Source organism: Schistocerca piceifrons, chromosome 2 (assembly GCF_021461385.2).
Source record: "Schistocerca piceifrons isolate TAMUIC-IGC-003096 chromosome 2, iqSchPice1.1, whole genome shotgun sequence".
In the NCBI taxonomy this organism is placed as follows: domain Eukaryota; kingdom Metazoa; phylum Arthropoda; class Insecta; order Orthoptera; family Acrididae; genus Schistocerca; species Schistocerca piceifrons.
The window spans coordinates 475,411,412-475,635,227 of NC_060139.1; the positions used below are offsets into that span (position 1 = coordinate 475,411,412).

The following is a 223,816-nucleotide window of genomic DNA, read 5'->3' on the forward strand; positions in this document are numbered from 1 at the left end:
AGGAAATCGCAAATCCAGTCACATAACTGAGACGATGTTCCACGAGCACGCAATTTCAGTAAGAGCTGCTTGTGTGGTACAGTGTCAAAAGCCTTCCGAAAATCCAGGAATACGGAATCGATCTGAAATCCCTTGTCGATAGCACTCAGCACTTCATGTGAATAAGGAGCTAGTTGTGTTTCACAGGAACGATGTTTTCTAAACCCATGTTGACTGTGTGTCAATAGACCGTTTCCTTCGAGGTAATTCATAATGTTCGAACACAATATATGTTCTAAAATCCTGCTGCATATCGACGTTAACGATATGGGCCTGTAATTTAGTGGATTACTCCTACTACCTTTCTTGAATATTGGTGTGACCTGTGCAACTTTCCAGTTTTTGGGTACGGATCTTTCGTCGAGCGAATGGTTGTATATGATTGTTAAGTATGGAGCTAATGCATCAGGATACTCGGAAAGGAACCTAATTGTTATACAGTCTGGACCAGAAGACTTGCTTTTATTAAGTAATTTGAGTTGCTTCACTACTCCGAGGATATTTACTTCTACGTTAATCATGTTGGCAGCTGTTCTCCATTCGAATTCTGGAATATTTACTTCGTCTTCTTTTGTGGAGGCATTTGGCTACAGTATTAGTGGTAATACTCATGATTTTGCATGACAGCTTGTTTCACAATGCAGGATCAATAATCACGAAAATTGAAAAAGAGAGTATATTTCTTGTCGAAATAGATCGGTCAGGTAAATGCACGAGAAACTTAGTGTTAATCACAGCGTAAATGCATCTTACAACAGAAACTAATTTACGAAAATATTGTGTAGTATAGTCTAAATTGCGTGAACATATCGCCTCGAAAACGTAGAAAGAATTGCTTTTAAAGGTAACCAGTTAATATTGTGTAATTTAGCATAATCAGTCTCGCTACAGGATGCTTCATTGTTGAGTTGTTTCGCGCAGATATCCACAAAGAGCAGTGTTGTCGGCTAAACAACAAAACCTTCTTGCAGTGACAGCACATATGCAGGTGTTTATAACTAAACTTTCGCTACTTCAGAGGGCCCCCACGAAAAGCGAGTGATTGTGAGACAGCGAAACTTTGTGGACACGTTTGCAAGGAAACGTGGAAGAGAAATAAAGAGCAAACCATTGAAAGAAACACATTTTAATTTCCAGAAGAGAGAATAACATTTGTTAACTGTGTACCATGTTTATGTTCCAGGTTTCAAAAAAAATGGTTCAAATGGCTCTGAGCACTATGGGACTTAACATCTGAGGTCGTCAGTCCCCTAGAACTTAGAACTACATCTACATCTACATCCATACTCCGCAAGCCACCTGACAGTGTGTGGCGGAGGGTACCTTGAGTACCTGTATCGGGTCTCCCTTCTATTCCAGTCTCGTATTGTTCGTGGAAAGAAGGGTTGTCGGTATGCCTCTTTGTGGGCTCTAATCTCTCTGATTTTATCCTTATGGTCTCTTCGCGAGATATACGTTGGAGGGAGCAATATACTGCTTGACTCCTCGATGAAGGTATGTTCTCGAAACTTCAACAAAAGCCCGTACCGAGCTACTGAGCGTCTCTCCTGCAGAATCTTCCACTGGAGTTTATCTACCATCGCCGTAACGCTTTCGCGATTACTAAATGATCCGGTAACGAAGCGCGCTGCTCTCCGTTGGATCTTCTCTACCTCTTCTATCAATCCTATCTGGTACGGATCCCACATTGCTGAGCAGTATTCAAGCAGTGGGCGAACAAGCATACTGTAACCTACTTCCTTTGTTTTCGGATTGCATTTCCTTAGGATTCTTCCAATGAATCTCAGTCTAACATCTGCTTTACCGACGAACAACTTTATATGATCCATTTTAAATCACTACTAATGCGTACTCCCAGATAATTTATGGAATTAACTGCTTCCAGTTGCTGACCTACTATATTGTAGCTAAATGATACGGGATCTTTCTTTCTGTGTATTCGCAGCACATTACACTTGTTACATTGAGATTCAATTGCCATTCCCTGCAGCATGCGTCAATTCGCTGCAGATCCTCCTGCATTTCAGTACAATTTTCCATTGTTACAACTTCTCGATATACCACAGCATCATCCGCAAAAAGCCTCAGTGAACTTCCGATGTCATCCAAAAGGTCATTTATGTATATTGTGAATAGTAACGGTCCTACGACACTCCCCTGCGGCACACCCGAAATCACTCTTACTTCGGAAGACTTCTCTCCATTGAGAATGACATGCTGCGCTCTGTTATCTAGGAACTCTTCAATCCAATCACACAATTGGTCTGATAGTAGATATGCTCTTACTTTGTTCATTAAACGACTGTGGGGAAATGTATCGAAAACGCCTTGCGGAAGTCAAGAAACACGGCATCTACCTGGGAACCCGTGTCTATGGCCCTCTGAGTCTCGTGGACGAATACCGCGAGTTGGGTTTCACACGATCGTCTTTTTCGAAACCCATGCTGATTCCTACAGAGTAGATTTCTAGTCTCCAGAAAAGTCATTATACTCGAACATAATACGTGTTCCAAAATTCTACAACTGATCGACGTTAGAGATATAGGTCTATAGTGCTGCACATCTGTTCGACGTCCCTTCTTGAAAACGGGGATGACCTGTGCCCTTTTCCAATCCTTTGGAACGCTACACTCTTCTAGAGACCTACGGTACACCGCTGCAAGAAGGGGGGCAAGTTCCTTCGCGTACTCTGTGTAAAATCGAACTTTGTATCCCATCAGGTCCAGCAGCCTTTCCTCTTTTGAGCGATTTTAATTGTTTCTCTATCCCTCTGTCGTCTATTTCGATATCTACCATTTTGTCATCTGTGCTCGAATCCTGCCTCGGGCATGAATGTGTTTGATGTCCTTAGGTTAGTTAGGTTTAATTAGTCCCAGAACTGCTCTCATTAATAAACGTTCACAATGCACACGTAGAACTAGGGACAGAAAGTTGGCTGAAACGAGATGTAAACAGTAAGGAATTTCTAAACTCAGATTGGAATGTATACAGCATAGACAGGCCGGACAGTGAAGGGGGAGGCGTGTTTATAGCGATAAGAAGTGCAATAGGATCGAAGGAAATTGACGGAGATCCGAAATGTGAAATAATTTGGGTGAAGGTCACGGTTACAGCAGGCTCAGACATGGTAATTCGATGTCTCTATAGGCAGACTGAAGCGCCTAGAACCGCTCGGCCACAGCGGCCGGCTCCAGGTTTCAAACGTTGCTCAGTGTGATGACCATCTGCGTCCACGACATACTGGAACCGCACTAATTTTTGCTCTACCGTTGCCTGTAACATATCAGGTGGGGTGTTCGCTACGTCTCGTGCCATGCTCATCTTCAACCCGCAACTTTTATTAGTGCCCCTTTTGTAAACCTAGTAACTTCTTCAACAGTCTGTGGTGCATTTACCCATCGGCATCTCCCAGGAGCATTGCCCAAATAGCCAGTTAATTCGAACTCTCGAATTATGTTCTTCAACCCCAGTTGGGAAAGAGGACCTCTCCATATTCCTTTAATGCGCCGATACTAACGAAGATCCGCAGTACTGTTGCTGTCGTTTTGGTTAAACAGCTTTACGAGTAAAATCCTGCTTACGATGATTGTTTACAACCGTTAGCACGGTGATGCTTGTGTTTGAAGCCAACGTCGCCGTGCCAGTACGGGCGCCTAACGGCAAGTCATGACACTAACTTGTAGCGCACATCCTGAACATCATTCCTATGAAGTAGGGTACCCATGCGGTAAACAGGTTTTCCTCTACACTGTCTCAGTTTAAATAAGATTGTAACCACCTATTACAACTCAGAGCCATGGTCAAAACATCAGTGACGTGAAAGCTCTACTTTAGGATGTAACGGTGCTGCAACAGCCTGTCCACGAGCTTCACTCTTTTCGTCTCTCTTTCTGTTTGCCTCCTCCAACGCTTATGTCCACCTCTTCTCTCTCTCTCTCTCTCTCTCTCTCTCTCTCTCTTTCTCTCACTCGCTCTCTGTCTCTACCCACTCTGCAACCAGGCCTATTGCCTTAAACAGGTGAGGGAACGTCCACAAATACGTGACCTCAAAATGGGGAGGGAAGTATCCTGCAAAATCTCAGCAGATCTCATCTTCAGGAGAGGAGGGGGGGAGGGGGGGGGGACAGGAAAAACTCATGTCAACTTTTAAACTCACGGAATGTAGATTAATATAAGTTACAACATTTTGTTTTATAAAATTAATCCCGAGCATGGACTATGTTAAACTCCACAACAGTCTAAATGGCTTCTCTGAACTGAAATTCATGCCTTACACGTGTGCATGACGAGATTCCCAGATTTGAAAGAAGTGCCACACACTAATCAGATTATATTCAGAGGGTTCCGTGCCCCGCTGGTCGAAATCATTGCGTCTCAGGCAGTGTGTCAGTCGTGATATTCTGCAACGATTATAAAGCCGATGTTATTATGTTCAACATGAATTTTTATCAAAACTTTTACAATGTGAGTGTTAAGCGAGATGCCGAAATGTCGAAACACATGTGCGAGCAAGAAGTTAATAGTATGTGGAAGCAAACTAAGTTCAGCAACAAGAATCCTCTTAGTGATCATATACACTAAAAGATTGAAAAGCCACATAATCATATGGATCGAAAGAAGTTACAGACAATATTGTTAAAATGGTTCAAATGGCTCTGAGTACTATGGGACTTAACTTCTGAGGTCATTAGTCCCTAGAACTTAGAACTACTTAAATCTAACTAACCTAAGGACATCACTCACATCCATGCCCGAGGTAGGATTCGAACGTGAGGCCGTAGCGGTCGCGCGGTTCCAGACTGTATCGCGTAGAACCGCTCGGCCACAACGGCCGGCTGACAATATTGACTTTCATGTGCAAAGTAGGTAAAGCTTCAATGACATTTAGGTATGCAATACATCAAACAAGTTTAATTTTTTGGGATCAAAATAGTTAATACGGATCGAAGGAAGGTACAGACAATATTGTCTTAATATGTGCAAAGTAGGTAAAGGTTCCATGACATTTAGGTATGCAATACATCAAACAAGTTTTAATTTTTTAGGATCAAAACAGTTAATATTACTTTCGTGGAGCCTTTTTGTCCTTCTGTCTCAGTCTCTCTCTCTCTCTCTCTCTCTCTCTCTCTCTCTCTCTCTCTCTCTCTGACTGAACACTACACATGGTTCGCATGTTTAAAATAAAATGTTCTTAATCACACGTTGAAAATACTGTTTAATACACTTTCTAAATGAAACATGTTTTTATTAAAGTGTTTTAATCATCGTTTACAAGAAATTTCAAAAAATTGCTTTTTACTTACTTTTAGAATACCTCACATGATAGATAGGGGGATCCCATCACATCTCACCAAATTTCACCAAGGGAGAGGGAGGGTTGTTGGAAATCTAAGTACAACAACGGAACACCCAACGTAGATTTTATCAGATTTTATCACACTGTAGTTTTGTGTTTATTTACTCAGCAGTTATGTGTGCGTTTACATAGCACCACGGTGCAGAAGCGGCTTTCAGACAGTGTTGCCGGCTGGCCGGTAGACGAGCGTGTGCATGGAGTGTGCGGGCAGCGACAGCGACGCCTCTCCCAGCTGGGGGTCCGACACCACCACGGAGCGCCGCGTCCCCTGCCTGACAACACACAAACAATGGGGTCAGCACAGTGGCGGATTTACATGTAGGCCTACTAGGCACGGACCTAGGGGCGGCACCTTAAGGGGGCTCTGTACTCATTTTAACCTTTTACGTTTTAAAATAACTGCGCTTACAAACGGCAAAAAATTTTAATATTGTTAAAAAAATTTCTAGTTTAAATTCGACAGTACAAGTTTGGAAATATACATAGTTTACTTGGTGACTGAATGGAAATTTAACATTGGGTTTCTGTTTTGTATCATTTTAATGATTGTTCAAAATGTTTGGAAGTAAGCTGTCAGGACGGCAATCTATAATACAGTATTTGAAACGTTATTATTCCGAGAATGTTGTCGGCTTCTACTTAACCCTACCATATTTTCCAAACTGGGATAAACTAATCAGCAGTTTCGTAAATACTGTAACATGTGTGTGTCTCAATATGTCAAACCCGACCCTACTTAAATTTCTTGAAAAATTACGAGGAAGCATCAAGTCAGCCCTCCATTTCTGTCATTAATGTGAAAGCTCTGTGGTCTTCAATATCTGAGCTTTGATTTAATGACACCCGTTTAACAAAACATGTTCATACTGGGAATATTTTACATTTTTAAACACATGTTTGTACGAAAAGAACATAACCAGAATATCTAATAATGTGTGAAATATACTTCACAACTGTTTAAAAATTTTATTTATTTATTTACTTAGCTACATTTTTTGGCAAAAGAAGAAGAAACCAACTTTCGTTTGTCTCGTTCATTGTGCTGCAGCCTGCATGATATCAAAGTTTCCACTCTGTGCAATCGAATGGTACGAGACATTGCAAATTTTATATAAAACTTCTTAACTAAGCATTTTTTCTTCGAGGAAATGTTATTTTTATTTTATGTTCGAACAAAAGGTGCATTTACATATAGACACAAATGACAACACACCACATCAGCTGCCAACAAGACTACTTAAACTTTCTGGTCTGCTTCTCTGCCCACAGCAATAACTAAAATGTTATAGGAATATGTGGGATAAGAGTCGATCCAGCACACCTCACTGCAAGAAACTGCAAAAATTATTTGCTTTTTAAATTAGAAAGAGAGTGCCAAGAATATTCAGAACATATTTGTTTCCCAGCTAAAATTCTGGCGATGCGGGAAACAGAGCCCAAAACACGAACTGTCCTGTTTTCTTTACGAGACGAAATCCAGCCAGCAGGTGTCTTCTACTGTTCACTGACAACAGGGAAAAAGGCGGCAATAAAAAATTATTCTGCATTGTCGTTCGTCCATAGCACACCTACGTCGAGTAATCCGACTTGGTCAGTTCATCGCTCCGTGTTTAAAGGAAATATCTTTGTGCTCGTGTGCCGCGTTTAAAGAAAAAAGCTTTGTGTTCATGTGCGGTTTAGTACGATTGGAACTGGAACAGTCTTTCTTTCTTTTCTTTTACAATTTTTTTTCTTTTGTTTTGACTGTGGGTTGACAACTTTGTATGTGACTTAACATGAATAACAGTGAAAAAAGCAAAAATACAAAATTAAGTGGGGCAGCATTTCGGAAATTATAGGAGGAAGGGTGAGAATGAGAAGCCAATGTTTAAAAAACACTTGGCAGATTAGATAAATTTTTCGCAAAAAATGTTGCTGGTTCGACTTCGAGTTCAAGTAGTACAGATGATATTTCTTGAACTGCAGCTGTTGGAAAGGAGGTAAACAAAAGTTAAAAATGAAGAAAAGCAAATTATTCCTGATTTCGAGTTTCACGAAAAACTAAGTGTCTAGTCAGACTTTACAAAAAGAAATAACCTAGTTAGTCATGATCCTGTAGAATGGTGTCTCAATTAATCAACAATCGACATTCTCTTACAACGTAGCATTAATCAAAATTGTAATGGTGGTTTTTCTAATTCAAGAAGAGAAATAGGCGACAAAACCACATATTTCAACAAAAATGTATTTTACTGCAAACTTTTAAATGCTAAATCAACTCTGCGTGATTTTCTAATATACTCCTGTAGCACCTGTGCTGTTTGTTGGGCACCATGTAAATTGTTTGGAAGTAAGGCTGCAATTGCTACTAATGGTATTGCAGATTGGAAAAATATTTCTAATATTTTATATCATCGTGAGATTTCACTTGAACACAAAAATTCTGAGTTAGTACTCTTAACAAGAAAACAGTCACTTGGAACGATAGATAACCATTTCGAGTTGTATGTTGAGACAGAGAAAATGTACTGGCGCAGTTTGTTGAAAAGGGTGTGTGCAGTAGTGAAGAAGCTAACAAGTCGGGGACTTCCCCTACGTGGACACGTTGAAAGATTCCATTCATTACACAATGGTCAATTTATGATGTCTCTTCAACTTAAAGCCGAGTTTGATCCTTTTCTCGCAGAAAGCATTAAACGATTGGAAATCCATCGCAGGGACATACAAATTATCTTTCTTCAACAATTTGTGATGAAATAATAGAGCTTCTTTCTGAATGAATAAAAAGAAATATCATAAGTGAAAAAAAGGCCAAAAATTCTCTATTATAGTAGATTCTACTGCGGATGTTTCACATATTGATCAATTATCTTTCATATCAAGATATGTGAACGAGAATGGTGAACCTCTTGCACGTTTCCTTCTGTTTTTACCAACCCTGGTACACAAGTCCGAAAATTTAGCTGAGGCCACACTAAAAGTCTTGTCTACAAATTCCATTGATATTACTGACTGTACAGGCCAATCATATGACAACGCAAGCAATATGTCAGGCACCTACACTGTTTTGCAAGCACGTATTTAAGAACGAAATCCGAAAGTGCATTATGTGCCATGTGCAGTACATTCTTTGAATTTATTCGGCAGTAGTGCTACAAGCTGTTGTCGGGAAGCATGTTCAGTTTTCAGTACAGTGCAAAACCTTATTAATTTTTTCTCTGCTTCTACGCAGCGCTGGGTAAACTTCTTTCTTTCATTAAACCAGGAAGCATAATGGTACACTTTTTTCAAAAACGCGTTGGTCAGTAAGACAGGAAGCGTGTGTAAGTCTATATGAAAACTGGGAGGGCGTTATCAAAGCCCTCACCCATATTGCCAATAATACGTCTGAAAAACCACTTGTGCGAAATGTGGCTTCAGTTTTATTGAATCAACTCAGCAGCCTAGAAACGGTATTCATGATGACAGTTCGGAAGGACATACTCCAGAGATTCAATAGTGTAAATCTGAAATTGCAAAGTGTAAATATTGATAGTAAAATAGTGTATGAATTATATGAATCACTTTTAGGATTTATTGCATCTATTCGTGGCATGTCCGACTTTTATGAAAATAAATCCACGGAGATTGTGACTGATACAGACTATGAATGCACCTATAAACGATCATGGAAACGCAAACTTCATGATGACGAAGAAGCGGACTCTGAAAAAGTTTTTCTGACTGGAAGACAAAAATCTAGAGTCGAAACATTTCTCCCAGTACTCGACAACTTGTACGCCGAATTAATGAGGAGGAAGGAAAGCTATAGAATACTGTTGGACTCCTTCAGTTTTCAATAACCTGGAGAACAGTTCAGCTGACGATATTACTGGAAGTGCAGCAAAACTCCAAGCGTCGTATGACACAGATTTAGAGCCTTTCTTCACTAGTGAATGTGTACACTCCGCGTAACATTTGAAATCTTTTGAGATTAGTGATATACCAGTCAAAACGAGTAAATTTTTACGAAAAGAGAGATTACAGTCCGTGTTTCCGAATGTTGACTTTGCTCTTAGAATTTTTCTATGTATGGCACTTACAAATTGTTCAGCAGAACGCTCGTTTTCGGCTCTTAAGAGACTGAAATCGTACCTATGTTCTACGTTGTCTGAGGAGAGATTGAACGCCCTGTCCATTCTTCACATCGAAGCCGTCCTCCTAGCTGGTAACCGTCTGGACTATGAACATATTATCAACGAGTTTTCTGCCATCAAAGCCAGAGGCAAAATTTTCTAACTGGTGAGTTTGTTTATGTATTCATATTAGTTTTAAAAATTTAACATTATAATGTGATTTTTATTATAACTTCGAGCACATTCTTTGGATTTACAGACTACGTATTACCTGTTTGTTTTACAATTACCGGCGGCAGAACGCGGAACTAAACCTCGTTTACGTGCAGACGTGACCGAAGGCGCTCGACAATAATAAACAATACCCTAATGACCCAGGCCGCTCGGCGCTGTACAGTCAAGTCATACCGATATTGTAATATGTTACAACTGATGCGTATTCTTGGCATCTGCTGAAATGTATAGTTATCGGAGAAATATACATTATCGCAGAATACGCTCAGATGAAAAACTGTTAATAAATAACGCAGTTCAGTTCTGTCGATAAATACGTAAAAGCTTTGCTAACTGTTCAGACCTTACATGGATTAAAGGTATTGTGTATACTTATTATGCAACATCTAGCTACACAGACCCTAATCATTTACACGTTAACTATTAGATTATAAAACAAATTTGATTTTTCCGCACTAGTCTGTAAAATCATGTATCAGAAAATCCAGTTCTGTGGTTGTTCGTCTGTATTTAGTTATTAGTTGTTGCACCGAAATCTCTATTTCATTTTCATTTCTTACGCTTTCCTATAAATTCACGTATTAACAGCGAACGTGTTTTTCTTATCTGCTACACATTCAAGTTATTAAATCGAAAAACGACAGTTTAATTTTAATTTTAGCACGTCTCTGTAAAAGGACGTATTAATTTATAATGTATGACACGATCACTTCAATTTTTAGATAGTAACACAACTTTTCTATTTTCATTTTCAGTGGTTTCGTGTAAAATAGCATATTAAATGTGAATGTATAACAAACATCCGTTAACTCCTACATACTCTGCTGAATTTTTAGGCCATAAGAGAAAAGTTATTTTCCTTGCGTGCGTATCTGTTGTCTTTCGACAGAAGAATGTGTTAACACAATGCAATTTTAAGTTTGTTTTATCCGCTGCCGTACACCAAGTACAGTTCAGGAACCATATAACATTTCGATAGGGCGCAGGTAGACAGTTGACGCGTCCCTCAGAACAACGAGTAGCAGAGTACGGAAACGGCTCACAGCGCTCCCACCCAAACTGGCAATTGTGAAGTGATCGGGTAAAAGTTATTATTTAAAACATGTTTTTTTTGGGGGGGGGGGGGGGGAGCAGGGTGCGCATATAATGTGGTGTGCCTAGGGGCGCAAAATTTTTAAATTCGCCACTAGGTCAGCACATAGCCTGCCACGCAAACAGAGAGGCAAAATAACGGGGCGCAGCTACAACATATGCTGTGGCTCACTCCTGTCGTTTATCTTCATCCCCAGGAGTCACATGAGACCTGCTAAAAGACAACAATATAATCTGGTGCGAGATGGGTCCACAGCCGCTCAGGTAATTGCTAAACATAGTCGATCCGCTGACGCTTGACAAACATTGTTCCATTTTTTATGTATTGAGATTGCAAAAAATGGTTCAAATGGCTCTGAGCACTATTGGACTTACCTTCTGAGGTCATCAGTCCCCTAGAACTTAGAACTACGTAAACCTAACTAACCTAAGGACATCACACATATCCATGCACGAGGCAGGATTCGAACCTGCGACCGTAGCGGTCGCGTGGTTCCAGACTGTAGCGCCTAGAACCGCTCGGCCACTCCGGCCGGCTTGAGATTGCAATTTCGAGTATTTCTCGCCTTCATGCAGCTAAAAACATTTCTCATGTCGTTATATACAAAATACTAGAAACTCCAATTCCCAAATGCAAACACGCTCATATCCACAAAGTCTCCCGCTAGTCTTTTTATCAAGCGAGTACGAATAGTACCCAAGTCGCAGAGAGCACAAATAAACGCAAAAGGAGCTAAAAACCGAGGTGGAACATATTTTCCTCGTTCGTGCGTCCTCACTTTTCCACTATCAGAGCACGTTTAGGGCATTTTGGTTTTGCAATTCAAGCTGCTTCCCGCGTAGTTTTCCGCCTAGCTTGCCCATAACATTTTAGTCACATTCGCCTGTTACTTTGCGGCAGGGCAACTCGACATTTCTGGTGCATGGACAACGACTCCGTCCTTACTGGCTTGACTGGCTGATGTTTCATTTACGACACCAAATAGTGGACGAACGTATGATCCACAGTGACAAATGGTGCTCAAAACTAGTTGGATTTTTTTAAAAAACGACCCAAACTTTGCTTCGAAATTCTTTTTCGCATGCACTCTTGGTTAGCATTAAGTAAACGCAGCACCAAAATTCAAGAAAGCTTTTTTCATTATTCATTACGTACAAAACACCAAACAAGTGTCGGCCGCTGTGGCCGAGCGGTTCTAGGCGCTTCAGTCTGGAACCGCGCGACCGCTACGGTCGCAGGTTCGAATCCTGCTTCGGGCATGGATGTGTGTGATGTCCTTAGGTTAGTTAGGTTTAAGTAGTTCTAAGGGGACTGATGACCGTAGATGTTAAGTCCCATATGCTCAGACCCATTTGAACCATTTGAATCTAACATGTTCTTCTTGTAAGCCTGTAGCCCGTAAACGGCTGGAAATGCCCTCCAAGTAGGCGAACATGACCAATTGTAGTCGATGATTGGTTCAATTGCACCAGCGGACTCAGTACCATCCATGTAAACGAAGCCGACATCATTACTGAACCATCAGCAGCTTGCACAGTGCCTTAACAATTTCGTTCCATGACTTCGTGCAGTTGGCGCTACACTGGAACCATATCGTCAGCTCTAACCAAGTGAAATCGGGACTCATATGACCAGGCCACGGTTTTCCAGTTGTCTTGGGTCCAACCTGTATGGTCATGAGCCCAGAAGAGGCGCTGCGGGCCATGTCATGCTGTTAGTAAAGGCACTCGCGTCGGTCGCCTGCTGCCATAGTCCATTAACGCCAAATTTCGCCGCACTGTTCCAACGGATACGTTCGTCGTACTTTCCACTTTCATTTCTGCGGTTGTTTCACACACTGATGCTTGTCTGTTAGCACTGACAACTCTACGCATATGCCGCTGCTATCGTCTCATGGTTAGAAGTAATGCCTGAAATTTAGTATTCTCGGCAGGCTGTTGAAATTCTGGATTTCGGAATATTGAATTCCCTAACGATTTCTGAAATAGAATGTCCCTTGCGTGTAGCTGTAGCTGTCATTCCGTGGTTAAAGTCTGTTAATTCCCGTCGTGCGGCGATCATTATGTCAGAAACCTTTCCACATGAAACACCAAAGTTCAAATAACAGCTCTGCTAACGCACTGCCCTTTTATACCTTGTGAACGCGATACTACCGCCATCTGCATACGTGCAGTCGCTATCCCATGACGTCTCCTCGGTGTACTTTTCACTTTTCCAGCGTTTCCATGCATGGTTGCAGTATTGGGAGGCGTTCACGAGAGTCTATAAAGAGCCCTCCAGATCGAGACACAAGCTCACGTACAGCAAGAACCATCGAGAATGAATCTTTCACTGTACATCCGAATATGTGGTGATTTTAAATTTCGAGGCAGATTAAATCTTGGTGCCGGACCGAGGCTTGGAGACAGAACCTTTGGAAGGTAGGGGAGAGGTAATGGCGGTAGTAAAGATGAGAGGGTGGGACGCAATCGTGCCCAGGTAGCTCAGTGGGCAGGGCACAGCCCGTTAAAGGCCAAGGCTCCGAGTTCGAGTCTCGGTCTGTCACAGGGTTTTAATCCGCCAGAAAGTTTCAGTGGAAATCATATTTAAGAGATCATTAAGCAATAAGAAATCTCTTCCTCAAAATGAGAATTGTTTACAGCAATGCGTTGTCAGCAAGGCAAATTCAAAAATTAAAAGCCCCGAATGTCAGTTCTAAATGTCACATCGTTAGGAACTGAACAGGATCTTTTATAGTCAGCGGCTTTCAAGAACTATTTTGTAATGAATAATGAAAACTATGTAACACGTACACAGCAAAAGTAAAGTTCCAATCCACTGTTCTGTCTCCACAATTAGCGATTACTATGTAACTTACAAGATAACCCTGTGTGAGACAACACTCAGTATCTTATATTTGCTGTGCGCAGAGTTACTTAGCTATTACGTGCGAAGGACTCAACGGAGCTAACTATGAGTGAGGCCAACCACGGGCGATAAGACTCACACGCGACTCTGATATTCCTAGAGGCCATCAGCACAGGCCGAGTGGTATTACCACGCAGCTACGTACTCGTACGTAAACGCGTTATCGCAACGCTACATATGGACTACTCGGACTACTCGTGTGCCAGCTGGTTATTTAGTGCACTCTAGGCCCTTTCCCGTTGTAGGATTCTTCCTTTCCTTATTCTCCTTCCAGTATATTTTTCTATCTCAAAAATGTGTTCAGATCGCTCTGATCACTATGGGACTTAACATCTGAGATCATCAGTACATTAGACTTAGAACAAACCTAACTAACCTAAGGACATCACACACATCCATGCCCGAGGCAGGATTCGAACCTGCGACCTTTGCAGCAGCGCGGTTCCTGACTGAAGCGCCTAGAACCACTCGGGCACAGCGGCCGGTTATCTCAAAGAAGAAAGGTGAACAATTGGCGTTGTCCTAGTGGTCTTGTCTCTGAACTTTTGTTGCAGTGTATTATGGAACGAAACTAAAACTAAAGTGTCGAAGACAGCAAGAGTAATGAGATTACGCGTGCTGGAGAATACTATAATGAGGTCTTTCCATTTACTGGGACGTTAAACGTAGGTAGTCTCAAAACATTATATCTACAGCCCACAAACAATTTTCCACAAAATTACGTAAGTGCCTTCCCATTTAGAAACAATATTATTTACAGGCGCACCACTGTCTAAGTCCCATAGTGCTCAGAGCCATTTACACCACTGTCTGTTTACATTAAATTTCGTACCAATAAAATGTTTCTGCTATTTACTAAGCCAATGATAGTTCTTAGAACTCTTACTAAAGACAGTTCTTCGTATTAATATCCTCCACAGCCGCACATAAGAACTGTGGGGCCATGTGAAAATATGTAGTAAGAATCGTCAACGCGTCGGTACCAGCTAATCTGTACGGGACATATCGTATATTTTTAGTTACAGTGATAGAAACACTCCTATTGTAATGGTCAAAGCAGAGTATAGGTTTAACTATTCTCTAGTCACAAAATCTTGCACCATATAATCTAAATCATGTAGCTTTATTAATACAGTAACGTACAACCCAGTTGGTGTCCTGCATATGACTTTCAGACTGGAAATGTATGTCCACCATTTTGTGGAACTCCGGTTTACGTCAGCATCTGTATAAACCATGTGTACGTAAAAGCTAAACGTATATTGCATTTCTTATTAGTTTTGTCAAATGGAAACAAGGGAGAGAATAGACTGACTTCTGTCGGAAACTGATTGTACAAGATATTCCACAAGAGGGCGGTTATAAAGGATGTTAGCGTAATACGTGCAAATACTTTTACTGATGTCAGTGTACTGAACATAATTACATCGGTGGTTGCTTCATTTGTAGACTAATAACTATAGCTATTACGAGTAGTATCTTTTTAGATTGGTTAGTATCTCGAAGCACAAGTGGCAAGGGCAAGCCATTAATGCTTATTTTCCCATGGGTAGCAGGTCAGGTGTTGAAGTGTGGACGCGTGGACGCTAAACGGTTAGTCCATACTGACAGACATAGCCCACTTCGTGGTGATGTTACAACCGTGCAGAAAATATCGAGTAGTTAATTAAGTGACGTACTTCTGGGAAGACTGTTAGACACACAGAGAAAACAACTAATACATTGGAATGGGTACATATTAAGGTACCAGCGATCACATCTGCGATTATACCTCTAACACCCTGTATGCACCCAGATCTAACGTTAGCGTCATTACTGTGGTGTAGAGCCTCGGGAAAACAGTAGGTGAAATTACTTGTAGTCATTTGAAAGTAAATAATAAAGATACAAATTGGTGTACAAAACATTGGTCGGACATCATATTCATGCAGTGCAGAAAACTTCTGTTGCAGCTCTAATTCAGCGGGTCGGGATAGGACAATAGGGACCAAGACATGGTTTTCATGGCCTCGTTGCTGAGCAGAGTTCGAGCATGGATACAGTATCATCGTGTGTCCACAACTCGTTGTCTAGTGGCTAGCGTTGCTGCCTCTGGATCACGGGGTCCCGGGTTCGATTCCCGGCCGGGTTGCGGATTTTCTCTGCCTGGGGACTGGGTGTTTGTGTTGTCCTCATCGTCATCATCTTCATTCGTGACAGTGGTAGGCTGGACTACGTAGAAAATTGGAGTGTGAAAAAAATTGAGACTTCGTATGGGCGCTGATGACCGCGCAGTTGAGTGACCCACAAGCCAAACATCATCAACACAGTATCATCGCTACGAGTGGTGTAATCAACGTCGTCATTGCTCGGTGGAGAATTAGGGGTCGATTTTATTGGGTAGTGTGGCTGCGTCGATCTGTCGGAAGCTTCTATAAACAGTATTTACCTGATTCTGTTGAGGCTAAATTCGGTGGGTATGGTGTGATGATATGTCTCTATATTCGTTCGGCTAACGATTTAGATTTAGTTTCAGTAGATAAAAATTAACGAACGCGTTTATTATATACATTTTAGGTTATAGTGTCCTTCCGAAAATGCGACAATGTACGGAAATTGTTACTATACTACAATGCCACTGCCCACGGAACGGGAAGAATTATATCGTGGGACGCAGATTATCGAGTGAATTTACTGCAGTGTCCTATTCAGAATAATGAACCTGAACCAAACACATATGTCGGCCTGACTGCCGGTAGAGGTACGTTACCATTATTATTAATATAATCGAATAGCTGAGTAGTCGCAAACGAACACATACTAGTTGTTTTTTTGGTGCATTTATTTCAAATGACATGTTTCGGGCTCTGCCCATCTTCAGATTTTCTGGTGTACACAATATAACAAATAATTAGTTATACAACTTTTTAAAACACCAAATGTTGACAATAAAGCGCAAAATGGAACTAAGTGTCAGGACACGACCACAATACATACAATTTCATAACAAAAATAACTTCGACAGTTTGTTCTCTATTTATACATTCAAGAACCAAAAGATGTGACGTAATTTAAACTTGGAAAATGAGAACGTTGGTCGTGAGGTCTACTGTGGACTCTTTTAATGAAAATGATATTGTAGAAGTTAAAAAGTTTCCTCTTATTAAATATGCCAATGAAATTAGATCAAAGGTGGTCAATAGTGACGTCATCTTGCACGCAAGTTGGAAGAAAAAACGACTTATAATGATGAATCCTAAAATGCCTATTCATAAATCCCAAATTTAGCTATATGAAATGCAGATGCCTATACGCCCAGTGGTGATTGCCTGGCAAAGCCCCAATTTTTTTGTTAACAGGAAATATGATTAAGTAATTATACACATTTCAAAAAGTATATTCATTGAAGAATAGTTATGATGTGGTACAGCATTCGAAAAACTTTACTCTGCCAAAAAATGCCATCCTTCTGTTTCTCAATATAAAAATATTGTACACAAGTATACCAATAGAAGAAACACTCGCTATTGTTTATGCATATACAAAATAGCTGATCGAACTTACAAGGCTTGCGCTTTCTTTTAATTAATTAGCGTTCAACGGAAAAACTTTCTTTCAGAAAAATGGGCTGGTTATGGGTTCAAGGCTGTCAGGGATTTTATTGGAAATATCTATTAATAATCTGGAAAATATTTTTTTTATGCCCATAGGAAATTGTGCTGAGAAAAAATCATTCTGTCTTATAGATATGTTGATGTCATTATCGTTACGGGTAATGATAAATAAACAGAACATGTATCCCAGAAATTAAAATCCATGGAAGAAAATATTAAGTTTTCGACTGAATCTGAAAAGGAAAGGGCCATTAGTTTTTTAGATATACAAATAACCAGAGAAAATTCACAGATCAAACTAGGTATTTTTCGGAAACCAGTATCATCAGATCTTATCATCCCGATAGATCCTTGCCACCCTGAAGACCAAACAATGTGGTTTTTTGTATATATGTTCCAGAGTTTAGCAAAGCGTGATATGGGCAAGGATTCGTTAAATAAGGAAATCGGGACAATTGTACAGATCGGTCTCTCAAATGGGTATGATGAAGCTAATATTAGGAGGCTAGTTGAAAAAGTTTATCCTAAGGTTTCAGCAGGCAAAATGGAACATAGAGAAGAAGAAAAGCACATCGCCTTAACGTTTTTTGGACCCTTTTCACAAAAGACTACAAACTTGTAAAAAAAGTTTAACGTTCAGTTAGGATTCCAAACAGTTAACAATTTGGGGAACTTGTTGAGGCACAGTCTAGAACCCGTGCAAAATAAATTTTGTAAAACAGGAGTATGTAAACTGAAGTGCGGATCATGTGAATGTTTTTACTTGGGACAAACAGGGTGAGAGTTCAAAATGAGGTTTTAAGGGGACATTGTATGCCCTATGCCGCCAATGTTAAATTATCGAATTTTGTGACCCATTCTCTTGGAAACTTTTTAAGACACCAACTTACAATTTTCCATAACTATTGAATGCACCTTTCTAGATACACTGAACTAGAATTATTACTAAAATTGTATTGTGGGGCACGTTATATATATTTTTTTGAATACTCAGTTTTTTGACAGAATTTTGTAAATAAATGAACACAAAAACAAAACAACTCAGGATATTTTAATTATTCTACTTCCATATGTGTTGAATCTCACCCTTGGTATGCTTTGAAAATTTCATGTCTCTACCATCACCAGTTTTTTAGAAAACGGGGTTTTATTGCAAGAAATGTAGTTCAGAAATATTGAGGTTTAAAACATTTTTATTACAAATTCTTATAAAGGCTAACATTTCTGCATCTTTTATGCACTAGAATTGCCCTGGCCCATATTGCTGAGCAGCTAATTCTGCTTCACTTACACGTAGCTCATCCAGTTGCCGCAGTCCATTATCAATGTTCTGTCCAAACCTTATCCCTAACTTCTCCAGATCCCACGTCTTTCATAGTTCCCACTATTAAAAGTTACTACAGCCCCAGACACTGCTAACGTCAGAGTCATAAGGCCAACAAATACATTTTTAGGCACACGGAACCACACAACATTATTGAAAGCTAATTCACATTCTGGGTTTTCCCATGTAAACACTTGTTTAGTAGCTCAGGATTTGCCAAATCTCTGTAAATAGGTTTGATTGCCTCCATTACTGCCAAAGGAAGAGAATGTTTGTGTGTAAATCCATGCAGGGTGAAAGAAAATTCAGCTTGCCTATATTTACACCAAGTATTTGGTGGTGGTGGACACCAAGAATGATATGGTTTTTCATCTGTTGATATCCGATGAAAGAAAGTGTTCCACACAGCTCTTTTCATCTTCTCTAAATTGTCACAGTTATCTCTAACAATAGCCTACCCTTAGTCACTTTATTTACGTATAAAAAGCAACAGAAGTTAGCTTATTACAAAAATAGCCGATAATCACACTACTTTCAGCGAAAACTAGTATCAGAAAGAAACAACTGATTTGTTTATTCGTAAAGCCAGCTTCTGAGACGTAGCAATAGGCACAAAACAAAGCAATTCGCAGCCTTCTAGACAGTATAGTTCCAAAGATATGAATGCTCAAATGTGGCAATACATGCGTAGCTGCGAAATTTGACAGTCACACATCAACATTCGAAATATTATTTGAAGGTCTCATAATTGTCTGACTTTAATGTATTATATACCAAAATATTCAGAAAAATCCACAGTACATTATGGAGTAGAAAACAGAAAATGTCAAATTTCAACGAATTTCACATACAATGTCCCCTTAAAGAACATGGATACACAAGCACTGGTAGTGCATTAGGTTTCTATTTAAAAGATGAATGCCATACATCAGCAGAATTAGAAAGTAGCATGACAATTCTGCACTGAGACAGGAAGGGACACATTGGAGAGCAAATCATTAGTGGTTGGTAATTTTTTTTTTAGTATTTTTGACGATTTGTTGTGAGAGTCACGTGAAAACTTTGATAACTTTCGTAACATTTCTGAAATTGAGTATACAGACAAGCACTTCTCCCTTTACTATTTTTTTATGGCCTACAGTGGTTAGTGAATACAGTGTTAGTTAGGTTTATCAGTGATTCAGGAGGGAAACATCTTCGGAAGCGCAACGGCATATCAGAAAAAGTCCTTCTGTAATTATGATACGTTGCTTTTTTCTAATGCAAAAGGAATTTTGAACTTTGAAATGTACAGGCTCTTATGTACTACTCTGATCAGTGAATCAAGACAAATTTTTCTGTAATTTTGATACGTTAACCTTTTAAGACAAATAAATATTTAAATATGTTGAAAGGCACAATCTCATGCACATATATTACAGTGATGCTTCTTTGATTGTGCTTAAGTGCAGGCAGACAATCACCTTTTCCTTTTTTATTTTTTACTTGCAGCCATAATAGAAGTATTTTTGTTGTCGTTTTTTACTGTTCTAATGGGCAGTAAACATTTTGACTTGTGGGTAGCCGCAGTAATAAACCACAGGATGGGTCAAATGTCTTAATATTTTATATTTGACAAACAGTCCACAAGTGTAATTGCAAATCTGAACAAATCCGTTTGTAATCTTCGACGATTCATCTCTTTCCAAGTCAAAATATTTTTTCAACGATTTTCTAATATACTTTTTTGCACTTTGTACTACTGTGATGTGTATTTTAATGTGCCTTTGTGCAGGCATAAATGTACTTTTCGTTATTATTGGTTATTGTTTTAATTTTTTGGTAAACATTTCGGCATTTGCACAGCCGCAATGCCGTAAGATGGCGCCCTTATGCACTGCTTGGTTCACCTAGCAGGTGTGAGCGCACTGAAGTAGCAGTTTTTCGTAGTCCTTCTCACTACCAGCATTCCACATTCCAAATTTAAATTATATGTCAGACATTTTGATTCGTGAATGTATGAGTCAGGAACAAACTGTCAAAGTTATTTTTGCTATGAAATGGTATGTATTGGTTCTGACACTTAGTTCGATTTTGCGCTTTCTTGTTAACATCTGGTGTTTTAATAAAATGTATAACTAATTATTTGTTATATTAATTACACCAGGAAATCTGATGATGAGCAGAGCTCGAAAAATATCATTTGGAATAATAGCACCAGAAAACAACTAGTACTTGTTTGTTTCGACTACTAAGCGTTCCTAAAATCCAGCCAATTACTGAACATAACAAATAGAATGTGCCACTTGAATCTCCTAAAAATCCAGCAACAATCATTCCACATGCTCACGTAAACAAGGATTCAAAGTATTGAATTTTCTCACATTGAGAAGACCGAAGAAGCTACCTGTTTTAGCTGCTAAAAGCGTTCAACAGCCTAGATCGTATAAATATTTCGTTGTCTAAGACAGCCGGCTTCGAGAGACTTTGCTCTCATCTTCAGGTCTTAAAAAATCTTTTTGTTATGAAACGTGCTCATTTTACGTTGAACCTCACGCCCAGTTGTCAGGTGGATAAAAATCAGCACATTGCAGATGGTTTATCATAAAGAAAACCCTTTTTTAATATGCTAATTTTTATCCACATGACAACTTTGTGTGAGGTCCAACTGAAAAAGAACACATTTCATAAGAAAAATATTTTTTAAGACCTGAAGATGACAGCAAATCTTGGCGAAAATCGTTGTCTTAAATAAGGCAATATTTACATCGACAAGCCAAAACGTTATGACCACTGCCCATTGCGTTGTTGTATGACGCCTGCGGGCACGTGACGCGATAATAAAAGTATGTTACCTGTGCAGACACGGACGGGGACGGGGGATCACCCTGGCGAAGCTATGGGCTGCAACTGGAGAAATCCACTGAGATAAACGACTTTGACAATGGGCAGATCATCATTAAGCAGAACCTATGAAATAGTATCTCGAAAACGGCGAAGCTGTCGAATGGTCACTTGCTGCTTTCCTGAGCATGTACGGAAAAGCCCGCATCTCGTGGTCGTGCGGTAGCGTTCTCGCTTCCCACGCCCGGGTTCCCGGGTTCGATTCCCGACGGGGTCAGGGATTTTCTCTGCCTCGTGATGGCTGTGTGTTGTGTGATGTCCTTAGGTTAGTTAGGTTTAAGTAGTTCTAAGTTCTAGGGGACTGATGACCATAGATGTTAAGTCCCATAGTGCTCAGAGCCATTTTCTTGTACGGAAAGAGGTAGAACAGTGAGACTACCTCTAGGCACTAAGTAGTTGGACGTCCACAATTCTTCACAGAACGTTGGTCCGGAGGCTTGTCTGTTCCGTAAAGTAGGGCAGATTGTTATCTGTGGCATTTCTGCTGAAAGAGCACAATGCTGGTGCACGCACAAGTGTTTCGGAACACTCTGTACATCGTACATTGTTGAACATGGAACTCCGCAGCAGACCAGCCCTACGACATAGTCAGATTGAAGCGGGCATAGGACCGTCGGAATTTGGTCGTTGATTAACGGAAACGTGTCGGATCGTTAGTTAAATCACATTTATGCTACAATCCCCTCGATCCCCAAACGCCGTGATCGAGGTGAGAGGCGGCTCGAAACGTGCAGCGAGCCACGGAAGCAGGCTGGTGGTATCGGTATTGTGCTATAGGAGACTTTTTCCTGCGCTTGCATGGGACGTGTGGTGGTAATCGAAGAAACGCTGACAGCTGCGAACCACCTGCATCCCAACATGCTTGATGTCTTCGCTGAAGGCGATGTCATCTTTCAGCTGTATAATTTTCCGTGCTACAATGGTTTGAGCCTCATTATAGCGAAATGACACTAATGTTTCGGTGACCAAATTCTCCAGATGTATATCGTGTGGAACCCAGCTGGATCGAGATCAGAGGCGATCATAGCGTATGCAAATCAGCTAGTCTTTATTTACGCAAATTACGTGACCTGTGAGTAGACATCTAATGCTATATAGGCCTACGTTCACAAACCTACCAACAAACTGTCGGATCCCTAATGCACAGAGTCAGTGAAGTATTTCGTTCCAAAGACGGGCAAACAAGCTATTAAGCATGTGGTCATAACGTTTTGGCTCATCAGTGTAAGGGATCTAGACTGTTGAATTATTTCAGAAAGTTTCGAAATAGTTAGAATGACAGTCCAGTTCCGTCCATCTGTTCGGCGTCAATAAGTGTGGGAGAGTAAAGGAGCACAGCCAGCACATTGTGAAACCATTCGGATTTGCGGACTGGGCCCCAGGCTACAGAGAGAGAGTTGCAACGTACTTGTTCTGCAGGACGACGACGACGTCATCCTGAGGCGTGAGGAAGGCGACGCTCTCGACGTCGGTGGAGTTGGCGTCGGCGTCCATCTGGAGTTTGACGCGCCTGGATCCGCGCGGCACGAAGCGCGAGAAGTGCGCGATGGCGTAGTACATGGGCTGCTTGTAGAACTCGTCCGCCGTCGCGTTAGCCACGATGGACGCGTCCGCGGGGTTGCTGCTCCAGTTGGGGCCGCCCTCAGTGTTCACCACCATGTTCCAGTCCTCCCAGCCTGACGTCCAGTGGTTCGTCACCTGCGCAACACACAGAACGCACCTCACAACGGAGACCGTGACTGGCTGCAGCCCGTACCCGCATTACGGCAATAGGGGCTCCCAGCCGGATGAGGGCACAACTGGGTGAAGAGGTGCCCTGCTGATCATTGTCTAGCAATAACGCTTGTATTTGTATCATGCCTGCAGTTTTATCGGAATTGGTTGGGTTCGTCTTGAAAATCAACCTGAGTTGCGCACATCGTAACACATCGAACACGAACTAAAATAGTTAGTCCTAGGCGAAGGGACGCCGGCGCAGGTAAAACTACAGCTGCCGTCGGTTTTCAGAGGGCTCCAACCTAACTTTGATACATTCAGTTCACAAAAAATATTTATAAACAAAGAGAACCTTAAGTGTTTCGTTTAATGAGAGAGACAGTCAGGTCAGTAAACGTACAGTTCATAAAACCGTAATAACAAATGTTAAAAGGAATATTGTCTCTTACATAAAATAATGTGTGGACAAAAAACAGAAACTGTCGATGTTTTACAGTTTCAGTTCATTTCGTGAGACGTTTTTAGGCTTACACGGCCATCACCTTGTATGTAAATGCACAACAGAATTAAAGGATCACGTTTTGGAAACCCGGTAATTTACACCCATTGCGACGCTTAAGTTTGAAATTTATCTCACAAGTGTGTACAATCTTCGTGCGTAATGGTGCAAAAGCGTGGCGCCCTGCGACGTCACTCTCTGCCTCCACAACGCCTGAAGCAGCAAGATGTCGCAACACGTGAAAATATGACACAAGTTCAGATGACGTGTAAGGTGGTTTAATTACGTCACATTGGCACCAAACGTTACCAAAGTCTGCCCAACGCCACGGTGGACAGATCACAAGATGAGAAGGTTTTCACACCCCATTTATCCACATTTCACCCTTTGTTTTGACGGCTCTGTGATGGAGGTGAGAACCACAAAGTCCAGCGTTGAAATCACGCAGTTTTCTTACGAGAGGCCGAGCAAAATATTTTAGAAACACCGCCGCTCAGAATCTAAACCCTTACAGAAGAGTTGAAATGTCCGAGGGCGTCAGCAGAGTCAAAGGTTGTCAGGAAAGTCTTCTTGTTGATGATCGCACTCCCAACCACCGTTTACGACGGCGAAATGTGAGGAAATCTACACCCCAGGGAAAGGGGTTGTTTCGTTGAGGTCCTTTATGCCACCCCTCGAGACCTTTTCGCTTAGGCCGGCATGTGTGACCGAGCGGTTCTAGGCGCTTCAGTCTGGAACCGCGCGACCGCTACGGTCGCAGGTTCGAATCCTGCCTCGGGCATGGATGTGTGTGATGTCCATAGGTTAGTTACGTTTAAGTAGTTCTAAGTTCTAGGGGACTGATGACCTTAGATGTTAAGTCCCATAGTGCTCAGAGCCATTTGAACCTTTTCGCTTAGACGCCGAGCGGCGGTGTGTCTGGAATGTTTTCTTCGGCCACTCATAAAAAAACCTCGTGATTTCAACGCTGGCTGAATCACAGAGGCGTTACGAGGAGGGCTAAATGTGGGCAACAGGTGGTGAAATGACCTTTCGATCATCTGATGCGTCCACGGTGGCACTGGGAAGAATTTTTGTGGAATTCGGTGCCACTATCACGTCATTAACCCACTTCACAAGTTAAGTAAACTACTGAGCTGTGGCCTTTTCTTCGCATGTGTCAAAACAAACTTGACGTTTGAAGCATCATAGGACGCAGCGCTTTTGCACCGTTACGCAGAAAGATTGTACGCAATTTTGATCCGAATTTCAAACTTATGCGTCGCAACGGTTCGGAATCACCTGGTTTTGAAAAAGTGATCCATTAATTCTGTTGAGCAATGTATTATACATGGAAGAAAAAGAGAGAGAGAGAGAGGGTGAGTGAGTGAGTGTACGTGTGTGTGTGTGTGTGTGTGTGTGTGTATGAGCTAGTATGTTTTTTACTCCTTCATGCTGAAACTATTGGACTTTTTGGGATGAAATATGGAACGCTGAATTAACATGCAGGCTAGCCTGCGTCTACCTACTTATCACGGAAAAAAATGGTTCACATGGCTCTGAGCACTATGAGACTTAACATCTGTGGTCATCAGTCCCCTAGAACTTAGAACTACTTGAACCTAACTAACCTAAGGACGTCACACACATCCACGCCCGAGGCAGGATTCGAACCTGCGACCGTAGCAGTCGCGCGGTTCCGGACTGAGCGCCTAGAACCGTACTTCAAGAGATTGTGGGGAGTGAGAGGAAGTGGTGGAAAATAAGTGTAGTTCACGACGCGCTAATACCCATACATTATTCGTATAGTATTTGAGAATAAGAGCATTTAGTGTATTGCAACAACCTTTTCATCTAATATTAAACCTTCATGGAACTTTTTCGAACTGACAACCCCCACAAAATGATGAAACGAAAAAATTCTATAGCATAGTAGATTTTAGCTGCTCATGCAGTAAAACTGCCGCATGAATCATGACGTTATAGTTTATTACTTCTTTACTACCTACAGTATTCGTGAGACATCTTACAGGCAGTTTTATCGTATACCACTGAATGTAGCAGCAAAATTAATCACTGTACGACACATAGTTCAATACGTACGAAGTCATAAACATTCAGCTGAGTGAAAACGTACCTACCCTGTGAAGTGGACTAAAGATGCAGATATCTGTACAAATACGTGTGAAATCTCTTAAATAAATGCGTTATATATTTGACAATTGAGTATGTGGACTAATCCGCTGTTAAAAAAGTAATCTCGGAACGATTTCTACCTAATTTGGTACACATATTTGTTATGCTCTGGAGGGGAAGACTTTGATGGTAAGGACAACCAACCTCCTATTGGGTTGTACGTGCTAACGTGGAGAGAGAAGATACGAGGAGGAAGTGGACAGAGAAACGAAAGAGGAGGAGATGGAGAGAGAGAGAGAAAGATAGAGGGGAAGGAGGAGGAGATGCACAGAGAGTGGGGAAGGCGGAGACGGACAGGGGGGAGGGGGGATCAACGCGAGAGGAGGTAGAGGAGCTGGGCATAGAGAGGTTGGATTGGGTTGTCTGGGGGAAGAGACCAAACAGAGAGGTCATCGGTCTCATCGGATTAGGGAAGGAAGTCGGCCGTGCCCTTTCAAAGGAACCATCCCAGCATTTGCTGGGAGCGATTTAGGGAAATCACGGAAAACCTAAATCGGGATGGCCAGACGCGGGATTGAACCGTCGTCCTCCCGAATGCGAGTCCAGTGTCTAACCACTGCGCCACCTCGCTCGGTTGGGCATAGAGAGGGTAGGAGGAGATGAGCAAGGAGGGGGGAAGAAGGAGATAACCCGAGGGGAGCTTCAGCAGGTGGTCAGAGAGGGGGAGGAGGAAATGGCGTAATAGATCATTGGAATAAATACGTATCTGAGCATTTCCTTTTATAAATAACTGCTTAGCAGCATTTACCACCACGGTTCGGAGGTAGTCACACAATAACTATCGTCCTTAAGAAGGATAAGTAGTGATGAACAACCTTGAAAAGAATGCCATACGTGAAGAGTATGATGCTGGAGTAAATGCCATTTGTGGCAGTGGAATTGTGACAGTTGAAAATATATAAGTAAATAGAAAATGAAGTAAAGAAGGTGACATAACCTGAAAACTTTAAATACTGAAAAAATTATGTGTATGCGGTGATAGTGGAGGGAGGGGAGAGGGATATATGTTGTTGAGTTCAGTTTATTTCAGATTGCTCCATATTCTGTTGTTTATACGTACTTCGCCCCTGCTTCACTAGAAACGAATGTAATTCTTGATACATAGTTGCAGCTTGTATTACATTGCCTTTAATTTGTGTAGTATTTACAATAGTTCAGCTTTAGCTATTTAGGTGTAGTTGAGTTTATTCTTGCTCATAGTTCATTCTGCATTTTACAGTGCTAGAACCCAGATAATTCACAAAAGAACATACCTGAGAGTCTCCATGACAGTACTGAATTGTAACTAAACGTCATATTAAACTGACAAGCACGGTGTCACCAAAATTCAGTTTATGAAATGTGTATGCAAACTGCATCTTTTAAGCCAACTTTTCACACGTCGACGCTCAAAATATTGATCATTCAGCTAATCAAAGCTACATACTGGCGAAAGGAAAATCCGGAGACTCGAGTCTTCATGGTAGGAAGCAGATGGCAAAAATTACTCTACAGCCGAGCGTCTCCGCAGCCAGGAGCCGTCGCGGGACGAGCGTCTCCCGAGCAGCCGCCTCTTTCAGCAGAGTCGCTGAGTAGGCGACTCAGGCATTTTCCCAGCTGAACTGATATTAGCCTCAGGTGCCAGCTGTTTGTACGGAACCAATGACTGATTTTGCAGCCACTTCTGCCTCCACCTTCAGGTTAATATTGTAGAGATCCAACAGCAACTGCGAGACGGACTGTAGGTAAAATCAGGTCATTTTTTTTATTGATGTTCTGTAATTCCAAGCTTCATTCTGAAGAATTGCCTGTTGCTCTCCCTTCAATATGCTATAGACTTAGCCCATAGATACAAACGTAGATCCTTCTGTTGTGCTTTGTCCATCTGCTCTTCAGCAATCACGGTACAACTTCCACGAGTATAGCTGCTTTAGCCCTATATAAGTTCAATTGAATCAACTTCCTGATCCCTTCTCCAGACTTGCCAAGGTATTCGCGTATATTGTCAACGTTTGTCGAACCATTTATCAAGTATTTTGATGTAATCAGTTGTTAATCGTGATTCTTGCTTAATTTTACAAATAAAGAATTTCTTTATCATTATTTTGGAGAGCCAGGCAGTGCTCAAGTATTGTTCATTGCAGTTATTCTATTCACAGTAGTAAATGCATACTAAACGAGACCACAATCATTAGGAAAAAAGTAGGGCTACTCTTGGAGCCTTAGGGTAGACATTCAGAATCTCCTGCACAAACCATTTTTCAAAGTAGAACATGCAGGCACCTGTTGGAAAAGGGATAGAAATTAAAAACATCATCGCTGAGAGGTAGTGCTGGCTCCCACACCTGATATGTCAACGTAATTAACAAAAAAGACAGATGTGTTCATGGATGGAGAAGAGAAGAAAATAACATTACACAGAAATTTACGACGGCAAAGATTTTCTTTGCAACTGTGATGAATATAGTTCAGGATCACTTGGACAGCAAGCTCACCAGGAACGTTCAAATCCCCACATCCAGTAGTATAGATACACAAGGCAGCATCCCTCAGGGAAATCATGTCCGTAATCGCCTAATATGGCGCACCAGAACCACCTGTAATACATTAATATTTCTTCCCTCCTTCCCTCTAAATCTGTACGAGTGGATTTGGATTCGAACTACGCTCGACTTGGATGTGAACTCTGTACCTTACCCTCGTCTGCAGCTAGCTCGGTTCACAGCGTGGACCGCTAACAAGCGCTCGAAGAATAATACCAACACTGGATAATAAGACATGTGGACGTATAAACTTGTAAGACATGTCCTTCTAATTATAAACTGGTATGAGGCAGGACTTTGAGGACAGATAGTTAAAGAGATTCTTTCAATGTTTCTTCACTTTGGCCACAACATATCATTTAAATCCAGGTCTCACTAAGCAACTTTATATATCACGTATTATGAGAACCATTGTGGTAGAAACAACACGCGACTGTGTATCAACTAGTTCATTTTCTTTTTTCGTCGTATGATCGTCTTTATGTCTGTAGATATGTTTGTGAAGTATTCTTGATGATGGCCTCTACGAAAACACTGTTTTAACTCAATTCTCACGTATATGTGCACTTAGTCTTGATATGAAATGGTGGGACATTGCAAAAAGATATTTCGCTAGCTCATAGAGCGAGAAACGACGTAAATTTACGTAATGGTGATAGCAGAGAACGTCAGTCGCTGATATGGTGGAGTATTCACATGATGCGATCCTGAGTATCCACATGACGTGAACCTCATAGCGCATTTCTGGGACACGAATCTTTCTGCACATAGAAGGATCGGTCAGAAAATAATGGCTTCTAATGTACTTCTCGCTTACATAACCACTGTTCCTATAATTGGAGTGTAGCGACGACGACAATGTCTTTTCTTTAGCTATTCGATTGTGCTAGATTGGAGCTCTGTAGCAGTGAATGAAGTAAAACGTGATGTCCAGATTTGCAGGTTGGCCACAATTGGACATATTGCAGTGTTATGCAAAACGGGAAATTGTTTGTCCATAGTAAGACACACAATGATGCGGTTGTAACAACGTTAGTTACAGAACAACAAACAGCAACTCAACCAAGCATAAAGGTACATAGGGATGATTCGGCTGCCCTTACCGATGTCATTTTATGTATCCCTACGTGACAGAACATTGGTGTTGGTTAGTTCGCTCTGCAAATTGTCAAAATATCGCAAAATAATTCATAAACTATACGAAGACATCTTAGACCTATTGTGCAAATTTTATTTATGAGACTGCTTTAGCATATTAACGTGGCGAGAAATACATTATTTTTTTCATTTCACTATATACTCGAATTTTGTTAATTCAACACTTCTAATTCATATAACTCCTGTCAGTTCTGTTGTAAAACCCATTCTATAAGGCAAAATTTCCGAACGGTTTGCGAAAGATTAGGTGCTGTAAAAGGAATAAACTAAGAGACAGCCAAAATCTGTATGAGCACATAATTACACACTTTGATAAGTATGGTAGAAATAAGGTATAACTTGGATCCAAAATACCCTGTAGCTCATGGTCAATCTTCAGTTGTATTTTTTACAATATGATTCCGTTTGTTAAAAGTTGTCCAAAGCCATGAGAGGCAAGTTATTTCGGTTACGTTGCTGTTGCCCATCTCGATAATCTACCTGATAAAAGCGTAATTTGGATTGCATAAAACATCACCAGGGGCAGCTAAATCACCCTGTATGTACAGTAAAGTAGATAAAAAGCAGCAGTGTTGTATCTCAATGAGGAACCTGAAGCTTCTAGCACACAACAAGACCACGCAGATGAACAATTGTTCAAGTTGACACTGCACTTGGTAGTTATGTACATAGTTGAACTGCTCATAATTGGATGGACCGTCAATGGTATACAGTCATTGTAAAGAAACTTCTAAAGAAAGAGATACCTGCATCACAGGTGTAAAACAAAGCATAGAGCTGTAGACAGAGAGATGCTAAATGAAACCCTTTTGGCTACCAAGAGAGCAATGCGTAAAGCCTTCAGTGGCTAACGTTGGAGGATATTGTCAGGTGATCTTTCAGAAAACCCAAGGAAATTCTGATCGCGTGTAAAGGCTGTTAGTGGCACCAAAGTTAGTGCTCCATTCCTTGCGGATGAGACCGGAACTTAAATTGAGAGTATCAAAGCAAATGCTGAAATGCTTAACTCCGTTTTCAAGTGTTCCTTTAGAAGGGAAAACTCAAGAGAATTGCCCAAATTTAATCCTCGTAACACTGGAAAGATTAATGACATAAGTATTAGTGTCAGTGGTGTTGAGAAACATCTGAAATCGTTAAAATTGAACAAAGCTCCAGGGCCTGATGAATCCCTGTGGTTCTATATTGAATTTGCGGCTGAGTTACTCTCTCTTATCCCCTGAAAATGAAACCATGTCCAGTATTTAAAAGAAAGCACAGCTCACAACTCTTTACAAGAAAAGTAGTGGAAGTGATCCATACTGCTACCGTCGATTATCTTTGAGACATAATTGTTGAATAACATATTCTGAGAGCAAACTTAACTAGACATTTCAAACAGAACGATCTCCTGCATGTCAGTCAGCATGGGTTCCGTAAACAACGATCACGTGAAACCCAACTCGCACTTTTCTCGCATGACACACTGAAAGCTTTGGATTAAGGCCGTCAGGTAGATGCAATGCTTCCTGATATCCGAAAAGCCGTTGACTCAGTACCACATCTACGCTTATTATCAAAAGTACGATTGTATAAAGTATCAGGCGAAATTTGTGAGTAGATTGAGTATTTTTTGGTAGGACAACATAGCAAGTTATCTTGGTCGGAGAGCCATCGATAGATGTACAAGTAACTTCAGATGTGCCCCAGGGTAGTGTGTTGGTTCTTTTGCTAGTCATGTTGCATATTAAAGAGCTTGTGAACAATATTAATAGTAAGCATAGAATGCAGTCATCTGCAATGAAGCACTGCCAGAAAGAAGCCGCATAAATATTCAGTCTGATATTGATAAGATTTCAAAGTGATGCAAAGATTGGCAACTTGCCTTAAATGTTCAGAGATGTAAAATTGTTTACTTCACAAAACGAAAAAGACGTAGTTTTCTCTGTCAGTAATATCAATGAGTCACTATTGGAATCGGTCGCCGGCCGCTGTGGCCGAACGGTTCTAGGCACTTCAGTCCGGAACTGCGCTGCTGCTACAGTCGCAGGTTCGAATCCTGCCTCAGGCATCGATGTGTGTGATGTCCTAAGGTTAGTTAGGTTTAAGTAGTTCTAAGTCTAGGGGATTGACGACCTCAGATGTTAAGTCCCATAGTGCTTAGAGCCATTTGAACCATTTTTGGGGTCGGTTAACCCATAAAGATACCTGGGTGTAGCACTTTGTAACGATTTGAAATGGTATGATCACTTAGTTTCAATCATGGGAAAAGCAGGCGGTAGCTTCGTTTATTGGTAGAATATTGGGGAAATGCAATCACCCACAAAGGACATTACTTAAAAATCACTCACATGAACCATTCTAGAATATTGCTCATGCATGTGGGACCCGTACCAGAGAGGACTAACAGGGGATACTGAACGTATACGGAGAAGCTCTCCGTCTTCAGGCCACAAGTGACCCATCTGGACCAACCGACCGCCGTGTCATCCTCGGTAGAGGATGCAGATAGGAGGGGTGTGTGGTCAGCACACCACTCTCCCGGTCATTATGATGGTTTTCTTTGACTGGAGCCGCTACTATTCGGTCAAGTAGCTCCTCAGTTGGCATCATGAGGCTGAGTGAACCCCGAAAAATGGCATCAGCGCATGATGGCCCGGACGGTCACCCATCCAAGTGCCGGGCACGCCCGACAGCACTTAACTTCGATGATCTGACGGGAATCGGTGTATCCACTGCGGCAAGGTCGTTGCCTTCTACGGAGAGGGGCAGCATGAATGGCTACATGTTTGTTTTGATACGTGGGAGAGTGTCACAGAGATACTGAAGCAATTGAGCTGACAGACTCTTGAAGATAGACATAAACTCTCCCAAGGAACCGGCTGTAAATTATGACTCTAGTAATAAGCTAAAACCACCTACGTATCGCTCGCATAGCGATTGTGAGGACAAGTTTTTATTGATTACAGCACGGATGGAGGCATATAAATGATCTTTCTTCCCGCGTTCCACATGTGAATGAACGGGAAGAAACGCTACTAACTGGTATAATGGGACGTACCTTCTACCATACACTTGTAGATATAGATAGATGTAGAACATGTTTTCGTGCAGGGTGATAATGATCTTTTGTCCATTTTCGAAAAGATTCTCGTGCTGACCCAAGAATAACTCTTCTTCTTTAGTATCGCTGCAGATGGCATATTTTTTTTTTTTTTTTTTTGTGTTGAGATTCTGTGAAGCCTTTTTGACATTGATTTTTGATTCAGGTTCAAATAAATGAACTCACGTGCTATCTTCTGTCACGATGCCACTTAACTGCTGCTCTGCTTCTAGTATGAAGTGGTGTAACAAGATGATGATTTTTGTTTCCCTTGCCTGTTTATTCTTGTTGGTCAACATTCATGTTACCCAGAGTGGACTAACATATAGTTAATCCATTTCCTCACTAACTGCACCTGATTGAGAGGTGGAACGCATCCGACAGCCCTGATCCGCCGATACTCAGTGGTAGGCACGGACGACATCGCTCCTTGTTGCGCCACTCCTTTTTCGGTGAGCCAGCGCCTTTCCTCCGGCAGCATCCGTAAAACGATGTTAGAGGATAACTACAATGTTACCCACTGTAGCATCTCCAGGAATCCGTTGTTCGCCGTTTCACTAATACTAATCTCGGCTTCACCGCCAAAGTACAGGAATTCCATCACAGCCTAGTGACTATTTCTCATACCTATGAGGGCAATTATGTGTAGTGCCGGCCGTTCTGGTCAAGCGGTTCTAGGCGCTTCAGTCCGGAACCGCGCGACTGATACGGTCGCAGGTTCGAATCCTGCCTCGGGCATGGATGTGTGTGATGTCCTTAGGTTAGTTTGGTTTAATTAGTTCTAAGTTCTAGTGGACTGATGACCTCAGATGTTAAGTCCCATAATGCTCAGAGCCATTTGAACCAATTATGTGTAGCGCTACAATGCAAAACACGGAATATTTTCAAAGGGTGTTGAATAAGACTGTAACACGGTAACAACTTTCTCACAACTAAACCACAATAAATTACCACTGTTTTATCCAAAATCATTTCACATGAGATTTATGATGCTTGCTTTATGATTGAGCCACAGGGGAATGTTTTGCAATGTTCACCTAATCAGTATTTCTCGGTGGCTCATCTACATCTACATCTACATGATTACTCTGCAATTCACATTTAAGTGCTTGGCAGACGGTTCATCGAACCACAATCATACTATCTCCCTACCATTCCACTCCCGAACAGCGCGCGGGAAAAACGAACACCTAAACCTTTCTGTTCGAGCTCCGATTTATCTTATTTTATTTTGATGATCATTCCTACCTATCTAGGTTGGGCTCAACAAAATATTTTCACATTCGGAAGAGAAAGTTGGTGACTGAAATTTCGTAAATGGATCTCGCCGCGACGAAAAGCGTCTTTGCTTTAATGACTTCCATCCCAACTCGCGTATCATATCTGCTACACTCTCTCCCCTATTACGTGATAATACAAAACGAGCTGCCCTTTTTTGCACCCTTTCGATGTCCTCCGTCAATCCTACCTGGTAAGGATCCCACACCGCGCAGCAATATTCTAACAGAGGACGAACAAGTGTAGTGTAAGCTGTCTCTTTAGTGGACTTGTTGCATCTTCTAAGTGTCCTGCCAAAGAAACGCAACCTTTGGCTCGCCTTCCCCACAATATTATCTATGTGGTCTTTCGAACTGAAGTTGTTCGTAATTTTAACACCCAGGCACTTAGTTGAATTGACAGCCTTGACAATTGTACTATTTATCGAGTAATCGAATTCCAACGGATTTCTTTTGGAACTCATGTGGATCACCTCACACTTTCGTTATTTAGCGTCAACTGCCACCTGCCACATCATACTGAAATCTGTTCTAAATCGCTTTGAAACTGATACTGGACTTCGGATGATCTTACTAGGCGGTAAATTACAGCATCATCTGCGAACAACGAAAAAGTACTGCTCAGATTGTCACCCAGGTCATTTATATAGATCAGGAACAGCAGAGGTCCCAGGACGCTTCCCTGAGGAACACCTGATATCACTTCAGTTTTACTCGATGGTTTGCCGTCTATTACTACGAACTGCGACCTTCCTGACAGGAAATCACGAATCCAGTCGCACAACTGAGACGATACCCCATAGGCCCGCAGCTTGATTAGAAGTCGCTTGTGAGGAACGGTGTCAAAAGCTTTCCGGAAATCTAGAAATACGGAATCAACTTGAGATCCCTTGTCGATAGCGGCCATTACTTCGTGCGAATAAAGAGCTAGCTGCGCTGTAGAAGAACCATGTTTTCTGAAACCATGCTGATTATGTATCAATAGATCGTTCGCTTCGAGGTGATTCATAATGTTTGAATACAGTATATGCTCCAAAACCCTACTGCAAACCGACGTCAATGATATAGGTCTGTAGTTCGATGGATTACTCCTACTACCCTTCTTAAACACTGGTGTGACCTGCGCAATTTTCCAATCTGTAGGTACAGATCTATCGGTGAGCGAGCGGTTGTATATGATTGCTAAGTAGGGAGCTATTGTATCAGCGTAATCTGAAAGGAACCTAATCGGTATACAATGTGGACCTGAAGACTTGCCCGTATCAAGCGATTTGAGTTGCTTCGCAACCCCTAAAGAAAATACCAAAACAGTTTTGCTGTTCATTTATATCTAGCCTGTACATTTCTTCGTATTTACCCAGTTGAAGCGAAATGCACTTAACCATATTCTTTAACGCACCGTCAGGGTTATTATTTAAGGTGTCAGTGATGTGTACAAATTACCTTCCAGTACTATAAACATGTCTAGTATCTTGCTTGATAGATGTGTGGTACGTCCATACACCGCATATGTAGAAGTACAGCGCGCTCAGACAGCGTGTTTTACCTGTATGATGTCGCTGGTGTAGTTCTCTGCCCGTTCCCACGATCCCAGCCTCACCGTCGGGTAGCCGCTGCCGAAGAACGGACCTGCAACACGGATACGCGTGGTCGACGCCTGTCAGGCATGACGTAAATTATCTATTATTTATGTCAGAACTATCAATGTGTTACTTATGTACAAGTTGTTTCAAAAAGAGCACATCTGATATTGCAAGATCGTATCTTGTGCACTATTGAAAATAGAAACATTGGGCAAATTTTAAGTTCCACATTGGTGTACAAAGTCTTTAACCCTCGAGCGGTCGCACCGTTTCTTATAACACGAGCGGGCGCGCGGCGCACTTTGTACACGTGAAAAAATAGGTTTCCTTATTATACCAAGTTAAGGCATGTATGATCAAAATCACAGTTTAATCTTAGTTCATTTAAGCAAGGAAAAAATAAACATACATAATATGAGCGAAACTACTGTTTTGTTAACCAATAATCAAATAAATAAACTCTCTGTTGCCAAGGACATGTGTTAAAGAGACAGCAGTGACGCATTCGAAGCATTAAGCAATGCACTTGCATCAGATCTCGGTCAGCTGCTTAATCGATCACTAATTACACTACTGGCCATTAAAATTGCTACACCACGAAGATGATGTGCTACAGACGCGACAGGAAGAGGATGCTGTGATATGCAAATGATTAGCTTTTCAGAGCATTCACACAATCTTGGCGCCGGTGGCGACACCTACAACATGCTGACACGAGGAAAGTTTCCAGCCGATTTCTCATACACAAACAGCAGTTGCCACGCGTTGCCTGCTGAAACGTTGTTGCGATGCCTCGTGTAAGAACGAGAAATGCGTACCATCACGTTTCCGACTTTGATAAAGTTCGGATTGTAGACTATCGCGATTGCGGTTTATCGTATCGCGACATTGATGCTCGCGTTGGTCGAGATCCAATGACTGTTAACAGAATACGGAATCGGTGGTTTCAGAATGGTAATAATACGGAACGCCGTGCTGGATCCCAACGGCCTCGTATCGCTAGCAGTCTAGATGACAGGCATCTTATCCACATGGCTGTAACGGATCGTGCAGCCACGTCCCGATCCCTGAATCAACAGATGGGGACGTTTGCAAGACAACAACCATCTGCACGAACAGTTCGACGACGTTTGCAGCAGCATGGACTATCAGCTCGGAGACCATGGCTCCGGTTACTCTTGACGCTGCATCACAGACAGGAGCGCCTGCGATGGTGTAGTCAAAGACGAACCTGGGTGCAAGAGTGGCAAAACGTCATTTCTTCGGATGAATCCAGGTTCTGTCTAGAGCATAATGATAGTCGCATCTGTGTTTGATGACATCGCGGTGAACGCACACTGGAAGCGTGTATTCGTCATCGTCATACTGACGTATCACCCGGCGCGATGATATGGGGTGCCATTGGTTACACGTCTCGGTCACTTCTTCTTCGCATTGACGGCGCTTTGAACAGTGGACGTTACATTTCAGATGTGTTACGACCCGTGGCTCTACCATTCATTCGATCCCTGCGAAACCCTACATCTCAGCAGGATAATGCACGACCGCATGTTGCAGGTCCTGTACGAGCCTTTCTGGATACAGAAAATATTCGACTGCTGCCCTGGCCAGCACATTCTCCAGATCTATTACCAATTGAAAACGCCTGGTCAATGGTGGCCGAGCAACTGGCTCGTCACAATACGCCAGTCACTACTCTTGATGAGCTGTGGTATCGTGTTGAAGCTGCATGGGCAGCTGTTCCTGTACACGCTATCCAAGCTGTGTTTGACTCAGGCGTATCAAGGCCGCTATTACAGCCAGAGGTGGTTGTTCTGGGTACTGATTTCTCACTATCTATGCACCCAAATTGTGTGGAAATGTAATCACATGTCAGTTCTAGTATAATATACTTGTCCAATGAATACCCGTTTATCATCTGCATTTCTTCTTGGTGTAGCAATTTTAATGGCCAGTAGTGTATCTCATAGACAACTGTCTCAACGTGGGATTATGTTGCTAGTTCGTAACTGGGGGTCACTTTTTTGGATTGATCGTAAATTTTTTTCGTCTAGCTCGCTTTGTATTTTATATTACTGCTGCTCACTTGGACGTACGACAACAGACTTGTGTTAATTGAAGCAATACTGAAGGAATAGGTATAGGTTTGCAGTTGTGAAAAAAATATGGAACCGCATAAAATCAGTTGTGAAAAAAAATGGAACCGCACCCGCTCGAGGGTTAGTTTAAAAAGAACTAATTTACGAGGGTATATGTCACACATGCATGCACATAAAATCTTGGGGTACCTTCTACAAGTACGTTTAGAGTCAATGTTTTCATTGATCTTTCATTAACCTCTATCGTGCACTCCACCAGACACATGAGAAAAACGCAGAAAATAGTGAAACTCCTCCCTTACTTCAGGAAGGAATGTCTGGAGATACTGCAATCGCTGCAGTTGTTAAGCGATGTCACATTTTCTCCAAAGCTGTTGGAAGGGGAGCCACACAGAAACTGCCTTTGACAATTGCCTAGGAAAAAAACAACGTTACTTTGAGATCATGTGACATTGGAGACCAGTGGGTGAATTCGAGAGATGCCTACGCTCCTTTCGGTCGTTCGATGGTTGAGACCGGCCATTGTTAAGAGATGCTCTTACGTGTACCTGCCAAGGAGTTTGTGCTCAGTCGTGTGAAAAATGAAACTTCCGGAATGTTTTTGCAATAGTGGAAACTGCCACATCCCCAACATACGTGATTCCTGTAACAATCTTCACGATAAAAGTGAACTGGCCGTAATTCTTCCGTCGGGAAACACATACAAACACATGAAGCTCTGGAAACTCTCTAATGCTCTGCTTCGTTCTCTATACTCGTATGCTGTGTCAGTTCACGTTTCCACTTAAATGGAAAGCAGCCTCGTCACTAGGCCCCTAAACATTAAACCTGTAAGGAAATTTTCTTCCACTTCCTCGTCCACAGCTAATTCATAAAACTCTACGCATTGTGTTTTGCCACTTCCATTACGGGCTTGTGGTCGTAGAATACTGTACGCTTTGAAACTAGAACTTCTCCACAATACACCAATACACGCCAGAAAGACATGGGGCCCCTTCGTGTTCCAGCACAGTTCCAAGCTACCAGTGTAGAGTTGGTGTGGCCTGCGTGCCGCAGGCAGAACATTGACGACAACATTGTTCTGTTGTGATAGTGGGTTTCCACTAACTAACCTTTATAAAGAAGTCGAGAGGGAGCATAGCCTCCTTGGTTATTTAGGATTGGTTCTAGGGAACAGAGAAGGACCACTGACAGCGATGGTGATTTTTCAAAGTAGCAATATGATATGAATTCTTTAAACACGATTATTTACCATTACACATATTTACACTCCTGGAAATGGAAAAAAGAACACATTGACACCGGTGTGTCAGACCCACCATACTTGCTCCGGACACTGCAAGAGGGCTGTACAAGCAATGATCACACGCACGGCACAGCGGACACACCAGGAACCGCGGTGTTGGCCGTCGAATGGCGCTAGCTGCGCAGCATTTGTGCACCGCCGCCGTCAGTGTCAGCCAGTTTGCCGTGGCATACGGAGCTCCATCGCAGTCTTTAACACTGGTAGCATGCCGCGACAGCGTGGACGTGAACCGTATGTGCAGTTGACGGACTTTGAGCGAGGGCATATAGTGGGCATGCGGGAGGCCGGGTGGACGTACCGCCGAATTGCTCAACACGTGGGGCGTGAGGTCTCCACAGTACATCGATGTTGTCGCCAGTGGTCGGCGGAAGGTGCACGTGCCCGTCGACCTGGGACCGGACCGCAGCGACGCACGGATGCACGCCAAGACCGTAGGATCCTACGCAGTGCCGTAGGGGACCGCACCGCCACTTCCCAGCAAATTAGGGACACTGTTGCTCCTGGGGTATCGGCGAGGACCATTCGCAACCGTCTCCATGAAGCTGGGCTACGGTCCCGCACACCGTTAGGCCGTCTTCCGCTCACGCCCCAACATCGAGCAGCCCGCCTCCAGTGGTGTCGCGATAGGCGTGAATGGAGGGACGAATGGAGACGTGTCGTCTTCAGCAATGAGAGTCGCTTCTGCCTTGGTGCCAATGATGGTCGTATGCGTGTTTGGCGCCGTGCAGGTGAGCGCCACAATCAGGACTGCATACGACCGAGGCACACAGGGCCAACACCCGGCATCATGGTGTGGGGAGCGATCTCCTACACTGGCCGTACACCACTGGTGATCGTCGAGGGGACACTGAATAGTGCACGGTACATCCAAACCGTCATCGAACCCATCGTTCTACCATTCCTAGACCGGCAAGGGAACTTGCTGTTCCAACAGGACAATGCACGTCCGCATGTATCCCGTGCCACCCAACGTGCTCTAGAAGGTGTAAGTCAACTACCCTGGCCAGCAAGATCTCCGGATCTGTCCCCCATTGAGCATGTTTGGGACTGGATGAAGCGTCGTCTCACGCGGTCTGCACGTCCAGCACGAACGCTGGTCCAACTGAGGCGCCAGGTGGAAATGGCATGGCAAGCCGTTCCACAGGACTACATCCAGCATCTCTACGATCGTCTCCATGGGAGAATAGCAGCCTGCATTGCTGCGAAAGGTGGATATACACTGTACTAGTGCCGACATTGTGCATGCTCTGTTGCCTGTGTCTATGTGCCTGTGGTTCTGTCAGTGTGATCATGTGATGTATCTGACCCCAGGAATGTGTCAATAAAGTTTCCCCTTCCTGGGACAATGAATTCACGGTGTTCTTATTTCAATTTCCAGGAGTGTATATGCGAGACATATGACCAAAAAGTTCTCTAATACATTCAGTTCAGCTGGAAGCCCACTCACTATTAATTCACTGTTATTCTGTCCTACTGCAGAAGGGCTTCACACCAGGAAGGGAGAAGAGCCACCTTCATTCTTGTTGTAATCCCTATAAGATGCAGTACCTGAGGTGCCCAGCTCAGAAACGAGTGTTATCGTTGCCACATGTTCTGCTGTCTACTGAATTAATTGCCACTTTTCCTAACTACTAAATCAATGGCCACTTGCCCTAAATATTATAGCACTGGCCACTTGGCCTAATTTACAAGAGACAAGTGCTACTAAAAAATGAAATCCGCTACACTGCTGTTCGAGACAGACTGTCTCTGCTCATCACTGTTCAATGAAACATGAAGGTGTTACAAACTTTTGTAGCTTGCTACTTATGTACGCAGTCAAACGGCCTGGAGTAATACTATCTTCTCGTGGATGACTACCTACTGCTCTATCAGTAGCTCATGCTGTCAACAAGTCTCGCTGGCTCCTGCCTCGGCTTCACTGGCTAGCTACTGCTTGGACACTTCTTTTATCCTGTTTTGATACTGACTATGGCTTCACTTTTATACGCTTCTTAAGGGTCTTTTCCACTCGGGTACAAACCCGACTCCTTCATTGTCTTTCTGGCCTTCTCGAACATTCTGTTGCCATGTGTCCTTATTTATTTCCATCTAAAGCATAGGTTAGTCAAATCTTCTCTACGATGTGTGCGGTCCCAAGCCTTCGCCTATTGACCTCCAGACAAGCGATTACCACTTGTGTGCACCTTGGTAGACAATCAAGTGATTACTCTGTGGGGAAGTTGTTTCCAAACACATCATCTTCTCAAAATATCCTCATTGGCGTTTGGTAGTGCAGACAGACTTGCTTGTACACATATTTTGGCTGAATCTTTTCTTGTTATAATACGATATATGGCTAAAATACACTCCTGGAAATGGAAAAAAGAACACATTGACACCGGTGTGTCAGACCCACCATACTTGCTCCGGACACTACGAGAGGGCTGTACAAGCAATGATCACACGCACGGCACAGCGGACACACCAGGAACCGCGGTGTTGGCCGTCGAATGGCGCTAGCTGCGCAGCATTTGTGCACCGCCGCCGTCAGTGTCAGCCAGTTTGCCGTGGCATACGGAGCTCCATCGCGGTCTTTAACACTGGTAGCATGCCGCGACAGCGTGGACGTGAACCGTATGTGCAGTTGACGGACTTTGAGCGAGGGCGTATAGTGGGCATGCGGGAGGCCGGGTGGACGTACCGCCGAATTGCTCAACACGTGGGGCGTGAGGTCTCCACAGTACATCGATGTTGTCGCCAGTGGTCGGCGGAAGGTGCACGTGCCCGTCGACCTGGGACCGGACCGCAGCGACGCACGGATGCACGCCAAGACCGTAGGATCCTACGCAGTGCCGTAGGGGACCGCACCGCCACTTCCCAGCAAATTAGGGACACTGTTGCTCCTGGGGTATCGGCGAGGACCATCCGCAACCGTCTCCATGAAGCTGGGCTACGGTCCCGCACACCGTTAGGCCGTCTTCCGCTCACGCCCCAACATCGTGCAGCCCGCCTCCAGTGGTGTCGCGACAGGCGTGAATGGAGGGACGAATGGAGACGTGTCGTCTTCAGCGATGAGAGTCGCTTCTGCCTTGGTGCCAATGATGGTCGTATGCGTGTTTGGCGCCGTGCAGGTGAGCGCCACAATCAGGACTGCATACGACCGAGGCACACAGGGCCAACACCCGGCATCATGGTGTGGGGAGCGATCTCCTACACTGGCCGTACACCACTGGTGATCGTCGAGGGGACACTGAATAGTGCACGGTACATCCAAACCGTCATCGAACCCATCGTTCTACCATTCCTAGACCGGCAAGGGAACTTGCTGTTCCAACAGGACAATGCATGTCCGCATGTATCCCGTGCCACCCAACGTGCTCTAGAAGGTGTAAGTCAACTACCCTGGCCAGCAAGATCTCCGGATCTGTCCCCCATTGAGCATGTTTGGGACTGGATGAAGCGTCGTCTCACGCGGTCTGCACGTCCAGCACGAACGCTGGTCCAACTGAGGCGCCAGGTGGAAATGGCATGGCAAGCCGTTCCACAGGACTACATCCAGCATCTCTACGATCGTCTCCATGGGAGAATAGCAGCCTGTATTGCTGCGAAAGGTGGATATACACTGTACTAGTGCCGACATTGTGCATGCTCTGTTGCCTGTGTCTATGTGCCTGTGGTTCTGTCAGTGTGATCATGTGATGTATCTGACCCCAGGAATGTGTCAATAAAGTTTCCCCTTCCTGGGACAATGAATTCACGGTGTTCTTATTTCAATTTCCAGGAGTGTATTCCATGATCACGAGAGAGGAATGGCTGTCTCTCAGTTGGTGTGACAAGGCAACTACTGTGGACTATGTGTACAACTCTGTTGAATGTGCTCTATGAACTATACGAGCACATGGAGGCGGCCTGTGGACTTCTGCTTACGTAAACAACCAGGATCTAGAAACTGTTGTTGCTATTGTTGAATGCTTCGAGTTACAGGAGTTCTAGTGCCATTCTCTCGACAAAAATCACGCCTTGCATTCTGACTGAATGGTATCTGTTGAAATGATGAATGCAGATTGCCTTTTCAAGCTTTGTTGTCACCATTTCGCTTCTACACACAGAGAACAGTGAACGAGCGCGCTATCTCCATCAGTGAGTTCCACTACCGACGACTATATGAGCTGCAAAGCAAACAGCTTGTGTCAAGAAAAGCCACTAGTTTCGATACGTAAGTCAAAACTAACTCTACGTTACTATCTTCGTTTTAGGGAAGTTATAGTTTTTTAAATCGGATGTAAAACCCTCTGGTCTGTATCGAGAAAATTTTCTAGTCTATAACTTCTCTGAGTCATGACATGCAGAAACGAGAAAGAAATAGTTGTTAAGAAACTGACTTTAGCGTTATGGTCCTTTTCAAGCAGATGAAGTTGTTGGCATATGTTTTGCACTAAAAACTTAATTCAGTATATGCAATCATGTACTATCTCTAAGAAATTATAAATTTATATTACTTGATATCCATGTAAAACATTAAATAATATTTACAGTAGTGTTATATGGGGCAAAATAAATGCCTTTACAAACTTTGAAGGATTTAAAAACTTGAAAATAAATTACTTTAGATAAGAAATTAGAACACCCCCCCCCCCCCCCCCCCCATGAACCATGGACCTTGCCGTTGGTGGGGAGGCTTGCGTGCCTCAGCGATACAGATAGCCATACCGTAGGTGCAACCACAACGGAGGGGTATCTGTTGAGAGGCCAGACAAACGTGTGGTTCCTGAAGAGGGGCAGCAGCCTTTTCAGTAGTTGCAGGGGCAACAGTCTGGATGATTGACTGATCTGGCCTTGTAACAATAACCAAAAGGGCCTTGCTGCGCTGGTACTGCGAACGGCTGAAAGCAAGGGGAAACTACGGCCGTAATTTTTCCCGAGGACATGCAGCTTTACTGTATGGTTAAATGATGATGGCGTCCTCTTGGGTATAATATTCTGTAGGTAAAATAGTCCCCCATTCGGATTTACGGGCGGGGACTACTCAAGAGGACGTTCTTATCAGGAGTAAGAAAACTGGCGTACTACGGATCGGAGCGTGGAATGTCCGACCCCTTAATCGGGCAGGTAGGTTAGAAAATTAAAAAAGGTAAATGGATAGGTTAAAGTGAGACATAGGAACAAGACTTTTGGTCAGGTGAATACAGGGTTATAAATACAAAATCAAATAGGGGTAATGCAGGAGTAGGTTTAATAATGAATAAAAAAAATAGGAATGTGGCTAAGGTACTACAAACAACATAGTGAAGGCATTATTGTCGCCAAGATGGATACGAAGCCCACGCCTAACACAGTAGTACAAGTTTATACGCCAACTAGCTCCAGAGATGACGAAGAGATTGATGAAATGTATGATGAGATAAAAGAAATTATTCAGATAGTGAAGAGAGAGGGAAATTTAATAGTCATGGGTGACTGGAATTCGATAGTAGGAAAAGGAAGAGAAGGAAACGTAGTAGGTGAATATGGAACGGGGGTAAGGAATGAAAGAGGAAGCCGCCTGGTAGATTTTTGCACAGAGCATAACTTAATCATAGCTGACACTTGGTTCAAAAATCATGAAAGAATTTTGTACTCATGGAAGAAGCATGGAGATACTGGAAGGTGTCAGATATATTACATAATGGTAAGACACAGATTTAGGAACCAGGTTTTAAGTTGTAAGACATTTCCAGGGGCAGATGTGGACTCTGGCCACAATCTATCGGTTGTGAACTGTAGATTAAAACTGAAGAAACTGCAAAAAGATGGTAATTTAAGGAGATGGGACTTGGATAAACTGACAGAACCAGACGTTGTACCGAGTTTCAGGGAGAGCATTAGGGAACGATTGACAAAAATGGGGGAAAGAAATGCAGAAGAAGAAGAATGGTTAGCTTTGAGAGATGAAATAGTGAAGGCAGTAGAGGATCAAGTAGGTAAAAGGACGAGGGCTAGTGGAAATGCTTGGGTAACAGAAGCGATATCGAAGTTAATTGACGAAAAGAGAAAATACAAAAATGCAGTAAATGAAGCAGGCAAAAAGGAATACAAACGTCTCCAAAATGAGGTCGACAGGAAGTGCAAAATGGCTATGCAGGGATGGCTAGAGAACAAAATTAAGAGGTGTATATCACTGGGGATAAAATAGATACTGATTACAGGAAAGTTAAAGAGACTTTTGGAGAAAAGAGAACCACTTGCATGAATATTAAGAGCTCAGATGGAAACCCAGTTCCAAGAAAAGAAGGGAAAGCAGAGAGGTGGAAGAAGTATATACAGGGGCTATACAAGGGCAATGTTCTTGAGGACGATATTATGGAAATGAAAGAGGATGTAGATGAAGATGAAATGGGAGATATGATACTGCGTGAAGAGTTTGACAGAGCACTGAAAGATCTAAGTCGAAACAAGACCCCGGGACTAGACAACATTCCATTAGAAGTACTGATAGCCTTAGAAAAGCCAGCCCTGACAAAACTCTACCATCTGGTGAGCAAGATGTATAAGACAGGCGAAATACCCTCAGACTTCAAGAAGAATATAATAATTCCAATCCCAAAGAAAACAAGTGTTGAGAGTTGTGAAAATTACCGAATTATCAGTTTAATAAGTCACAGTTGCAAAATACTAACAAGAATTCTTTACAGACGAATGGAAAAACTGGTAGAAGCCGACCTCGGGGAAGATCAGTTAAGCTTCTGTAGACATGTTGGAACACGTGAGACAATACTGACCCTACGACTTATCTTAGAAAATACATTAAGGAAGGGCAAACCTACGTTTCTAGCATTTGTAGACTTAGAGAAAGCTTTTGACAATATTTACTGGAATACTCTCTTTCAAATTCTGAAGGTGACAAGGGTCAAATACAAGGAGCGAAAGGCTATTTACAATTTTTAGAGAAACCAGATGGCAGTTATAAGAGTCGAGGGGCATGAAAGGGAAGCAGTGTTTGGGAAGGGAGCGAGTCAGGGGTATAACTTATCCCCGATGTTATTCAATCTGTATATTGAGCAAGCAGTAAAAGAAACAAAAGAAAAATTTGGAGTAGGTATTAAAATCCATGGAGAAGAAATAAAAACTTTGAGGTTTGCCGACGACATTGTAATTCTACCAGACACAGCAAAGGACTTAGAATAGCAGTTGAACGGAATGGAGAGTGTCTTGAAAGGAGTATCTAAGATGAGCATCAACAAAACAAAACGAGGATAGTGGAATGTAGTAGAATTAAATCAGGTGATGTTGAGGGAATTAGGTTAGGAAATGAGAAACGTAAAGTAGTAAATGAGTTTTGCTATCTGGGAAGAAGAATAACTGATGATGATCGAAGTAGAGAGGATACAAAATGTAGGCTGGCAATGGCAAGGAAAGAGTTTCTGAAGAAGAGAGATCTGTTAACATCGAATATAAATTTAACTGTCAGGAAGTCGTTTCTGAAAGCATTTGTGTGGAGTGTAGCCAACTATTGAAGTGGAACGTGGATGATAAATAGTTTAGACAAGAAGAGACTAGAAGCTTTCGAAATGTGGTGCTACAGAAGAATGCTGAAGATTAGATGGGTAGATCACATAACAAATGAGGAGGTATTGAATAGAATTGGGGAGTATGCCGGCGACTTGGGAAGAGGTCCCATTCTTCCAGTGTTTTGCAGAGATGCAGTGGTGTTTCTCCTGGCACCATGGTGTGGACAGACATGGTTATGACTTCACGTCATGGGTGGGAGTGACTGAGGAAACACTGACGGCACACTGGTACCTCACGGACATCCTAAATCTTCTTGTGTTACCTCCCAGGCAACAGTATAGTGGTGCCATTTTTCAACAGGCTCAAGTTCGTCTGCACATGGCAGGTATGGCACTGAACTGTGTGCGTGATTTCGAGGCAATCCTATGGCCAGTAAGATCCCTAGATCTGTCCCAGACAGAAGATGCTTGGGACCAGTTCGGACGCCAAATCCATCCCATTGGCAATATCCAGGAAATCAACGGCAATATTTGTAGGCGACCTTGCTTCAGGAAAGGATACCGTGGCTTTATTACACCTTCACCAACCGAATCGGTGCATTAATCTAGGCCGTAGGAGCTGTGGCATCATACTGACAGTTGGTCTCATACTTACAAGTTCTTTGTAAATTTGACTCTATATTCTCATCACCGAAATAACCCGTGAAATTTCGTATCGTTTGGTCCCTCGCTTCTGGGTGCTTTACTCTTTTTGTCAAGCAGTGTACATCTTTCCTGGGGAAAGTAGTTTCTGACGATGAACTTTACCAATCTTCAAAGTTTTAAATATTTTGTCACATTTTTTTCCCATCTTTTTATGGGGTACCCTTTAACTAAATAAACTGCTCAAAAAAAAAAAAAAAAAATTGCATCATCTGTGTATTTTAGAATGTGTGTGGACTTAGATTCAAGAGGCGAATGAAAGAATAAGCGTAATGAAACTAACAAATAAACTTTGCTGTTGAATAAAAACAATCATTATTCATAATAAAGGCAGCCTATTCGATAGTGAACATCTTTGAAATCAAAATCTCCTTTTGAGTAATATTCAAAAAAGTGTTGCTTCAGTCTGTGATTTGTAACATGCTTAGATCGTCAGCGACATGCTGTCCTCAGGTGTGTAAGACATTGCTATTCTAGGCTGTCCCACTCCTCAGCTGGAAAAGGAAGGAAGATTATAATCTGTAGTCCCATCGATATCGAGGCCATTACAGACGGAGCACAAGGTAGAATTGTTTCAAAGGCGTGAATGGAAAGCGGCTGCGCCCTTCCTAAGGAAGCGCCGTGGCAGCTGCCTGGAGTGATTTAGGGAAATCACGGAAAACTTGTATCTGGATAACCGTAAGGAATCTGAACCGTCGTCCTGCCGAATGCGACCCCAGTTTTCTAACCACTGCGCTACCTCGCTCGGTCCCTTGGCTGCAGCCCTCCGGAAGATATGTGGTGTGAGCAGCGTCATTGCGACAAGACAGAGCAAATTTGAAATGATGCCAAACATTCCCAGTTGGGTTTAAGTATGATAATACCGTAGGATATTCTGTTAAGTTTATTCCCAACTTCTAAGGGAAGGAGTTCACAGTATGGTCTCGAAATTCCCGAGCGTAACCAGCTGAAATGCTGACTGTAGAACTCGACAGGAGGCTGAAAGATCTTGTCTTGGCACTTCACACACCTACAATTATACTCGATAGGGACGAAACACTTCCAACGCGCGTACATGATTTATTCGTAATGCCACGAGTTTTCTGACTGGTCTAGTATGGACCTCAACGATTTTCTCTCTTTTGCCAATTTCGTTGTACGATCTGCGCCAAAGATCCTGAATTATTCGTCGGTTGTATAACAGTATGTCTTCCCCTTACATTTTTTGCTCTGTTTGGTTTTCTCTGGTACCATGGAAGTTATTTCCTGATCACAAATGCCCTGTCGTTCTGTCCTTTGTTCTTGGTTGTAATAAGTGATACAGGCCCGTTCCTCTAGCACTATGGAACATATTCCCTGTTGTCTTAGCAAATGTCCTATCGTCCTATTGCTTCTTGTTAGTGGTAACAAATGATTCAGACCTATGATAGCAGAAGCTTTATGGCTTCAATGAGTAACTTCCATGGTATTGCTGTTGAAGGCAAAACTGTAGAGGAGACAGTGGTTGAAACATATACAACAAATAATTGAGAAGGTTCGGGGTAAATTCTACTTTGAGAGGAAAGGGTTGGCACAAGAGAGAAGTCGTATTAGCACCACGAAACTAGTCTGAGTACAGATGACCAAAAATAAATAAATAGAAATCGGCGTTAAACGTGACTGATGCAGAATCCTGATTAATCTTAATCCGTGGGCCTGTGCATTGCTACCTACCATCTCCAAAGCCTTCAACGATACTCATCAGGCGTCTCTAAAGTTGTACAATCGTTTGTGAAGCGAACCCACTGCCAGTGATTCAGCTATCTGTAGTACCATAGAACTTATTTCCTGATGTTCAGAAACATTGTCTGTGATGGGCTGACACAATCTCGATGAAAGGACAGGATATTACTACATACATCGAGACACGAGAAATGACTTCCATGGTACTACAACTTCCATGGTACTAGAGGGAGGCACACATTGCAAAAAAAATGAAGGCGGACACACACCAGAATACATCAAACAAGTACTTCAGGACGTTTAGTGCGTGTATTGGCTACCCAACTTATTTAGACACTACTGTGCTGTTCTACGGGTAGTCAGAGGCACAGGCCCCAGTGGGGGGCCACTTACCGTAGCAGGCCTCTGTGTAGAGGATGAAGAGGTCGCTGTGGCTTCGGTGCAGGTCGTCCAGCACGGCGGGGCCGGTGGTGGAGTCCTGGTACCAGTGCACTGCCACACCGCTAGTCAGCCGCCGCGCTGGCGCGCCGTTCAGGATCTGTGGACCACGTGCAACTTACTACTACTTTTCTTACCACTAACAGGAAATTGCTCTGATTTCAGTGTGCTCAATATTCCATTATTCCTTATGACTCGTTTCCGAAATATGCATCATCAGTTCATGAAAATGGAATCAACTGTAGATGAACGCACCAGATGAAAAATTAGGCACTCCACACAGACATCACAGCAATACCATGAAGCACCAGGTCTACCCTTAGTAATGGCTACAGTTCGATGAGAAAGACAGTTACAAGATTATCCTGATCTGCCATTTGCTGCTGAACCGACTCATGGATGACTTTATCCCGTAGAGCTGCCATACTGGGGGCTGATGATTCCTATCTTTCACCTGCTGTTCCAAGTACTGTAATGCCAGACATTTTCTATGGTATTAAGATCGGATCATTTATTGGGCCAGTTGAGGTGCGATATTGTGCCTGACTGTTCGTCAAACCAGGAGTGAGGAACGTATGCATGCAGCTACGTGAAGGGAGCTGTTGGCATTATGAAAGATGGGATTCTCGTCCACCTAACGCTCACAACGAAGATGTATAAGAAATTTGGCCAACGAGAATGAAATAGTTAGTCCATTTGATGTTCACGGCCATCCTAGTGAGTGAGTCTAAACCACAGTACTGAAAACACCCACAAAACATCACAGAACCAACTCCATACTGAAATGGACCCTCAACGCACTGTGCGTCAAACGCCTCACTGCGCCATCGGTGTACTCGAAGTATTTCGACATTTGAAAAAAGAAGGCAAATCGCTTTTCGGATCGCACTAAACGCCTACAGACAGCTACTGCGGACTTGTGTTGTTCGATCTATTGAAGACGCGGAACTTCATGTAGCGCCGTGAGTAATGGACTTTTATGGGGGACATGTCAGCTGCATGTAGTTGCCTTTGCAGTGTTCGCTTGGAAAGTGGTTGCGATATCACTGACAGCAGCAATTCCTGTCGGCTTAGAAACGATTGTCATTGACAAAGTAGTACAACTCATCTCCGCTACTTTTCGTTTAGTACGATGGGCGTTCAGTGTGTAGCTAAACATATTTTTTTCCTCGGTCATCTTCAGTAGAAAACCGCTGAACTTGTTGTGGGATATTGTGGAATATTCCTGCTTTCTCCCCTATAGTTTCTCGAAATTCCGATAGATAGTGGCACTATACGTAGGATCCACAAAATGTTCCAAGGTTACATGTCGTCAACTTCAGCCTTTGCAAGAAACGTAAGAGCGAAGTCTACCCGAAAGTCAGCGTCACGTAGCAAAAGTTGGTGAGTAATGTGAAACTTGAAGGTATTCCATTTCACAGTTGTTCGCAGCACTTTTCTAACGGCAGAATGTCCAGCTGTCGTGACTAGGCTTGAAGACTGCATATTGCGTCCAGCATCCCCAGCCATGCGACAGTAATTTATTCAACAATTTGTAGCGCAATTTTCCATCAGCCTCTCCATGGAACAATTCCCAAATCGCCAGTTAATTCTAACTTCGGGATCATGTTCTTCAACCCTAGGGCGACGGAAAGAGGACCTCTCCGCATTCTTTCATCGCGTCGATACTCACGAAGAGCAGGAGCACTATTGTTGTTGTTTTGATAAAACAGCCTTACGAACGTCCTCCTCACCTTGTCCAGAGCAGTTTGCAAGTGGAATGCACACTGACGCTTGTGTTTGAAACCTACGTCGCCGTACCAGTACTGGCATCTAACGGCTAGTCATCACACTAGCAGTGCTAACAGCACAAGCCCTGCAGCAGGCAGGGTGAACATCCTTCCTTTAAAATTGGGTGCATATGCAATAAATATACTGTCAAGTAACATTAATGTGACCATCACCAAAGTTCAACGTTAAGGTGCATAACCAGGTGGTAGCACGAGCAGTGGAGAATATATAAAGAATGTCGAGGTGGACGCAGACACCATTGCAAGTGGATGCAGACTCCATTGCAGTCTTCGTTGTAATATGGAAATAGGGCGATTTGTTTGACGTCCAAAAGGGAACGATCATTGGTTTTCGGGCCAAGGATGGAAGTATTTTCGAAACCGCTAAGTTTATAAACCGTTCGCATGACCCCATGGTTAAAGTATACCGTACATGATAAAATGGCGCTAAGCAAAACCTGGAGCTGAGGCGACTGTAATGAACCTCGGACCTTAAAACAACAGCTGCGGAGATGTGCAAGGACGAATAGACGAGCAACTGTTGAGTAACTGACCACCCAGGTGAACCAAGGGGCTACGAACAGGGTCTCGTCAATGACCGTTCAGCGAACATTGCTTCATATGGGCTTCTGCAAATGGCACCTGGTTCACGCAATCATGCTGACTGCAGTTCATCGGTGATGAAAGCAGCTGGACGTCCAGTGAGCGGCGACGGTATTTTTAGATGAATCACATTTTACTCTCCATCAGACAGATGGCAGTTGCCGTGTACGATGCTAAACGTCTGAAAGTAGACACCCTGCAGCAATCGTCGTTAGCGCCCAGGCCGAAGAGGGAGCGTTATAGCCTGGGGAATGTTTTAGTGGCATTCCCTGGGTGATCTCGTCATTCTGGAAGGCACATTGGACCAACACAAGCATGCATCTATCCTTGGGGAAGATGTCCACCCTTACATACAGTTGGTTTTTCTCGCCACGATGCCATCTAACAGTAGGACAGTGCGATGTGTCACACAGCAGGCAGCGTATGTGTGTGGTTCGAGGATCACCAGGATGACTTTACCGTGCTCCCCTGGTCACCAAACACCCCCCCCCCCCCCCCGATTTAAAACCTGCCAGTGCGGTCAAGGCGCTGCAGTCATGGACTGTGCGGCTGATCCCGGTGGAGGTTCGAGTCCTCCCTTGGGCATGGGTGTGTGTGTTTGTCCTTAGGATAATTTAGGTTAAGTAGTGTGTAAGCTTAGGGACTGATGACCTTAGCTGTTAAGTCCCATAAGATTTCACAAACATTTTTTTTTTAAACCCAGCCAGTTATCTCTAGGACCACCTCGATCGGGCTGTTTGCACCATGGATTCTCCACTGAGAAACCTACCCAGTTGGCCACGACGCTGGATTCGGCATTGCTCCACAGCCCTGTCGACACCTTCCAGAACCTCACTGACTCACTTCTTGCACATCTCTTAGTGGTCTGAATTAAGAGAGATGGCTACTCAGGCTGTTGATAGGTGGTCAAATTAGTGTGACCGGACAGTATATTTGTCCGTCTGCACTGGCTCAGGTAGCGGAAGTTTAATTATACCCATCCTGCACTTCAAGCTTGGAACACGTATACACCTTCTTCGCAGTTTCACTCTCACCCTCTGATGCACATCTGTATTAAGCCAAAACTTTATCGACATAAAACTCAGGACATGTACTGTCTTCTGACAATGCACCATCTTATTGTGCAATGGTCTTAGCGGGGGACAGCTGCCCATCATAATTTTTTGAAGTCCATTTACATATGTAACTAGTTGCTGACGGCGATATGTCATGACCAGAATGGTTGACACATTTCCAGCCTAATCCTGATTGGTGTAATCAGTCAAAGAGAATAAACTTCAAGCAGTGCTGTCAGCTCCTGGAGGAAGACAGGGAGGCGCGCCAACCTCACCTGGCGGGTCCAATCCAAGTACGCGCGAGTGTCCTCCCCTATGATGATGTCCGTGCTGGCCACGGAGGCGTCGCGGCGCAGCGTGGGGCCCAGGAAACCCTCGAGGAAGCGGCGCAGCCCCTGGGCGCTCCAGCCCATGCTGTTGACTCCGTAGTTGACGACGGCGCCGGACGTGGGCTCATTCTGCAGCGACACGGCCCACACGTCCACGCCGCGCCGCCTGTACTCCTTCAGGAACCTGCAGGCGACAAGTGGCCGTCACAGTGTTTGTCATATTCCCAGCCACATCACTTAGCCTTTTACTTTTTTATTCATTTACAATGAAGTGACAAAATTCATGATATAGCGACATGCACATGTAAAAATGACGGTAGTATAGCATACACGACGTAGAAAAGAACAATGCATTGGCGGAGCTGTGATTATAATTCGACATGTCGTCGAATCGGGTGTACTGCCGGTGGTCTGCGTTTTTCTGACACAATATTTCGACATCGTACCTCGGCGTCTTCATCAGGTGCTTCCTGTGACTGAACGACAGTCTGTCCGTATCCCGTATTTATGTCTGGATGGTGTCTGTCGTTCCCTACGCTGTCCGCTCCCGTTGCGACCGTGTCGGTTGGTCGCCAGATGTTCCGTCTTCCGTCCGCGCCAGCTTCCGCTGTTTTCCCTAGTGGCGGCCGTTTCATGGCGTGCCTTACTAGGTCCGCGCCCACCAGGCGTGTTCCTAGCACTGATGACAGGCTCTTAATTTCGATCTATTAAGTTCAGAATGGAACTAAAAAGTAATGGTCAACTTCCTTTCTTGGATGTCCAGCTGAAAAGGAATACAGACGGCACATTAGGCCATAGTGTGTATAGAAAACCTACACACACCGACATATACCTGTAGGCTGACAGCTGCCATCATACAGCACAGATGAATGAGGTGCTGAGAGCACTTGTTCACCGAGCCATAATACTGTCCGACTCAGACAGCTTGGCACCAGAGTTAGGACACCTACAGCAAGTTCGTAGACAAAGGATACTCGACAAGGGACATCCGCAAGGCGCTACATCCCTCCAGACGACCTGATACTGAGGGAGAAGAACAAGAAGAGACCAGGAGGGTAGCCTTTCTACTGTATGCAGGACCTGATCTGCTAAGACCAGCAGAATACTGGCACAATATCAAGAGTGTGTTCTGCCCACCAACCAAGATCAGGGCGCTTCTTGGAACGGTGAAGGATGATCTGGGATTGAGAAACCTGGTATCTACCATATACCATGTGAATGCGGTATGTCTTACATTTGCCTGACCACCAGGGCCTTGGACATAAGATGTAAAGATCACCAAAGGCATACCAGGCTACGACAAGCCACTAAATCGGCAGTAGCAGAACGTTGTTTGGAACTTGAGCACACCATGAATTATGATAAAACCAGGATCTTATCTCAGACCCCCAAATTTTGGGATAGCGTCATCACTGAATAGATCGAAATTAAGATGATAGTGAACTTGATAAACCAGGAAGCTGGATCCCAAATAAGCACGGCGTGGAACCCTGCTTTGGCCCTATTACAAAAACAACGGAAGAAAACAGAAGACGAAGAGAATGACAGGGGCGTTGGAGAAAGTCGGAACGGTCACCAACAGCTAACACAGCCTGTCATCAGTGCTAGGAACACGCCTGGTGGGCGCGGACCTAGTAAGGTACGCCATGAAACGGCTGCCACCGGGGAAAACTGCGGAAGCTGGCGCGGACGGAAGATGGAACATCTGGCGACCAACCAACACGGTCGCAGCGGGAGCGGACGGCGGAGGGAACGACAGACACCATCCACACATAAATACGGGATACGGCCAGACTGTCGTTCAACACGTCGGGGAGGAAGGCCTGCTCCATGACGAACAGTTCGGCTTCAGGACGGGCCACTCCACGTAACAGCAACTACTTCGACTGGTAGAGCAGGCGATGGGGGTGCTGGAACGTGGCGAGTATCTTGGGGTGGTACTCCTGGACGTTTCCAGAGCCTCCGACACCGTGTGGCACGACGGCCTTGTGTATAAACTACTTACACAAGGCCTACGAGACGTCGACGGCGCGCCCCATAGCAGTTGGAGTACCGCAAGGATCCGTCATCGGCCCCTTGCTCTACTCACTGTACACCGCCGGCGTTCCGAGGAGGCAGGGAGCGCACGTTGCGCTCTACGGCAGAAGCATCAACGCCAGGCTGATGCCTCACCGCCAGCAATCGGCTTGCGACGTCCTCGGAGCTTGGGCCACTGAATGGCGACTCAAGCTTAACGCAGCCAAAAGTCAGGCGGTGATCTTCACTAGAAAGAAGATTCCATCCGACCTGTAGCCACTCAGCATCATGGGAGGCCCCATCCCATGAACGAACACCGGACGCTACCTAGGCGTCACTCTGGACCGGGGCCTGACATGGAAGGCGCACATCAGGGAAGTAAGGGGTAAAGCGCTTGGCAGATTGCGCTTGTTATACCCCTTACTGAACCCAGCGACGACCCTGCGCCCACACTGCCGCATTACACCGTACCTAACACTAATTAGACCAGTGTTGGAGTACGCTGCTGTGGTGTGGGGCAACGCTGCCGACTCGTCAATCGCAAAGCTGCAGACGGTCCAGAACAAGGCGCTTAGGCTAGCGCTTCACCTGCCACGAGATTTCAGCACCGGAGAACACAGAATAGCGGGAGTCCCGCTGCTTACTCACCGATTCCGGCAAGCGGCACATCGTTTCTACACGGCCGTGCGGACGTCGGAGAACGAACTCGTCTGCAATCTGGGCAACCAGGTGCACTGGCGCCCGATCACAAGGTGGCCAGACCTGTTGCTGGTGTAAAGAAACGCCGCGACATTAGCAAGAAGACCCTATAGGAGCAACGCAACCGCGAGGACGATTCCACCAAAAAGACAACACCCCAAGAAAGAAGTAGGAAAGGCGTGATCCGCTCACCCTACAACTCACCGGAGCATGAAGCTCCGTGAATTAGCGTAGGGTAGCGCTGGCGGCTATTCTCTGTGGCTGCGCTGCGCTCTGCTCTGCTTGCCGTCCCTGTCGTTCAGTCACAGGAAGCACCTGATGAAGACGCCGAGGTAAGACGTCGAAACATTGAGTTAGAAAAACGCAGTTCACCGGCAATACACCCGTTCAAGGATATGTCACAAAATCGCTGAAAAGTCTAATAAATTACATAACTCGAGTTATTCACGGAAAAAGGATTCAGACCTGATTATGACCACACGATGGGAATTGACAGACTGTGAACAGGGAGTGGTAGTTGGAGCTAGACTCGTGGGTTATTTCATTTCGGGAATCGTTGGTGTTCTTGTGGCATGGAGTCCTAAGACTGGTTTGATGCAACTCTCCACCTCTACCAATCCATCGATTTGGATACGTGCCATTCAGGTGATTCCACAGATTAGCATCAAAGTGTGCTGGAGCTCCGTTGTATGGCAGCTGTATGTCCATCAATGGTTTAGTGGCACTACATTAAATAGGGTATATGAAACATTTCCAATAAATGTAAGGTAGATCGATCATGTTAGTCCGTTTCGCAGTATATATAGAGCCAATGATTTTTGTTGCTGTTGTTGTTATTGTTGTCTTCAGTCTAGAGACTGGTTTGATGTAGTTCTCTAAGCTACCCTGCGCTGTGCAAGCCTCTTCATCTCCGAGTACCTACTGGAACGTACTTCCTTCTGAACCTGCTTACTGTATTAATTTATTGGTCTCCCTCTACGATTTTTACCCTCTACGCTTCCCTCCAGTACTAAATTGGTGGTCACTTGATACCTCAGAACGTGTCGTACCAACCGATCCCTTCTTCTAGTCAAGTTGTCCCACAAATCTCTCTTCTCCCCAATTCTATTCAGTACCTTCTCATTAGTCACATTATGATTCAAAAGCTTCTATACTCTTCTTGTTTAAACGGTTTATTGCCCATGTTTCATTTCTGCACATGGCTAAGCTCTACATAAATACTTTCATCAAAGACTGCCTGATACTTAAATCTCGATGTTAACAAATTTCTCTCCTTCAGAAACGCTTTCCTTGTCACCGTTAGTCTACATTTTATATTCTCTCTACTTCGACTGTCATCAGCTATTTTCTGTCCAAATAGCCGAACTCGTCTACTACTGTGTCTCATTTCCTAATCTAATTCCCTCAGTGTGACCTGATTTAATTCGACTACGTTCGATTACCCTCGTTTTGCTTTTGTTGACGTTCATCTTACAGCCACCTTTAAAGACACTGTCCATTCCGTTCAACCGATCTTCCAAGTCTTTTGCTGTCTCTGTCAGATTTACAGTGTTATCGGGAAACCTTAAAGTTTTTATTTCTTCTCCCTGGACTTCAATTCCTATTCCATATATTTCTTATATCCCCCTTACTGCCTGCTCAGTATACAGATTGAATAACATCGGGGATTGGCTACAGTCTTGTCTCAATCCTGCGAGCTAACATCCCAAAGATGTTTGGGCTCACATGCGGATCCTCTTCATCGAAATGTCTTGGTTCAAACTCGTCTAAGGGTTGAACCGCACGTGTCACGTTACACGCCCTAAATTAGACACTTGTAACCCTTTGGTTAAATTGTCTAGCTGATGGAAAGTTTTGCGAAATACAAAGTTAATATAACATATAATAACAGTATTAATAATATCGGGAACTAAATTAACGACTCATAAATGGTGTTGGGCACACAGTTGCGATTCGGTTAAGATAACGTTTATTCAGAAAGGAAAATAATAGAGAAAGTGGTCGTTTTTTAGAATTACTATTACACTAGAGCGCATATCCATTTGACACAGTTCCATCATTCACAATCTCATCGCGAAACACATTACTCCATCTCAATTTTCTAAGTCGTTTCACTTCCTAGCTGCCTATAGACCGACCGTCCGCTTTCGTGTTTCCACCCGCACTGTCTCTGCCCATCCCACCGCGTTTCCGGCGTACCGAGCATCGTCGCTCAACTGACCAGTGCAGTTCCCTTTCCTGAAGCCGTCCATCTGATTGGCTACAGCTTATTGTACATTATTTTACATCTTAACATATTAAAATAATCAAATTTTGTCCACTTTCACGTTCTAAATAAAGTAACAATAATACCCATTACATAATTGTGGTGTGCATACTGTAAGACCTTCGGTACACACACCATCAGATTATTTGACTTGTCGCTCTAACGAAGTAGGCGAGTGTCAGCAATATGTCTCGTGGACTTACTGTGGCATGTTTATCTTCTGCCGTTAGGTCAGACGAGTGAAATGCCACTTGAACGCTTAGAGTAGCAGATTGACGGTCATCAACTTTAAACAGAACTTGATTAATTTTCACACACATTTATTAAAATAATAACAATCATAAAAATTACTTAACTTGGTTCTGGATGCTATTTACAATTGAAAATCTGAAGTTCCTTTGGTATTGGTATGTTAATCTTATTCTCACATATATCTCTGATACCTGACAAAATTGTCTATACATTTATCTTCATGGCTATGTAAAGGAATATGGTAATCTTATTGGGCACAGACTGAAACTTGACTATAGACTGGTGCAGACAAATGCAGACTGACTAATCGGAGGTCTGTACACTCGTAATACCTCGCGCGTTCATGTATCACTGTGCGAGTGTGATCCGCGAGGAGAAAAGGTTCTACGTTAGCAGCAATCTCATTGGCTGCATTACATATTAATACGCTGATCGGCGGAAGCAGAATTTGGTCTGTCTCTATGGTAGCGCCATCTCGTAGTGCGGAGACAGACGAGCGCTGCGCCTGCGCTGTTGTGCTTACCGGGGCGCGCTCTAGTGGGAAAGTTGTGTAAGCGCTGAATATGCGGAACTATGTACACATCAATAATAAACAAATTCTTTAAATAAAACCAATACCATTTCCTTCACTGCTTTGAATGCCACGGTGAAACGTCCCCTTTGAACAGTTGTACATGACTGTGTTTAAACTGACACACAAGATTTTTAGTGCAACGCAATCTGACTTTCAAAAATCCCTACAAAAGAATGGCCCTGACTAACATTAACCTATACCTTTCACAAATCACTTACCTCACAAAAATCTTCGTTACTCGAACTACTGCAATACAGCGAGCGCCACTACTGCCAGCTAAATAAAAGATTCAAACTACGGAAGGCACTAACTACTGATAGGCTTAGTTAGCAAATGAAAGATTTTAATAGAGAACAAACAATGTATTTACCTTAATAGTGTTGAAAAATCATAATATACATAGCAGTTCATGACATCCAGTCTTACAAATTCCAAAACTCCGCCATTTCACTACCCACATCCACCACAGCTGGCGGCTCGCCTCCAACTGCGCAACGCTACGCGCTGTTCACATCCAGCTGCCCAACACTACAATAGCCAACAACAATGCAAACCAGCCACAGACTGCACACAGCACATACAGAGCGCTACGTGGCGTTACCAATATAAAAACTTAAACAGCCTACTTACAACGGCTAGTATCCTTGCACCAATGCGCTTTCTGATAAATAAACAAGGAACATAAGTAACTGTTATGCTCTAAACTTTACATCAAATATTCTATTACCTAATGATTCAATAAGGTGTCATGCTGTCATCGCTCAATGTATTTTGTGTGGAGGAAATGATGATCTAATGCTTCACTGAAAATACTGATAATTTAAGTTTACTATATCTTTTAAACAAATAAAGTTACAGAGTTCATGTTAACAACGTTTGTCATTTTAATGATGCTCCTCTATATGAAAGCCTTCAGATTTTAGCATTCAGCTCTTTTTTTACAAAACTTGTTAATTTAATTTTAACAGTAAATCCTAAACTATTATAGATGTGATCGATATTCAAGTTTTATTGGGATCGCCATGAAAAGTTATGGAGGATGGCAGATTAAAATTACTGTGGCTTGATTCCCTGCACTACTACAGAATTAAATAGTTTTCATAAATGTTTCCCTTTATGGCCCATCTTAGGTCCGCCATATTTAACACTGAAATGTCTCCTTGCCCACAAAAGCCTTCTACTGGTTTTATCTATGACGTAGGTTCTCGTCTGTCTCACTCGCACACTACAGCAATTAGGCCTCAATAGACAATAGACAACAGACAATAGACGCCTTCGAGTTTGTGGCCCCGGTCCTGGATGACAGGGTTCATTTCACAATTCCTGTAGGCTTACTCTCGGCCATAGATTTAAATGAGAGAGCAATGCTCTTTAACTCAAACTCCCTTCTCAACCACTGCTTCTCTTTTCTGCTTCTCGACTCTCATAACTGCCGTCTGGTGTCCTTACAAATTGCAAATAGCCTTTTACCCATGCCACCTTTCGAATTTGAAAGAGACTATTCCACTCAACATTGTCAAAAGCTTTCTCTAAGTACACAAATGCTATAAACGTTAGTTTGCCTTTCCTTAACCTACTTTCTACGAGAAGTTTTACATTGGGTGTTCCTACATTTCTCCAGAATACAAACGGATCTTCCCCGAGGTCAGTTTCTATCAGTTTTTCCATTCGTCTGTAAACAATTCGTGTTAGTATTTTGCAACCGTGACTTATTAAACTGATAGTTCGGTATTTTCAAACCTGTCGGCACGTGCTTTCTTTGGAATTAGTATTATATTCTTCTTGAGGTCTGAGGGAATTTCAATTGTATCATACATCTTGCTTACCAGATGGAACAGTTTTGTCATGACTGGCTCTCCCAAGGCTATCAGTAGTTCTAAGGGAATAAGGGAATACTGTCTATTCCTAGGCCCATGTTTTTACTTAAGTCTTTCAGTGGTATGTCCAGTTCTTCACGCAGTACCATATATCGCATTTCGCCTTCATCTACGTCCTCTTCCATTTCCATAACATTGCCCTAAAGTACATTTCCATTGTACAGACCCTCTACATACTCCTTCCACCTTTCTGCTTTCCCTTCTTTGCTTAGGACTGGTTTTCCATCTGAGCTCTTGATATTCATACAAGTAGTTCTCTTTTCCCAAAGGTCTCTTTAATTTTCCTGTAGGCAGTATCTTTCTTACCCCTAGTGATATATGCCTCTACACCCTACATTTGTCCTCTAGCCATCCCTGCTTAGCCATTTGGCACTTCCTGTCGCTCTCATTTTTGAGACGTTTGTATTCCTTTTTTGCCTGCTTCATTTACTGCATGTTTATATTTTCTCCTTTCATCAATTAAATTCAATATTTCTTATGTTACCCAAGGATTTCTACTAGTCCTCATCTTTTTATCTACTTGATTCTCTGCTGTCTTCACTATTTTATTTCTGAAAGTTGCCCATTCTTTGCTACTGAATTCCTTTCTCCTGTTCTTGTCAATCGTTCCCTATTGCTTCCTCTGAAACTCTCTGCAACCTCTGGTCCCATCTCCTTAAATTCTTACCTTTTAGCAGTTTCTTCAGTTCTAACCTACAGTTCATAACCAATAAATTGTGGTCAGAGTCCACATCCTTCTGAATCTGCTTGGTGTATTGATCTCTTGGTCTCCCTCTACGATTTTTACCCTCCATGCTGCCCTCCAATACTAAATTGGTGAAACTTTGATGCCTCAGAACATGTCCTACCAACCGATCCCTTCTTCTAGCCAAGTTGTGCCACAAACTTCTCTTCTCTCCAATCCTATTCAACACCTCCTCATTAGTTATGTGATCTACCCATCTAATCTTCAGCATTCTTCTGTAGCACCACATTTCGAAAGCTTCTATTCCCTTCTTGTCTAAACTATTTATCGTCCATGTTTCACTTCCATACATGGCTACACTCCATACAAATACTTTCAGATATGACTTCCGGACACTTAAATGAATACTCGATGTTAACAAATTTCTCTTCTTCAGAAACGCTTTCCTTCCCATTGCTAGTCTACATTTTATATCCTGTCTACTTCGACCATCATCAGTTATTTTGCTCCCCAAATAGTAAAACTCCTTTACTACTTTAAGTGTCTCATTTCCTAATCCAAGACCCTCAACATCACCCGACTTAATTCGACTGCATTCCATTATCCTCATTTTGCTTTTGTTGATGTTCATCTTATATCCTCCCTTCAAGGCACTATCTATTCCGTTCAACTACTCTTCCAAGTCCTTTGCTGTCTCTGACAGAATTACAATGTCATCGGCGAACCTCAAAGTTTTTATTTCTTCTCCATGGATTTTAATACCTACACCAAATTTTTCTTTTGTTTCCATTACTGCTTGCTCAACATACAGATTGAATAACTCCGGGGAGAGGCTACAACCCTGTCTCACTCCCTTCCCAACCACTGCTTCCCTTTCATGCCCCTCAACTCTTGTAACTGTCATTTGGTTTCTATACAAATTGTAAATAGCCTTCCGGTCCCTGAATTTTACCCCTGCCACCTTCAGAATTTGAAAGAGAGTATTCCAGTCAACATTGTCAAAAGCTTTCTCTAAGTCTACAAATGCTAGAAACTTAGGTTTGGCTTTCTTTGATCTAGCTTCTACGATAAGCCGTAGGATCAGTATTGCCTCGCGTGTTCCAATATTTCTACGGAATCCAAACTGATCTTCCCCAAGCTCGGCTCCTACTAGTTTGTCCATTCGTCTGTAAAGAATTCGCGTTAGTGTTTTGCAGCCGTGACTTATTAAACTGATAGTTCGGTAATTTTCACATCTGTCAACACCTGCTTTCTTTGGGATTGAAATTATGATATTCTTCTTGAAGTCTGAGGGTGTTTCGCCTGTCTCATACATCTTGCTCACCAGATGGTAGAGTTTTGTCAGGACTGGCTCTCCCAAGGCCATCAGTAGTTCTAATGGTATGTTGTCTACTCCCGGGGCCTTGTTTCGACTCAGGTCTTTCAGTGCTCTGTCAAACTCTTCACGCAGTATCATATCTCCCATTTCATCTTCATCTACATCCTCTTCCATTTCCATAATATTGTCCTCAAGTACATCGCCCTTGTATAGACCCTCTATATACTCCTTCCACGTTTCTGCTTTCCCTTCTTTGCTTAGAACTGTGTTTGCATCTGAGCTCTTGATATTCATACAAGTGGTTATCTTTTCTCCAAAGGTCTCTTTAATTTTCCTGTACGCAGTATCTATCTTACCGCTAGTGAGATAAGCCTCTACATCCTTACATTTATCCTCTAGCCATCCCTGCTTAGCCGTTTTGCACTTCCTGTAGATCTCATTTTTGAGACGTTTGTATTCCTTTTTGCCTGCTTCATTTACTGCATTTTTATATTTTCTCCTTTCATCAATTAAATTCAATATTTCTTCTGTTACCCGAGGATTTCTACTAGTCCTCGTCTTTTTATCTACTTGATTCTCTGCTGCCTTCACTATTTTATCTCTGAAAGTTGCCCATTCTTTTGCTACTTAATTCCTTTCTCCTGTGCTTGTCAATCGTTCCCTATTGCTTCCTCTGAAACTCTCTGCAACCTCTGGTCCCATCTCCTTAAATTCCTATCTTTTTGCAGTTTATTCAGATTCAACCTACAGTTCATAACCAATAAATTGTGGTCAGAGTCCACATCTGCCCCGGAAATGCCTTACAATTTAAATCCTGGTTCCTAAATCTCTGTGTAATCGTTACATAATCAATCTGATACCTTCCTGGGTCTTCAGGTCCCTTTCACGCATACAGCCTTCTTTCATAATTCTTAAAACTAGTGTAGCTGTGATTAAATGATATTCTGTGCAAAACTCTACCAGGCGGCTTTCAGTTTGATTCCTTTTCTCCACCCCATATCCACCTACTACTTTTCCTTCTCTTCCTTTCCCTCCTATTCAATTCCAGTCCACCATGTCGATCAAATTTTCGGCTCCCTTAACTATCTGAATAACTGCTTTCATCTTATCATACATTTACTTAATCTCCTCCCCATCTGCGGAGCTAGTTGGCATATAAACTTATGCTACTGTGGGTGGATGTGGGCTACGTGTCTAGCTGGGCAACAATAACGCGTTCACTATGCTGTTCATAGTAGCATACCTCGTTCCTATTTTTTACTCATTATTAAACCGATCCCTTCATTACCCCTATTTGATTTTGTATTTATAACCCTGTGTTCACCTGACCAGAAGTCCTGTTCCTCCTGCCACCGAACTTCACTAATTCTCATTAATCTTTAACCTATCCATTTCCCTTTTTAAAATTTCTAACTTGCCTGTCTGGTTAAGGGATCTGACGTTCCACGCTTCGATCCGTAGAACGCTAGTTTTGTTTCTCCTTATAATGACGTCCTTCCTCTTGCTTTCAGCCGTTCGCAGTACCATCACAGCAAGCCGTTTTAGTTTATGTTACAAGGCCAGTTCAGTCAATCCTCTAGCTTTTTGCCCTGCAACTGTTGAAAAGACTGCTGCTCCTCTTCAGGAACGACACGTTTGTCTGGCCTCTCAACAGATACCCCTCCGTTGTGGTTGCTCCTATGGTGCGGCTATCTGTATTGCTAATGCACACAAGCCTCCCACCAAGGGCAAGGTCCATGTTCCTGGTGGAGGATAATGCGGTGGTCGACGGCCTTAACTAAATGAACGGGAACATTGCCTCTTGTGCAGAGCTAACAGACAAGCAACACTGTGTGAAATAACCGCAGAAATCAAAGTGAGACGTACGACGAACGTATCCATTAGGACAGAGTGCAAAATTTGGCGTTAATGACCTATGTAGCATACGGCTAACATGAGTGCCTTTGCTAACAGCGCGACATCGCCTGCAGCGCCTCTCCTGGACTCGTGACCACATCACTTGGACTCTAGAGGACTGGAAAACCGTGGGCTGGTTCGAGCGTGGTGCAGACCCCACGAAGCCATGGACCCAGACGCCCACAAGGGATTGGGCAAGCTGGTAAAGTCTCCATAATGGTGTCGGCTGTGTTGACATGGAAAGGACTGGGTCCCCAGGTCCAGCTGAACCAATCAGTGATTGGAAATAGTATATGCGGCTACTTGGAGACCATTTACAGCCATTCGTGGAGTTCATGTTCCCCACTTCTTCTCTCTTTCTCGCAGTCTGGTCATACACTCTGTCTCTCTTTGTCACTGGGTTCCACCCACTTCCACTTTCCCTTTCTCTTTATCCCCCCCCCCTCTTGGCACTGTCACCTTCACTCTTTTCGTAGCACTGTCCTTTCACTGTCAACAGTGTTCCACTGCCACTGTGTCCGTCACTTTCTCTATCAATTCCATTAGCTCCTTCGCTCTGTCCGCAGCTGGTGGTATTGCGGTAGCGTTCTCGCTTCCCGCGCACAGGGCTCCGGGTTCGATTCCCGGCGTTGTAAGGGATTTTCTCTGCCTCGAGATGACTGGGTGTTGGGTGTCCTTCATCATCATTGACTCGCAAGTCGCCGAAGTGGCATCAACTAAGAAGGACTAGCAATACGGCGGCCGGACTCGCCCCCAATGGGGCCTCACGGCCAACAATGCCATACGATCATTTCATTTTTCCTTCGCTCTTTCTATAACACAACCACTGTCCACTATCTGACAGTATTTATTGCTTTTCCGTCTCTTTGCCACTGGTGCTGTCTCCTCTCTCAGCACAAAAAAACCGTGAATATGTTCACGTGTCTATTCTTTTTTTTTTCCTTATTTTTAGAGGTGGTGAGGAAGGTAAAATGAGACAGCTGGTATCCTAATTTTCAGTCAGGAACATATTCGTACTCTGGTGCTTCGATAGGTGCATTCTCCCATTGGTTTCCTTCTTTTCCCTGCTATAGCAAGCCATGTAACTCATATGATAAACATGTATTGGTCTATAAAATTTAAATAGTTTTCTCATGTGAAATAGAAATAAAGCAAAACTAATTTCACAACTCAGACTGGCTTTTACTTGTGGAAAAATTAATAACTGATGATAAACGAGGTATTTTACAGCATATTTCTCTAGACTAGATCAATTTGAATTTTACGTGCCTATTTTACCTGTACAAGTGCGGTAACTTTGAAGTTCCTTACCTCGGAAACGGTGAAAGATATGAAGAAAATTTGAAAGGTTGTTCAAGATCAGGATAATAAGAATACCTCGTAAAAATTATAGACATCCCGCTGCGCAGAGTCGTCTCTCAATCCGCGGGTAGGTTTTGGTACTTAAATAACAAGTGTTTGGCATGTTTCCACGGTTAAAGATTTTCGAAAACGGACTGATGGCTCTTCTAGATAAATGCCTAGAGAACATACCGTTAAAATCTGAGCAATTTTCTGCGGTTACTTATTATTATGATTTCGCGTCATACTTTACATTACGTGTAGAAGTAGGGTAACCTTGAAACTCTGTATCTTGGGAACGGATAAGATAGCAAAAAAATTTACTAGGTTATTCGAGATCTGGATCTTAGGAATATATCCCATAAATCTGAGCAGATGACAATGTGGCCTCAAACGCAGAAGAATTTTATTGACTGAGCCATTTCCTATGCATAGCCGTCTTGGAATCCTCAGCTGTATTTTGGACCGCTGACGACGGCGAAAATGTAGCTAAAAAAACTCTTTCTCTTGGGTTTTTAGAGGAGCCGCACACGATAATGGTGCCTCCATAAGTCCCATCTGGCCCACCGTAGACCACGTCAAATGAAAAAAGAACTAACCTATTTTTTTCTATTTCCATAAGCAGGAGGAAGTGTGTAATATACATAATTTGACCAAATACTGTCGGATAGTGATACTAAGACGCTTCTTCTGTTAGGTATAAGAGAAGGAACACGAGTGGTTTGAGATCACTTGATAACAGAGACCTAACTTTTGGCACTGTGTGGTCGTAGTGCATTTGCACACCCTGTTAACCCTAGCTGCCCTAACCTGTCGGCAGTCGTTCTTACCCTGCCCTCCATCCAGTGACATCATTACACTTTGCGTGAACACAACACAACTTAAGAAGATTTTCGTAGACTTTTTATCACCAATAGAAACCGAGGTATGAGCACCGGAAAATCCTGTTTTTTTGCGCGGTGTTTTGGAACAAATTGGTAACGCATGCTGTCACATGCATGCCGAATAGTACATCGCTTCGAACACATAGGAAGAATATGCTCGGAAGCATGCCTGAAACGTACGTTAGACAGGACTGCCAGCAACGATAAGAGAAGGAACACGAGTGGTTTGAGATCACTTGATAACAGAGACCTAACTTTTGGCACTGTGTGGTCGTAGTGCATTTGCACACCCTGTTAACCCTAGCTGCCCTAACCTGTCGGCAGTCGTTCTTACCCTGCCCTCCATCCAGTGACATCATTACACTTTGCGTGAACACAACACAACTTAAGAAGATTTTCGTAGACTGTTAAATTAATAACACACTATCTGGTAAAACACACTATATTGTAAAGATCCTATGTCCTGCGATTGGTTCTGAGTAGGCCCTACATTACTAACGATAAAATTGCAGTGATACAGTCACCACACACCAGAATACTAGGAGCGTAAGCGATAGATGACAGAAACAGTGTCTAACGTAGCAAGTTATTACCGAATAACATTTATTGCAGTATAGCACGCAGCCGCGTATCACGGTGGCTGCAGTATTGTGTCTTCGCTGTGACTCACGGTTTCAAGTAACATCTAGTAGGAACGTAAATTCATACCCCATACGAATCTAAATAAACTATAGTAATTACCATCGGATTTTTATCAAACTTCATATACAATCTTTTGTTATTAAGTAAAGGACCCTGTAAAATTTTCAGACTTTTATCTCTTATAGTTCCGGAGGTTGAGAAAATCACTTAAATGCCAAAAAACCGTCCCTTAGGTTTCAAAACTCAGTAAGTAACATTAGCAGTTTGTCTTTTATTATCATCTAAAGTCATACCAGAATTCTCAATATATAAAATCACTTAACTGAATTAAGCTGCAATTTCGTAGTGTAAAAATCACTCAAAATTATTATCTGCTTATTATTTTGTTGTGTATATACATGGGAATGAATGAGAGTGTCTGTGGGACATACGAAAAAAACTTAATACTATTTTATGTAAAAACTTATGAAATTGAATCATGGGAAAATATGATGTAACCACGATGCTGATGACATATGTCGAAGTGTGCTTGCTTTTGTAAGAGAGCAGCCAGAATAGAAGTCGGAAGTGGAATAAGTTTCTAAATTAATTTAAATATTATATTGTATTTTGGTCTATTTTATTAAATATTATATTAGAAATTGGCATCATAATAACGTCAATGATGTTCTGAGTAGTGATTGGCTCAGGCAAGTTTTGCCACGAGAATGATCTAGAAGGACCATTCTGACTGGTCAATCAGACCCATCAGCCAATCAGAATGAAGCTGTTACCGCGCGCAGAAAGTTAGATAGGCATAGAGTGGGGTGGCATCAGGATACTCGCTCGCTGGCTGCCGTACGTTTAAGACCATGTTAGATGTCACTGTGAAAATTACATGTAAAATGAAGAACTATTGAGTTCATTGCGTTTAGAACTAGTCGTAACTAAAGAGGGTTGATTTACGAAGATTTTGAGGAAAGTTTCAGGTTTGTGAGTTCATTTATTGAAAAGTTATGAGCATGTGATATTTCGGTCTTAGCGAAACTCCACGTGGCATATTCAAGGTATTTTATGGAACATTTAGGCCAGTACTTCAGACATTGAAGACCACTGATTCGACTGAATGTTGAACTCGCTGTAGTAGTGGGTCAGTAACTGTCAGATCGAGCATTAATCGGGTCGGACTGGTAGATATTCTGGCTGTTTTTTTCGTGTGAGAATATTTTCTAAAGACTGTAAGAAGGGAATAGTAGAGCAGTTACAAATAGTAAATTCTCACTTTATAGCAAATTTATGTGCTACCTTAACAATTAAAAGCAGTTTACTAAAATTTCAGAAGGCTTACTGCAGGTCAACTGCATTTTCCCTCTACCCGAAATTTGTTAAATTGAACTTACAGGAACTGATTCGCAACTCGAGTCACACGGCCTCTTTGTGGTAGGTATTAAGCCGTGGTTTCATCAACACTTCTTTATACAGTCTAGTTAGTATCTACTACTACAGAATGAGGGACGTCGTGAGGAAGCCGTACTGAGGTAGGTGGCCAGTGAATGAGACAGAGAGAGTGTACGATCGAATAACGACGACGACAAACCCAGCCGCAAGTGGTGACCAGAACGTCATCACTGATGCGTTAATACATCAACGAGGAAATTTTCTACGTGAGATAAGCATCATCCTACTCACCGTCAGTAAGAAGAGAGATGACGTAACGACTCGACATTAGCTTCGTTATCTACGCTAGCGACGTCTAAGTCTGTAATATTGCACAATCAAAAGTATAGCTTCAAAAGACCAAATCAGATGACTGCCTACGTGACTGTTCATAAACTAACTTTGTCAACATAATATGAGCGATTAAAAATCTTATTACGTCACTGAAATGGAACTGCTATCAGCTACAGCCCCTTCCTCAGCCAACACCCGACGCAATCTACCTCGGACAATGGTCTGGTGCCCCTATTTATAACTTCTCTGCTGGTTGTGACGTCAAACACGTTACTTTTCTTAATATCATGTTATTATGTTCTACATTTGTTTTTTCAGTGCTAATCCTCTAGCACCACTGCTTGAAATAATTTTACGATGATGTAAACTCCTTAAAAACGTATTTTTCTGTATGAACTACCTCCATTACTTCTCTCACGTTCAACCCCATATTCCTTCTTTCCTTCCTTGTGCTTCCATTACTAACGGCAAAGTTGTAACTGCCTCACTGGTGATTTCACTTTTCCTAAAGTGAAACTGATCATTAGCTAACAGATCCTCAATTTTCATTTCCTTTCTTCTGTGTATCATTCTCATCAGCAACTTAGGTGAATAAGCTGATTGTAGGATAATTCTCGAACTTGTTGGGTGTTGTTATCTTCGGAATTGTGTGTATGATGTTTTTCCGAAAGTCTGGTGGTATATCGCCAGTCTCAAACATTCCACACCCAGCGTGAGTAGTTGTTTTTTTATCACTTCCCGCATTAATTTTATAAATTCCGGCGTAATTTTATCTAGCCCTTTTGCCTCATTTGATCTTAAGTCTTCAAAAGCTCTTTGAAATTCTGGTTCTAATAAATAATAGATCCCCTTCTTCCTTGCCGACTCCTGTTTTTTCTTCTAAAATTTCGTCAAACACGTCCTCACCCTCATACAGACCTTTAAGGTACTCATTCCGACTATCCGCTCTCTCCTCTTCATTAAGCGTCGAATTCTCGTTGCACTCTTAATGTTGCCGGTCTTGATGTCAGTTTCTCTGTACGCAGAGTCTGACAATAATTTCTTTTTCAATTTCATGTAGCCACTTCGCTTTGGCTTCCTTGCATTCCCTATTTGTTTCGTTCCTAACCGACATGCATTTCCGTATTCTTGACTTTCGCTTAACGTTTTTGTACTTCCTTCTTTCACCCATCAACTGATGTATTTATTCTTTTACACATGGTATCTTTGCAGTTACTTTCCTTGTACCTACCTTTTTCTGCCCAACTTCCGTGACTGCCGTTTCAGAGATATCAATACTCTTCAACTGCACTGTCTACTCAGCTATTAATTATAGCCTCAAAGAACTTCAAGCATATTTCTTCAGTCCTTAATATTTCCTTATCCCACTTATTTGCGCATTGTCTTTTCCTGACTAGCCTCTTAAATTTCAGCCTATTTTTCATCGTTTTTAACTTGTGATCTTATTCTATACGTGCTCTTGCGTACGCCTTACAATCTAGTATCTGATTTCGGAATCACTGCCCTACCATGACATAATCTAGCTGGAAGCTACCCTATTTCCCTGTCTTTTTCAAATGTACTTCCTGCTCTTGTGATTATTGAAAAGAGCACTTGTTATTACTGTCTTTCTCCTCCCTTGTTCCTATTACCAAGCCCATATTCTCCCGTAACCTTATTCTAATCCCTCACGACTAATAAATTTTCATCTTCCTTTACGTACTGAATTACCCGTTCAATATACTCATATACTTCCTCTATCTCCTCTTCATCTTCTGCTTGCGACGACGGATGTATACCCGACTACTGTTGCCGGTGTTGGTTTGCTGTCTGTTCTGACGCGAACAACCCTACCTCTGAACTGTTCACAATAACTACTGAACTATTCACAGTAACTCGCTCTCTTCCCTTCTTTCCTATTCACAATGAATCCTACTCCTTTTATACCATTTTCTGCTGCTGTTTATATTACCCTATGCTTGTCTGAACAGAAAACTTGTATTCTTTCCGTTTCGCTTCACTGAGCACTACTGTATGTAGACTGAGCCTTAGCATTTCCCACTTCAGATTTTCTAGTTTCCCTACCACGCTGTACCCTGTGACATTCCATACCCTGACGCATAGAAGGTACACTTTCGTTGGTTATCTAATATTTTCCTCAAGGTTACCTCCTCACTGGCTGTCCACTCACGGAGACCTGAATGAGGAACTAGTCCGGAATCTTATGCCAACGGAGAGATCGCCATGCAACTTAAAAAAATAATATTACAGGATATATGTCCCATGGATACATTTTATGTTCCTTTAATGCAGTGGTTTCCATTGCCTTCTGCATCCTCATCCCTATTATCATTGCTGATCCTTCCTTCTTTCAGGGGCATTTTCCTACCCAAAGGGTAGGCTCTTTGGCAAGGCCGTTGGAAGGACGAGGTTGACTTCTTATGCCGGAAGCCTTCGGCCAGCATTGCTGATGACTTTTTATTCAAAATTCAAGCAGTGGCTATGTTGGAACCCGGTATTCTGGACGTTTTGGTTAGTAGTGAAAGGTTCTACTCCTAGACCATGGGTACAGACTCCTAAATAACGTATAGATCAACAGAGTTTATCAGCTTATCACAATATCTGCAATATCCGCTGCTAGTAATTCTCAAGTTAGCCTCGCTCACATATCTCACATGTTTTAATGTAATCTTGTATCTAATGCTTTCTGAAATTCAGTCTCCGAAACCATATGATTGCTTACAATAACATAAAATGTGAAAATGTGAGATAGTTTTCTTGATCCTTTCTTTCAACCAAATAATATGGTATTATAAAGAATGATATTTTGTTCAAGACAGATGGCGTCGTTAAAACTTGTTCGAGATTTCTGTGCTTGTATCATAGGTTAATGCTGCTGTAATGCTATGCTCAATAGTGTAATTGTGTATTCTGTTCTGTTACGTGCAAATTCGAAGTGCTTTATTATTCGATGTTGTAAGTTGTGTAAAATCAATAAATTCCATAAATAATGTCGACCATCAAGGATCTGCAATGTCTTATTACTAAACTTTATGCACGAATCATGTCTTATTACTAAAATTTATGCACGAATGACAAAAAACTGGGTTCCTCGTGGTAAAGCTGCAAAATACACTCCATCTGAGCCAACTTAAAAAAGCTTTGAGAAGACAACACAAGGGGAATAAGATAAATAATTTATTTCCTTTAAAACAGCACTCTTTTTAACAGTTTGGGCTGAGTCGTCACATCTCCCTGTTTTGTCAGATGCAACTCTGAATTGAAAATGGAAATGCCGTGCGGCGAGGGCCTCCCGTCGGGTAGACCGTTCGCCTGGTGCAAGTCTTTCAAGTTGACGCCACTTCGGCGACTTCCGTGTCGATGGGGATGAAATGATGATGATAAGGACAACACAACACCCAGTCCTTGAGCGGAGAAAACCTCCGACCCAACCGGGAGTCGAACCCGGGCAATTAAGTATGACATTTCGTTGCGCTGACCACTCAGCTACCAAGGGCGGACTGTAGCTCTGCATAACACACACCATTAACACTACTGGACAGATCTAAATTTTAATTTTTGAAATGTCGTCGATAAATAGATGAGGATAGAAAGTGACCTAGCCATGTGTCAACATGTTTCCTTGGTTTTCTGAAGCCATGCTGTAGACAGAGCTGTTAAAAAGTATGTAGCAGAGAATCAAGGGGCGAATTCATATGATATTATGATAGTCCCACGTACGAGCAATTAACCTACTGTCCAGAGAATTTGAGTCAACAATCTACTATTTAAGAAACAGCAAAGGTTGCAGAATGTTCTTTATTAGCTTAAGAACGACGCTACGCCCAGATAAGTTATGATTAGATTATTTTAAAAAATCAGAAATTATCTGCCAAAAAGCACCCGTCCAGAAGGCATGGCACCGTGCAAAACGTACTACAATGCAGCCTCATGGAGGCGACGACAGCCATAGCAGAGCAGAACAGGACCTCGCGCGAACTGTAAACTGCCGTACACTACAGCGGCGCTAGAGGCCCCTCCATATTCACATAGCGCGTACATAGGAATGACAGGAGCAGATGCCAAATTTTGGGTTATGGTAATGACAGCGCCAAGCGGATCTGCCGTCGGGTGTACAGTGTGATAACAGCATAAAATCAAATAGTAATAGATAAATTAAGGAATGAATGAAACATATTAGATGATATGGGAATACACACAATGCAGGACATGCCAGATCGAAAGCTATGCACAGAAGCATAGAAAACCCTTACTCTCAAAAGCAGTGTAAAAGAGTAACGAAATAAAATACGTAGATCAATGAAATAAAGTTTAGATTACAAATATATGGCTAAACGGTAACAACACGAAAAAGACAAAATATAGCTACATTTAAATGACAAGCGACCAAGGCCTCGGTAATAAAAAACTAAAAACCAATAAATTGTTTAAAATGGGAAACATGAAATCATAGAAAATCTGGTTCTTGCTTGATAACTGATCACTGAGGAAACATATCGTTCTTAGCGTGTGACGTTTGACAATTTCAGTTTTTTCAACCAGATTTAGCCTCTTACGTTTTGGAGCGTAGTGCAAAAACCATAGATTTCCGAGCGTAGGAGGCTGGTCGCCACTGGATTTAAGGTGCTCAGCGAAGTCGAAATTATGCTTAAGCTGCCCCTTCTTAGTGAGTAAATGTTCCTGAACGTAATTTTAAAAGCCCTCCCGTCTGGCCAATATCAGCTGCTTGACGTTCACAGTACTCGAGCTTATATACCCCAGAGGCAACACATTTATCTTCCAGTGGACGGTCATTGCGAATGTATTGATGATAGATTTTATTGGACGTGGTATTCACTATTCTTATATTTTGACCAAGAAAGAGTTTAGCTATGGCGTAGGATACATTATATAAAAATGGAAGTTTAGCAAACTTGCAATTTTGAGGTGGGGGACTGAGAGTGGTTCCTCGGTCGTCTGGTGACGCTTTTTCCTTGTATCACATGCCAACGGTGGAGGGGCGGTAGCCATTACAGAAAGCGACATATTTCAAGTTTTCCACTTCCTTCGTAATAGATTCAGCTCCAGGCGAAATTTCTGTGATATACTGGATGACTGATCTAAAGTAGCACGTAGTTACAGGGACGACACGACGAAGCGTGTATAAATGAGTCGCTTGTGGATGGCTTGCGATAAATGTCGAATTTGAAAACTCACTAGTGAGTCAAAGCTGCCAATCGAGGAAGTTGAGAATACCGTGGCTATTCATGCCCTCTTGCATAAAGACCATTTAGCTATGAAGACTTGGACCAGAAGCATAATATCCGATCCTTTACCGTCAAAGACAATTGGAAAGGCAATTACTATGTCATCGACATATCGACCGTAAAAGTGAAGTCTTTTGGAAATGGCGGAGCCCCGCGTGAAATAGTCACACCCCGGTAGTGCCCAATTGATTACTAGTTCATAAGAGCGTAAACTAAATAATCTTCGGAAAATTTATTGTCATGCTGCATGTCACTGGGATAAGAGAACCAAGGCCCACTTTCCCTATGTCGAGCGTGTTGTCAAATTTATGGATATAGTTTTCAATGAAAAACAGCTGAACATGCTCAGCAACGGCCTTAGGCATAGCATCCAACCAAGGCTAGACGATGTCAATACCATCTCCTTGCTAACAAACATAATTGCCGTTGTAACTTCAATTTTTAGCAAATCTCATAAGCTGAGAGTCGCTGGTAAAGATAGTGAACTTATTAAATCGAGGTCCTGTTCTGCTCTGCTATGGTTGTCGTCGCCTCCATGAGGTTGCCTTCTAGTACGTTTTAGGCGGTATGAATTCTTGAGGGGTGATTTTTGACAGAAAATTTCTGATTTTTTATCATAACCTGACAATGCCCTATTCAGACGAAACGCGTCGTTTCGTTCTGCAACCTACTACCGTTTTCTTAAATAGTAGCTATAGAAAGTTGCAGTACCATCTCGCCAAGATGAAACTGAATAATTTTCAACAAAGTACTTTGATATATAAATGATTATCTTGTATTGAGTTTAGGGCACTGTTACCGTATTCTCACTCAAACAGAGTGACAAGAATATGATGTCCACAGATGGATTGATAGCTAAAATGTTCATGCCTGGATTAGAGGCGGAGAATATTTTCGAACCTGTCCCTGGGTAATTGTCTGGTCCCATTGTCTTGTATTATTCCATCAATAATCGCCCGTCAATGTTTCCCACCAGTCCCGTAGACCTATATCCATCGTATTATGCAGAAAACCTGACTCATCAAACATTGGAGTCGCAATTTGGAGGGCGATGGTTCAGAATCGCTTTTTTTCTAGTTTTCTATGATTTTCCTAAATCCAGCAGGTAAATTCCGGGATGATTCCTTCGAAATGACACGGCCGATATGCCTCCCCCTCCTTGACGCGATACGAGCTTGTGCTTCGTCTCTAATGACCTCGTCGTCGACGGGACGTTACACTTAATCTTCCATCCTTCCTTCAACTAATCACAAAGTATTATCCGTTGATAATCAGCCACAGCCTAGTGAGATTTCTGTGCCAGGAGATGAACATAACAGAATGTCTCGACAGTTTAATCAAAGCGCACACTTTGGTTACTGCTGTTTGGCTGCAGTGAATGCACTGATGTATCTTGCTGGATCTTACTTGACGAAGTAGTTGGCCCAGGCCTGGTAGTATCTGGGCTGTAGCCAGCTGATGCCGGTCGTCCCATTGGAGGCCTTCATCCAGTACGGGGCCGTCCAGGGCGCCGCGTGTATCTTCAGCCTCTCGTCGCTGAGGCTCTGCGCCCAGAGCAGCAGCGGAATCTGCGAACAGAAATCACTGCTGCTACTGCTGCTACATTACTGTGTCCGACAGTTTATTTTTAGCCCAGAAGCAAATCGTCGTGACCGCACGTCACGTTAGTTCTATTAACCGCATCCTAACACTGACGTCGAAGTACATCTGCTCACTTGTGAGATTTGTGGTTGACAATACAACAGGAACAGCAGCATTTTCTCAAAGAAATCAAGACAGACGAACGACCTTCATGGAGACAGGTCTTTGTTAAATACTGTCCACGAACGTGTGCTCCATTGTCCACCACTTTTTTCTTTCAACGAAAATTAAGCTGAGTGGTTATAAACTGGGGATATTCTACATCAGGTTCTCTTGTTAAAAACATTGTGTTCTCCACAGGAACACTTAAGGTCCTTGTTATACATTAGTTGCAGTAAACTGAAAAAGAAGGAAAAGTAAACTACCACTGTTCGTGTATGATACTTAGATCGTCTTAATTATATTACGTTAATTGTGGCAGATTGAAACAACTAAGAAATTAGGAAAACGCTATTTATGGATTAATATGTCAGATATGACGGATTCTACCACTGCAGTTCTAATATTTCTTAAGAAAATTTGAAACAAAATTATTCATATAATGAAGGTCATCTAAAATAGGCGTACTACTTACAGATCAACATAGTTTGGGATCCAGAATGAGATTTTCACTCTGCAGCGGAGTGTGCGCTGATATGAAACTTCCTGGCAGATTAAAACTGTGTGCCCGACCGAGACTCGAACTCGGGACCTTTGCCTTTCGCGGGCAAGTGCTCTACCAAGTGAGCTACCGAAGCACGACTCACGCCCGGTACTCACAGCTTTACTTCTGCCAGTACCTCGTCTCCTACCTTCCAAACTTTACAGAAGCTCTTCTGCGAACCTTGCAGAACTAGCACTCCTGAAAGAAAGGATATTGCGGAGACATGGCTTAGCCACAGCCTGGGGGATGTTTCCAGAATGAGTTTCATAGTTTGGGATGACAAGTTCTACCGGCTGCGGGTTCTTTGGATTGCCCGTTCCCACTAACGTCCGTGAAAAATCTTCCTTACCACCCACTCAACCGGGGTCAGCTCCATTCTTACGTGGGTAACTAGAAAATCATCAGAAATTACCTGCTATCTGCTAGCCACTTTCTGGCAGCTCAGTTACTATCATCTCAGTTACCATCCTAAAAAAAATCATTTTTTCAATATCTTAAAGACGCGTTTATTATAGTGACCAACCATTTTGTGTAGAATGAACAAAATGGTTCAAATGGCTCTGAGTACAGTGGGACTATGGGACTCAACATGTGAGGTCATCAGTCCCCTAGAACTTAGAACTACGTAAACCTAACTAACCTAAGGACATCACACACATCCATGCCCGAGGCAGGATTCGAACCTGCGACCGGAGGGGTCGCGCGGTTCCAGACTGAAAACGTCTGCACACTTATTCGCTGCACCGTACTCTTACATGCACCAACACACCTCTGCGTATGATGTGGACTGCTGCCCGCGCCATCGTGCGGCAACTGCAGGTCAAATGCACCCCATGGACATAATCCGAGGTGATTTAAACCAGCAAACTGCCCACCAGAGCGTCGTTTCACAATGTATCAGCATTACCCTTAATTTATGAGCATGAGTGTAGTTACCTTCGATCTGTTATGGAGCGACAATATCTATTGGAAGGGTTATGGCCATCGCCATCTGGAGGTTGTTCTGTAGGTCCCACTAAGGGGGCGTGGGAGCAGATCGTCATCCATCACTGTATTGGCGTTCCACTGCTGTCATTCACTTCCATTCTTATAGCAGTCTTTGATAGCAACAGTCTCTCTCTCTCTCTCTCTCTCTCTCTCTCTCTCTCTCTGCATTTTCCCTGTATGCAGTCTACAACAAGGTCATACATTGGCCATCTTCTCTAGAAAGCTGTTGGCTACATTCTGCAGTATAGATGGCGACACTTGCTGTGTGGGCCAATGGCCTCGTAATGACAATGAAGCTGACTTGGCCGATCTGCCACCACCACTGGAGCCTTATGGCCCGCACCCTGGCCGGCACATACCGGACAGGTATTTATGATTTGCACTCCCACAAGCGCTGGTTGCCTGAAAGTCGATTCACCATTATATTTTGTGGACAACAAATGTTTAATATTGCAGTACTGTTTTAATCACACCTTTTGGTGCAAGACAGGCATTCAACGTACCCACGTTTCTTGGGTGGTCAACTGGCGACTTTCTGACATCGACCAGACCTCGAGCCACCATTTGGCATCAGAAGTTTTGTTGTAAGAAGGCTAGTGACATTAGAAACTTGTATCTGACTCCAGTGTCGCAACTGCAGCCTCACCTACCAGCCCAGCACTATCAGTTTCTGAGTGCATCTTTGTCTGTCTTTCCTTTTGTGTTGCAGCCATGGGTGTTAAGCGAGTCATTCACCAAAATATGAAAGCGACTTTCGTACTACCGCAAGAACCTGCTGTCTGTCACAATTCAAGAGTGTGGTACATATGGTCTGTTAAATGCAAAAATTGTAATTTATATGGGTATGAGTTGCCATGCACCAAGACAGTACTAGTTAAATGTGATACCTGTAGAATGGTTGGCCATGAAACATTGCAATAGGCCGGATCCCGATGAGTCATGATAAGTCGTAAGGATCAGTTTTCTAGTGTCTCTGACTGTATCTTTGCAGCCATAGTCTCTCATACTTGGTGTACTTTTCAGATGGACACTACACAAATACCAGAAAAATCGCGCGGCAACGATGAACGAAGCAATTGGGTTTTGAAGGGGTGAGTAGCAGAGTTGTAGAAGCAGATAGACACCTCTACAGCCAGTAGTTTTCAAGTGCAATACGACTCAGTAGAGGCAAAAATCATGTAGAATGTACCTATTCTTTCTGTAGACCCTGTAGCAGCTGGTCTAACGACTTTTTTCGGGAAAAACAACAGAGAATGTGCCTATATTTATTAATGATTTGAATGCTGCCGCTAAATTAGGTCATCTGTCGGTGGGACATGCTTGCACATGCCTAAGTTAAGTTTGGGTGCTGTTGTGAAAGCGTATGTCATGTACCATGAAGAATTAAATAAAATGCAGACGTTTGAACAGCTAGCTAGCAGGCTTTGTCGGTGGCACTGCAAGCAGAACCCTAAGAAGTTTTTTACAATACAGTTTAATGACCTGCTACAGAAGCGTAATGAATCAGTGGAAGCATTTTCAGATCGGATTAGTAAAATTTGTGCGCTAACCTATGAACTGGTGCACCGTGTGAAAACAAGCAGAGTTATTCTGCAGGAGATATAAATCAGGGCATAGATGTGTTTTTGTGGAGACGTCCGTCTGGTATAAGAAGAAGGGTTTATGGGTGATTTATCCGCTGCTGTCAGAGTTGCTACTCAACTAGAGGTAACTGAAATTGCTACTTGAGGATAAAATGACAGAAGTGCATTCTCCTCGGAGGTAAAATGTTATAGGTGTGAAAGTATGGGCCACGTTAAGAAGCAATGCCTCCAACTCCAATGATACAAATGCGGGGACGTAGGGTATTGATCGCATCATTTTCGAAGTAGGAAACAGGATAGACAGCGTCAGGACAATCATTTGTTAAACAACAAGGACAATGCCTCTGTCATCGGACAGCATCCCCAGGAAAACAAAATACTGAAAAACTTATGCAGAGACGGAATACTGCTTGTTGGACCCAATGAATGGAACGGAACATCATTTTTTGGTAGACGCAGGGGATAATGGTCGGTCGTTAGTCAGGAATTCTTAGGCTGGAAGAGCCGGAAATCTCCACTATATATGGTATGTGTGGTAGGTGATAATGATGTGACGTAATTGGGGAAAATACTACTCAGTTTTAGCACCGAAACACGAAGATTTCAGGAGTATATGAAGATGTTACCACATATCGGCGAGTAGTACTGTGCTATCCTTAGCCTTGATTTCTGGATACACATCACGCAAAATCTGACCTTTTGTAGTTTACAGTTGAGCTCAGGTTGCATTGTTGACACTGGGTATGATTACTGCTAGTGCTACATCACCACAATGAACATCAATTGCGTATGTAGTACCAAATAAACTGCAGATGTGTTCACTAAAGACCAATTCGCGTGATAAAGTACCGAGAGGTTCAGGAAAGATAGTCTAGGTGAGTGTGAGTACTGACCTGCCAAGCGAATGGCCATGTATTGTACAGCCACTCAAAGACAATAATGAGGTCGAATCGTCGCATCGTTTTGTACGTAGAAGAGCAGTAAGTGCATGGGAAACACACTGCCGATAAAAAATACTGAAAGCTGGATTCAAAGGAGAGAGCAGGTCAGGTTGAGGAAAGGGGCCCAAATCAGTTGCTGCTAGCTGCACAAACTTTGTTTGATAAAAACACTTAATCAAAAAATGGTTCAAATGTCTCTGAGCACATCATAACATCTGAGGTCATCAGTCCCCTAGAACTTAGAACTACTTAAACCTAACTAACCTAAGGACATCACACACATCCATGCCCGAGGCAGGATTCGAACCTGCGACCGTAGCGGTTGCGCGGTTCCAGACTGAAGCGCCTAGAACCGCTCAGCCACCGCGGCCGGCATACGTAATCACACATGCCCTTAAAGGAATTCAGAAACAATACGGCTGAAGGCCAAAACACAAGTTACTAAAATTGCATTAATGAATACACACAGCTGAAGGCCTTAGTTACAAAATAGAAGAACTGAGGACTTAAGGCCTGGATAACAAGAACTCCAATAAGAAAATTTTAAAGGATTTAGGCAAAGACTTTTCAAATTTTAATTTGAGTAGGCTGAAGGCATAATCTTAGAATATTTCATGTAAGGTTCGGCTGAAGGCAATATACTGAACATAGAACAACTCAAGGCTTAATGTGTAGATAACAAATTAAGATAGAGAGAAAATTCTGAAATTATTCCCTTTTGTTTTTACTTCAGACGGCTGAAGGCCGTATCTTAAAATATTTAACATAAGGTTTGTCTGAAGGCCACATACAAAACTTTAAAACAAACTAAATTAATATGTGGCTGAAGGCCTCGCACAGTACTTGAAACAAAAGAAAATAAAAATCCCAAACAACAGAACAGTGGGGCTCAGAAATGTTCCAAGGGGCGGCCTGGGGAGGAAACTCTAACAACAGGTTAGGTGAGACAGGCAGCCAAGTGTAACACTAAATAATCGGGTGGCAGCACGACCTAGCGACGGCTGAAGAACCAGCCAACAGCCTAATCAACTAATCAATTCCCTTCCACCCAACCAATGGCACAACAACTGAAAATATCAGCGAGGAAGAAGATTGCAGCAACACTACATCTTGATAATTGGCATCTAAACACAGTCAAGGCACAATAACCACTCCATGAAAAAAAAGGAGAACAACATCAAGCTGTCGAACTACACGCCGCGCCGGACAGCATCAACATGATGAGGAAAACACACTGCCGGAAAACTATGCTATGACCAGGGCAGGTAACCAGAATGTTAATGACCACAAGGCAGAAGATACTGCTGGTGCACTTCACTAATAAGTTACAATCATTTCAATACTTAAACACCATACAAGAATATGGCTGCAAAATGTGCCAACTGCAGCACACCATACGTTGGTGCTTGCGCAACAGCCCAGGAAGCAACAACCGGCAATGAATGAAGAGATATCACAGCAGTTGAGGTTTCGAAACAGGTTAACTGATTACTCAACTCCAGTATCCAGGTTTGGAGGGCGACGAACTTTGCAGCTCTCGTAGCTAGTGCCTCACGACTCCGACAGCATGCGCACGCCGCCAGCGGCCCCGGCCTGACTACACGATGCGGAGACTTCCTCGCTGCTCTGTCACAACCGACGGACTACTCACAGGTAGTAACTGAGGGAGCAATAAGGCGCCACTCAATGACGAGAAAATGCCAAAAGGAAACGCGAGCAAGGCACGGCTCAAATACAACACCCTCAAGAACTGTGTTTAGTAGAGGCAGGGTATAATATACGCGTACTAACAGGCTATAGTGTTAGTGGTCCATTTGTAACGTTCATCAATCAAAGAAGCCTGCCTGAGCTCTTTTGACTCTTCCGGCAATAATTGTGCTGAGTTTAGAGTTTAGGGGTGAACAGCGTTTGCATAAGTCATTCCAGAATACAATTATGCTAGCCCCCCCCCCCCCCCCCCCAGTGAGTATGAACTCTTGGTGAACAGCTTCATCCACTTGAATGGGGTCGCACTGTGGGCATGCAGGAAGTGGGATTGATGAGTAGATGGAGTGCTCCACTTGGACGCGTTACATAGTTGGTGTGACGGTGCTTGTAGCGGTGGTCTATGGGGATTCCCACACCTGTAGACCGGGTTCTGGACGTCCGCACAGTAAAGATGCATGTCAATATCAAGGCATTGTTCGACCAGTAGAGGCTGACCGAACATCATCCAAAGACGAAATCTGGGAAGATGTAGCACCTGCTGTATCATCTGGGACCAATGTGAACCGCCTGCTTGAGCAAGCTTAACATCACATGTGCCTGCGGGCAGGCTACCACTGACAGTGTGACACTTGCAAGCATCGTTACCCCGGTGTCATGAAAAAGTCGACTGGAGAGTGTAATGGCACTTCGTTGTCTTCAGTGATGAGAGTAGGTTCAATCTGTATGCGAGTGACGGACATAGAAATGATGAGCTGCTTGTCTAGAATGCTTTCACCCACAACTCACAGGTCTCACTCAAGCTTCATCGCGTGGAAGACCATCTCTTACAACTCGCGGTTACTTTTGGTGTTTCTGCGGGGTAAAGTAACCAGTACTTGATACATTGCACCGACTGTTTTCCTTGTGCTACTGCCCTTTCTATTCCCTTTGCTTTTTCAGTAATGCAGTCCTCATAAGTCTGCTGCAACGCAGTGTGGCCCATAATATCGCCAGATCTCTCACCAGTTGAACAAGTACAGGACATGAAGAAGCAGGAACTTACTCATTCTCTACGGCCTGCAAGAACCATTGCCGAATATTGTAACAAAGAGTGCAAGATTCTTCGACCAATCTATCTCGATAGGACATTCAGCAGTTTTACGATCATTTGATTGCCAGAGTACACGCCTGCACTGCCGCCAGAGTGGGTACGCTGTACATTGATATGACTGTTTCGCCACACTTTACTGAAACATGTGTGTTCCATTTGGCCTGAATTTGTTATTGTATACTCTTACGATGATCAACTACCTGTCACCTCACTTATCAATTAAATGACATTGTCCTTGAAGCTGTTTGATTTATTTTTCTGGAAGTGTTGATGGTGACTATATGATTCCATTGAGCATAGAAAATTTTGTCATGGATAAGGTAAGCCTGCCGTTGGGGTTACTAGTTACCAGCTTACATATATCCTACAAGAGGATCACATAGATAGGTTAAGTGAGGACCTTCCCTACAAGCAAACAGTCAATGCACCTGCAATGCGTGAAAAGGTGAAGTATTTGGAAGGAAGAGATAAAGCACTGATGAAAGCTCTGTTATTATTACATACGTTTCTGTTTAATGTTTATGATCCATTACCGATGATACTAGTGATGTGACACAGAAAACCAACAGGACATAGCGATACAGTATACAGGAAACCATACAGAGTCCCAAGACACCTGCAAACAGTTATGGATGAATTTAGCGCCAGCATTTGGCTGATGGCATTACTGAACATAGTGATAGCCCATGGATCGTACCGATCGTAATTGTTCCAAAAAAAAAAAAAAAATCGCCAGATGTTACCAGAAATATCTTGCGGTGATTATAGGTTTCTGAATACAAGAAATCCTATACCAAACATAATGGAAAGTTTAAATATCTTAGGTTACAGTAAATACTCTTTTACAATGGGTTTAAAATGTGACTATCACCAATACTGGAAGTATTTCTGGAGGACCGCCGTCTGCACTCTCGTGGGATCGTTACCAACGTCATAGAAGGCCGTTTGGCCTCAAAAATGCACCAACCAATTCCAAAGGTTGCTGGATGGCATACTCAGATGATTAAAACTGAAGCATTGCATGATTATGTCAATGACGTAACTGTCTTTTACAAAAGCATGGAGGAATATGTACAACAATTGGAGGTGGTGGATTTCCAGCATGCTGAATTAATTGTAGAACAGACACCTCTATTAACCAGTTCACTATAGGAACAGCTGAAGAGGCAAGATTCACTTTTTATTTTATTGATGACCAGTTTCAAGTTAGCTGAACCAATTTTGGAATCATCCAGACAGACAAACCAGTACTTCCCGAAATATCACATACATCATGTCAAAATTATACACGTATATATGTAACAAAGTCGAGTTTAACCATGAACAGTGCACTTACATGTTTTTCTGTCACTGTTCATCATTAAACTTCACTTTGTTATATATATACAAATATAATCTTGACATGGTTCATTCACTATTTCATAAAATACCGTTTTGACTCTGTAAGTGATCTGGAAATGTATTCAGATCAGACGACACTAGTCATCAGTTAAATAAAAAGTGAATCCTGCAGCTCTGGCTGTTTCTATATCAAACGGGTTGGAGGAGGTATTCAAGAGGCTAGATACAGCACATTTGACACAGAGTGTGGATAAATATCACGTCGCAGCGGCAGAGGTGAATTATCTGGGGCTTGTAATTAGTCAGGAATGTATGCTAATACCGATACAAATTTATTTTCTACAGTGCATGATTTCTTGCCGCCACGGATAGTCTTTGTTGTTTCTATCGAAAATTGATTACAGATTTTATCGAAATTCCTGAGCTGTTGAATCTTTTGTTAAAGAAAAGAGAAAAGTTTAAATGGTCTACTGACTGTCAGACTGTATTTGATAAATTAAAACAGGCGTTAACGTCGAGTCTGATACTGGTGTTTCCGAAATTTGAAAAAAAGTTTATTTTTATCGTGCAATGCAAGTAATTTGGCAAACAGATGTATTCTCAGATAAGGGGTGGATGGTAAGGAACACTTGCTGCCATGTGCATCAAGACAGTTTAATAAAGCCTTGCCACGTTTTTCTAATATGGAAAAAGAGACGTTGGCTGCCATCTGTGGTCTTACACATCTCCATTGTTATCTCTACAAAAAAAATTTAAGGCAGTAGTGGACAATGCTGCAATGAAGTGTCGCATAATACTAATAGTGCGTTTGGGTGTACCTGCAAACATTAGGTGGCCGGTAGTTTACTTCATGACCTCGACCACCAACGACCACAGTGTCCCACTACCAGTACACTACAGTTCGTGGACAATGTTTGTTTGTATCGGCATGAGATAGCACCATGCTACGGAGCACCATGTCTGAGGCAGTGGTTTATGGACAATAATGTTCCTGAAGTGGCCTGGTCTGCCTAGTCCCCACCAGAACCCAATTGAGAATTTTGTGGAGAGTTAGAATAGGGTCTTCGCACCAGACCCCAGCACGTATCCCTACCTTCTCTGGTTCAGACATGGAGACGCCTCATTCACTCACATCTACACACATAGGTATTCTGATCATGACTGACAGTTGCAATCGTTGCACATGTCGGGAAATTGGTTCCCCAGAACACTTTCTTGTAAAATGCATTAGATTCAGGCATGTACATAGTAAAATGGAACACAAATGGAAGCAATGTTATATGATGCATTGAGAAACTCAGATACATGGGCACAGTTGAACACACTCGCCAACAGTATTTCGAAAGCAGAACATGACATATACAAAGAGGCTCATCAGTACATAAGAAGAAGACAGGCCGACACAGATAGATCGAGTAGCTCCAGTACTGACGATGATAAAAGTGACAGTGACAACACTGACACAGCATAGAGACACGAAATATACATAACATATACATAACATGAAACATGTGAAACATGCACAACTACTCATTTGAACATTAATAAAAGGTTGGAATTTATATCTTATTATTAATGAATCTAATTAAAAGTAGAAATAATTAGAATAGTCCATGGATAGATACTGTTGTAGAATCCACGTTAAACCTATACTCAGCATTGCTAAGTAGTTACATCAATAAACACATCATTGTAAGTATAATAATGTGAATGTAATATAAGTTTAATATAAAGTAAGCAAGCAAAATCAAGGATTGTAAATGTACAACAGAAACAGATCATGCATCTTACGCAATTATACAAAATTAATAGGTTCACAACTCAAGAGGGTCTAGTTTTATTCTACAAAAATGTATGTAACGAGAGTTAGTGGTGATTTGTTATATCTCCTACAGCTATGTTGGAACAGTTTACAACTTAATTAGATCACAGGAAGGCATGATTTTGTCCAAAGGCTATGCGGAATTTGTTAACTAATGAACCTAGTGGTAGTATTTGTTATGTAACCTAACAAACATCAACTCACACAGAACTCTTACAAACAACACCAACATAGACTATATCCGCATGGGCTGAACAAATCGAGTTTTCCCTAAGAGGATGTTCATGAGGATAATACTAAAATGGGTAGCATCAAATGCGGACGTTGGACTTGAAGTTCGAGGCCACGACCCCTTCTCTAAGTGGTGTTGGTGAAGGGAAATCTTTATCTACTATTTTCTGTCTTCTTTTATTCTCTTCGTAAACTGTACCGTAAATTTATAATTTCCTACTTTCAACTTATTACATTTTTCTTTAAAAATCTAATTGCTGTAAGTAAATTAATAATAGTACCAATGTAATTGATGTAAGTAAATAACGGATAACAACAAAGATCAAAGTAAGAAAAGAACTCGACGCAGCCCAATCTTCACGTGGTGCTGCATGGGCAAAGTGCCCGTGGCCTCAGCTGCATAGCACAACTTTGCTGCGCGGTGGGGCTGTGGATGCTGGCTAAGAGGCCCTTGTGGAACACTTCGGCCTGCATAATGTAATAAGATGGCAGGTCCTAGTAGAGCGGAGCGGGAATTCCACTGTTAAATGCAGATGACAGAGCGGGTAGGTGGAAAGAGTACATTGAAGGGCTCTACGAGGAGGGAGATATATCTGATGTAATACAAGAAGAAATAGGAGTCGATTTAGAAGAGATAGGGGATCCAGTATTGGAATCAGAATTTAAGAGAGCTTTGGATGACTGGAGATCAAATAAGGAAGAAGGGATAGATAAGATTCCATCAGAATTTCTAAAATTAGCTTAATAGCTCATGCATCCAAGTTGCTGACAAGAATTATGTACAGAAGAATGGAAAGAAAATTGAGGATGTTTTATATGACGATCAATTTCGCTTTAGGAAAGGTAAAGGCACCAGAGAGACAATTATGACGTTGCGGTTGATAATGGAAACAAGACTAAAGAAAAATCAAAACTCGTTCATAGGACTTGTAGACCTGGAAAAAGCGTTCGGCAATCTAAAATGGTGCACGGTGTTCGAAATTCTGAGGAAAATAGGGGTAAGCTACAGGAAGAGACAGTTAATACGCAATATGTACAAAAGCCATAGAAATAATAAGAGAAAACGACCAGGAATGAAATGATTGGATTAAAAAGGGTGTAAGACAGGGAAGTAGTCTTTCACCCCTACTGTTCAATCTGTACATCGAAGAAGCAACGATGGAAATAAAAGAGAGGTTCAGGAATCGAATTAATTTCAATGTGAAAGAATATCAATGATACGATTCGCTGATGACATTGCTATCCCGAGTGAAAATAAAAAAGGATTAGATGACTCACTGTATGGAATGAACAGTCTAACCAGTACGGAATATGAATTGAGAGTAAATCGAAGAAAGAACGAGAGTAATGAGAAGTAGCAGAAATGTGAACAGCGAGAAATTTAACATCACGATTGCTGGTCACAAAATAGATAAAGTAAAGGAGTTCTACTACCTAGGCGGACCGACAGAGCAAAGAGAACATCAAAAAGCAGACTAGCACCGGCAAAAAGGGAATTCCTGGCCAAGAGAAGCCTACTAATATCAAACAATGGCCTTAATTCGAGGAAGAAATTTCTGAGAATGCAGGTTTGGAGCGCAGCACTGTATGGCTGTGAAACACGGACTGTGGGAAAACCGAAGCAGAAGAGAACTGAAACATTTGAGATGTGGTGCTAGAGACGAATGTTGAGAATTAGGTGGACTGATAAGGAATGAGGAGGTTCTGTACAGAATCGGAGAGGAAAGGAATTTGTGGAAAACACTGACAAGGATAAGGGACAGGAGGATGGGACATATGTTAAGACATTCCGTGGTACTAGAGGGCGCTGTAGAGGGAAAAACTGCAAAGAAAGACAGAGATTGCAATACACCCAGTAAATAATCGAGGATGGAAGCTGAAAGTGCTAAGTGCTACGCTGAGATGAAGATGTTGGCATAGGAGAGGAATTCTGGAAGGGCCGCATCAAACCATCCGCAAGACTGATGACTCAAAAAAAAAAAAAAGGCACGTAAGCGTAATGCAGCTTGGAAAGAAACGTTTGAGGACAGTTCACAGGTTCCGTCCGTGATCAAATACAACAGCATTGACTAGCATCTGCATTTATGTTCAAACATACATTTCTCGCGATGATTCCTTTGTGCAATCCCTGTAGACAGTCGTTTATCGCCCGCTCCATTGTAGAGTGGAGCCGGGAAGGGAATGAATAGCTGTGACAAGAGGGGTACTCTGCGCTAATGCACCATGTGGTGGCTTCCAGGGTACAATTTCTAAATTTACGTGTATACCTCTTATGGGTACAGCAGACGCCTGAAATTAGCCTTTGTGAGGTACTGTGTAGAACAAGCTGCGCTGTTACACATATTTTCCGCTTCAAAGGATAAGTTTCTAAATTGCGACCTTTTTGGTGGAGGAATGGGTATGTACGTCTCTGTTTTACATGATATATATTTATGCTCCCCATGTCGAATGGCAGCTGTAATTCATGCAAAAGGAGGGCCAATAGTCTGCTAATAAAGATTGTCTCTCACGTATTTGCATTATTTAATTTAGCCCTTACCATCTTTTCTGCAGTGTGTCATTTGAATTGGGTGCGAAATATCTCGATTTTTTTCGTCATGTACACTGTAGACAATAGAATTGCGATGACAGGTCTTCATTTTCGCCGTACGGTGGAAGTAGTAATCTACTAATACCAATCGCAAATAACTGTAAAAAGATGTCTGCTTACATTTAGAAAAATAAAGTGATTTCACTTATTAAGCATTGGCTGTTGACAGAACAAGTTCATAATTTCAAAAGAAAGAAAGACGCTTTTCTTGATCGTTTTTACAGTATCAACGAGTTCATTTTTTTTTTTTTTTTAATTTCGTACGGTAAGAGGTATAGTGAGTTGATGTAGGAACAGATATCGATACAAGCTCCGCTGCTAATGTCTGCTACTGATATTGTTTTCTTCCATCAATGATGGAGGAACATAAGACAGTGAATTACCTTGTACTCGATGTCTTCCGGCTGGAGAGTAAAGTTCTTTAGAGACGGGTCAGGCTCCTCGCTGTCGTCATACGTGTATCCGCGAGTCGAGAAGTCAGTGGCACCCATGGGCAGGCGCACCAGCGAGTACTGTGAGCTGCCGTCGCTGCTTCCGAAGTAGCTCCTGCAACACAGCGCCGCCTGTCAACACAACCGCCAGCAGACCGACGCACCCACCGATGTAGCACCGCGTGACTGGCGGCAAAGAAGGGTATGAATCCCAAATAGTGTTAAAAATACCCAGTCACCAGCCATCTTACACAAACCACTTGAGTAACTACCAGTAAACATCAACTCTAGACGCAACTACGTAGGCTGTCGGAGCCAGTGTCAAGTGGTTAACATTCCTTTACGTAAACTGTAGGTTGAAGCGGGAGAAAGGAAAAGAAATGAGGGCAACTATTGATGTCCACTGCATCGGGACATTTATGCGGCATCAGGGGCGACGAGTGAAAATGATTGCCGAACCAGGATTCGGAAGCGGGATGTTGTGATTCTCAGACAGTTACACCAGACGGACACAGTGTTTATCACATTTGCATGGACTTTCTCGGAACGCCTCCCGGCCGACCCACACTCGCACCCATCCCTACCTATCCGCAGTCCCGGCCCATGCCCATCGTACTCGCTGCTTTGAGATTCCCACACAAGGTCAAATGTAAGCGTGAATCTGAACGGAAGGTGGTGGATTCATTTCCCATCGATGCGAAACGATTATATGAATGTGTGGTGTCTGTTTTTTCAGACATGTCCAGAACAACAGATACCACGCATTCATATCAAATTATTTTGTCGGTTTTACCATGCCATTGTATAAAATAATTTGTAAACTATAAAACAGACATTTTGGCCATATTAAAATAACCTTTCTCATGGCAAGACTGGTTTTACAGGGCAAAAGATGTCGCTCTTTAATGCAATTAGGCACTGTCGGTACCACATATTTCTGGAACTTTATTAGCTATAGACCGTAATAGGCTACTCGAGAGGAGAGGGAGAGGGTAGGGAGAAGCTATTCGTGAACTTTCCATCTTGTTGATGATTAGTGTCTGCAAATCAGCGCTTGGATTTTGTGGGCATGTTTTACTCCTCGTATGCGCTAAATACACTGACAGTTCCTCTGTAGGTTTCCAGGCTGTCGCATCCACACCCTGTGAGACTTCTGCCCTGGGATCGCTGACAGACCATCGGACTGTGATAGTCAGCAGCCAAAACCCAGAATTTTGTAGCAATCCTCTCTGTTAATGTTATGAGGCTGTTTAATAATTTCAGTCATCTCTTGTACTATGTGCCGGCACGTCCATGGCTCTTGCCAGTACATGAGCTTCTTGGAACATGGTAGGTTGTCTACACTCACGGTGGTGGTCTGTTATTTCGAATTTATCGCGTGTGCTAACTGGCCTCCCTGCATCACCTGTGTAGGCAGCTCTCCACTTACAACGTAGCACATATACTCCTAGGGATACTCAGGTTGTCCACTGCATTCCTGGTGGAACCTATCATGATGTCAATCCTGTGGCTGCTGTAGAAAATCGGTTTGAAACCTCTTCGGCAGAGGGCGCTGCCAAGCCATTCACTGAACTTCTTTGCCTTGCCATCTTCTTTTGCATGATTTCGGATGGCCTTGGTTTCCTTTCTTATAATCTTGTTATCGTAGCCGTTTGCGAGAAATGTGTGGTGTAGCTCCCTCAATTCTTCTGTGATATTAGCACCACTTATCTGATAGGTACAGGCAGCCAGCTTGCGCAGAAGACAATACTTCTGAACTGTGTGGTGGTGGCTCTCCGTATTCAAGTATCTATTTGTGTGGGTTGGCTTCTGGTACACTTTGTGTCCTAGTTTGCCGCTGACTGTTCCCTATAACTTCATATCCAAAAATAGTAGCCCAACGTTGTTTTCAGTTTTGTGCACGAACAGTTTGTGTAAGCTGTTGAAGTGCTAAAGTAGGTTTCCCAAATCCGCTTTCCAGTGTGGTCAGATTACTAACGTGTCGTCCACATGCCATAGCTAATAATGGGAGCACAACGCTGAGGAAGCTAGGGCCGTTTTCTCAAAAGCTTCCTCGAAGGTATCCTCAGTGAATGGGGAGCAGTGACAGTCCATTGACACTCCATCTAATTGCTCATAATATTTTCTCCACCAACTGAAGTACGTTGTTGACAGACATAAAGGCACAACATCACAGATATCATATGAGAACTGCTCTTGTAGGATGCAAATGGTCTCCGCGTAGGTATGTTGGCGAAGACTTAAGGAACCATAATTTCAGTGGAATGTGTCTGCTTTTACTCCTTCGTTTAAGGGTCTGTTCCACAAGGTGACGAAATTTTAGTGCCAGATGTTTCGTTGTGTAATAGATTTCCTTCGCTATAGGCAGGCCTGATTGGAAAATATTCATTATGGAGTTAACACCTTCCATAAATTCTACTAGGCACAGGATCTCTGGTAATGACTCACTTGGCTGTGTCAGGATCAGTTCTTGCGTCTTTTGCAGGGGCCTTCGTGTTCTCGACTATCCTGGTTGTAAGATTATTATTCTCATATTCAGTTAAAATTTTAATCACCTTGACACCGTCCACGGGAGCCTACGTAATTATGTCAGTGATCTGTATAGGCAGGAAATTTATCATCACATACGGAAGCTGGCATTGCTGGGGAAGAGGAAGGTGAAATTGCTGAATGGTTTGTTGTTCCTCAAGTACTAGAAATGGGAGAACGATTTACTATCGGGTCAGTCACGCTTCTCTAAGGGGACGGATACAACAACTCCAGAGCTTCATAAATTGCAACAAGCAACTGTACAGCGTCATAGTTTTCAGCGAATGACCGGGATAACATCGACAGAATAACTTACAAGCAAGCCTGCGTGGAAAAACATGTGATCAGCAGTCGGCCGAAAAAGTTGAGATCGACCTGACAGGAAGCAAACAATATGCTTAGCCAAGTCTGGATACAGCTCGTTCAGCGGCAAACATCTCGACGAAAATCGTCAGTGAGGCAGTGGCGTCAATTCTGTCCAAACGGTTAAACATTGCAGCTACGGCCACAAAGATTCCTAGACATCAGATATTTCAGTCTGTGGAGACGTCACTCCATGAAGTACCAGAAGTGGAAGTAGAAAAAATAAGACAAAAAACGATAGAATCTTTCAAGAAGCAAAGCCACTCCGACATAATATTACACTTGAAGGGAAGCAGAGCATAAAAGTGCTCAGGAGTAACAATGATATCGTGGCCCTATATGCAGGCAAAGGAAACGCTACGGTTGAGATGGCACCTCTGAATGTGGAAAGAAAATGGACGAGCTGCTGAGCGATCCTATTTACAGAGAACTAAGGAGTAATCCGACGACAAGGTTAGTCAAGAATACGAAGCCCCTCATAAAGGAGTTATAAAGTCATCCTGGCACAGCCAACCGACTCATCACCAAATTCCCTGGACTAACTAGCAGTTATAAGAGTCGAGCGGCATGAAAGGGAAGCAGTGGTTGGGAAGGGAGTGAGACAGGGCTGCAGCCTATTCCCCGATATTATTCAATCTATATATTGAGCAAGCAGTAAAGGAAACGAAAGAAAAAATCGGAGTAGGTATTAAAATCCATGGAGAAGAAATAAAAACTATGACTTTCGCCGATGACATTGTAATTCTGTCAGAGACAGCAAAGGACTTGGAAGAGCAGTTGAACGGCACGGACAGTGTCTTGAAAGGAGGATATAAGATGGACATCAACTAAAGCAAAACGAGGAAAATGCAATGTAGTCGAATTAAGTCGGGTGATGCTGAGGGAATTAGATTAGGAAAAGAGACACTTAAAGTAGTAAAGGAGTTTTGCTATTTGGGGAGCAAAATAACTGATGATGGTCGAAGTAGACAGGATATAAAATGTAGACTGGCAATGGCAAGGAAAGCGTTTCTGAAGAATAGGAATTTGTTAACTTCGAGTATAGATTTAAGTGCCAGGAAGTCGTTTCTGAAAGTATTTGTATGGAGTGTAGCCATGTATGGAAGTGAAACATGGACGATAAATGCCCGCATCTCGTGGTCGTGCGGTAGCGTTCTCGCTTCCCACGCCCGGGTTCTCGGGTTCGATTCTCGGCGGGGTCAGGGATTTTCTCTGCCTCGTGATGGCTGGGTGTTGTGTGATGTTCTTAGGTTAGTTAGGTTTAAGTAGTTCTAAGTTCTAGGGGACTGATGACCATAGATGTTAAGTCCCATAGTGCTCAGAGCCATTTGAACCATTTTTTTTAGACGATAAATAGTTTGGACAAGCAGAGAATAGAAGCTTTCGAAATGTGGTGCTACATAAGAATGCTGAATAGTAGATGGGTAGATCACATAACTAATGAGGAGGTATTGAATAGAATAGGGGAGAAGAGGAGTTTGTGGCACAACTTGACAAGAAGAAGGGACCGGTTGGTAGGGCATGTTCTGAGGCATCAAGGGATCACAAATTTAGCATTGGAGGGCAGCGTGAAGGGTAAAAATCGTAGAGGGAGACCAAGAGATGAATACACTAAGCAGATTCAGAAGGATGTAGGTTGCAGTAAGTACTGGGAGATGAAGAATCTTGCACAGGATAGAGTAGCATGGAGAGCTGCATCAAACCAGTCTCATGACTGAAGACCACAACAACAACAACAATGACGAAACGTAAAATGTCCTTATACCTGTATTATGCAGAGCACACTTTCAAACTACTAATATGATCTGTGGACCACTGTCTGATGAAAACCAATTAACATGGACCATTTTATGCAAAACATTATTCAGAAATCCACGTTCAGCAGAGTGATTAGTACCTCTCCTCAAGGGCGTGAGTGAGACAAATTTGTAAGCCAGCTCAATCATGGCAAAGAAAAAGAATGAACTTGAATAATTCTTGCAAGGGGGCCAAAGAACTCTACCGCAGTAAGTTCTCTCATTCTTGAGAGAATGGTAGGAAATAAAGTTTCATATGTGGCTTCGCCTTCTGACAAAATTTTCATGAAATCAGAACTTTACAAAATAGTTTCTCCATGTTTAGAAAGTAGCATTTCCTATGAAGCTTGCAAATGCATTTCTTTGACCCAAAGTGTGCACACCTCACGTGATATACCATATCAGTCTGATAACTAAATCGTCAAGAATGTATACAACCCAGTGTGAAAGATTTATATCTCTTCTCCTAAGCAAAATCATTTGTTTTAACAGGAAAAACTATTTAATTCTAACTTTATTCTGATCTCTTCATTTCATATTCGCTTCTCTCAATGACAGATCTTTATCCTGTTCCTTTGTATTATTCTAAAGATGAACGCATAATGAAATGATCAAATGCTGCCTTTTTCGAATACAAGGTAGTGAAAGTAATTTCATTACGATCATCTTTGGTGCCAGTATTCAAGCCCATACGAGATCTTGGAAAAGCATCACCAATGACACTCTCTTCGTCAGGAATATATTAATAGTGAATTTGAAATATTGTAAATACTGCGGCCACCTGGCTAAATGGTCATGAGTTAACCATGTACTCAGAAAATTGTCGAAAGCGTGGTGATATGTAGAGCCCTTGATCACCTGAACGAACAAATAATATCTGAATTTCACAAAACCTCACACAACAGCCAGGGCCTCAAACTTAGTGACAGAATAGTTGGGCTCACACTTAGTGAGCACCTAGCTTGCAAAAGCAATATTACGATACTCCACGTACTTTAAATTCTTATGAGAATTTAGCGCCAATATCTGTCTTAGAACTGTCTGAGCCTACAAAGAAATATCTGTTCAGAACAAGATGTGACGTAAGAAGATCTTCCAAAAGAATCTGTTTCAAAATTTCAATTCTGTTTGTGCCTCGGCATCCCAGTACGCACACTCGTGGTGTAGACAAAGTGTTCAGAGTAACAAATACCTGATAGAGGGCAATACATTACTGTGATTCCTCGCTGTGGGAAGAGGAAAAATAAAAGTGGTCTCACTCTTATCTGGACCAGGTAGAATACAATGTGTCCAAGAAATGTCACCTGTCTCTCGATGAATTCTGACTTCTGTAGTGACACTATACGCTTTGCATACACTGAAGAGCTTGTCCAATATCTTATTATGTTTTTCCCAGCTATCTTCAGCAATCAAGTTATCGTCAACGAAAGAAGTCAATGTCTTTCTCATGTGATTGAAAAAAGGCTCAGGTCATTACTGTTTTCAAGAAGGATCGCCGAACAGACGCACAAAACTACAGAGCTCTATCTCTGATGTCTAACTTTTGTAGAATTTCGGAACACGTTTTACGCTCGCCTATCATGGCGTTTGTGTTGACTGAAAATCTCCTCTGCAGGAATCAATATGGATATCTAAAACAACGATCTGTGAAACCTATCTCGCTCTTTTCCTTCATCAGACCCAGATAAGAGCAGATACCAGCTAGATGCCGGTGTTGAGTACAGTTCGCATTTCCGCCTTATGAAGAAAATATGAACGTATGGAATATTAGAACAATAGTGAGATTGGTTCGATGAGTTCCTAGCAAATAGAACACAGCACAACATTCGCAATAGAGAGACGTCTTCAAATTAAATTAAATTTCGACCGTTCCTAAGTGAGTGTTATAGAATCGTTACTTTCCGCAGTTTATATAAAGGACTTAGTAGATAACGTTGAAATTTCCTTGAGGCTTTTTCACAGATGATCCTGTCGTATACAGAGACGTTTTGACGCTGAAAGATTGCAGCATAATGCGGGAGGACTTGAAGAGGATTGATGCTGAGTGCAGGGAATGGCAATTGAATCTTAACATAAACAAATGTAACGTATTACGAATACATAGACAGAAAGACCTCATTGCTGTATGATTACAGGATTTCAGAACAATCAATGTAAGCAGTCATTTCCCTAAACTGTCTAGGAGTACTCGTACCAAGCAATTTGAAGTCGAAAGCCCACATAAAATCAGTTGTGGGTAAGGCAGAAGACAGACTGAGATTCATTAGAAGAACCTTTAGGAAATGTAGCCTATCAACAAAGGAAATAGCTTATAAGGCACTCACTGTACTAGTACTTGAATACTACTCAACAGTCTGTGATCCAGACAGGTTGGCAGAGTATATAGAGAAGATCCAAAGAGGAGCAGCACGTTTCGTCACAGGTTCATTTCGTAAGCGCGAAAATGTGACAGAGATGCTCAGCCAAATCCAGTAGCAAATGCTGCAAGAGAGGAGTTGTGTATCACAGAGCGAACTAGCATTTGAGAGTGTTGTTCCTAGACAAGTCAACCAATATACAGTACATATATCCCACACAAGACCACAAAGATAACGTCAAAGATATTCGAGCTCATACACAGTCTTATTAGTTATTGTTCTTCCCAGGAACGATAGCCAACCACAACAGGAAAAGGGGGAATTGGCACAAGTGCACAAAGTATGCTCCGCCAAGTGCTGAAAGTTTGCTGGTGGGGTATAGATGGAGATGCACCTGTAGAACAAGGCTCATAGTACATGAAACATTGTTGTTGTTGTTGTTGTTGTAGTCTTCAGTCATGAGACTGGTTTGATGCAGCTCTCCATGCTACTCTATCCTGTACAAGCCTCTTCATCCCCCAGTACCTACCGCAACTTACATCCTTCTAAATCTGCTTAGTGTATTCATCTCTTGGTCTCCATCTACGATTTTTACCCTCCACGCTGCCCTCCAATACTAAATTGGTGATCCCTTGATGCCTCAGAACATGTCCTACCAACCGATCCCTTCTTCTAGTCGTGCCACAAACTTCTCTTCTCCCCAATCCTATTTAATATATTGCATATCATTACCACGTCTGCCGCCTCTGCACAGCCACCGTGACACCATTTTTCCTGTAAAGTATGATAAACTCGCTGGGAATATGGTAACAGAATTGTATAAAAATGAATCAAATTCACAACAGGTCTAGACTCAAAAGAGAACTCCAATTTGATGGGAAGTTTAAGACATTGGTTCGAACTCTTCTTCTGAAGCACACATTCATCAAAACTCAACTTCAGTGCAGCATCATTTCTCTTCAAAAGCACTTCACCATAACCCAATTTCATCACTGCATGATGTATCAGAAAAAAGTTAGTCCCTACAACTGTGTCAGTATCCAACCTAGGCACAGTCATATACCTTGCAGAAAACCTACAACCTTGACAAATAAATTGAATATACACGTATCACTACACCTCAGCACTTCTCACAATAACTGCCCTTTTCACCTTAGACCAACGCAGAGAAAGAACAGGCCATCAACGTACACCTTCACAACTCTAAAATGCAGATCACTCAACACAGAAACTTGGCTACCTATGTCCAAAACACAAGACAGAATAGCTCCATTATTATTTATTTGTAGCACTTGACTCACCAAAGAATTTATGTTTACATGTATCTCAGTAAGTAGAGTTTCTCTATTAAATTCAAAATTCAACTTGTTTAGTTGTTCGCATCTGTTGATCGTCATGTTTGCAGCTCCCAAATCGCCTGCCATCAGCAACTGGAAATGACGTGGCTGCAGGCTCCCCAAGTGAACATTGTTCCATGGATTGCCTGTTCGAACTCCCAACAATCTGTGGACTTGAATCTCTATCATTCCGCGACCATCTCTACCATTTCCTATATAACATCGATTGTGACAGAACTGTTTACCATTCAACCTACCTCTGTCTTTCTTAAAATTATTACTTTTATTGTGATTGGGTTCTCCTTCCTAATGCCTCCATTTACCATTTCCATACCTATCACGATGCAAACCATACAGCTCACAGTCATAATTTCCATTCCTCTATGACATCAGATCAGGATAAGAGAACTGTTACTCTCACCATGAACATTATCATCTCCTCTGTCATAGCGTAAGGTAATCTAAACATGGTGCAAAATCACAAAATTCGTGTGTATTTTTAAGAGTAAAATAGTAGCCATTAGGACAAAAATTGTCATTGTTAGAGAGTAGAGCCCACTTTGAAATGGCATTTTATTAATTGGTTAAAGTTACGAAATGTAGTATAAAAAAAAATAAAAGCGGTGTATCATTTTTTGACTGTAATTGTTAAATATGATATGATTCATCCAAAGACAACTGCAGAAATTTCGTGATTTGTTTTTCCCCTGTTGTATATTTATAATTTATTTACAAAAATAATACATACAAGAAATAGGAGCAAAGTGACTTTGTGCAATAAATTGTGCCAACAAATGTGCAGAGTGATATTTGAATGTAGCTACACATGTAAGTAGTGACAGTACTTCACTTGTAAAAATACTGTAGTGTAGGACCACCTACTCTTTGTGTCCATCTCTTTCTCTCTCTGTTGTAAACACGATAATGTCACGAGCCTAACTGGAATTTGAGTGTCCCCTGTCAGGTAACACGTTACGTGTGAAACAAGCAGTGGGTGTGGGTGATGTTGGCCCTACCTGAGCAGGTGCTGCTGGGTGGCCGAGCTGAGCTCCCTGATGTTGATGGCTGTGGAGTCTGTCATGGCACCGCCAAAGCCCAGCATCTGCTGGAACTGATGGCTCGTGTCCACCCGCAGGTGCACCACCCCGGACTGCAGCTCTGTAGACATGCAAAAGTTTAGTTAGCATATGTCATAGCACAGTTTGTATGATCTTCTACATAAGACGCAAAGTACACAAATTAGAAATGTCACATATTTTCTTATGTATACGATATCATCTTGGATATCAGTAGGGACGTCAGATAGCTAGAATATGACTGTCAAGAGAATTCTGCTGTGGTTTGCCTATTGGCATCATATTGACTTTTTGATGAAGCTCCCTTTCTTCAATGGTACAAAAAGCCACACATTTTCCCTGGTTTGTTATTAACCCATTGAAGTTGGTACATATTTTCTGGCGTAAGTCGAAAGTCGGGTGTTTTTTTTTTTTTTTTTTTTTTTTTGTGATACACGGGAGATCCTTCACGCACATTAGTGAGGACTCTTCAAACTGTGCACCACATTTTGGTAATGATAAAATTGTCGACAAATAGTTCGCTGGCTTGGAAGTGTGGTGTGGCACTGGAGAGCAGTATATTTCCATATAATTGTGTGGATGGTTGGGAGCAAAGGATTATTTTGTATTTTGTTGCATTTTCTGAACAGAGCATGGTCGCGATGAGTTTGGAGTAAGTGAATTTTGCTAAGTCTGTGGAGCCAGTAGGTAGTCATACGAATTGTTTTTCAAAACATTATCCCCGTGGTACATGTTAGTTCTACATCTTCACGAGAGCGCCACTGAGCGACACTGATGCACTATATTCCGCATCAGCGTAGTCCACACTTAGAGATGAAATTCGCAGAGTAGAGGCTGAGGATCTCATCTGGTACTATAGAGTTTTGCAGAAAGTTACTTATTGTCCGAAGTTTCGCGGCAACCATCGTTATGTTCACTTCAGCGTAAGTTCTGTGCAGATTCACATCGATATTTGTTAGCGTTTACTGTAGGCAAGAAGTTCGTAACTGCCTAGCCATTTGATCAGGTGTCAACATGCGACTTATGGTTTGCTTCAACAATAAAGAAGCCTCCATTCACGAAACTATTGCATAAGAGTGCTTAAATCTTTCGACTACACTTTTTCCTGTTTCCATGTCTCTGTGTCCGACAACAACTTCCCAGTTCTCGGTATACCCGAATTTTACAGACAACCAGACGTGTTGGCGATATACAGACTGGCTACGAGTGATGTTAAACGGTTCCTTGAGGTAGCCCTTCTTTAGGTTTTATTTGTTTGTTTCTTCCATTACTTATGATGATTTCAGAAGGTCTGTTGCTATACATGTCATTCAGTAGATGGACTATTTCTTTGGATGGTATGGTTTAAATTAAACCGTGATTCCAAATAGTGGCGTACACTGCTGTTAGTCAATGAATGCAGCAGATATCTTTAACTGCTCTTGGAAGTCTGCTGTTACAAGTATGTAGGCGGTAAGCGCGAGTGCCTGTTCTGTGCAGGTTCTTTTTGGTAGAGAACCAGTTTGCCCGATAAGGATTTAATTTGAGTTGAGGTTGACAATATTACTAGAAATAACCCTCTCCAGCAGTTTAAACAAGGTAGCTCACTAACTATTGCGACTAAGAATAACTCCGAAGGTCTCATAGAAGCTGAAAATTTTGTGGGACAAAAGTTGCATGGGACAATGGGGGCCATAATATGACGTTGGTTTTTGTTGCTAGGTGGAGTCGCTTCAGAGATATGAAGGTCAACTTTGTTTTCTTATGGGATGCTATATTTTGGTACTTATTTTCTGATAGCGGCTGCCGAGACGAATCCAGTGATGTGTAACGGTAAGGTTTTTGAAGGTCAACGAAGGTCACATAGCTGGCATGAACGTCCATTTACAGAAGGTATTCGAAGTGATGACCATTGGTGTCAATGCAGTGCTGCAATCCTATTATCATGGATTGAGTGGTATTGCTTATCACATCGGCACTTATCCACCTACCATTAAGCTTTCTTCGATTATATATTTCTATCCTCCATAATCCCACACCATACATTCACCGACCACGGTTTATGATGTACAACTTGCCGCAGCCAACATGGATTTTCAGTTGCCCAATAATGCATGTTATGCAAATTAACATTTCCATGGTTCGTGAATGTAGCCTCATCAGTAAATAAAATCAAATTAAGAAATGTGTCGTCCCTCGGAATCTGAAGTTGAGCCCATCGGTAGAATTCAATACGACGCATACAATCCGTACCAGTTAATTCTTGGTGGACACTGATATGGTAAGGATGACATTTATCTGGATCATGGCAGATTCCCTTGCGATTTGACGCTAACTGACATAAGGATCTCGACCCACAGTGGCAAGAGTACCAATTTTCGTTTCCTCGTTAGTAACTTTCCTTTGCCGAACATGTTTCCGATGCGTTAAAGATCTAGTTGTTCTCAGTTTATCACACACATATTTAAATGTACGACGTTTAGGGTGAGTACGTTGAGGATATCATTCAGCGTATAAGTCTCTAGCTCTCACTGAATTTCGTTGGCATTCTCCGTAAATGAGAAGCATATCAATTTATTTTTCGATTAAATACATCATTCACATTCGCTTGATTCGACGATACTAGTCTCACCGTTCCTATTAGCGTTGCATTGTGAAATCGTCGAATGGTGTTTACATGTCAACGGCACGTTATACGGATACGCCGTATTCAGCGAATATTTACTATTTGCACGATATATGTGAGTGATGTGTCAGAGCATGTGCTTCGATAAGTGCCCAAGTGATTAGGAATACCACTCAATCCCTGATAAGAAGATTGCAGCACTGCATTGATACCAGTGGTTATCACTTCGAACACCTTATGTAAATGGACGTTCATGCCACCTTTCTGACCTTCGTTGACCTTCAAAGACCTTACTGTTACACATCATTTGATTAGTTTCGATAGCCGCTATCAGAAAATAAGTACCAAACTATAGCATCCCATTTAAAAAACAAAGTTGACCTTCATATCTCTGACGCGACCTCACCTAGCAATAAAAACCAATGTCATATTACGGCCCCCGTTGTCCCATGCAACTTTGGTCTCACAAACTTTTCAGCTACTGTCATACTTTCGGAGTTATTCTAGATGGCAATAGTAAGTGACCCTTCCCGTATATCAAGCTAATCAAAGGCAACTAGAAGTAACTGGTTTAGTTTGGTGACTATATTTGTTCCTTTAAGGAAATATTCTTTGGTTTCTGATTTCATTAGATCAACGAGAAATCATGAGATCGACATAATATGGAGTGATGTTCATTCAATGCATGCTTAAACTCCTCTGTACGTTTGCCAGAAGATAATCTGAAGCTGAGGTCTGTAAGGTGCATGATACTGTTAAATTCAAATTGCAATGTCTAAAAAATTTTATTTATTTAAACAGTATGAAGCGAAAGTCGACAGAATAAAATGATCGAACTTATACAAAAGAGTAGTCTTGGGGAAACCATTATAACTATGCCAGTAAGCACAAGTATAATCTCTGTGATTAGTGTTCACTGGAAGAAGAGTATTTGGAGAAAAATTGATAATTTTATGAAAAATAAAATATAGAGATGAATGTAAGTTATAAATGTACTGACTGTAAGGTTCTGAAGGTGTTAGAGCTTGTAATTCAGTTAAACAAAATAAAATCATAAATTAGGGAAGTCACTATGTGTTTGACCGCCAGACTTTTGGATGATTTTGGCGTGAGCACCACAAGGGAGGAATGAACGGAAAACCAGAACAGTTGGAGTCGAACCTTGACAGTGCAGAAATCGTGGAGTGCAATGTCTGGCGATCTGATCCCTAAGCAACAACAATTCAGAGTGAAAGAGCTTCACATTTGGTATGTCAGTGGTTTATGGTTCATGAAATCGCCTCCAGTTTATTTAGTGTCAGAAAGCAAGAACATCTGACTGATCTTATGTGGTGGAATATGGAGGCATGATGCTGCAAGTTAACTTGACTACCGCGATGGGTGGTAGTTATCAATTAATTCCACCACTGGAGACGTGAAGAGCCTATCCAAATTTTTATTATCAGAATGTTACTGTCAGCGCCATGGTTTGCCAAAGTTCTAATATAGTTTTCTTAAAATTATTTGTTAGAATGGTTCAAATGGTTCTGAGCACTATGGGACTTAACATCTTAGGTCATCAGTCCCCTAGAACTTAGAACTACTTAAACCTAGCTAACCTAAGGACATCACACACATCCATGCCCGAGGCAGGATTCGAACCTGCGATCGTAGCAGTCGCACGGTTCCGGACTGAGCGCCTAGAACCGCGAGACCACCGCGGCCGGCATTTGTTAGAATCATTGTCCCAAAGTCATATACCGATCCAAAGTCCCCTGTCCATTTTGGTAAATGTAAATTCCGTGTCACTTTGTACGGTCAAAAGATCGTTGTGACTAGTGTTACGATATTCTTGCAGTGTCATATAAAAGTAACTTCTAAAATAATTGCTTCATAACTTGTGTGGCATCTCAAGCCTGAAATTTGAATCCTGTTATCCACACCACGCTTTGGAGAGGAGTTTAAAACATAAATAGGTGTCTTGCTAATAGTAGTATTCTGTCAGGTGACATGTGTCAATATTTGTGTTAGAGACTATTGTGAATGTTAGGAAAAAAAACAGTGTAATGTTGTGCAGAATGCTCTACTGTGCGAACTAAAAGCTGCATTTTTCTGAGGAGCGACACATAATCAGAGCGGGAGGGACGGAAGTCCCGGCAGGTAGTCAGTCGTAGATGTGGGCGGTTGTAAACCCGACCGCTAAATGGATTCACTTTCCGTAGCGTGGCCAACGCTACAGATTGATACAGAAAATTATTCTGCACATTATTATTTTCATAGTAAGCAATGTTAACTAGTCATCCAGCTAAAGTTTGTCACGCTTGTAGTTCAAAAGCATTCCTTTCCCTGTTATGTAAGGTTAGAAACGGTTCGATTACACGTTATTCGCACATCTGAAATACGAAGGCGAAACGGTCACACGTGGAAGCACTGGGTTTGGTTACAAAGTGCAGCCACTTTGTACAGTTTATCGCATGGGTCTCATGCAGCCAGTTATATGTCGGCATATTGCGATTAAGCTTTTGGTATGTACAGATATGGACCACACAAGGCGAGCATATTCCACAGTGGAGAAGCACACTGCCTAGAGCGGTGGTTCTCAGCACCTTCGGCATAATTCACCATCTGTTTCTCAGCATGTATTTTCTTGCTGCGACTTTGAGTCGAGTCTTCATGTAGTAATGTCTGTGCATCAGTGACGAGTCCGGTACGACACCGAGGTATGTCGGTTTATCTGTTTGATGATGTATTGTTAGTTTCACAGGTAAAGAGTGTGCTGCCACGCAGTCTGAGCAGTAAACAACAGGACTTCCCTCTTGATCTTGAAAAGCTCGGTTGTTCTGGGGTTTCCATACATATGGCACACCTCATTGTGCTCAGGATATTCAGACCCTCGTCTCTACCTTCCCTGCCTCTAGATCAAGCCGCACCATGTCTAGTGAGGTCCAGTTTCGTTGGGAGGCGTTCATTCTTTGAGTTTTGCTATGCTGTAATATTACTTGATATTATCCACTTCAAAGATATGAGGTATCTATTGTTATACTGTAACTCTGCAGTCCTAATGCATTCACTTCATACCTTCCAGCACAGTGTCGTGAAACATCATTAAGAAGGCCCTGACCCGCACGTGAGTGGAAAGAGTGGGCAGCGGCACACCTCCAGGAAGACAGAGTTCAGTGCCCTCTGTCAACGCTGACTTAAGCAGCCGCCAATCGCTGGTCGGGTCCACTTCAGTCACAGATATCGAGAGCATCAGTACTGAGTACGGTGCTTTTCCTGTGTTCTGCGGGCAGTAATCGTGTGTAAAATTAAGTGCATGTAGGAGCCACAGGAAGCACCTCAAGGCACCTCATAACGAGAAGTTATGTTTCTTTCCTTTTTAGAAATAAAGTGTTCTATTAATCTGCAAGTGTTATGTACAGATCATTTTGGATTCCCGCCACCTATCGTCGTAACTTCTCTCCTTCTTTGTTTGTGTTGGTGCTGACGCCCACAGTAGTCAACACAACAGCAACACTAACTAATGATACCATTCAACCGTTTTCTGTCCTACACACGACTCAACAACACGTTTAGAGGGACAGTGCTCTCATCATCAGGTTCACAAACATAGTTCACGCGGTTTTTAGTGTTTTAACCTCATGAGCTAAGTTTGACAATCTGGTGATGACAGCACTGTCTCTCTGAACGTGTTGAGTCGTGTGTAGAACAGAATGCTACCATTTGTTATAGACAGTGTGAATTTAACGATTAGCATTCACATATAGTTTGGGGGATGTCTAATGTGAGTTGAGTGAGAAAGTAGATCGCATTGAAAGTGGTCGTTGGCGGATTCTGGAGTGGTACTGAGTTATACAGAATACTAACTGAAGAAGACCCACTTCAATTGGTTTTCTTTTTCCATTTCTTTTCTTCACTTTTTGTCGGATATCACAGTAACGTTCATACATCCGTGACCATTTCAGTACAACATCCGGATATATCAGTACGCAGTTAATTATCTGATTTGTGTAGCACCTGTCTTATGAACTACGTTTGGTGTTTCTTTTCAAGTGCAAAAATTAATAATTTTTGTGCATGTCCAATACATAAACACCCTACTTATAGATATCCATTTAAGGAAATTGATCGCCGGCCGGAGTGGCCAAGCGGTTCTAGGAGCTACAGTCTGGAACCGCGCGACCGCTACGGTCGCAGGTTCGAAACCTGCCTCGGGCATGGATGTGTGTGATGTCCTTAGGTTAGTTAGGTTTAAGTAGTTCTAAGTTCTAGGGGACTAATGACCACAGCAGTTAAGTCCCATAGTGCTCAGAGCCAAGGAAATTGATCCTATTAAATGGAGTCTGCAACAATGGAATGTTTGCCTCCTGTTTGTTGGAAATCACCCTATATGCTAATGTTAACAAAAATTAAAGCACTTTGAAGGTGAATTGTAAATTTGTTGAAATGGATACAATTCATAATATTAATACTAACTTGCCTTTTTCCTTTTCTGGTTAATATTTCCGCTTTTATGATGTCATTCAGAAGCGTTCCACTACATCTGATTTACCAGGCATAGCTGAATAAAATAAAGACACCGCCACAGGTAATGCAAGAACCTCATTGAAGTGGGTCAATTTGGGGTTGGCAGGCATTTGCATCAGGAACTACCTGCTGATACAAGTACGGTCGCCATCGCATTGATCAGTTACCATGTAGACCGGTGCAGTAGAGCGACCAGAGTTGTGATATCATCGATGCAGCAGAAAGGCAGACTCTCTGTGGCACGGGTGATCTGACTGCTTCACATTCAAGCAGTCACTCTGCTGTGCCTTATGTGATAGGCATCGGTACCTTGTTATAACAATGATACACCAAGCTCATATAAATATTACTAATTTCTATACAGAAGTGCAAAGTCTGACAGCCATCACCTCCTACACTGGCGTACGAGTCTACACGGATGAATTAACCCTGGACTCTGCCACTCTACCCTTGGCCCATTTGTTCATGCTGTGTCCGTTGCTGCTGGCTTAGCGCCATCTAACCAGCGGGCCACCTGCTGGAGTACTTCTGCCACTGCTTGCTTCCAACCCCGTCGGTCCTGGGCTGTGCAGCCGTTCAGCCACCATTCCCAGTGGTCCGCCTCTGTTCACACAGGCAGGCACTGCTGCTGAGAGCTTCCTCCTCCACTCTAGACACATTCGCATACCCCTGTGTGCCCTGTCCCAAGACACATGGCTGCTGGGCTGCCGGTAGCCTGTTAGGCTGCCCTCATGGGCTGCTGTCTGCTACCGGAGTCAGCATCCTTGCTGAGTCGCTGTCGTCATCACTTCATCACCTGAGCGACGCCACTGGTGGCCAGAGACAGCAAGCCACTCGTTGACTGCAGCATCATATCGTCGGGATGTACAGCTTACACTTTGGGAGTGTTGGGTTCTCCGAACACTGGTACGACTGTTGTAGCTGTGGGGCAATAATGAACGTTTCTACAATGCTGTTTTCATGACGAAACATCAGACGACAACCAGGCGTCCCCTCGCCACTCCACCGCTGCTCCCCTCAGGGTGGTGGACCACTGGCTTCCAGATCCCTGACAACCCAATTCTACCACCCACCATAGAGGCCAGCCAAGCCCCGGCCTCTATAGAAGATGTTCTGCAAGATCATACTGTGGACACAGAGCGAATTTAGAAATTCTGTTGTTACCTCCACGATTTTGTGATGTTTCATCATAGTGTTAATGGATTTAAATATTTTATCTACCCTTGCAACCATACTCTGTAATCACTGATTTGCTTGTTGAACTACGTCATTTTAGTCGATAAATTATTCTCTCATGTAACTATTCTTTGTGTATGTATTTTTATTCCGCAAACAGATATGCTATGCCGCGTTGTTATTCCTCTTTCCTTACTAGGTCGCACAACTCACTGTTAACACGATTACGACGCAATGCAGACCATTCTTACATAATCTAGAACCTTCAAAACATTCGAGAGTATTCACAAAATCTCAAAAACACCAAAAGTCTCATTTCTCCTCAACCACAACAGCTACCATTGCACAACCACTATAGTGCACAGTGGGGGAAAACAAAGGTAGCACCAGACACAGATATCAGTGCTTTTCACTAAGTGGTTTTGGAGGTATCTACAATTTCACCCATAAATACTTCAGCTTTAATATACATTTGCAGATTACCGAATATTTGAAGTGAATAGCAGTCTACAATACTTATGAAGTAGAAATGCGATGAGGGGAAGGATATTAATTAAAGAGTTCATAGGACAGATACTAATAAGGTGTCATTGTGAAAGTTGTGTTGGGGTTCAAGTGGTTCACGTATTGAAATTAAACAGTCACTTGTGTATGACGAGAAACAGTAACTGTCGTATACGAGGTTTCATCTAAACTTTAGTAAATTTCCAAGCTGGCACTAATAAGAGAAACACTGGTTTGTGAAGTAATGATGACTGTGAGTTCGAAATGAAACTTATTAAGGACTAGCTTAGCACCCACAGTTTTGCTCGTGTAGACTATATGACCTTCAGAGATTTTTTGTTTTATCGAATTTTTATGTTGTTCACAAATTTAACACTTTCTAAGCTTTTCACGCTAATTAAAGACATATAAGCATGGTGCTTTCCGAATGTACTTCTGACTGAAGAGCGGTTCTGCTGCCTGGAGTCCAAATATTTTGTTAATCATGCCTCTTGCGTTCTTGTGGAGACATTCCCATAGAATGTTTCATCCCTTAACAAATATTTCTTCATATCTACCCGAGAAGTGAAACACCAATTCCCATAATTTACCTTTAAATATTTTTAATGTAGCGAATTTTTTTTTTAATTTTCATCCCCTATTGCACTCCTTTAGCGGTTTTAATTCCAGAAACAGTGAAACACGTTTTTTTTTATTTCTAACAGAGAATTCGAATGTCACTTGTCATAGATGTAGCTTTAAAAATCCACTAGTAGTTCTACAGTAATTATTTATTTTTTAAAAAACTTTCACCCTCTATTTTGGTCCCTTAGAGATTGCATTTCCAAAAATACTGAAACACATATTTTTTATTTTCTTACTGAGATATTAAATACCAGTTTTCGTAGTTCCAGCTTCAAAATTCCCTCAGTAGTGACACACTTCCAGAAAGCCTTTCATCCCCTATTTCACCCCTTAGGAGTGGAAATTCAGACAATTGATTCTTAAATTAAGGTGAGCCTATCAGTCAGTCAGGACATGGTCTTTTATGTACAGAGATGAATCTTACGCCTAACGAACAGCAACTATAGTTACAAGTGTCCCTTCTTAATTACTGGACATAAACTGGGAACACCTTGATTTATACGAGGGCTATCCACAAAGTACATTACGTTTTGGAATTAAAAATAATTAAAGCATTGGAAAATTGTTTTATTATATACAGATGAAAGCCACACTTAAATACTACTTTTCTACATAGTTGCCATTTAAATTAAGGCACTTACCGTAGCAATGGCCGAGCTTGGAAATTCCTTCGTCGTAAAATTCGGCCGCCTGCGCCTTCAACCATGTGGTTACCTCTTCTTGAAGCTGTGCGTCGTCATCAAAACGCTGCATAGCCAACCACTTCTTCATTGCTGGGAATAAGTGGAAGTCGCTCGGTGCCAGGTCGGGGCTGTACGGCGGATGAGGTAACAAGTCCCACTTAAAAGATTCGAGAACTTGACGAGTGGCATTTGCCGTGTGGGCCCGGGCGTTGTCGTGAATCAGCAAGATTTTTGAGTCCAACTTTCCCCTGCACTTGTTTTGTATTGCTCTTCTGAGGTTGTGCAGAGTTTGGCAATACCTTTGAGAGTTTATTGTAGTGCCTCTTGCCGGGAAATCCACAAATATCACACCTTTTCTGTCCCAAAAGACAGTCACCATCCCCTTCCTTGGCGACATTGTCTGCATGCATTTCTTGGGTTTGGGGGGGGGGGGGGGGAATGTGTGTGCCCCCACTGCATTGACTGCAATTTTGTCTCGCAGTTCACATGCTTAAACCATGTTTCGTCACCAGTAACGATGCGATCGAGTAATGTGTCGCCATCTTTCTCGTAAGCGTCCAAAAACGTTAACACTGCAGCCATTCGCTGATTTTTGTGAATCTCTGTCAAGATTTTTGGTATCCATCTTGCACAAAACTTGTGGTAACCAAGCTTTTCGGTAATGATTTCGTGCAACAAACTTCGTGGAATTTGTGGAAAACTCGTAGAGAGTTCCGTTATTGTGAAATTACAGTTTTCACGGACCGCGGCATCACTATGCTGGGTCTTCCACTTCGCTCTTCGTCGTGAACGTTAGTTCGGCCATTTTTAAATTTTATGACCCATTGACGCACTCCACCTTCAGTGATTATGTTGTCCCCATACACTTCACAAGGCTGCCGATAGATTTCTATCGGTGTACAGTTTTTTGCAGTCAGAAACCTTATTACAGCACTCACTTCACACTTCGCGGCATTTTCAATTAACGCTGACATTTCAAACTGTCACAGTAACTCAACGGAGTACAGCACGGACCTCTCACTAGCACGGCAGGATGCCGACTGAGCGCCGGAATGCCATGACACCAAGATGGCCGCGCTAGCCCCGCCCCTAACGGACAAAAACGAAAACGTAATGTACTTTGTAGATAGCCCTCGTATAAAATGAACAGTTCATTAACCTGTATTAAAAGATTTGAACAGGGACGTGGCACTGGCACTAAGCAGATGGTCGATTTTAACCTTCCTTTTTTATGGTAACAGAGTGCTTCAACCAAACAAAATAATTTCCCATTGCCTTTACTTAAATTTATGACCGTTAATAACCATCAACAACAGCCACAGGGAGTGGTAACTTATTAGTTCCTCGCTGTGTTCATCCCAACACAACAGCCGCACTACGCGTGACCATCTGCTAAATACGACTTCGTTTGCTAATTGCTAACCGCTAGTTCTCGGACTTGAAAAACGTTACTGTTCTTCACTCCTAATCCAAGTAGTGTTTATTGAATCAGAGGCGGTTTTAACTGAAGGATGCATTACTACACGACCGTTAAGCACTTCATATTACCATTTAGAAACCATTATAGTTAAAAGTATAAATAATTGTCAGACGCCCGTGTTTAAACACAGGATTGCTAATAAATATGAATATGTATTTCATATCGTAATGAAGAATGAAAGCTGAGTTTTGCCATTTCAGGTTTTTTTCCTGAAGGTACTCGTATTGAAAGTCAGACTTCTGGTATTCTCGAGTAAACGTTTAGTCAACATTGAAGACAGTAAAAGGAAACAGGTGATGGCGGGCACGCAACATCTGAGAACTATCTAATTTAAGGCTTACCGAAGCAGACGCAACTGCCTTTTTACTAAAGCTCCATTTGCAATTGTCGAACGACAGTTTTCCCAGAAGCAGACTTATGTGTTGCATGTGCGTAGTTCATTAAAATTTAGAAGAGACTCCAGTTTATCGCATGTTTCGCCGCATCGGCTAATGAAGGAGATAACGGGTAACAATGGAAACAACACTTTTTGAGGTATTTGTGTCAGAAGGCTACGCTATCAGCACGTAGGTTCTTAAACGACGCTGTCAGGAATGGAAGAGAACCAAACAATTTTTAACAGGACCCTTGTGATAAGATATATCCCTCTTTCATGTTGGTGTGCTCCTCGCTCACCTGGCAGAAAATATGGAACTTACCACTGAATGACTTGAACCTCGTCTCTCTGAGGCTGTGGAGTGCAGTATTGTAGGCAGTACTTTTCTGGGTCTATGTATTCAGTTAACCCATTATGGCGGGTAGTACTTGCCGAAATAAAAGAGAACTAAATTTGCCCATGTTGCATTGAGTACCTAAATATATGAAGATCACTTAGAATCAGTGTCACAAGCTCAAAAAACTGAAAACTGACCAGCTAAATAGTCAGAACAAACGCAATAGCGCCAAATAAACACATATACAGCGTTTCTTACATTCCACATGCCATTATGAATAGCACATTAAATGAATGAGCAACTGAAACAGTTTTCCTTAGACGTGTTCAGTGTAAACACCATTTGTCACGTGGCACATACCGAGTCAGTGGGCAAGATCTTTCCAAACCTTGATCAGTGTGCCTCGAGTAACTACTGTAAACGACTGCTTTAGTCTTGTCTCTTAAGTCTGGTAGATCAGCTGGTAGCGGATGCATATATACAGGATACTGTATGAGCCCCAAAAGGTAAAAATAGCACGGCATCATACCGTGTTAACAAGATTACAATGCGAAACAAACTCTGTCGCTAAATCCCGTGTGTCCAATGCAGCAGTTGGGTACAGCATAGTTTAACCAATCATGTACTGAATTATGCTGGTGAGGTGGCGCTCCGTCTTGCTGTCAAACAAAATACTGAGGTTCATCTTCTTTCAATTCAAGAAAGAGCCATAGCTCTAGCGCATCAAGATACGAAACACCAGTTACAGTTGCTTCAACGAAAAAAAGACCCATAAAATTTCCCATCGAACGTTGCACAAAGAAAACACCTGTTTCGGAAAGTCTCGTTATAGGGATTTGCTGACGCCCACATGTGCATTTTATATGTCTTTACATTTCCATGGAGGTAAGATATCGATCCATCACTGTAAAACATAAAAAGTTCACTAGCCGCTGTATTTCACACATCAAACAGGTATACAAAAAAACTGTTTTGAGTTGTTCTTTCATTTTATGTGTTATTGATAATAGTCAGTTGAATGTAATAAATGCTAAAAAGCCTTACAACCTCGACATCCATTTTGAAACACCTGGTATTTTACAGCAGAGTGTCGTCGTAACTGCTGTCTGCTTCACGTCTGCTGTGCAGCGAGCTACGTTAATTTAAGTATTAACTGTATTTTTCTTACTTGTCACTTCTTCTTCCGTGTGTTTTTGCTTTTAGGAAGCTTTAATTGTCGAGTGCTAGTAATAGTGTTCCATAGATTTCGTGTTTGTTTTGAATACAGTCAGAGAGAGTCCTTTTAGTCAGCCATAGTGCCAGTAGTGCTAGTGTTTGTTTTCAATAGAGTCCAGAGGCAGGTAGTGCTATTTTCATTGTTTTCTACAAAAAGTGTCTAGCAACCACAGTTTAGTCAACAATCAGCCGCCTTTAGTGAATTAGCAGTCTAGTTAAAAGTTGATTAACTCTCTACAGTAAATTGATTTCTTAGGATGGGTAGGATGTGTCACTGCTGTGTACGGACGCAGGAGCTGGCCACTGTTCGCGAACAGCTGAGCGTGTTGATGGCCGCGGTCAGCCGTCTTCAGGCTGCTGCCTCGGAGTGTAGCGGCAGTGGAGAGTCTGGTGTGTCGCATGGTACACCCCAGGTGTTACATGCTTCACCCACTATCCCTGCTGTCGCGGGTACCGGGCGCGGTTGGGCCACCCTCTCCCCAAGGGGAGTGGCGGGTTCAGCGACGTTCGCGGCGCACGAGGCGGAGGTTCAATGTGGAGGCTAGCCGTGTGGCATCGCCCGCTCTGCCTGTGAGTGGACATGTGGCCGCTCCTTCAGGCACACGGAGGGAGGAGTTTAATAGTTATTGGGAGCTCCAAAGTTAGGCGGGTGATGGAGCCCCTTAGGGAAATAGCGGAAAGGTCGGGGAAGAAGGCCAGTGTTCACTCTGTCTGCTTCCCGAGGGGTCTCATCCGAGATGTGGAGGAGGCCCTACCAGCGGCGATAGAGAGAACTGCACTGGGTGCACCCGACTGCAAATTGTTGCTCATGTCGGCACCAATGACTCCTGCCGTCTGGGTTCAGAGCTCATCCTCAGTTCGTACAGGCGGTTGGCGGAATTGGTGAAGGCGGAAAGCCTCGCTCGCGGGGTGGAATCTGAATTAACTATTTGTAGTATCGTTCCCAGAACCGATCGTGGTCCTCTGGTTTGGAGCCGAGTAGATGGCTTAAACCAGAGGCTCAGACGATTCTGCGGAGATCTGGGGTGCTAATTTCTCTACCTCCGCTATCGGGTGGAGAAATGTAGGGTCCCCCTGAACAGGTCAGGCGTGCACTACACGCCGGAAGCGGCTACAAGGGTAGCGGAGTACGTGTGGAGTGCACATGGGGGTTTTTTAGGTTAGAGAATCCCCTCCCTAGGCCCGACAAGACGCCTCCTGAGACGCGGCCGGGTAGGAGTAGGCAAAATGCAACAGGGAATAACAATATTAATGTGCTAATAGTGAACTGCAGGAGCGTCTATAGAAAGGTCCCAGATTGATTTCGGGGGAAGAGACCAAACTGCGAGGTTATCGGTCTCATCGGATTAGGGAAGGATGGGGAAGGAATTCGGCCGTGCCCTTTCAAAGGAACCATCCCGGCATTTGCCTGAAGCGATTTAGCGAAATCACGGAAAACCTAAATCAGGACGGCCGGACGCGGGATTGAACCGTCGTCCTCCCGAGTGCGAGTCCAGTATGCTAACCACTGCGCCACCTCGCTCGGTGAAAGGTCCCAGAACTGCTCTCATTAATAAACGGTCACTATGCCCATATAGTACTAGGGACAGAAAGTTGGCTGAAACCAGACGTAAACAGTAATGAAATCCTAAACTCAGATTGGAATGTATACCGCAGAGACAGGCTGGACAGTGAAGGGGGAGGCGTGTTTATAGCGATAAGAAGTGCAATAGTATCGAAGGAAATTGACGGAGATCTGAAATGTGAAATAATTTGGGTGAAGGTCACGGTTAAAGCAGGCTCAGACATGGTAATTGGATGTCTTTATAGGCCCCCTGACTCAGCAGCTGTTGGGCTGAGCACCTCAAGGATAATTTGGAAAATATTTCGAGTAGATTTTCCCACCATGTTATAGTTCTGGGTGGAGATTTTAATTTGCCGGATATAGACTGGGAGACTCAAACGTTCATAACGAGTGGCAGGGACAAAGAATCCAGTGAAATTTTTTTAAGTGCTTTATCTGAAAACTATCTTGAGCAGTTAAACAGAGAATCGACTCGTGGCGATAACATATTAGACCTTCTGGTGACAAACAGACCCGAACTATTTGAAACAGTTAACGCAGAACAGGTAATCAGCGATCATAAAGCGGTTACTGCATCGATGATTTCAACCGTAAATAGAAATATTAAAAAAAGGTAGGAAGATTTTTCTGTTTAGCAAGTGACAAAAAGCAGACTACAGAGTACCCGACGGCTCAACACAAAAGTCTTGTCTCAAGTACAGATAGCATCGAGGATCAGTGGACAAAGTTCAAAACCATCGTACAATATGCGTTAGATGAGTATGTACCAAGCAAGATCGTAAGAGATGGAAAAGAGTCACCGTGGTACAACAACCGAGTTAGAAAACTGCTGCGGAAGCAAAGGGAACTTCACAGCAAACATAAACATAGCCAATGCCTTGCAGACAAACAAAAATTACGCGAAGCGAAATGTAGTGTGAGGAGGGCTATGCGAGAGGCGTTCAATGAATTCGAAAGAAAAGTTCTGTGTACTGACTTGGCAGGAAATCCTAAGAAATTTTGGTCTTATGTCAAAGCGGTGGGTGGATCAAAACAAAATGTCCAGACACTCTGTGACCAAAATGGTACTGAAACAGAGGGTGACAGACTAAAGGCTTAAATATTAAATGTCTTTTTCCAAAGCTGATTCACAGAGGAAGACTGCACTGTAGTTCCTTCTCTAGATTGTCGCACAGATGACAAAATGGTAGATATCGAAATAGACGACTGAGGGATAGAGAAACAATTAAAATCGCTCAAAAGAGGAAAGGCTGCTGGACTTGATGGGATACCAGTTCGATTTTACACAGATTATCCGCAAGGCGTTCGATACGGTTCCCCACAGTCGTATAATGAACAAAGTAAGAGCATATGGACTAACAGACCAATTGTGTGATTGGATTGAAGAGTTCCTAGATATCAGAACGCAGCATGTCATTCTCAATGGAGAAAAGTCATCCGAAGTAAGAGTGGTTTCAGGTGTGCCGCAGGGGAGTGTCATAGGACCGTTGCTATTCACGATATACATAAATGACCTTGTGGATACATCGGAAGTTCACTGAGGCTTTTTGCAGATGATGCTGTGGTGTATCGTGAGGTTGTAACAATGGAAAATTGTACTGAAATGCAGGAGGATCTGCAGCGAATTCACGCATGGTGCAGGGAATGGCAATTGAATCTCAATGTAGACAAGCGTAACGTGCTGCTAATACATAGAAAGATAGATCCCTTATCATTTAGCTACAATATAGCAGGTCAGCAACTGGAAGCAGTTAATTCCATAAATTATCTGGGAGTACGCATTAGGAGTGATTTAAAATGGAATGATCATATAAAGTTGATCGTCGGTAAAGCAGATGCCAGACTGAGATTCATTGGAAGAATCCTAAGGAAATGCAACCCGAAAACAAAGGAAGTAGGTTACAGTACGCTTGTTCGCCCACTGCTTGAATACTGTTCGGCAGTTTGGAATCCGTACCAGATAGGGTTGATAGAAGAGATAGAGAAGATCCAACGGAGAACAGCGCGCTTCGTTCGTTACAGGATCATTTAGTAATCGCAAAAGCGTTACGGAGATGATAGATAAACTCCAGTGGAAGACTCTGCAGGAGAGACGCTCAGTAGCTCGATACGGGCTTTAGTTGAAGTTTCGAGAACATACCTTCACCGAAGAGTCAAGCAGTATATTGCTCCCTCCCACGTATATCTCGCGAAGAGACCATGCGGATAAAATCAGAGAGATTAGAGCCCACACAGAAGCATACCGACAATCCTTCTTTCCACGAACAATACGAGACTGGAATAGAAGGGAGAACCAATAGAGGTACTCAAGGTACCCTCCGCCACACACCGTCAGGTGGCTTGTGGAGTATGAATGTAGATGTAGATGTAGAGTAGTTATTGAGACGTACACCGCATTCACAGAGAAACTAATCTGCTAAATCAAGTGCTGAAATACAATATGCAGCCTGCCCTCAGCACTAAAATTCTAAAAGCCATTATTCCAGCAGCAAAAAATGCAGCATAAATAATGATGTTTAAGAATAATGAAAAGACATTTATGGCTCAGAAAGAATGAAAGCCTTAACTGATGAATTAAACGAACGGAAAGCAACTTATAATGCCCACCAAAATGACAGGAAAGAACACTCCATAAAACAAACTGAAAGCTAAGGGACAATGAAGCCATAATTACCAAGACAGACAATGGGAGCACTTCGCGTATAATAAAAGAAGCACAATGCATTAACAAAAAATCGCGATTCCTCACTGAAAAATGTCTTTTCGGGAATACAAAGAAATCGGATAAAATTTAAACACTTGCTAAGAAACACATATATATTGATATCTTATGAGGAGAACCAAAGTAGTAAAGTTCTACTACAAACCCACAAGCACCAGAGCTAAGATGAAAAAAAGAAAAAAAGTTCGACCCATCAAATCCATTGTCAACTCAAAAAAGCACCAAGGTTTCAAATTCACAAAGAAATTTAGCAATAAACTAGGCAAGGAATGCACACAGAAAGATATTCAGTGAAATACAGACAGCAAGTGATTGAAGAAATTAAAATAATCAGCATCCCATAAATAGCCCAGCTAGTACCATAAAACATTACAAATATATATATACAAACAAATCCATCCCAGAATTATACAGAACCATCAGATCAAACCAAAATAAACATGAAAAACTATCATTGCCATAAATTATTGAAATTATGGAATTCCTTCAAACAGTACTAACCTACAAAAATTTGACATTCAGTAATAAAATTTACATGTAACATAAATGTCTTACAACATGTTCAATCAGAGGAGGTATAACTGGCAACATATATGTCTATTAATAATTTGCAACATGTTATGTATGCTATTTGATGACGCTTTGATCTTGTTAGATGGTGACACAAATATATTAATAACGTTACTTGGTACAAGTAATCAACAGGACTTGATATAAAAGCTATTGATGAGTATGAAAACTAAGGCAGTATTAATTACCCAGATCTGAACATAAGCGAAGGAAACAGCAAACACAACTTGAAAGTCCAGAGAAACAACATCCATGACTCACTTCGCCACCCAGTAACAACAATGCTGCATACAGAGCACTAATTGACATTGTCAATAACACTCCAATTGGTAAAGATAAAAGCATGAGGAACCTAGCACAATCACACAATTAATTGCAGTGAATGGCTACACTGACGCATCTGTATACAGCCTCAAAGAAAAAGCAATAAAGCTTCAGCCACTAAACAATACTTAGAAAAGAAACCCACTGCTCATGTACCTTTCACAGGAAACCCTCCTACTAAATAACTATCTGCAGAATATCAATAACCATTTTACAATACGAAAAAGACTGCAGTACAGACCCAGACACAACATACGCACAGAGACGTATTAACATGGACAATCTGGCCTTTTAGTGCATGTAAAACATTCTACATAGGACAAACGTTCGAAAAAGCCACAGTGAACACACAAATGCCTATCACAGAAATAATATTAAACAGTTGCAGCCAATTACATTGAGGACACTGGATATCCATTCTATATTAAAATTGATCCCTGACAAATTTTCACTCTGCAGCGCAGTGTGCGCTGATATGAATCTCCCTTTCACATTAAACCTGTGTGCCGGACCGAGACTCGAACTCGGGAGCTCATCTTTCGGGAGAAATTGTTCTACCAACCGAGCTACCCAAGCACGATTCACTCCCCGTCCTCACAGTTTTACTTCACTTCCCCCAATACCTCATCTCCTACCTTACACACTTTACAGAATTTCTCTCGGGAAAGCTGCGGGACTAGTACTTCTGAAAGAAAAGACATAGCTTAGTCACAGCGAGGGGAGCGTGGAGGCCATGGAATTGGTCCGCCTCTACCAATCCATCGGTCACCGAATCTGTTGTTGAGAAGCGTACGAACACTTCGACTGAAATGTGCAGGAGCTCCATCGTGCATGAAGCACATGTTGTGTCATACTTGTAAAGGCACATGTTCTAGTAGCGCAGGTAGAGTATCCCGTATGAAATCATGATAACGTGCTCCACTGAGCGTAGGTGGAAGAACATGGGGCCCAATCAAGACATCACCAACAATGCCTGCCCAAACGTTCACAGAAAATCTGTGTTGATGACGTGATTACAAAATTGCGTGCGGGTTCTCGTCAGCCCACACATGTTGATTGTGAAAATTTACAATTTGATCACGTTCGAATGAAGCCTCATCCGTAAAGAGAACATTTGCACTGAAATGAGGATTGACACATTGTTGGATGAACCATTCGCAGAAGTGTAACCGTGGAGGCCAATCAGCTGCTGATAGTGCCTGCACACGCTGTACATGGTACGGAAACAACTGGTTCTCCCGTAGTACTCTCCATACAGTAACGTGGTCACCGTTACCTTGTGCAGCAGCAACTTCTCTGACGCTGACATTAGGGTTATCGTCAACTGCACGAAGAATTGCCTCGTCCATTGCAGGTGTCCTCGTCGTTCTAGGTCTTCCCCAGTCGCGAGTCATAGACTGGAATGTTCCGTGCTCCCTAAGACGCCGATCAATTGCTTCGTACGTCTCCCTGTCGGGACACCTTCGTTCTGGAAATCTGTCTCGATACAAACTTACCGCGCCACGGCTATTGCCCCGTTCTAATCCACAGATCAAATGGGCATCTGCCAACTGCGTATTTGTAAACATTGCACTGACTGCAAAACCACGTTCTTGATGAACACTAACCTGTTGATGCTACGTACTGATGTGCTTGATGCTAGTACTGTAGAGCAATGAGTCGCATGTCAACACAAGCACCGAAGTCAACATTACCTTCCTTCAATTGGGCCAACTGGCGGTGAATCGAGGAAGTACAGTACATGCTGACGAAACTAAAATGAGCTCTAACATGGAAATTAAGTGTTTCTGGACACATGTCCACATAACATCTTTTCTTTATTTGTGTGTGAGGAATGTTTCCTGAATGTTTGGCCGTACCTTTTTGTAACACCCTGTATATATGTATTCTGAAATATGTGGCCTGTAAAGGATAGCCTACAGTGTCATTAAAATAATTACATCAGAAACTATGACGCCGTTGCTATCCTTTAGCCACATATTTCAGAACTTAAGTATGTGGCCTGTAAAGGATATCATAGTTTCTGATATAATTATTTTAATGAGACTTTAGACTGAACGCTTCCCAGATCGGCGGTGTCCGTCACGCTGGACCATTGGCAACATCTGCAGGACACTCGTGGAAACAGGAAGCTGGGCTCCCACAAAACGGTGACGTACAACGCCAGCGACTGGCAATGGAAACGAAATTGCTGTTCTGGCTGCTGTAGCACACAATCCACAGCTGAGTGTATGAAAAATTACACGACGTGTAGGAATAAGCCACAGTAGTGTGTGTAGAACCTTGCATCGGCATTGGTTTCATCCGTTCCATATCTCACTGCGCCAAGAACTGTACGGGAATGACTGAGTCTCGCATTGCATTCTGTCGTTTTGCACTTCATCAGTTGTTAGGTAATCCAGTATTCCTAAGCAGTACGTTGTTTACGGTCGAGGCTTCATTTTCAAACCATGGTAATGTGAATCTGAGGAACATGCACTACTGGTCCGTGCAAAATCCTCACTGGATTCTCCAAGTTGCTCGTCAACGACAGTGGAGTGTCAATGTTTGGTGCGGTATCATTGCTAACCGTATTGTAGGTCCCTATTTTTACCGTGGAACATTGAATGGACAGCGATATGCATGATTTCTTCAGCACACACTGTCGCTCCTCATGGAGGATCTAGGATTAGAAACTCGTTTATCAATGTGGTTCCAACATGACGGATATCACGCACACAATGCAAAATGTGGCAGAGACCTTCTAGATGCGACATTTCCAAATAGATGGATGGGGCAGTGAGGTACTGTGCGATGGCCAGCACTGTCCCCCGACTTGACGCCATCTGTGAAACACTCCCTCGTTATCCGTCTGCAAACGTGTATTGATGCAAACGGAGGGTTCTTCAAACATATGTTGATGTGATACAGTTTCATTGGTCAAGATGTGGCTGCATTTTCTATGTTGGATGTAATGCAGAACAACACAGTTGGCAACAGGGCACTAGTAAACGTGTTTAGCGAAGTGAATTCAGGTGTGCTATCTCTAATTGTACCTCTAGTCGTCATTTCGCTAGAATAAACATACATATACAGTTTGAAAATGTAACCTTGCGTTGGACGTTTTGCAAGTAGGCTGTTTATGTTTTCTTATTGGCAACGTTACGTAGCGCTCTGTATGAAAATCACTGGCTGTGCTGTGTGCAGCCGGTGGCCAGTTTGCATTGTTGTCTGCCATTGTAATGTGGGGCAGCGGCAGCTGGATGTTAACAGCGCGTAGCGTTGCGCAGTTGGATGTGAGCCGCCAGCAGTGGTGGACGTGGGGAGAAAGATGGCGGAGTTTTGAAATTTGTAAGACTGGATGTCATGAACTGCTATATATATTATGACTATTAAGGTAAATACATTGTTTGTTCTCTATTAAAATCTTTCATTTGCTAACTATGCCTATCAGTAGTTAGTGCCTTCCGTAGTTTGAATCTTTTATTTAGCTGGCAGTAGTGGCGCTTGCTGTATTGCAGTAGTTCGAGTAACGAAGATTTTTGGTGAGGTAAGTGATTTGTGAAACGTATAGGTTAGTGTTAGTCAGGTCCATTCTTTTGTAGGGATTTTTGAAAGTCAGATTGCGTTGCGCTAAAGAATATTGTGTGTCAGTTTAACGACAGTCATGTACAATTGTTCTAAGTGGACGTTCCAGTGTTACTTGTTGATTTTTGTGGATTGTGCATACCATCCCATTGTGTGAGCCCCTGACACAGGCAGCGTGAGGTGCACACTTGAGTCTCAGGACGTGCGCTAGCTGTACACTTCCTTTATTTCAAGCGTCAACTTCGCTTCGCAATTTCTCTGGATATAATCGACGTATTGCGATACAACCAACACCGTTATTTTTGTGATTTTTCATCTTATTGATCGCATTCGAAATAACAGAGGGTGTCCACTTAAAAATACAAGAGTTTTTGTTGATAATAGTATCTGTTTACGTTTTAAAATTTCGCATAGTATTTGGTTTCCTGAGTCCATGCCGTACTTTCATGCTGGTGAAAACCGTTTCTGAATATCTATTGTTGTTCCAGCGATATTTGAGGTGGCAGAGTTAGGTGACACATCCTGTATATACAGGGTGCCCACCACCCCACCCCCTCACCCCCCACCACCCACAAAAAGAAAAAAATCCACGAGAACGCTCAGTATGTTCTGCGAAATGGCAGTAAGGCAGCACACGGATCGGTTTTCTAGTAGGAACCCATATCCAGAAATGTACGGTGTGATCTCTGGAGAGTGTTGAAGTCTTGGATGGTTATGTATTCCACATTACATCAATAAACCCAGCATGAGCAGCACATTGTACTGCATTACAAATGTGCTGAACCTCAGACACATGAACCAATACATGTAGCTGTCTTTGAAGTACCTTCTTGGACTCGAGCAATAATCTCATCGACTGACGTTACAAGTGTGCCATGCACGCTACTCTTCATAAAACCCCACAGAAATTAGTCGAAAGGTGTCAGATCTGGTGACTCTGGTGTCCATGGAAGTGACCCACCTCTACCAATCCATTTGGATACGCGACGTGGAGTGATTCCACACTTCCACATCAAAGTGTGATGGAGCTCCGTCGTATGGCAGCTGTATGTCCGTCCAAACGTTTAGTGGCATTACATTAAATGTGTGTGTGTGAGTTCCTATGGGACCAAACTGCTGAAGTCATCGGTTCCTAGACGTACACGTACTTAAACTAACTTACGCTAAGGAAACCACACACACCCAAACCCGAGGGAGGACTCGAACCTCCGGCTGGAGGGGCCGCGCGGTTCGTGACATAGCGTCTCTAACGAAGCAGCCACTCTTCTGGGCTACTACATTAAATAGGGTAAGTAAAACATTTCCAATAAGTGTAAGGTAGATCGGTCATGTTAGTTCGTTTCGCAGTATATATATCTCAATGATATGGTCACCAATTACTTTGGCCCAAATGTTAATACCGATCCTGTGTTGGTGATTTTGAACCCCCTCCGCACGTTGGTTTTCGTTCGCCCAAACAAGTATTAGGTGCAAGCTTAATATGACATCTCTAGTTAACTTGCATAGCTAACACTTGGTTTAAGAATCATGAAAGAAGGTTGTATACATGGAAGAACCCTGGAGATACTAAAAGGTATCAGATAGATTATATAATGGTAAGACAGAGATTTAGGAACCAGGTTTTAAATTGTAAGACATTTCCAGGGGCAGATGTGGACTCTGACCACAATCTATTGGTTATGACCTGTAGATTAATACTGAAGAAACTGCAAATAGATAGGACCTGGATAAACTGAAACAACCAGAGGTTGTACAGAGTTTCAGGGAGAGCATAAGGGAACTATTGACAGGAATGGAAGAAAGAAATACAGTAGAAGAAGAATGGGTAGCTTAGAGGGATGAAGTAGTGAAGGCAGCAGAGGATCAAGTAGGTAAAAAGACTAGGGCTAGTAGAAATCCTTGGGTAACAGAAGAAATATTGAATTTAATTGATGAAAGGAGAAAATATAAAAATGCAATAAATGATGCAGGCACAAAGGAATATAAACGTCTCAAAAATGAGATCGACAGGAAGAGCAAAATGGCTAAGCAGGGATGGCTAGAGGACAAATGTAAGGATGTAGAGGCTTATCTCACTAGGGGTAAGATAGATACTGCCTACAGGAAAATTAAAGAGACCTATGGAGATAAGAGAACCACTTGTACGAACATCAAGAGCTCAGACGGAAACCCAGTGCTAAGCAAAGAAGGGAAAGCAGAAAGGTGGAAGGACTATATACAGGGTCTATACTAGGGCGACGTACTTGAGGACAATATTATGGAAACGGAAAAGGATGTAGATGAAGATGAAATGGGAGATACGATACTGCGTGAAGAGTTTGACAGAGCACTGAAAGACCTGAGTCGAAACAAGGCCCCCAGAGTAGACAACATCCCATTGGAACTACTGACGGCCTTGGGAAAGCCAGTCCTGACAAAACTCTACCATCTGGTGAGCAAGATGTATGAAACAGGCGAAATACCCTCAGACTTCAAGAAGAATATAATAATTCCAATCCCAAAGAAAGCAGGTGTTGACAGATGTGAAAATTATCGAACAGTCAGTTTAATAAGCCACAGCTTCAAAATACTAACACGAATTCTTTACAGACGAATGGAAAAACTAGTAGAAGCCAACCTCGGGGAAGATCATTTTGGATTCCGTAGAAACACTGGAACACGTGAGACAATACTGACCTTACGACTTATCTTAGAAGAAAGATTAAGGAAAGGCAAACCTACGTTTCTAGCACTTGTAGACTTAGAGAAAGCGCGGTAGTAAACACGGCTGTTTCACCCGATAACGGGCGGGCTGCAGGTCCGGCCGTCTTGTAATCATTGCCATATTGTTTGCTGTTTTGCAATACAGCACTTCAGATTTCTTTTGCAAAGATTAAAAAGCTTATTCAACTTGAGGTTTAAGGTCAAAAGAATTTTGCAAATTTGTTCATTTTGTTAAGGAAAATTTTATGGTTAAATGCTTCGATTATCTGTAAAACACAGTTTATATATTGCTAAATAAACAGGTTGTGTGAAAAGAAAGTTATATTGGTGCGTTCTCCCTTTCAGTAAGTACCACGTATAGCCCGCCCGGTTAGCCGTGCGGTCTAACGCACTGCTTTCTTGGTGGGCAGGCGTGCCGGTCCCCGGCACGAATCCGCCTGGAGGATTAGTGTCGAGTTCCGGTGTGCCGGCCAGTCTGTGGTTGGTTTTTAAGGTGGTTTTCCATGTGCCTCGGCAAGTGCGGGCTGGTTCCCCTTATTCCGACTCAGTTACACTATGTCGGCGATTGCTGTGCAAACACTTTCTCCACGTACGCGTACACCATAATTACCCTACCAAGCAAACATTGGGGTTACACTCTTCTGGTGTGTGACGTTCCCGAGCGGGGGAGGGGGGGGGGGGGGGGTCCACTGGGGGCCGAAACGCACAATAACCGTGGGTTCGGTGAGGGGATGCGGTGGGGTGAGTGGACTGCTGTAGCCTGTTGTGGGGTTGTGAACCACTGAGGGCTACGGCGGGGACGAAGCCTCTCCGTCGTTTCTACATCCCCAGCTACATACAATACAAGCACCACGTATCAACTACTTTCCTGTACGATTTATACACCTCAGGAAGAAAATACCTACGTACAATTTTCTGGCTTCTTTGGGTCCCCTCTCGATGGTCGCGAACAGGGAATGTTGTGCGGTGCGTCCGTTTGAAAAACGTTCCGCGTACGATGTTACAGCAGCTGTCCCAATGCAATCCGCGTTGTCGTATGCAAGCACCGCTTAGGTGATATCCTCACCTGTGTCCCGGTCCGTGTCACACTGCTGTCAACAATGTTACTGCCTGGCAGACCACACAATGTCCGCAGCAGCTTGCGCACAAGGCCTGTGTGAAGGAATGTAATGGCTAAAGGGTTGCATACTTTCCGTACTCACACACTAAAACGAGTTGGAACAAACCGTCAGAATCGTTTGTTCTCAGACTACGACGCTTGCCAGTGCCCAAGCCGTGCCATGCTGCGTTTCCGGATGTGGGTTCTTTCTGGAAAACCGATAAGTTTGCCTTCCCATACAACATACTAAGCAATCTCGGTAGTTTTGGGACACCATACATATAGATATTCAGATGCTAAATATGTATTAATCGTGTAAAAATTTGAAGTAAATTGGTGAAGACCTTTTCGACACTTTTCATAGTAACTTTAAACGACTTTTCTTTGTATAGCAGTCTTGATTCCATATATCTACACTCCTGGAAATTGAAATAAGAACACCGTGAATTCATTGTCCCAGGAAGGGGAAACTTTATTGACACATTCCTGGGGTCAGATACATAACATGATCACACTGACAGAACCACAGGCACATAGACACAGGCAACAGAGCATGCACAATGTCGGCACTAGTACAGTGTATATCCACCTTTCGCAGCAATGCAGGCTGCTATTCTCCCATGGAGACGATCGTAGAGATGCTGGATGTAGTCCTGTGGAACGGCTTGCCATGCCATTTCCACCTGGCGCCTCAGTTGGACCAGCGTTCGTGCTGGACGTGCAGACCGCGTGAGACGACGCTTCAACCAGTCCCAAACATGCTCAATGGGGGACAGATCCGGAGATCTTGCTGGCCAGGGTAGTTGACTCACACCTTCTAGAGCACGTTGGGTGGCACGGGATACATGCGGACGTGCATTGTCCTGTTGGAACAGCAAGTTCCCTTGCCGGTCTAGGAATGGTAGAACGATGGGTTCGATGACGGTTTGGATGTACCGTGCACTATTCAGTGTCCCCTCGACGATCACCAGTGGTGTACGGCCAGTGTAGGAGATCGCTCCCCACACCATGATGCCGGGTGTTGGCCCTGTGTGCCTCGGTCGTATGCAGTCCTGATTGTGGCGCTCACCTGCACGGCGCCAAACACGCATACGACCATCATTGGCACCAAGGCAGAAGCGACTCTCATCGCTGAAGACGACACGTCTCCATTCGTCCCTCCATTCACGCCTGTCGCGACACCACTGGAGGCGGGCTGCACGATGTTGGGGCGTGAGCGGAAGACGGCCTAACGGTGTGCGGGACCGTAGCCCAGCTTCATGGAGACGGTTGCGAATGGTCCTCGACGATACCCCAGGAGCAACAGTGTCCCTAATTTGCTGGGAAGTGGCGGTGCGGTCCCCTACGGCACTGCGTAGGATCCTACGGTCTTGGCGTGCATCCATGCGTCGCTGCGGTCCGGTCCCAGGTCGACGGGCACGTGCACCTTCCGTTGAGCACTGGCGACAACATCGATGTACTGTGGAGACCTCACGCCCCACGTGTTGAGCAATTCGGCGGTACGTCCACCCGGCCTCCAGGATGCCCACTATACGCCCTCGTTCAAAGTCCGTCAACTGCACATACGGTTCACGTCCACGCTGTCGCGGCATGCTACCAGTGTTAAAGACTGCGATGGAGCTCCGTATGCCACGGCAAACTGGCTGACACTGACGGCGGCGGTGCACAAATGCTGCGCAGCTAGCGCCATTCGACGGCCAACACCGCGGTTCCTGGTGTGTCCGCTGTGCCGTGCGTGTGATCATTGCTTGTACAGCCCTCTCGCAGTGTCCGGAGCAAGTATGGTGGGTCTGACACACCGGTGTCAATGTGTTCTTTTTTCCATTTCCAGGAGTGTATTTATATATCATGTATATTAAAAATAGGTAGCCTTGGTCCGTCTGAATGTTTATTAGAGTATCGTGTAAAAATTTTAAGTAAATCGTTCAAGAAGTTTTCGAGATATCTGGTATCAATGTTCAAGAAGGACTTGTATTTATGTAGTAGTACAGATTTAAAATATTCCTTCAAACATATCCAACACACAGTACTTGCTCAGAACGCTCGATTTCACTTGTGCCGGGAACGATCAGCAATTAGTGGTGCACGCCGTTCTCCGGTACTGTTCATTGTTCATCAGCTATTGGTATACGTTTACTTCTGTACTTAGTCTTCTGACTGTGGGCTTCTGCATCAGCTTTTCTGTACGTCTCGTTTTGAATTTCTGGTAACTTCAAAAAAAGATCAGTTATTCTGTGGAGTATGGACAATATATACAGTGAAATTATTACGTGTCTGAAATAACAGACGTGGTATTTGCTTGTGGCTTAGCGAATATCGTTAATCCACAGTGAGATGGCACGTACGCCGAATGAGATCCTCAACGCAGCATCCCATCTGGATAAAAGTTCAGTAACTTGTTTCAGCGACTTGGAAACGTGGGATCCTTCGCGACAATGACCAGAAATCGCTGTAGTACTGCAACGAATAAAAGTGATCTGTAACACATCTGTGAAGACCTGAAGCTACTGAACTCATAAGCCACGCTCTTGTGTGACCAATTCTGCACGAGAAGTTACTTTAACCATTTCACTTAATGGGAGATACTGGTGAGATTTCAACTCGGTCTTAAAAAAATCGCAAGGGCTGAAAATTTGTTTCATAACATATTTTGATATGCTGAATTCAGTGATTAAATTCAGTTTTCTAAACAAAGTCTTTTTCATACTTTTCGATTTTTAAGTGTTGATAAAAAGCAATATTTTTTCAAACCCATACTTGGAGTTGTTGGTTATCATCGAATGTATTAACAGTAAAAAGTTTGAACCAAAAATGCTTAAAATTGACGGAGATGTGGCATTTTTACTGTAATCAGTTTTATTTTTATCAAAAAAGTTGAAGTGCAGTTAATTTTCCATCACTAGACAGGTATGGACAGTGCAGAAATTTAATTGACTCATTAATTTTATATGAATATGATGAATATGTCTGTATATGTGCATTCTCTGTACGTACATCCTTAATCGTGCATGTATATTTGCCTAATCTATACGCACATCCGAAATCAACGTAAACAAATTTTTAAATTTTTTTTGAAATTTCCAGAAGTACGGATTTATGTTCGCGGTGGACTCAGTTGTGAACTGGAAAGCAACAATTTATAAAGGTTTGGGGTCAGGATGGATGGCGGTGGGGTGTGAGGTTCTTAGGGCGAGCGGGTGATCAACACTGGAACGTTGTCCAGTTACTTTATATAACTTTACTCATACTGTGATTTATTTATACGCCCCAACGGCAACGCCCGTGCAGTCTAACAACTCTAACGCTACGTGTAAGGCCGGCTATTGATGACGTCACGACGCTTGGCGGCCAGATACGACCCACTATTATTCCGCGTGCCCAGCTATACTAACGGCCTAAAACCCGCGCGTGCGGACGCAGCGGAGACGGGAATGTGTGATGTAATCTGAAAATAAAGGAACAATTTTCAAACGTATCAAGTCGTCTGTTATTTATTTTTCCTTCATACTGGGCCAAACATTGTCTAATGTCGTAGTAGTTTTATGTTACGCTAAATTCTTGTCACTTATTATAAGTACAGCATTTTTAGAATTTATTTACACATTTTGTTTGTATGTAGTGTTACAAAGGTTACTATACTTCAATTTCGTTGAAAAAATCAAAATGGCTGAAACGAAAAAATACTACTCCACTGTCAACTTTAAAAAATTTTGGCTCACAATATTTTTATGAATACATTCCGAGAAAACCAACAACTCCAAGAACGGCTTTGAAAAAATATTTATTTTTTCAAGAATTTATCATTCAAAAGCGACGAAAACCATTTTTTTAGCAGACGGAGTCTACCCACTAAATTCAGCATGCCAAGATATCTTATGAAACAAGTTTTCAGCTCCCACCGATCTTTTTGCTACTGGGTTGAAATTTCACCGGTACCTCCCCTTAACGTAATTTTCAGACTCATAACCTGCAACAACACAATGCCAGTTTCATTTCCGTCAATGGGGTCCAAGACAGAGCGATGAAGATCTTGTATACAAGGTATTAGCGGTATAAACGCAGATACTTTTGTTGGTGACTGAGGACAGTGTACTGAACGACAATACGTCAGTGTTTACTTCATTTGCAGACTTATCAACACAGCCATTTTGCATCTGAGACGAGATATATCAGTTAGTATGTATTTTGATGTGTATAATCCGAATTTAACATTTAAAATGTTGTAACAAATATATTTTTGAGTATTTATGTTTTTTTTCTATTTTCGTATTTCGCCATTTACTGTTCTTTAGTTTGGATGTCTAACATTTTATTTTTGTTGGTTTGGTACAGAAGATATACAAACCGTCACTAGAAGGCAGGTGTGATAAAGATTCTAATCTCTACTCCCTGATGACAAGTTAAGCCATAGTTTGAAAGAGTCCTTACGATCTAGTGCATGCTGAAACATGCGAGGTTCAATTCTCAGCATTCCTCGGCCCAACAGTGTTTCACGAGTTTTCGTGACCTCAGTGAGAGTTCCTTGTGAGAGGCAGTGCAACGTTGTGGTGTTTAAAACTTACGCTTAGTGACAATGGCGACTGGCAAACAGCGTTGTTGTCTAAAGCACCCCTACAACTTTTTTTACGTGTGTCGAAAGTTCACCCGAAAATCGCAGTAAGCCATCAACTGACTGAGTTAAGGTGGAATATAAACAGCAGTTTCATCGTCCTTTTGGTAATCAAGATAAACCCTTTTGCACTTCGTATTTCCTGCATAATCTGTACTACCGCTTTAATCAAATGAATGACATGTGAACGCTGAACCATGCCATTCGCTGTTCCATTGCTGTGGTATATGCCTAAAAATCATTTTCCAGTCGCATCCTTCTGCCTTACAAATATTGCAGGTCATTCAAGCAAAACTAGACATATATCGTTCAAACGTATCTTCAGTGCATTTGCAGCCTCTGATACCAAACTCACAGTTATCGAATTACATGCTTGGTCTTTTCTCAAAGCAATTGTGAAGGACTTTTCGGGCAACAGAAGGGATGGTAACTACGTTTCCATTGTGAATGACCTGTCAGACAGCTAAAGGAACATGGGGCACAGAATGCCCCTTAGAATTAAGTTTTGTACGTTCCCACCATTATTTCTTTCCATAAAATTTGTGATCCGTAAGCGATGAAGAGGCTGAACACTTTCGCTAAGACACCCATACGATGAAACACCGTTATTAACGGGCGATTACTACTAGGGTCTTGTTAGGGAAAGGGATGAAACGGCAAACAAAAGAAGAGCACTGTTGTCACATCTTTTCGAATCCCAAAGAAGATTAAAATTGAAAATATGTTGAGCTAATTGAGATCTCCTATTGGCGTCATGTCCATACATACACATTAAATAGTACTGTGTGGTAAAGTTCTGAATATGTATTTCTTGACTGCTTTAATTCTGTCAATCTTGCCACTACTGTTTTTCAGTTTGTTGTGAAATAAACTTAGAAATTCAAATAGGATCTAGTGCACCACTAAATACTCTGTTGTATGCCGATGACCAAATAATTAAACAGGAAACAGCAGATAACTTACAAAGAGCAGTCTACAAATAAGACAACGATAATGGCTTTCAAAGGAGAGAATCCAGTCAGTTCGAAAATAACATCTGAAATTTTTTTTTGAAGAAGTATCCCACTTCAATTAACTAGGATGATTAATTTTGACTATGACAAAGACACTGAAATGAAGGTTAACAAATATCAAAATTCTATGGAACAACTGGAAGAACTTTCGGAAGAAAAACAAGAAAAGTAATACAAACAAAATTCTATGAAGCTACAGCTGTACCAGCTCTTGTGTATGATTCCGAATCAGGGACAGTAAAAAAGAAAAAAAAGTATACAAACAACAGAGATGAAATTCATGAGACGAGGCTATAATACTATTGATGAAGTAAGGAATGAAACAATATGATCACATTTACATATCTCTTCAGTTAATAACAAGACAGATTAACCATTGCTGTGGCTGGGTGGCACCCATGGGGAGAGCCGTTGTTTGGAGTGAGTAGCACCATGTCGGATAGTTCACGCATGAAACGAGTTAAGCATTTTACAGTGGTGGTCACATGACCGCAGCAGTCTCTTCGAATGGAAAGGCCTTGTATGAGACAACAAAGTATAATTCCAACGCATCCATACTATTGCATGCCATGGAAAGAATGCAGGAGTAGACGGCAAGGAGAGAGATCGTCCCCCCAATACCTGGTCTGTACCAAGATTGATGCGGACATCTTTTTGGCCAGAAAGCCCTTCTGTTTTGTTGAACACATTGGAGACAAATATGGGAAAGGTTGATCCATCACTAAGATGAGGAGTAGTTCTCACCTGATTAAAACGCCATCTGCCCAGTCACAGGAGCTGCTCTCTTGCCAAAAAAATGGTTCAAATGGCTCTGAGCACTATGGGACTTAGCATCTGAGGTCATCAGTCCCCTAGAACTTAGAACTACTAAAACCTAACTAACCTAAGGACATCACACACATCCATGCTCGAGGCAGGATTCGAACCTGCGACCGTAGCGGTCACGCGGTTCCATACAGAAGCACCTAGAACCGCTCGGCCACACCGGCCGGCTCTTGCGAAAAGTTGGGTGATATTCCCGTGATTGTCACTATCCCCGGGACTCTCAATACGGTCGAGGGCGTCATATTTCACTGCAGTCTTCTTTTGCAACCTCACAGTGAGCTGCAGGTCAGCTTGAAGTGATGGGTATGCCCTTCATCCGTTGTGTCCATAGAAGACCAAGGGGAAACAGAGGCTACTGTGGCGCTCATCTTGGCTTTCAAAGGTGATATGTCTTCTGAGAAGGTCAGAGTGATAACCTACCGATGTGACATGAAACCCAATGTTTCTCCCCTTTTGAGATGCTTCAGGTGTATGAATTTCAGACATTTGTCTTCCCATTGCACTGCTGCCCCTGTCTGCAGGGATTGTAGACGTCTGTTGCACATGATCATTCCTTGTGCCCCTCCTCCCATCTATGTTAACTGCGGTGAGCTCCACTCTCCCTGTTCACCAGACTGCTCCATTTCCAAGCATAAGAAGAAAATCCAGGAGTATAAGACCCTGGACAAGCTCATGTATCAAAAGCCCAATAGAAAGTATGAGCGTCTTAATCCCTTACAAATGACACAGTTTTATGCCACAACTGCAACGTCTCCACTTTCTCTGTCAATGGTGTCTTCCTCTGTCACCCCTCACCAGGTGATCGAGAACTCTTCTGACACTTCTCCACCTGCCAAGTACACCTGCCCCCATCCTCCAGCCAGAGGCTCCTCTTCCTCCTCTGACTTCTCTAGCTAGGAAGAGGTCCCTCAGAAATCTCTCTTTCACAGTTCCTGCTGGTCCACAGCCAGATGCCAGCCAGCTGAAGGAACCACAGGCTGCTGGCTGTCAGACTTCTTGTTCTTCCTCTGTCCCTGAAACCTTCCCAGTCTTCATCTTCTAGGGAGAAGAAGAACAAGAAAGACAGAAAGGTGTAAGGCAAACTCCAGCAGGTTCCACGCCACCAGACTCTGCATGTACTCCTTCTGTGTGCAAGGTGGAGATCCTGGTGGCCCCCAAGGCACCAGATCCACCCAGGCAATGTGCCACAAAACCTATGTCAGTGCATTCCCCGACATCTCAACCAGTGAGAGCACATGACCCTGAGCTATAACCTGCCCCCTCCCCCCCCCCCCCACCTCTGGTCGCTTCATGCCCCCACAGTCTCATCCTCCAATGGAATTGTATAGGATTTTTCCACCACCTGGCTGAGATATGGCAGCTTTTAAGCACTTACATTGCATTCTGTATTGCTATCGCGAAAAGTGGTTTCCAGCAACTCGGGCACCTGGCATTTGTGGCTATAAAGGTTACTTAAGAAGCATACCAACTATGAGAGGGTATCAGGTGGAGTTTGTACGTATGTACTGGATTCTATATAAGTGATCTTGTGCCTGTTGATGCACCTTTGTAGGTGTTGCTGTTTGGATAAGGGCGCATCAGGATTTTATCACCTGTAATATTTATGCCCCCCTCCCACTGATGATGTCATGTCCCAGGATGTACAGTCTGCATTACACTGTCAGCTCCCCCCACCTTTCCTAGTCTTGGGCGATTTCAACGACCATAAAACTTTGTGGGGTGAAACAATGATCACTGGCTATGGCAAAGACATAAAAATTTTAATGACAAAGCTCGATCTTTGCTTCTTGAACTCTGTTAACTCCACATACTTCAGTGTGGCATGTGGAACTTATTTAGCCATTGATCTCCCCTTTTACAGTCCTGTTCTTCTACTATCTATCCACTGGAGGATCCACGATGACCTGTGTGGTAGTGAGCACTTCCCAATCTTCCTGTCTCTCCCTCAGCATTGTTCTCCTGGACGACTGCCCACATGGATTCTCCATAATGCTGACTGGGATGGTTTCACATCTGCCATCGTCCTTAACTCCCCATCACAACGCGGTATTGATGTGACTGTTCAGTATACAATGGCAGCAGTGCTTTTGGCAGCCAACCAAGCTATTCCCTCTTCTTCAGGTCCCCCCCCCCCTCAAACCCCCCCCCCCCCCCCCCCCCGCTGGAAGACGGTACTTTGGTCGACCACAGAGATCGCTGTGGCTCTCGAACACTACGAACACTATGTGTCATCCTTCACTGGACCACCTCATTGCCTTTAAATGGCTCTGTGCCTGGGTCTGCGAGAATCCTGGAAATGATATGTTTCCATCATTGCATCATGTAGATCTCCATCACAGGTATGGTCAAAGGTCAGACGCCTCTATGGCTTCCAGTCCCCTACAGGTGCGCCAAGTATTTCCTCAAATGGTGCCATTTATACTGATTCACATGGTGTCGCCGAACATTTTGCTGAACATTATGCTTGCGTATCTGCAGCTGAGAACTACCACCCCATCTTTGGTCTCATAAAACAGCAGGTGGAGCGAATGCGCTTATCTTTTACTACCCACCACCTGGAGCCATATAATGCTCCAGTCAGTGAACAGCAACTCTTCAGTGCCCTAACCCATTGTCCTCATACCGCCCCAACGTCAGACTGCATCCACAACCAGGTGCTGAAATATCTCATAGGGGATTTTAGGTCTCAGATCCTTGCCCTCTTTAATCGAATCTCGACTGAGTTCCCATCTCAGTAGCGAGAAAGCGCGATAGTTCCTGTAGTGAAACCCGGTAAGAACCCTCTCGAGATTGACAGTTATCGCCCAATCAGCCTTACCGACATTTCCTGTAAGTTGATCGAATGCATGGTAAGAAAGCGCCTATGTTGGCTCCTTGAGACTCGGGGTCTTTTAGCTGCATCTTAGGGTGGTTTTCACAAAAACTTCTCGAGCGCTGATAATTTGGTTCACCAGGAGTCCACCTTCCAGATGGCCTTTGTAGGATTTCATCGCTGTCTCTTTCGACCTACAGAATACTTACGAGACGACATGGCGTCACAGCATCATTACTATATTACTTGAAATGTGTCTCTGAGGTCCACTCCCAAATTTTGTCAAAAGCTTCTTGAGACCTGAGTTTCTCCTGGCGTATACAATTTTCAACCAACGTACGGGAATTCAGCCAGATAGTATTTTCAGCGACTGCCGATATTTGGGCTGGAGTACACCCCGCCACTTACAAGGAACAAACTGCAACGGACAAGCGATGTACAAGCAAATTTAAAACCTCAGTTCATGAAGTAATTCAGGAAAGATAGCACACACACACTGTACACTAGTGCCACCAAAGATTACCAAAGTCAGAGGTATCGATAGTGAAAGACTACGAAGCAGCAGCTGTGGTAACATTGACTCTGTCCCACTGTTTTTTGAGAAGAGAGAGAACACGATTCCAAGTAGAGTTTAAACAAACCTCCATTCCTGTTTAAAGGTTGCTCGCTAATTTAATCTCAACAGTGCATTTTCAGCTTCTCGCGGCTCAATGAACAGTCCATTAAATTCCGGGCAAGCAGCCGCGCAAATAAAATTTCCTCCACTGATATTTCGGCCACGTATCGTCCGGCCATCCTCAGAGTGAGTCATAAGACTGACGACAAGATGCCAAGCGCGGCCTCATGCTCCACCGCTGCGGTACTGCGCATGCGGGTCACAGATGATGGTCGGCGGCAAAGAAATGCACTTACACATGTGGCGCCTGTGGCGAAGGCGTACAGGCATTCGATTCACTTATCGATGTGTGATCGTCGGCGTTGACACCATGACGATTTCTCTGCAGTTTAATTACCCCAAGAGTCGGATTCCATACTTTGTCCAAATTAAAACAATTATCCCTATTTATTAAATTATTAGCTAATCTAATTTCTATAGCTTTCTTGGAGAGAGATTTCCAAAAGGAAGAGATGGATGTCAAAATCTTCACATCACTGTAATTCGTGGAATGTCGTGTATCAATTCAATGTCCGGCCACAGCTGACTCGTCTGGCTGTAATAATCGTGTGTGTCTGCGATGCTCCACACATCTCTCATGAACGGTGCGTGTTGTTTGACCTATGTACAACTTCTCACAATTCCCGCAAGGAATGCGATACACACCCGCTTTACGAAGCTGTAAATCGTCCTTCACAGAGCCGAGTAAAGCTGCAATCTTCGTGGGGGGCCGGAAGATCACCTTGACACAGTGTTTCTCAAGAATGTGGCCTATCTTCGAGGAAAGAGCACCCACATAGAGCAAAAACGCACTAGATATGAAGGAATTACTATCTTCTTCCCCATCACATACCTGCATTCTAGGTTTTTCAGTGAATTCTCTATGAATTTGTTGCGGAGAAAATCCATTCGTTTTGAAAATTCTCTTGAGGTATGTGAGCTCTTTTTGCAAATTATCTTTATCGGATATACAGTGCTCCCTATGCACTAAGGTCTTGAGGACACCCGTGGTCTGTGAAGGGTGATGGCAGCTACTGGCATGTAGATATACATTTGTTTGTTTTGGTTTCCTATATACGGCATGTCCTAATGTGCCATCAACTTTACGGCGAACGACAAAATCCAAAAAGTGGAGGCAGCCGTCTTTTTCTATTTCCATAGTAAATTTGATACTAGCAAGGATAAAATTCAAATGCTCAAGAAATCGATGTAATTCATCCACCCTGTGCGGCCATACCACAAATGTGTAGTCCACATACATCCAGAAGACCTTTGGTTTAAAACTTTTCTCAGTTCAGTGCTTTGTCCTCCAAGTCTTCCATGAATAAATTAGCTACCAGAGGGGAAACGGTACTTCCCATAGCAGCGCCATAAATCTGCTCATAAAATTGACCATTAAACTGAAAATAAGATGATAAAAGCACATGTTGAAATAAGGCCGTAATATTCGTATCAAAATGTTGTCCGATAAGAAATAAAGAGTCCTTTAAAGGTACCTTGGTTTATAATGATACCACGTCAAAAACACTCTTTATCTGTTGAAACTGTTGAGACTAAATTAGCGAGCAACCTTGTAAACAGGGATGGAGGTTTTTATTTAAACTCTGCTTGGAATCCTGCTCTATCTCTTGCCAAAAAAACAGAGGGACAGAGTCAATGTTTACCTCACGTTCTACTTCGTAGTCTTTCACTATCGATACCTCTGACTTTGGTCAAGTATGGTGGCACTAGTGTTCTATGTGTGGGTGTGTTATCTTTGCCGGTCTCTGTGGCCGAGCGGTTCTAGGCGCTTCAGTCCGGAACCGTGCTACTGCTGCGGTCGCAGGCTCGAATCCTGCCTCGGACATGGATTTGTGTGATATCCTTAGGTTAGTTAGGTTTAAGTAATTCTAACTCTAGAGGACTGATGACTCAGATGTTAAGTCCCATAGTGCTTAGAGCCATTTGAATCATTTGTAATCTTTCCTGAACTACTCCAAGAACCGAGCTCTTAAAATTGCTTATACATCAATTGCCTGTTGCAGTTTGTGCCTTGAAAATAACGGGGTGTCCTCCCGCCGAAATATCGGCTGTCGCTGTAAATATGACCTGGCTTAATTCCCGTACGTTGTTTTAAATTTGTTTGCGCCAGGAGAAACTCAGTTCTCACATTGTTTACTTTTACGGGTAGGAAATTTATCGTTGATTACGAAAGTTGGATAGGCTTCGTAGCGGTCGAGTTAAACTGCAAAGTGCTTTGTTGTTTTTATTGGGGTGCCGTGAGTAAAATCTTGTCCCAACATTTACCAAGGTTGTGCACCATATCAATTCTCTTGCCGCTAGTCGCATAAAGCAATGTGCTGGCTTGGCTCTTTTGTGTGAAAGGATTCGTTTTACTCGTCTACGTTTGGATTCTGTTTCCAAAGAATTGTTTCCTTTTCGTTAAATAGTTGCTTCGAAATTGTTTGATTCCACTTGGAATTGGTTGGACCGTGTCTCATGGACTCAAGTTGCGTGGGAATACAATTCAGTTACTGCTCGGCATTTGACAAAATATTAACGTTTCCATCGCTCAGAGTCTGATTTTATATCTCGACGTTCTGTGATAAATCTTACAGAGAAATCTTTATACGGCGCATCCTATCTGTGCCAGGGAAGGATTTATATTTTGCACCCACACTGAAGAGTTTGCCGGTAGTTGATTTTATTAGTTCAGTTGAACAGGCAGTTTGCAAACTACCTCCTGACGCTGCAGAGGAGGTTAGGAGGGGTGCATGTCGTGTGTTGACTATGGCTCGTCCACCCAAGAGTAATGTAACAGCAGCAGAGAGGGCTGCTTTACGTTCTCTCAGAGTTGATTCTGACACTCTTATTGTACCTGCGGACGAGGGCAATGCCACTGTTGCTTTAAACAAACTGGATTATGTACAAAAGAGGCAATGTTTATTATCTAACTCAGCGTATCTCAGGATCGATGCTGACCCGCGAAAATTGTTGACAGAAAGACCAACAGCCTCCTGAAGAAAAGTGGTTTATCGCAGGACACTATCAAGAGTCTTAACACCTCTAGTGCTGTTCCCCCTAGGGTATACGGCCTTCCGAAGGTACACAAGAAACGGGTCCCTTTCCATCCTATAGCGAACAATACCGGCGCTCCAGCATATTGTGTAGCCAAGCATCTTGATTCTCTGTTGAGACCACAAGTTGGTCGGTCTGAACATCGTATCAGAAACTCAGCTGATTTCCTACGTCGTTTGCAGGGAATGCGGCTGAATGACTCTGATATTTTAGTAAGTTTCGATGTGGTCTCTTTCTTCACTCGTGTTCCTCAGTATTATTTGTTGCGATTAACTGACGTTAGTTTGGTGTTGAATTAACTAATCTCTTTCGACATGTGTTGACATCCACTTACTTTTTATTTAATGACCAGTATTACGAGGAGACAGATGGAGTTACGATGGGTAGCCCGTTGTCTCGTGTGATTGCAAATTTGTTTATGGAAGACTTCGAGGAACGTGAATTGAAGTTGGCGCCTTTGAAACCCGTCTGTTTCTTCAGATATGTTGATGATATTTTTGTTGTTTGGCCTCATGGTTGGGAGAATCTGAATGTCTTTTTAGAATATCTGAACTAGATCCACCCGAACATTCATTTTACTATGTAGGTGGAAGAGGTTGGTTGCCTTCCCTTTCTAGATGTTTTGGTTAGTAGGAAGTTTAATGGATCATTGGGACATGCAGCCTACCGGAAACGTACTCACACTGGCTTGTATTTACAGGCTGATAGTTGTCACCATCTGGGTCAGTGTGAAGGGGTACTTCATACTTTGGTACACAGGGCACATATCTTTTCCGATACTAAAACTTTGCCAGCTGAACTGGCCCATGTTGAAGTTACATTTCGTCAGAATGGTTATAGTAAACGACAGATTCAACGTGCTTTGCACTATCGACCAACCGTGCATCGGGTGACTGATGATAATGCTGACACCTAAGTTTACTGCTTTTTTGCGTTACGCAGGAAGCACTTCCAACAAGATCGCTCGTATTTTATGGAAATACGACGTGAAACGTGTTTTCCGACCTTCACCTAAAATTAGACGTTTTTGGGTTATGTTAAGGATAATCTTCGATTGCATAAGGCGGGTGTATATCATATTCCTTGTAGCTATGGCATGGCATACATTGGTCAGACTATCAGGACCGTGGAGTACCGGCACACGTGATTACAGCAGCCAAGTAGATCTGCTATTGCCGAACGTTGTTTGGATACTGGTCACCCTCCCTTATATAACAACACCGAGATATTGGCATGCACGTCCAGCTATTCAACCTATCGAGATTAAATTAGCGAGCAACCTTTTAAACAGGGATGGAAGTTTTTATTCTAACTCTGTTTGGAATCCCGCACTCTCTCTTGTCAAAAAAACAGAGAGACAGAGTCAATGTAACCTCATCTGTTACTTCGTAGTCTTTCACTGTCGATACCTCTGACTTTGGTCATCTTTGGTGGCGTCAGTGTTCAGTGTGTGTGTGTTATCTTTCCTGAATTACTCCAAGAACCGAGGTTTTAAATTTGCTTGTACATTGCTTGTCCGTTGCAGTTTGTGCCTTGAAAATGGCGGGGTGTACTCCCGCTGAAATATCGGCGGTCTCTGTAAATATTACCTTGCTGAATTCCCTTAAGTTGTTTGAAAGAACGTCTTGTCGCACTTTGCATTCCGGAATCAAGTGCGTGCATCACTCATTACCTCCCATGCCCAAGAGAACGGGATCCTGCAGGGCCCTGTACACAGCGTCCCCTTCTTTTTGGTGGCCATCAATGATCTAGAGGGGGTTGTCTTTCGCATCTCCCTCTTTATATCCGACGATTTTTGCTTTCATTATTGCTTCTCTAGTATGGATGTTGCTGACTGTCTCCTATATGGCGCCATACGAAAGACGCAGTCATAAGTTTTCACCCATGGCTTTCGGTTTTCAGTCACAAAGACTCCTACTATGCACATCTGTCGCCATCGTATTGCTCACCCACACCCAGAGATTCTGCACGCGTGCGGTGCTCCTGCACATGTGCAACTTCCGGGTCACAGCGTGCACGCCGCAGCCGTCAGCGTTCATATAGTGCATGTTTCTACGCACAGATGTCGCTCCTCTGTTACAAAAAGTGCGTTGTCGACACCTCGTATGTATATCACAACCTGGGCTGTATCTGTAAGATCTGTTGCTTCATGGAGCGCAACAGAGAAAGCAACAAAGTATTTAGCCTTATTTATTAGCTGCCTGTGCAGATCACCGGCCATAGCACTGATACGTCTTGTTACTGTTTCTTTGGATAGACTTATTCCTTGAAACCTGCTAACGTTCGTGGGACACACAAGTTCTGCAGCATCAATCAGACACCCTTTCACAAACTCCCCTTCGCAAAAGGGTTTCCCAGATTGTGTAATTCTTAATGCGATTTCAAAACTTGCTCGCAGTGAAGATTTAGTGTGGTTGTCATTCTGGATAATTGAAAACAGTACATTGTACAGCGTACAGTAAAACAGACATAAATATAACACAAGAAACTGAGAGTTCAAGAAGTATCAGTTACTCTGACGTACAGTAAAATCGAGTTGATGTGTCTCATCCATTTTCTGAAGGACATTTAATTTTGCTTGCCGTTCTTCACTGTTGAGTACACTACACTCGTCTTTGTGATACGTATTGTAATGACTTTCAATTGAAAACTTATGCTGGACGCCTATTATTCGGCGGGACAGCAAACACTGTGCGTTTTTCCAACGGCTACAAAAAAGAATTGCAGTTCCCAGTCATTTTTAAACGACTGAGAATATAGATCTCCCGTCCTTTGCTTTTTCACAGTACTTGCCATTTCTCAGTACTTCTCTGTTAAGATTACGGTCACCAGGGGTAAACGAGACTGGATATGTTGCGTTCTTGCCCACAGGGAAGTGGAGCCGCCGCCGTTCATTTAGGACACATGTCTAATAACAGATGTCGCTGTCGCACACGTGCAGCACTTCTGCACGTCTGCGCACTGTGCAGCGTTTGGCCGGCCCAGATCTAGACGATCACTTGCGTCTTTTAGTTTAGACGCACCGTTTTTGGGACTGGTCTTTGATTCTTGGCTGATGTGACTTCCTCACCTACGCCAACCTAAGTGAAAGTGCTGGCGACACGTCAATACACTTCATTGCCTCAGTAGCTGGGGTGCAAATCGCACCACCCTTTTGTTCTCTACCGCCCTGATTATGTCCCCTCTTGGTTATGAGAGTTTTGCATATGGTTCAGCATCACCCGCAGCATTGCTGATATGGGACCCACTTTGTTATTGTGAGATCCGAGATGCGACAGGAACCTTCCGAACCAGTCCTGTAAACAGCCTACTAGTCGAGGCAGGAGTTCCTTCATTACCTGTCAGACGGCAACAGCAGGTGCTGAATTACGCTATATGCATTCGTAGCTTCGCTGAACATCCCAACTACCGTTTCCTTTTCCCTAGAAGGGAGCTCCATCCACAACAGCGACACAGAACAGTGCGTCTCTTCGGAATTGTAACTCCCTCTACTGTCACCTCTGGCCAGGAAGACATTGCATCTGCCCCCATGGCTTATGCTCGATCTTGGATTTGTCACAAAGGTTCCTTGGGTCCAAAAGATTCTGTTGACCTCACGATTTTTCGCCGTCTGTTCTTGTCTGTGCTTGAGGTGTATTTGCTTTCGGAAGTGGTATTCACCAGTGGCTTAACAGTCGTCGGACGAACAGGCTTCACATACACACATGCGCAGTACAGTGAACTTCACTCTCATATGGCTGCAGTATTTTCAATGTTGAATTGATGGACATTAAATTGACGTTTAGCCATGTTCGTTCTTGCACTGGCAAGAGTATCCTAATCTGTAATGACTCCCTTGGCAACCTTCAGGCTACAGACCAGTGCTACTCTCTTCACCCAATTGTTATGGCTATCCAGGATCTTGCCACTGATCTCCGTCAAGCTGGATAGCCACTCGTTTTCGTTTGGATCCTCTGTCATGTTGTGGTCCTGGGAAAAGAACTAGTTGAATGGTTGGCCAAGATGGCAACCAGAATGCCGATTCTGGAAACGGGGGTCCCAGAAACAGACCTGTGATCGTTTATAGCCATCGATTGGTGGAATTCTGTGACTCAGAATGGTCTGTTCTGATACCTCAAAACAAACTGAGGACAATTAAGGAGACGACAACCGTGTAGCTGTCTTCCCTGCAGGCTTCTCGCAGCTAATCCACCATCCTCTGGCTACTCCATATTGGCCTTATTGAGCTGACCCTGTGGCCACATTCTTCAACATGAGGATTCCCCTCATTCCCGATGCAGAGCCCACTTGACGATGGCCCACTTACTCATAGACTGCCAAAATTTTGTCTGCTTTTGGGCGTCATCTTATTCTTCCTGACATGCTACCTCTGCCAAGGTCCAAGTGTATGAGGAGTAACACTACAATTTTATCTCCTTGAAAATATAAAGCTATGTCATATTTTCTTGTTTCTTTGCATATTCCCATCTGCCGATACATATGAATCGATAACACTTGCAGCTTGCCTCTCATACTCGTCATCAACTATTCCTCACAGTTGTACTGACGCTCATCGTTCCTACGAAGAGTGGTCATAAAGCTTTAATTATCACCTCGAAAAAATCAAGCTGCGACCGTGGGACTTAGTGTTGGTTCTTCTCTACGTGGTCCCCCTTTTGTACGACACAGAGAGATTATTTCTATAGGTCGTCCCAGAAATGTCTCGACAAAAATTCGAGGGGTTGCAGAGTGTGTCTTGAGGAACAAATACAGGGCAGAAACATCTGTCCAGAAACGTCATCCAACGACGTTACAGAGTGGTGAAGTTATAGGCGACAGCGCCTGCCATAGGCCACTTCTCCGGCAGCAAATGTGTACGCTGACGGAACGTAAGACAAAAATGGTTCAAATGGCTCTGAGCACTATGGGACTTAACTTCTGAGGTCATCAGTCCCCTAGAACTTAGAACTACTTAAACCTTAGCGGTCGCGCGGCTCCAGACTGTAGCGCCTAGAAACTATCGGCCACTCCGACCGGCGAACGTAAGTCGAACGTCTCGCAATGGTGTTTGTTGTTCAATGGTCACGACTGACTGCCACGATGGCCGGTGAAGAAGGAGCTAGCTGTGCACAGAAAGACTTCTCTCCTACGAATGCGATGATGTATTGTCTCAGTGGACGACGGTTTTGGACACAGGTTTCCATTCGCAGTTTATTATTTTCCTGGACCCTCTAAAATCTCCAACGTTTTTGTTATACAGGAGAAAATTAACTGTATATGGAAATCCATGGCCGGCCGGAGTGGCCGAGCGGTTTAAGGCGCTACAGTCTGGAACCGCACGACCGCTACGGTCGCAGGTTCGAATCCTGCCTCGGGCATGGATGTGTGTGATGTCCTTAGGTTAGTTAGGTTTAAGTAGTTATAAGTTCTAGGGGACTTATGACCACAGCAGTTGAGTCCCATAGTGCTCAGAGCCATTTGAACCATTTTTTGGAAATCCATGTTCGAAGACATGATCCAGAAAGACAACAGAGTAACAGATTCATTCAGGAATACAGGACAAAGCCTGTTTATGCAGCAACAATATCCATCTTCTTCACTTTCGATCGTGCCAATCAGACGTGATCACTGAATAGCAAACGATATTCAGAGACGTTCTGGCTATGGTTCTTGAGCCTATAAAGTCAGGTTTGCTGCTGAAGGTGTGGTCTAGTGACAGGTGCCAGCTCATATAACTTCGACGCTTTTAAGCGTCGTGGGATGACGTTTCCAGACAAGGGTTCCTGTTATCAATTTGTTCCTCAAAACACCCTCTCCAAATCCCTGAAGTTTGTTGGAACATCTCTGGAACACCTTCTAGAAGTCTGCATTTTGCCTGTTCTGGAAACGTTCCTCAAAAATCACCTCGTCGCCATTCTGGAAATGCCTGCCGAGCAATAATTTCTTCATCTGAGCTAAGAGGAGGAAATTACCGGGTGTCAAGTCAGAAGAATATGTGGAATGAGGCAAGCTTCCTGCGATGTGCCGTCTTGACAGACTCTGGTAGTATGTTCATGTGACAGTTTGCTGCTTATTAACGTAATCTGTTAGCACCACACCATGGCAGTATCAAAATATGTTCAGCTTCACTTTGCCTGATGATGGTTGAAGCTTCGCGTTATTCGGTGGTGATGAATCCACATGTTGCCCCTGGTTGCTATGCCCGCGTGTCTCTGGGGTATAGTGATACGTGCATCATTCGTCCTTGCTAATTACGTGACTAAGGTATTCATATGGACTGGCCTGAAGCAGTTGCAACATTTGCGCTGCTACCTCGGTTCAGGAGGCGTGGATGTGAGCAGTCGCGGAAAATTAGACTTTGTCACGTTCAAAATGATATTTAAAACAGGTCTGTGACTGATTTTTAACATTTCTACTATCGCCTTGATTGTGATACGTCGGTCTTCCAGCAGTAGGGTCTCAAGCTCTCTTGGGATTACTGGTTCTCCAAAGAGAGATGATCCGTCACATCGTTCTTCGTCGTTCAATATGATCACACTGAAACCGTCTGCGCTACTAGTCATTGCGTCATATGATAGTGCACTGTGATTCAACATCGCCATCAACTGAGCATGAGTTGTTGCCGCGTAGTTCCGCTTCAAATGGAGTAAATGAATGACTGCACGGCTCTCCACTCTGTAATAATCGGCTGCACCATTTTATTTTGACTCATCAGGCAGCGTGCTACGGTGCTGTGGTGCACGGACTTTAGTGTGTACCAGTAGTGCCGACATGTACCGTGGAAGGACCAACGGTACTGACCGGCCGCCGTGTCATCCTTAGCCCACAGGCGTAACTGGATGTCTTTTTTCACGGCTTCAAAAGTATGGAAAGGCCTTTGGAGGGTTCGGGACTGTATGGAGGATGTGTAAGGGCTTCCAAGCGAAACTACTGCAGTGTGCTCGAAAGAACCTCTCAATATGTGGCCGGGTAACATGATTCCGCAGGTAACTGCAAACATTTTTCTGTGAACGCATCAACGCTTTTGTTTCACAGTGGGATGAATGTATTACCAGTTATGGTGACTTATTTTGAAATAATAAACAGTTTGTTTAGCTTTATTTTAACCTGTCTCGTTTTCATTTGACTGCCCATCATACGTATCTCTCTCTCTCTTCTCAGTGATCACAGGTCCTGTAGACCACGCGCTGCATCAACGATCTGCTTCCACCGCCTTCTATCTCTCGCAGCCTCTTTCCACCCTGCGGAAATTCCTAATGCTGTGATGTCCATCTCTATGTCATCTTCCCACCTTGTCGAGGTTGGCCCAATGGTCTTGTTGGCTGGAGAGTTCCTTCAAATGCCTTCTTGGCGATTCTGCTGTTTTCCATTCTGGCCACATGTCCAGCCCATTGCAGTCTCCTACTTTTTAATTTCTGGATGACAGTGGGTTGCTTCATTAACTGATAAATTTCATTGTTCTTTCGAATTCTCCATGCGCCATTCTCCAACACAGGTCCCCAGATTTTTCTCATTACTATTCTTTCAAAAACATTCAGTTTTTCTCTTTCATTCTTTGTAAGCGTCCAGCTTTCTGAACCGTACAGTACTATGGGGCAGATAATAGTGTTGTATATCTTCATCTTTGTGCTGATTGACAAAGCTTTACTTTTGAGTGGGCTGATTAGTGAGTACTGACATCTTGACCCTGAGACTATTCTTTCATTTATATCCATTGTTATGATATTTTTACTGTTGAAAGGTGATCCAAGTTATTTAAACTGGAGAACTTTTCTGAATGTAGAATGTTGGTCAATTTCAAGTTAAGGATTTGGGTTTATGACTCGACCTATTTCCATATATTCGGTTTTCTCTTGGTTAATCAAAAGCCCGATTTTGCTGGCACTCTGCCTGAGAGATCTGTACATGTCTTTCAGTTCTTCTACAGTTTCACTCAGCAACACTATATCATCTGCATAAGCCAGGAGTTTTACTTCACTGTGTTCGAATTGGAGAGCATTGTATATATGTAAATTACTCTCCCGAACCACTTTCTCTAATGCAAGGTTGAAGAGGACACATGAAAGAGCGTCTCCCTGTCGTAAGCCTGTTTTAATTGGAAAGGTGGGGGATATGGATCCTCTTAACTTCACTGCTGCCTGGGACCCAACCATGCACAGTATCATCCCAATGATTTTACTGGGTATACTAAATTCTCGTAAGGTGTTGTAGAGGCTACTTTTGTGGATGCTGTCGTAGGCTCGCTGGAAGTCAATGATGAGACAGTGGATGTCTTTGTTAAATTCCTAGTATTTCTCAAAGAGCTGTCGTATAGTAAACAAATTATCAGTTGTGAAGCTGTTTGTTCGAAATCCAGCCTGGTAATCTTGTTTTAGATTTTTCCAGAACGGTCACTGACAGGATTTTGTATGTTATGTTCAGCAAACTGATTCCTCGGTAATTTCCACATTTCATTCTGTTTCCTTTCTTGTGTATGGGACAAATTATTGCAGTTTTCCAATCTTCAGGCAGCGTTTCAGTTTTCCAGATCATTGTGATAATGTTATAAATTTCTTTATGAAGTTTGCTTCCGCCTTCTTTTAACATCTCTGCTGATATCTGGTCCTCGCCTGCTGCCTGGTTGTTTTTGAGCTTTTGGATGGAGTGGATCACTTCCTGTTCTGGAATTCTACATTCGTCATTATTAATGCTGTCACTCTCAGACATTGCGTAATTGAAGGTTATGTGCGGATCAGTGCAATTTAACATTTCTGAGAAATACTCTTTCCATCTTTCTAGGATACCTTCCAGCTGCGTTAGCATATTTTGATTTTTATCTTTTATGAATAGGTTTTCACGTTGATAACCTCTTTTACTTTCCTTTGTATACTGAAACAACTTCTTTGAGTTTCCATTCCTGCTTTCCACTTCTATAGATTCTAGGACTCCAGTTAGATATTTCCTTTTCTCTGTTCGCAGAACTCTTGCTGTTTCTCTTCTAACCGCATTGAACGTCTCCCTCCTCTCCTCACTCTCCTTATTATGCAGCCATAGCATCCTGGCTTCTTTCCTCCTTTCCACTGCTCTCTGACACTTTTCGTTGAACCATTTCTGTTTCTTCGTTTTCTTTTCCTTGCCCAGTGTTTTTTCCGCTGCATCTGTTACTACAATCTTTATGCTTTCCCAAACCTTCTCGACACTATTTTCCTCCTCAGCTTCTTGCAATGCTGTAAATCGGTTATTTATTTCAATCACATAGGCTTCTGTAACAGTCAATTCCTTCAGTCGTTCGATGTCTAAATTAGGTTTTGGTGTGGCTTTTGGTTGCAGATTCCAAATCATCTTGATTTTCATCTTTCCTACCACTAGGAAATGATCCGAGCCAATTACAGGAAATGGTAATCCAAAATATTACTCAGCAAGCTTGGAAACTGTTTGGTGGCAGCCCCATCACCAAGCTTAACCTGCGCAGCGCTCGTAACGCGGCCAGGGGATTCTATACCTACTGGATCAAATCAACGATTTGCCTCGGATAATGGATTCAAAGGAAACGGACATAGGCTATGGAACAGGAATTAGCGAGATAGAAACAAGAAACAGTGTTTCACATTTGGGACGTGGAACGTTCGTAGTCTTAATAAACCAGCTGCAGCAGCGACTTTGATATCTGAACTAAAAACATACAAGATAAACACTGTAGCTCTACAGGAAGTTAGGTGGCTTGGAGAAGGGACACACACGGAGGATAATTGTGTCATTTTTTATGGGGGGGAATGAAAAACATCATGAATGTGGTACTGAATTTGCTGTTAAAAACAGGATTGTTAATTGGGTTAGGGAATTTCATCCCATTAACAAATGAATGTCTTACATAACAATCAACACCAGTGGCACGATACAACACTCATAAATGTCCATGCACCGACTGAAGATTCAACTGAGGATGAGAAAGATGAGTACTCTGAAGAATTAGAGAGAGCAGTCGAAAGTATTCCAACAAGAAGTATGAGAATTATCTTAGGGGACTTTAATGGAAATATAGGTAAAGAGGATATGTTCATCCCTACAATAGGAAAATATAGTAAGCACTCGACCACAAACGAAAATGGATTAAAAATGATCAACTTTGCACTGTCAAAGAATATGAGAATTTGCTTAACGATGTTCCCTCACAAAGATATACACAAAGGTACATGGTGCTCTCCAGATGGCAAAACAGTAAATCAGATTGACCATGTTATGACATATCAATGTTTTACTTCATTTATAAGAGATATCAGAACGTATAGAGGAGCTGAAATTGGCTCTGATCATCATACGTATGGATGCACAAAATGGACATTGTTAAATGCGGTCTGTGTACGATACGAAAAGTGTTGCCTCCATCAGTTAGTTCGTGGATCTCGGCGGAAAACCAAATATAATCTTTTTCAAAAACTGCCAAAATTGTTCCACGTTGCCATGTAGGTCGAGTTTCTTGTACAGATTCATTCATTTCGATACTGTCGAGTAATAGTGCCTGATACTTTAAAGTCTGTACATATGACGAACACTCACAAAGCGTCGCAGCACTCACCAGTTGGATCAGTGAAGCTGCGCAAGCGCAGCGCCAGCCGCTGCCCGCAGCGCGAGGAGGTGTAGTGCGCGATTCGACCGGCTGGGAGCGCCGGTCTCGGCGGCGGCGCGTCACAGTAGGTGGCGTTGCAGACGCACACGAAGCTCGAGTAGTTGTACCAGCGCACTGCGCAGGGCTGACCTCCTTCCAATCTGATGCCGGCACCGGACGCAAGCCATACTGCGACATACCACACATACTGGCTGAGATGCCCTCCACAAACAAATTACATTTCAGATTCGTACACTTTTCAGATAAAACTGTATAGAGATCTTTTCACATTTCAAACATCTATGACGTATATATGCAGTCTGAAGCGACAAATGAAAGTTGCTATCTACGTTGGGACTCGAACCCAGGTCTCCTGCTCACTAGGGAGATATGCTAACCACTACGCCACCTTGACATAGTAGCTTTGCACAGATGTATGGACACCCAAAGCACACCTTCGTTCTACATCCAGACTGCTGTTCACACCTAAGCCCACTTGGTAGTCCCCATAAACTCGAAGAGTGTTGCAGAAGCTCTCCAACTGCACTGGAATAGCACCTCAGCATCGAACGAAACAGGAGAACGTGCCTGAAATTCATGCATAGGAACCTTACACATATAAAGCTATATAGTTCTAAATAAACTTTGTTATGCACCATTCCACAATACAGAAACAATTTAGTTTTAAATATACGTGATAAATAGACATCAGTGATGCCAACGACCATATTGATTGCATCAGTGGTCAATGCAGACCACTTGTACCACAAACTGAAATTTATCTCACAAATAGCCGGCAGGAGTGGCCGTGCGGTTCTAGGCACTACAGTCTGGAGCCGCGTGACCGCTACGGTCGCAGGTTCGAATCCTGCCTCGGGCATGGATGTGTGTGATGTCCTTAGGTTAGTTAGGTTTAAGTAGTTCTAAGTTCTAGGGGACTGATGACCTAAGATGTTAAGTCCCATAGTTCTCAGAGCCAAGGCATTATCTCACAAATAAAGGAAAATCCTGCAGGAATCGTAGTTCTAAAGGTTGTCTGTGTCCAAAAGGAGATCAGTGTTCATTATCCTGTCCATGCAAAGTCAGTTAGATACAGTGCACAAACTCGGGGCATGAATTGAGGAGAAAACTGTTTGTGTCCTTTTCCAAGGAACCATCACAGCATTTGCCTTAAACTGTTTGGAGAAATCACAGAAAAACTGAAGCTCGATTACTGCTCAGGAATTTACTGTATATCACATGCACCAAAGTATGAAATCTTGTCACATCTATTTAAACATACTGGAATATCCAGGAGGGATCGAAATGAATACATGCACTCTAATCATATAAATACAGAATGATACTCTCTCAGTGTTATCTACTGTAGAGTCCTTAACTGTAGACTGTGTTTCTGATAGGTCAACTTCACATCACTTGTGGACTTCGAATTGTCAATGTGTCCCAAAGGTCCGTTTCTACACTGCTGGCCTTTTTGCCTGGGCAAGTGAACTAGACTAGATAGCAGCTGGCACCCCTATGACTTGGTTACAGTCATTGTGGATGCAGCTCTGTAGCCACTGTGGTTGTAGCTATCTACTTCCAGTTTGAGCCAGCTTTGACCTTGAGTATCAGATTACACTAATAAGCACACCCAGTGTCAGGTTACCCAGTTGGACTCCTTGGGCTCACCCCCTCTCCCCCCCCCCCCCACACACACACACATACACACACCCTCTCCCCTGGGGAACTGCTGTAAATTGACTAAGGTCAACCAGGGGAGTCAATGGCCCCTTCTCTCCTCTGCCTCTCCCCCTCCCCACCAGAACAATGAGGATAATCCATCTGCTCCGCACCTTAACTTTTTATAACTGGGACACTTGTGTGGCAGGGGTTCCTCAGGAGCTGGACAGCTTAGGGAGAGGATGTTTCGATTTGTTCATAACAGTATTACATGACACCAGGAAACACTACACGTAGAAAGCTATGAAAGCTCCCTAATTTTTACGTATTTTTAGTAGTTCCCTCCATTTTACGTATTTTTCACTCTTTTTATATTATATAACTGAGGTACTCTGGAGCATATGCAGAGGTTGTGTCTGTTTATTTGTAACAAATTACGTCACTCTAGGTCAATTTTTTACTAACAATTTAGTATTATGAGGCACCAACAGACACCTCACCTACGCAGATATGCAAGTACTGTCAGTTCTTTGTATATACCGTAGTTTCTTCAGTTTTACGTATTTCCCACCTTTTCCTATTTTTAAATGGTTTTCCACAATTTTGCGTAATTTGCCCTGCTATGGAAGACCGCTCCCGACGTGGCGATGACGTCATGATGCTCTCACACCGTCACAGTGCAGAATTAGATATCACTATCTACCCTCCAACATGTGACCACTTTACTGGGGTTCGTCCAGCTAATGGAAGACTGTAACTAGAGGTGTATTTTGTAGCGATGTGCGACAGATAGCGTCATTAGTTGGAGGTATCAAAGTTTTACTATTGCGTCACATAATCTAGTAATGTAGTGTGCTATTTCTTATACAATATCTTTGGTTAGAAATCGCTCGTGCTTATAGAATTCTATGTGTTGTCACTGTTTCTACCAACGTGTTCGTTTCCAACACTTTCACGTCACCCATTGGAAATGGAAAGGTGTCTTAACAATGATATGTAAATAGGGATCAAAGCTGCCAACATCATGATATCGATGCAATGCTATGCAACGTCGTGAGGCGACGTCGTGACACGACAAGGTGCGACGTTGATACACATAACTCTTGTAATAGGGTGGATGCTTTGAATTGCGGAAAATACAGAAAAAATATATAAAATTGAGAGTAATTATATATTTCTTTGGGTGAGGCTTCTGTTGATGCTTCGAAATATTAAACTGTTTTAACAAATATATCTGAACTGACGTAATTTATTATTAACAAAACAGATGGCGTCTGGTCCTACAGTGTTCAGGTCTAGACTGTCCCAGTTTAAAAACAAATGACGTCGACGCAGCGTCGGGTGCAGTTTTGCATAATTGGAGAAAATAAGTAAAATTGTGGAAGACCATGTAAAAATACGAAACTGGGGGTATATTGTGCCTAGTCTCTGTTGATGCCATGTAGCACTAAGTTGTTAACAAAGTGACTCAGAGTGACCTAATTTGTTATGAACAAATAGACACAACCCATCCCTATGCTCCAGAGTGTCTCCAGTTAAAAACAGGAAACTGGTGAAAAATACTCCAAATTGAAGAAAATATGGAAAAATACGTAAAAGTGAGAATACTTCCATACCTGTCTGCATGTGGTCTCTGCCGATATTGTTATTAACAAATAAATACATCGTCTCCCTATGCTGTCCAGCTCCTGAGTAACCCCTGCAAGGCAAGTATCCCAGCTGCAAAAAACGAAGGTGATGAGGAGTTGGTGAGGGGAGGGAGAGAGGGGGAGAAAGAGGGATGGTAATTCTCCTGGGTGACCTTGATCAGCTCCTGGTGGTTTCCTCGGAGAGGGGGAGTAGGGGCACTAGGGACCCCAGCTGGGTAACCTGACACAAGAAGACCTTATCATTGTAATCTGATATTAAAGGTCAAGGTTGGGTCGCACAAGCAGTAGATAACTTCTTGGGGTCAATGCTGATGGTGGATTTTGCTGCTGTGGGTGCGGTGCATGAATGGAACGTGGCCCATTTATAACGAGTGGTCTACTGCCCAAACATTTAACGTGGTTCTTTCTGTATTAAACTTATCTAAAGTTCTCAATCGTGGGGTGACTAGGAAGTGTTGTATTAGTCTCCAGATTTTATTTAAACAAGTATTTGTTGTTGTTATTAATTTTGCGTTATATGATATTGTCTTATAGGTTTGAGAGTGAACTGGAGCTCCACATGGTACCTATTTTATGACTGCGCGGGATTAGCCGAGCGGTCTGAGGCGCTGCAGTCATGTACTGTGCGGCTGATCCTGGAGGAGGTACGAGTCCTCCTTCAGGCATGGTTCAAATGGTTCAAATGGCTCTGAGCACTATGGGACTTAACATCTGTGGTCATCAGTCCCCTAGAACTTAGAACTACTTAAACCTAACTAACCTAAGGACATCACACACATCCATCCCCGAGGCAGGATTCGAACCTGCGACCGTAGCGGTCACGCGGTTCCAGACTGAAGCGCCTATAACTGCACGGCCACACCGGCCGGCCCTCAGACATGGGTGTGTGTGTTTGTCCTTAGGATAATTTAGGTTAAGTAGTGTGTAATCTTAGGGACTTGACCTTAGCAGTTAAGTCCCATAGACTTCACACACATTTGAATATTTTTTTAACGTATTTTATGTAGTGTAATTTTAATTTTTTCCTTCTCTACGCCAGTTAAACATTAAGCTCTGAGATAGGAGGGTGCTCTTTAGTCATGGTCTCCTGCACATGCTAATCATTTTGTGAAGTATTATCTGACTGTTCACTAGCATGCTGTATTTTCTTACAACTCTGAGCCTGTTGTATGTTGTTAAGATATAATCTATTTTAATTATTTGAGTAGAGGTAATTTTATTGTCACACACATGAAGGCTTAGTGCATCTATGGATACAGCTTTTGTCTTGGTCAAACTGTAATGTTATTCATTTTACAAATCGTCAGAGAATCTGTTGTTTATAACATTTTGTGAGTGATTATGAACGACTGAATGCAAGCAGTAGAGGAACAATCTTTCAAAAGAGAAACAAGCCAATCACTGGAGATTGTCTAATGTTTAATTGATGTGGGAAACAATTATTTTCATTTCGATGTTTTGTAATTGTAATATTTTTGATTAATAAATCTTAGTCACTCAGTCTACACTTTAGTAATCCAGTTCTTGCTCCCAAAACTGACATTTTACAAACTACCTAGAACCAAATGACCTCCATCTTCAACAAAAACATATGCTTTCACTTCAGCTTCAGGGCAGCCTTCACTGACATTTTTATTATAATCATTAACCACAAAATCACTAACCTAATACTCATGTACATTATCAGAAACACCATGTGTATGTGCTTAGATTGGTATATGATTAACATCAACATCACTACCAACTGTAACATCATTACAAACGTCATTGGTAGGCATATACACTCCACTCTGAGTGGCCCACATAAACAGATATTGTCTGTTTTACTGTCATCCACTCCATCTTTAAGCAATTGTGATTCAACCTCCCAGTAACAATTTTTGTGCTACCATTCATACTTCATGCATCACCTTCGTCTTCTCTTAACATCACTGCACTTGACTGATTTCTATTGTGATGGCAGCTACAGTGGTTAGCACTTTCATTTCAGTGAAGTAGCCCAATAGTGTTACAATCAAAATATTCACTCCTATGACTGTCTCTCTTGCATCTCCTTATCTATAGCAGCTGTCATAGCTACCACAAACACCCAACATCTTCTCATTTCCCAGAATGGCATTCGTGCAGCACACAGCAATCTTTGTTTTCTACTTCTAATCACTGACACACTATTCACTTTGTACACCTTCTCCAGTTTGTAACATCTACATTGATTGGAAGTAGGTTTATACTATGTAAATGTGTATCTAAAATTATGAAGTGTTTGTTCTTTGTTAGTTAAGGTCATTGATTTGTGACAGGAATTTTAAAGTTTTAATGTATGTATGGTAAAAGTTAAATGATGTTCGAAATAATGAAATTTTGTAATATATGTATGTTCATAAAGAAAATTTTGTATATTGGAAGCTGGTACATGCTTAAGGAACTTTTACTGTGAAATATAAAAGCTGTAGTGAAGTCCCTCCGAAACAGAAGTGGCTTGGTGCGAAATAAAAGATGGTTGTGGCGATTGTACTGGGCGGCTCTTTGGTGGGAATGGTACGCAGTCAGTGGCTAGCCGTTGCACAGTAAACATCGAGGGTGCCAAGGGAGGTATTTGGAAGCCATTTTGCATGCAAATTTGCTTCCGATGTGGATTTGGCTGTTGCATGGTGCTCTTGGCAATAAGGAATGGCTCTAATAAGATATAAATCCGTCGCCAAGAAGAAATTATAAAGACCATTCAACATCAAGAGCTGTGAGTACAGTTAGCCGCCATGTCATTTGCCACTGCTATTTCGCCACTGCTCCACCAACTTTGAGCACACAGATATGTACTGTAGCATGGACCAGATAATTTGTGTGAATGTTTCCAATAACAATCCAAGTGCTATAAACCTGTGTTTTGAACCCTAACATTATCCCAATCATGAACCGATGCAGGATCCCCTCCCAAGTGTGCAGAAAACCGAGTATTCTGTTTCTAACAAAATAGTGATTTGTTTCTGTGTATTAAATATACAAAAATTCTGTGGCAGAGTGTGTACATTTTGCTGTCTAAAATACTTGCTTCACAGGTGATGAAAAGGGCACATAAATTAAAGTTATTTGAAATGTAATTTAGTCTTGACTGCTATTATGAACAATTTTTTGAAGTTAATTGAGCTCAGTGTTGAGTAAATTGCTTTAAAGGATGAAAACATAAATTATTCCAAGTGGGGTTAAACATTAATTTTGGTAGGACTGAAGTTTCCTTATGAAATAATCACAGAGTTTGACTAATGAGACAGTCTCACTTTACGGCTCCCCACTATATGCTTCTCTTATTAGAAAGGTAAATGGAATATTGTCGGTACTAAGGAAATCTGATGCATTTCCATAAATGAGGATATAAACAGTGTAATTGTAGTATTATTTAATTTTATTTGTGGTATTTGTATGTCAATTAAGTCAGAAATCTTTTCATACTCAACTTCAGTTCAGTGTTTCCTGCAGTAACATCTCAGTACTGAATCAAGTGATGATAGTAATTGTAACTGTTTTTGTTATGAGTGGGGTACAATCTTGTTTACTATGATTTCTGATTGGTGCATTAATGGTAACTACTGCCACCCACAACTTAGATCGCCCTGTATCTGTGTGTATACATTGTGCTATTCAAAGGGAATCTTAAATCAAAGTCACTATGACAACTAATATTCAATTTTTTTAAACATAACATTTCAAATTAACATGCCTAATTATGCTGGTGACCGTTTATTGTTTCATTTGTATGACATTTTCTACTTTCATTACCCCCCAAAGAAAAGCCTGTTTAGTTTTCTATTAATTGCATTATCTACAAAATTACTGTCTGATACCCTTCATCCATTAGACAAACACCCGGTCAAAACTCAAAATCCTCGCAGAGGGTAACACTAGTTTGTGTTTGTGTTACAATTTCTGTCGCTAAAATAGATCCAGCCTCCTTGCAGCCTGTAAGAGAGACGTTTTTATTTTCGTGACTGCTTGCCCTGAGAATTAGCACCTGCTTCAGGCTTGTATTTTGGCTACTCTCTTGTCTGTCTAAAATTATTTCTTCCTGCTCTTTTGCTACTGTGTCTCCTTGCTGTATTATTTCTTCAGTCTGTTTCCAGTCCAGTCTTTCTACATTTCCTCAACTCACTGCCAGGGATGGCATTATTACTAAAACTGTTTTGTTTATTGCCACTACCAATATCCCAGTGACCTGACCACCTGGGCCTAAATTGTAGACTGAAGTCTATTTTGCCCATGAGATTAAGAAATTGTTTCACATAGTCAATGGGACTGTGGATATGCTCCTGCTGTGATAAATCAGGAAGTCATATTTTCAGTGTGGAAATTTCTGTCCACACTCCCACTGGCATGACCAAATTAATTAACGTTTTATTCTCATTCACTCATACTCGCTGTTCCAGGTTTTTAGCTTGGACCATTCAAAATCTCATCATGCAAGCTGATTTGTTTTGGATTCATCAACTTCTACTGGCATAATTCATTATGAAGTAGTTTACAGCTGAATGGCCAGACATCAGTGTCTAATGGACACAAAATTTTTGCAAGCAACCATGCTGCAATCATTAGGTGCACCAACAGTAGTCAGACTAATGTCGGCGCACCTCATGACAGTAATGTGGTTGCTTGCCGAAATGTTGATTTGTTTTGCTTGTCTCTGCTATTTAGACAAGAAGAAGCTATCAAAACAAATAAAATCTTTAAACTATTCCAAATGCTGACTAGCCACCAACTGAGTTCCCCCTTCTGTCTCTTAAAAAATACTTGCTCAGTGTGACTCATTCCAGCAATGAAATTACCTTTCAGTGCTCTCAGAAAGTCTTAATTTCCCCACCAAATGATTTTGTGTGTAGCACCTCCTTGATGAGGTATCCTATTAACACATCTGTCTGATGAACAGCAACACAGCTTACAATTTCTCTCAGTTCACACCTCTGTTTGCTTACATTCCCTATTTTCCCTTCTATCTCGAAACATTAACTATAATTCAGATACATTTCTTTACAGTCAGATACACACTGCCTTAATAATTTTATTGGCATGTTGGTGATCTTTACATATGTCTCAAACTTCACTTATAGTTTTTCAATTCATTCCCTTGAAAAACTTTCCTTTTTTGTTATTGATCACATTCAGGGTCTCCTACTGTACTATTTACACCCTCTGAAACCTTAGTGATATCATCAGTTCCCTTAAATTAGTCGTTTTGGGTCTATGTTTATTGTTACCCATTAAAAAAGTTATTTCATTCATCCAGTTTTATTTTTAATGTCTGACTTCATATTTCCAAATTTGTCTGAACTAAAATTAAATTGACTTTAGTACAATAGCCGATATTTAGAATCATAGCCGGATGTCTTAAAATTACTGGATGAGAGCTTACGCTACCAATAAGTGACTAGCAGGTTCGTGTTGCAAACCATTGATTATGGGAAGGCGTTCATAATGATAGAGCTTCCTTTCAAGTCAAATATAAAATTCAGTTGCTGCTTATCTTATTATACAGTGTCTGCCACATGCCACGTCTGCTGCTCATTCTCGTACCAGAAAACCACATTGTTCAGTGGAATACATGATTTCAACCTCTTTCTTCGGTATGCTAACCTGTTTTCACTTTTCAGTGGTGGAATTGATCGCTCTGAGCTGCAGAGTCCTATTTATAAGCACTACCAGAGTTGGAGTTGTACTCTACCTAAACTACAGTTCGGTAGTTATGGTATAGTAGATAAATGACTTGTTAAATGGTAGGCTTACCAGTAATACTGGTAGCATTGGTAGGGAAAAAATACGAATGAATATGTGAGGGAGAAACTGGGAGTGGACGACTTCTCTTTGTTTTTATTTCTTTTGCACATAATTAGAATCACAAGACATTCAGCAGTAGTTCATTGTGTATTTTATATTCTTATAAAATAAATATTGAATTTTGTAAATAATAAGACTAAGTTGAACACATAAATGAATGTAACCAAAGCAATTACTTTTGATGCAAGTGCAGCTTACATGCACGGACAAAAAAAAAGCTACATAATTGTTGTTGCTATTTTGTACTCATAAGAACATTCTTCATCATGATCAAAGACAAGAGTTTCTTGTTATTAGTGATAAGTGTGAAAGTTACTTAATAATAACAGAAACATATTTTATTTAAGCTGAAGCAATGTTTGATTCGTTTTTGTTTCCCTTTTGTTTTTAATGTTATCTGTTTTGAGGAAATAGCGTTTTCTAGAACTGTATGAAAAACTTGTTTATTTTTATTTTTACAACAATAGCCCTCAGTTTCATATCAAAAATCAACAATTTTCGAAAAAACTTAAATGAAACGTTGAAAATTTCTATTTTGCTGTAATTACTGCTTATTTTTAAGTTACTGACTGGAGGATAACTATGTAGAAGCAAAATGTTCCTTAAGTTAAGCGGCCCTTTATATATTCTTACTCAGCTTTAGACAGTTTACTGCTTCCAGTTTCTATTAGGGAACTCATAGCAACAATAGCAATCAGAATGCGGTAGCTCCTAACAGTTATGAAGCACACCCAATATACATGTAATAAGGTTACGACCTTAACTGACTAAAGCTACCAGGAAAACTAGGGAGGTTTACACACACTTACAATTGTCTACAGTAGCGTACTGTCGTTTTACAACTTTAGGCACTACTAATTTCGATTGCAGCGCCATCTGTCAGCAGCTTTTCTTCTACTTCAAAACTTCTATATAGATTTTTTACAGTTTTCACAATAATTTTCGACACATTTAATTTTGAAATCAGGGACTCCTTCGCTGGACAGCCTGTACCATGCAATTAGTACCTCACTACAAAAGTGCTACACCTAATGACTGAGAAAAACTGTCTAAAAACGAAAAGAGCATGTAGTACTTGATAATGGCTAATGGTACTAGTAAGAAATACACAGCCATTAAACAGTGTTAAAAACGTACAATTGGATATCTTCAAGCTGTAAGTAAAAGAGCTGGCAAAAGCAAAAAGAAAAGTGTATTAAAACCATACAGTTATCTTCTGATGAGGATTTTCATAACTTTTCCTGAAAGCAAAGAAGACTGTCAACACACCAAGAAGATTTATGTACCTCCAGCATGATGGATAGTACTTCGGCCTCTACATTCTCCCTGATGTGGCGGCTGTTGTTCAGGTTGCCCTCTATACGAGGAGGCGAGATCGCAAGTTGTAGCCAGTGGCCCGAAACCATCACACCTGGCCTTAGTCCGCTATGGATCTCAACAAAGCAGTCTGCCCGATTGTGATCACCAAGTAGGACAAGTTCATGCAGGTCTCTTCCAAAAGCACAACATTTTGCCGAACAGTACACCAGTGATGGCATTCACGTGTCCACTGTAATCTGAGAAATTTGTAGTTTGCGGTTAGTGGGTGCCAACACAGTGGCAATCGTGCCATCAATCCTCAGCAGACGGCGTCGAACTGTCAATGCAGACGTGCTCACACCCGTTCCAATGTTGCATTGTCGAGCCAATACTGTGGTTTTAGTTGCTCTGTCGGTTACGGCCATGTGGACAAGATGGCTGTCATCCCACATGGTGGCCACTTGGTGTGGTTCAAGTCTACTTGTGGCTGTGCACGACCCATTTCTGTCCACTGATCTCACACATGTGTCACTGTCATAGCAGGATTCCCTGTATAATATGCAGTGTCTGTACACAAACACGTTTCCTTGACAGTAGCAAGTGGGTACTCTAGCTGCATTAAGATGGTTTTTAGTAGTCCATCATTGTGTGAATCAACCACCTTGTGTTCTTTATATGATAGCTGATTATACTAATCGAAATAAAAAACTCGTTAATTCAATGCAAAAAGGTTTGAATACTAATAACTGCCTGATTGCACCCAATTTACCGTCTTACTACTTATTACACACTTTATCTGGAAATTCTGGATGCACTAGGATTAATTTTAAAAAATAGATGATTTATAATTTTTAGGCTCTGGTTTCAGAGCATCTATAACTCCATAAGGAATCCAGTTAATTTAAATCAAATACACAAAATCATGAAATTCATTATGGTTCTTTTTAAGTTTCTTATTTTCTTTACAATTCAGTTTAATATTTCCATCATAAAAACATCAGAAATTTCAGTTAATAACTATTTTCAAATATCTCTTGGGTAAAATAACTTTCAATTCATTATCGAGTTCCAAAATTATTTTACAGCCTCTAATGCTACATAAAACACTTACTTTACCTCACTAATATTTTTAAACATATTAGTATTCTAACATTGTTGAGCTTGTTTAAAAAACCTTCTATTTATATAGAATAAAAATTTGTTAACAATTTTAAAGCCATATGGCATTGCTATAATTTTCAAGAACAAATCTTTTATCATATTGAAATATGAATTCTTTTTTAAATTCTTTTTTAAATCGTTGTACTCTAATTGTACTTTATTTTTTCCTTCCTCCTCATTTAATCTTATCATAGCATCACCATTAAATTTTTGAAAATTTTTACAGTTTTTTGTGAATCCTTTAACCATTTATTGTCTTTTAATTCATATGTCAATTCACCTTAAATATAACCCATTCCCACAGGATTTTCACCATTAACAATATACACTCCTGGAAATTGAAATAAGAACACCGTGAATTCATTGTCCCAGGAAGGGGAAACTTTATTGACACATTCCTGGGGTCAGATACATCACATGATCACATTGACAGAACCACAGGCACATAGACACAGGCAACAGAGCATGCACAATGTCGGCACTAGTACAATGTATATCCACCTTTCGCAGCAATGCAGGCTGCTATTCTCCCATGGAGACGATCGTAGAGATGCTGGATGTAGTCCTGTGGAACGGCTTGCCATGCCATTTCCACCTGGCGCCTCAGTTGGACCAGCGTTCGTGCTGGACGTGCAGACCGCGTGAGACGACGCTTCATCCAGTCCCAAACATGCTCAATGGGGGACAGATCCGGAGATCTAGCTGGCCAGGGTAGTTTACTTACACCTTTTAGAGCACGTTGGGTGGCACGGGATACATGCGGACGTGCATTGTCCTGTTGGAACAGCAAGTTCCCTTGCCGGTCTAGGAATGGTAGAACGATGGGTTCGATGACGGTTTGGATGTACCGTGCACTATTCAGTGTCCACTCGACGATCACCAGTGGTGTACGGCCAGTGTAGGAGATCGCTCCCCACACCATGATGCCGGGTGTTGGCCCTGTGTGCCTCGGTCGTATGCAGTCCTGATTGTGGCGCTCACCTGCACGGCGCCAAACACGCATACGACCATCATTGGCACCACGGCAGAAGCGACTCTCATCGCTGAAGACGACACGTCTCCATTCGTCCTCCATTCACGCCTGTCGCGACACCACTGGAGGCGGGCTGCACGATGTTGGGGCGTGAGCGGAAGACGGCCTAACGGTGTGCGGGACCGTAGCCCAGCTTCATGGAGACGGTTGCGAATGGTCCTCGACGATACCCCAGGAGCAACAGTGTCCCTAATTTGCTGGGAAGTGGCGGTGCGGTCCCCTACGGCACTGCGTAGGATCCTACGGTCTTGGCGTGCATCCGTGCGTCGCTGCGGTCCGGTCCCAGGTCGACGGGCACGTGCTCCTTCCGCCGACCACTGGCGACAACATCGATGTACTGTGGAGACCTCACGCCCCACGTGTTGAGCAATTCGGCGGTACCTTCACCCGGCCTCCCGCATGCCCACTATACGCCCTCGCTCAAAGTCCGTCAACTGCACATACGGTTCACGTCCACGCTGTCGCGGCATGCTACCAGTGTTAAAGACTGCGATGGAGCTCCGTATGCCACGACAAACTGGCTGACACTGACGGCGGCGGTGCACAAATGCTGCGCAGCTAGCGCCATTCGACGGCCAACACCGCGGTTCCTGGTGTGTCCGCTGTGCCGTGCGTGTGATCATTGCTTGTACAGCCCTCTCGCAGTGTCCGGAGCAAGTATGGTGGGTCTGACACACCGGTGTCAATGTGTTCTTTTTTTCATTTCCAGGAGTGTATATATAGTAAACTGTCTGAATCAAAATATGCAATTTCTCCTCCTAGTTTATCTAACATTACATATAGTCTAAGCTTGCAATTCATTTAGTGAATGTTGCTTTAAAAATATTTGTAGCTGTGTTATTTTCTACTTAATAATCCTTGAAACTGTATTTCATCTGGGCAATACTGTCATTAAAATAACTTATATCTATATTCTATAAGTGATCGTCCAATGATATTTGATAAGATTTTTCTAAGAGTGTGCCATACTATGTTCAGCTCTTGTTTTGACATTGTCCAAATTTTTCCATGTGGAATTCTGACATATTTTACCAATGGCGCATTTTACAGCATTTTCTTTTGTCTTATGAGTATCTAAGTCAATATCCAATTTTTCTTTGACTTATTTGACATACATGTCATCATCTTCAGAACTGTGTTTGTGGCTTTCTAGTTTTTTTTCCCTTAAGCTTTTCCACGTAATTTTTAAGCAACACACTGCTTTACTTTTATTTCACAGACATCTAAAATTTTATTTCCTTCTACAGCTTTCTTCGTTTCTTCAGTTGTCCAATTTCTAATAAAGTTTCTTTCCTCATCAATGTGATTAAGTTTATTTGTTTTCTCTTCTGCACATTTGACACACAAAGGAAACAACAGTCTTTCATGAAACAGTCTTTCATGAAACATTCTGGAAACAGTGCTTCATTTTTATTAGTCTTTATTCGTACTGGCAAAACATGATGATACAAACGGCTTGGTGCCAATAGTTTATGTTTTTGTCTTTTGCCCATTTCCCTTCTGCACATTCCTCTTGTGGACATTTCTCTTGTGCACATTTGACTCACAGAAGAACAACAGTCTTTCTTGAAAGAGTCTTTCATAAACCGTTCTGGAAACAGTCTTTCATTTTTCTCAATCTTTATTTGTATTGCGAAACATGATTATACAAACATCTGGTTGCCAATAGTTTATATTTTATAAATCTGTACCATTTGCTATTATCATATCTTGGTTTATATATTTTATTGTATGTTTTTCAGGATAAAAATCGTAAACTTCTACATTGGGATAAAGACTACAAACGTCGAAATACCTTACTTTTGTGACAACACCATCTTCTCTAGCTCATCATTTTATTGTGTGTTTACAGACACCATAAAAAGCATCTCTGTGATTTAACACTTTCGCAGTTTCCATTAATTGACTTTTTTTTTAATTTGTGATACACTGTTGAGCTAATCCAGTTACCTTCCTACATCTCTACTAAATTATATTCAGCGCAACTTTCACAGTATATTTTATTTTTGCAGTTTGCAAAGAGACTAAAAATAGATGAGAATCAAAATCAACAATTACAATAATAGTTAAAATATAATGATAATGAGTGACTACAACTAAAATGTATGATATCTGATGTAATATAAATGAAGAAAGAAAAGGTTATATACACTGCCACATCGAAGCAGTATGCCAAGGAACATTATTTTAAAGTTGTTGCCGCATTGCCTGGAAACCATCTTCCAGGAAGGTTTTCTAATTATAATAGTCACTGACCTAATCAAGATAAAATATTGTATGGCAGAAAATACGAATTTATTTAATGAAAATAATATTTAGTTTATTCTAGTAAATGTTTTTTAATTTATTTATAAGTTCCAGAGTGAGGTTTCACCCCTTCTGAATTAACACTATAATGTATAAAGCACAAAATATTAACTGTATGCATCTAGAAATGGTCAGTTTTTATTTTCCTAATAGAAATGTATGGAGAGCCTACAAACTCTAAAAGTTAACAAATCAGAAGCTGGAGCAAAGCACCTAGGAATGAAAGAACATTCAAAACTGGACCAACAACAAACTATTAATCACCTCTCTGTGACTAATGCACCTTTGGTGCATGATCTTACTAACAATAATCATAATGTAACAGACACAATGAGGTGAATGAAGTAAAAGCTAAAACACAACAACTTATACAGATGAGTCATCTTATGTGTAAAAAATAAGTTTTTGGCAATTATATGAATCGTATTCAATAAATGAAATGTATGGATATTATGCTGATTATATTTAAAAGGGAAATCCATGTGGAGAAGCTGTATGGAAAAATCTAATTCCAGGATATTATAAATTATCTGAAAACTTCATTAGAGAATTTCATGATAAATTAAATTGGGACTTACAGGATGAGTCACTAACAATTGGCACCTAGAATAACTGCGAATGTATTATAGTAGCTGAAATGTTTGTGTGACAGAAGTTGCATGGGGCAAGAGGGGCAATAATATAACGTTGGCTCTTGCTGCTGGGTTCGGTTGCGTCATAGATATGAAGGTCAACTTTGCTTTTTTTTAAATGGGATGCTATAGTGTGGTACTTATTTTCTGATAGCGGCTATTGAGACGAATCCAATGATGTGTAACAGTAAGGCCTTTGAAGGTCAATGAAGGTCAAAAAGGTGACATGAACGTCCATTTACAAAAGGTGTTCGAAATTATGGCCATTGGTATCTGTACAATGCTGGAATCTTCTTATTGTCGGGTTCAGCTAAACTGGTGGCTGTCCGACCTTTGCTTAACGTGATTCAGAAGAATAAAGACCTTCAGTTCAGCAACAATAACTTTATTGCGAGCGCGTATCTGACGACGCCCGGCATGCATGGACTGATCGGAGTTACAAAATTTGCTTCCGGGCTCTACAGAAGGATCCTTAATCCTGGAAAAACTTCCGTAGTTATTGGAGAGAAAACAGTACTCGTCCACACAAGCCAGGAGGCACCGAACTACTCAGACGTCGTGTACAGTAATTATGACCGCACAGCACTGCACTGACACACGCGCGCACACCACACACACACACACACACACACACACACACACACACACACACACCGGCGAGCTTGAATTAGCGCGCGGCAGCGTCGCTACATCAGCCCCCGGGCGGAAGCGGAGCGTCGGCGTCGAGATACCGCGCCGGAAAGTGCCCCCGACGTCCAGAACGGGTCGTCCGCGTCGGGGGAGGAGGAACAACGTCAGGAGGCGGATGTTGTGCTGCGTTGGGCGGCGGATGTTGAAGAGCCGGCGCCGGAGATGTGGCGTCAGTGTCTGGAGCAGCGGTAGTTGTGCCGCTAGTCGGGTGTAAGGAAAAGCATACGCAGGTTTAACCCGATTCAACGCAACAGTTGTGGTTTTGCCGTTCACTGGGATATCCATCGTGTGGGCACTGCGCCGTAGCATTTCATATGGACCAGAATAAGGAGCTTGTACAGGTGGTTTAACACCCTCGGTGCGGAGCATGACATGACGACATTGTTCCAGGTTCTGGTGCCAAAAAGTGGGCGGCTTGCCATGACGTGTGGCTTTCGGAGGGCGAATTTTTGATACGTGGTCCCTCAAGAAATCCGGCTGGCCAGCAGCAACTGTCTCTTTGGCATCAGCGTCTACAAAGTCACCAGGAATGCGCAGTGTTTCTACATAAACCAGTTCTGCAGCTGACGACCCCAGGTCTGGTTTGAAAGTCGCCCGTAAGCCTAATAAGACCACTGGTAGTGCGGTTGTCCAGGTTTCTCCGTGGCACATGAGCGCGGCCTTCAAACAACGATGCCAGCGTTCGATCATTCCGTTGCTTGCTGGGTGATAACTTGTGGTCTTATGGTGGGTGTAACCACAGAACTTGGCCAGCTGTGAGATTCAATTGCCGTCCGCGGTCAGTGGTAATATTTAGCGGGCACCCAAATCTTGCCAACCAAGTCATTGCAAAAGCGGAAGCTAATGTGTCTGCTGCTATATTATCCACCGGCACTGCCTCCGGCCAACGTGTAAAACGGTCGATGATTGTAAACAGATATCTTTGTCCGTTCGAAGGTGGAAGTGGTCCGACTACATCCAAATGAACGTGGGCAAAGCGGGCGGTGGTATCAGGAAAATCGCCGATCGGTGCGTGTACATGGCGGTTAATCTTGCAGCGGTGGCACTGAAGGCATGATCTGACCCACTCGCGGCAGTCTTTTTGCATGCCCGGCCACACGAAACGTTGCGATACTAGGCGGAATGTCGGGCGTACCCCTGGATGGCACAATCCATGTACTGTATCAAAGGCTTGTCTTCTAAAAGCCGGCGTCAGAAAGGGACGAGGTCGGCCGCGAGAAACGTCGCAGCATAGCTGTGTATCTTCCACTGGAACATCAACGAGTTTCAGTTGCAATGCGGAAGCCGTATCTTTTACATAGGCAAGGAGTTCTTCGTCGTCTCTCTGTGCCTCTGCCAGTGCAGAAAAGTCTATGGTACTGGAAACACTGCTGATCCGTGATAGGCAATCCGCAACAATGTTGTCGATCCCAGAAATATGTCTAATGTCGTTAGTAAACTGGGCCACGAACTCAAGGTGATGAAATTGACGGGGGGAGCAGTTGACACTATTCCGACGGAAGGCGAACGTGAGTGGCTTGTTGTCTGTATATATCGTGAAAGTTCGCGCTTCCACTTGGGGGGCGGAATTAGTTCACTGCTTGGTATACCGCCAGGAGCTCACGGTCGTATGTGCTCCATTTTCTCTGTGCAGGCGAAAGCTTGTGGGAATAATACGCCAGTGGCTGCCATGCGTTGTCCGACCATTGTTGTAACGCGGCTCCGATCGCCGTCTGGTTCGCGTCTACGACAATTGCTAATGGCGCGTCGAGCCGTGGGTGTGCGAGAAGCGCCGCGTCGGCCATGCTCCTCTTTGTTGCCTCGAACGCAGAACACATGTCCTCTGTGCACTGTATCAGAGACTTGCTATTTACTTTAGGGCCTGATAATGCCGCCGTCAAAGGTTCCTGCAGCTCCGCAGCGTGGGGAAGGTGTCGTCGATAAAAATTGAGCATCCCCTAAAAACGACGTAATTCTTTGATCGTAGTTGGTCGGGGTAGCTGCAAGATAGCGTCCACCTTCTCGGACAGAGGAAGAGAGCCTTCAGCAGAAATCTTATGGCCGAGAAATGTCACCTCTGACTGCCCAAAAACACACTTGTCCACGTTCAAGAAGACACTATAAAGCTCCAATCGCTCGAAAATCTCTCGCAGATGCTGTCGGTGTTGTTCATGGTCAGCAGAGAAAACTAACGCATCGTCCAGGTAGGCAAAACAAAACGGCAACCCCTGGAGAACCGAGTCTATAAACCTTTGCCAAGTCTGAGCGGCATTGCGTAAACCGAAAGTCATAAATTTGCTTTCAGATAAACCGAAAGGCGCTATTATTGCAGTCTTTGGAATGTCGTAATCGGCCACCGGAATCTGTGTATACGCTTTAGCGCAGTCCAGAACTGTGAACACCGTGGCACCATGTAAAGCGTGATTATAATCCCTCAGTAACGGAACGGGATATCTGTCCGGCACTGTTCGCGCGTTAAGCGCACGGTAGTCACCGCATGGGCGCCAAGCTCCACCCTTCTTCGGAACAAGATGTAATGCGGAGGACCACGGGCTCTTAGATGGCCGCATTTGCCCTCGCGAATCATGGCGTCAAATTCTGCCTTCGCTATCTTCAGTCGGTCCGGAGCGAGACGCCTAGTTCGCCACGCTACTGGCGGACCATCAGTCGTTTGAATGTGATGCACCGTGTCATGTGGTATGAACCTGGGAGCTCCTGGCGGCCTGGTCAAGTTCGGATAGTTAAGCAGTAATTCAGTGTACTCACCCTCCGTAGCATGGACCAACTTGGCACTGTGCGTTGCGGTGTTGCGACGGAAACCCGTGACTGTTAAGCCAGTGACGCTGTCTACCAAGCGTGCGTTCGCGACGTCCGGCAGCAGGTGGTAGTGGGCCAGAAGGTCAGCCCCGACGATCGCCTCCGTGACGTCAGCCACTGTAAAATTCCACTCGTACGAGCGACGTAGGCCGAAATTAAGCTCCATCCTCTGTGTGCCATATGTTGCGATGGAAGAGCTGTTGGCAGCCATCAGACGAAAGGCAGTTGGCGGCCGGCAACGATGTATGGCTGTTCGTGGTATGATATTCAGGTCCGATCCAGTGTCAATTAAAAACTTTACGCCGGAACTCCTATCGGTAACAAACAGCCGTTTGGAGGATAACTGGCAGTCGGTTGCGCCTATTGTCAAAAAATGGTTCAAATGGCTCTGAGCACTATGGGACTTAACAGCTGTGGTCATCAGTCCCCTAGAACTTAGAACTACTTAAACCTAACTAACCTAAGGACATCACACACATCCATGCCCGAGGCAGGATTCGAACCTGCGACCGTAGCAGTCGCGCGGTTCAGGACTGCGCGCCTAGAACCGCGAGACCACCGCGGCCGGCCCGCCTATTGTCGACCGCCGGTGGTGTTTGGGTGCGAGCATGGCGATGTGCACTTCCTTGCCTGATCGCCGAATCGTCGGTGGTACCAGCACAACGGTACCTCGCCTTGCGGAGTGGTAGTACCACCGGAAGATCTGCTTCTCGAAAGCCGCCGTCTGTATCGGCTTCTTCTATTATTGTCGTCGTCACGTGCCAGCAGCGCACTGACCTGGGCGCACAGAAGCTCAACCTTGGCCGCGAGTGAATCATGGTCGGCCCGTGCTACAGACGCGGTACTGCTTGTGCTGTTGTCCAACGCCGCGACTGTGCTGACCTGAGCCGGTGTTATTACGTCCTGAATCCGGTCTGCTAGCTGCGCCACGTCATCCAGCGGCATGTCCGTTTGTGAGGCGATTATGGCTTTTATTTGCGGCGGCAACCTACTGCTCCACAGCGTTCTGAGCAGACTGTCTGGCACAGTAACTGTGTCAACTTTGCTGCGTAGACGTCTCAGGTATTGAGAAAGCTTCCTGTCGCCAATTTCTTCCTGCGTCAGAACCTGAAGTATCCGGTCCTCTTGTGACGCGGCCACCCGTCGAATCAACTCTGATTTTAGCCTGCCATAAGCTCCAGCCTCGGGCGGTGCTGTGATTATGTCCTGCACCTCGGCTGCGTAACGTTGGTCGAGCTGGCTCACAATCAGCGCAAATTTAGTTGCGTCGACCGTTATTCCAACGCAGCCAAAACTTGCCTCTGCCTGTGCGAACCAGAGTACTGGGTTGTCGGGCCAGAACGGCGGCAAACGGACTGCAATCCTGGAGACGGCCTGCTGTTCGGTCATTATGTGCTCGTTACTTACGTTGATCACGCCTGCTTCTTCTTAATCACGTCGGTTTCTGCTTGGATCACGTCGGGGTCACCACTTGTCGGGTTCAGCTAAACTGGTGGCTGTCCGACCTTTGCTTAACGTGATTCAGAAGAATAAAGACCTTCAGTTCAGCAACAATAACTTTATTGCGAGCGCGTATCTGACGACGCCCGGCGTGCATGGACTGATCGGAGTTACAAAATTTGCTTCCGGCCTCTACAGAAGGATCCTTAATCCTGGAAAAACTTCCGCAGTTATTGGAGAGAAAACAGTACTCGTCCACACAAGCCAGGAGGCACGGATCTACTCAGCCGTCGTGTACAGTAATTACGAACGCACAGCACTGCACTGACACACGCGCACACACCACACACACACACACACACACACTCACACACACACACACACCGGCGAGCTTGAATTAGCGCGCGGCAGCATCGGTACATTATCATGGATTGAGTGGTATTCCTTACCACTCCAGCACTTATCGAAGCACATGCTCTGACAATTCTCCCTCGTTTAGCGTGCAAATAGTAAATATTCGCCGAGTATGGCGTATCCATCCAACGTGCCATTGACATGTCAACACCATTCGACGGTTTCACAATACAACACTAACAGGAATGGTCAGACTAGTATCGTCGAATCAAGCTAATTTGAATGATGTATTCCTTCGAAGAACAAGTCATAATGCTTCTCATTTATGGAGAAAGCCAACAAATATTCAGTGAGAGCTAGAGACTTACACACTGAAAGACATCCTCAACGTACTCAACCAACATGTCATACATTTAAATATGTGTGTGAGAAATTGAGAACAAGTGCACCTTTAACACATCGGAAACATATCCAGTAAAAGAAAGTTAATAACCAAGAAACGGAAAATGGTACTCTTGCCACTGTGGTTCGAGATCCTTCTCTTACTTCACGTCAAATTGCAAGGGAATCTGACATGAGCCAGAGTAGTGTTGTCCATTTTCTGCATCTTCATAAATATCATCCTTCCCATATCAGTCTCCACCAAGAATTAACTGGTACGGATTGTATGCGTCGCATTAAAGTCTATCGAAGGGCTCAACTTCAGATTCAGAGGGATGACATATAGATTAATTTGATTTTATTTACTGATGAGGCTACATTCACGAACCATGGAAATGTTAATTTGCATATTGCAGTATTGGGCATCTGAAAATCATGCAGCAAGTTGCACACTAAAAACTGTGGTCGGTAAATGTATGGTGTGGGATTCTGGAGGACAGTATTATAGGCCCCTATTTCATCGAAGGACATCTTAATGGTAGGAAGTACACCACATTCCTGGAAGAAACATTCTACATCTACATCTACGTGATTACTCTGGTATTGACAATAAAGTGCCTGTCAGAGGGTTCAATGAACCGCCTTCAACCTGTCTCTCTACCGTTCCACTCTCGAACGGCACGCGGGAAAAACGAGCACTTAATTTTTTCTGTGCGAGCCCTGATTTCTCTTATTTTATCATGATGATCATATCTCCCTATGAAGGTAGGTGCCAACAGAACGTTGTCGCAATCTGAGGAGAAAACTGGTGATTGAAATTTCATGAGAAGATACCGTCAAACGAAAAACGACTTTGTTTTAATGAAATGAAATGAAATGTCGTGTGGCTAGGGCCTCCCGTCGGGTAGACCGTTCGCCTGGTGCAGGTCTTTCGATTTGACGCCACTTCGGCGAACCCGGGCCCTTTGGATTGACAGTCTGTCACGCTGACCACTCAGCTAACGGAGGCGGACTTTGTTTTAATGATTGCCACTCCAATTCACGTATCATGTTTGTGACACTGTCTCCCCTATTTCGCGATAATACAAAACGAGCTGCCCTTCTTTGCAGTTTTTCGATGTCATCCGTCAGTCCCACCTGATTCGAATCCCACACCGCACAGCAATACTCTAGAATAGAGCGGACAAGCGTGGTGTAAGCAGTCTCTTTAGTAGACCAGTTGCACCATCTAAGTGTTCTGCCAATGAATCGCAGTCTTTGGGTTTGCTGTACCCACAATATTATCTATGTGATCGTTCCAATTTACGTTATTTGTAATTGTAATCCCTAAGTATTTATTTGAATTTACAGCCTTCAGATTTGTGTGACTTATCGCGTAATCGAAATTTAGCTGATTTCTTTTAGTATTCATGTGAATAACTTCACAATTTTCCTTATTCAGGATCAATTTCCACTTTTCGCACATTTCTTATCTCAATCATTTTCAAGTCGTTTTGACCATCTGATGACTTTACAAGACGGTAAATGACAGCATCATCTGCAAACAATTTAAGACGGCTACTCGCATTATCTCCTATATAGATTAGGAACAACAAAGGGCCTGTAGCACTTCCTTGGGGAACGCCGGATATTACTTCTGTTTTACTCGATGACTTTCTGTATATTACTACGAACTGTGACCTGTCTGACAGGAAATCACGAATCCAGTCGCACAACTGAGGCGATACTCCATAGGCACGCAGTTTGTTTAGACGCTTGTGAGGAACGGTATCGAAATCCCTCTGAAAATCTAAAAATATGGAATCACTTTACATCCTCTGTCGATAGCTCTTATTACTTCATGAGTATAAAGAGCTAATTGTGTTTCACAAGAACGATATTTTCTGAAACCGTGCTGATTATGTGTCAATAAATCGTTTTCTTCGAGGTACTTCATAATGTTCGAATACAGTATATACTCCAAAACCCTACTGCAAATCGACGTTAATGTTATAGGCCTGTAATTCAGCGAATTATTCCTACTTCCCTTTTTGGGTAATGGTGTGATGTGAGCAATTTTCCGGTTTTTAGGTACGGATCTTTCTGTGAGCGAGTGGTTGTATACAATTGCTAAATATGGAGCTATTTTATCAGCATACGCTGAGAGGAACCTCACTGGTATACAATCTGAACCGGAGGCCTTGCCTTTATTAAGTGATTTAAGCTGCTTCGTTACACCGAGGATATCTACTATGTTTCTCATCTTGGCAGTTGTTCTTGATTGAAATTCAGGAATATTTACTTCGTCTTCTTTGGTGAAGGAGTTTCGGAAAACCGTGTTTAATAACTCTGCTTTAGTGGCACGTCGCCAGTGACTTCACCGTTGAACCGCGGGACTGCTACGGTCGAAGGTTCGAATCCTGCCTCGGGCATGGATGTGTGTGATATCCTTAGGTTAGTTAGGTTTAATTAGTTCTAAGTTCTAGGCAACTGATGACCTCAGAAGTTAAGTCGCATAGTGCTCAGAGCCATTTGAACCATTTGAATTTCACCGTTGTTATCGCGCAGTGAAGGTATTGATTGCGTCTTGCCACTGGTGCGCTTTATGTATGACCAGAATCTCTTTTTGGTTTTCTGCCAGATTTCGAGACATAATTTCGTTGCGGAAATTATTAAAAGCATCTCGCATTGAAGTACGCGCCATATTTCGAACTTCTGTAAAACTTTGCCAATCTTAGGGATTTTGCGTTCTTTTAAATGTAGCATTCTTTTTTCGTTGCTTCTGCAACAACGATCTCACCCGTTTTGTGGAGCATGGGGGATCAGTACCATCGCTTATCAATTTATGTGGTATGTATCTCTCAATTGCTGTCGATACTATCTCTTTGGAAACATTCCACAACTTTTCTTCACTTACATGATCAGATCGGAAGGAGTGAAGACCGTCTCTTATAAAGGCGTTAAGAGCATTTTTTCAGCTTTTGTAAATAGATATACTTTGTGTTTCTTTTTTATGGTTGTAGGTGTTACGGTATTCAGCCTAGCAGCAACTGCCTTGTGGTCGCAAATCCCTGTATTAGTCACAATACTCACTATTTGGCCAGGATTATTTGTTGCTAAAACGTCAAGTATGCTTCGCAACCATTTATGCTTCGAGTGGGCTCATGAACTAATTGTTCAAAATAATTTTCTGAAAAAGCATTCAGTACAATTTCGGATGACGTTTAATTCCTGTCGCCGGCTTTAAACGTATAATTTTTCCATCTTATCGAGGCTAGATGGAAGTCACGACCTCTGACAGCAATAAATACTCCACCACCAACTGTATTTAATCTATCCGTTCTGAACACTGTTAGATCGTTTGAAAAAATTTCGGTTGAACTTATTTCCGGCTTAAACTCGCTCTGTACCTACAACTATTTGAGCTTCAGTGCTTTCTCTTAGGGCTTGGAGCTCTGGTTCTTCCCCAACACAGCTATAACAATTTACAACTACAATACCAATCGTTTCTACAACTACGTTACTGTGTTTTAAAGCCATATGGCATTGTACTATAATTTTCCAGAACAAATCTTTTATTATATTGAAATAAGAATTCTGTTTTTAAAATTGGTTCTTGACTAAACACTGCCCATTTTTAGACGGACATCCCTTCTGTGGTTCCCTGAGACCCTCTAACCTAAATAACCGCCCAGTCCTTTCCACACAGCCCGCCCTACCTGTATAGCCGCCTCTTGTGTGTAGCGGACTCCTGACCTATTAAGCGGAACCCGGAAACCCACCACCCGTTGGCTCAAGTCAAGTAATCTGCAGCCCACATGGTCACAGAACCACCTGTGCCTCTGATTCAGACCCTCCACTCAGCTCTGCACCAAAGGACCACAGTCGGTTCTATCGATGATGCTTCAGATGGTGAGCTCCACCTTAGGTCTGTCATTGGAAGAAATACTTTTAGGAACAAGGAACAGAATGTGGGATCAACATGATGGTTGCCCAGCACATTTTTCGCTGATAGCTAGAAATGAGTTGCAGAGCTAATTCCCAAATCGTTGGATTGGATGCAGAGGAGACGTGTCTTGGCCAGCTCGTTCGCCTGATTTGGCGCCTCTGGATATTTTCTTTTGGGGATTTGTAAAAGCCATTGTTTATAAAGATGTTCCAACTGTACCTGAAGATATGTGAGAAGGAATTGCCAGAGCATATGCTTCAGTAAGTGCCAATGTGATAAGGAATGCCACTCAGTCCATGATAAGTCCTGCATTGATGCCAACCTCCTGTAAATGGACGTTCATGCCACCTTTTTGACCTTTTTTGACCTTCAAAGACCTTACTGTTACACATCATTGCATTCGTCTCGATAGCTCATGTCAGGAAATAAGTAGCAAACGATAGCACCCCATTAAAAAAACAAACAAAGTTGACCTTCATATCTCTGAAGTGACCCCACCTAGCAACAAAAATCCAATTTCACATTATTGCCCCCATTTTCCCATGCAACTTTTGTCCGACAAATTTTTCAGCTCAAATCATATTTTCAGAGTTATTCTTGGCGCCAATAGCTAGTGACTCACCATGTGTAGTAAGGCAATGTTAAATATCTGATAACTTCATCAGAAAATTTCTAAATAACTTTGATTGGTTGTATATATCAAGGTATAAAAAATTTTCTGACAATTCTATTGGTGAATTTCAAGATAAATTAAATTGGCAAGAAATATAAATATCAAAAACTGGCTGAGGATTTTATAAAAGAATTTTAAGGCAAAATTGATTGGGTTAGTATATCATGTAATCAAAAATTATTTGAAGATTTATTAGAGAATTTCAAGATTAAGTAATTTGGGATGATATATCATGTAGTTAACATTTATTTAATGATTTTAGAGAGAGTTGCCAGATAAATTAAATTGTGAACACTTATCATCTGAGCTAGAATTTCGTGTTACAGTGTGAAGATAAATTATACTGGAATACTGTAACTAGGTATCAAGAATTGTCTGAAGATTGTATGAGTGAATTTCAAGACAGATTAAATTTGAATAATATATCATATAAAAATATTGTCTGAAAATTTTATTACTGAATTTAATGATAGAGTTAACAGGGAAAAAATGTAAAATATTAACAATTATCAATACCTTTCATAAAAAAAATTATGAAACTACGAAATAATGGATGAGGTTAAAGGCAGCAAATGGTGCAGCTGCTGAACCACTCACCTATTCCATATGCGTAATTGATAAAAATTATCCACTTTGAAAACAAAATTTAATCTTATTTTTCAAAAAGAATGTGTTGGATATGGTTAACTGAAAACGTTTCTTATCCAATGTGTAGAACAGAATATAATTTAAAAAATTGTGGAATGCAATCGAATATATCATTAAGCACTTCTTCTTGAGTGTAAACCATTCAAAACATTAAAATAATTATGACTGCTAATTATATGTATTTACTGATATAAATTTATAATCAATTCTTAACATTCCTTCAAAATCTGGATGTCTGTCTTGAATAATATATGACGTTTATTGTAATTTTTTTCTTTGTGTTCTAGTGACTTAGTAATTATATTCATAGTCAAATATTCACATATTCCTAAAAAGACCGAAAGTCGGTCATAAATTCTGTACGTATGTTGAGGAGTAACATATCATAATAATGTATGTATCTCTTTCACTTATTATTCTTTTCACATCATTAATTACTCCAGTTAAGCCTTGTATGTTTTCAGTTTTGATTTTGTTTAAAGTTTCCAAGTGAGTTATTTTATCTTTTATTTCATATTCCCCATTTTTACGCATCCATGGTAAAACTTCATGTGGAACACATTTTTAAATTGTTTAGCTATTTTTTGGTGATTTTAAAATTCAGGAGTAGAGGCATCCCTTATTGATCAATAATGAATTTTTTTCATTGTAAGTTACACCCTCCAGATTGGATGGGCTTAAATTTTCTAAAATTGTTCTGTCATCTTCAACTATTTGTTGGAAAGTTTTATCTACTTTTTTTTACATTCTAAAATTACTGCAACATCTTTAGCTTTAAACCAATGATTATATTGTTCATCAGTAATCATAAACATATGCTAATTATTATATGAAAGTTTTTGTGGATGAAGGAGCCTTTTGTTATGCCATATCGATGATGACTCCCTTTGATAAAAATAGCTTTTTTTAAATTTTTTAATTTATATTAGCAACAACACACACACACACACACACACACACACACACACACACACATACATACATACACACATACACATTTAATTATCATTTCATATATATATATATATATATATATATATATATATATATATATATATTCAATATCTGCATTATTTCTGTCATCCACTACTATTTGCAGAAACAACAATAGTAGAAGGACGTTCACTGAAATAGATGAAAAATATTGTAAACTTAATATAAAATCACCCAGTCTGGATGTATTGTGAGGAAATGAGAAATCATGCATATTTATTAATGAACCTCATATATATATATATATATATATATATATATATATATATATGAAATGATAATTAAATGGACACCCTAGCTGCAAAGAGAGTTGATATACTTCATAGGGGACATGTTGAAAATGTGTGCCCCAACTGGGACTCGAACCCAGGATCTCCTGCTTACATGACAGATACTCTATCCATCTGAGCCACCGAAGGCACAGAGGATAGTGTGCCTGCAAGGGTTTATCCCTTACTCTCACGGGGATCATGCAAGGGATAAGTCCAGATGAAATAGAGTTTCAAGGATTATTATGCAGGAAATAACACAACTAGAAATATTTTTATAGCAGCATTCACTACATCAAATGCAAAGCTTAGGTTGCACGATATGTTAGATAAACTAGGAGAAGGAATTGAGAATTGTATATTTTGCTGAAGACTGTGCAGTATATGTTCTTAATGGTGAAAATCCTGTGGAACTGAGTTTATATGTTAGGTGAATGGACAGATGACTCAGAAGATAATAAATGGATTATGAACTGGGTTTCAACAGGACCAAAATCTAACTGTTATGTGAAAATTATGAAGGATTCGCTTTAAACTGTTAAAAACTTCAAAATTTGAATGATGAAGTTATGATAAGATTAATTGAGGATGAAATAAAGAATTAAGTACAATTAGAGTACAACCAAATAACTAGAGATGTAAGTACTAAATATTTAGTCAACATACAAATTAAAAAAGAATTCTTATATCAATATGATAAAACAATTATTTTTGTAAGTGTTTTATATATGAATAGAGGCTGTGAATATTTTCGTAATAGATTTTGAGATAAGATAAGTTTGGATCTCGATAGTGAATTGACAGTTATTTTACCAGACAGACATTTGAAAATAGTTAGTAACTGGAACTTTCAGTATTTTGGAAGATGGAAATATCAAACTGTTATAAAGAAAAGATAATAATAATGATAATGAATTTCATGATTTGGAATTTTTTGTTTAAATTAGCTTGATTCACTGTGGAATTATAGATTCTCTGAAACCATAGCCCAAAAATTATTGGATTTAAAAATTCTCTATTTTATTAAATTAATCCTAGTGTAGCCAAAGAGTGTCCAGATAAGAAATGCAGTAAGGAGTAAGTTAGTACATTGGATGCAACCAGGTGGTTTTTAATAGTGCAACCTTTTTTTCAGCAAGTTAACTGGTTTTTTATTTTGATTATTTTGATCAGCTGGTGTATAAAGAACACAAAGTGGGTTAATCACTCCTTGAGTTTTTTATATGCTAGCTGATTAAACTATTCAAATCAAAAACTTGTTAATTCATTGAAAAGAAAGGTTGTAGTATTAAAAACCACCTGAGTGCATCCATCGTACCCACTTAGTACTGCCGACGCCATTAATTCTGACCCTTTCACTCTTACTCACTCGCTGGCACTGAGCCCTTTGCTGTCGTTTCCACTTCGTTTAACGGCTCCGAACCGGCTGAGCATGGTGTACCATTGTCCTATTTGGTCATACAAAAGAGACTGACGGGGGGACTAAATGCAGGCCTTCTCTCTGAAATATTAACCACTTTCTAACGTTCCAATGTTACACACATTGAGTTCTTCTTAAGGGGCAGCCAAAACTAAAAGCCATTTTGTAAAATCATGAAACCCCACAGCACTTGCCTAATCCACAATCTTTTATCGTGCAGACGACTTGTTTCGAAACACATATAATTCCATCATTTGATGTAAACTGTAATAATGAAAATATTGTGTTATACGACAATGGGAGCGGATCCTTGATCTGAAATGTCATGAAAAGACCTGTGTGGCTAAAATTTATAAAATGAATTAAAATAAATTAAAAGAGAGAACAGGACATTACCAACAAATGAAATCACTTAACCATCTGAGATCATCCTCACCCCAACATTCTCATAGGCTCTGTGTCAAATGGATAAAAGAATCTAGAAAAGTCCAAAAAGCGGACATAGTGACAGGACACCAAAAGTCCCCAGAGTGAAACATTTAAATTTCAATAACGGGGGAGGGGGGGAGAGGTCACATATTGAGTGGAATTACATATAAATTTCATAAAAACCATTTCCTCGTTCTGTGGGACCAGGAATACAAACAGGAAAACGGCTTAATAGTAAATACTCGTCGTGAATACTGAGGCCACACACAACCCACAGCGCTGGTTCAGTATGCAACAAACGCGATTGGTGAACTGTTCACACTGGAAAAGACTTTAAGTATCCCACCTTCCATAACCCTGGGTTCGGTGTGGGGCGGCGGTGGGGTGGGTGGAGTGCTGTGGCATGTTGCGACGTTGTGAACCACTGAGGGCTACAGCGGGACGAAGTCTCTCCGTAATTTCTAGATTCCCGGTTCAATCCCACCAATGTTCATTCCTATCCTCTCGATGCAGTTAATAAACGCCCTTCCCTGCGTCACAAAAATACTTCAGGTAATTATGACATTATTCAGGAAGGTTAAGTTGTCCATGTAACGTAATTTTCCTTGTTTTCTTATGAATATACAATTCGTCTTCCCTCTTAATATTGTAGTAGTTCCGTCTCCTTTCTGCTGTTATTTCCAGCTTTTCCCGCTAAACAACTGACACTCACATATCTGTTTCACACCAAGCCTGCGCTATGCGTCGTATGAGGCCTCATTGCTGACAACTGTTATATACTGTTACGTAGTGTCCCTGTTTGTTCCCGATCGTGTACATATGGGAATGGGTTTTTTATGAAGTACATGTAAGTAATTCCACGCAATATGTGATTTTTTCCTCCTCCTCCCTCTTTGTTTACACGTTTCAAGATTCTGGTGACTTGGTGTCTGATCGTGATATCCGCTTTTTCGGATTTTTTAAGGTCCCTTTTATCCATTTGACACAGAACGTTTGGTTCCATGAGAATGTTGGGGTGAGGATGAGCTAAATGGTTAAGTGATTTTATTTGTTGGTAATGTCCAATTCTCTCTTTTAATTTATTTTAGATATTTTAGCTACACGGGTCTTTTCATGACATTTGAGACTCAAGAATCTGCTCCCACTGTCGTATAACACAATATTTTCATGATTACAGTTTACATCAGATGATGAAATTGTAAGTGTTCCGAAACTAGTCGCGTCCACGATAAATGGTTGTGGATTAAGCAACTGTTGTGCGGTTTCTTCATTTTACAAAATAGTTGTACGCATGCTCCGAATTTGGAATGATTCAGACGATTCCTTCTGAGCGTTGCAAATTTTCACAAAAAAATGTAGTGTACAATAGCTCACCAGACTTACTATCGCACGTTGTATATTTTGCACATTTTTATTAATGCAAATATGTGGCTGACTTGAAGACGGCCGCTTGACCGCTTATGGTTGTGTGTGAATAAATAGGCATAACAGCAGGTTTTGGTAGTTTCAAGATTTCCGGTCTTTACGATTAAATATTTACTAACTAACTCAAGAAGAAGTATGACTAATAGACAAAACTTGGAGTTTCATAAATAAAGACAGTTAATACGAAGCGCAGACTATTCTTGAACACCCTAATCCTGTTAAATCTGGCACACGTTTAAAGCTAGGATATATTTCTTGGCTACACACAAAGAAGGACGAAGTCAGCTCGACGACTAACATGAGCCTTTCCTGTCTGATATGCAAATGTTGTGTAAGTGTTTACACAGTGCATACAGAAATCGATAAGCCCTGAATTTGTGCGGCAACAGCCTCATATACCGAAACTGCACTAAATTACTTGTACATTGATTGTGATAGGGAATAGAAAATTAAACGCGTAAGAGACAATCAGAGAATGTGCAAAGGGGCGTGGTCAAAGATAACTAGAAAACGTGAGATCAAACTAGCCAGCTAATTGTCTAATTGAATTACGTTATACGAAAAGAGGAACTCGTGGAGTCGTTGCTCCGCAGGAAGTTTTAAGTTAGTAATGCAAAGACGAAATATTTATTATACACTTTTTGGACGGACAAAGATACCTACAGAGGTACAAATATTGACCTGGGGTCGTATGATAACAACCGTTATACATGCTTGGGGTCGCTATCGAACACGTAGCTGTGACCCCCGAGACGGTGTGCGCGGCAGCCTGACTTACCGACGTTCAGAGCTGCCAGTAAGGCTGCGGCTGTAGGCGGAGCGGCCTGCATTGCGTCGCGCTGTCGCTGTCCCTGAGTCGCGCGCCGCACTCGCTGGTCGGCGACGCACTTGGTCACGCTGCGAGACGTGACGTCACACGAGATTACGAGCACCTAGAAATACACCTGGCAATTAAGCACTAAGTACGAAATGAGATAACTGTTGCCACATACATTTGAAGTGCATTCCCAGCTCTTACGTTTGCTTTACGTGAACTTTTCCGCCTTTTAAGCCCCTTCTGGCCACGGTGGACAAATAATTGTACTAGAATGAAATTTTCACTCTACAGCGGAGTGTGCGCTGATATGAAACTTCCTGGCAGATTTAAACTGTGTGCCGGACCGAGACTCGAACTCGGGACCTTTGCCTTTCGCGGGTAAGTACTCTACCGACTGAGATACCCAAGCAAGGTCCCGAGTTCGAGTCTCGGTCCGACACACAGTTTTAATCTGCCAGGAAGTTTCAAATAATTGTACTTTTCTACTTGCCGTCACATGATGCGAGTCAGTATTTGCCGATACACAAATACGAAGAGGACGAAGTACTGTGTGGATTTTCTTAGTCGATCAGCTCTACAGAGAGAAAGAGCCTACAAATAAACATTTAGAAATTTTACAAGAACGATGTCTGGGTGTTCCGTTATATGTGCGTCAGATGTGCGTCATGATCCTTGGCGTATATTTGACACATGACACTTCTGAATTGAGCCGTTTAACCACAAAATGAAACAATAGTATGAGACGATGACAAGAAAAAGTCGAAACGTTTTTAAAATATACACAGCATCAACACAAAACACTTACCGGTTTTTGCAACATTCTTGTGCATTTTGGCCGGCCGAAGTGCCGTGCGGTTAAAGGCGCTGCAGTCTGGAACCTCAAAACCGCTACGGTCGCAGGTTCGAATCCTGCCTCGGGCATGGATGTTTGTGATGTCCTTAGGTTAGTTAGGTTTAACTAGTTCTAAGTTCTAGGGGACTAATGACCTCAGCAGTTGAGTCCCATAGTGCTCAGAGCCATTTGAACCATTTTGTGCATTTTTGTCAACATTTCACGGTGTAGATTACATTTCTTAATTGCAGTTACCGGTCCCAGCCGATTTGTGGCATCTTAAGATTCAAACACAGAATTACGGTTGCTACGACAAACGTCAGTCTATGCATATCGATACAATCATTATCTATACTGTCCTCTTCATAAAATTACGAAACAGGAACACTGTCCTCTTTCACGACACAATTCTGCCTATCTGTCTTCTTAACAAACGCTGGCGTGTCAGACTTAAAGACGAAAGTAGCTTTCAAGTTATGAGTCAACCAAGTAACATAGCTCCATGAAATTTGGACCACACTGAGAAGGACTGCTATTGCGTAGTACAGAACACAACAGAAGAAAATACGCTACTAGACGAATAGAACTGACACGTTCATTCAAAGACAATAATTACACAGAAGTTATCGTAATGGTTTCTGGCGCACTGAACATTAAAAACGTGCCACATGGCTGTGTCATCACCACTGACGGCGTTGTATGCCCTGCAACGTGCTCTCACGCTGGGCGCAAGGCTGATAAAGTTCTTATGCTAATTCGTTGCATTTCAATACCAGCGCGCTTGACAACGTTGTTGTTCCAGGTGGACGTGCTGCGTCACGTTCCCCGACGCATCGCAGACGTGAGCCCTGGCATTTAAGTAGGGCGAACGGGAGCTCGACTGAAAATACTCTCGGTACAAGAGCTATTCCAGGTTCGCAGTCGAATGTGGTCGCGCGTCGTTATCCGCAAAAATGAAGTCAGGCACGAATGCTCCCCCGGAAAGTCGCTCGTTTAGCAGGAATACGGTGCCACGATAACGTTTGTAGGTTATCAGTATCAATAAGGACGACCGTCACCTTGAGTATCAGGTTGCACTGATAAGGACTTCCTGTGTCACGTACCCACCTCGACTCCTTGACGCCCCCAGTCCCTCTACGCTAGAGACCCACTGGAAATCCATCGACATCACCCAGTGGGTCACTCAGGCAGTTGTGTGACTTACATTCAAGGTCGTAATGTAACTCTGTACTCGTCACGTGATATAAAAATGGCGGTAACCACCTGTCTCCCTCCCCTCCCCACCTCTCCAGAACAATGAGAGTGATCTTCATATTTTATAGCTGTGACACTAACGTGGAAAGCATTCACACTGCAACTGAGCCGCAAACGGAGAGGATCAGACTGTCTCTATTTGTTAGTAACAAATTAGGTTAAGGAACGTCACATGAGTGCTATTAACACCAATTACATATTAACGTCATTCGAGGCACCAGCACAGACCACATGCAGGAAAATATGGAAGTAGGCTCATTCTTCCACCATTTTACGTATTTTCCAAAAAATGGGTCTGAGCACTATGGGACTTAACTTCTGTGATCATTTGTCCCCTATAACTTAGAACTACTTAAACCTAACTAACCTATGGACCTCACACACATCCATGCCCGAGGCAGGATTCGAACCTGCGACCGTAGCGGTAGCGCGGCCCCGGACTGTAGCACCAAGAACCGCTCGGCCACTCCAGCCGGCGTATTTTTCCATATTTTGCGTATTTTTCACCGTTTTCGTGTTTTTTACCGGGTTTTTCCACAGTTTTACGTATTTTGACAAATGACACAAGATTCATCCCAGAGCTCCCGACGTCACATCAACGTCTGTCAGACAATCGCCATGCAGTATGTGCCCCCAGTAGTTAGCACTGCTACTGAAACACACCTCCCAGCTCCATCTTTTATAACTGGGACACAGAGCAGGGAACCTTTGGGAGAGTTTGTGGGCTGAGTCCCTTTGTTAATAACACCTTGAGGTCTGTTTGTTAATAACAGTGTAATATTTCATCATTAGAGACACCAGACGAGGCTTCACCCAAACTCAAATGTAAGTACGCTAATTCCTCCAAAATTTTACATATTTTCTTCTGTATTTTCCACAATTTTACGCATTTTACAAAGTAAAGCGAGATCTGACCCGCCGCCTCAACGTCTCATCACGTCACGCCATCACGTTATCACGTAGCCACGTCGCGTCACAGCTGCGCGTCGTGTCGATGTCATGATGCTCTAGCCAGTCACAGTGTAGACTGTGTCCCGATTTATTTATCATTCCTAAGCCGCCAGTCCATTGCTAGTGTGTTTGTGGAATGATAGTGTTAGAAACGGACACATAGCAACTTCTGTCAACACTAACGATTTCCAGCCAAATATGAAAGGGTAAGAAATATCACTACATTTCCACATTGTAGGACGCTATACTAAAAGTCTGATGCCTCCAACCGAAGATAACGTATGTGTGTAATTCAACGCTTCAAAACACACATTTGCCGGCCGGAGAGGGCGAGCGGTTCTAGGCGCTACAGTCTGGAACCGCGCGACCGCTACGGTCGCAGGTTCGAATCCTGCCTCGGGCATGGATGTGTGTGATGTCCTTAGGTTAGTTAGGTTTAAGTTGTTCTAAGTTCTAGGGGGACTGATGACCATAGATGTTAAGTCCCATAATGCTCAGAGCCATTTGAACTTTTTTTTTTTTTTTTGCTATTGCTATCTGTCGATAGCTATAAGCAGGATGCAGAACTACTCACTTTGTATTGTGCGGGATACTAATTGTGTGTTTACTAGATAGATGTGGTATGAGGTTGTGGCGTTCGCTATGTTATTCAGTAGTTTGGTATTTAATTAATTTGTAAATGAAAATTATAATCTTATTTTATTACATTGAGTAATTACTGGATAATTTTTGTCCCGTCTAAAGATTTGGTCAAGTTGCTAAAGAACTCCAAGTTAACGTCGTGTTAAAGTATTGTCTGTAAATTGTGTAAGTGTCACTCAATCACAGATTCTATACAACTATGGATTATGATGGAAACAGTTATCTTCAGCAAAATGATCATTAAAACCACCGAATATCAGCCGCGCACAACACTGACGTATGCTACCTGAAACAATGTTCTTCGCAACTGGTGCGTAATTAATTTCGGCTCCATACATCAGCTAGAAAAGTTTGTTATAAGGATCGTGCTATGAACACTGTTTTTAAAGAACCAATCTGATTCGAATCATTTTCATTAAAATGAGTTCGGGACCACCGGTGCACATTTATTTTTACACATTCGCATTACGTTCGGCAGGGTTGCGTAATTTGAATTTGCCGCTGAGATAATTATTAAGATGGCGGCAGACAATTGATAGAGACTTTCCGTTGTTAGACCAAATAAGTAAGTATTTGAAATGATTATTAAACTCTATAAACTCTACTTTCGTATTGTGCACTAGTTAGACTTCATCAAGCAAACATTTGATTTGTTTCTAAGGAAAACACAGACAAAAACGCGATACAAATCGCTATCATTAATGGCTGCGCTCCTTGCAGCGGAAAGAAATAATTAACACAGATAATGCTTACTGAGAGAGGAATTAAAGTTACAAATAATTATTCACTTATATTTATAATAATAATGAACTCTATTTTCAAGTAATAATTAACAAATAATTACAATTTCTTAACAGACCTCAGTTTGATATGCGTCCGTAACCTACAAGGTCATACTGCAGGAGGAAAGCCCACAGCATCCGAGCACATCTGCAGAGGTGGAAAGTGGGCAACAAAAGGGTAAAAACAAAGGAAGACAAACGCAGTTCATAAAAGGAATTTACAATTATCGTTGTCTTTGTATGATACACATCGATATGTCCAATTACATCATAGAATATTATATAAATAATTAATATTTATCATCGTTTTCACTATTTGTTCATATGTCGAATAGATAATGTTTATAACTGTTACAGGCATAATTTCCTCTCGTCGCACTGCAGCTAAAATTTATCTCGTGGATGTTACAAGGTGATATAGCCGGCTTCGAGATAGGCTTCAGACTGAAATATTTAAGCTTTCCTCGAAAGTAGCAGAGCAGCATAATTGCGAAAGTGTCTTTCTGTATTTGACGATCTGTAGACCACTTTTGCAGGGTTTAACTGTCAGTGAATATGGCGACCTGAACAAATTAGTTTTGCCACTCAAAGTCTCGTCTGCAGAAGAAAATGGCCGGCAGTGCTCCCACACCAGCAGCAGCAATTTGATGGGTAAATTAAGAATGCTCCATTCATTCGGAAGGCATCCTTTGTGCTGGGGCACAGGAGCCTCTACAGACTGTTCAAACAAGATGAGGGTAAGGTATACACAGAAAGTTTTGAGAGTAGCGTGATGTCTTGTTTGTTCAAGTGTTCAAAGACTATTTGAAGCAGACCATCCATCTCTGACGGGATGCTCTCCCTCATCCGCCATTGTGGCATTAGGGCATCTCCAGAGCAGCAGCTGTAGGACGTCGAAAATTCCAGTCATTATTCTCTTCTGCAGCACAGTGCTTCGAATTCTTTTTGCATATATGTACTAATTTTCCCGCCTGTGCTAAGACAGTGCTCTCTTTGCAAACAACAAGAATGCTTTTACGATTAAAGGTGTCTTCACAACCATGCACAGACATGATGAAGGCTTTTAGCGTTGAGAACATGAGCGAATGTTTACCGTTTCTGAGACATTTGTTGAAAGAAGAGCGTTACTATTTCTGGGAAGGGTAACACGTGATGGATGGGGAGCCTCATTAGGACCATCTGGAAGAATGCATTCGGTATTATTCTATAACGTTTTCGTAAATAGATCCTGTTAGGACAAGAATCCCCATGCAGACAATATGAGACATCACGAAAGCTCCTACAACAAAAGCGACCATTAACTATTTCTGCGCCGCTTTACGATTTCTGGGTATGGTTGGTACGTAATGGAGGAGCTGTCCCGTTATTATCGCTAGCCACAATGCATACTGTGTTGTTCTGTAATATTTTTGTAAACAGTTTCTGAAAGCATTGCAAAAGATTTATATAGCGCATCCAGAGGAAGACTTCGCTGTTACATGCATAAGACAAGAGTCATCAGTATAACACTGACAACCTTTTAGTTGTGACTGCGAGAGGTTCGCTAAGCAAACATCTTGCTCGGCAATTAGGCTGGCCCTGGACCGTCACTTACGAAGGTCAGGAAACAGCACACCAGCCATGGGTAAACACGTGAGCGCCCAGAGGCGTCTCCCATGTGGGCCAGGCTGGACCAGCTTGTGCACCAAACACATACAGTCATCATTCTGCCTTGCACCTCTGTAGGGAACAGTTCGGCCATACGTTGCAGTCGAATTTCTTAACAATAGTTCGAAAATGTTTCTGCATGCAGTGAGTGTTTGTGCAATGCATTGTTTGGGCTCTTTAAGTTTTGTGAGCGTGTTTGCAGAGCATTATACATGCATTATTTCGGCAATTTACGTGTATTTTGCAGGTCTGTAGGGTATTTATTGTGCCCTGAAGCACGTCAGGGTGAGTGTTGTGTGCCAGCGCAACAAATAAACTACATGAAATCCATCCCTAAATAAATTGTTCCAGTTTCTCACTCAAGATAAGTAAGGTACACTCCCTCCTCTCCAGCAGCTGGACACAGACTGAGTCGTTTTCCTGCCCTTTTTCACCAGACCTCCATCTTGGATTATGTCATGGGAAGGGGGGAGGTGTAGGGATAACAGCGCCCTCTGGTCACAGTACTGTGTACTAGGTCAGTTGGACTTTGGACCTCATGGTGAACACATTGGATAGAGCTACTGCATGTAACAACTCAAATTGTTTAAATAAACACTACATGCACAATAAAGACTTGCAACCATCCTATCCAGCAGCCCAGTAGAGACTGAGTTCTTTTCTTGCCAGTTCCAAGGAAGAGGTGGTGGTTGGATGACTTAGGTTGGTGGATGTAGCCCAATTGACCTATTTTCCCGCCATTTTTACCACCAAAATGTGGCCGCCATTTTGTTGGTGAGGGGAGGTAAGGGGATGACCATCAGCACACTATTCAGAAGAAAAGTCCAGAGCGCCTAGTCCCATACAATGGTTCCATCCTTAGGCCAAATTGACCTATTCTCCCACCAAAATTTGAACTTCCCCACCATGATGTCACTCCGATATTGCCACATCCATCGTCGCCATCTTGGATCTGCCCTCTTGAATAAATTCGCCAGCAGTGCAATGTGGAGTGACACAAACTTTGTCCTACTAGTGGGGAGGAGGAGCAATTTTATCCCAATTCCACTATATTGGCATGTGTTAATGTCCAAAGTACTCATGAGGGAGATGAATTTTGCTTTGCATAACCGTTTTTCGCTTCCGATAGAATTTATAGTGTTCTTGCTGAGCGAACAACTATATACCGAACATCAAATGTCTGTGAGCATTATAATTTTAAATACATTCTCCATAAAACTCCAGGATGTACCACATTTCGAGACGCAGGAAATGCAGTACTGAATTCACGTCTTCGGTCCAAATGTAGATGATGGCAAACCAGAGGATGACCATGACCACACTACGCAGAAGAAAAGTCCAGAGCGCCTAGTCCCATGCAATGGTTCCGTCCCCAAGCCGATGATAACACTGGGGAATATATTCTGCATTACAGAAACTGAAAACGACGTCTCACTTTCGGGATCGAACTTATTAGTGTCATCGGCAGCATCACTTTCAAGCAGCGTTGCTGGTTGAGGAAGTAGATCGATGTAAACACCGAACAGAGGTCTCTTGCGACAAAGAACTTTGAAAAATATTTTTATAAATTAATGAAGAATCCATTTTCGGGAAAACTGCGGAGAATATTAGAGAATACCGCGAAACTGCTTTACTTTACCTTTGGAAGGACGTTTTGGAGCGAGAGAGAATACCGCCAGGTCAAATTTTAAGTGGATCAAGACTAATCGCAGTCGTTTTAGCTAAGGTTTTGGCGCAGTTCAAGAAGTCTGCTTATGTTGGTATGTGTGTTCTGGACCTCTTCAAACTCAACATATACCAGTTTCACTCTCATTTTGCAAAGCCATACTTCACTGATCTCAAATTAATGTTTGAACAGGTAGTTTTACCTACTGTTTGAAAGGATACAATCTGTATGAAGTAATTAGGTACAATCCAAAAGAATTAGGCGCGTCTTGATACACGACCGATAATCCTTTTCACATAAGATCACAAAGCATGAAGATTTTCAGCCTGATAAAAGACGAGGCGAATGGTTTGCAGATTTTGGGGTTTGTGGCATTGAGTTCGTAAAGATGCAGGTGCCACTTAGAGGCGCGCTGAGGGTGCACGTCATGTGGCCTCGAAGGCTGTCTCGACAGAACATTACAGGGGATATCTGGCGCCACTCCACGTATGGGACACCAAGCGATCTTCCTACGACGTGGTAATGAGTTACATACTACACTGCAGCTGAAAGTAGATCTGTTGTATCATGATAACAAACCATTCATAAAAGAGGACAAGTTCGGGAACCTCCTGTACTCATTCTACTTATTGAGTGATTGGCAGTGTGGCTGATTAATCTATTTATAAATACTGGATCCCCCCCACCCCATGAACTATAGACCTTGCCGTTGGTGGGGAGGCTTGCGTGCCTCAGCGATACAGATAGCCATACCGTAGGTGCAACCACAACGGAGGGGTATTTGTTGAGAGGCTAGACAAACGTATGGTTCCTGAAGAGGGGCAGCAGCCTTTTCAGTAGTTGCAGGGGCAACAGTCTGGATGATTGATTGATCTGGCCTTGTAACACTAACCAAAACGGCCTTGCTGTGCTGGTACTGCGAACGGCTGAAAGCAAGGGGAAACTACACCCGTAATTTTTCCCGAGGGCATGCAGCTTTACTGTATGGATAAATGTTGATGACGTCCTCTTGGGTAAAATATTCCGGAGGTAACATAGTCCCCCATTCGGATCTCCGGTCGGGGACTACTCAGGAGGACGTCGTTATCAGGAGAAAGAAAACGGGCGTCCTACGGATCGGAGCGTGGAATGTCAGATCCCTCAATCGGGCAGGTAGGTTAGAAAATTTAAAAAGGGAAATCGATTGGTTAAAGTTAGATATAGTGCGAATTAGCGAACTTCGGTGGCAGGAGAAGCAAGACTTCTAGTCAGGTGAATACAGGGTTATAAATACAAAATCAAATAGGAGCAATGCAGGAGTAGGTTTAATGATGAATAGGAAAATAGGAATGCGGATAAGCTACTATAAACAGCATAGCGAACGCATTATTGTGGCCGAGATAGATACGAAGCCCACACCTACCACAGTAGTACAAGTCTATATGCAACTAACTCTGCAGATGACGAAGAAATTGAAGAAATGTACGATGAGGTAAAAGAAATTATTCAGATAGTGAAGGGAGACGAAAATTTAATAGTCATGTGTGACTGGAATTCGGTAGTAGGAAAAGGAAGAGCAGGAAACGTAGTAGGTGAATATGGATTGGGGGTAAGAAATGAAAGGGGAAGCCGCCTGTTGGAATTTTGCACAGAGCACAACATAATCATAGCTAACACTTGGTTCAAGAAACATAAAAGAAGGTTGTGTACATGGAAGAATCCTGGAGGTACTAGAAGGTACCAGATAGATTATATAATGGTAAGGCAGAGATTTAGGAACCGGGTTTTAGATTGCAAGACATTTCCAGGGGCAGATGTGGACTCTGACCACAATCTATTGGTTATGAACTGTAGATTAAAACTGAAGAAACTGCAAAAAGGTGGGAATTTAAGGAGATAGGACCTGGATAAACTGACTAAACCAGAGGTTGTACATAGTTCCAGGGAGAGCATAAGGGAACAATTGACAAGAATGGGGGAAAGAAATTCAGTAGAAGAAGAATGGGTAGCTTTGAGGGATGAAGTAGAGAAGGCAGCAGAGGATCAAGTAGGTAAAAAGACAAGGGCTAGTAGAAATCCTTGGGTGACAGAAGAAATATTGAATTTAATTGATGAAAGGAAAAAATATAAAAATGCAGTAAATGAAGCAGGCAAAAAGGAATACAAACGCCTCAAAAATGAGATCAACAGGAAGTGCAAAAATGGCTAAGCAGGCGTTCCTAGAGGACAAATGTAAGGATGTAGAGGGTTATCTCACTAGGGGTAAGATAGATACTGCCTACAGGAAAATTAAAGAGACCTTTGGAGAAAAGAGAACCACTTGTATGAATATCAAGAGCTCAGATGGAAACCCAGTTCTAAGCAAAGAAGGGAAAGCAGAAAGGTGGAATGAGTATATAGAGGGTCTATACAAGGGCGATATACCTGAGGGCAATGTTATAGAAATGGAAGAGGATGTAGATGAAGATAAAATGGGAGGTATGATATTGAGTGAAGAGTTTGATAGAGCATTCAAAGAACTAAGTCGAAACAAGGCCCCAGGAGTAGACAACATCCCATTAGAACTACTGACAGCCTTGGGAGAGCCAGTCCTGACAAAACTCTACCATCTGGTGAGCACGATGTATGAGACAGGTGAAATACCCTCAGACTTCAAGAAGAATATAATAATTCCAATCCCAAAGAAAGCAGGCGTTGACAGATGTGAAAATTATCGAACTATCAGTTTAATAAGTCACAGCTGCAAAATACTAACGCAAATTCCTTACAGACGAATGGAAAATCTTGTAGAAGCTGACCTCGAGGAAGATCAATTCGGATTGGGTAGAAATATGGGAACGCGTGAGGCAATACTGTCCCTACGACCTATTTTAGAAACTAGGCAAACCTACGTTTCTAGCATTTGTAGACTTAGAGAAAGCTTTTGACACTGTTGACCGGAATACTCTCTTTCAAATTCTGAATGTGGCAGGGGTAAAATACAGGGAGCGAAAGGCTATTTACAATTTGTACAGAAACCAGATGGCAGTTATTAGAGTCGAGGGACATGAAAGGGAAGCAGTGGTTGGGAAGGGAGTGAGACAGAATTGTAGCCTCTCCCCGATGTTATTCAATCTGTATATTGAGCAAGCAGTAAAGGAAACAAAAGAAAAATTCGGAGTAGGTATTAAAATCCATGGAGAAGAAATATAAACTTTGAGGTTCGCCGATGACATTGTAATTCTGTCAGAGACAGCAAAGGACTTGGAAGAGCAGTTGAACGGAATGGACAGTGTCTTGAAAGGAGGATATAAGATGAACATCAACAAAAACAAAACGAGGACAATGGAATGTAGTCGAATTAAGTCGGGTGATGCTGAGGGAATTGGATTAGGAAATGAGACACTTAAAGTAGTAAAGGAGTTTTGCTATTTGGGGAGCAAAATAACTGATGATGGTCGAAGTAGAGAGGATATCAAATGTAGACTGGCATTGGCTAGGAAAGCGTTTCTGAAGAAGAGAAATTTGTTAACATCGAGTATTGATTTAAGTGTCAGGAAGTCGTTTCTGAAAGTATTTGTATGGAGTGTAGCCATGTATGGAAGTGAAACATGGACGATAAATAGTTTGGACAAGAAGAGAATATAAATTTTCGAAACATGGTGGTACAGAAGAATGTTGAAGATTAGATGGCTAGCTCACATAACTAATGAGGAGGTACTGTATAGGATTGGGGAGAAGAGGAGTTTGTGGCACAACTTGACTAGAAGAAGGGATCGGTTGGTAGGACATGTTCTGAAGCATCAAGGAATCACCAATTCAGTATTGGAGGGCAGCGTGGAGGGTAAAAATCGTAGAGGGAGACCAAGAGATGAATATACAAAGCCGATTCAGAAGGATGTAGGCTGCAATGCGTACTGGGAGATGAAGAAGCTTGCACAGGATAGAGTAGCATGGAGAGCTGCATCAAACCAGTCTCAGGCCTGAAGACCACAATAACAACAACAAATATTGGATGTATGTGAAGAGTAGTTGGATGAACTGGTTGTCACAGTTGTATCTGTCAGTATACGTGAATGAGTGCACGCTATGTGTGTGTGTGTGTGTGTGTGTGTGTGTGTGTGTGTGTGTCTGTGTGTGAGAGTGGAAATTCTGTACACAATATGTCTGTATGTAAATTTTGTAGATATTTGAGTGTATATGTGGGTTTTCTTTCGTCTGCTGCTGCTAGTCTCCATTTCCGATGTTCTGTATATAGAACAGTGATCAGAAAGAAATTATTAATGTGCAAATAAGAATCAAACCAATCAGAAACAAAATCGCTAAAATGTAAATATTGTAGCAAAGATTAACATGTGTATGAAGAAACTGACACAAATAAGATGAGATATGTAATATTTAAGATCTTCTAGTTTTAGGTTACTTGATATATAAGTAATGTGCTTAAATCAGGAAAAAATTGTAAAAGTACCTCAAAAAAATAGTTTTGCAAATTATTGCTTATCTGAAACAAATAACTTTTGAAATGAACCAATGTACATTCAGCATCAGAAAAAATCGTCATTGCGAAATAATGTTCCTCAGAAACAAATAGCCTTGTAAGTAAATCAACAAAAGGTTAAAAATATTGTAAAAAGTAGTTTTGCATATTACTGTATGCAGTTCAGCAGAAACAAATCGGATTGTGAATAAGTTCAACAAAAGAAAAATTGTTAACTAAAGAAATCAAACAATTCTGTTAACAAGTAATTATTGCAAACAAAGAAATTGTTGTTAACAAACCATTAGCTTATTTTTTATATCATTGTTAATATTTCCTGACTCTTTCACTATAGAACTATTGTCTGTATTAATTCGCCTATAACAAACCTACGCTAGTGAACTAGTTATAAAGGGGGAGGAGGAGAGAGCAACCTGAATTTTACTGGTCCAGGGAGGGAGGGAGGGGGGGTTCCCATCGGTCGCGGTTTCCGATCAATTTTATGTTACAAGTGACCATTTGACTGTTAAAGACCTTGAATAAATCTTGTATAATTGACTATGGTATGTGGGTACAGTGAGTGGGTTCCCTTCGTAACATAAGAATGAGCCAAGCAGGTCAGCACACGACAGCCAGGTGGAATGTTAGCTAGGAAATACAGCCACAAGTCAAAGTAAATTGCTACACACCATAAGAGCTGGGTGACCAAAGAACAAATATGGCAGAATTACACCGTAGAGAGAGGAGGGTGCCGTCACTGAGTTGACCATGCAGACTGAAGTTACATGGCATAAGTCAAATATAAGAAATATTATTCAGCGTGCTGTCACTGCGGAATATATTCGCCACTGGTTCTGAAAGGTGAAAGTACGACATCTTTCAGCTACACGTGGAGCATCCAGAGAGATCACTAGTCAATAAAAGCAGGTAAAGTGTTGTCATCATCGCCTTACAATAGCATTTCATGTTCCTGGGCATCCAGTGGCTAGTACTCAGTTTCTAGATGGCCACCCTGTAGGAAGGATCTGTGTCAGTCCGTTCTCTGCTTGTTGAGACAGTCTTGGAACTCTGATGGAACAGCGATTCCTGCAAGGAGGAGTTTGCCGCTGCAAGCTGCAGTGCTGTCGTTCGAGTCAAGACTGATGGAAAGCTGCGGGTGACTTCCAACATCAGCCCATCTGGAGACCTAACTAGTGGGCTCAGAGAGCAGTCATCATGGAGGGGCATGCTGTAACTGCTGCCCACTTTCCACCTCTGCAGATGTGCTCGGATGCTGTGGGCTTTCCTCCTGCAGTATGACCTTGCCCGACATCACACATTCCACGCACAGGCAGTGTGTACTTACAGGGGCACTGTCTAGTATGTCAGAGAGTCCGTTCTGGTAATCCACAACGTCGTGTTACTAACACCAGAGGCAGTGAAGGAAGCACGACCTGAACTGCAGCCAATGTGCCGTGACGTCGCAGAGTGCTGAGTATGTACCATGCTAGCTGCAGCATCCAAGACAGTGCAGCGCATTCGGGTGTGAGTGCATTCAGGCGTGGCTAGCATTCTTCTGCCTGCCGCGACTGCTGGCAGTCATGAATGAAGAAAACACTTTTTTTTTTTTTTTTTTTGGAAAATCGGTGCTTGTTCGTTGATGATCTTTCATTAGCGCCTTCAGGCGCTGAGCGGGCCATCTCCCACCGAGCTACAGCTCACAGCTCACAAGTCTGACAGGCGACTGTCTGGCCTGACTCTGACATCGAGGACCTAACACCGTCACCTAACGCGCCATTCAGTCACTGGTCGTTTACAAATGCTTTGGCTGACTGCAAGAAAATATCGTCTGTTCCTGCACTGCACAAGCATTTGAACATTTACAGACAGTTTACATGTTCTTCCTTATGCTGGGTGGTTGCACTGTTCACTGAAAACTAGAGGAAAAAACTATGAAACGTCCCCTTTGAACAATAATACACGACTGTCCTTTACCTGACACACAATATTTTTTAGCGCAACGCAATCTGACTTTCAAAAAAAATCCCTACGAAAGAATGGCCCTGACTAACATTAACCTATACGTTTCACAAATCACTTACCTCACAAAAATCTTCGCTGCTCAAGCTACTGCAATACAGCGAGCGCCACTACTGCCAGCTAAATAAAAGATTCAAACTACTGAAGGCACTAACTACTGATAGGGATAGTTAGCAAATGAAAGATATTAATAGAGAACAAACAATGTATTTACCTTGATATCATCATATATAAATATAGCAGTTCATGACAAATTTCAAAACTCCGCCATCTCTCTCCCCACATCCACCACTGCTGGCGGCTCACCTCCAACTGCGCAACGCTACGCGCTGTTCACAGCCAGCTGCCTAACACTACAATGGCGAGTATTACAACAATGCAAAGCAGCCACAGACTGCACACAGCACAGCCAGTGATTTTCATACAGAGGTGGCGTTACCATAAAAAAACCTAAACAGCCTACTTACATAGAGAAAACATAAACAGCCTACTTACATAGAGAAAACATAAACAGCCTACTTACATAGCCCCCATGCTCCCCACAAAAATTTTTACAAATTGGATTGGGCAGTGGCCAATACAGATTTGAAAAAAATTTTTCATAATTACAATAACAAAGAAATCAAATGCACACACTTATTGATACAATGTTGGTCAAAAGCTAAAATTGTCTCACAGTCCATAAAGACAGTCCTAATCGTACATAACAGGAGAATAGCAGTGTTTTTCTCAAAGTCTGAGCAGTAAAAGAAAATGCACACGGAAGTAGTGGATTTCCATGCAGTCTTGAAGAAGTAGTGTTGTCCTTCCAATGGAAAGACAGTGCTGACTCTCGATATGCAGACAGGTAATGGGCCACAACATAGCAAACCCACAGCAGAGTCATTCGACGTTTTGAAGAATATTGGTAGGTAGGTCATCACAGAACAGACCCACTGTAGTCCTGGTAGAGATTACGGTATTGGTGGGCCACCAGAGGTGCAGACCCACTGTAGTCCTTGTAGAGATAATGGTATTGGTGGGCCACAAGAGGTGCAGACCCACTGTAGTCCTTGTAGAGATGACCAGCAGCCATCTGTTGCGATTGTGCAGGTGCACATTCACCATCGAAGAGTCTTGCGGAGAATATTGCAAGTCCATAAACCACCACTTGTGCACTCACAAAGTTTTTGGAATTGTCCTTAGAACCAGCAATGCTGTTATCGAGTCCCTTGCTGAATTATTAACGCACGTGCAAACACTAACAGTCCCTACTTCTCACATATTGTCCATATACTATGACCAACAGAAACGTGTGCAGTGAAATGTAACTTACAAGTTTATAATAAGATGAACTGGTGTCAATTACAATTTTATAAATTTACAACATGAAAATACAATTACAAAGGTACAAAATACATCATTAAAGAACATAATAATACAGATAACATTTGTAGTACAGGCTTTACAAAAGAATAGAAATAGACATATACATCAGTGTTACAGGAATTATGACATGAGTACATACATAAAAGATCGAATAACTTTCGAAACATCAACTTCACACATGAGCATTAACACAAAACAGAATAAATAATGTCTAAACATCTTTACAAAGTAAATAACACATTATTAATGCCAATTGTATTTGAGGATAACAGTATTCCTCATCATAGTAAATGTAACTTAGTATTAGAAGAGAAAAAAGTTCTATGAAACAGTACACAGAGACAGGAAGAAAACAAATACACAAGGGTACACAAACATATAGTGGGATAACACAAAAGGGAAAGGGCAGGGTTTGTTTTCAGTGTAACATTTGGTACTGCAGTCCAACCTAAAACTTCATTCCATAGATCTTTCGTCTTATTTCAAAATTTGTTTCCACCAAAAAAATCCTATCAAAGCATGCTTTCTGTATTTATATGTTCACATATTTCTTACCTCATTATTTATTTCCAAGAAAATCCTACGTAAACCTGTTGTCCCTAAACCCTACTTTTTTGCTCATATCCTCTTTCAAAATACTTTTTTTTGGCCAAACCACTTTCTTATAGCTTCTCAATGCATTTCTTCCAATTCATCACATCTCGTTCTCTCATATAGCCTACCCCATCTTAAGCTAACTTAAATCTACTGAGCTCAGATGCTAAACTAAGGGACGAGGCAATGCAGCAGCACAAAACAATTAACACAAGCGGCAATGACAAAAAATACAGATTGGCAAAGCTAGCAGCAGCAAATGTAATAACTTACATCAAAACATGACATAGCTCAAGCAAAAAAAATATTACACTAAAAATGGCCATGTCTAATACCTATGTCACATCTTAACACTAGAGTGATGCATCACAATTTATTCCACAAAAGAAATTACCAAGTACTTGAAAAGAAAATTATGAATGCAGTTCCTGTGAAGGTAAATGTCGCTTTGTGCTCCCTCATTTTTTTGAAAAAATTATTATATACTCGATCTGTAGACAGAAAATATTTATATTAGTACATCTATAAAATTTTATTTTAACCAATGCTGCAGTGCAGCTAGAAACTAGATATCAAATGAAATAAGCAACTATGTACAAAGCAAAGCGTAAGAACATCGTTCAATAGTCATGTGGCATTTCATAAGTAGTAAAAAAAATCTCTGATCTAGAAAGATAGTAGTCATAGTCAGGTGTGTAGACAAACTATTTCTTGTCATTTCATTAGGCATTTCAGTAAATATCAGAAAGTACGATATGTTTCCAAGTAATTAGCGTGTCGGATTTGCGATGCTTTCTCTAAAGGAATGACAATGGCCAGGATAATGGCCTCCCTTTTTTTTCTGTGCTCTGAAAGGCACACCCTAATGGCTTGTTCTCCAGGTGTTTGACACAGCTGCGTGCCCACAACGCATTACGTGCAGGTGGTCACTTAACTTTCTTACGGAAATATTTACGACACCAGTTTCCGCTACAGTGACAGTCTCACATAAAAATATTTCACCAGTCAAGAATTAGCGTTGCAAATCTGTAGAAAGAAAATCCTATGAATATAACGTTGTCCAAAAAATTTTCGCCGGCATTGTGATACATTCACGCATTTACACACATTTCATAACTCTTAAAGTACGATTCTTGGTTTCCAACATCTTTTTTCACAAGTCAAGAGTCCCTACCCACTATTCATTACTCCTTACCTTATTACACATATACATATCCATCGACACTTGTCAATATTTCGTCATTATAAATATGAAGCATAATCAAATAACTCATATAGCCTCAGCCTATTAATCATAAACATACCTCAGCAGCATAATACACATCGTCGTCGTAAAAATAACATCATAACACCTCAGTCAAATCTCAAAATCGTCGTAGCTTCCTCCAATAATTAAAAAAATTCTCTGCTCATGTCAAAAGTGTCATCTGCCTCAAACGTACTTTAAAAATCATGAATCCATACCAAATACATCATTCAAAGCTCTCATAGTATCACAATGGTTCCGAAAATATATGAGCATTTCACAAAGTACAGACAAAATACAATTTCATAAGTGTGAAGTTATCCAACTGTGTAATTGCGTAAACATCTGTCACTGATGTAATAAAAAAAATTTATCTCTCAGTTACATGATCAGATCGCTGTGTAATTTATGTTTTAGAGAAATATGGTACCGATGTGTAAAGTTGTATAAGCAAATACCATATTAGCTAGGGTTCCTTGTGGTTGCCACACACATGGTACACAAAGTAAGCGTGTACCCCCCTGAGGATTAATGTAATTATACCCTCAGGTGTTACAGATTACAGCAATGGAATGAAATGTATCACGGAAAACTTTCTTTGTAATTCAAAAATCTTTAAAAATAAATGTTTTAAGTACAAAATTAATCACTCAAATACGTGTACTGTAGCGCTAAATGTGCGTCTTGTTGCAACATAATCTGTGTGGAAGTGTCGTAGTTATCGTCCTCCGAAAGCTAAGTTCTGCAGAAGTCAATGTACTTACCTCATAATACACTAGAGTGAAATGCTTTGCGTATAGATATCGTAGTTATTATGCTTATTGGCGTGATGAAGAAAGTACTGTACAGTAACGTATTATCGTGCTACGGAAAAGGCAGTCTCATTGTAGCTATACCACAAAAGTTATTACTAAAACATGTTTTACTTTCCAGAAGAATTCAGAGAAACTGTGCAGATATAAAACAGAAACACTGCAAAAGCAACATTGTAAATTGTCACTCATTAGTAGCGTCGTGATGAAATCGTGTAGCTGTCACATAAACTAACCACTGTGTCGTCTGGTATCTCACAGAAAGTACATTAAACCCAGAATGTATTTTCAAGTAAACCAAAATGTTGCATTAAAATCTCATTAGCAGTACCAGTATGTGTCCTAAGTATGTAAGCCTGATAGTCGTTACGTAATCGTGCAACTAACAAGCAAGAATGTACAAATAACAACACTGTGTCGTCTGTTCATTATAACAATGCATTCGTAATTTCTGTTTAAATAAGTTCTCTTGGTTCTTGACTGGATATTTCACTTCAAACATTGTTACATGTTAACAGATTCTAAATCTGACAAAGCATACTAGAAATGTGAAGTGAAAAGTTTTATGGCAAAGACAAAGTTAAAAAGCAGATTATCTTTCAATAAACGGTTTTACATGTGAAATGTGGTGTAAACCTTTACTCTTCCTAGTACGCAGAGTTTCAACTTCAACGCAATTATCATGTTGTATACATCGGTAAAGAATATTGGAATTTTTCACAGGGTTAGCGTCAATGTTATTTTTCTCTGAGCCAGCCGGCGCACGTGGGTGCCTGCGGCGCGAGTCATTGTCTGTCTCTTTGTTGGCGCGCGTTGTTATTGGGATTAGGAGACCTAACTTCTACAAATTCGCCTTGCCGAGAGGGCCCAGCTCTGTTAGAATCCCGCCAGTTCTGATGAAATTCACGTCTGTCGTTTTGTCGGTAGTTTACATAGTTTCTTGTTTGTCGGTCATGTGGTGGAGAATTTCTCCCTGAATCGTAACTCTGCGCCGAACTGTTGCGTCTGAAGTTATTCTGCCTCCCTTGATAATACTTGTTTTGGTTCCCATATTGTCTGTTTCTCTGATTGTCTCTGTGATAGTCATTACTACGGAAATGCGATCTTTCTCTGTAACTATTATTACTCTGCCAACGGTTGTCGTACGGGTGGTGTCTATTTTGGTCACGATTTGCGTTGTAAGAATAGACCTGTCGTGTCCAGTTATTGTTTCTGTCGTCACGGAATTGTGACGGAAGTGACCTGTAGTGATTGTTTTCCTGTTTTCGCATCCCGCGACTGTCTGTGTCAATTTCCAATTCTTGTAACAGTCCCTGAAAAGCTTCAATGTCGTCTTTGCAACGTCCTGCCAAAATAATATGTCGTAAATGTTCAGGCAGTTTGATTAAGCAAATGCGGATGAGTTCTGAGGGGCTGTATGGGTTTGACAGGTACTGATTCTTGTGCAACATGTCTTCAAAATATTTCACAAGACTGGAGAATTCTGATTGTTCGAAATGTCTCATCATTATGATGCTATGTTTTAGTCGGTCTTGTGTGGCTTGAGACCAATATGCTGAGAGGAAGGCATGGTAAAACTCTCCTTCACTGTGGCAATCGTGAATTACCGATCGCATTCTTACAGCTGGTTCATTTTCCAAGTAGCCACACATAAATTCTAATCTGTGTTCTAACGACCAGTTGGGAGGAAAACAGTGCGAGAATTGATGGAGCCATGCTTGTGGATGAATGTCGTTGCCAGAATTCTTAAATGTTTTAAATTTACGTGTAGTAATGAACAGCTTATAGTCAAAATCATCATGTCGGCGAGTCGCATGTCGGTCATTGTTACGTCGCTTCGGCGGTTCCAACTCAAAATTCGGTGCACATTGCCAATTTCTTTCATAACTTCCGAAATGCCCTATGTTATTATTTTGTGGCTGTTCCGTATTTCTATGTCCCTCTTCCCTTATTGGGGCGCGAGTGTCCTCTGAAATACGTAATTCTTGTATTACCTGTGTTAGCTGATCTTGTACTTCCCGGATTTCTCTTTGGTGTTGCGTATCAATTTGATTCAGATTTTGTTTCAGTTTCCTAATTTGTTCGCTCTCTTCTGTGTTATTAAAGACTACCGGTTTTGTGTCATTCAGATTATCATCTACCTTCGTAGATAAATTATTTAGCTGATCCGAAAGTTCAACTACTTTCTCTGATAATGAACTAATTTCCTCCATGTGTCTTTCTACTGTGTCCTTTAAGTTTTCCTGAGTTTTTGTAAGTTGCGTAACCGAATCGGTAGATTCAACTGAGTCAATTTTAGCTTGCAAGGTCTCATGATTTTCGTGAACAATAATTTGCAGTTCTTTTATGGCTGCTTCGTGATTCTGTAATGCATTTTCATGCCGCGAAAAAATAGGTTGAAAATGCTCACAAATTTGTGTTTTTACGTCGTTACAGGCTTTTTGACATTTCGATTCGATTTTATGTAACTCAGTAGTTAAATCTTCACGTGTTTGTTCAAGTGTGGTGTCTAACTTTTGAAGATTTTGTTCCATTGTGTCTAACTTTTGAAGCTTTTGTCCCATTTGTTTCTGATTTTGTTCAAGTGTTGTGTCTAACTTTTGTAGCTTTTGTTCCATTTGTTGCATTAACTGTAATAACAATGCACTGGTGTCTGAAACATGTTCCTCAGTGCTTTTCGGCAGTGAATTTGCACCGGCAACATTCACATTTTGACAAGCGGAAAACGTGTCTTGACTCATTTGGGAAAACGGTGAGGACGCAAAACCTGAATCTACAGTATTTGCAAAATTGTGTCCTGTCATTTCGGATTCCTGAGGCGAGCTGTTGCCGACCGATCGATCGATAATGCTTCCCTCTTCACTAATTGTTTCACTGTCCACGCCATTGTTTGCCGCCCGCTCTGTTTCCCTATGCATAATTATCAAATTACTACTTTGAACATCAGTTAATTCATTACTCGGTGGCGCTAACACACTGCTTTCATTTTCACTGTCATTTCTCAGTTTACTTTGGAGCCTAGTATTACATTTTTCACACGCCATTATTGTCACAGTATTTCACACGACATCACAGAAAAGCACAATTTGAAGAGCAAAAATAAGAGAACACATTAACATAACACTGAAAATAATATCTAGTTAATTGCAGCTGCGAAATACTTGGTGCAAATCTACATGCATGCCACAACTGTTTTACTGTACAACAATGAAAGACTGCAACTACAAAGGAGATTTTCTCTACAATTACGCGCTAGAAATAAACAAAATCTACACTAATTACGCAAACTACAACAAAAGATCAGAAGATTCCAGTGAGGTATCCTCGGCTAAGGGTCGACATATGAAACGTCCCCTTTGAACAATAATACACGACTGTCCTTTACCTGACACACAATATTTTTTAGCGCAACGCAATCTGACTTTCAAAAAAAAATCCCTACGAAAGAATGGCCCTGACTAACATTAACCTATACGTTTCACAAATCACTTACCTCACAAAAATCTTCGCTGCTCAAGCTACTGCAATACAGCGAGCGCCACTACTGCCAGCTAAATAAAAGATTCAAACTACTGAAGGCACTAACTACTGACAGGGATAGTTAGCAAATGAAAGATATTAATAGAGAACAAACAATGTATTTACCTTGATATCATCATATATAAATATAGCAGTTCATGACAAATTTCAAAACTCCGCCATCTCTCTCCCCACATCCACCACTGCTGGCGGCTCACCTCCAACTGCGCAACGCTACGCGCTGTTCACAGCCAGCTGCCTAACACTACAATGGCGAGTATTACAACAATGCAAAGCAGCCACAGACTGCACACAGCACAGCCAGTGATTTTCATACAGAGGTGGCGTTACCATAAAAAAACCTAAACAGCCTACTTACATAGAGAAAACATAAACAGCCTACTTACATAGAGAAAACATAAACAGCCTACTTACAACTAAAACATAAAATTCAAAAGTTAAATAAAAAAATTAAACACAAATCAAACTCGCTAGTGGCCTGCATAATGGCGGTGCACGACTGCAGTTTGATATTAATGTCCGTGAGCACTTGAAAAACAAATTACGCTGAACTAGAAGGGGATGTATTGTGTTATGTACTCCTGCGTGATCACCAGATCGCACTCTTGTGGATTTCTTTTTTCGTACAGGGTTATACGAAGCTGTTGGTTTACGAAGCTCCAGTAGGGTCCTGACTGACTGTCTCATTCTATAATGGACGACGAGGATATTTGTGAGAGTGCGAAGAACTGTAAGCGTCATTGTGATGCGTGATTTGAGACAGGTTTATGTTACTCTGAACAGTTTTTATGAGAATACTTCGTTGTTATAAGGTCTAAAGAAGCTAAATATTCTTTTCTGAACACTATTTTCGTATTTCACAACACTCAGTGTAGGATCCTCCAACATTTGTATAATTTTGATCCTAATGGTTTTCGAAACCCCCTACAGTCATCTCAGAACACATGGTACTAATACCGAGGGTGGACAAAAATATGGAAACACCACAAACATAAAGCATTACAATGGCCAATACGGTGAAGAAAAACCGTTGGCATTCAAAACATTTCGAGTTGTCTTTGACTGGCTGAATAAAGCTCTTGTGTAGGTTTTAAGGGAGTTTCCTACCATTCTTTCAGCAAAATAGTGGCAAGTTCAGGTAACGATGAAGGGGGTGGAAAATGATCCTGCACCCTTCTCTCCAAAGTTGACAAAATGGCCAATAGTGTAGAGAACTGTTGACTATAGTGGCCACGGGACTCGTGACAACTCTTCATGCTCACAAGACCAGTTATGGACGATGTGAGCTATGTGAACTGGGTCCCTTTCTTCTTGGAACGCTGCATCACCATTGGGGAGCAAACATTATACCACATGATTGACCTGATCAGCCACAATTGTCACATTATCCTTGACAGTGATGCAACCTTGCAGAGTACCACGGTATGGCTGCCCAAATCATCACTGGGACTCCGCTGTGTTTCACTCTTTGGACCTAAATACGGTCAGAAGCTTCAGTGTGAAACAAGTCCCATCCGAACGAATGACATTTTCTTATTCCTCCACAGTCCAAGCTTAAAGGCTTTGGGACACCGCATTTTTATATTAGGGGTGTACACAGAGTGATGAGTGATTTTAGAATTCCAGTCCGTCCTGCAGTTTCCTGCTTCTTGAGTTCTCTTCAAATTATTTTTGTGCTGACAGTGTTCGCGATTGTGGCACTCAGTTTTGTCGTGACTTTTGCAGCTGTCGCTCCCTTTTCTTCGTCACAGTCTTCTTCAATGCCCGTCGGTCACACACACTTTCGTTCGCTTTATGACTTACTTCTGTAACAGTTGTGATACTAAATGTAACACTTCTGCTACTAAATGTAACTGGGTTTTGTTTTTGGATGCTGTCAATTGTCAGGATGAGCATTCTAAAGCATTCTGTCACGGTGAAAATATTCAATAAATTAACTTTTCTCTCTTAACAACATGTGGGCAGGGTGGGTTCTTCCTTGGCTCGGGTATGAGGTAGAATGAAACATCATTTTTACATATGATAACTTTTATTGAAAGTTTCGTACAACTGTATCTTACTGAATGTTCTGGTTCGGAGAACGACAGCTGTGTCGTTTGCGTAGCCTTCTGCTGCGGCAGCGGTGGCGGCGGCGGCGTCTGATTACGCGTAGCGGTGTGTATCTCGTGTCGCCGTCTCGCCCAGCTGACTGGAGACGCGCAGCGCGAGGTGGCCCGTTTAATTATTGCGAGCGAAGTCGTGCATCGGATGGTGATACCTTGGATGTGGAGTCCCAGTGTTTCTCTTCTCTAAGCGGCCGCGTGTGTTGTGCGTCGGCCAGCGGAGCGGTGCGGCGGGGGAAGGCCAGTGTCCCGGACTCGAACCACGGACTCCCGCTTGCCAGTCTTCGGCTGTCAGGTTTTCATCCCAGCTCACAGGTGACTGCTGATGTGAGGCCGTCTCCTTCCCGTCCTCACGAGTCACCCGGGTATGTAAAGATCAGACTTCAAATACCTTTTAACTTCTGTCTTCTGGCGCCGAGGCTGCTGCTTGGTATTCCATTGCAGCGGCGGACTTGGTGCGTCTGTGCATGATGCAGTCTCTTCTTGCATGACGGTCTTCAGCAGCAAAACTGACTGAAAACAACTGCTACGCTTCTTCACTTCTTCGTCTTCTTCGTCTCTCGTCTCCGTCTCCGTCCTCGTCTTAGTCTGTCTTCGTCTCTGTCTCCGTCTGTCGGGCCCACCACGTCTCGCGTATTTATTCACTTCAGTTTACTGGAGGTGAACGACTTCACGGCCATTGCCTCTTCTGTCACGTTGAAAAGCTTCTCGAAGAATCTTCTTAACGTCGGTCATTGGCTCTTGGGATGTAGGCGAGGACCTTTGATCACATGCGACAACTGAGAAACACGTGGGCCGGTCGGGCGATGCCCTGACGGCTGAATCGACAGCGCCCGCTTATGTGGAACTTGCTGACTTCACGGTCATTGTCTCTTCTGTTCTGCTGTTTTGCCCGCTGTTTGCCAGTATATAACTCTCTAAACTAAACCAAGTTTTTCATTTATATTCTAATTTCTAGTTCACTTTGATTTCACTAATTTATTTACTTCAGTACCACTCAACATTCCTCCACCCTTCGGAGAAATTCGCCCTCGAATTTACCACTCAACATTCCTCTGCTCTTCACACGGCAAAAGCACTAACACAAGCAATGAAAACTCTCGACTTAGAAGATTACACACGCTTCACATGAAGTATGTTGAAAATACTTTATCACTTTACTAAAGCACTGTACGCTCATGAATCACATAGTTCACACATAAAACGTTGTAATAAGTGTAACGAATCTTGATGACAATGAATAAACAAGAATAGATGTTCACTTAGAAAATTACATAGCAACACCTGTTTAATCTACCCTATACTAATGCAAGAATATCTATTCTACAGTATTGTTTATTTTAACATGAGACTGTCTAGTAAAGAGTGAAGTACAATAAACAAAATTAATACAGTAATGCTCAAAAGTAACCAATGAAGTACACCAGTTAAGAGTGTGGTATCCAGTTAACAGGGATTTGATGAAGTGGTATATTATTATTTGGCTTATTTTTTCGTGTTAAATAAAAGAAAACTGTACAAAGCAGAAACACCAACACAAAGGTTCCAGATATACCCGTTCCTAGCATTATAATTTTAGTTTTGTGTTCACTTTTTAATTGTAAAACATGTTGCATCATAACATCGGCATCAATTTTGCTTTGCTGTGAGTTTATGAACATATCTAATGACTTCAGAAAGGAACTGTCAAGGGAGTCATTGAGGTAGGATAGGTTTTGTGTAGGAAATGCTTGCATGGCGTTTTCTGAAAAAAGCAAACAATATGGTTATGAACCTACCAACCTAGTAAAAACAAAAACAAAGAAAAGAAGGAATACATTGTTAACTACAAGATCTACATGTTTCTACGTTCAACTTTTTTTTCTTAAAAAATAAACCATTATCATTTATTAATTATTTACATATGTATACTATCCACAGTCTACTGAGATTCCACTAGGACATTCGCACTCTTGGTCGAAGATTGTATGGTGCCATGTCTGTATGTTGTGCTGGCGTGGCCATTCTTTTTCCTTTTCGGGTACTTCCTCCACCCTTCGGAAAAGCAGACACTATTGTTGACTAAAGCTTGGGCAACTGTATTTGCTTGCTGATCTGGGAGACTCACCATAGCTAGATAGCGTGAAAAGTGATCTATAATTGTAAGGACATACTTATTACCAGCCGGTGTTTTATGAAATGGCCCGTAGAGATCCACTCCGCAGATTTGAAATGGACATGAAGCCTCGGGGAGCCTCTGTAAGGGTATTTTTGAACGAGAAAGTTCAGCTCGTTGTGCGCACGCAATGCAATTACGAACGTACTGCGCAACATCCTGCTTTCTGGTTTGCCACCAAAATCGCTCTGCTACTCGTCTTTCGGTTGTCCGCTGTCCCCCGTGTCCTGTAAGGATATGATCGTGGGCCTCTGCCATTATTTCTTGTCTAAGGTGTTGGGGAACAACAATTCGCGGTCCAAGTTTTGTTTTACGGCATAATACACCATCTTCAAAGCAAAATTGTTTTTGAAATGCGTATTTCTTGCATTCTGTATCCTCATCTTGTGCCTTTCTCCAGTCCTCAGCATCTCGGCCTGTTGCTTCCAAAAGTGCTATTTTCCGACTTAGACAATCTGCATTCGTGTGTTTTTTGCCTGGTTTATGGATAATTTCGAAATCCATTTCGGAAAGACATAGGGCCGAACGCGTGAGACGGCTAGATGGATCCTTTAACCCAAGCAACCATTTTAAAGCTGCGTGGTCTGTAATAACCTTGAATTTCCTACCATACAAGTAGCATTTAAAGTATTTGATACCACAAATAACACTTAACAATTCTTTCTCCGTTGTAGAATAATTTCTTTCTGCCGTTGTTAGTTGTCTCGAAGCGTAAGCTATGGGGTGTTCCGCGCCATTACTATTCTGACTCAAAACAACTCCTACTGAATGACCACTTGCGTCACAGGATAAAATAAATTCTTTATTATAATCTGGGTAGGCTAATACTGGACTGTGAGCTAACTTATCTTTAAGGGTTTGAAATGCTGATTCACAATCTTGAGACCAATGAAATTTTGCACCCTTTTTTAATAATTGGGTTAAGGGTCGGGCAATTTCAGCAAAATTTTGAACATATTTTCGGTAATACGATGCGAGACCAATGAAACTTTGTACTTCCTTAACGCATTGTGGTGTTGGGAAGTCCTTAACTGCCGAAATTAATCGAGGATCTGTTTTAATTCCTTTTTCACTAATGACATGCCCAAGGTATGTAACCTCTGTCAATGCAAATCTACATTTTTCCATATTTAATGTTAATTTAGCTTTTCTAAGTCTCTGAAAAACATTACGCAGACGCACAGAATGTTCATTAATGTTTTTGGAGAATACAATAATATCGTCTAGATATACACAACATTGCTGAGTTTTGAGTCCTCGCAATACTCCATCGAGTAGTCTTTGAAAAGTTGCTGGTGCATTTTTCAAACCGAAAGGCATTCTTTTAAATTGCCAGTAGCCTCCAGGGGTAGAAAATGCTGTTTTATGCCTATCTTCAGGTGCAACTTCCAATTGATGATATCCGCTACGCAAATCGATTGTTGAAAAGTATTTACTGTTACCAAAACTGTCAATGATATCTGTAATGTTTGGAAGAGGATAAACATCTGAAATAGTTTGTTTGTTAAGGTGTCTGTAGTCACAACAAAATCTATATCGTTTCGTACCGTCGGGAGACTTCTTTGGAATAATTACAATATTTGAATTATAAGGCGAATCAGAATATTCTGTAATTTCATCTTTTAGATGCTGTTCTAAAAATTCATCCAGTACTGGCTGTAAGAGATGCGGAACTCTATAAGGCTTTCTATAAACTGGGGGGCTATTTCCTGTTGGGATCCTATGCTGTGTGATATCTGTTGCTGGCAGTGGACCTTCTGCATAAAATAAATCTTGGAACTCAACTAAAGCTGCTTCTATCGTGTCTCTATCATTTCCTTGCAAATGCTCAATCTTCTGGCGTAATGCGGTTTTATAGGCGTCTGGTTTCTGACCATCATTAATATCTGACCAAATGAAATCTTCTTCTTCAAAAGTACTGACTGTAGCTACTAATATTCCCTTATGCAACTCTTTGTCCTCCACTCCGAAATTGTCAATATGTACCGGTACTTTTCTTTCTCCCTCAACGTCTTGAACCCGTACAACACTTCTACGTACAAAACAATGTGATACATCTAATTCCTCATTTTCCTCTAATGGCTCTATTAGACATACTGTATCTGTAGGTACCTTGGGGTCAACGGTCATCCAGAGAAGTTTTCCTGAGCCAGATGGTATCCGATCCCGCGAATCAACCTTCAAGGACGTTGCACGCAGTGTAGTTGATTTCGCCTTCCGGTTGGGGAAATCTTGCGGCAGCGGGCCCTTTGCAGCGGTGTCACCTAGCTGAAACACTATTCCGCTAAGTTCTACAGTTTGCTGTCTGAGGTCGATCTTAGCGTGATGTTTATTCAGGAAATCCAACCCTAGGATCGCGTCGTACCCGTCAGTTACCTTTGTTACCACTTCTACATCTTCTTGAAATTGTACACCGTGAATATAGAAAATCAATGATGTACATCCTAATGATTTCACTGTACCTCCTCCTACCCCACTCAATCTATGCCTTGGAGGGTCATATTTCTTTTTTCCAATACGTTTATTACTCACTATTGATACGTTTGCGCCTGTATCCACCAGTATCCTTGCCTCTCTATACTGTATGGTAGCAGATAACCAGCATTCCGCCTTCACATTCGCCTTAATGGCATGAAATTTTATTGGGAACGCCTGGCGGCGGCTCCGACATTCCCGTTTGAGTTTAACTGATTTCTATTTCCAAACACTTTCTTAGACCTGCATTCCTTGAATGTGTGACCTATTCTTTGACAATTAGTGCATTGAGGTTGTCTGCAGTTTTCTGCTACATGTCCCTGTCGATCGCACCTAAAACATCGTACTCCTGCTGAAAATACATTTCGCTTCTCCTTGTATCTGGTAGCAATGTCTATTTCTTCGAAAGCCGTCGCCACAGATACAGCTTCCGCTAAATTTTTAGGAAACTCTGCCCTGACACGACGGGACGTTTCAGGAGGTAACCCACGTAATAATGTACCCAGAGCTCTATCTTCTGCCCCTTGTAAAATAACTTTATTTGCTTCATCACTAGTTGTCAACCGATAGGTGTTAATATTAACTTTTCTAATCCTATCTACAAAGCTTTCTAACGACTCGTTTTGCCTCTGAGTGATAGTGTGTAATTTTTCCCTATAAAATCTACAGCTGTTCTGTTTTTGAAAACGTTTAAGTAATCCTTTCTTCAATTCCTCAAATTTTGTAGCATTCCGTAATTTTTCATGGTATAATACGTATTCTTTAGCCTCTCCTAGCAATCTTAACTTTGTCCTTTGTAAGAGCTGTTCATCTGACCATGACCCTAACTTTGAAGCAGCTACTAAATCATCAAAAAAGGCTGTTATGTCCTCGTCAGGTTTACCTGAAAAAGGAGTTACTAAGGCTGCTGCTGAGGAATCTAGGGTGGGAGGGATTGAACTGGTTTGCCTAACCTCACACAACTGCTTAAATAATGCATTATTATCATTTTTAAGCTGTGCTATCTGATTAACTAAGCTCTGAATAGCTTCCTGAGAAGAAATCGCTTGTGGTCCTGATTCTGACTTTGTACGATTTCGTGTCATCATTTTACAAACTGTTAGTTACACAATCTTACTACACTGAATGAAAAAGATGTTTAAATATTTTCGACAAATTCTTAAAACCATGAAAGAAAATACACTTCTAAATAAAGAAAATATTACGACTGCTATGCAAAACTCTATCCTTTCACACATTAAACAATACTAACTGTGGACCTTCAGTGACTGTCATTCACACCTCATATTGAGCCAAGTGTTTTTTCTCTGACACCAAATGTAACAGTTGTGATACTAAATGTAACACTTCTGCTACTAAATGTAACTGGGTTTTCTCTTTGGCTGCTGTCAATTGTCAGGATGAGCATTCTAAAGCATTCTGTCACGGTGAAAGTATTCAATAAATTAACTTTTCTCTCTTAACAACATGTGGGCAGGGTGGGTTCTTCCTTGGCTCGGGTATGAGGTAGAATGAAACAGCATTTTTACATAAGATAACTTTTATTGAAAGTTTCGTACAACTGAATCTTACTGAATGTTCTGGTTCGGAGAACGACAGCTGTGTCGTTTGCGTAGCCTTCTGCTGCGGCAGCGGCGGCGTCTGATTACGCGTAGCGGTGTGTATCTCGTGTCGCCGTCTCGCCCAGCTGACTGGAGACGCGCAGCGCGAGGTGGCCCGCTTAATTATTGCGAGCGAAGTCGTGCATCGGATGGTGATACCTTGGATGTGGAGTCCCAGTGTTTCTCTTCTCTAAGCGGCCGCGTGTGTTGTGCGTCGGCCAGCGGAGCGGTACGGCGGGGGAAGGCCAGTGTCCCGGACTCGAACCACGGACTCCCGCTTGCCAGTCTTCGGCTGTCAGGTTTTCATCCCAGCTCATAGGTGACTGCTGATGTGAGGCCGTCTCCTTCCCGTCCTCACGAGTCACCCGGGTATGTAAAGATCAGACTTCAAATACCTTTTAACTTCTGTCTTCTGGCGCCGAGGCTGCTGCTTGCTATTCCATTACAGCGGCGGACTTGGTGCGTCTGTGCATGATGCAGTCTCTTCTTGCATGACGGTCTTCAGCAGCGAAACTGACTGAAAACAACTGCTACGCTTCTTCACTTCTTCGTCTTCTTCGTCTCTCGTCTCCGTCTCCGTCTCCGTCCTCGTCTTAGTCTGTCTTCGTCTCCGTCTCCGTCTGTCGGGCCCACCGCGTCTCGCGTATTTATTCACTTCAGTTTACTGGAGGTGAACGACTTCACGGCCATTGCCTCTTCTGTCACGTTGAAAAGCTTCTCGAAGAATCTTCTTAACGTCGGTCATTGGCTCTTGGGATGTAGGCGAGGGCCTTTGCTCACATGTGACAACTGAGAAACACGTGAGCCGGTCATTGCCTCTTCTGTCACGTTGAAAAGCTTCTCGAAGAACCTTCTTAACGTCGGTCATTGGCTCTTGGGATGTAGGCGAGGGCCTTTGATCACATGCGACAACTGAGAAACACGTGAGCCGGTCGGGCGATGCCCTGACGGCTGAATCGACAGCGCCCGCTTTTGTGGAACTTGCTGACTTCACGGTCATTGTCTCTTCTGTTCTGCTGTTTTGCCCGCTGTTTGCCAGTATGTAACTCTCTAAACTAAACCAAGTTTTTCATTTATATTCTAATTTCTAGTTCACTTTAATTTCACTAATTTATTTACTTAAGTACCACTCAACACTTGTTAGTGGATGATGCTTTTCGGCTTTCCCAATATGAGGAATGAGTTTTCATTATAGTGCCTCATACGAAGGAAATTCCCCATCGCAGCCCCCTCAGATGTTGTGGTAAAATGGCTCAGTGGATAGCCCCTCAAAAACTGAATACAGATCAAGCAGGAAAATAGGAAGAAGGTGTACTGAACTGTGAAGAAAAAAGCAAAGTAGAAACAGTGAACGATCGAAGTATAAGAAGTGCAATGTGCAGCAGCGTGTACCAGCAATGGTAAAATGGTTACGGTGGTAGATTTCCACGCGAGCGACTCTTTTTTAAGTCTCTGTTGTACTCTTAATTTTTTTTTCACAATATTATGAAGCGTCTGTCTGGTCAATGAAATGTTTATTCTTTTTCTGTAGTCTCGGCAGTTCTCATACTATACACTGGTTATAAAATGTAAGTCATGAGGTAAGATACGTTACCGTCGCAAGTAAACGTGATTTATAGTAAGAGCAGGCGAGATACCATATTGACGTCTCACAGAAATGAAAACAACAAACAGACCGATGTGAACTATGTTACAACAAAAGCATTCAAGAGTCAGATCTTTCAAAACGAAGCGCAATTTCAAAAACGTTAAAAACAGATGTTTTGACAGAGCACAGAGAAACTAATCAACTGTGATTATAGGTCCCTTTCTCACACCTCGCAGTTGTAAACGCACGTTACACCACGACACAAACACAAATCTGGATACAGCGGGAAATAAAAGCTAATACGAAAGAACATGGGTCGCCCGCTTGACAGACCATAACCGTGACCACTCTTTTTTTTAGAATCTCATTTTGTTCACTAGCGTTCGTTGCATTTGTTCGGGGCTGACGTCTCATGACATCCGTTCAAGTACATCGTTGATCCATTCACTGAGTTTTTTGTTACAGAGGTCAGCTAACCCTCTGACCGAACACGCTGAGCTACCGTCAGCTACCACAAAGCCATGACGACTTTGCTCACTCATCGTGCTCTAATTAGCACTTGCCGGCCGTTGTTGCCGAACGGTTCTAGGCGCTTCAGTCCGGAACTGCGCTGCTGCTACGGTCGCAGGTTCGCATCCAGCTTCGGGCATGGATGTGTGTGACGTCCTTATGCTAGTCAGGTTTAAGTAGTTCTAAGTTCTAGGGGACTGATGACCTCAGATGTTAAGTCCCATAGTACTTAGAGCCACTTGAACCATTTTGAATTAGCACTTATCATCCTTCGGCCGCTCACTTTTCCTATGTTGCTTTTTTTTCGCATTTCAGTACACCTTCTTCCTATTTTCATACTCGAGCCATCTTACCACTAAATCTAAGGTGAGGGGGGGGGGGGGGGAGGTGCGATGAGGAGTTTCCTTGTTGGAACACCAAACACCTTGGTTACTGGTTCACCCACCATAAGAACATTAACAAAGCTGTGACATAATGCACTCATGACCACACAGAGCACTATTCTGATCACGACTGACGCGTCGTATTGAGGACAGAGCACAGATAACGCACGTGGTCAAATACAACAGCCGCGCGGGATTAGCCGAGTGGTCTGCGGCGCTGCAGTCATGGACTGTGGGGCTGATCCTGGCGGAAGTTCGACTCCTCCCTCGGGCATGGGTGTGCTTGTCCTTAGGATAATTTAGGTTAAGTAGTGTGTAAGCTTAGGGACTGATGACCTTAGCAGTTAAGTCCCATAAGATTTCACACACATATGAACATTTTCTTTTTTTTTTCAAATACAACAGCGCAACCTGCAGGAATCGCTACCATTCACATTTATTTTCAAGCATCCCGTATCTTCTTCATTCCGCATGGAATTTGAAGAATACATCTACCCTTTACTATGCCAGTCGTTAAAGCCATGAAGACTATCAAAGGACTGTCACTATGTTTCGTTTACTGTCTGTTATTCCAAAACACACTCTCAAAAACAGTTTGAAACGGTTATCAGAGTTAAAACAGTACACAAATCGCTTTCCTCTGATTAAATGGTAGACGAAAAATTTTCAAATCTGCCAGGTTCTCGGTAGCCGTTGGATCGAAGTAAATTATTATGGAATGTAGACACTTCATCCCTTACCAAACATCGGCAGTTCCCCTCGTATATTCGGTTCTACGCTGGTGAAAAGTAGGGTCAGTATGTTTCCACAACAAAAATCACGTCATGTTTACCGATTACCGAAGAAACACTCTTCAAATTTTTACAGGTGGTCACTATTTTTCGAGAACGGCAAGGCTTGTACTGAGTGAATACACTAAAGTACGTGTGGCGGCATATAGGATGTTTCCTGCACTTAAAAGAGAAAATAGTTCCATCAGAGCGTAGAACGAAATTGCTTCGGTACTATCCTTACTTTTTAAGGACTAATTGCTAAGGGACAAGGGCACGAATTACGTGACAAAGTAAGCGCTAGATACAAATTGGTAAAATGCTGATCTGAGAAACATGATGGCTTTTTTGACTGCATTGCAAGTACCATGCTTCAGGTAGAAATTTTTATGGGTACAATTGTTTACCCCCATGAAGTAATCAATGAGACTCTGTTTTATTTGTGGTTCAGTTTGGGTTGTAAGTAATGTGAAGTACATCTTCAGTCCTCCAGGTGGGACGATGGAATCAGCTGCAACTTTTACTTTTCTTATACTAAGACTACGTTGGTTTTTCCATATAGCAGCTGGTCTGTTTCTGTTGTTGGTTAATGTATGTCAGTAGAAGTACTTTTCTAAAATAAGCCTAAAAAGTAGATACCATCGACTAGAAGGAATTCCAGAGGACTGTTCAAAGTCTGCATTTCAGTCCCGTGGGATCATTACCAGTATCGTTAAATGCTTTTCAGGTTAAAAAATGCGGTAGCCATGTTTCAAAGATTTCTGGACAGGGTATTAAGAGATTAAAGCTGCGATATTGCATAGTATACCTTGACAATATTATCGTGTTATCAAGGGATATGGAAGAGCACGTGCAAAGATTACGACAGACTTTAGTACATTATATTCTGCACATCCTACCTGGACTGTTTAAAAGTGCTACTGTACCCTGGAGGAAATGAAAAACTTTGAACATGTCAATAGCCAGGAGTTCTTTAGACAGTCAACTTTGGTGACACATTCATTCACACATTTAGTGCATCAAGTGTATTTACTCTCTCATAAATGAAATAATTCTTAGTTGTTCAGTAAACACTTAAAAACATTAAGTAACGTGGCAAATTATATATATATATATATATATATATATATATATATATATATATTGTCATTATATAGCAAGTTTTACATCATGCTAGATTTTCCTAATTAATATACATGTTCACATCTTTCTAGTGATACAGGCCTTTAATTTTATGAGAGTTTGGTTAGCTGACAGAAAGCATCCAAACCTAACTTCTTGTCACATGCATTTTTCTTAATCTAGTATTAGTCTTAAGTGTTACACATACATGGTGAGTATTCTCATCCCAGGTGACGCCGTTCCTAGGTGTATGAAGAAGCGGATCCACCCACTCGTTCCGCTCCTCCTTTCCTCGACCTTGTTACAACATTATCATTAAGTTTAAATCTGGTGGAGATGTGCTACAAGTTATTCACAATCTGCTCAATAGGCGTAACGAATTCTACCTTCTTAATGTATTGTTTAGGCTTGTATGTTCAGATAAACTGATTAAACTCTCTGAATATCATTTAGTCAGATTTGTTTCTGGATGAAATCGCGACATGAGAATCTGTTTTATGTTTTGTTCTTCCAGAAAGGCTCGTCAAGTTCTTCTGTAAAGTTTGAAGCATTGTCAAATAATATTGCATTTGGTTTTCAGAATCGAGCAAAGTTATCATCTTTCAATCTTTTAACTATAAGTGCTGAATTTATGGATTTAGTGACGTACAGTCTGACATGTTTCGAAAATTAATCATTGACTGCTACATAGTATTTAACACCGCCTCTAGCATGAAGTAATGAACCAGTAGCGTCAATGGACATTTTTTCTCCCGGTTTAGTTGTGAGGATTGGATGCAATGGTGTTGTTGTAGACAGGGTTATAGGTTACAGCTTCTGACAGATGAGGCAAGCCTGTAATAGACGATGTACATGTCTGTGAAGGTTATGGAGATAACAGTAAGATGCAGTCTTTCAATTGCACTTCTCCACTCCTAACATGCCGCCAAGCCATGTGCATTTACCAGATCAAGTGGTCTTGATAGGCGTTTGGTATGTATACAAACCATAGTTCACACTCACCTTTCTTCCAATGGAACTATACATTATTGTGCAATTTATAAAATTTTGGTATTCTGGAAGATGGTTGTTGTAGCAAGATCTGCTTTGCCTTCCGTTACTTACGATCCACAACCTGCAATGCCTGCATATCTCAAAGTAATAATGACGATGTACAGAGACCTCCATCAACAATACTTTTAATCCGTCACCTGCTCAACAAGTTCAGTGAACTCAGTTAGTCCTTGAGGCAACCTCGAAAGTGCATCTGCAACAATGTCCGGGTGGTGTAATATACCTGAGCATACAAATACTTTTTTAATTCCATTGAATTCTTCCTGCCATTAAGCTGAACAAATTCCAGTATCATTTTTCTTTAACAAATTCAATAACTATTGACGATTTAGTAGCTGTTTTGGAACCAATGTCTTAGGGGTAGCGTCTCTGATTCATAATCAAAATGCTTTCAGTCCCGTTTTCGAGTCCCACCGCTGCTTAAATTTTGATTAATAATCAGCACTAGCAGCCGATGACTTCCGGCATTAGAAGTCAGCCTCATTCTGCCAACGGCCTTGTCAATGAGGGCGGAGGAGCGGACAGCGGTGCAGGGCACTCTCTTGTGGAAACTGCCACTAAATGCGGAAGAATCAGCAATTATCAACGGCATGAGGATGCAGAAGGCAATGGAAACCACTGTATTAAAGACACGTAACGTGTATCCACAGGACATGTGGCCTGTAATTGAAGAAGTGTCATGATGATCTCTCCATATTCCGGAATAGTCCCCCATTCGGATCTCCGGGGGGGGGGGGGGGGGGGGGCACAGGAGCATGAACATGGTAGGGAAACTAGAAATTGTGAAAACGGAAATGCAAAGGTTCAATCTAGATATAGTAGGGGTCAGTGAAGTGAAATGGAAAGAAGACGAGGATTTCCGGTCAGATCAGTATAGGGTAACATAAACAGCAGCTGAAAATGATATAATGGGAGTAGGATTCGTTATGAATAGGAAGACAGGACAGAGAGTGTGTTACTGTGAAACGTTCAGTGACAGATTCCATTTACATCTACGTGACTACTCTCCTATTCACAATAAAGTGCCTGGCAGAGGGTTCAATGAACCACCTTCAAGCAGTCTCTCTACCGTTTCACTCTCGAACGGCACGCGGGAAAAATGAACACTTACATTTTTCTGTGCGCGCCCTCATTTCTCTTATTTTATCGTGATGATAATTTCTCCCTATGTAGATGGGTGCCAACAGAATGTTTTCGCAATCGGAGGAGAAAATTGTTGGTTGAAATTTCCTGAGAAGATCCCGCCGCAACGAAAAACACCTTTGTTTTAATGATTGCCACTCCAATCCACGTATCATGTCTGTGGCACTATCTCCCCTATTTCGGGATAATACAAAACGAGCTGCCATTCTTTGTATTTTTCCGATGTCATCCGTCAGTCTCACCTGATGCGGATCCCACACCGCACAGCATACTCCATAATAGGGCGGACAAGCGTGGTGTAAGCAGTCTCTTTAGTAGACCTGTTGCACCTTCTAAGTGTTCCGCCAATGAATCGCAGTCTTTGGTTTGCTCTACCCACAATATTATCTATGAGATCGTTCCAATTTAGGTTATTTGTAATTGTAATCCCTAAGTATTTAGTTGAATTTACAGCCTTCAGATTTGTGTGACTTAGCGCGTAATCGAAATTTAACTGATTTCTTTTGGTACTCATGTGAATAACTTCACACTTCTCTTTATTCAGGGTCATTTGCCACTTTTCGCACCATACAGATACCTTATCTAAATCATTTTGCAAGTCGTTTTGATCATCTGATGACTTTACAAGACAACATCATCTGCAAAAAATCTAAGACGGCTACTCAGATTGTCTCCTATGTCGTTAATATAGATCAGGAACAATAGAGGGCCTATAACACTTCTTTGGGGAACGCCGGATATTACTTCTGTCTTACTCGATGACTTTCCGTCTATTACTACGAACTGTGACCTTTCTGACAGGAAATCACGAATGTAGTCGCACAACTGAGGTGATACTCCGTCGGCACGCAGTTTGGTTAGAAGACGCTTTTGGGAAACGGTGTCAAAAGCCTTGTGTAAATCTAAAAATATGGAATCAATTTGACATCCCCTGTCGATAGCACTTATTACTTCATGACTATAAAGAGCTAGTTGTGTTTCACAAGAACGATATTTTCTGAAACCGTGCTCACTATGTGTCAATAAATCATTTACATCGAGGTACTTCGTAATGTTCGAATACAGTATATGTTCCAAAACCCTACTGCAAATCGACGTTAGTGATAAAGGCATGTAATTCAGCGGATTAATCCTACTTCCCTTTCCGGGTATTGGTGTGGCTTGAGCAATTTTCCGGTCTTTAGGTACGGATCTTTCTGTGAGCGTGTGGTTATTTATAATTGCTAAATATGGGGGTACTTTATGAGCATACTCTGAGAGGAACCTGACTGTTATACAGTCTGGACCGGAGGCCTTGCCTTTATTATGCGATTTAAGCTGCTTCGTTACTCCGAGGATATCTACTTCTATGTTTCTCATCTTGTCAGTTGTTCTTGATTTGAATTCAGGAATATTTACTTCGTCTTTTTTGGTGAAGGAGTTTCGGAAAACCGTGTATAATAACTCTGCTTCAGTGGCACTATCATCAGTGGCTTCACCGTTGTTATCGCGCAGTGAAGGTATTGATTGCGTCTTGCCACTGGTGTGTTTTATGTATGACCAGAATCTCCTTGGGTTTTCTGCCAGATTTCGAGACAGAATTTCATTGCGGAAATTATTAAAACATCTCGCATTCAAGTACCCGCCATATTTCGAACTTTTGTAAAACTTTGCCAGTCTTGGGGATTTTGCGTTTTTTAAATTTGGCATGCTTTTTTCGTTGCTTCTGCAACAACGATCTGACCCGTTTTGTGTACCATGGGGGATCAGTACCATCATTTATTAATTTGTATGGTATTTATCTCTCGATTGCTGTCGAAACTACCTCTTTGAAAACATTCCAGAACTTTTCTACACTTACATGATCAGACCGGAAGGAATGAAGACTGTCTCTTAAGAAGGCGTTAAGAGAATTTTTATTAGCTTCTTAAAATAGATACACTTTGCGTTTCTTTTTTTTTTTTTTTTGTAGGTGTGCCTTGTGGTCGCTAATCCCTGTATTCGTCACAATACGCACTATTTGGCCAGGATTATTTGTTGCTGAAAAGTCGAGTATGCTTTCGCAATCATTTACGCTTCGAGTGGGCTGATGAACTAAGGTTTGTTCTTATTATAATCGACAGCAAACCAACACCAACAACGATAGTTCAGGTATGTATGCCGACGTCGCAAGCTGAAGATGAACAGATAGAGAAAGTGTATGAGGATATTGAAAGGGTAATACAGTATGTAAAGGGAGATGAAAATCTAACAGTCATAGGTGACTGGAATGCAGTTGTAGGGGAAGGAGTAGAAGAAAAAGTTACATGAGAAGATGGGCTTGGGACAGGGAATGAGAGACGAGAAGGACTAATTGAGTTCTGTAACAAGTTTCAGCTAGTAATAGCGAATACTCTGTTGAAGAATTACAAGAGGAGGAGGTATACTTGGAAAAAGCCAGGTGATACAGGAAGATTTCAGTTAGATTACATCATAGTCAGACAGAGATTCCGAAATATGATACTGGATTGTGAGCTGTACCCAGGAGCAGATATACACTCAGATCACAATATAGCTGTGATGAAGAGTAGGCTGAAGCTTAAGACGTTAGTCAGGAAGAATCAATACGCAAAGAGGTGGGATACGGAAGTAATAAGGAATGACTTTCTCTAAGGCTATATATACAGCAATAAGGAATATCTCAGTAGGCAGTCCAGTTGAAGAGGAATGGACATCTCTAAAAACGGCCATCACAGATTTTTGGCAGGAAAACATAGGTGTAAAGAAGATAATTGCGAGGAAACCATGGGTAACAGAAGAAATACTTCAATTGATCGATGAAAGGTGGTACAAAAAAGTTTCGGCAAACTCAGGAATACAGAAATACAAGTCGGTGAGGAATGAAATAAATAGGAAGCGCAGGGAAGCTAAGACGAAATGGCTGCAGGAAAAATGTGAAGACATCGACAAAGAAATGATTGTCGGAAGGACAGACTCAGCATACAGGAAAGTCAAAACAACCTTCGGTGACATTAAAAACAGGTGTGATAACATTAAGAGTGCAATGGGAATTCCAGTGTTAAATGCAGAGGCGAGAGCGGATAGGTGAAATGCATACACTGAAAATCTCTATGAGGGGGAAGATTTGTCTGATGTAATAGAAGAAGAAACAGGAATCGATTTAGAAGAGCTAGCGGATCCAGTATTAGAATCAGAATGTAAGAGTTTTGGAGGACTTAAGATCAAATAAGACAGAAAGGATATATAACATCCCACTAGAATTTCTGAAATCGTTCGGGGAAGTGCCAACGAAACGACTATTCACATTGGTGTGCAGAATGTACACTCCTGGAAATTGAAATAAGAACACCGTGAATTCATTGTCCCAGGAAGGGGAAACTTTATTGACACATTCCTGGGGTCAGATACATCACATGATCACACTGACAGAACCACAGGCACATAGACGCAGGCAACATAGCATGCACAATGTCGGCACTAGTACTGTGTATATCCACCTTTCGCAGCAATGCAGGCTGCTATTCTCCCATGGAGACGATCGTAGAGATGCTGGATGTAGTCCTGTGGAACGGCTTGCCATGCCATTTCCACCTGGCGCCTCAGTTGGACCAGCGTTCGTGCTGGACGTGCAGACCGCGTGAGACGACGCTTCATCCAGTCCCAAACATGCTCAATGGGGGACAGATCCGGAGATCTTGCTGGCCAGGGTAGTTGACTTACACCTTCTAGAGCACGTTGGGTGGCACGGGATACATGCGGACGTGCATTGTCCTGTTGGAACAGCAAGTTCCCTTGCCGGTCTAGGAATGGTAGAACGATGGGTTCGATGACGGTTTGGATGTACCGTGCACTATTCAGTGTCCACTCGACGATCACCAGTGGTGTACGGCCAGTGTAGGAGATCGCTCCCCACACCATGATGCCGGGTGTTGGCCCTGTGTGCCTCGGTCGTATGCTGTCCTGATTGTGGCGCTCACCTGCACGGCGCCAAACACGCATACGACCATCATTGGCACCAAGGCAGAAGCGACTCTCATCGCTGAAGACGACACGTCTCCATTCGTCCCTCCATTCACGCCTGTCGCGACACCACTGGAGGCGGGCTGCACGATGTTGGGGCGTGAGCGGAAGACGGCCTAACGGTGTGCGGGACCGTAGCCCAGCTTCATGGAGACGGTTGCGAATGGTCCTCGCCGATACCCCAGGAGCAACAGTGTCCCTAATTTGCTGGCAAGTGGCGGTGCGGTCCCCTACGGCACTGCGTAGGATCCTACGGTCTTGGCGTGCATCCGTGCGTCGCTGCGGTCCGGTCCCAGGTCGACGGGCACGTGCACCTTCCGCCGACCACTGGCGACAACATCGATGTACTGTGGAGACCTCACGCCCCACGTGTTGAGCAATTCGGCGGTACGTCCACCCGGCCTCCCGCATGCCCACTATACGCCCTCGCCCAAAGTCCGTCAACTGCACATACGGTTCACGTCCACGCTGTCGCGGCATGCTACCAGTGTTAAAGACTGCGATGGAGCTCCGTATGCCACGGCAAACTGGCTGACACTGACGGCGGCGGTGCACAAATGCTGCGCAGCTAGCGCCATTCGACGGCCAACACCGCGGTTCCTGGTGTGTCCGCTGTGCCGTGCGTGTGATCATTGCTTGTACAGCCCTCTCGCAGTGTCCGGAGCAAGTATGGTGGGTCTGACACACCGGTGTCAATGTGTCCTTTTTTCCATTTCCAGGAGTGTATAAGTCTGGCGACATACCGTCTGACTTTCGGAAAAGCATCGTCCACACAATTCCGAAGACAGCAAGAGCTCTCGGCTGCCCACCGCTCCGTTTCTCTCTGCTGGGGCAGCACGTCTCGTGTGTCGGCGCTCAAAAGCTGGCCATTTCCGGCAGAAAGCGCGGATCCGGGTTTCCAACAACCGATCGGCCGCACAATTGATCACCGTCCCTCTGCTCTACCAGCGTTAAATTTTGGTTGCTTTTACCCATAAAATTTTCCGTTCCTAATCGAATGAGTCAGCCCAGCACCGTGCATGTCGCAAAGAGGTCGATCAATGCGTGGCTCAATGCTACAGAGCAATGCTAACCTCTTGTGTGTCGATGTGCGTTTTGTACTCCAGGAGTTGGAAATTTCTGATGTGTTCCCATGCTTTTTCGAATAGTAGGAGATATACCCTTTCCTCACATTGACAACAACGCTGAATCGTCCTTTCCGTGAGGAGTTTTTTGAAAGTTGAGTGTTGAGGGTGAAGAAGGAGGTTTTCGGGTTCATCTTCCGGCTTCTACCTGTTGCAAATTGGTGCTTTGTAGCTGATTTTTGGGAAATGTAAGCGGTCGCAAGTGCTATAGCACGATCCATACTCTGAGCAGCTCGCTATTTATTTGATCTGCCACTCAACCTTTGTTGCCTACTTGATTATAATTTTTGGTCTATTTTTGTCTTGTTACCATTAAATTTGCAAGCTATCAAATGAAGAACTCTTATTACGAATTCCCCATACGGTCTTCCTTGTAAGTTGGTACGCCCCACAGTGTGTGAGCGTTTTCTTTCTTTTTTGTATTTTGTAATGAGTTTTTACAAAAAACTTGCTATTAAGAATTTTATGCGAATTGTGTCCGCCATACAGCGTAAATAAAAACCTGTTATACTTAGACCTGACTTATATTTCAGGACGCCTGAAATGATGTACAACCTTTCCATGGTTGGGCAACCCACAAACAACGAATATGAACTGTTGTACACCTAAAAAGAGAAACTCCCCATCGCACCGCCTTGAGATTTAATGGTAAGGTGGCCCGGTGTATATCCCGTCAAAAACTGAACGCAGATCAAGCATGAAAACAGGAAGAAAGTGCGCTGAAGTGTGAGAAAAGCAGCCAAGTAGAAACAATGAACGGTCCAAGCCAAAGCTGTGCAACAATGAGCGCATGTCCGCAGCGATGACGTTGTGGTTCCGTGTTCAGGGTGTTGGACTGAAAATGGGGATATCCTTGCTCAAGTCCCCCACGTGCCACTCTTTTTTTTTTCCACAATTTTAAGAGCTGTACGACCGGGCACTGACGTGTCTGTTCGCCATATTCAAATTTGTGTGTATGTCATGGTGTCACGTCCATTTGCAACAGCGCACTGTAAGGGAAAAAATGCTTCAAATGGCTCTAAGCACAATGGGAATTAACATCTGAGGTCATCAGTCCCCTAGAAGTTAGGACATCATACACATCCATGCCCTAGGCAGGATTCGAATCTGCGGCCGTAGCAGTCGCGCGGTTCCGGACTGAAGAGCCTACAACCGCTCGGCCACCGCGGCCGCTGAAATGTAAGGAAGGGACCTCCATATGTACTCATCTTCTATTTGTTCTACACAAGTACGACATGTTGTGACTCATGCGTTCCGTTTTGGAAGTTTTGACTCTTGAATTTCTTTCTTGTGACATAGTTCACATCCGTTTATTCGTTGTTTTCAATTCTCTGAGAGGTCTATGTGGCATCTCGCCTGCTCTCACTATTCGTCAAATTTACTTGTGATGGTTAAATATTCTTGCCACTTGATTCATATTGTGCAACCAATGTCTAGTATCAAAATTGTCATGACTTAAGAACGAGAACAGACATGTCAAAGACCAGACATAAAATTCATAACTTTGTGAAAAGAAAAATGTGGTACCACGAGGGAGATTTGAAGATGGACCTTCTCCTTCGCATTCCAACACTGTGACTATACAACCAGGACGCTGCTGTTCTTCCAATTCTATCGATGTTGCGAGTCCTGATCTTCGATCGCTCACTATTTCTATTTTGCCTCTTTTTTTCACAGTTCAGTACACCTACTTCCTCTTTTCATGCTTGA

The 223,816-nt window shown here is 42.3% G+C and overlaps 1 protein-coding gene across 1 annotated transcript; it reads right to left on the minus strand.

The window, feature by feature from the left end:
* Positions 1-5,237: 5,237 nt before the first annotated feature.
* Positions 5,238-181,125, minus strand: LOC124776201 (lysosomal acid glucosylceramidase-like). Its single transcript, XM_047251035.1, has 11 exons — positions 181,096-181,125; positions 180,252-180,405; positions 148,435-148,653; positions 98,815-98,956; positions 89,369-89,531; positions 75,817-75,977; positions 52,950-53,187; positions 49,203-49,347; positions 35,496-35,578; positions 22,932-23,221; positions 5,238-5,667 (listed from the first exon to the last, which is right to left on the minus strand). Exons 1-11 carry the CDS (start codon positions 181,108-181,110, stop codon positions 5,550-5,552), a joined length of 1,728 nt encoding a protein of 575 aa, XP_047106991.1. The 5' UTR covers positions 181,111-181,125; the 3' UTR covers positions 5,238-5,549.
* Positions 181,126-223,816: the final 42,691 nt, after the last annotated feature.

Coding starts and splice junctions, on each gene's coding strand:
- LOC124776201 (XM_047251035.1), bottom strand. Junction 49,348..52,949: donor ACTTGGATTGGACCCGCCAG/GTGAGGTTGGCG, acceptor CGTGGTCCACAG/ATCCTGAACGGCGCGCCAGC. Junction 23,222..35,495: donor ACACCAGCGACATCATACAG/GTAAAACACGCT, acceptor TGTGTTGCGCAG/GTGACGAACCACTGGACGTC.